The following is a 288358-nucleotide window of genomic DNA, read 5'->3' on the forward strand; positions in this document are numbered from 1 at the left end:
AGAGTAGTGTGGAAGTGGGGCCAAAGGATTGCAGCCTCAAGGACTGAGCCCCGAATTGGGCCAACACATGGCTTTTATTAGTTAGGTGTGGAATAAGGTGTTAGGTGTGGATAAGTACTTCCCCAAGAGACAAAACCTTTATGCATATGAATAGATGGAGACCACATCATCTAGCCTCTTCCCCTGCAGGTTTGTGGGAAGGAATGCAGCCACAGAGGCAGAGGCTCTCCTTAGCCAGTGGAAGGTAGGGATCTGTGCCCACCTCTATCGACCCCACGAGTTTCCCAGATGGTCCCCACATGACTGTGTCAGGCTTGGGTTGCCCACCCCATGGGGAGTCATACCTGTCTTTGACTAGCCAGCCATCTTTCTGGGGCCAAACAGGGAGACATAAGGTGTAAGCACAAAGGTGAAGCAAAGGCCCTGAAAGGATCCATCTTACAGATTCAGGCTGCTGTGTGGCAACAGAAAAGTTGAAAGGTTTTGTTTTGTTGTGTTTCGTTGTGTGTTTTTCTTCAGCGGCATACTGTCCCAGGAAATTGCAATTGCAATACAAACTACATAAAATAGCTTACATTGAAGTCTACACAGCACAGAACAACGTAAAATGAGACAGATAGTTAAAAGATGGAGTGTAAGTACTGCAACACAAGGGCACATGGTGGATTATCTGGAAGGTCCTAACTACAAGTAGGTAGTGAATCTAGGTCTGAGAGTTCAGTAAAGATTTGTGCAAAAAATAACATCTAAGCTGAGAAAGAACATATGAATAGACGTCAATGATATAAGGGTTTGAAGGCAGTTAAACAGGGTGGAGAATCTGTTCATACAAAGGCTCCTTGACCAAAGAAAGTATAGGGTATTTGGGAACCTTAAAGATGCAAGGAACAGGGGCGTACTCTGCTTACCTCAATTATTGCAAATTTATTATAAGTGTAAACGAAGAATTAAAAAAGTTAACAAACCTCAAGTGTCACAGAACTAGGCCCCTTGAAAAATATATGTAACGTGGTTTTAAAGGAAGCCTCATAGAGAGCTGAACAATTAAGATTTACTTGGAGTTTAGCATGTGTCTGTCTCTGTTCTGGGTGCTAGGGCTTCAGCAATAAAAAGCCAAAAGAGGGTTCTACTCTATGGAACTCCCCTTCTATTAGTGAGCGACCAAAATCAAATAAATCGCAGAAAAAGAAAAAAAAATAAGTAAACAGACAAACAAAAACACCCACAAAGAGTATAAGTGTCATGCCACAGATTTAAAATGGGTAATGTGCCAGATAATGAATAGATAGGCATTTAAAATTGGGTGGAAGTGAAGGAATGTCTGAGGAATGACATTTAACTGAAAACTAAATGTCAATATGAATCTAATTTTGCTAAAACTAGAAGGAAGCACAACTCAGATGAAGGGAATGGGCATTCGCAGGCCTGGCAGCAGAAATATTCCTGACAAGGTAGAGACAAAAAGCAGGGGTGCGGCTGGTCACAGATGTCACAGAGGTCACAGAGCTCCTCGAGCCAAAGGCCTGTGGTGAGGGCAGAGTGTGGATGTTATTCTATGTGTGACTGGAAGCCTTGAGAGGGTTTTTTTAATTGAGTAAAATAATCTAATTTACATTTTCCGTTAGATCATTTGGCTGCTGACTGGAGAATGAATTGGGAGCATGTAAGGGTGAGAGTAGAAACAGAAGTTCTATTATAACACTAGAGTGGGAAATTGTGGTTTACAAGAGTGCTAGCGGTGGAAAAGAAGAGAAGGGGGTGTATTTGAAACTTGTGTAGGGTTAGCACTGATTGACTGGATGGGATGGGAGAAAGAAAAGCAAAGCGTTAAATCCAAAGAGTTTAGATTTAGGAAACTGGTGGCTGGGATGCCTTTACCTGGGGTGGGCAGAGTGTGGAGGAGCTCAGTGTGTGGGAGAGTGGGGGTCAATGAGACACCATGAACTCAACTTTGGCTATGTGATGGTTTCCAGCTGCTGAGTGTTTAACTTGAGCTTCTCTTAAGCATCAGTAAAATGTCTGTGCAACTATAAATCCGTGCTCATCGTGCAGATATGGCCCTAGTCTAGAGTCTAGTGTTTCATGGTTTTGATGACTCAGCAACTTTGAATCCCCTGTTACATTCTTTTCAATGAGCTGCTTCCAACATTTCTGCTCTCTTTCTGTTTTATGATACTTGGTTGCTTGTGGCTTATTTTTGTCCCATGGCTTCTACTCAATACCTGTCTGTCTCATTTCTTCTTATCTCCATACTGTTTGTTGACTCATTCTGAAAATCCTTATTTTAGTTCTTTGAGTGTGAGTTTGATTAGTGCACGTCAGAAATCCATAGAAAGAACCTATACTGGACAGAATGCATAAAAGGCAATCTCCCAGGTAGTGGCCATTTTTTTAAGACCCGCTCTGTGGTTCAGTCATGTGTCATGTACCCAAGGTAGTGAAGTTAGGCGGTAAAGCACATGGTAACCTATGGGAAACCATCAGCCGCTTCTTTACTCAGAGGAAAGACATGTGAGAGCCAATCGCTAAGAACATCCGTATAATTAAGTCATCACCCATCTCAAAGGCCTCTTCCTTTTGCCTTCAGGTTCCTAAGTAAAAATTACCCCTCTCTCTCCTTATTCCTCCTTCTCTTTTCTTCTCTACACACTAAAAACATTTGATTTGACATTTATGCATTGGGATGCTGAAATGGAACTAATTTAGTCTCAGCTTCAGCTAAAGTCACAGGCAATTGATTTCCACCTTCCTTATGAGATGCCAGTAGTAAGCCAGAGAGAACCCATCACACACATCAGAGAACTACAAGTTTCCCAAGAGAAGCAAAATGAGCTTTAAATATCTCACAGGCCCACATTACGTAATGCCAGCTTACAATAGTGTTAAGTAAGAACTTTCCTGCTCTTTCCTCTGTCTCCCACACTATCGCTACCCAGTGTCAAACAGTGGAGGGGTTAGAAATAGCAATAGGCAGGGAGAGAGACTGAAAATAGCAAAGAACGCCAGTTACAGCCTCTTTCTCACTAAAGGCAGCCAACCCATAATCCTCTTGAACTGATACAGTGGAGTAATTTTATCTTTGAGTAAAGTTTAAAGTATTGATTATTAACCTGGGCATATTAACTACTCATTGAGGTATTTTTGTTCATGAAAATGATGAGTATTATGGTGAATTGCCCTAATCTTTATCCAGTAGAAGGCAAGACTGGTCCCACAGAATAAATTTAAAGGAAGACAAAGTTGGTTTACAATAATACCCCACGAGCCCTCCTTGTTCAACACAAGCAGATACATTCATTTTAGCCCAACTCATATTCAGCCTTGACTTAGTATGTTCCTATATCTCCTGAGTGCCCCAAATAACTATTATTTTAAACTCCTTGAGAGGATGAAGTTACTGCCACACTCCCTATTTTACAGAGAAAATAGAACAGTTAAAAGAGAGCTTCCACAGCTCCCACTTCCACATCTTCCCACCTAATTTCAGCTGGGGTTATCTAACCCATCATCTCTCCTATTTGGAAGAAACAATTTCATTTGCTCTTTGTGAATGCTAAATCCTACATAAGATCCTGGCACCTCTGACGCAAGAATGGGATGACAGCAATTGTCCTCTCTCCTGCTTCATCATTGTTTCTTTTTCTACAGGATCATTTTTATCAGCGTAAAAAGTAGAGCACTTCTCCCTTCTTAATTCCAGAATCCTTCTTATCCTCTCTTGAACCCATACCAATCAGACTTTTATCCTCTCCATCAACTCTTGAAAGTGTTACCAAAGTGCTCCCATTGCTAAATCCAAAAGTCGATACTCAGTCTGCATCTCCCATCATCCATCAAAAGCACTGTGCACAGTTAAAGACTCCACCTCGTGGAAACTCTTCCAGGATGCCACGTTGGTTTTCTTCTTTCCACAATGATGTTTCAATCTCAGTCTCGTTTGCTACTGTTTCTACCCTCCATCTAAACCCTTAACATTGAAAAGCCTTAAATCTAGCAGAGAGAAAAAAGCTTTTTCTCTTTTTAAAGTACTCTCCTTCCTTTGTGATATCATCCAGTCTTAAATATTATATAAATATCAAATAAATGTACAATTCCCAAATATTGTTTTCCAGTATGACTCTGAACAAGACCTCGCTCCTTGACTTCAGGTTCCTATGTACTACTGCTTACTCTTCATGCCACTTAGAAATCCAATCACACCCTCACGATATTCAAAATCAACCTCTTATTCTTCCTCCTAAAGCATAATACATTTATTTCCTTACTCATTGTAGTTAATGGCAACACCATACTTCCAGTTGCTCAAGCCCAAAAGCCTGGAGTTATTTTTAATTTCGCTCTTCCACACTCTATGTCATTCATTAGACAATCCTATAACGTATATCTTCATCTAGCCTCTATAATGTGAGCTGTACAAGAGAAGAGTTTTATTAAATGATAGTCTGAGTAACCTATAAAAGTTCAAGCACATGGAATACACCCAAAAACATTTTTTGAAAAGTTTATGTCTGCATTTCACTACCCTTACCCCCTCCCATACACATATACACAGTGACACAAACTGATGTTTCCTGGCAGAGTAATCTGCATGTAATAGGTACTTAATAAATGGTAGTTGACTTGTATATTAAAAATAATTACATACTAGAGATGATATATATTATGTACTTCCTTTGTTGAGTGCATTCAGAGTGATAGCATGAGCAAGGTAGCAGGTCAGAATCCAAAAATGACTACTATTTTATTCCTTAGGTTTATACCTCTCAGAAAGTATTTAAAATTGTGGGTGTTTTATATATCTTTTCACAAATAATAAACCACATGGCATAAATAACAAAAAGACACAAAATTTTGTATTCACTTCAGTGTTCATCTCAAATTTGCCTGTTTTGGGAAGCTTTTTTAGTTTAATTTATTGAGATACTTTAATCATTATTGCACATCATGACACGGCAAAAGTAGGAAAATTTCAACTACAAATGGGTCTTCTGAGGGTTTGTAGGTAGTAGATAACGATTCTTACCATGTATTCAAAGGAGTCTCAACGATTGCATTGATCTACAGCAGTCAGTTCATTAAAAATATAGAGGAAGAGAATACCTAGTTATTCCTAAAAATTGAAGTTGTAAAGTATAACTTTACAAAATCACAGTCAATATGATGTCAAATAATATAAAAATCCAAAGATCTTCATAAAGTAGATTAAATGAAGTCAGACTATTATGATTAGATATATGGAAGAACTCCATTCCCATACATATTTGATTTAAATCTAATAGCAAAGTAACTTCTTAAGTATACGGAATCTGCCTTTGAAAATCACTAAGAAAAGAATATAGAATGCTTTCAGGAATAACAGTGACATTCACGTCCTGGAGTCAAAAAGCTTCCTGTGAAGTTTAGAGAAATCTAGTATTTCACAACTCCAGGTGGTTTATTAACTTACAATAGCTCACTTGTGCAAATGCTACACAACTTGGTATGTATGCTCAATGACTCTTTAAGCTTAGGGATCAACCTTCTCTGAGATAAAGAGATGTGAAGGCACCATTAAGAAACTCAAGTGAATTCTATTTCAAGTCATTCTTGCTCTTACTCTAGCTCTGACCTCTTGTCCCTTGACTAACAAGAGGACAATGTCCTTATTCTTCATCTATGTGTGGATATCAATCATAGAATTGGGTCTTTATCTCATTTTCATTTCTTGTAAGACTTGAGATGAAGCTTGTTTTCATCCATCCTTTCAGAAACTCGAGTCTACTTCCTGAACTCCAGCTGACCACTGGGATTTCCATTCTCAGCTTTTACGCTTTGTGAAACTACTGCCTGCATGCTTTTGTTTGTGCTTACCTAAGGACAGCCTGAAGAACTTTCAGCACAGAGCCTGGCATATAGAAGGTACTCAATATTTATTGAAAAGGGATATACAAAGATAAATATGTTAATATATTTGCCTTCAATGAAACTTAGAGTCAAACAGAGAAAGATAAAAATATAAAATCTAAGTGCTACAGATGCTGTCATGAAAGGACTACAGTGTAAAACTGGTATAAAGATGTGTGTGTGTGTGTGTGTGTGTGTGTGTGTGCGCGCTAGCAGAATCAGAAAAGACTTCTTGGAGGAGATGAGAAAAACAAGTAAGCTTAAATGAAGAGGAAGGATAGGATTTTCCTACAACAGTGGGAAGACAAATACACATTTTCCAAAGACAATGTGTAGTTATTTACATGAGAAAGTGTTCATAGTTCAGTCCTCACATGGTAGAAGATAAGCCTAGAAATTTGGGTAAATTATGAATGGATTGAAAATTTACCAGTTTTAGACATTTGCAAATATCTGGAGTTTTTTGAGCAGACAAATGATACAATCAGAGTGCTATCTTAGGGCTCTTTCTTTTGTGACAGTTCACCAGACACATTAGTGAAAGAAGAGAACTGTAGAGAAAGAAACGAGTTAGTTAGGAACCAATTTAATTATCCAGTATTAGGTAATTAAAGTGTGATCGAAGGCAATGGCAATGGGATTTAAAAAAAGGGGGCAGACTGAATTTAGGTGAATCATGTAGAATTAACTCTCGTTTCTTCTTACAGTTCCACAAAAATTCAGCGCAGGGATTTTAAAAACACATACAGTTACGGGGGGGGGGAGCAGAAATGGGGACTACAAAATTGAAATGCAAGGAAAAAAAAAAAGGAAGATATAAAGCAGAAAATGAAGATGAGATGAAAAAGAAAGATAGTGTCTGCAAGGTGCAAGAGTGGGGAGGGAGGATACTAGTGACTTCATGCTCTGGAATTCAGGAAAGACCCCTGAGTTAGAGATACCAGCTTCCTCTGAAGGCTGAGGTAAGAATAGGCAGACTGCATGAAGACTCTTCATAAGAAGCATTGAGACCTTTACATTCCCTCAAACTCTAAATGAGAATAAGTCAGGTCCTAAAATTGTCCCATCCAACATCCGACAAAAAAACTGAAGTTCATTCTCTGCAGAGATTAGCAACCCAGAGACACCAAATACAGTCAAGGGCAGAAGGCCATATTGAGATCAGGTGAATTCCTTGAAGGTCTACACGCTGAACAATAAGACCTGTAAATATTCTCCCCACTTTGACACCACTTTAGCAACCAGGCATTCCTCTCAGGTGGAAGGTTACAGGGTTCATCTCTTTGGAACCTCAATGGCTCAAGGAAAAACACTTGACAGTTGGGGAGAGCGAGTGTCGTTGATTAAAAAAAACAACTGGATTCCTGTCTAATCACCTCACAAGAAAGCCCACTGGTCAAAAATAACTAAAATTGCAAAAATAAAGGTTCTAATTTATTTCTAGGGCCCTCTTAAATATCAAATAGCAGCCAAGTATTAGGAAAGCCATAAAAATAAAGGGGACAAAGAGAATAAATAATGCAGGAAAATTGGGGCAGTACAGGAAATAGGAGAAAGAATTCAAAGAAAACCTATAATTAATAGTCTTGAATAGATAAAAGTATATAACATACCTATAAAATGAAAATATCATGTTAAAACGAGAGAGGTATCCAAAGAATAAAAACTCTTAGAAATTAAAAATACAGTAGCAGAAACAAAATTAAATCGCAAAGTTGGAATAGAAAGATTAGGGAATCTTTCAGAAGGTACAGCCGAAAGGCAAAATGGAAAACAGGTAAAAATAGATAAAATTTTAGAGGTTTAATCCTACAGTTCAAATAGTCGAATAATAGAGTTCCAGACAGCTACAAAAAAGAAGTTGAAAGAAAGGAAGTCATAAAAATAAAATACTAAGAAGAAAACACCCAGGACTGAAATGTCTGGATTTATAGATTTCAAGGGCTGATTACTACCTGCCACAATGAATGAAAGATTTCCCAGCAAAGCACAGTACAACAAAATTTCAGGGAAGTGAGTGAGATACAGAGAAAAACAAGTCATCAGAATGGTATCCGATTTTTCACCGCAACTATGTAGCTGAAAGAAAAAGGAATCAGGCTTTCAATATTCTGTGAAAAATGATTTTCAATCTAACTTTTGAACCCAGACAATCAATCAATGAGAAAGGTATAATAAATCAATGAGAAAAGTAGAACCCAGACAATGGGAAAGGTAGAATAGAAGCTTTTTTTTAAATATGCAAGTTCTAAAATATAACAATAATAAGTACTTATTATTATCTCTCATGTACTTCTTCTTGAGACACTCCAACAATTAACATAACATAAATTTCATTAAAATAACAAAATAAAACAGGAAACTTGGAATTCTGATTAAAGGTTCAAAAGAAAAGCATATAAAACTCCCACAATGATAATGACGGGAAAGTCAAGGAAAACAACTGTGCAGCAGTTCTAGAGAATGATCCGTCTAGATCAGAGTTGTGCAGAAGGGTTCCTGAGAGGAAGTCTCTAAGAATAAAGCAAAATTGATAAATTATCTGATATGTGTTGAGGAAGAATCACTCTTCTCTCCAACCACTTGTAGATGAAACTTGGTAGTAGGTACATAGAAAATTTAATAAGTGAAAATAGCACAATTACTAATTCCAAAGAAAATGAAAAGTTACACAAGAAAGAAGATATAATTATAGCACATTTATGTGACTCGGATAACATTTATATAAATACAGTAATGAAAATACTAAACATTTCTGTAACCCAAAACTGACATAATTACATTAAGATGACCAGAAAGGGATAAAATGGGAAGAAGGTTAACATTTTAGATAAATACATCTTTATCTTCCAAGGAAGGAAATAAAGAGTTACTACCTTAAGAAATGGAAAAATCACAAAATAAAAGTACATGCCTGTTTTTTAAAGACATGGAGATGAATCTGAAAAAGAGAAAAAAACTATCTGCCTCCTGGAACAGAATTCAAGGATGGGAAAGAAATGTAGATACGGCCTACTATCTTTTGTAGAACTCCTTGCAGAACTCCTTGACAGGAATTGATTTGATTTTTTTTTTTTTTTAATTTAAAAGAAAGGGGCAGGTACAGGTATTATCACAAAGAAGAATCAACGGTTCAATGGAATGGAACAGAATGACTAGATTTTGGAGCAAAGAAGAGAAATTTTAAAATGACCCTACAATTTAAGGCCTAAATGATTGAAGGGAATTTTGGAAAAAATCATATAGGAGAGGAAATCTGAAATTAGCAGGGGAATGAGGAGTTTAGTATGAGAGGAAGTTTACGGGACTGGTTGGCAGTCAGACGAAATAATTTCTAACCCTTGTCCATCACCAATTAATTTGTAAGCTTTGTCTAGTACATTTACTTCTAGCCTCAGTATCTTTCCTTTAAAAGGGAGGGACTTGAATTTAGTGATCTCTAACCTCCTTCCAAGTTGTGTGAGAGGAATGTAATTTTACACTTCTGTTGGAGTTGACTGTGAAACAACCAAGTGACCTGTATGCAGAAGACCACTATAAACACAGAATGGGAAATGAGAAAAGCAGTTAGGTTTCAAGAGGTAGATTGCTGATGTGTCTACATGGAGATAATTCTTTCTTTCTTTCTTTCTTTCTTTCTTTCTTTCTTTCTTTCTTTCTTTCTTTCTTTCTTTCTTTCTTTCTTTCCTTTCTTTCCTTTCTTTCCTTTCTTTCCTTTCTTTCCTTTCTTTCCTTTCTTTCCTTTCTTTCCTTTCTTTCCTTTCTTTCCTTTCTTTCCTTTCTTTCCTTTCTTTCCTTTCTTTCCTTTCTTTCCTTTCTTTCCTTTCTTTCCTTTCTTTCCTTTCTTTCCTTTCTTTCCTTTCTTTCCTTTCTTTCCTTTCTTTCCTTTCTTTCCTTTCTTTCCTTTCTTTCCTTTCTTTCCTTTCCTTTCTTTCCTTTCTTTCCTTTCTTTCCTTTCTTTTCTTTCTTTCTTTCTTTCTTTTTTAAATTTTTATTTTTATTTTTTTTATAATTCTTAAGGCTTGAGAGAGTAAATGGAAAGACAGAGGACAAAACTTTAGGAAATGCCCACCCTAAGGGAAAAAGAAATGGACATAGCAAATGATTCATAAATGAGTATTTCCAAGAGGGAAAACTAGAATAATGGAAATGTGAGTTTCAATAAATAGAAGAGGATAGTTTCAGCTATTAATCCATTTTGCTTTAGAAGAGTCTGAAGGGTTTCATAGTGTTATCAATTAAATAATGACCTCTGAATTTAAGCAAGTAGGAAAATTTTGATAGTAGACCAAATTAAAGTAAAAGTTTTAGAATTCACCAAAGATAAGCTTTCCCCCCCCTTTTTCATTAAGGGATTTTAGGTATAGATGTTACCATTTGGGTTACCCATGTGACTAAAGATGAGCTTTTTACTTTTCACCTTTAGAAATGATTGAAATCTTCCTGAAACCATTAATTTTTCATAATAGCTAGGTGGCTGTTCAGCCCAGCACTCTAAATCTATAAGCCCTATCTGTGATCTAAGCAAGGTTAAATGGAAATTATATTTGACACTATTTCACCAAGCCCTACCATGCATGCACATACCACTTCCTTTAATTTATTTCTCATGCATAATTATTCATCCATACAACAAAAACAAATAAGAACTCACAAAAACACAAATTCATTTTTCATTTATAAGTGGTAAAACCCCTTTCTGAATTTTTATTGTTCTTCATTTTTATATACTACTATATTTTATACATTCAATTCTATATTCTATACATTGGACAGTGTCATATGATTATATAATCTGTATATTTTCTATTTTTAATGGCAACACAACACATTTTTATTAAATATAACACACACACGCATACTTATACACACACTTTTATGAGAATTTCTCAATTTTGGACAAATGATATATTCTTAATTCCGAATTTTGTGCTATTATTTATATCAAAGTTACTAATATCTTTGTAAAAATACTTGTGTTTATTTTAGTTTATATTTTCAGTTGCTTTCTTAGGCATTAATTTTATCTAGTATAGCATTACTTGGCATAAAAGTTGAAAATTTTATATGACTCCATTAAGTACTATTATATTTTCTCCACCCTCCAAAATAGTATGCCAAATTACACTTTCACTGCTATTTTAATAACTTGGAATAGTAAATCTCTCTCTAACAATTTTGTCAGTTATGTTGAGCAATCCAGCCATTTTATTTCTTGAGACCATTGGGTCAACCTTAAGTCAAGGTGACTATTTTACCTGTATACTGGAAATCTTAAAACATTGGCTTCCCATACACATTTAGTCCAGCCCAGTACTTGGAACATTAATTAGATATAGATTAAGTAGATTTAAACAGAAAAAGAAGTGCAATATTAGTCACTAGAGGGCAGCAAAGTTCAGAGAAAAGACATGAATTCAAATGCCGATTCTTAACCCAGGGTAATAAAACTGAAAGTTCTAGATATACCAAAGGACCAGTGCTTCGCCGAAATGTTTCATTGAATCTGAAAGTCTTGGCTCTTACATACTTTTGAAATAAAAAGCTTCACTATCCTGTCTTTTGGAAAGTTGACTGACACTTTAATTTGGTTATCAGTGAACAACGAACATTCTCAAGAAATTAAAACTGTTTTTATGGGTAACTTGCCAACAGTTATGGTAGTTCCTTTTTTGTGTGTGTGTGTGTTTTTTTTTTTAAGAAATAGTTATGAAATAGGCCAATTGAGATTTTCTGTGGGATTTCTGTTTCTTCAGAGAGACCAGATGTTTCTTAACGATTTTTGTTTCCACATCTAGAGTACTAAAAATGAAATAGATTTATGTCTCTTTAATTTATGGAGTTATTTTCTGGGTCTTTAGAAACACGCAAATGTTTATAAAGGCAAAAATATTACATAACTTAAAACCTCAGTGTCTATTACTACTAATAAAAACTACTTAAAGTTTTCTTAAGTTTTAAATAAATTAATAGGAAAATCCAATAATCTACTTTTCCTCTTTGAATTCTCAACTTGTTGTATATATATATTCACAATTTTATTAAATAAAATCAATTCGTTTAACATCAGAAGGGAATTATGAATTTATAACAAATTTTGTTTGTACATGACCTACCATACTCTTATTCTGCATTTCGAAATTCATATAAATGAATGGAAGTTCTAATTCCTTAGCACTGTATCTGTATTTATTCTAGTGGATTTTTAAGATTCCCCAAAAAATCAAATTATAGAGGTTTCTTTGGAAATAAAACACACAATGTAACAAAATTCTAGAGTTGTCCATTAACAAAACAAAAGTATTTGTTTTATAATATCACCCTTCTAATATGATGTAATCTGGACTCTGTGATGTTGACTTTGGTTAGTGGCTATCGAACACCCTGGCATAACTATAGTTTATTTTCTTTGAACTTGGGGATTGAAGGAGAAATAAAGGGCACTTAAATAAATCAGTGTGTTTGAGGCTTACAAGTGGCTGGTCCATTTGAAAATTGAGAAACATATAAAAATTTAAGACTAAAGACCTCTGAATATCCTTATAGGTTTCCCACTCATCTGCATGAGGGGAAAAAATTATATTGGTTTGAAGGCTTCTTAAATAAGACATAAAATAGAACATGGAGAAAAAAGAGGGCATGGTGCACGAAAACCCATTTTCATTACTGCTAAACTAAATTTTCACTTAAATGCTAACGGATTCCCAAATCTATTTTCCAACTCATGTTTCTCCCTACAACTAAATGGCTGCTGCACATTTCCACCAGGGTTTAAGTACTTTGAAGTTCCTCAAGGTCAATGTGTTCAAAACTGAACTCATAACCATCTCATCTAAATATACTTATCTTATTTTCTCTATTGCATGTTGGGGGGTCACACTCCACTGCCTCATCCACACTAAATAACTGAAAATCATTCCTGACTGTTTCTCACGTCCCCACATAACCAATCACTAAGTCCTGCTATTTTTATTTTATAACTATTTCCTGAATCATTCCTGACTTTTAAAAGACCTGATTATGTCACATATAAACACATTACCTAAGAGTATATTGTTATCAGAATGCTAGTAGACATATTGTTATTTTACTCCACCCCTAAATACCTGCAAAAGTCTCCATTAATGTACAGAATATAGTCTGAGTGCCCTAAAATGGCATACTTTACTTTTGCATTTAAAGTATATTCTTAATAAATATTTGTTGAACGAAAAAGAAGTCAATGCCCAATATTTCTGTTGAGACAGTGTTGATACAAAACCAGAATTATTCTGGGGGGTTAGACCAAAGCATTTAAGGTGAGAAAATTAAAAAATATATAACATCAGTTTAATATATTTTTTAGCACTGGAGGAAAACCTAGTGAAAAACAAGTAGAGTAGGCAGTAATCATGACAAAAATGTATAAGGCAAATTTTGCCCAAAATTTTGCCAGAAGCGATACAGAGAAGAATGCTGTATTAGAGATTTGGAGATTTAAATTCAACAATATAACCCAAATACAGTATATCTGTCTCTTAGCTACATTCCTTTATTCTCACATTTCCCTTTCGAAAAACAATCATCAGTTCTGAAAGAAACTAATTCCTTGAGACTTTTATAAACAGTGAACAGTTGTGGTTGGGCATTTCCTCTGAGGAAAAGATGGAAACCAAAACAAAGACACTTTCATCTTTTGTTTGTGCTTGGTAAACTGGCAGCGTTGGGAAAGATCTTTCATTTGTTCATTCATCTCCTCATGTGTCCAAGCACCCACAGAAAGTGTTTGTAGAGCAAAACATTTCGTTTCTTTCTCCTGAAAAATCAAACCATTGCAACTGGTAGTGATTAATTAAAACAGCATGAGTGTGGAGAGGAAGTAGCTTGTTAGCCAGGAAAGAGTCAAAGCCAATAAGCTAGTCTTTCACTAAATCTTAAAAACGATAAAGGCATTTGTCTCTTAGTGGATCTTGGATTTCTGAAAATATTTATTTTTTCTGCCTTGCTTGATTTTCAATTTCCATGAAAGTATATTCTTAATGATAGAATGGCCTTTAGTTAGCCCAACAGTAAAGAATGTTTCCTTTCTGTGTTTGTTATTTTTTTTTACATTTTAAATATTTAACTAAACAAATTTCCTTCTCTCTTTCAAATTGGCAACTTAATGTCATGTGTCTCTATGATCCATGATCCATTCAAAAAATTACTTATTTTGAATAAATTTAACATAATTCCAAAAGATACTAAAGTGAATAGGTGAATAATATTAAAATAAATCAATGTAAAAAAAATCCCTATGCTAGGTATAAAACAGGATAAAGAAAATAGATGCTGAGGTACTGTTCTTTAATAACTTAAACACAGAATAAAAAAAAAATGAACACATGAAAAGTTAAATAGTGCTACAAAACACCAGTATAAATCATCACAAAAGCAGTAGACCATTAGGTTATAGAAATCCTGTTTATATTGAAAATTACTACTGAAATCTTGAGGTCAGACCCATGCCATGCACCAGTTCTGTCTTTCTCCTACATTTAATTTATTGAATCAATACAATGGTGAATGATCTCAGCACTAGATTACTTGCATTTAAAATGCTATCATTTTCCCTTTCTTCTACTGAACATGAGATGACTACACTCACTTTTCTTAATAAAGAGGTACGTGATTATAAACTAGACACCTTAAGATTTTTTAACTCCTGATGGTTTCATAGTTTATTAATTTTTAATTTTTATCCCTAAAACTCACAAAGAATTTGAGTTGATGTTAGATGATTTGGGGGAGGGTTTGAGGAAATGGGGCTTTGCTATGAGATTAGATACTGACAGGAAACAGGAGTAATTCTATGATTGTTATCCTTTTTTTTTTGAGATATAACTGATTATGATTGTTTATCCTAATACATCTTATCTAGATGAAGGGAAGACCAGACTGAGACTAAAACTGTAACTGGAAAAGCAGCAAGCACTCATCTTAGGCAGGACCAGGAAATGGTTTGGTATTTTGTAGCTTGGGTAGCGTTTACCTTTTGTCTATGTTCAGACATGATTATTAAGGGGCCTTGTTTTGTTTTGATTCATTCTGGCCATGTAGTGGTCCTATCTGATGTCGATGTTCTGTGAAACTGTTTATAATCAAAAGAAATGCTGAAAGAGTAACTGCCAATATCAGGCCAGCTTGTTGTACCAGGCTAGCTGATTGTACCAGGCCAGGCCCAGATGCCAGGGGCTGCTTTCTCTTTCTCCATTTTCTCCCTTTGGGCCAAGTAAGACTTTTCTGATCAGGAGGTGTTCCTAGAGAGGGTAGTCTGTAGCTGTACCAGGATTAGTCCCCTGATTATTTTGTTGCAGAATGAGCTGTTGCACACTCTAATGTAACAATTTCAGTACATTTGAAACTCAGGACAGAATGCATGGGTCAGTTGCAACATTGAGCAATTATCAGATACAAAATGATGATCACTAATCCTTAGCATAATCAGGGGTTTATGTATTTGTCTTGTCGCACAGAGATACAGTCGGAAGTTTTTCCTGTGGTATAAATCTTGGTTAATTAAGAGGAGAGCAAGGACCATGCAAATTGTTCATAATCCTTGCTAAGGAAGGTAAACTAGTGTTTTAAGCATTCAGAGCAGAAATTGTATTGTCTATGGCTTTTGTTAGAGTCAAAGTCAAGTTCTGAACCATTCGGCCAGTTATATTATCTCAAGTGTGAAGACTGCAACTTACATAATATGTCTGACGGTGTCAGTTATCCCTTCTGAGAGGTTTTTTAAGAAGCATGTAAGTACCTTCTTTTGGGGGTTTATGGGCATTTTCTTTTCCCCGCAGATAAACATTATTTAATTGAAGAATGATAATCTTGCCTATCTAAAATCTCTCAATGACCCTGAATACACTATGTAAGACAGTGTGTGATAGGTCAAATGAAGTCACTTGGGGAGAAACTGTAGCTAGAGAAAAGAAAAGGTAAAAGGGGAGTCAGGTAAAAGTTCCTGGTGAATTTGGTTTAAAAAATCTGGAGAATATGACATCAAAGAGGCCACAAGAGGAAATATTTTCAAGGAGATGAATTAGGTAGGGTCAAATGCTTCTGCATATCAAAACAAAGAAAGAAAAAAATGACCACGGGGTTCTGCAAAAGAGGCCAGAGTTATCTTGCCAAAAACATTTCAGTGACTGGCAGAGACAAAGGCTACTCCCGAGTAAAACAGTGATTGGAATAATAAGCAGCTAGAAAGTATAATTTTTTTTTTAATTCCAGGTAACATCAAATTATGAATGAGTCTAACAAGAACTCCATGAAATCTATATTCACAAGATATTAAGTAAAAGTACAAAGTTATAAAAGAGAAATTAAACAAGTTGAAATTAATATCGTGTTGGCTCTTTGACGAAATGAATCATAAATATGTCTATTTTACCTAAGATAATTCATTTAACTTGATCCTAATAAATTTACCTCAGAATTTTTCATGTAACTTTGCAAGTTGATTCCAATGTCTACGAAGAATAACAAAAACTTGCCACGATATTCAGGAAAATCTGAAGCAGAAGAATATGAGCATTAGCCTTATAAGATACTTTTTAAAATGTTATAAAACAACAGAAAATACTAGCTCTGGACACATATAATCAATATAGCAGAGAAACTGGACATAGTCCTCAATATATGTAGATTGCTGGTTACTGGTGAATGTTGAATTCTAAATCAGTGAGAGACAGGGAAACAGGGTGGGCGTTGATTAAATGGTACTAGACTAATTGGATAGTATCTGGGGAAAATAAATGAGTTAGATTCCCCCTCTCAAGTAAGTTTCAGAAAGATCAATGTTTTAAAAGTAAAAAAATTAAACCATAAATATGAAAGGAAAACACTGGAAAAGTCTCTTACTTTCTTGATTTAAAAATGTCTTTCTAAGAATGCTGTAAAACCTTTCTAAGCACGATGCAGAATCTGTTCAAGAAAGTATTGATCAATTTGAGCTTATCAAAATTACAAGGTCTAATATGTACATATCAATTGAAAAATTATCGATAACCATGTGACTTCACTGATATGTGGGATATAAAACCGAAAGCAACAAAGGAACAAGACAAACAAAGAAACAAAAACTTATAGACACAGGCAATAGTTTAGTGGTTACCAGAGGGTAAGGGGGGGAGGGGGGAGAGTAAAAGAGAGTAAATAGGATCAAATATATGGTGATGGAAGGAGAACTGACTCTGGGTGATGAACACACAATGGGATATATAGATTATGTGTTACAGGATTGTACACTTGAAACCTATGTAATTTAACTAATCATTGTCACCCCAATAAATTTTAATTTTAAAAAATCAACAACCCACCTAAAAAGATGTGTAAAGACATGAATTTACAGAATCAAAGAAATGCAAAGATTTTAAAATTTTGAATATATGATCAGCCTCAGTCATAACAAAATGAATGTACATTAGAATATACATTCTAACTGCACAACTGAAACTTTCTAACCATTGAACAATTCCCATCTGCTATAACAGGATGCCTATAGTTAACAATATAGTATTATGCACTTTAAAAATCTGTAAAAAGGTTAAATCCCTTGTTAAGTGTTCTTGCCACAACAAAGACAGGGTGGATACAAAGAAACTTTGGGAGATAGTACATATGTTTATTACTTTAATTGTGGTGATGAATCACAGGTGTTTGTATATGTCTAAACTCACCAAATTATACACATTAAATATGTGCAGTTCATTATATATCAATTATACTTTAATAAAGTTGTTTTTAAAAATTACATGTGGATATTAAGTTTTCATTTAATGCTTTTGGCAAAAGCAAACATCCCTTTACACACTGTATTATGAGGGCAGGGTTTAAAAGTCACTCTCATGCAGTGTTGGTATGAACATACTTTGGTATAACTCTCTAGAAGGCGATTTCACATCTACCAAAATTGTAAATCAATATATCCTTTATTCAATAATTCCACTTTGAAGAATTTATCCTTAAACATATGTTATAAAAATACAACTTAAAAGATTTTTAGAGCTGTATTTATACGACAGTAAGCCATGAAGTTGTCAAAAAGAATGAGGCATACCTATATGTACACTTCCATGGAAGACGTCCTTGATAAATTGTTAAGTAGAAAAGCAAAGAGTGCTAAAAGTTGTGCAAAACAACACCACCAACAACAAAGAAAATCACTTCTAGAAAGTGAAACCTAAGTATCGAAAATCAATGATAGAAAGTTGCTTACCTTTTACTGTTTAACATTTTGTGCAACTTGAATTTTGTACCACAGTCATGAACCGTTTTCTCAAAAAAATTTATTTAAAAAAATATTTTGTGGAGGACAAAAATGTGAATGAGAGGTAGTGAAATGATGGCAGTGTGTTGCAGACAATTATCTGCAGTTTGCTGAGAAGGACACTGAGAAATTAGATTAATGTGACGTCAATGTTTTGTTGTTTTTGTTGTGATTGTGGTTGCTTTTTAGAAACAAAGGGGTGACACTCTGAAGATGTGATTGTATACCCATCAGAATGAACCACTGGAGGGGGAGAGACTCATGATTCCAATAGAGGCTGGTAGAGAAGTGCTTGAAAGGCCCGGAGGATTCAATTCAGGTGAACAGAAGAGTCCATCTATGATTACAGCAGGGGTGCTTCCATTTTAAAAAGTAGAATATAGAAAGTTGTTAGACTGTGTGTGTGAAAGTGACAAAACTGTGGTGGAAAAGTTGGCCTTGTTGGGGCAGGGACACTTCTTCCATTTTAACAACTAGAATGCAGGATTATGCATAGAAAGTCTCCTTAGAGTGAGGCATGCTGGAGATGGTGGGAGAGCTGTGAGGAAAGAAAATCAAGGGCAATATACTCATCTCACATAATGGAAAATTGAGTAGGTGTATGTCAGACAGGGTTGAGTGTGTTTTGAGACTTGTGGTTAACTTAGAGTGAAATTAGTTAAACTTTTTCTGGGTTCAGCTATTAGACTGCAAGTACAATATAGGTAGATAGTTGGGTTAATTGAGGTTAGGGTATCAGCAATTATTACAAGGGTGTCTGAGAGTAATAAAGGAGATGAAACTATTTACAAAGGATTGAGAACAATGGTTCACCTTGCAATGTAAACTAGGCTGAAATTTAAGTGAAGATGGGGAGGGAGGGTATGATGGAGTGAAAGGATAGGTGGATTAAAGACTATTAATTCAAACAATAGTCAATCTAGGAATTAGTAGAGAAATTGAGTCAGGATAAAAAGTAGAGCTAGAATGGGATGTTTGAAATGGTGATACTGGTGACAAGAGAGTACAGAGTAGAAATAAAAGTGGATGGCTGGTCTGGACTAGGGGAAAGACTAGAAGCAAAAATAATTTTTCTGTTCCTCATTTCCTAAGATCTTTGACAAGTAGTAGGTATTGAATATTATCAAATACGATCGATCGATCGATACATCAATCAATTGATACAACGATAGATCGATACATCGATACAGCGATACATCGATACAACGATAGATCGATACATCGATACAGCGATACATCGATACATCGATCCATCGATACATCCATCCATCCATCCATCCATCGAAACATCGATCCATTGATACATCGATACATCGATCCATCGATACATAAATGTTTCTAATATTTAACCATCCTCACTCATGGAATAAAACTACTTGAAAGTAGTGAGATTTTCTTAGTAGTCTGAATTATGCAATTTGCTAGGATTTTATTCCGAATTTTCACATTTACAATCATAAAAGTGATTATATATTCAGAGCAGTATTACCTTCAAAGGCTGAATTGGATAACTTTCCATACTTTTCTATACTCTTGACCATGTGATTTGGCATGGAAATGTTAAATCTGTTCTTTGTAAAAATGTAACAAATCATCTCTTTTTATTTAAATTTTTATATGGAAATAATTTTTCAATATGGATTTTTCACTTTATTTCCTAATACTTCTAAAACTTTAGAAGATTATTATCTTTCATAAAATCATGTATTTCAGATATTTGCAAATGTATTAATATTGAGGAATACACAGTATTGTCTCATCATTTTAATCTCTTACTTATATGTTGATTATAGTTTCCAGAAATTTAACTTTTATTGTTTTTCCAAAGAGTCAACTCTTATATTTCCTTTGCAGTTCCACTTTTTAAAATCCACTTATTTTAATTCCTTCTTTTTTTTTTTTTTTTTTTTTTGGTTTGGCTTTATAATTTTTTTCTGGATTACTCTGAGTCAGATGCTTAATTCATTTTTTTGTTATTGTTTAATCATGAAATCACATCTGAGTTTGGCTTTGAGACATTTATGTCAGTTTTATAATAGAGGGTTCTCATTTTTATTATTTTTTCCAGTAGTTTATAATAGTTTACAATGATACATTTTAATGACTTGGTTAATCTCAAAAGTCAGGTCAGTGAGAGTTTAAATTGTTTGGTTACCGCTTTTGCTTTACAAACTATTCACATTTTGAATTGCGTCTTACACTGCATTAGAGTTTTATTTATACATGTGCGTGTTAAAAAGAGCTGACCTGGAAATCTTACGTGAAGAAGAGCCTGAGAGTCATTGTAATTCTTTTGATATCTTTGGCACTGAAATATCTCACTAACATTATTCCAGTTAAAGGATAGTCTCTAACCAGCAGTTTACAGCCTCTAATTAGCTATACTCTTGAAAACTTTGTTTTGAATTGTGTTTTATCATGGTGGGGGTTTTGTATGTTGTTGGCTTTTTTTTTTTTTTTTTTTTTTTTTTACAAAAATTTACTCAAAGAATTGAAAAACCTCTGGGAGTCGATCAGTTTCAGACCTTCGGCAGAAAGAACAAAGGATAGATAAAATACTAATATCACTGATGCAGGCATTATCTTACTAAAAGGATTTAAAATATATGTGGCATGGCAATAATTGTTATACATATGCCCTCATGTTCTGAGAAAAAAAGAATACTGCTAATATCTGCATAATGCTTTTAATTTTATAATTGATACTTGACAAGTGCCAAATTTATAGTTGAAATTCCTGGATCAATCATGACATAATGTTTTGAATGTCTGTAATTACAGAGTCAAGCCATGAGAAAAAGAGTTCACTATATCCATAAGAAATAGTACAAAGATATTACCCAACTTCATATTATCTTCCTGAGAGTCTGCAATACAAACCGCAAAGCCTGAATTTTCTCTGAGTTTCTCTCAGGTGGTGACCCTGGTTAAAGGAATGCTCAGGAACTGATTTTAAAACATTAATTTTAAAATTCAGAAGCAGCTATTTAAGAATAGCACATTTATTTGTGATATGCATATTTCTTGAAAGCATTACTGATAAATAACAAAATTGTAGTGTCTCAAAATGTTACAGTACTTGCTGAAAATTAGACTCAGATGGGCATCCTGTGAGAAACTGGATAAATTGTCAAATCTTCATATAACCTTTTTTCCTAAAACATTGATTTTTACTCAATTATTGTCCTTAAATTTGTTCTAATTTTCAAATAAAAAAATGTCCTGCTATGTTTGGTTATTAATCCAGCTTCTTTTATTTCTATCAAAAAAATTCATTTTCCATTTATTCGATCAGAGCTGTGTACTACCATGCATTAATTTGAACACTGTTTAAGCATGTAAACACTGAATTTTCTTCAGAGTGATAGTCCATATCCTAGTCTAATGAAGTCACAAAATTTACTCCTATTTTCTTTAGAAATGTTACTGTTTTTCTCAATCTCCTTTATCATCACATCTTCATTTGCTCTTAGACATTGGTGTGTACCAGAATCCAGCCTAGTGTTCTCTTTTCATCTGTATCATTTATGTAGGCACATCCTTAATTCTGGCTCAGTTACATCCCACTTATCTATATTGCACATAGTATCTGGCCATCTTTCAAAAACATAGTTCATGTTAGTCAACAATGACAATTTTCTGAGCAACCATTATGTTGCAGGCACAGTGCTAGGATGGAGAAAACAAAACCATATGACATACTGTTCTCAAAATTGGAGAGTTAGAAGTCTACTGAATCAAGTCAGTCTTCTACTTTTAGAAATTGCCTCAATGACCCTCCATTAGTATATATTTCAAGGTGTCTTGAAATAGTACATATTTCAAGATTATAGTGTACCCTGTAATAAACACATTTTATGTTCTCTCTCTCTCTCTCTCTCTCTCTCTCTCTCTCTCTCTCTATCTCTCTCTCTCTCTCTCTCTATCATAGCAGCATCTTGAACTCTTGAACTACTTTTCAACTACTTTTGAACATCTTGAACTATTTTTCCACTGGACTTGAACTTGGGGAGGATGTCAGTTGAAGTTACTCTTGTCACGTTGTGAATATAAAAAGAGAACCTACCTGTATCAGTTAGGAATTGACCAGGAAAATGCCCTTCTCACATTCTGAATGATTAATGTGTGTCCAAAGCCATTTCTGAGATGACAACCAAAACAACTAGTCTATCTGTTCTGTGGTCTCTTAGATAGAATAAAAAATTGGGGGTAATTAGTTGGTGTGTTTCTGTTTCTCACACTCTGTTGGTTGTTCTGGCTATCTACAGAAAATTACTATATAGGATTTAAAATAATTGGTAACACGATACTGGCAAAAAGTGTATTCCCTTTGTAATATCATTTTTTTAATGTATAAAGTTATACATTCTTGAATAACACTATGCTTTTTTGTAGTAGTTTTGCACAGCATAGAGACTCAATGAGTGTTGAGTCCTAATTATGTTCAAATTTTGTGGGCTTTTCTTTGTTGAATTCCCTCCAGAATATTTTCTTTTTATTTACTCCCATTTCAGTAAGTACTTAAATTGGCTGAAAATAATACATTTCCAAAGGCTTACAAACAAGAGTGTCTCAAGGTTGACAACACTGTGTATTGTTAAGGTTTATGTTTTAAATGTCTTACTTTACATGGCATGATATCCTATCTAATGCTCAAGGGAAAAAGTGACACAGTCATAGACTATGATTATCAAGATTATTTTAGGTATCAACCTCCTGAGCAAAGCACAGAACATTTATTTTTAAGTTGGGATATTATAAAAAATACCATGTCCTCTATTTCCTTTAGTTCAACAAGTTCCAGATTGGTGTTTTATAAGCTCTTTTTCATATGTTTTTGGCACAATGCTATCTGTTTTTATTAGGAAATGGTCTGCTGGCTGAATGCCCATTCATTGTCTTACAGCATTTTCCCTCAGCTGTATCAGGATAACAACTAAAGAAGTTCATACTTCCTCATTAATCTGGAAAACCCATTATGGTGAATAACATAGCATGAACATTTTTATGTCTTGACAATTCCTGGAAGTGTTTTATTTTGTAACAGAATTCAATGGTTACTGTGGAAACTGAGTCTATAAGTCTCATAATTCTCTTAAAGGATAATAATTGTATTTCAAAACCCCATATGTTAGGTACTAATAACTTGTAACCCTGTCATTTTATTTTCAGTGGTTTCTTACTCGTTGATTGTAGTGTCATAATTTGTGACTGTGAAGGACAATATAGGGATCATTTTTAATGGTTTGATGTTTCCTACAACTTACAAGAATAATTCAAATCACTGAAGTCCTAACGGTAAAACTGGAAGCTTGTGAATATCAGCATCCAAGTGGGACTGCTTACTCACATTTAGGATAAAAATAGTATCAAGAGAAGGAAAACTGTGGGTTAATAGAAAACGTTTTAAACTATTTATACTTTAGTTTCCATCTATTTGCTCTTCCATTTTCTGCCTTTGTATCAATTAGAATCTCACTCTTTGTACATTAAATATTTGTAATGCAATGTAAAAGAATGAAGTTGGTCCCTTGACACAGAATAATTGGGGTCCAATTTCTGAACGGATGTCTATGTCACTTAGTTCAATTAATTTAATTTCTCTAAACTTCAATTCCATTGACTATAAAATAAGAAATTGACTTTGCTTACACGTGTGTTATGTCTATCTGAGAGAAAAATGAATAGAAAGTGCATTAAAAAAATCTGGTTAGATTTAACAAATAGCAGTCATTCATAATAGGTCCTTAACTAACATCAACAACAGTATTTATCAACTGTGAGTACTTACTTTGTGCCAAACACATTACAAGTGTTATCTACTTCATCTACCATGTAAGACTAGTAGATGCTATTGCCTTGTTGTCGTTGCTGCTGTTTTGTTATGTTGCCATTTTTGCCCCAAGTTTGCCCCAAATAATGTACTTGACTATGTTAAATTCTTAGATTAGGAGAAAAGGTCACTGATATTCTGGAAAGGAAAGAAACAAAACAAAACAAAACTTAAGACCACACATGTTCCCTTCTCTCCCTTCAAAAACAAACTCTCTAGCTATCCCTTCCTAATATATCTCCCAGATGAGAGTCAGTATTAGTTGTTCTAGACATAAATTTATTTGTTTTGATAGAAAAAGCTTCAGACTGACCATGAACCAAAGATCACTGAGATTCATTGGCCCTCTCAGGGAATGCTGTTGTGGGCTTTGGGTGAGATCTGTCTGGCGCATTTGACATTTTCATCCATCAACCCCCATCTATTTACTGCTGACCTATGCAGGCATGTAGCTATGTCAGAGGGGCCACAAGAAATACTTACTCTTGGAGACTCAAACCAAACCAAACCAAAACAAAACAAAAAAAAACCCAGCAGTTAACCCTTTTCTTTTGAAATTGATAGGCCCATTCTCAGTGCATCAGTTTTAAACTGAAAAACAGAATGGTGGCTCAGTGTGTCAGCTGTAGCCCTGCCATTTGACCACCCAGAGGGCAAGTTCATTAGCCTTACTGCCAGGCCTTGTGCTCTGATTCCTCCGTCACATGGGCATTTGCAGGCTCTGAGAGAATCTCTGGTAGCACAGACATCACCCCTCATGTATTTCGCAATGTGATCCTAACTATATGCCAATGACCTTATCTGTAGGGAAATTACAAAACAGCATGTCCAGGAATGTTAAGTACACATAATAACAAATTAAATAATAACTACCCTAATTTATAAAGTCGAAAGACTAGGTTTGGTCTAAATTTGTCAAGTGGACAGATTTATACTGTTGTGAAGAACAAATTGATAAGCTTCAATCCAGGCACCACAACGTACTCTCTGAGACCTTGGGCAAATCGCTCAACTTCTTCGTTTATACCTCATGATCCATATACGACAGGGATAGTTATCCTCAGAAGTTTGCTGTGAGAATGAACTTTTTTGAGATGAGCTTCAAACATTTTTTTTTTGGAAAACAATGTAATAAGTGTTAGCCAATATTGTATTATCTTAAGAATATCCAGCAAATTAGATTCACATAAGAATTCTATACTAATTTACATTGCCCAGATTCAAAATTGAAAAAATCATATTTTACAATTTTAATAGACCACAGAATTTGATTGTAGATAATATAAGCCAAATGTTTGGATAAATGCAGTAATCTCTTTTGCATTTGCATTTGAATATGTTAAAACAGGAAAATGTAGTCACTCTTCCAATAATTCATTTATTATACACAGTTATTAAGCTGCACATATGCTGAACTTCTTCCTGTTTTTTACATACACCACGTTTGTTTCCAATTCAGATTTTCTATAGCTGGTTCCTTACCATAATCAGGTATCAACTCATCAGAATGCCCTGGCTCGATTACCCTATCTAAATCAGACTGTTGCTCCCAAGAATTCTCTATAACATTGCCCTATTCTCCTGTTCTTGAAAACTTAGTGACAATATCTGGATTATCTGCTACTTGTTTCAGTCTGTCCCCCTTCACCCTTGCTACTAGTGTTGACTACTACATCTCCAGAGCCCCAAGTGCAATTCACCTTTACTGACAATGTAATCCTCACAACAACCTTGCAAGACAATGCTATATTACACTCATTTTACAGATGAGAAAGAGGAGGCAAAGAGTAGTCAAGTAAGGGGCCATAATAACACACCTAAAGAGTTCTTAACCACTACTCTAGTCTATCTCAAAGTAGGCACTTAGCACATAGGTCTTAAATGACTGAAAGTGTCAGGTTTGGGGCAAGGAGCTACATATGCAAAGGTGAATAAGACCTAAACTCTGCTGGCTTAGGGCATACGTCTATGTGAGGGAAATAGACATGGTAATTTAATAAGCTGGATAATACCTTAAACTTATAGAGGGATACGTGTCAATTATCTCTCAATACGACTCAGGGGGAAAGCAAGACAGATTCAATGAATCACTACAGATGCTTTGATAGAAGACTTACAGGGCACAGGATAGAATAAATGAGAGCATAGCAGTTTTCTTATCGGAGATAATCCCTAATGTTTGTTTGAGGGAGAAGGCGGTCTTAAATTGTATACATTGACAATCTCCAAATGAAGCATTATATAATACAGCAGAAAATACCTGAAAAATATAAACACTCTTGAACCTTCAAAAACACTGCATGAGGTTGTACTGCTACACCTCCGTGGCTCTAGTTGAATATGGTTAAGCTGGAAGCCAAGCTGTTACCATGGATATGTGCACAATTGAACAAATGGAGATGGATGTAACAATAGCTAAACTCTTAGAGAATAAATGTCAACAAGCATGTCTTTATTATAAGCAATCCTGTATAAAAATTAAGCACAGGAAATTTCATCATTATTTCAAGGAAAATAATCCATTTAGAAAAAATAACCATTGGTTGTAGCTATCACCAGGTATTAGTAGTAGAATTTAAAATACTCATTCACTGTTATGAAAGCCTGCATAGTCATTATAATTTATGGTTTCAATATTGTTTTAAAATCGGGGGTTTTGTTTTGATAATCCCAAATCACATGAACACATTGTCAAATTTTAGAAGGTAATTTATAATTGAAAAAAAGCATTTATTCTATGAGTTTTTGTTTCTCATTTGTTTGTCTTGTTTTTGGTTTAGTGGTTACCAGAGGGTAAGGGGGGTGGGGGGTGGGAGATGAGGGTAAGGGGGATCAAATATATGGTGATGGAAGGAGAACTGACTCTGGGTGGTGAACACACAATGGGATTTATAGATGATGTAATACAGAATTGTACACCTGAAATTATGTAATTTCATTAACAATTGTCACCCCAATAAATAAATTAAAAAAAAAAAAACATTTATTCAGTTAGAGAACACTGAGGTGTTAATATATACCAACCATTTGAAGAAAAAAATAAGACGAAATATCAGCCTGGTAATTGTTACATTTTTACAATAAGCATTGACGTATACTGAACTGGTAGGAATATGAGGCCTTACCTGATCATATCACATATAAGGTATTTTGTAGATAATTTAAATTTTCTATTCAAATGTTATTTTTGTTGTCTTTCTATGTTTCAAAAATTAACTCTTAAACTCAATTTGGATCATGTGCTTTAAGAATCTTATTCTCAATCATGATGAAGGACTTAATTTGGTTATTTAGAGAGGACTGTTTATTTACAAATTTACGATCCTTCTCAATTTCTTTAAGAGACTGAAAACCTGGAAAGCTTTCATGTGTACTGTGAACTGCATACCTAGTTCACAATTAGCAGATGTTTGCATTAGTTAGAATGTTGAAGACAAGAGGCCTATCCTTTTCAGATATTCCAATTTATTAGATATAAAGGAGGCGTTTAAACTTTCGAAACATATAAACATATATGCAAATATAATGCTAATATGATTGTCTTGTGTAAATCTTTGTGTGTGCGTGTGTAAATCTTGAGAACCATTGAAGTAATCTTTAATAGCTGATCTCTAAAATACTTCAGAGGAGAGAGATTCTTCCATATGAATCTCATTGCTTTTCTGTCATTAGTAATTAGTGTTACAGTTTCATAACTTGCTATTTTGTCTAACATATTCCAGGACATTTTTTATTGTCTAATCAATCAATCAGAAGAAATTCTTAAGAGGTGAAAGATGGGTTCCTTTTTTTTTTGACATAAATCAAGTGGCATAGCAAGTTACATTATCATACTGAGCTTGGCAAGATTGATGTAAGATTTCTGAATCTTAGTAGGCAATAAAAAATGTATTTTTTTCTGTTTGAAATTTTCTGCATTGACATTAGGACAAAGGAATAAGTTACCTTTAAAATGTACTTTGAATTAGCCCTCAAGTGTTTATTATATTAAAGTAAAACTTCTTTGGAAAAAACATCAAACGAATATTAAGAATACATATAGTATCCTGATAATGTGCTGATAAACTTCATTTTATTTCCTTAAAAAACTCTTTTGCTACCACTGAACAGTATTTGGAGGAGCAGGAGAATGAGAACAAAGAATACACAAAAGATGAGCAAAGAGGAAGGAAATTAAACAACCTATGGTACCTAATCTGAAAACGAGAAAATCCAATCCTAAAGACATTTGATATTAAAATAAGAGATAGAAAAAGAATCATAATGTTCCCAGTGGATAGTGAGCAAAAGAAAAAAATGGTTTGATTGGGTTTTTGTAAGAAAGTGAATTAAATATCCCTTCAAATTTGCTTAAATGGATCTGATACAGCCTTTTTAAACGAGGCAATTTTATTCACTCACTTTAGAAAAATAAAAACCTTATAGGACATTTGTGAGTTCATAGTATTGTGCAAGTTACTATAAGCAGGAGGACATAAAAGAAAATTGCTTATTTGGGAAATTTTAGTGCACCTTTATTCAGAAAGCATTTGAAGCATCCTCTTGATAGACATTTTCTAGTCCCTAGGTAGTTTTCCATCTAATAGGAGCTAATAACAGTTGTTTCAAAATGAAAACACACAGAGCCAAGGAGGTCATGGAAAGCAGCAGCCACCAAAAGCAAATAACCCTCTACAACATGGGGCACACTGCTGTTGGATGGTTGTCCTCTCTTTAGCTTTTAACAAAAAGAAAACAATACCTCATATGAGGCCTGGTCATGTCCATCACCTGATTTGGTCCTAGTTAACGTAAAAATGGCCATCTTTGCTCTAACAAACTAAACACTTCATAATTCATTTTAAAATCCTACAAAAGGAGATAGATTACTGTTGCTATAAAACAGAGAAGATGTTCAACTGAAAATAAGCCAAAGATCTCCAGGAAGTGTTATTCAGGTTGGGTTGACAAAGAAGTTAAGGATAAATGACAAAAACAACAACACACACACACACACACACACACACACACAAAAACAAAAACAAAAAAAACCCAAACTGTGTTTATTTTAGGTATCTATTTCTTTTAAAGATGTTCTAAAATATTTTCACTTTTTTTTTAATTGAAGCTATATTTTTAAATATTTTAATGGAAGCTATATTTTTCTTTAAAATGCATTTTATTTGTCTTGTATATTCACAAATACAAACAGAATTATTTTGCTTTTGTTATATTTTCTCTTTTACAAATTGGACTTATTTAGTGTTTAATACATGCAGAAGATTTTAAAATTCCACATACAATCAGTGCCCACTTGATTCACTGATAGCAATTTTTAGAGACAGACACCCCAAGCTCTTTTTATTTTCCTTCAGTTATATTGCTGGTGCGCAAAGATAATATTATATATATTTATGTCATGAAAAATTGTTGGCCACAACACTCTAGGGCACGATTAGGGACATACCCTTTGAGTCATATCTAAACCAACCACCATAACATTTTTAACATTGCGTTTCATTCATCCAACAAATACCCATTTCATGCTGCTCTGTGCTATGTATAGTTCCAGGTACCTTGCCTCCACAACATTGTTTGGGAAATCAACAGTGATTGTTCATTACTGTATCCTTAGTATGTAGAATAGTTGTTTATTTTCCCTATTATTGAATCCTCAGTAATGAGGAAAAACTTGAAATGTGTAATTAATAAATGCTATCTTTTCTACCTCATAATACCACTAGGACTAGTCCTAAACAGTGAGTAATTTATTTTGATAGGTAAAGAATTATTTTAAGCTGAAACATATGAAATTTATGAAAGGAAAATAATATCACATATGCATTGTTTTTAATTATTTGTGTAATTAATTTCCCTTTGCCTAGACCAGATTTTTTTTCATTCCTGGGAACTACCTTTGCAAAACATAAAATAAACAATCTGATATATATTCATTTAATTCTTGAATGTAATTATAATCACAAAATATTAACATTAGAACTGTCGAGCCTCAGTGTTCAAGCCTTTATTTTCATTCGAATTTTTTAAAAGAAATTGCAACTTTTCCCATGTCACTCAGTTAGCAATTGACAGAAATAAAAGAAATTCGGGTCTCCTATTTTGAGAATACATTTGAAACTTTTTTTTCTATCAAGCCTTTTGATGGAAAAATATTCTACAATGCCCACATTATGAAATAAATTTGTCATTATACTTTACATTTAAAGAAATGAAAATGAAGAAAATGGGATTGACTGCTGGGCAAACCCAATATTTCCAGTATTGTTTTAAATTTATTTTCTTCCGAAAGATTAGTGCAAGCTAAAGAAGGCTTGTTGTTTGTTGAGAATTCTGGGTAAATTTGGGTACTTCTGTGCACAGAAGAGTAGAGTTGCTCCAGGAACTGGCTGCTCTCACTACCTTACATTCAGATGGGATCATATAACTGGGTTCTAGCCAAAAGAATGTGAGTGGAAGTGATATGAACCAGTACTTCTCCAACTGTAGTTTCGTGTGCATTAAAATCACACGAAGAGCTGCTTAAAATATATATCCCTGAGCTCCACCTATTGAGTTTCTGATTTGGTAGGTCTAGAACAGGGCTTGTGAATTTGCTTTTTTAACCAGTTTGGGTGATGCTGTTGCTATCCATGTCCCACACTTTGATATACATTACTACTGCTTTGTCCATGTCCAGAAAGAAATGATAGGTTTTTCATAAATGAAGTCAATATTTTTGTTATGAGCAAAACTAATTGCTATCTATTTATAATTAGACACAAGAATACATTCTCTATTATCATCAATTTTTAGTTATAGAAGTTGTGGGCATTTACAAATTCATTTTTTAACATGGATATTTCAAAGGATGAAAATCCTGTTCAAAGGGATAGTTATAAGCAAAAAAGATGGAGGAGAGAGATGAAATGTAAGAGCTATAAATTCAAAGCATAATTTGTCACCTCTAAGTTATTCATAAGAAAGCATAGCCAGAAGGAAAAAAAAATGACCCAAAGAAATTACCAGCACATATTTTATGGAATTCAGAAGATCTCTACTGACCACTATGACAATAATTACTTTCTGATGTAAACTACAACAATTAAGCCATCCTTAGTACACATGTTATGAGCATCAGAAAACCACAAGTATGTGAACACAACTAAACGATTTTAATGCAGACTCCCATTTTCAACATAAAAACAAGATGTTTGCTGGTATGCTAGGAAAAACTCTTTGACTTAGGAAACTCTCCTTCCAGAGCCATATTTATTCACTTATCTTTCAGTCCACTTTTCAGTTTATTTGTAACCTGCTTCCCTCTTCACCTTCATCTTTTCACCTCTGGCACAATGTGTAAACAGCTTATCTAGTACGTCACTCAGTTTCCATGGTTTCAACCCCCTATTTCAACACCATTAGGAATACCAGTACTGCTAGAGTAAAATTTTATTTCATAATATGTCTGTTATCCCTGATCCTCTATATCTGCTTAAAGCTGTCATCTTTCAAATTAGGCTCACTCAGGTAGATCCCCCTTATTAACTTGAGATTAAAGATTAGACTGTCCTTGGTAATAATTATTCAAGGTGGACAAGGGAGTTTGTGTTTGTCTACTCTGCCCTACCACAGAGCTGAGAACTCTACCAAAAACTTACATCATCTTCTCCCACACCTGTGGTAGATACCATCGTCATTTTATAAACGAGATACTTGATGTAAAAAGTAGTCACAACTTGCCTAATAACTCTGTCAACATTTTTAGCAAAGCTAAGGTTAGAAAAAAAGCCTCACAAACCCAGTGTATCATTTTTAAGATATTTAACCTCACAGTAATAGTTTTGTTGTGAAAATTCAGATGGACCCAGAGTACACAGCCCTGTGATTGCAATACATGGAAAATTGATCAATGATTTGTATTTCATGATCTCTCTAGATTATACATCCCATGTGTCAGACACTGTATGCATTATTTACTGTAGTAATACCAGTATAGAATGGTACTTTGAACTGAGAAGGTGCTTTATAAATATGACTTGAATCAATGTTGGAAATATTAAATAAAATCATAAAGTATGCTTAAAGAAACACCATTTATTCCTGGCTATTTTTCTTTTACTTAATGTGGTTGTTAAGAGGATAGCTTCTGGAATCAGATTATACACCACTCCTAAGTTATCTCTTTGTTGCTCAGTTTCCCTACCTGGAAAATGGTATAATAATATCACCCAACTTGTGAAATCTTTATGAGAATTAAGTGAGAAAATTCATTTTTGCCTCTTAGGTTAGTGTTGAACACATTGTAATCACTTCATAACTGTTCACTATTATGGGACTTTTCATTTGATATTGGTATACATAGCTGGGTTTTTACTTAAACTTATGGCATATGTACCAATCGTAAAGAGATATAAAGGATGGAAATTAGATTGGAGAATACAACAAAAAAAGATATTTTCATCATAAAACTAATAAAGGGTTTCAATATTTTAAAAATAATTTTACAATATTATCTTATACACATTTCATCCTGATAAGAGTCTTACTAGATAAATGGAGTTTCTTCTTATCCTGTTCTTTTGTTCCAAGACAGGAAAATAAAGATATACCATATTTCTAAGTTGTACAATCTCTAATTAAAATACTTGAAATTTACCCTTCATAGCCTCTGAACCACATAATAGACTAGGTTATTAATTTAGTCAGTTAATACCATTGAGTAGAATTTCTACATACTCCTCATCATGTGTACCTCTTCCTGCATTTTGCTTCCTTTTTTCCTTTTTTGCTTTCTTTCTTGAGCTTCCATTGTTCTTCTACTGCAATTGGATTTTGGGTTTTTGTTTGTGGTGATGGTGGTGGTGGTGGTGGTGGTAGTTTTGGAGGAATTTCTTTTTCTTTTCTCACTATCTTTTTACTTTCCTTTCTTCGTGGCCCAAGAATTAAAAATACCCAGTAATATACCAGAAATTTCCTTTGTAAGCAGAATTTTGGATTTTAACTATATGACTTCTATAATCATTTGCTCTATAAAAGCCTTCTTTAAAGGATCATTTAGGAACAAGACAATGCTTTCAGATATTCTTTGGTCACTGGCAGCATTTGCCATCCATTTTTAAATGGGTAATTCCCTTGTCAAAGGCCTTGTCTCCCCGATTATTCCATACAGTGCATCATTATTTATTTTCTCCAACAATACTTTGGAACCATACCAAATAAATCATGTACTGTGGTAGTAAATGTTGGTGAAATAAATGAACATGAGGCTTTAGAGTGTCATGCTCTAGGAATCAAAAGTGCTTATGATTTGACACATTTGTCTCACTTATTCAGCAGCCGACATGGAAGTAGTAATTGGAAAGTAGCATCATAATATCACAAAGGGTAAATATGCACCCACTTCCATTGAAAAGATTTCCTCTTGAAGAGGGTGGTCACTGATTTGGGGAGATTTGGACTGTTGTCTTGATATAGATAGGTTATGTGGTTGTTGAGCAATAACTTGGGTTTTTCCAGACCATGCTTCTGTACATGGTAAAAATAAAAAGGACATATCCTTTATCCTTTATTGTCCTATGTCCTTTATTTAAGGACATGCCCTTAAATCCTAAAAATAAAAAGGACATATCCTAAACCACCAGGCTGGCTCAGGTAAATATGGTCTGGATAACATTGCCATCAAGGGTCATGAAGAACTCTCTTCTCCTCAAAAGATGGGATGGAGGATTGCTTTTGAAAATAAGGTTTAGAAATAACTTTTTAGAGTGATTATAAATGAAATTTTTAGACTACTTATGCATATATAATTGCAACATAAATCTATCTCATGACACAAATAGTTATCATAATTATGTATATAAACCATATACATACAATAGAAACAAATAAAATGTGTGCTCTTTAGATAGTGAGATCAATTATGGGTGACATTTTTCTTTTTTTTCTTTTTGTATATTTCTAAATTTTCTACAATGAATATTAATTTTTTTATATTTGAAAAAAATAAAACTAATGTTACTAAAAATACTTTAAATACCAAAGCACAACACATAAAGTAGTACTTCCTTCCTATTATTCCTTTATTGATTGTCATTCAAGTTACCTTGCTGTTCTTTTTTCTTCATCACTTGTACTATTGCTTCAGATGATGAACACCAAAGGGTTATTGTATTAAAGTTACTTGACCTATTCTGCTTTTTCTTAAAAATTTTAATGAGTATCAAATAATTTTAATACTGGCCCACAACGTAGTTCAAAATATAAAACAAGAGCCAGACCATCTGGAAAGAAGAGAACCTCATCTCTGATACTTGCTAGCGGGTGACATTAGCTAGGCAAGTTACTTAGCTTCTCTGTGTTTTATTTTCCTCACATTTTAAAGAGGAATATTAACAAAACACATCTTACAGTTTCTTATAAGATTAAAGGTGTTATTCTAGGTAAATATTTAGAACAGAGTCTCACATATACTACATTCTATATAAGTGCACTACTGTAAATTTAGTGGACCTATCCATATTGGCTCTATAACTCTATAAATAATAACCATTTCATCTGAAGCTGAACAATAATGAATGCCAACTATAATTTTATATATATAATGTGATGGCTCGGTGCGATGTCGGAGGGATAGTGGAAGGGAGGGTGGGGGAGCAGGGGCTCACAGTGTGAGGGATATAAATGATGAACATCTAAGTAAAAAATAAATAAATAAATAAATAAATAAATAAATAAATAAATAAATAAAAAAAATAAAAATAAATAAATAAAAATAAAATTTTGTCTAGATAAAAAATAAATAAATAAATAACCATTTCCCCTTAGCGCTTCTCTCGTGCTTCTAATAGGTTCCACAGTGGCAGAGGGCTTGCTGGTCTTGCTTGCTCCTAAGTCTCAACTGCCACCATAGTGCTTGACACCTGGTACCATATAAATATTTGTTGAATGAATAAATCCAAAGTGAGTATTACAGTCTTGAGGCTCTGCCTAAAAATTAAATCAGATGTTTGATTTAGTCATTTTCTCAAAATTTCAAAGCTACTTCCTTTTTGTTAAGAGCAACTCAAAAGTTGCACTTATTTTGTGGACTCTGACACTATTGTTTACATATTTCAAGTGAGATTCTGTTGTTCTTTAATGACCTTGCATACTTTCTTGATAAAAAGCTTATGTTGAATCTAAGGAAAGGGTCATGTTTTCTGAATGGGATCAACATGTGTTTACCATCTGACTTCTCTGTGTTGTTTTCAAAGTCCATATAGTGGAGGATGGTAAAAGACTCTCTCTGCCTTGGGAAAAAACTTCACACTGATAAGTTCCATTGGCCAGATCCCCTGACTGTGAGTCATAGAACATTGCTTGAGAATAACTTTACAAGGCATAAAAGCACAAAAGAGTTTAATGAGTGGCTCAAAATGGTCTGAAATTTCAAATGCTTTCAAGAATCCATGGATGTTGTTTCATTCCGTGCACTTGATGTTTAGGGGCATGTGAGGGGCATATCTTTTGTTTTTCCCCCTCATTTATGGAGATAATTTATAGCTGAGTATGATAGTAGGTTTGAAACTCAAATTCACCTATGAATCATATTTAATACTTCTTAGTAAACTTTAGTTTCATAGCATTAAGTATATTGTAAAAAAGAATATAACAGTATGATATTTTAAGTCTTGGATCAAGCTCAGATGGTTGAGATCTTTTGAGTTCTGATTCAGTACAATTGCAGGATGTGGGAGGATTTTCAAAATATTTAAGTGGTTCTATAAGCCTGAGACTAGAAATGAATCACAAATAATGTTTCATCTTGTCAGCCGCCGACATCATGCTTAAGGAATTCTTATAGAAAAACAAATGCCTATTCAGAGAGCATTAGCCATCCAGTTCCCTGATAATCAAGTCAAAGCAGTAGTTCCTACAAAGAAAGTTTGAAAATACGCAATCACCACTTTTAAAGTATAACCATGTGTAAAGTTGATTAATAATCAGATGTTCTTATTTCACAAAAATAGCACTAAAACAACAGGAAAAAAGTTAACAACCCATACACCCTAGGCTAAAGTGGCATTAATCCAGGACTAAACAATGTTAAGATTATAAAGAGATCACTCCTGGATTTCATCTAGTATAAACGAGTTATAAATCTAAGCAGACTTATTTGGTATAATATGACTGACTTCCAGATATTCTGAGGAAAAGATGTAAGATTTAGTGGTAGACAAGCCTTTATTCACCACATCTAGTCTAATATTTCTTCAGCTTTAACTATACTTTAGGATTAACTGAGAGCCTTTATAAATCCCTATACCCATGTCAAACACCAAACCAATTAAACACGCATGAATCTTACTTGGAGTGGGAACACAGGCATCAGTATCTTTTTAAAGGCGCCAAAGTTTAAGAACCACCACTCTAGTTATCTTCTGGTGATATGGCCATGTGTAGGAGCTGTCTTTGGGCATGTTGGGAAGGGGTGGTGACTAAAGGCATCATTTACTATTAATATTTGCTGGCACTTGATTAAGGGCTCTGCCTGTAGTAACGTTGAATCCACCCTAATGGGTAGAAACTATTATTATCACCACCATTTTACAGATAAGGAAACTAAGAAAGCGAAAGTTCATACAACTGGGAATGGTGGAATGGGGAGTCAAATCCAGTTATTTGACTACACAATGATATTTATCATGTAATATACCAAGCATAGCATCAAAATACTTGTTGGAATCTCCAAATGCATAATGCAATAAACATAGAGATACCTTCTACCAGTGAATACCTAATTATCAGCAACTGCCTTTCCATATGCTCTGGAATTAAACATGAAAAACATAATGTTGTCCTCAATAGTACCCTGGAAGAATCAATGATACTAACTAAAATAATAGACAAACAAACTACAAATGACCAAACAAACTAAAGATGACTTGCATTGACAAAATCTGGCTTCCAGGAGGTCAGCAAAGTGGTAGACTCACAATCATATTCACAGAGAGTCAGCACTTAGATGAAATAGTACTCAAGGAACGGAATTCATGAGAACAGAAAACAGATTCCACAGTGTAATTTACATTCTCTCTGACCATCTGGAAATGGAGTACTGTTTAAGACATACTTTCTTCAGGGGTATTCCCAGGTATTAGGTGGCGACAGTTAAAATGACCTCATTTATGTGCAGTATAATAAAAAAATGTCTCCTCATCCTACATACGGATGTTGACATCCGGCTTTCACAAGGAGAGGGCATAAGAAGACCACTGAAGACTCAAACTACATTTTATGTCATTGCTTACATGAAGAGTATTTTCTTGGTTTAATAGAATCCATTGGTTGAAAAGCAATAGTATGAAGATAGCAAACACATTCTCCCTTTTACCTAGGGTGGAACATACCAATTTAGACCCAAATCTAAATAAAAATGACCTTATAAAAGTAAATGTCAGGAAATTAATAAACATTGAGTTTAAAACAAACCCATTTTTCTACCCAGTGATCACCTATAAGTGTTATTTCAGGACCATTCAAAAGAACTAATGCCACCTTCAAAAACTTTCACCATCCACTGATAAATCTACAATGAGGACTTTATTTCCTTAGCTGTTTTGCTGTGAAAAAGAATGTATTTCTGAAGGGGTTAGATGCATGCCACTAACAGTCATTTATACTTCTATGTAAATTAATGATTTAAAAGTAAGCTTTTCTATGAGTTTATAAAAGAGAACATGTGGGTCCTGGGACCTGTAAGAGGTGGGAAGAGGAGCTGATTTGCACAAAGGGAGAAAGAGAAAGTGTGCAAACTCTGGGAATGCCAAAGGCAAATTTTAGCCATTTCACAGGTTTATCTTGGAACCACTTGCGATAAAGAAGCAGGAGACATCTGAGAAGGGAAACTAGAAAAAAAATTTTGTTTCTTTTCTTCCTTGAAGAAAATTCCTAAGTCTAATTAAGACTACGAAATTTACAATATGCAAAGAGAATAAAGAAGTTTTAATTATAGGTAACTCTCTGGGCTCTGAACAAAACTGGAAAATGAGTACATTGAAATCCTTTTAAAAAAAGAGAGATGAATAACTGAAAGAGAAAGAGAAGAATTCCTATCATCATCACTGTTGTCATCATCATATGATCATTTGGCTCAATAAAATCACCAGAGAGATCAGGTGCTTCAAGAAGTTTGGCCACATGAGGTCAGATTGCAAATAAGAACTATATTGGCATAAGCGAAAAAGCCACTGCCCATACTAAAGTGCAGAGAAACCACACTGCAAAACATATGAAGACTCAACCACATCTGAAAGTAAACTAAAATAATGAAGTGTGCAGAATTAGATGATAAATAGAAAACCATGATTGTCTCCAAATGATAGAAATATTGAAATACACTGAGGACACATGATGCATAATATAAAGGTTAACTGCAAATAATCTTATGCTAAAGGATGAGATTGCTGATTCTTGTAGCTGATCCAGAAAGTAATGTGTCACACTCTTGCTGCTCCTTTATTTATGAAATTCAGGTTCATTTTTCCCACAACAGATGGAAATAAAGGAGAAAAAGGAGTGAGAATTACAACTCTCACAGAGCAAAGAAAATTAACTTCTAGCAATAAATACAAGGAAGAAAATAATATCAACATGGAAATTAAAAATCTCATTCTTAAGACAATAAATGGAATCTGACATTAAATGTAATCTTTCCACTTATTGAGGAAATCTTTCAAGAAATAAATTTGAGAAAAGCTGGAACAATCATCATATCAGTTACTAGGGCTAAAAAAAAAATCTCTCAAAAACTTAGTGGCAGAAAACAACAATAATGCTATTTTTTCTCATGATTTCTGTTAGGAATCTATAAATAGTTTGACTGGGCAGCTGTGGCTCACAGTCTCTCAGGAAGTTGTTATCAGATTATAGGTAAAAATGGAGCTGCTGGGGGCTGACCCACCATATCGCTCTTTTCAATAATCTCATGGCTTTTCCATGTGATCACTTCAGATGGGATAGTTTCGGCTTCCTTATAGCATGGTGGCCTCAAGGAAACAGAACTACTCATGTCGCAGCTCAGGACTCCAGAGTGAATGTTTTAGTGAGCAAGGTGGAAGCTGACTCCCCTGTAGTGACCTAGCCTTGGGGGTCAACTAACAATATTCTGTTAATCTTTATTAGTCAAAACAGTCTCAGCAGTCTTCTCTGTTTTAATGTATGATATACCAGCATAAGTTTAATCTCTACATGGAAGGAGTAAGAAAGATATTTTTAAGATCATGTGGCACAGGAGATACTGTTATGACCATCTTTGGAAAGTGCAAACTGTCGTTAACAGTTTCTCCCATCTCACATAATTTTTTTACGAGATGTCGCTCACAGTCCTTCCATTAGAAGGTTAGTTTTACATCCCATGCAAGTTTATTTTTTACTAGACTATAGCAACAATAAGATAATAATACAACAATAAAAATTATGAAGTGTTTCATTTAATCTAATCTATTACTCCCATTTTATTGTTGCAAAAATTGAGCTTCAAAGAGTCTACTTAGCATGCTTAAAATCACACTGCAAATGGCATAGCCAACATTTAAACATAGATCTATTTTTAATTCCAGTTGCTTTGCATCACACTGTACCATTGCACAATTATTTTAATACTAACAAAACCAATCACCCTCTTAAATCTAGCTCATCAGTGAATTTTCACTTATTGTAAGGGCTACTTCTCAATAGCATTTTAAACTAGAAACTCAGCACTAGACCCACCAAAACTGGTGGGGAAATGTTCAGCTTAGCCTATGGAGGGTTTATGAGGTCTGCAAAGACCACACACTAGGCTTGCTCATCAATACTGCTCTATAATAGATTACGTGTCTTAACTCATACCGTTTTCCCATTTCATATCAGTTGTTACAATTCTATATTTATTTAATCTAAACGTCAGTTTTATCACTCTTAACAGATAACCAAGTCTCCAACTTAAAGAAGAAAATACTCTCATGTGTGAATTCTTTCTAATTTCCTTTCCTCCACATCAAGTTTATCTTGAACCATTTTTATTTCTTTTCACTCTGTTCTTACTTATGTCCAAAGCTAATCCCTTCCTCTGTACTTTGAATCCCTTCCCTTCCCATCTGCTCTGAGAATTTTCTTTCTTAATTATATCCACTTATTTTACCTTCTATTTCCCTTTCTATTGGCTCTTTCTCTTTCCAAAACAAGCTCACATTCCTTATACGGGAAAAAGTAATAATAATAATTTTTCCCTAGCCTGTCATTTAAGTTCCTTCCCTTCCCCATTCCTTTCAAGTCTGAAATGTTTATCAGAATGGTTTACATTGGATAGATTCACTTTACTATCTCCTACTCACTTTGGTCTGTCTTTCAGCTTCTCATTTCCTTCAAGCTGTTCTTTCAAATTACATAGCTCTTCGGTACTCTGTGACTAGGGGTATGATAGCTGCAATAGCATCCTTAATGACATCTACTGATATCATTATCATAGCATTCAGCCAAGGGTTTTTGCCATGGGTACAGATTTTTCTTGATGACTTTCATCAGCTCCTCATTAAAATGCTTTATTTCCTCTCCTTTTGGTTATACCCAGAGTTGGAATTGCTGGGTCATATGGTAGTTCTATTTTTAACTTCTTGAGGTTCCTCCATACTGTTTTCCATAGCGGCTATATTAGTTCACGTTACCACCAACAGTGCACAAATGTTCTCTTCTCTCCACATCCTCAACAGCATTTGTTAACTCTTGTCGTTTTGATAATAGCCATTCTAACAGGTGTGAGGTGATATCTTTTGTGATTTTGATTTGCTTTTGATTAGTGATGTTAAGCACCTTTGCTTGTACCTGTTGGCCATTTATATGTCTTCTTTGGAAAAAATGTGTATTTAGGTCTTTTGCCCATTTTTTAATTGGGCTATTTGGTTTATTGCTTATATAATGAGGGTCTTCCTGGGGAGAGCAGTGCAGACTCCCAAGCAGGTCTGAAAATGGCTTGAGAGACAGCAGGAAAAGGAGACTGGCTAGCTTTTATTGTAATTAGGTGGGGGGGCTGGGTGAAGAGTACCACAGGTTGACCAAGGCTTGTGTTGTTCACACTTGATGCTGGTGCCAAAAGAGTAAAAAGAAAAATGGATTTTCCTAACAGCTTGCCCAGACATAGGGCAAAAGTACAGTGATGGAGCTTGAAAGCTGTCAGCAGTCAAACATCAATAATGGAATCAGATTCCTTATTACAATCCAGTATACTGAATTTTGAAATGGCAAGAATTATACTTAGAAAGAAAAATTTTATTTTTAGAGATTGTAAATACTAAGATAATTAAGAATTTCTGTCAGTCTACTATTGTCTTCTTGAGAATGTATGACTATATTCCTGCATAAGTGAGACTACTTATAACATCCAATTATCTCAATTCCTAGATTAAACAAGGATCTTCTCAAATGCAGAATCTTGGAGGAATATATTAATTTGCTTTGTACAGCAGCTAGTACAACACTAGCATTATAAGAGTTATATAACTAAATCATTAAATATTTTCACCACTATTTCAGTTCCAAATCAGATAAATCCACAATGAGTTGGAAAAATAAGTAAATGTGAATTGGATTTCAGTCATGTAAAACCGATCTAGATAATTCCAGAAATGCACTTGATTCAAAGATATCTTTAAGTTTGACAGTTCTCAAATGTCAGTTTTAAGGGAATATCGCCCTTTCGATACCTATTTGATAATAATGTTTTTGAATTACTGCTCATTATTTTTGCATAATAAAATATTCCATTTACCTATGAAAATATACCGTTTCTCGTAATTATAATCTAGTTGACTAAAAGTTTTGTGTTAAAGAATACCAGTCAGTGCCCCGTATATGTCCTTGTGAAAAACAACCGCAACAACAACAAAGAATCAAACAGATATGTCAGAAATAACACCTGCAAAATGTTAAAATTGAAGCACATGAATCAATATGCATCTTTACTACTATTCCTGTAAGGGGCTATCTACTTTAAATTTAAATATTATGGCTAAATAAATGTTAACCTGTATCTGTCTGAAACTCTAAAATTGAAGGAGATTGGAGTGAAAATTAACAATAGTACAAAATAATGTACTTAGATCCAGCTAGAGGGATGGCCTTCTGTACTTGACAACGTTTTTGAGAGGATGCTTAAGTCAAGCATGTGTGTGCTATATCCATAAAACTATTTGGTATGTCCCTCACCTCCCCAGTCTTTGTGGTAAATCAAAAATCAATTAGGTAGAGGGGCCTGACTTTGCTGATTCATCATTCCCCGTGTCACTACACAGACGGTCCCCAGGAAAGTTAACAATTTAAAGCCATGTCTCCTTGGAGCTAACAGATCTCCTGTATTGTCTAGACGTAATCATTCAGTCCCATCGCGTATGGCTAATAAAGCAGCAGTGTACAATGCACCAGTACACTGCAAACTGAGATGGCACAAGTACCAGCCCTAACAAATCTTCAGACCAGTACTGTTTTTCATAAATAGAAAATTCTCACCATGTTAACACTTTGGTTAGACAATTCCACAATAATTCAGATCTCCACTTAACTTTTTTATACTTTTAGAGAAAGGTTCATTTGAAGATTAAATCCTTCTCTGTGTATATTTTATTGCAATGAATATCCCTTGTACTGTTTTTTGTTTGTTTGTTATTGATTGCTGCTCATTATTATTTTATACTTCTTTATTCTCCATTGTTTAGCAATATGGCCACTTATCATGGTGGATACTGTCTTCCCCCAGGCCCCCGCAACTTCATACATCATGCAGAACAGAAATCTTTCAGCACAGAGTTTGGAAGTAATCACTGGGAAAGAAGGAAAAAGATGAAAAGCAAGATGTGTGAATTTGTGACTAAACACTGAAATTTTGTATGATAAAAATTGAATGCAATAAAGTGATTATGGCTTATTTGTAATCCTGCAAAAATGACTGGTGAATGAACTAAAATTAAAGGTAAATAAGAAGTGTAATAACCTTCCCCAATAAAAACCCATAGTTAAAAATTTTCTTATATATACTTAGTAAAGAAACTATGGAAAGTTCTTAAAGTATAAGGAGAAAATAAAAATCATATAATCCTATTATCTAGAAACATCTACTTTAAACATTTTCGAGTTTTACTTCAAATAATATTAGTTTTTACGTGTGTGTGAGAATGTATTCCTTATAATATTGCTGAATGCTTTGTCTATTTTATAAAGATAAACACACAGCTAGGCTGCCAGCTTTTATTTTACATAGTGTTGTGCTGTATTTTTCCATGCTATTAAATTTCCTTCAAACATACTAATTTTATCTGAGTATATAATCTCCCATATTATCAATATGCTACAAATTTATTTACCTTTATCCTATTATTGGACATTTAGTTTACGTTCAGGGAGTGGGTTGAATGTCTTTGCATAAATCACATTTCAATGATCATACTTGTATACAAAGATTTGTACTGATCTCTAAGTATTTTCTTTAAATATAAGCATTGTTTTACTGGGTCATGGTATTTTGCCATTATATTCTATATCCAAATTTCTTCCCAAATGAGTTGTGCCAATTTAGAATGCCATCCGCAGTCTATATCATAATGCTCTTTGCATCACAGCCTTCCCATCACTGAATATCGCCTTTTTTAAAAAGAACTTCCACAATGATGTAGAATGACATGATACATCATTTCACAGCTATCTCAAATTTGATATGATTATATGCCTCATATGTTTCCTTTCTGTGAACTTTCACTGTTACGTGTTTTCCATATTTTTATATTGAGTTAAGTTACTAAAGGGTTTTTAATTATTATTATTCATTTGTAAGCATAATATTTTTAAAAACTTTCTTAAATATTTTTAAATACTGTGTTCATTTTTTTCAAAATCAAATGAGTTTGCTTCAAATAAGCAATCATAACTTTCCAACATTTCTAAATAGGCACAAGATCAGACAGAAAGAAACACATCAAAAGAATATTTCTTGTTTCCTTCTTTCACAGTGACCTCTAGGCATGTTTTTTGTATTTGCATGTTTAACTTGAGTAGAAAAGATACATCTTGTATGAGAGCAGGAGCCATCATTTTTCTCTGACATCTCCTTCATCTTTGGGAACCCTCACTGTGCATAATAGATGTTCCCACTTACACAAGTACAATGAAATTTGATGAATTGTGGAAAAGCATTCTTTTGTGGGGAAAAAGTGCCACACATGTCTTTGGAATGTAAGGAATTTGACCCTAAGTAGACAGGAGTCACATTCCATATAAATAGTCCTCTGTAGCAGTAACTTTCATCAATTTGAACTATTATGTTCATTTTAAAGGAGTAACAAAAGAATTGCTAAATTGTTCATAAGCTTTCATTAGACAAAGAGAGGATGTTCACGAAGTAAGACTTGGTGTTGAAATTACAAATGCAGCATTGTGCCAGAAAATCTAGTCCAGAATCTGCCCTCGTGACAATAGGACAGTTTTTTGACCTTTGATTTTTCTAACAAATCATAGTTAAGTTACAACACTATCCGGAAGTCCTCCAGTTAACATCTGCAGGATATTACAACTATATTAAGAAATGGGAAGAAAGATACAAAAACATGAAAATCATTTGATCAAAATCATTTCAGTTTTGTTTGTTCAATGGCTTGAGATATTTATTGCATAATACATTATTTTTACAAATTCACTAGCCAACCAAAGGCAGATTACATAGATAGAAATATAAGTAAGAATAATAAAGACCTAAACTATGCATTTTTAAAATGTAGCTTCGATTCATATCTGCAAATATGTTCCCTGATAATAGGCACAAGGGCCTGTGTCATACGAATAGAAAAAAATCATATATTGATCATAAAAAAAACTCATAAATCCAAACATGTAAAAGTAATACAAAAAGCATTCCCTGATCATATTATACCACAACAAATTCAGAAATTAAAACAAATAAGAAACAAAAAGTTCTTCAAATTGGAAATAATTTTGTTTAAATTTTTAAATTTAAATCTTGTTATAAAAATCTTTAGATTAAGAAAAACTGGAAACCAAAAATCCAAAATATCTGGAAAGTAATGATGAGGAAAATACTACATGTTTTGGGTATAAACCATAAAAGAAGAAGAATAAGTGAATAAATATAAAACTAAAAGCAAAAATGAATGAGTTAGAATATTTTTTAAAAGGGAACAAACATAAGATAAAAACTAATAAAATTAATTAATTAAAATAAAACCCTAAAAATAATAAAAATTAAAGCTTGATATTTTTAAATCAATAAACTGGATAAAAAACCTAGCTATTATAATCACGAAGAAAAAGAAAGAAGAAAGCTATGTGCACAATAAAGATGACAAGAACAAAAAAAGATGACAAAATAAGTATAGAAGAGTAATTTTAAAATATTAAAAGATTACTTTCCTAACTCTAGATGTAATTAATTTAAAACATAGGTGAATTAAGTATATTCCAGGAAAATATAGTTTATTAAAGTTAGCCACAGAACCTACATAAATCAAAAAAAAATCAATCTAATAGGTATAAAAGAGCTATCCCCCAAAACAGAAATCACTAGGCCTTAACAGTGTCACAGAAAAGTTTTCTAAACTTTAAAACAAATAATTAAAATTAAACTATTCTACAGCACATTAAAAAATAATGTTGCAAATTATTTTAATAAACTGTGAACTATATTAATATTAAAACATTAAAAAGATTGCAAACAAGAAAAAAAATACGCTGACCAATTTTCACTCTTTAAGAAAATCTTAAATAAAATAGTCGCAAGCCCATCTAGCAGCCCATTGAAATAGCCGTGCATCAAAAAACAAGTTGAATTATTGCAGGCATAAAACGAAGGTTAACTGTTGGAAAATCTTTTACTATACTTAATTCTCTTTATAATAGATCTTAGGTAAAAAGTCACATGACCATTTTCCTGGATGCTAAAATGGCGTTTGATAAATTCTATATTAATTTTTTTATCTACAGTGGAAAAAAAACCCTCCAAAAAATCGAAATTGGTGAAATATCCACTAACAGACACTTGGGCATCATATCAAGCCCAGAAACAAGCATGCCGAATGGGGAACCAACACTGGAGGCAGAAACAAGATGAGAATACTCACCGTTACCATGACTGAACAAGGTGCAACAGGCAATACCCGTTGTATTACCCGTTGATTATTGTAAAACTTATATTTTTTATTGGAAGTTCAAAGATACGAAAAAATGAAATAAAATTAATACTCTTTTCAGATGATATAATTATATAATTGGAAAATCCAAGATAAGTCACAAATGGAACAAAAATAAACACATAGCATGAAACCACAAAGGTATTAAAGAAAACACAAATGTATTTTTTGATAACATTGAAGTGGTAAAGGAAGGCCTTTCTAATCATGACTTAAAGTTCAGAGGTCACTTTAAGACTCATAAAATTATCAGTGAGATGCTTTAAAATGCCACTCTAAGAGAAACAAATCACAAAGTTATCATAAGCAAAAAGACAGAAAACTGGCAAACCTAAAATAAAAATAAACTTTATTGTATGCAAAGTATAATCTCCCAAATATATAAATTTGAAATCAAGAAGAAAAAAGCCAACAACTCAACAGAAAATAGGCAAAGACATGAACAATTCACTGAAAGTCAAATAAAAATATTCTCTGAGAAATAAAAAATGTGCAATCTCACTCATCATAAATGAAACCTTTCTTAAAATATGATAGTATTTTTTATCTATCATATTGGTCAAAACCAAAAATCTTTGACAATACATTCTGTTGCTGAGGTTATATGGAATAAAGCATTTTCATTCATTTCTGGTGGGAGTACAAACTATGACAACCCTTTAGAGAGAGGGCAATTTAATAAAATCTAACAAATTTAAAATGCACTTACCTTTTCATCCAACAATTCTTCTTATAGGATTTCATTCAGCAGGAACACCTGTAATGATTTATAATAGAAGGTTGTTTTCTTGAAGTAAAGGGAACTTATTAAATAAACTTTTATTATATAAAATAAAATATATAAAATCTTTATATATAAAATATATAAAATCTTCACATATAGCTATATATGTGATAACTTTGTGATATAGCTATATATGTGAAGATTTAAAAAACCACAAAAAAGACTGAAGATCATTTCTATACCCTGATATAGAAAATTATCCAAGATGTATAGTTAAGTAGAAAACAAACAAAAAACATATTTAAGTTACATAACAGTGTCATATCTTTGTGTAGTAATATATATTTACATTTGCCTATATTTACATAGAGGAACACTGGTAGGTTACATAAGAACATAATAAAACATGGTTCCCTAAGGGAGTTTAATCAGTACAAGGTGGCAGGGGACAGAGGTAAGTAGTGATGATCAGATATCTAAATTTGTATCTTTGTATATATCATTTTGATTTTCTAACTTTATAAATGCACTACAATTTTTTTAATTCAATAGGTATAAAATGTGTTCCAAAACTACAGAATATTATATAACAGAAAGTCTGCACAGGAGGTACTCAATGAATATTTGTTGAGAGAATGAATGCATAAGAATAAACATTGTCTCTCATATAAACAACTGGAAGGAAAAAAAGAAAGGAGGAATGTAAGGGAACAGGGATGAGAAAAGAAAAAATTCCACTTGACTTTTGTGTTCACAACTTCTATTTTTATTTGAGGTTAATTTTAAATATAGCATTTGTTGTCTTATCAGTGAGTATTTCATGTGACTGCCAACAGTTTCTTTAAGTAAAGCCATATCAAAACTAAAAGCATTATGTTCTCTTATGAATACATATTGTGTAATTACTGAGATACCTTTCAAATACATATATGCACTATTTATGCAAATACATTAAGTGCTTTATTTGAAAGAGAATTTGAGGGGGGGCACTATTACTTAGAATTTTCAATCAGAATGAAACTTGATTTAAATTTTTAAAATTAGTTTCCAAGAGTTTACATCCATTCAATTTGGCTGCATGTTTGAAATTTATTTCAGCTTCATTTTTCATGTGGTGCCTAAGAGGATATTAGAAACGTTTTGTTTTTCACACTGGCACTATGTGTGTGTATATGTAGGGATAAGAATTATGGTATATTTATTACTAATGCTAAAAAATATACCCACAATAGAAAAAGTAAATTTCAGGCAGCATAATGTAGTTTGAGTGACAGAGTCAAACAGTGAAAAATTAAACATTTTTGAGAAGATGGAGAATGTCATGGGTACATCATGCCAACTGTCGATCTTTGTTCAGGCTTGGCTTTAGTAAGCAGTTCCTGACTGAGCTTTAATCACACAAATCCCTTAACTGTTAAATGTGTCCAGCCATGTATGGGGAAGGCTCTAGCTGTAGAGGGAATGGAAGTTTATTCTACAGACAGCACACTTTGTCCAAAGAGTATAGCAATAGATATGGCAGCAGTTAACATTCAGACCACAAAGCACGTGAGTGTGTGACAGGTGGAAGGGTAGGGGACACTCCATATGTTGTCCAGCAGGATGTCATCACCATATGACTCCCATTCCCCCCCTTTCCCACCAGGAATGTTTATTGTCCTGAACCGGATTAGTTATCGTAAATTGAGTACATGCAAGGCGAATAACTTTTTATATTCCTAAGTCTCTGGATCACGAGGTGCATTCATGGGGAGACCCCCAGCAGCCCCCCACTGAGGTGGACACTATCGGATGTCACTAGAGACCTGAGCCTGATGCTGTGACTAGAGCTAACTTTTAGACTGCCCCCTTTAGAGAAGTCCTGGAGTTTTAATAATCATTCTGAATTTTATCCTGAATGTGCAAATGAGGTGGAGGTATTCTGAACCAGAGACAGACTATCATTAATCACTTAAAAACCAAAGAATGACAGTGTACTCCCTCACACCCTGATTCTTACGCCAGGGGTGACACAAGGAGAATCAGGTAAAATATCTTACCCATACAAACTTCAAAAAGTCTATAAGTCCAAAGAAATGGAGAACAATGGAATTTTCTGTTTATATCCAGTAGAGAGGCAGCTGTCTACCTTCTTTATTGAAAAGAGAAGGAGAAAAAACAAACAACTTTTGCTCCTTTCAAGGGGGTTTGACAAGATCCTGGATTATCACCCTAAACTTTTGGAATGTAAATACAATCATTCCAAGGGCCAGATAAACATGGTGTGTCTCCTGCTTTTGTGACCTACAGATGTTGCCAAGCCCTGGACTTCACAGATTTTGGAATGTAAATACCTAGGAAGAGAGGTCTCCAGTCTTTCTGGCACCTTGGAGCTTAACCTAGGGACCCAGTCCAAATGGCCACAGATCTAATTCTTATAGATGAAGAGTAAGACATTTCCAGGAAAAGCAAATGCAAACATTTCCTATCTTTATGTCTTACACATTTTCCTGTCTCAGAAGGCCAGGGCTTTTTACAGAAGCACTGAGAAACCCAGAGTTTCGTTTCACCCCAAGAGGGAGAAAGTATATTTTTATGCAGGATGAAGAATAATGAACTCAATATTTGTAACTGATATTCTAGGCAGTCATAATCATGAGTATTGTTCATTAATATATTATTACTATTTTTTACCCTCCTCTGTCAGTCACGTGGTAAAATTGTTCTTAACTGTCCCCGTGAAGTTGGAATACTGTGACTTGTGTCAGCCAGTGATATGAGTGGAAGAATCATGTGTCATTTGTAGGTGGAAAGCTCGGAAAAACAGAGCACTATCATATCTTCCCTAAATGGTGGACATTCTGACCTCTAGCATCTCTGACTGAGGACAATATGGCATAGAGACCAAAGATAATCCATGCAGCAGAAAAGAATGAGCAGGAAAGTAAACCCTTAATATTTTAAGTCACTGAGATACTGTGGTTGCTTGTTATATATACACATAGAAAGTAATTGAAAAACTGCTATTGATTTAAACTTCTAGAAGTCAATGTGCTTTAAGTTGTTTTTTCCTCTGGAATATGTCACTGCTCCCCTCAAGTGACATGAAATGCTCAAGAATTTAATATTCCAAAGATTACATCTCTGGTGTCAGCAACAACCCATGGATTGACCCATGTCCCATTAAATGAGGCAGGATAAGTAGCCTAGGGAATTGACCTTTCTCTCCAGGAATCAAGACTTCCCTAGTTTCAGTTTCACAAGAAACTATATCCAGCACCTATAACTAGAAAAAAACAAGAACCAGTTTTATCCAGCAGGGCTAGCATCCCTGACATAGGTCTGACCGTTAGCTAATTTCACTGTCATTATAATTGACATTGTAGCTACCATGACTCCCATCACGCACCTGATGCCATGACAGCTTCAGAGAAACCAAATAAGAACAAAGAACAGGAAAGTTAGGGTACCACCTACTGGGAGGAGAGAGAAGAGCTATGTCAATGTCACACCCCCAAGTCCTGCCCCTGGAGAGAATTAAAACCCCTCATCTGGACTTCCTGGGGGCAACACGACCTCCCTCTCGGTTGTGTATTTTTGCCTTAATAAACTCCCTTCACTTCCCTACATCTATTTTGCTCTTGAATTCTTTCTTGAGTGGAAACCAGGACCTGGTCACTACTGCTCCAGGTTGAGTTCTCTCTTGGACATCCCTTTGAGCCTCTGGTGACAAAAATACATTAGATATTAAAGTTAACAAGATTTAAATTCTGTGAGATCCCTACATCAACTGATTTCCAGTCATATGTATACATGTACACAGTAAAAGTTAAACTCTCTGTAAGAAGTTTGCTTAGTTTAAGGAAATCAACTTTACTTCATATATATTTGAAATTTGGTAACAAACATAATTTTAGTTTACTTAGATATGATAGGGATTGATTTCAACATACTAGAGAGTGAACCTAAAGAGCCCACAGAATACAGGTGAGTGTTGAACAAGGCAGGAATTAGTGTCTCGGACCACACACATTTAAAAATCTGGGTATAACTTTTGACTTCCCCAAAACTCAGTGGTCCCATGCGATATCCACCAGGCCTTGGTCCCAGGAGCCCCTGTGAATTCGAGGATGTTCAAGCCCCTTATCTAAAATGGCGTAGAACAACACATACACTCAACTCTCCACATCCATAGATTCCCAACTCTAATGGAAAGAAATTACTGTTTTCAATCCAAGGTTTGTTGAATCTGTAGATGCAAAACCCAGGATAGGGAGAGCAGACTGCATATTTGGGGGAAGGGGGAGTATGTCCTATTCAAGATTTTGTTTAAGCCCTGACATAAGTGGACCCTCACAGTTCAAACCGCATGTTGTTCAAGGGTCAGCTGTATTTCCTTGGCTTTTAATATTCCACAAACATCGTCATCCCAAAAGAATGGTCTGAAAATTTCCTAGAAAAAGAAAATGTTTTCTAAATTTTCTTCAGTCAAGATTCTATTTATTCCCCAAAGCTAACCCATCTTTATTGAGTACCCATTGGTGAGGTTTATTTACTTTTTTGTGATGTCCTATAGGTAATTAATGAAAAGAGCCTTTGTAACTGCCTATCCTATACCTACATTTCAAACTTTGAGCAGCTGAAATCCACAAGCTAGCCTGTCAATTTAAACACGTCAATGTTCTGTATAAATACATTATATTCTTGACACACTCTAACTGGAAGCCAGGAAATAAAAAAATGAGAAGATAAGTTTATCTTCTCATTTCATAATCTCAAATTTTAAAACTGGAGCTTTTAAGAAACAGTTTCACTTTAAAGAACAACAGATAATTGTCCATTTTATATCTGAATTACAGTGAGAGGAAAGAGAAAATTGCCTTTAAAATTATTACTTATTAAAGGATTTAAGACTAAATGTGCACACAAAGTAGGCAATTATTTATACAATTCAATTGAAAAGAGGATACTTCAAGAGAAATGCCCAACTACTGGATCTGAGCCTACTCTTTGGAAGGCCTCCATTTATAATATCACTGTCTACCTTTGCTGTGCCTTTTTTTGTTTGTTTGTTTTAAATGAAAGAAACAAGATCTTCTTTCTCATGGCACAATTAAGTAAGCAAGTTTTGTTACATTTACCTCCACCCCTGGGAGGAAAAAAGTTCTATTCAAGATCTTGTTTAAGCCCTATTTAAATTAATCTTTCCAAAATCATTCTTTTTCTGAAATTATTTATTTTCTGACTATATCTACAGAACCTAAAAGAACAACTTTATTAAAAATTAAGACACAAAAAGAATAAAATGTTCTTACCTAGAATGACTTTTTTTTTTTTAATTTATTTATTGGGGTGACAATTGTTAACTGACTCTGGGTGGTGAACACACAATGGGATTTATTGATGATGTAATAGAATGACTTTTAATAAAGATTCTGAAGTTTTCTAAAGATACCGATAGACCAAAATCAATAGTTTTTGTTTGTTTGTTTGTTTTTTGTTTAAGATAGCTTTTCTTATTAACTCATAGATAAATCAAAATGAGGAAAAAAGAGACAGAAAAAGAAAACTATTTTGAAAAGTAGTCCTGCTTGAAGACATCTATTATCAGAGATGCAAACTTGGAGGGAAATTTAACTTTTATTTTCAGTGTACTATTCCAATTTTGAAAACATTCATTTTAATGCAAGACCAATTTATCTTCACAGGTATATTTAGAGATAAATTAAGATTTAAGAATATTAACATGTTAAACTTTTTCAGTGGTTGCTTCCTCTTTCAATCACTAACTAAACCATGTCCTGGATTAATTGAATAAATAAGTGATATTAAATAAATTCTTCTGTTTTTGTCTAGATAAGTGCTATCTTTTCTTTCAGTGTTTTAAGTCTTCTTTACTCAGATCTAACTGGACCCACTCTCAGGAAACATACAGGCCAATCTTTTGAAGAACAAGGTGCAATGAGTTGATGCTTAATAAATAATAATGTATCCAATTATATAAATATGCTTTTGTACACAAAAGACATTCAATTTGGAGGTAACAAAGACACTCTGGATGTTAATATGAACCTCATCGTTAATTTTAAAATAATGTAGCTCACATCAAAAATATAGTAGAGGGAATTTGGTGTTTGTTGTCTAAAGGTCATGGATCGTGTACTGAGAGGATGACTACAGAAGGAAGTCTGAGAGATCCCAGCACTTTGCTGTTTGAGAAAAGGAGATCAGACCCTTCAGTTTGGGCATGAGGCTGAGAATGACAGAAGGAATTGGGTGCTACACTAGAAAACTCTTGTTATATAGTTGTCAAAATCTAAAAAGACAGCTGTTTAAATTCTGAATCATTCTCAACAATCAGAATGCAACGGGCTAACTACGTAACTTTGAATCATTTATTTAACCTTTAGGGACTTCTGTTACATCATCAGAGATTAAACCAAAAAAGTGTAATACTTTAATTCTATAAGTATTTGTTTGACCAAATGATCTCTTTAGTTTTTGGTTTTTTTTTTCTTTTCTTTACATTGAATCTTTGGCTTTACAATGCACAAGGAAGCAAAAGAATTTGGGTTTTGTTTTGGTTTTTTTCCCCTTAATATCTAAATTGTCCTGTTCTTCTTCTTCTTCTTTTTTTTTAATCTCAGAAAAGTGAGTAAGAACAGACCTCAAGTTGAGTCTGAACTTTCCCAAGTCTGGTTCTCAAATCGTCTCTTGGGAAAGAGTTCCCTCCCTCATGGTGAGTGCTCAATGAATCAACTCTACCGAGGACCTTGGAATGCAAGTGGAAGTTTTGTAATGCTACTCTGAGATTTGGACTCTGAGAAAGAAAGCCAGAATTTTAAGAGTTTTGACATATTATGTTTCATTGTGTCTCTGTTCTAGCGTGTGTGTATAAATATCTGTTCAGAAGAAATTTTCCCAAATACCCTGGCACCAAAGGCAGTATGGAGACCTTGTAAGGGACTATAAAAGCATACCCATCACTGAGCCTCATCCCTGAGCTGATCTCATGATGTCTGCATTAAAGAGCATTGGGAGAGGGAGAATTTTAAAGTAACCCAATACTTTTGCATTCCAGGCATCTGTGACCTGGAATGGGGCCCAATTTTCTCACAATATTGCAAAAACGGTTCCTCTCAACTTTCTGAGGGGCCTTGGGTATTTTAAGTTATTTCTATTGGCATCATATAGCGCAAATTAGAAGGTCTATAATTAGAAAATAGGATAATTCTGTCCTCTCTTCACCTCCTTTGCTCACTACTTCCTAAACTGACAATAAAACAATTTTGGTGATACTTCAGAAAAGGAATGTGACAAGGCCTGCTCCATTTTAAAACAGTAGCTGTTGAAGCTGTTTCCTTTTACTTAAGCATCATGACGCTATCTTACATTCCTTCCAAAGAAGAAAAGCTAATATTATTTGTTTGCTTTTTTTTTTAATCTGCTAAACTACATCTCTGAAAAGAACTTACTGAAAAAAACGGATGTGAAAATATCTGGAATAGTGTCTGGTACTGAGAAGCCAGTTAATAAATGTGCATTTTATAAAGTATAACTGACACTGCTAAATTTATCTGTGAAAACAATAATTCTTATTTAATAGATTTTATATGCTTTAAACTGTTTGCTTCCAAAACCTGGGTGTACATCAGTATCATCTGGAGACTTAAAAAAACAATTATCATGTTTTGCTTAAAGCAAATGGCCTCTGTCATCTTTAGGCAAAGCCAACTCTGCTATCCACATGGCTGGGAGAACTAGCTGTTGAAAGCCAAGGCTTTACAATGCCATGTGAATTTCATATCAACAAAAGAATATGAAAATATGGCATATTTAGCTGCTAATCTGTATGGTAGATATAATTTACATGGTAACTCTTTCCTAAGAATTGTCTTTAAATCCTACAGAAAATAAAGATATTTTTAAATAAAGGCTTAACCTATTGCACAACTTTTTCATCTTAAATATAAGCACAATAAATTAAACATGCTACTATTTCCAATAATTTGTTCAGAAACAAAATGTGAGTTTATGGAAAGACCTTATAAAAACCCAAGATTATTATAAACATGGACAACTAAGGAACTCAATCACGTATCTGTCAACTGTAACCTCTGAGGATGAAATAACAGGTTAAAACATGATGGAAATATACCTTACCTTGAATTACATTGCATAAATAATTGGCTGTATCAACATTAAAATTTTACCAAGATAAATAAATACATAGATGGGGGACAAAGAACATACAATAAAATATTTTGTATACTGTGCTTCTATTTCTCAGGATAGCATGCATGATGAAAGTCTCCCTGTGCTATTTCAGAGCCTATCAGATGTCAGAGAGTGCTCTGTATTCTGACAAGTTTTAAGGGCAATAAACAATTATCTCTCTTGTGTGACACAAGGAAGCCAGGCAAGCTAAGACACCGTTCCAAACTGTCCACATGTGCCGACTGATGCGTGACATTCCACAGTGCTTTGCCCCTCAGATTAGAGATTCTAAGCTGGGTGTCCTTCAGTGTTCTATTTAAAAATACAGATGTCCAGGCCCCACTCAGAATTACTGAATCAGAATATTTGAAGGTTGGATAAAGTATATGTGAAAACTTTGATTTCTACTAATACAGTCCGTCTCACCAACCCACCCAAACTCTTAGCAGAACTCTCACCTAAAGCCATTTTCAAGCATTTGTATTTTAGGTAAATTATCTGAAAGCAGGTTTTCAGGAGATAAAGAAGAGTCCATCAGTGTAACTGATAAGAATGAAGCACAAATTTCAAAAATGGGTGTACTTAATATCATGTGTTATGTCTAATAGAAATTTCTGAGAAAATAAAAGTGAGCAAGTCATCAGCTTATTTTTTTTTTACAAAGAAACTATAAAATAATAAATTTCTATTATAGTTTGAAACACTTTCAAAAATTTAAAAACTAGAGGAAAAATAAAAGTCAACTAGAAAAGTTACAAAAAGGCTTCTAACCTACAAATGGACAACAATTAATATAGAGAGAGATAAATCATGTATTACAGTAGGTAGAATATTTACAAAGCAATACAATATTTTATAATATTTACAAAGCACCTTTCACATATTCCGTATCATTTAAGCATGAGAAAAAACCTATTGTTTTATAGAATTAGGTATAAGTAGATAGTGATTAACACTATTTTACAGATGAGGAAACTCAGAGGTAAAGTGGCTTTCAAGTCCCTTCACCAGGACCCAAGAGCCTATGCTTGAATCCGTTTGCTTAATGTTAAATGGCCCACTTACTAATCACAGCATTTCCTGGAAAATAAATAGATCAATTAAGATAAAATTCCTGACTTTGCAATCTAACAATTAAAATATATGGGCAATGTCTTTCTCAAAGGAAAAACATTCTTCTTGGATCCCTCATCAAACCCAAGGGGACCCTCTTGCTAATTGTTTCTTAGCTAGGTTCCAGAGCTTTCCTGGAGAATGGAGAATGTTTGCATGCTTTTCTGAAATTCTTTGACATTTCAGACGGCTGGGGATTGCATGGGGCCCTCTTTTTCTATTGCTTCTGTGTCATTATGGCATAGGGAATGTCTGTTTGATTAACATCACCTACTGTTCCAAATAAAACTGAGACACTAGTGGCCTCCAGTCTTGGATTTTCTAATTTATTTTTGGAGTTCCATTATCTGCAATCTCTATCTGGCAGAGGTGAGATCAAGGTCAATGTCTCTTTCTTATCTTTTTTTTAATTAAAATGCATTGGGGTGACAATGGTTAGTAAAATTACATAGATTTCAAGAGTACAATTCTGTAATACATCATCTCTATATCACATTGTGTGTTCACCACTCAGAGTCTGTTCAATAGCTAATGTTTGACTCTCCTTTTTCTGCTCTAGTTTCTATTTCTCCCTCTTTTATTTTTATCAGTCTAGCAAAATATTGGCTGTGTTGATCTTTACAGAGAACTAACTCTTAGTTTCATTGATTTTCTGTAATGTTTTTCTCTTTCGTTGATTTCCACCCAGATTGTATTATTTCCATCTTCCTCTTATTGGCATCAACTTTGCTGCTCTTGTTTTCCTAGAGTCTTAATGTGGAAGCTGAGATTATTGACTTTAGATCTTTCTTACTTTCTACTATAAGTGCTTAAAGTTGTGAGTTTTCCTCTAACCACAGACTTCTCTCGTTTATTTCCAATTTAATTCTGTTGTGGTGGGAGAATATACTTAGTATGATTCCAATTCATTTGACGTTATTGAAACTTTTTTTATGTCCTAGCACAGGGTCTATCCTAGAGAATGAGTCATGTGCACTGAAAAGAATGGATTCTGCTGTTGTTGGGTGAGAAGTTCTCTATTTGTCAGGCCAAGTTGGGTAATAAGATTATTCAAGTCTTATTTCTTTGTATTTTTGTTTTGTTTTGTCTTGTTTTCTAATTGCCTTGTCGATTACTGAGAGAGGAGTACTGAAATCTCCAACTGTAATTGTTGAGTTGTCTATTTGTAAGATTTTGCTTAATTTATTTAGGGACTCAGTGTGTTTACAGCTGCTAAATCTTCTTGATATATTTGGCCACTTAATCGATTGGAAAAGTCCCTTTCTGTTTTCAGTAATATGCCTTGTCTTAAAGTCTACTTTGATATTAATATAGCTTCTTTAGATTATTTATAGTTACTGTTTGAATGATATATCTTTTTTTCCCATCTTTTACTTTCAACCATTTATTTCTTTGGATATAAATGAAGTATGTCTTTTATGGAAAATATAGGGTTAGACCTTGCTTTTTCATTCAATTTGTCAATTTTTGCCATTTCATTTGAGTGTGTAGTTTATTTACATTTAAAAAAATTATTGTTAGGATTGGATTTACATTTTGCTATTTGTTTCTATATGTCATATCTTTTTTGTTCCTCTTTTACTGCCTTCATTTGTTATAAACAAACATTTTTCAGTTTGTTTATATTATATTATATATAATATTATATGTTATATATTATATATAATATTATATTTAGTTTAGTTTATTATATTACTTCCTCTGTTGGTTTTTAGTTTTACACGTAATCCACACAGACACACAAACACACACATGCACAATGAAGAATATTTAATTCTTCATTGACTGTATTATTCCATATCATCAGTTTCAATATGTCACTACATACTGCCATTTGGTCTCCATTGTTTCCAATAAATCAGTTGTTAATCATATTATTGCAAATCATTTTTGCTTTGTTGCTTTCAAGGTTTCCTCTTTGCCCATGGCTTTCAGCAGTTTGACAATGTATTCTTTTGGTGTTTAGCTTACATAGAGTTTCTAGGATATTTTTCATCAAATTAGGCTGGTTTTTAGCCATATTTCTTTAATTATTTTTTTCTTGGTTCCTTTCTCTGTGTCCTAGCTGGAGATAGGAGATAGTTGGAATTCACAGTTGGAAGTCGTGGCATTGTCTAATGGCCTCTGAGGCTCTTTATTGTTCTTCGATCTTTTTTCTGTTATTTAAATTGGCTATTTTCTATTGCTCTAACTCACAGTCATGGTGATTCTTCTGCCTTCTCAAATCTGTCATTGAACCTCTCATTCCAGTTACTGTAATTTTCGACTCTAGAATTCATTTCCATTAATATAGTTTACATTTCTTCACTGATATTCTTTGTTAACTCGTTTTTATCCTGATTTACCTTATTTCTTTGAAAAGTGTTTCTTTTCCTTCTTTAAACATATTTGTGATGGCTGTTTTCACAACTTTGCTAAATCCAACAAATGGACCCATTCAGTCAGTTCTATTGACAGCTTCTGCTTCTATAACTGAGCATGAGCCACATTTTACCATTCCTTTGTATGTCTTATGATTTTTGTTTGAAAGTGTACGTTTTACATTATCTATTGTAGCAACTATGGATTTTTTTTTTTTGAGGGTTATTGGACTTTTATAAGTCCTTGTCTGGATTTAAACTGCAGAATCTATCTGCTCCATGGCGTGTAGTCACTAATGTCTCCGCTCTGGTTTTTCATTCTTATGTTTATTTTTCAGCCTAGCTTCCTAGGTGTTGCCTCCCATATGTGCCTAAGATTAGCTAATGTTTGCGACGGAGGTTTTGCTCAAACCTCTTAAACATGTAAGGTTTCCACCGTCTGCCAATTTATTGTAGGTGGTTTCAGAAATGCATTCAAAGTTGCAGCCTATCCCAAGTCTCACTTAGCTTTCTGTATTGTTTTGGTTTTGTTTTGTTTTGTTTTGTTTTGTTTTGTTTTGTTTTGTTTTACTCTGCTCTGTTAGGTCTCTCCTAGACATGCATAGATTCTCAGTCAGCCAGTGGGCATGTGACAAGTTTATCTCAGCACTTCTATGGCTCCTTTACTTCCAGAATCTCCCCATGTCTGGCTAGAAGGTTTTTCCTGCCCATTCCTAAATGAGTACACTACCACTGTTAATCAGAAAGGCAGGGGTTTTTGCTTCCTACTTTGAGCTAAATCAGCCATTCCCCCAGTGGCAGCAAAGCCACAGGTTTTTGTACTCAGCCACAACATGTGAAACTAGAGTTCTTGCCACCCAAAGAAAGACTGGGGATGTGAGCAGTTCCGGGAAGAGGACCAGAGACTTCTGCTGTCCTGACTCATGGCTCTGACAGGTTGTTAGGAATTCATGCTTCTCAAATTGTTACAGGCTTTTGGTCAATTTCCAGTGCCTTAAATATTTGTTTTTGACACTTTGTCCAGTGATATACTTTTTATGTGGAGATGAATTGACAAACTATTCACACAACTGTTATCCCATGGATACGTCATTCTCCAAAAGGCAAAATCATAGGTCAGGGGTTTCCAGGCACTTGGGGTGGAGAGAAGTCCTAACTACAAAGGAGGTACCAGGAAACTTCCTGGGGTGATGGAAGTGTTGTACAGTTTCCCATTGATTTTGGTTACATGACTATGTGTAATGGTGAAAACTCATAAAAGTGTACGCTGAAAAAAAGTGAATTTTACTACAGGTCATTGATATCTTAAAAAAAAATCTGGCTTTACAATAACAATAATATAGTCTGTGGAGTAAGTTTAATTCCCAGTTTGCCTGTGAATACCTGTGTGACCTGGGACAAGTTACTTAACCTGTTTCTTTTCCCAACATTGCCAAATAAGTATAATAATTGTATTAGTTTCCTATTGCTGCACGAACAGATTACCACAAACGTAGTGGCTTATAACAACAAAAAATTTATTATCGTATCATTTAGTGTTAGTTCAGAAATCCAAAATAGATCTCACGGAGCTAAAATTAAAATGTCGGCAGGGCTATGTCCTTTCTGAGGCTCTGGAGAAATACCTTTTTCCTTGTCTTTCACAGCTTCTCGAGGCTGCCTGCATTCCTTGGCTTGTACCCCTTCCTCCATCTGCCAAGTGTGCAGCAAAGCATCTTCAAGACCCTCACTGACTCTGACTTTGTGCCTCCCTCTTCCACATGTAAAGAATGCTTATGATTACGTCAGGTCCACCCGGATATTCTAGGACAATTTCCATATTTTAAGAGCTGATTAGTATCCTAAATCCCATCTGAAACCACCCCCCCTTTCCATATAATATAATATATTCACGGGTTCTGAGGATTCGGAACTGGACAATTCTGGGGTGCCTAGCGCAATAGTATCTACTTCATGGGTATGTTGTGAAGATCAAGGGAGTTATAAAAATGGAAACCACCTAGAACAATGCCAGCACAAATGAATACATAGCACATTAGCTCTATCAGTAGTATTGTGACTCTCCAGCTCCTCATATTGGGGTCAGGCATGGAGTAAAGAGGGACTGTGGAAAGCAGGGGGGATGTACAGATCAACACCATCCTGCCACACTCTCAATGGAACTGAATGTGGAAACGTCAATATAATAACTTTCACTCAAAGACACGAGTTGCCAGTTAACCCTGTATCCCTCTGGCTTTCTGTCCTCATGCCAAACCTATACATCACCAAATCACAATACAAATTAGTTAACTATAGGAGGGGAGAAATTTTTAAATCCTATCTAATTTCCTGATCCTCAGGCCATCACCAAGGTGTATAAAGTGACTGTGTATCATGAAAAATGGGCTCATTTTCAGAATTCCCATAAAACTCAATTTAACTACTTTTTATGAACACATAGACCTACCCAGCCGCAGGCACTGTGAAATTCTTTGTTGTACCACAGCAAGAGACGTCATTCCCAAGCGTGTGCATGCATGTAGACTGGAACAGGAGCGACCTAGTCATAGTTTTCATATTTGTAAGAGTCGGGTTAAAATAGAAGTCATTACTCTCAGTCTGTAGGTATGCAAACCATGTAAGCAAAAAAGAACATTAATGATTCAAACTTAGAGCCATCGTTTATTCATTTCCATATTATTGGTGTTGCATGCAATAAAAATGCTTCCATTATTTCAAATGGAAAAATATATGTATATATGTGTATACTTGATACCCTATCATGTTAGGTAGATACATTTTTATTTGGTAATTATATACAGCCACTCCAACGTAACTAAAGTACTTTAAGGCTATTTTGTCTCAGTAAAATCAAGTATTGAGTGTTGAGTAAGGAAGTATTGAGTAAGGCAATGGCTTCTGAAAGAAATGCGCGTTCACACTGGAGTAGCAACATTTGAACAAACATGTATATCATAACCGAAGCACTGTTCAGAGTAAAATCTATAGTTTTAAACATCACATGAATACATAAAATAGTAAAATGAATAAAACAGTAAAATGAATAAATAAAGCATATGTCTTAAGAGGTTATAAAAATAAACCTATAGAAGAAATTTATAAATATAAAAACAGGATTTAGTAGATTATAATTATTAAATTAATGGAATAAAAATAAATCTAAGAATTGTTTTTTCTAAAATACAACAAAATAGGTAAACCATTAATAATTCAATCAAGAAAAAGAGTAAAAGTATAAACACAAAATACTGAAATGTTTTCTGTGGAAATAACCACAGATAGAAAAGACATTAATAGAATCATGTTTTGTTCATTATTCTGCTCAATAACAATGAGAGATTGTATGAAATAAATTATTTTCTGGAAACATATAAAGTAAAATTAAACCCAGAAATAATATAGATCATTATCAGACCTATTACGCTAGGAAATGATAACTAGATAAATGACAGACAGCAAGTGGGAGAAGAGTTATATTTTACCGTATATTGTTTCTTTTAAATTTGGTCCTCTCTTTGCATTAGCAATTCGAACAAATAAATGAAATGCATTGTTAAAGAAAAACTTACATCAATAAAACAGTTGTCTACTTTGAAATCAGCAATGAGTTCACTATAGTCTAAATTATTGGCAAGAGTAAAAAATTTAAATATTTGTGGTATTTTGATTACGGTGACAAATGGGAATAATGGAAGCGGGACTTCTGTAAAGTAAGAACGTCTAAAAAATTCCCATTCTTTATTTCAAATTTAGTTTATATTCAAACACAGAAACCTTTACCTATGTCTGCAGTTCTATGCTTTTGTAGTATTTATTATATTACAATCCTTGAAAGTAAAATTATGCCTTTCATGAGTCAGCGTTTTATTTAGGATTCAGAATTATTAGTAGGATAGTAATAACCCCTTCTAGGAGATACACCAGCATGTCCTATTTTAAATAGCCAAGGAGCTCTACATGCCAAGAGGCTCAAAAAAATTTCCACAACAATGCCGAATACACTGAGTGGCAGATCTGCTGGGAATCTTTCATATGAAAGTACCCCACCAATATGAGAACCAATTCCAATTCTTGTCTCTCCCTTGAATACTTTCACTCAGATTTTCACTTTAATCTCAAAAGCCATTCACTTAAATTGTCCTTGATATGCCCTTATTCATAGCTCCCTGGTACACTCTCAGACTTCCATCAACTTGCACTCAAAAAGCTCTGAATCGTTAAATTGAGGACAATTTCTTTCCTAAATCTCTCTACACACCTCACTTAACTGATAGGGTCCATTTTATCTTACAACAATCCTATAAAGGCTTCATAAGCATAGTTTATATTTCTAGAACAGAATCTATAATTTGTGGAATCATCAGATTGCCTTTACTCAGGAATTGGACATTGACTTTTTTTGATCATACCATGATTTTGTCAAGAATAATAATATTCCACATTGTGCTCTTAAGGAAGTATATAGGAGTAGGAGAGAATAAGGAAAGAAAAATTGAGAACTCTGATGCAGATATATACTTCCACAGATGTGGCTACCAGAGAATTAAAATCATTGGGAAGATTAACTAAAGATGCAGTGAAAAGAAAGGTATAGTTTATTTACTCTTAAAATGTTACTAAAGATATCCATATATTGAGAAAGCAATTGCTGATGTGGATAGTAACTAGTAATGAGATTTGTATGGTATTACAGAATTTAGGGAGACAGTACCATTCGCTTTAGTCATATTTCCAAAAGTAAATATTCTAAGGGAAATAGTTCTATATGTTTAGGTACATAAGTTGGAAACACAATGTTATTCCCAACTTTTGCACATAATAAAAACAGGAAAAATTGAAAATAGCCAGATAAACAAAAATGAATCAGTACTGATTTTTCTGCCACATAGAAGGGAGACAAGGTGAGCTCTTGTGTTGTTTGTTTGATTTTTAACTGTGTGATTTATTTCAGACACATCAGTAAGCTTTTTCTGTAAAGGACCAGATAGTAAATATCTTATGCTTTGTAGGCCACATAGTTTCTGTCACAAGTACCCAAATCTGTCACTGAAGTGAAGAAACATCCATAGACAACGGGCAAATGAATGGGCATGGCTGTGTGCCAGTTCAACTTCATTTATAAAAACAGGAGGCAGGACAGATTTGACCTACAGAATATGCTTGTCTACTCCTGATCTAGTTGAGAGAGAGAAATGATTCATAAAGGTACAGTGAAAAGCAAATAATAATTCAAAGCCCCAAATTTCACCAGCTATGTGCCTTTTGTGACTGAGATGGTATGAATCCATGAATGCATTCATCTGATATGGTTTGACACCATTAATTACTATACATGAATCTTCCTCTCCCGTCAGGTACACAAGTTATATGACAGAATTTGTAGATTAATTTATTTTCTTTTATTTAGCAATTTGTTTTCTGATCCATTGCGAAGATTTTGCAAAGAAAACCATGTTGTTTTAGAAAATGCTTTACAGAATTCCAACTCCATTATTAGAATATTATAATGTCAAGGGTAAATATATAATAAAATAGTTGCAGAAAATTTCGGGGAAGGAAACACTTTCAACATGGTTAAAGAGATGTGTGTTAAATAAATCATTGAATTGGATTTGAGTCAATAAAAAAATAAAATTCCTAAATGCTCTATGCTTGTACGAATGAATGAATGGATATTTAAAGATAGCATGCTAAAATTAAAAGAACTAAGTAATAGGTGTATAAAATGTAACTTTTATTTTCTGTCTTCTCTTATAACTTCCCTATTTTAGTTTTTTAGGGAAAAACTGAGTCATTAAATGTCATGTTTAAAAAGGAACCTTAAATCTATCCCTATTTCATTTTCATTGCCCAAGTTAAGAAAGAGAACCAATAAAAAAATCAAATAAATGAACAAAAGTTCAACATCCACATTTTGAATTTTCTGCTTAGACCCTTTTAATTCGGTTCTCTTTTGAGATTATATGTGATAGATATAAACTGTGTATGTAATAGAATTGTGGGTGATATATAATAGATACAAATATAAGCTTGTGTTATTCTACTCTTCCTATTTCTTCTCCCAGTACTTTCCCTGTCTATATCAAATAACAATCTTTGTTCTGTAATTATGCAGTTACAAAAGTTTACTTTGGGATCAGCATGGATAATGAGCATAGATAGTTAAGGGATACTTTCAGAGAAGTTTAAATAACTCATTATATTGATATTTTGTGGACAGAGATTCTTTAAATATAGGAATAATTGCCAGTAGATTGTATTATGACTCTGTCTGTTCTAGGCTACCATAAAATAACTGATTAGCAGTGGAAATTTTAGTTGTATTTATATAACATATTTCTAAATACCTATATCATTATTAATGTGCTTTATTCTTCAAAATTCTCTGAAGCAGTTAGAGTAGATAGTAATATATTCATTTTGCAGATACAGAATGGGATCCCAGGGGCTAAATGATGCATACAAAAATCAGAAAATTAGTTAATGATAGAACTTAAATTAGAACCAAATGCCCTTTTTCTTATTGGATGCGCAGTCAACTAAACATCACTACAATGAATAAGTCTTGAGATGAACACACTATAGTGCACACCATATATGTGAATCTAAACACAGATTTCAGTGTAGAGGTGGGAGTGGGGTACACCGGGGAGGGAGGTGGCTCAACTCAGGAAAACTAGACTGGGGCACAGCTTTAAAGGCCAAGAGAAGAAATAGTAGAAACATAAATAAGAAGAGATCTTTTAAGGGAGTTTTATCTAATAACAACTTTAAGGAGAGAAGAAATGGGGCCAGTTTTTTTAAAAAAAAACAAGGCTGGCTAGAATGAGACTGGTCCCAGGGAATAGGTTGGGATAACAGAGATCTGTCTCCTCTGCTTCTATATACTATGGAGCAATTGGTGGCAGCACCTGGCTTCTTCCTAAAGGTATTTGATGAGGCTCTCCTCCCTATCCTTTCTGAAATATATAGGGCTTCAATCCTCTGGTGGGAGAAAAGCCAAACTTATTTTCAGCTCCTATTGCCTCTTGGGCAAAGGGGCAATGTCATTGATATATATATTCCACCCAGCCTGATTGGTTTAGTCCCAAGAAAAGGCAAGACAGTTTGTCCTTGTTTGGGGATTTATTCCTTACAATTAAGAGGGAGCTAGAATAGTGTTAAAAGAGGGAATGGTGTTTATCGGTGCCATTCCTCATCTTCCATGAAAAGGGTTTCTACTTTGAAAGAGTCTTATCTAGCATATATCCCAGTGCTTTTCAACCAAGTTATCACCTTAGTGTATGGTGCTTCTTCACCAAACCTTGTAGCCCCATTTGATTGATTAATTTATGGATTTAGCAACGTTTTTAAAAGATCAGTCAAAAACTAGTTTTGAGCAAACATTTGGTCCAATTCTTAATAACTGTTCTAAATCTTTTACATGTATTATTACCTCATTTAATCCTCATGACAACTTTATAATGACTGTGACAATTTTACAAATGAGGAAACTGAAGCTTCAAAGAGATTACATAACTTCCAGTTTTAACAGCTGTTAAGCAGAGTAGCAAGGATTCAAGCTCCAATCTGTCCAGCTTCAAAGCCCAAGGGTTTGGTCTTTATTCTACTGATGACATTTATTTAGAAAGTCAAGGCTTAAATGTAGAAAAAGAAAAACAAGTACAAGGCAGTACAGTTGTCAAATAAATTGCACAGACAAGAAGCATGTACAATTTCTGAGTAAGAAAAGATGACGGGGATTACGAAAAAGGAGTTGGGGAAGGGATTAATGCAAAACGTATCTTGTTAAATCTTGATAGTCAAGAAATTTACAGGGAATCCGGATCAAAATGGCGGCGTGAGGTGAGCCTCTGTAAAGCTCTCCTGGAATTTACAACTAATTGGACAACAATAACTCCACAAAACACTCCCTGCACAGCAGACAGGCAAGACGAAGAGGTCCACTACTGAATTCACCTCCAGGTGGGTGAATCGCGCGAGCGGGGGAGGAGGGAAGGGAGAAGTGCGGGACGGAGCCCCGCGGGCGCAGGACAAAGACCTAGCTCAGTGCTCCGAGCTCGCTGCATCCCGGAACTACCGCAGCTGCGGGAAAGGGAAGGACTCGGACTGCTAGGGCTCCGCTTACGGCCCACAGGGCTGAGGGGGCAGCATATAGCACAGCTGAACCCAACGTTCACGGCAGACCTCGGAGAAAAGACTGAGGGAAGAAGGCTGAAAACTGTGATTAAGCCCTCACTGCCGAGCGGAGAACGGAAGCCTTAGGCACTGAGACTAGCCGCCCCTCCCTACCCTCCCAGAGCTCGCCCCACCCCCACCTGCCCGGTGCTAGAAGCGATAAACTAGCAGTGTCAGATCACAAGGACAGGATCTTTGCTGTTCTGAGAACTGTGGACTGCAGAAACAGATTCGCAGCCCAACTAGTTACGGCAAAGGGGAGGGAGCTGTGGAAGCAGGACCGGCTGTGGTGGTGGTCGCCGCCATTGCTCTGGGCCACCTCTCACAACTCACCCCGCCCCTGGCCCCACCTATCTGGGCGGATCCCTGCAGGAGTAAACAGAACTGCTGAAACATACGGGCTCTGAATCGGGTGCAGAAAGAGCTTCGGAACTTCAAAAGCTCTCCGCACCCCCACAGGGACGTGACGCCCTATGACCCAGGTGAACTGTTAACAGAGGAGAGGCCCGTCTCCCAGGGAATCCCCCCATCGTGTGAGAAGCTGGAAAAGTGCAGAGAAAATATAGCACTACTGTGTCAGAGAGACCTCTTCCTATCAACCTGTTGAATAAACCACTCCTGTAGATGTCTAGGAAGAGAAATAATAAATCAGTAATTGCCATGAATAACCAAGGCAACAAGACAGCTCAAAAAGAAAGTGAAAAGTCTCCAGAAAAGGAACTTAGAGATATGGAAATATGTGACTTAAATGATAGAGAATTCAAGATTGCAGTTCTGAAAAACCTCAAAGAGATGCAAGAAAACACAGAAAGGCAATTTAATGAACTGAGAAACGCAATCAAAGAACAACATGAGCATTTTACGAAAGAGATTGAAATTTTAAAAAAGAACCAAATGGAATTTCTGGAGATTAAGAACTCAATAGAAGAAATTAAGAATGAAATAACCAGCTTAGGTAGTAGAGTTGACCAGATGGAAGAAAGAATCAGTGACATCGAAGATAGAAACCTGGAAATTACACAGATGGAAGAAGAAAGAGACTTGAGACTTAAAAGAAACGAAAGAACTCTACAAGAACTTTCTGACTCCATCAGAAAGAGCAATATAAGAATAATGGGCATACCAGAAGGAGAAGAAAGAGAGAAGGGAACAGAGAATATACTCAAAAAAATTGTCAATGAGAACTTCCCAAATTTGTGGACAGAACTGGATCCTCGAATCCAAGAAGCAAATAGAACACCTAATTACCTCAATCCCAACAGGCCTTCTCCAAGACACATTGTATTCAAGCTGTCTAAAATTAACTCCAAAGAAAGAATCCTCAAGGCAGCCAGGGAAAAGAAGACGGTAACCTACAAAGGAAAGCCCATTAGATTATCATCCGATTTTTCAGCAGAAACTCTACAAGCCAGGAGGGAGTGGAACCAAATATTCAAACTATTGAAAGAGAGAAATCATGAGCCAAGAATAATATATCCAGCGAAGATATCCTTTAGATATGAAGGAGGAATAAAGACCTTTCCAGACATACAGAAGCTGAGGGAATTTTCTAATACACGACCTGCACTACAAGAAATACTAAAGGAGGCTATTAGACCACCATCAACAGGGACAATTTGTGGCAACCGAAACATAAAAAGGGGGAGCGTAAAGGCCTGAACCGGAATATGGGAATGGAGAAAGTAAGCGTGCTGAAGAAAATGGAATACTCTAAATATCAAACTTACTTTTACATAATCTTAAGGGTAACCACTCAAAAAAATTCCAGAACTGAAATATATATTGTAATAAAAGAAGAAACAGAGGGAAACATCATCGAATACCACCACACAGAAATAATCGACAACAACAAAAAGGCAAAGAAACAATGGAGACACAGCCTTACCAGAAAACTAAAGCTAGAATGACAGGAAATCCTCACGTATCAATAATCACCCTAAATGTAAATGGACTGAACTCACCAATAAAAAGGCACAGAGTAGCAGATTGGATCAAAAAACTAAACCCAACCATATGCTGTCTCCAAGAGACACATCTCAGCTACAAGGACAAGCATAGACTCAAAGTGAAAGGGTGGAAACTGGCACTCCAAGCAAATGGTACCCAGAGAAAATCAGGTGTAGCCATAATGATATCAGATGAAACAGACTTCAGGGTGAAAAAGATAACAAGAGACAAAGATGGACATTTCATAATGGTAAAGGGGACTATACAACAAGAAGACATAACAGTCATCAATATTTATGCCCCCAATCAGGGAGCACCAAAATACACCAAGCAACTACTAACAGAACTAAAGGGAGAAATTGACCAAAACACAATTATACTAGGGGACTTAAATACATCATTGACAGCTATGGATAGATCATCCAAACAGAAAATAAATAACGAAATTGCAGCCCTAAATGACACATTAAATGAAATGGACATCATTGACATATATAGAGCACTTCATCCTAAAACATCAGATTATACATTCTTTTCGAGTGTACATGGAACATTCTCAAGGATAGACCATATATTGGGACATAAAAGCAGCCTCAGCAAATTTAAGAAGATTGAAATCATACCAAGCATATTCTCTGATCACAAGGCTTTGAAATTGGATATCAACTGCGAAAAGAAAGCAAAAAGAAACACAAATACATGGAGATTAAACAACATACTTTTAAAGAACGACTGGGTCAAAGAAGAAATTAGAGGAGAGATCAAAAGATATATAGAAACAAATGACAATGAAAATACATCCTACCAAAATTTTTGGGATGCGGCGAAAGCAGTTATAAGAGGGAAATTTATATCATTACAGGCCTATCTCAAGAAACAAGAAAAATCCCAAATAAACAACCTCATGTTACACCTCAAAGAACTAGAAAAAGAAGAACAAGTGAAACCCAAAGTCAGCAGAAGAAAGGAAATAACAAAAATCAGAGCAGAGCTAAATGAAATAGAGAACAAAAAGACAATAGAAAAAATTAATGTGACAAAGAGCTGGTTCTTTGAAAAAATTAATAAAATCGACAAACCCTTGGCTAGACTCACTAAGATAAAAAGAGAGAAGACACTAATTAACAAAATCAGAAATGAGAAAGGGGAAGTTATCACGGACACCACAGAAATACAAAGGATCATCCAAGAATACTATGAAGGACTATATGCCACCAAATTTAATAACCTAGAAGAAATGGACAAGTTCTTAGAAACATATAGCCTTCCAAGGCTGAACCATGAAGAACTGGAAAACCTAAACAGACCGATCACCAGTAAAGACATTGAATCAGTCATCCAAAACCTTCCCAAAAGCAAAAGTCCGGGACCAGATGGCTTCACTAGTGAATTCTACCAAACCTTCAAACAGGATCTAATACCAATCCTGCTCAAACTCTTCCAAAAAATTGAAGAAGAGTCAGTACTCCCTAACTCATTTTATGAGGCCAACATTACCCTGATACCAAAACCTGGTAAGGACAACACAAAAAAAGAAAACTACAGACCTATATCTCTGATGAATACTGATGCAAAAATCCTAAACAAAATTTTAGCAAATCGAATACAACAATGCATTAAAAAGATTATTCATCATGACCAAGTGGGGTTCATCCCCGGGGCACAAGGATGGTTCAACGTCCGCAAATCCATCAATGTGATACATCACATAAACAAAATAAAGGACAAAAATCATATGATTATATCAATTGATGCAGAAAAAGCATTTGACAAGATACAACATCCATTTATGATTAAAACACTTAATAAAATAGGTATAGAAGGAAGATACCTCAACATAATAAAGGCCATCTATGACAAGCCCTCAGCTAATCTCATAATTAATGGTGAAAAACTGAAGCCCTTTGCTCTACGTTCAGGAACACGACAGGGCTGTCCCCTATCACCTCTGCTATTCAACATAGTGTTGGAAGTCCTTGCCAGAGCCATCAGGCAAGAGAAAGAAATAAAAGGCATCCAAATTGGGAATGAAGAAGTTAAAATATCACTCTTTGCAGATGATATGATGCTATATATAGAAAACCCTAAAGACTCCACCAAAAAGCTGTTAGAAACAATCAATGAATACAGTAAAGTTGCTGGCTACAAAATCAACATACAAAAGTCCATTGCATTCCTATATACTAACAATGAAATCTCAGAAAAAGAAATACAAAAAACAATTCCCTTTGCAATTGCAGCAAAAAGAATAAAATACCTAGGAATAAATTTAACCAAGGATGTGAAGGATTTATATGCTGAAAACTATAAGACATTTTTGAAAGAAATTGAAGATGACACAAAGAAATGGAAGGACATTCCGTGCTCATGGCTTGGAAGAATCAACATAGTTAAAATGGCCATATTACCCAAAGCAATATACAGATTTAATGCAATCCCCATCAAAATCCCAATGGCATTTTTTAAAGAAATAGAACAAAAAATCATCAGATTTGTTTGGAACCACAAAAGACCCCGAATAGCCAAAGCAATCTTAAGAAAAAAGAACAGTGCTGGAGGTATCACACTGCCTGACTTTAGCTTATACTACAGGGCTACAATAATCAAAACAGCATGGTATTGGCGGAAAAACAGACACGTAGACCAATGGAATAGAATTGAGAACCCAGAAATAAAACCACATAAATATGGACAGATAATTTTTGACAAAGAAGCTAAAAACATACAATGGAGGAATGACAGCCTCTTCAATAAATGGTGCTGGCAGAATTGGATAGCCACGTGCAAAAGAATGAAACTGGACTGCTATCTGTCACCATGTACCAAAATTAATTCAAAATGGATCAAAGACTTAAGCATAAGACCTGACACAATAAACTGCATTGAAGAAAACATAGGTACTAAACTTATGGACCTTGGGTTCAAAGAGCATTTTATGAATTTGACTCCAAAGGCAATGGAAGTAAAAGATAAAATAAACAAATGGGACTATATGAAACTTAAAAGTTTCTGCACAGCAAAAGAAACCATCGACAAAATAAAGAGGGTACCGACTGAATGGGAGAAGATTTTTGCAAATAGTTCCTCCGATAAGGGTCTAATATCCAAAATATACAAGGAACTCATGAAACTCAACAACAAAAAAACGAACAACCCAATTGAAAAATGGGCAGAGGACCTAAAGAGACATTTCTCTAAAGAGGACTTCCAAATGGCAAATAGACATATGAAAAAATGCTCAACATCACTAATCATCAGAGAAATGCAAATAAAAACCACAATGAGATATCACCTCACCCCAGTCAGAATGGCTATCATCAACAAGACAAATAGCAACAAGTGTTGGAGAGGCTGTGGAGAAAAAGGAACCCTCATACACTGTTGGTGGGAATGCAGACTGGTGCAGCCGCTATGGAAGGCAGTGTGGAGGTTCCTCAAAAAATTACGAATAGAATTACCATATGACCCAGCAATCGCTCTCCTGGGTATCTACCCCAAAAATATAAAAGCATTTCTCTATAGAGACACGTGTACTCCAATGTTCATTGCAGCTTTGTTTACGGTGGCCAAGACATGGAAACAACCAAAATGTCCTTCGATAGATGAATGGATAAAGAAGTTGTGGTACATATACACAATGGAATACTATTCAGCGTTAAGGAAAGATGATATAGGAACATTTCTGACAACATGGATGGATCTTGAGAATATAATGCTAAGCGAAATAAGTCAGACAGAAAAAGCAGAGAACCCTATGATTTCACTGATATGTGGTATATAAACCAAAAACAAGACAAACAAATGAGAAACAAGAACTCATAGACACAGACATAGTTTAGTGGTTACCAGAGGGTAAGGGGGGTGGGGGGAGGGAGATGAGGGTAAGGGGGATCAAATATATGGTGATGGAAGGAGAACTGACTCTGGGTGGTGAACACACAATGGGAATTATTGATGATGTAATACGGAATTGTACACCTGAAATTATGTAATTTCATTAACAATTGTCACCCCAATAAATAAATTTAAAAAAAAAAAAAAAAAAAAAAAAAGAAATTTACAGGTAGATGGAAAGAGCTGGGGCATTTGCCATAGTGATGTGAGGAAAGGAAGTACGATGAAGATGGGAAAGAAGACAGAGCAATAGGAATGCTCAGGGCGTGTCCAAGAACAGACAACAGGCTGATCCAATGGAAATAAAATAATACAAATGTACAGACACACACATACACATTCAATGCCAAAATTCATATAAACAGATATAATCAAGGTTCCCATATCATAGTAAAGATGCTATGCCTTACGACTTATAAACCTTCTGTTTTTCCTGTGAGTCCAGAAAAATAATAAACACTGCTTAGATAAGAACAAACAGAATAGATAGGCACTAGGCTAATATAAAGGTATAAGAGTAAACTAAATACTAGAATCATAATAAACTGTGCTGGTGCAGCTAGGACACCAGTAGAGCCCAAGCCAAGCTATATGGTAGGAGTTTAAAATGGCAAAAAGGTGGTGAAGGCAAGAGATGGGTGCTGGTGTTAGAATTCTCGAGGGACACAGGACTTCTGGGGCCTCCCGCTCTTAGCAATTCCATTCCTGGAGCTGGTGAATGGGAAGATAGTAGGGGTCTCACAGGCATCACTATTCCTAAAAGAGGAGATGATTATCACCATTCCCAACTGAGAAGCTGTTTTTCCTCTGAAACATCCTGTGCTGCGACTCTTGTGTATTCGGCCTGCCTCAGTACTGTTGAGGCACAGATACCACACATAATTAAAAGCGTCTTCTGCAAAGGGAAAGGAGAGCACAGTCAGGGCACCGAAAATTCTAATAAAAGCTATCCTCTCTCCCAGTGAATAGACAACACTTTTCTGTTTCAAACAGCGTTTTCCATTGTCCATGGACATGTCTGTTTGCTAGAATCAAGAGAAAGCATTTCCACTCTGTGTACAGTAGGAAAGCATATGTAGAGCAAAACAAATTCAGTAATAATTTTAGCAATGATAGAGTTTAGGCTTATTTCCAGAAAAACGTGAGAAAGAGAGAGAGAGAGAGAGAGAGAGAGAGAGAGAGAGAGAGAGAGAGAGAGAGAGAGAGTTGGGAATGGGAGTTGGACACTGAACTGTACTCACTTTCATATGTTATACTCTCAGATATCATTCAGGTCTTACAGGAAGAAATTTTAAAAATTCAATAGTCAGAGTTTTTTGCAGATACAATAATGCATTATTAAAAAATGACTGACCATTTTGGTATAGACCATTGCCTTTATAAAGACTAGACTCTTAAGTAGTTCTGTGCAACTACATGGAATCTAAAACCTAGACCATGATGTTTCAGCCCTGCTTACTGGTTTCACCATGCAGCCTATTTGCATCAGCACTTGTTCACTGCAGGTCAACCTGCGTAGACCCAAAAGGAGAAAAGATAGCTCTGCACATAAAAGATAAAATGAAACCATACAACTAACCTTTATCTCAATGCTCAGTCTCTACAGCACTCTGTGTTTCTCTACATGGTTTTATGTTATCGCATTGTGCCCTCCACCCACATGAATATAATGCCAATACCTCAAACTCATCAGGGTCACAACCAAACCATTCATCTTTTCACCCCCAAATCTATGCTTTCTCTGTTTTCCAGTTCAGATAACAATAACAATATCCTCCAAGGCTATAAAACTCAGTAACAATTTTGACTTCTTTCTCCTGTTTTTTATCGAAATTCATATGATGGCAATCTTTCACCGTTTTCGACTTTCCTCGCCATGCCCCTAATTCAGAATTTCAGCATCTCTTCCCTGGAAAATCACAATAGTCTCCTACCTTAGTCTCCCAACCTATTGTCTCCCTATTTTATTAACTCCTTCACACAACAGCTACAATTGGCTTCCTAAATCTTAGATTTGATAATATTAATTCACTGTTTGGATGCTCTTATTGATTATTCACTGCTTACAGCATCATTGGGAAATTGGGTTGGCTTGTGTTAGGAGGCTTTCATATAAAGGGGAAAGTAGGAAGGAAAGGACAGAAGACAGGGAAGAACAAAAATATTTCAAAATGTATCTAAGTATTTTTACTTCAAATTTGGCTTTGAATTTGTGACAACATGGATGAATCTTGAGAGTATAATACTAAGTGAAATAAGTCAGACAGAAAAAGCAGAGAACCCTATGATTTCACTGATATGTGGTATATAAACCAAAAACAACAAAAGAACAAGACAAACAAATGAGAAACAAAAACTCATAGACACAGACAGTAATTTAGTGGTTACCAAAGGGTAAGGGGGTGGAGGGTGGGTGATGAGGGTAAGGGGGATCAAATATATGGTGATGGAAGGAGAACTGACTCTGGGTGGCGAACACACAGTGGGATTTATAGATGATGTAATACAGAATTGTACACCTGAAATCTATGTAAATTTACTAACAATTGTCACCCCAATAAATCTAATTAATTTTTAAAAAATTTGGCTTTGCACTTTGTATATATATATATGTATATATATACTTAGTTTTGCAAAAACAGAGAAAGAATAGACCAGAAACTAATATAACTGGTTATGTACAAGGGGAAAATATAGATTAGATCAAATTGTTAACTTTCTTGAATTTGCTGACTATACTGTTTATATAAGAGAATATCCTTGTTCTTAGGGAATACATACTGTAATATTAACCAACACGCAGCCTACAGTCCAATGGTTCAGATAAAAAAATTATAATACTGTGTATGTGTGTGTGTGTGTGTGTGTATGGGTGTGTGTGGGTGTGTGTGTGTGTGTGTGAGAGAGAGAGAGAGAGAGAGAGAGAGAGAGAGAGAATATTATAAAGCAAATTTAGCAAGATGTTAAATAATTGGTCAATTAAGTTCAAAGAGTCGTATTTTTTTCTGACAGAACCTCTATCACTTCTTGCTGCTGAACTAAAGACTTTTCCCCAGTCCTAATATCTATTTCTCATCACTGATGGACTTGGAACCCAGATAATTTGCTAGCAACAGGGTAGCAGGAAAGATTGGCAGTGTTTGAGTGAACTTCATTTTCAACAATAGGTTTGTGGCATATGGGTAGCAAGGGGTTATTTTTTGCATATTTTCTCTTTGATGGATGTGCTGCTGATAGTTAATTGTTACCGTAATCTATTTTCAGATTTATTGTCTGGTCTCTCCTGTACTTTCTTATGAAATGAACATTGCTGGCTTTAAATTTCCTTATCTGCAGAAAAAGAACAGTTGAGTAATCACTAGATTACATCTCCAAGGTCCTTTCTCTCCCCCAAAATCTCTTTCATGTTTTACTTCCTCAATTTTCTTTTTAATGCAGAAGAATTTAATTACCTCTCCAACTTCATTCCTATATCACTAGGAAGGAAAAAGCAATGCACTTGTGTTCCTGATTGAGGGGAAGTGAGGTTTGTTGTCATGGTTATTCCTTTTTACATAATTTTAATTTCTTAATTGAGCCCAGAATTGAAAGAAGCTTAGTATAACTAGGACTCTAAGAATACTAATTCATGCCTAAGATTTCTTGCATTCTTACAAGTAAGAGAAAATTGTTGAGATAATTGATTCGTTGCCAGTCGAATGCTTTCAATTTTTATTATTTCTCAGCACTGGCTGGTATAGTCATTGTTAAACAGCTTTGCCACAGAGCTAATTTGGCATGTGCTAAAAATATTCAGTATCATGAAGAAATAATGTGCAGGACAAATGCTTTATAGTCAGCTACAATCTTTCCAATGGTAATCTATGTGTATTTGTTTTGTAAAGTAGCGGCTAAACAATGTAAAAAGCAAATATATTTCCTCTTCCTTTTCTTTCTCTGAGAATCTGAAAAGGAACTGAATGTAAATGCAGATCAAAAGTTGCATGTGCAGTACGCCTGTGACCCTAATTTTTTTTTAAATATTTAGGTCTAGTTGCTATATAATATTATATTGGTTATATTAGTTTCAGGTACATAATATAGCGATTTGAAATAGGTATACTGTATAATGTGATCACCCTACCAATTCTAGTAATCATGTCACGCAAAGTAGCCTGTGAACTTTGACACAGGCTGGGTCTAGTAGGAATGGAATTCTCAGGGTCTCAGCAGATTAGATGGCAAAAGGCTCACAGACCACTACTCCAATAGCTGCAACCCTGCCTGGAAAATCCATAGATAAGGGTTTGATTCCTTTTTGCATCAGTAACTCTTACAGATACCCTATGCTGTAATAGAGAACCTACCTTAGAAAAAAAATTAATATGTAAACTTTTAGTAAGGAGAGCCTGGTGTTTATCTTCTGGGTCCCTGAGTGGGTACTCCTCCTGAGTGAAAATGATCTATGCCAGCTCCGAGGCCACCATCAAGAAGAAGCTGTCAAGGACCAAACTTGAATCACAAGCAAACTGCTACAGGGTGATCAAGGACCAGTGCGCCCTAACAGAAAAGCTGGAGGGCAGTGCCATCACCTCCCTGCAGGACAAGCTCTTGTGAGTCTCTCCCTGTCTAAGCATCTGGCAGCCCGGACCTGCCCACAGGGCATCTGCAGGCTGCCCTTCTTTCCAGGCCTGAGGGGCTGGGAGGCTCCCCACAAAGGAAGGGCAACCCGTTCACCCCTGTAGCCAAACAGGCTCCCCTCCACCTGAACCTTTCACATCCCTCAGTCCCTGGAGGTTCTGGCCTTCCCAAAGGGCTTTCAATTGTCAGATTCCTCTTGAGTTGAAACCGACCAAGTGCCCCCACAAGCATCCCAGTTTGAGGGTGGTTAGGGTGAGTGTTATATTTTATAAATTATAAAATTATATGGATATTTTAAAATAAAAGCAATGTTAAATATTAGGATTCAGTTGCAAGGCTCTACATTAAGAATAGAAATCATTTTTTAAGTTATTTAATACTCACCAATTAAAAATACTTTTAATTTACTCGTTTTATAACCATGTATTAGGGACTTATTATATGGCAGGTTCTGTGGTCCACCAGACAGGTTTCTGTTCTCAAAAACTGACAGGTAAAAAATTTAAGAAAAATTTTACTCTTTTAAGTATGAATTTTTTTAAATAAAGAGATATTACTCTGTCATGGTTGAATTTTTTTAACGTGTGTTTTTGCTGTGAGAGTAATCATGTCACCATGCAAACAGCAGAAATGATGTGTATAAATGATGAAAATACCAAGAATATAGTTTTAAAAAAATTTTACAAATATCAAATAATATTGTTCTTAGAGACCCTTTGAGAATGGTTTCAAAAAATATATTAATGATGCTACTTTCTTCTAAACTTTTCTTTAGTATTTTGTATACATCTATTATAATTTACCTTGCTACTCTACAAAGAGCTTCCATGTTAAAATCAAACATATAATTCCAGGGATTGTCAGGATCAGTATGTTTGAATAGTTCTGTTTTGTAGAAAACATTTTTATTTCCTGCGATACCATCCAGGCACATTTAAGTTGTTAAGATTCAGACATGTATGTGACAACCTTGTTAAGCTTCCTACACAGACATTCAGGGGAATATTACCAACACAGGGTAGGAAAAAGTTAACGTCATTGAAAAAGGACTTCTACAAAACCATATTGTTATTGTCTAAATGCCAAGGTCTTCTTGAAACTATACAAGTTTTCACGATATCAAGCCCTACTGTTTGTTAACCAATAAGCTCTTCTTGCTTTCTAAAATATTCTGTTTCTTCCCAAGGAATGCCATCTCTGAAGAGAAGTCAGCATTCTTTTAAAAGTGCTGCTCAATGCGATCATGTTGCTGTAATTGATTTTTAAATATTGATACTTTTATATAAAAATCAATGTTATGTATGAGGCTTGAGTAAACCAGGCTTTACATTAAGGGTAGAAATCATTTTTTTTAAGACAGTTAAAATTCACCAATTAAGAAATAGCTTTAGGGAGACCACCCTCGTTGATTTAAAAAATAAAAAAAGAAAGTCTATAACTCTATCATAAAAATAACGAAATAACTTAATTAAAAACCAGACAAAGAATCTGAAGAGGCGTTTTTCCAAAGATACACAAGTGGTCAACAAACACATACAAGGACGCCCACCTCATTAGCCTCCAGGGAAATACAAATAAAGACCAAGGAGATATCACTCCCCAACGTCACTAGGATGCCTGTAATCCAAAAGATAGACTATAGCAAGGATTGGCAAGGATGTGGGGAAATTGGAACTCTCTTATGTCATTGACAGGAGTGTAACATGGTGCAACCACTCTGAAAAATGGTCTACGAGTTCCTCAGAAGATTAACCATTGTGTTACCATACGACCAGCAATTCAATTCCAGCAATTCAAAAACATATGTTCACACAGAAACTTCTACAGGAATTTTCATAGTAATACTATGCATAATATCCAAAAAGGGGTAGTAACACAAATGTCTATCAATTGAAAATGGGTAGATAAAAATGTACTATATTGATACAATGAAATATTATTCAGGAATAAAAATGAGTGATGTCTCTGTACATGCTACAATATGGATAACTTTGAAACCATTATGCTAAATGAAAGAAGCTAGTTTCAAAAGATTATACATTATAGATTCTATTTATATGAAAGTTCCAGAAGAGGCAAATCTATATAGATAAAAAGTAGATTAGTGATTAGATTAAGTCTGGAGCTGGGAGTGGGGGGGAAATGGTGAGTGATTGCTAACAAGTACGTGGTTTCATTTTGAAATGATGAAAAGTCTAAAAATGATGGCAGCGATTGTTATACAATTCTGTGACTATATTAAAGGCCATTGAATTGTACACTTTAAATAGGTAAATTATATTATGTGAATTATATCTCAATAAACCTATTTTTTATCTCAGAATTGTATAAAATGTTCAAAAATTGTAATTCCATTCTTCCTTAGTACACATGCTATCTCAAAAATAGTTAGAAAATAGTTACTAAATAGAAGTGACCATTGGGGTTGCTTTAAAATGTACAAGATTGGCTTAAAATCAATACAGTTATTGAATAAAAACTGTTCTGTTGAAATCTTACAAATAATTTTATCCTTGAAAAATGTAAATATTTTCTAAGAGTATACTATTAATTTAGCTGCATTTTTTTCTCACAATCATTAAATTATTATTAATTTAACTAAGCCAGATTTGGCACAAATTTTTGTGTAGTGTAGTCTGTACTGCTAGAGCTCTATGGGAATAAATTTTTAATTTAAATGTTAAATTATTATTAAACTTACTCTCTAATATTAGTGTTAAAACATTGCAATTAGAATACTATTACCAAAAATATTAAAATACTCTCATATATATATACATATATACATGTATATATGTGTATATATATATATGCGAGCCCAATAGACAAAACAAAAATTAGAAGCTAACAACTAAAGAAACCAAACTAAAGAAACCAACATGAATTGAACTAAATTGGGCACTGAATCTTAGTGGGAAATAATTCTGAAATTTTTACACACACACACACAAAATGGGTCATGGAGGGATTGATTTCATATATATGTGTATGTATATATGTATATATGTGTATATATACATATATGTGTATATGTGTATATATATGTATATATGTGTGTATATATGTGTATATATACATATACTAGTAATGATGTAAGGTAAATGTATTTTAATAAAAATAAGTAGTGTGAATTAGAGAAGCTAATATTTTTAAATACTTAATTGAAATACTTTGGTTATGTCTCCTAAATAAGAATGTCCACCAACTCATCTGAATTAAAAGTTTGCTACAAAAAAATGGAAATAAATTCCATTCCAAAAATGATTTCAGAAATTGGGGAGCATCTTAGTAGATGTGATGTTGAAAGTACATTTGTCTATGTGCAGCTCTGCCCTGAATAAAATGTCACATGGAGAATGGTCACTTCAAGACAGGTGGTAACAGCCATTCACTACCATCACATAAAAGGGGAAGCAGAGGAATTGCAAAAAGCAAGTGCAACAGACAAAACAAAAATTAGAAGCACACTGGTAACTATAGACACCAAAACTAATAAAACTAAATTGGGCACTGAATCTTAGGGGGAAATAGTTCTGAAATTTTTGCACATACACACACACACACTCAAAAATGTGTCACGAAGGGATTTATTTCATCAAAAGTTTGTTCCATCAAGGACTATAAATCATTCACAAACACTTAACTCACGGATAGTTTCCATGGTGACACAGAAGGCCCAAAATGGAAACAATTTTTATAGGTTCTTAACCCGAATAATGGCCAAGACTGTCTAGAATAATGATTACACTCAAGATATAATGGCCATAAGCAATTCCATAGAAAAGTAATTTTAGTAACAATAAAATGATAAATCACAATATTCTAACGTACTAGACCACAAATACTGAAACATTCACAAGTTGCTATATAAAATAACACTTTCATATTTCTTAAAGTGTAGACTACTTTTATAAAACAGTTGATTCTGTTCTTTTCCTTTAATATATTTAATATGACCCACTGTGGTTGAATAAAACCAACATGAGCTGTTGCTATATTATTTATGTATTCAATACACATTCCCTACAAAATAGTTTATGAAACTTAATTTATATAAATACATTTTTATTTACATATTTGGCTATTCACACAAAGAATAAAAGGTATTATTGCAAGAAACTGATGAAATGCTATTTGAATATAGTTACTTGTGACCTGTGTTAAATAATCACTACTGGTCTTTAGACTTCCCTCCTCCTTCATTTAGTGGAAAGAAAATTGTTGTCCTATTTTGTGCCACCAGCATAGCCCTTTCTGGATGGGAGGATTACTACAATTATTTTGCTTCATCTTTGGATTTCTCTAGCCTATATCCCTTTTCTGTACTGGAAAGAAAAAGTAGAACATAAAGAATGGATTTTGGGGTTGACACATTGTGCAACTATCTTTACTCCCTATCTCACCTCTAATAAACCTGAATAAATTGAGAACTAAAACACTTTTTTAGATTTTTGTATAAGAGTCCTAGTTATACTGTATGAGCAGATAGAATCTATTAGGCTGGTGCAAAAGTAATTGCGATTTCTGCAATTATTTTTAACCTTTTAAACCACAATTACTTTTGCACCAACCTAACAGTAGTTTACGTCACTCTTTTTTTTTTGCATTAGCCCCAGAGTGAATAAAACCCAAAGACAAGAATTACAAAAGTTTACCTTTCCCCGTCATTATTCTATAATGCTAAATATAATCAGGATTCTCTTTGTCCTTAATTATTTTTATTAATTAAAAGGACAGTAAGTTTAGTTCTATTAATTATTACTTTGTAGTTATGTTGGGTTTCTTAATATAAAAGCTGACCAATCATGTAAAACATATTGAATGCAGTTTGTGAAATCAGGCACAGTCTTTTTTTTTTGTTTTTACTGTTTTGTGATGAATTTTTTTCATCCAAAGGTATTTACCGGTTTGATATGTTAATGGCTTACACTATCCATTGCTTTCAGTAAAAGATATCCAGTGGTAGCCAAAGAAGTAGATTTCCATAGCAGTAGAGCTGCATTGCTAGAATAAGAATAAAAAGGGAAGCAAAAAAAAAAAAAACACACACCAAAACATCCACAATTCATGAAAGGAAAAGGATGAAAAACAAAACCACTGAAAATGAAAGAAATTTTCTAAGTGTGAAACATTGAGTTAAAAATTGTAAAACTCGGAACAACAATACAAAGAAATAATTTAATTCAGACAGTCTATTAATATTTAATAATTATAAGCATTTAATTTTAGCACACTTTTTAGGGCTTTCTATGTATGAATGCATTTAATTCTCACAGCCCATATAAAGAGGGTGCCAAAAAAGGCACGCATTTTAAGAAAGAAAAAAACTGTATTAAAATTGTAATACCGGTAACAAAAGATGAATACAAATCATGTGTATACATTTTTTTTTGGAACCCACAGTATGTATGCACTGTGAAGCCCATCACCAGAATCAAAATAATATATCCATGCCCCCTAGACTTATCATGACTTTCTCCCTTCCCCCTGCTCTAGTAAACATTGATCTGGTTTACGCTACTATAGATTAGTATAGATAAGATTTCAATAGATTATTGGTTACTATAAATACAACTAGAATTCTATATAAATGGAATCATAAAGTATGTGTTCCTTTTTTTGTCCACTTCTTTCCCTCAACATAGTAATTTTGAAATTCACCCATTTTAATGCAGGCATAAATAGTTCATTACTTTTTCTCACTTAGTAGTGTAGTATTATATGAATATGCCACCACTTGCTTATCCATTCACATGATACACATTTGGATTGTTTCCAGTTTCTGGTTATTACCAATCAAGCTGCTAAAACATTTGTGTGCAAGTCTCTGGGTAATTCTCTTAGATAAATGCCTAGGAATAGATTGTCTGGAGCATATAATAGTTGTATATTTAACTTTTTTTAAAAAAATTAAACTTTATTGGGGTCACAATTTTTAAAGATAGTATTGTCAGACTATTTTCCAAAGTGGTTGTATTATTTCACATTCTTGCCATCTATTGATGGGGTGCTGGTTCCTCCAAGTTCTTGCCCACATTTGGTGTGGTCCGTCATTTAAATTTTGGTCATTTTTGCACAGTCTGTAGTGATATCTCATTGTGGTTTTAGTTTTCATTTGCCTAATAATGAGTGAACATCTGTTTGTATATGTATCTGCCATCTGTAAATCCTCTTTTATAAAGTATCTCTTCAGATCTTTTGCCTGTGTTTAAGGGTTGGTTCTTTTTTTTTTAATTATTGAGTTTCAAGGGTTCTTTATATATTCTTGATATGAGTCCTTGAATTTTCTCTCAGTAAATGGCTCGTCTTTCATTCTAAGTGTCTTTTGAAGAGTAGGTTTTTAAAATTTTGATGACGTCCGATTTATTGATTTACTCCTTTGTGTACTATGCTTTTGGTAATGTATCTAAGATATCTTCGTCTAAAACAAGGTCACAAAGATTTCCCCATGTTTACATTGAGAATTAGTACCATTTTGGGTTTAAGTCTATAATACATTTTTGTCGGTGCCTGCCGACGAGACGAATGGTCCCTGAAGTGGGGAGTGAGGATTTGAGAGAAAATAAGAGAGACAAAGATGGGAACAGGAGGGCAGACAGTTCTAAGTAGACTGCAGCACCCCAAGTTTATTTTTGCAGTTTTTGATACACTGGGTATCAGGAAGGAACAGAACTGTCTGAAATCTGGTAGTTACAATGTTTGGAGACACAGGACATGAGTTTTGGCCAGCTCAGACCTTATCTGGTTCTGTGTTCTCAAGATAGCAAGTTCTGCCTTGCTGGGAACACAAACCGATCAAGGAAGTCAAAGGTTCAACATTTCACAAAACAATACCAGTGAGCACTTTGGCACGGTTTCCCACACATTTTAAATTAATTTTGTATATGTTCAGATATATTATGGATCAAAGTATTTGTATTTTGCTTTTGCATAAAGATTATTAATTTTTTTCCAGCACCAGCTGTTGAAAAGACTATCCTTTTTTTTGACGAAATTACTCTTTCACTTTTGTCCAAAATTCTTTGTCCATGTATGTATGTGTCTATTTCTGGACCTTCTATTCTTTTCATGAATCTATTTATCAACCTTAATGGCAATACCGCATTACTTGACTATAGCAGCTTTATTAAAGGTTTTGAAACCAATCAGTAAGCGTCCTTTAAACTTGTCCTTTTTTAAATTTGTATTGGCTGGTCTAAATTCTTTGTACTTCCATAGGAACTTTTGAAGTACCTTGTCGATTATGACAAAAAGCCTGCTGAGATTTTGATTGGGACTCATTTTATGACTGAGAATATGATTTAACTTGGTAAATATTCCAGGTACGATTGGAAAGAATGTATATTATTCTGTTGTTGGGTATTCTATAAATGTCAAATAGATCAAATTTGTTAAGTTTGTTAAGTTATATTCTTGTTGATTTTCTCTCTACTTGTTCTATCCTGTATTGAGAGAGAAGTATGGAAATTTCTGACAATCATTGAGGATATTTCTTTTTTTTTTTCCTTGCCGTTGTATCTGTTTAGCTTTGTGTATTTTGAAACTCTGTTACTAGGGACATCAACGTTTAGAGTTCTTATATACTTTTGATGAACTGAACCCTATCTGTGGGATAAAAGTTTTCAACAAGTTTGGAAAAAAATGGCCATTATTTCTTCAAGTATTTTTTTCTTTCCCTCCACTTCCCTTCTTCAAGAACTTGAATTACAAGTACATGAGACAGCTTGAAATTTTCCTACAACTCACTGACACTTTGCATTTTTAAAACTTTTTTCTCTCTGCTTTTCATTGTATTTAGTTTCTGTTACTAGGTCTTCAAGTTTTTTCTCCTGCAGTGTCTAATCTGTTGTTAATTCAATCCAATATATTTTTCATATCATACATTGTAGCTTTCAGCTCTAAAATTTTGATTTCGGTTTTTTCTATGTCCTTATTGAACACATTGAACACACATTGAAAGTACATTGAAAATACAGTTATAACTGTTTTAACATCCTTTCTTGCTAGTTCTAACATTTGTGGTAGTTCTGGGGCAATTTCAACTCTGAATATTCTTTTTATTATGTATTACATTTTCCCACTTCTTTACATGCTTCATAATCTTCAATTTAATAACAAACATAGTGAATTTTGCCTTCTCTGGTCCTTTATTCTAGGATGCAGGCAAGGTACCTGGATATAATTTAAGCTTCTGGGATCTTGCCTTTATGATTTCTTTTTAGACAGATCCTGAGAGGTGCTCAGTCTAGGGCTAATAATTTTCTAGTACTTGGGCACGACCTGTCTTGAATTATAAGTTTTTCCAGGCAGGCTAGTGGAAACAGGAACTATTCCCAGGCCTGCATGAGTGCCAGTCACCGTTCCCTCCAATTCTGTTGGTTCGTTGTTTTCTCAGCCTTGCATAGTTTCATCTTCACCTTCATACACTGATGGGTGCTCTGTTGAACACTCTAGGGAGTCATCTTTAGATCTCTAGGGATCTAACTCTGTGCAGCTCTAGTCTCCGGTACTCTGTCCTGAGAACTGTACCCTCCTCGGTGCTCCCAGACTGATCTTCAGATCCAGCTCCTCAACTCAAGCAGTCTGTTGGGCTCTGCTTGGTTTCCCTTATCCTGCGCTGCAACCCAGGGGCAGTAAATTGGGGAAGTGATAGTACCCATTTTATTTGATCTTTTCAGGTATCACTATGCTTTGATGTCTGATGTTCGGTGTCTTGAAAACAATGTTTTCATATTGTCTACATTTTGCTTGTTTTTGGGTTTCTCTCCTTTTTAAAATTTTTTTGGTTTTATCAAGGAAGAGGGTATTTTCAGTCTCTGATACTATCTCTTGTGCAGAAAGGGAAGTTCCCCTCCACATTTTAAAAAACAACTAAAGGGATAAAAGAAAAAAGCAAAAACAGCAGGGAAGGACTAAAACATGTCCTCTTCCTTGCTTATTTTGATGATGTGTAGTACCTGACAGATTAGCTTTCTATTGCTGCTATCATAAATTATCACAAACTTAGTGGTTTAAAACAGCAAAAATGTATTAATTATAGTTAGGTAGGTCCAAAGTCTGACCCAGGTCTCAGGGGGCTAAAATCAAGAAGTCAGCAGGGCTGCATTTCTTTCTGGAGGCTTTAAGAGAAAATCCATTTCCTTAGCTTTTCCACTTCTAAAGACCACCCAAATTTCTCTTGGCTTCCTAGCTCCGTCTTTAAAGCCAGCAACTTTACATCTCTCTGACCATTTTTCTGAGCCACATCTCCCTCTGACCACATCAAGGAAAGAGTCTCTCTGATTTTAAGGACCCATGTGATTACAGTGTTCTCACCTAGACAATCCAGTATAATATCAACCACCTCACGATCCCTAATTTAATCATATCTACAAAGTTCCCTGTGCCATGTAAGGTACAACAGTCACAGGATCTAAGGACTAGGATGAATGATATCTTTATAAGGGGTCATTATTCTGCTTATCACAGCTAAGATTTGGTGACTTAAAACTTACTATTCTCCCCATTTTTAAGCAATGAGAATGACATGCTCAGAAATCCTTTTAACAACTTTCAGCCAAACACAAACCTTTAAGAAAAAAATTTTCCAGGTTATCTTTTCCACTCAGTTGATGAAAAAAATGACTAGGACAGACAGCTTTCTCTACACAACCTACTGGTAAGTCCTTTCTTGTCCCATGATACTGGTTCCTTCTCAATTACCAAGATTAAAACAATGAAGTCTAACATGCAATAATGAGTTCTATATATTTCAAGGTTGAATCCTGCTTCTGAGCATTTATTCCCAAGAATCTTCTCTAATTGCTTTCTATGTTGATTAATATTGCTTTTCAAACCAATATATAAGTAAAACTATATATACTAATATATATACTAATATATATACTAATACTAATATAACAATAGCTAATATTTATTAAGCACTTAATATAAATCAAGCACTTGATTTAACATGAGTAACTTCTTTGGCATACGAAGTAGCTACTATTACTTTCATTTATGAATAAAGAAATTAAACAAAGAGAGGGTAATTTACCCAATGTTTTAGAAACAGTCTGAGTGGAGGTTGGATCAAAGCAGGATAATCTGACTCCAGGGTCTGCATTCTTAAATTCTATTTTCACTGTATTTTAAATTCCTGGAAGACAGAGATTATGCCTTAATATTTTGTTTACTCCTGCAAAGCATCTAGCACAGTGCTAGAACTTACACATATAACATGTGCTTGATCTATTAATATTTATTCCATTCATGTCTTTAATTATTAAGCCATTTAGATAAATTCAATACCCCAAAGGTACCCCCCTGATTCAGTTGGAGGTGGTAAACATGGAAGAGATGGCCGGGATCATAACATGTAACTACCATTATATTATAACTACCATTATATTGATATGATAGAAAAGTAGTGTCATATAGTTGCCACAAAAGTTAGTAAACCACACAGGGAAGCCTCATTACAGATCGCTGACATTTGTTGTTATTTGCCTTTAAAAACACACACATGTGTGTACCTGAATCTGGAACATGGGGCATGATTCCTATCTTATAATCTTGAAATAGTTCAACTTTGAAATTGTTTTCACTAGAAGAGTAGAAAGCAGAGAGTCTTGCAAATGGCACAAATCATTGATATTGGATATTGTGAGCAGTTGTTACAAACAGCTTCTAAACACTGGAGGTGGGGGAAGGGACTCCCTCCTTAGTGGTTAGTGAGAACGCTTAGCTCCAGGCCACAAACCTCATGTTTCTTACAACTCTGTTTCTCTCAATTAGGAAGGAAACATTTAACTGATTACCTGAGCTCATTTCCATTACTTGGATGCATTTTATGGCCACCATCCTAGACAGTCTGACTTGGAAGAAATTTGCCACCTATATTAGTTTCCTAGGGCTGTCATAACAAATTATCACAAACTGTATAGAATAAAAGAACAGAAATGTATTCTGTCATAGTTCTGGAGTATAGAAATCAAGGTACAGCAGTTGGTTCCTTCTGAGGTCTCTAAGGGGAAATCTCTTTCATACCTCTCTCCCAACTTCTGGTGACACCCATCAATTTTTGGTGTTCCTGGGATTGAAGATATATCACTCTAATCTTTGCTTTCATCTTTACATAACGTTTTCCTGAGTGTCTGCCTCTGTGTGTAAATTTCCCTCTTCTTAGCAGGACACCAATCATATTGGATTAATAGTGGATCTTAATAACCTTATCTTAACTTGTTTGAATCTACAAAGACTCTGTTTGCAAATAGGATTAAATTCACAGGTACTGGGGATTAGAATTTCAAAATATCTTTTGGAGGGGACACAATTCCACCCACAACACTACTCTATATGTTGAAGAAATTTAAAGTAATGTTAAGAATCACCTAAGCCAAGATTCCATTTAGGCCTGATTATCTGGATATTTTACAGAATTCAGTTATTTGGTTTTACCCTGAAGACAATCACTTTAGGCACCAAAACCCCAATAGAAATAAAGAAAAATGTTCAGTTTAAATATTGGTCATTAAAGTTTGAAATGTTTGAGGACTGACAATTAAGTTAGTGAACTCATCCTAGAAAAAGTGCTACATATCTCATTGCTGAATGTCACTATGGTCTCCTTTGAAATACTCCCCTTGGGAAGCTATGCACCGATGCCAACACCTAGTCCACTTTTCAAAGCAACTTTAGAACTCTTTTTCTGGAATGGCCATCAGAGCGGTCGTCATATTACCCTTGATATACTGAATATCATCAAAATGTCTTCCTTTCAATATTTCCTTTCTCTTCAGGTAAAGAAAGAAGTCATTGGGAACCAGATCAGGTGAGTAGGGAGGGTGTTCCAATACAGTTATTTGTTTACTGGCTAAAAACTCCCTCACTGACAGTGCCGTGTGAGCTGGTGCATTGTGGTGATACAAGAGCCATGAATTGTTGGCAAAAAGTTCAGGTAGTCTAACTTTTTCAAACAGCCTTTTCAACACTTCCAAATAGTAAACTTGGTTAACTGTTTGCCCAGTTGGTACAAATTCATAATGAATCTGATATCAAAAAAGTTAGCAACATCATTGCAACAAGTTCGTGCATTTAATTATCAGACCTCATATAACCCTTCCTTCCTCAATATAATTTATGGATTATTCCTCAACCATGTAAAGCTTGTATTCCTTTTTCTCTTGTTTTTTTCTGGTTACCCCCAAGTTCCCTTAGAATAGTGCTGAGCACATAGGAGGCCATGAAATACTGCTGATTAGTCAGTTAATCAACAGTATTTCATGGCCTCCTATGTGCTCAGCACTATACTAAGAACTGTGAAGCTACTGAAAATGCATTAAATATGATATTAGAAGAGATCAACCCATCCAGTCTTCATGTTATGTTCAGAGAAAACTAAGAATCAGAGAGATTAGTTGTCTTGTACATTAACCCTGTAGTTGGTGACAGAGACATATATCCCCAGGCACCAATCACACCGAACCTATTCTTATTTTCAGTTTCCTACTACACTGTGATGCTTGTATAACTCAAACATATATACAGGATAGTGTCATTTCAATTTTTGATCTCCTTGGTTCTCTATTCTTGATTACAGCCAATGTGGAGGAAAGGGCTCCTAATATTGTCTCCAGGAGAGAAATTTTCTGCATTTTACTCTGAGGACCTAGAATGTATTATAATACGGCAAACATTTGTTATTATCACTCTTTCTCTAATAAATACACTTTCAGGAAAAGCCAAAATCTCCACCAGTTTCTATGCAGCTGCTTAACCATCTCAAAGTCAGCTTTCTTCACAAAACTCTCCTAATTCTCAACATTTCAATTTGCTCTAAAAGCACTGAAGGGTTTGCTTGGGCAGCTGCTAATGTCTAGCTCTGAATATAAAAAAATATAGTTACACATAGAACAATCACCTTCTTAATCAAATAATGAAATAAAAATTCAGATTGACTTTTCTGTAAGTCACGCCTTCTTCACTGCAATTCACTCATCCTTGCTCCAGTTTTCATTTTCTGCACAATCAGAAATCTCAAGCACTAGTGTGCCTTTATACTTGCAGAAATAAATTTTAAAAGAAAGCGTGATTAAATTTGCCTCAATTCCTTTTAGAAAATCAAAAGAAATGTTTCAAAGTATGCAAGTATCTTTGCAACACTAAATAGGTTCATTTATTAAGCTAGGTATCCACAGTCAAACAAAAGGGAAGGATTGAGAAATTATGCAGATAAAGGAAAATTTTAGTCCAAATTAAAGGAAAAGCAATCAGTTAAACATATTTTAGCTGAAGTTCTAAGCCAAACATTCTTAAGGATATTGCTAACCATATTTTTGATAAGAAGAATTATACCAAAAGAATTGAACAATATAATCAATCTACATAATGTAGCATAGAGCCCATAACTCATACCATTAATGGAGAAACATGGTAAGTTTTTTTTTTCCTGGAAAAAGTCAGATAATTTTATTTTCAATCTACAGAAATTCCACTGAAAATAACTTTGCAGAGACTCAAAACAGCATAATATTCTAATTAAGAGCTCTGAAGTTAGGCTGCTTGGATTCAACGCCAGACATTGCAATTTACTAGCCAAATGACCTTGGGCACATTAATTAAACTTTATAAACCTTCCTCAATTTTCTTATGCATAAAAAAGAGATCATAAGTAATATCTGCCTCTCAGGTATGTTTGTGCAGATGTAATGGGATAATGCATGTGAAGTGCTTGCAATAAGTTCTTCATGGGTTATCTATAATTATCTGCCTTAAAATGCCATGCTAAATAAGGCATTTGGAACATAAAATACAGAAAATAAAAACTAATGGAAAGAAAATGAAACAGAATGTTAACAGTGATTAATACCAGAGTATACAACTATGACTGATTTTTTTTTTCCATTTTCCAAAAAATTTTAAATGCAATTGTATTGAAAACAGAATATGATTTTAGGGAAGTTAGGGTAAATGTGTTTCAATGGAAAGCTTCATTCTTAATATTTTCTCTATGGAAACCTCCAATATCTAGAAACCAGCATCTTCCCCCAAGATATACACTATTCACCCCAAGATGAAGCTTTACCAAAGTCTAAACCTCACAGGGCACATACAGAGAACTTATTGCATGGTATTAATTCAACTAGCCCTCCACAATTAAACGCTCTGTTTTAAGACATCCATAGAATTAGAAATTTGTGTTCTGTAGAATTCAAGAAAAATATAGCTGATTCATTTGTAAAAAATATGGATTCGTGTTATTATAACAAAATGTTGGTTTGCGTTAAACATTTCCTTGTAATATATGATCCAAATGAGGTTTACTAAAATTAACTGGTATTGATTAAATGCTGCATTAAGGAATTGGGAAAAATAGATATTCATTTATTTTGGGGGGGATAGCTTTTTCAATATCAAGATTATTCATTTCAACTTCAGTATCCTGAAATCTAACTAAAATAATACAATGATTTTAGGTGGGGGAGGGGCAAAATCTATTTGTTTATTTCTTAACAATAAGAAATTCAGAAATGATTTCAGGCAGCTTATAGGTATACCTATATCCAGTACAAAACTATGTACACGTGAGAGAAACTTCTTTCGAAAGCCGACCTGTACTTATAGTTAGTGGATTTATGAAAACTCTCTATGAGAGTAGGCCAAAGCCATACGTAATTATCATGTTAAAGTTAGTTATCTGATTTCTTATACTATATGAATTTTGAAACAACATTTTGTAAAAAGGGGGGGGGGTGTGTTATAAATAAAGATAGGCAAGAGGATTTTCATAAAATTTTCTGTTAGGGTTACAAAAAATGAGAGTTTGGCCATGACCAGTGAAATTTAATGTGTGTAATTTTCTTTTTCTTTCTTTTTATTTTCTTCTTTTTTTTTTTTTTTTTTTTTTGTGGTAGAATTTCCAAGAAAGTGGCTCATATGCTACCTGGAATTTAGAAACATAGAATATCAGCATACTGTTTGCATAGGCTTCTCTGTAGATGTGTAAACAGAGAAGATACACTGGACACTAGCAAACACACACTGTAACACCTAACAACATTTCCTATAGGTGAAACGATATTTAAAATACGCACTGAAGATGTCATGAAGTGACAAATAAGTTACAAAGGAAATACAACAATCCGCTGGGACTTCTTGATCCTCCCTCCAAAATCCTTTGATCTTTCACAATCTTTGAGTAGAAAGGGTGACCATAGACACCCCTTGAAGATGGTAAGTGGAGTTTTAAGCACTGGCCGCACACAATGTCATTTGTTTTATCAGCTGCAGATCGGGGCTGTCTCCTTATCTATCTCCACAAAACACCTCACTCCCAAGAGTACCCACATCAGTACAACGTATGAGTAACCCTGTAGACATCAACATGAAGTATGAACAAAGTGCTACTACTTACTTCTGACAGATTTGTGAGGCCAACCTCAATGAGAATGCACTATTGAAATATTAATGTTTTACCTATTTTCATTCTGAAATCTTTACAAGAGCCAACACAGACAAGTCAGCCAAAATAGCCATGTTGGGAGAGCATTAGACTGAAGAGGAAAAGCAGACACCTCTGGTAGGAAAGGTGAGACAGTCAGAGATTCTGTGCCCATCTAAGAAGCAAATATATAATTTATACATATTTTTCCTCTCCCCAAATAGTAAACATGTTTCTCATTATTTTTTAGCTGCAAACTATTCTCATTTCCATGGAATCCTTTTTTTTTTTAAGAGGTATTTACAAAATGTTGAGAAACCTGCATTGTGTTCTTGGCAAATAACTTTGGTGACTACAAAAGCAAATGCTTGTCCACACTGTTATCCAGAAAAACAAAAAAAAACCATTCCAAGGTCAGAGCTATCTGAAAAAATCCAGTAAATGACAGACGGGTATTATAGAAAATGAGGGATGAACAAGAACAGCAGGAACCAATGATTCTGTCACTGACTTACCTTGAATTCAGTAGTATGCATTCAGGAGAGGAGGAAAGCAGCAGTCCAGCAGCATTCATTATGATTTGTTTTTATTATGAGTGCTTCACCTGAAATTATAAAATTTTAGCAAACAGCTTTGTAATTAGGTTAAAGTCAGCACACAATTCCAGCTTCATGAAATGTATCAGAATTTATCCTTACTATTTAGTCATTGAGATTAAATAATTTGTAAAAATATGATTAAATCCCAACTTCCATCTATTCAGACCATGTATTCTGAGGAACAAGCAACAACAGAAATTTATCCAATATTGACTTGCTAGAATTAAATGGAAAATCTTTGCTGTGATGAAAACTATCTCTGAAAGGAACAATGAAGTCTGTTTCATTTGGACGAAACACATATGAAAGGAAATGCCAAAAATGCTGCTCTTTTACAAATTTGTTTAGATATTCCTTCCATGCACCTGGGTTTATGGGATGGGTGAATCCTCAGCAAAAGAAACAGATGACACAATGTCAAGGTTATTGAGGCACAAAGCTTAAATCTGCCAAGTGATTGATTTGCTCTAATTAAAAGTAATTCTGCAAAAGCATTTAGAAATCTAATGGTCTGTAGAAATGGTAAATAAATGCTTCCTGAACAACTGTTGCATGTGATTTAACAGTGATTTCAGCACTTACTAGTGCTTTCTGATGTTTATCTGATATTGCTTATGTCAGCTTGGCTCTAAACATCCAGGTTAATTTCCAGGTTTCAGAGCCAGTCTCTGTGCTTGGAGATGGGGATCAAGTGAACATGCCTGTTAGTCAGGAGAGAAGCATAACTTTTATTTCCTGTTAGTAGGTTCAGAAAGGCAAATATTCTGACCCAGATTTAAGAGTTCCAGGAGGTGGCTGTTACCATTGGTCCCCCAGGCAAAGACAAGTTCTAGATTACACAGCTAGCCCTGTCCCTTTAACCCTCCTCCAGGGGCCTGGGGACTGCAGGGTGCTAAGCAACACACTGGCCCAGGAGGTGGTTATTGCTTCACTTCTTCCTACTTACCCACACTAAAGGGGAAGCTCATTCTCTCTAAATTGGCTGAGAACTCTTTGGAGATATTCCTAAAAAATTAAAGACATCTAAATCTTCCACAAGGAGGCATTACAGAAAGCAAATATTTTGATGCAAATTTAACTAATATTTTGGCCTATATGGATTATTTGGACTCATGTAATAATACCTAGTCCTTCGTTACGCTACTGGATGTTTACATTCTATTTTTCAGAGATACCTCTTAGTACTAGATCTCAGGCTTTTTAAAAGTAGGGACTTTATTTTATTCTTTTTTGTAGTCTCTGCAGCATTTGTCCCGCAGTGCTAAAAACAAATGCTTGTTACTTCTCTCGGATCTCAGCACCATATCTCACTGATATTTCCTTACTTCTTGTGATGTGGACATCAGATCTATTTTCATCAAGTGTGCTTAGTTCATTCATAGTCTCCATGCCCAAGGTACACTTCTTTTCTTTTAGTCCCCACCACCACCCATTTTATTTAGCCCTGATTTTTTTTTTTTTGTCAATCCTGCTCTTTGGTGATTAGGCAAGTAACAGCAGAGGTGCAGACATGGGAGGTCATCAATAAATATGTGCCATTTGCTTGATTGAAAGTCATCAGGGTAAGCAGAACAAGAAGTCAAGGAAGGTGTGACAGGAAAAAAAAGTATATAGAACATAAACCAAATTTTTGTGCTTCAGGGATGTTCTAAATACAGAAAAAGAATTCCTGATATAAAACACAATAACCTAAAATTCACTGCACAGTTTGGTCTCTATGGTCTGAGAGTCAGCAAACTACCATCCTCTGTGATATTTATGGATAGCAGTTAGTGAGAAGAGCCCGAGGCTTTCTGTTGGTATCTTGGCTAAAATATCCCCAACATTAGAGGAACTTTGTCATGAAAGTCCCACGAGTTTCTGTTTTCAAGGCCAGAAGTGAAAAAGAGATTTGTTTTTCAAGTTTGACTCTTCTCTTTGCCAGATAAGGATATTCTTTCATAAAATCAACTCAAAGATTATCATGTCAAGCTACTTGAAAGCTGTGATAAAATTAATGGCCACTCATTTGCTAACAAACTTGTAACTGAACAAGCTCTTTTTTTTCTGTCAATGTGATTGATTGGCAGTATTGTTAAATTTAACTTGATTGATTATCCACTGGTCTTTTCTCTAGAGCTACTATTGCAATAGCTTCAAAAGTATCTTTAGAACAATATAGAATTTAATGGAAATTATGATAATAAACAATGGTTGGGGCTTTTTAAAATTTCTGCAACTACTTGGAAAATAAAGTTTAATACATAAATGTTTATCACTGAAGCTTTTCATTTCCTTTCATGTTATATGTTTTCCTATACCATACATATGCATTCAAAAATATGTATTAACATAAAACACAAGGTGAGTAATCTCCTTTGGAAAATTACATCAATATTGTTTATATTTGAGTTGTTAAATATAACTTCATAATATTAAATGTCTGTACTATGTTGATAGGTATCATATCCGAACATGAATAACTTAACTAATGGATCATTCCATAAAATGTGATAGGAGATGAGTTCAAGGCACTTCTGAATTTTCTACTGGCTTGGTTATATACTGTGCTAACAAGTCTTTAGTGTATTAATTATTCTCTCTTGTCATGTACAGATCTTTCCTTAGAGCTGGGGTAGGAAGAGGAAAAGTCATGGAGTATTGAAAAATCCAAAGAACAATGCAAAGAAATTAGATTTTCCAGATAATATGAATTTTAAAATTAATTTCTTAGAAAATACTTCGGGATTTACTTGCCTTCTCCAATTTCTTACCTCCTGTTTTTTTAAAAAAACACTTCAGTCGTCTTTTACCCACACTACTTCAATGAAACTTTTTAAGGTCACTAATAAATAGTCAATTCTCAAGCCTCAGACAATTTCTCAATTCCTTCTTTTTGCTATGTTTGTTTTTTTTCTTTTTCTTAGATTTCATGGCACTAAAATACGAAGTCTGACAATTAAGTTCACGAATTTGTTGCAATGAACAAGAATCTTCATTACTAATGAAGATTGCTAATCTTGCTAATCTTTTTTGATATCAGAGGGATTATTCATTATGAATTTGCACCAACTGGACAAACAGTTAACCAAGTTTACTATTTGGGAGTGCTGGAAAAGCTGCTTGAAAAAGTTAGACGACCTGAATTTTTTGCCAACAATTCATGGCTCTTGCATCACAACAATGCACCAGCTCACACGGCACTGTCTGTGAGGGAGTTTTTAGCCAGTAAACAAATGACTGTATTGGAACACCCTCCCTACTCACCAGATCTGGCCCCCAATGACTTCTTTCTTTATCTAAAGAGAAAGGAAATATTGAAAGGAAGACATTTTGATGACATTCAGGACATCAAGGGTAATATGATGACAACTCTTATGGCCGTTCCAGAAAAAGAGTTCCAAAACTGCTTTAAAAAGTAGATTAGGTGCTGATGTGGGTGCATAGCTTCCCAAGAGGTGTACTTTGAAGGTAACCATAGTAATATTCAGCAATGAGGTACTTTTTCTAGGATAAGTTCGTGAACTTAATTGTCTGACCTCGTAGCTTGATTTTCTACCTATATTGCTAGAAACTTCCTTTCAAGATTTATCATGCCTAATAAACACATCAATCTTAAAATGTCCAAAAGTGAGCCTCTACCTCCCATCCCAATACATGTACAACCTATACTCTTCTGCATCTTGGTCATTATTGATTCTTCTATTTCTCTCATACCCATATGTAACCTGGTAGTTCTACCTTCAAAATGTATCAAGCATCTGACCACCTCTTTTTATTGTCACTGTTTCTACTGTGGTCCAAACCATCGTCCTGGCTCACCTAGACCTCTGAATAGCCTCTAATTAGACTCCCTGCTTTTGCTCTTGCCCCTATAGTGTATTCTCTACACATCAACCAATTAGTTTGTTAAAGGGAAAGTTAGATGGTGTCACCCTTTAAATCCTTCAATCCAACAAAAGCCAAAGTACTTACAATGGCATACAAGTCCTTTCACTGCCTAGCCCTTTGTTACTTTTCTGATACTATCCCTTGCAACTCTCCCAGGGCCCCCTTTGCTCCAGTCTGCTGGCCTCCTTTTTCTTTCCAGAACACATGAGGCAGCTATTACCTCAGGACATTTGTGATAGATGTTCCCTCAGTTTGGAACACTCTTTTCCCTGATACATGTATGACTCAGTCCCTCATTGCTTTCAAGCATTTCTAAATGTCACCTTCTCATTGAGGCCTTCCCAAATCACTCAGTTTACAATTACTACCCACAACTCAGCACTCTGATCTCCTTTAACTTGCTCTATTTTTTCCCCACTACACTTAGTCTTCCAACATTGTAATTATTTGTTTTGGTTGTTGTCTGTCTTTTTCCCACTAGAACAGAAGCTCCAGGAGGACCGGGATTTGTAAATTGTTGTTTATAAATTAGGCACTCAGTAAATATTTTTAATTAATAAATGGTGAGCATGTAAACATAACACACTGTTTTACTCATGAAAAACTGAGCAAGAGTACCCTACAATGGCACTGATCTCTACTTTTTTTCTTTCATCCCCCAATTTTTATCTTGTATCAATTTTTCTTTCCCAATGAAAGTCTGGCAGGGCATGTATCTAAAACTCTAGAGTCAGATGCACTCCACCCAACATGGAATTCACCAGTCTACTCGAACGTCTTCAGGAGAGAATTTATGATAAGCTCTGACTGTGAGAAAGTTTCTTAAATTGGAATCCAATTATGCTTCTTATAACTTCCAACCATGCTTCTGTTTTTGCTTTAGAGGAAAGCCCTTATAACTATTTTCCCCTTCCCGAAGGAGATATCTTCAGATATTTGAATATAAGAATATTTGCCTTTTGCTCCCAAAGTTTTCACGTTTGCAATATAGCACCCATTCTCCCTATTAAATAGTTTAAAATTTTAAAACACACAATTTATTCTAGAGCAAATTATAGCACTCTATGGCAGGCACTGTATTAACAGGCATATCAAATGCATTATTTAATTTAATCCTCACAATCATTCAATCAGGCAGGCACTACTATTTTCCTTCTCATTTTACAGATGAAGATCTTGAGGTTCAGTAGAGTTGGTCAACTTGTCCAAGGACACATGACAAGAAAGTGGCCCAGCTGACATTCAATGTCAGGCTTTGTCTCGCTCCAATCTCAGATTCCTATCTACTACTTTGCAATCTTTTGACAAATTACTAAACAATTAAAGCGTTCAATTGTCCATTACCATTTTATAGTTTGCTTTACTTATTGTTTCAAATGATGAATGCAATAATTCTATTTTGTATCTGTAAACCTGGTTTCATGATAAAGAATTTCTATATTCTTTAATTTTTTAATTTTGTACCTCTTCGAAAAGGGCTTGTTTTTATGCTGAGGTGTCCTATTCTGACTGGCTGACTCTCCGGGGAAGTTCTGCATTACTTCATGCATCCCGCAGATGTCACAAACATCAACTTTTATATTAATGTCTCAACTGGGTGATTCTGGCTTTCTCAGGTACTGCAGAGTTAGACTCCAAACCAACGTGGGACATAGGATCAGGCTTCTGATTGGTTGGTGTAGCGTTTTTCCCAGTTAGACAAATATGAGCTTCCTTGTCAAATGTTGGGTCAGAGAGCAGATATTTAATGTCCACCTTTCACTGAAGCTTTAGATTTCTATGGCCCAGACTTTAAAAAGATTTTTTCATAGGGAATTATATGATATAGATACATATATGCATAAAATATACAGATATATTATAAATGTATGTGTGTATCTATTATATACATATGTATGCATATATTAATACATATATGTATAGAATATGCACATGTATGTATTAAATACACACATATATGTGTTTCATATATGTATACAAATACAAAATATATAAATATATGTATAAAATATACCTAATATAATGCATTAAATTCATATTTATATATACTGTATAATATAAATATATGTATTATAATTTGGTTCTCATCTTAAAAACTAATATTGGAATTGGTGAAACTTACATAGCTGTGACACTGGAAACATTTCTTTCTCACATAGTCATCAAATCCTCTTATACTTTGATTATTCTGGTCCTGAGTGACTTGCTGATTTTTTTTCTATTTCCTGAGGTCCTATATTTATACCAAACTTCTTCAAAATCGTTACTTTATTTCTTAGTTAATTTTCTATTTTCCTAAATTCTGGTTTTAAGTGTGCATCATTTGTATTTGTATAGCTTTAAGAATTTTGCTACTCCTACCTGGAAGCTACATGTTTCAAATCATTTTTGGAATGACATAGGGAAATACATTAATAAAAATAAATCACTTGCCATACGAATGCATACCTTCACAGATAGAATTTATGGAGCTTTGTTTTCCAACAATAGCCTCCTATAAAATTGTTTTTGTACTAACCAGGTTTTTGGCATTGGCTTCTCTCTCTGATTTCTATATTATGGTAGTGAAACGGATTTGATAGAGTATCTTGGGTTTATAAGACAGAACGTTGTATTCTAAAAAAGCACCTCATCCTCCTCAAAAAACAAAACAAAACAAAAAAAGAAAAACTGAACTGAAGCCATGAATTACATATTACTTTGTGTGTCACACTCTCAGATAACCCACTGTCTATAAACTTTGATGCTGCTTCATATTTATGATGTCATGGCTGCATGGAAAGTCCCAATGTTCTTTTAGAAAGTGTGCATGCCTGTCTATAAAAGGAGATATGTATATTTTTACTTTTCAATCTCTCACAATCCTCAATATAAAAGTTCCAAAACTTTATATAAGCCAACCAAATAGATACTGGAATGTTGAGCATTTACTGAGGACTTATTAAAAAAAAAAAAAAAAGCCTGTTGTCACTCATATAACTGGCAAAAAGAATGCAAAAAAAGAGAAAGCGTCAATCAAATCAATGGTATAAAATTTTATAAAGTATCACTGTTTGGTCACGAAAATAAACTTTCTTATATAACTCTAAGTGAAAATAAGAACTTTTTCCCAGCACAGAATTGATTTTATATGAGTTTAAAGCTGGTCTTTGTTTCTTCAATCTCTTGCTTTAAAACAATCTAATCAGTTAACCAGAGCTCCACTGGCTATTACATCTACTAGCAAACTAGCAAATTCCATTTCCGACTTAACAACACAAACTAAAACACAGTGGAATGCTGTGATTTTAAGTGGGCTTTGCCTGCCTTTGTTCTGTGAACTCGACCAGCTGTGTCACCATAGCAGTCTCACAGCCCTTTGTTCAAACTCACAGCATTGAATGTAAAGAACGTCTTTACATAGTGACTTTCTCACCCGAGAGATCCAAACGAATCAAGAAAAATGTTCACCGAGGCTTGGAACAGAAAGAGGTACTTATTTGGGGCCTTAGTTCTACGTAAACTCAGCATCATGACAAATGGAGTTTGCAACTGAGAGTTGAATTTCTCTTTGTCTCCTGTGAATCACGAAGCCCAACATGATAACACTTTTAAATATTAGGAACTGATACTGAGTAACATTGAAGATTATCTTCTCATGTGTGAGTAGAACCAGACGTGCGAGAGATACTGTAAATTCGAGTGGCTATGCTTATCTCTATCAGATGTCTATTAGTCAATTTTTCCACTTAAACACTTAATCGTGGTTTCTGTAATTTTTCAATGTGTATAAGAAATACACATTTTCTCAGAGAACTAAGGCACTGTGACAGAGTGGAGAGAGCACTGGATGGAATTGGGAAGGCTCGGTGGCCTATTTATAAGAAACATAAATTGTGAAATGAAGTAGATTTGGATATGAACCTCAGTATGGTCACTTCCTGGCTGTTTGTCCTTGGATGAATTATTAACTTCTCCATTCTTCCATTACCTCATTTGTAAGATAGTCATCAGGACTAAAGTAGATAATATTTTTGAAATGCATCGCACCACGTCAGCCTCATAGTAAGCATCTGATATGGTATTATTATTAGGAGACTTGCCATATTGTTTCATGTCACAACTCTCCAGAACTCATATGTAATCATTTTCTAAATATAAATAAAAAACCAAATGAGCCTAAATAACAACCAGATCTCTGTGTCATTCTACCCATTATTTGCCTCTTGCTTTTTTATTAATCTCATGCTCTGTCAGGTTTTTCAATGGTGTCTAATTCTCACAGAAGAAACTTCTAAAGGGTTGAAAGATAAGACAAGCAAGAAGTTTGTGTAGGTACTCACAAGTGGCCAGGCTAATTTAGCTGCCAGTTGCCAAGGCAGTAGAAACCAAGCTATGAATTGCTTGAGAGCAATGGTGCAGAGGGGAAAACTGGATAGCCTTAGAGGAAGTAAGGGAAGCAGGAGAAGAGGACAGAATATCGAACACTGTATTTCTGTGTCCCAGAGAAGAGGAGGAGAAAGCAGCATCAGTGGAAAATGGAAAGAACCACTGGAGATTTTACAAAGAAGAAATGACTGTATGTTATTGAAAAGTTACTCCAACAACAAGAAATTGCATTGAAGAGGGTTTTAGAAAAAAATAAAATAGAAGTAGCAATTCCTTCATGCACTTAAAAAGAAAATGTAAAGAGAAGAAAAGAAGACGGCTAATAATGGAGGAAGAGACCTGGGATGTTGAAAGTCCTTGAAAGGGATTATGTTGCAACAAAAGGAAGCAGGTTTACTGAGGATGGCTTCTTGAACTTTGCTGTCTGGTTCCCATTATTCTTCCTCTTCAAAAAATGTCATCCATTTCTTTCAGGGCAGAACATTTTGCCAAATGCTATTTAAATATTGATTTTAGAACACTTCCTTGATTTGAAAGTATACCACCAAGATGGGCAAAAATCCAAACTATTTCTTCCTGTAGTCTTTGTTATGATTTATACTGGTGATTTTTTCTACCAAAGATAAAATGGGAAAAGACCAGAATGAAAAATACACAAAACACACAATTCCTGATAATAAAATGAATTGGCTGGAGCTATTATGAAGAATATTTGAGCTATTACTCAAGAGATTCTGATTATATACACAGAGATATCTGAAAAGTAATATTTCTTTTTTTGATAGGAACATTTGAAGAACAGAACAGAAGGTTAAGGGAACTCTATATAAAATTAGTTTCTTTAGTATGGAAAATTTTGGCGAATACCTCTGATATCTCTTATATCATATACACAGATATTAACTCTTACAGTTTAATGATCAAAGATTTGAAGAAAAGAAGCTGCTAAAGACTAATGTACTTTTTTTTTTTTCTCGGCTACATCCCAAATGCCTGGCATATAGTTGGCACTTAACAAATATTTGTTACATGAATGAATAAATAAAGTCCTAACCCAACTAAATTAGCGAATAAATTCTTTAATCATTACCAGCTAAGAGCAAATTGGGTCAGAAAATCCTGAGATCTGGATTTAATCTCATGGTTTGGAGTACCCCAACCTGCAGTGAGAGCCTCAATCCTGATAACAGTAACTTAGTTTATAATTAACTCTGAAAAGAAATAATTTCATTAAGAAAAAAGAAAACAATCTAGTTCCTTATCTGGATTTCTTGTTCCATGTGAGAGTGAGTGTGTGTGTATTTGTGTGTGTGTGTATTCCTCCTGCTGAATCTTTTTTCTCAGTGATACAGATTCAGACGACCTTCTCTGGTTTAGATATTTCTCTTTAGAGAAGACTAGTATGTAATGACTATAACTAAAGAAAATATACCTAAAGCCAAAGCAAACTGTTTTAACAGTGTTTTTAGAATGTATTTTCAAGTAGTCTCCCATAGTAACAATATTTTTTTTCAGAACGTTAATCCCCTTTGAATTTTAACATACATAATGGTCCACAATTAAGTGTGAATAATACTTCAAAATTAGACCCATCCTCCTTCATTCCTTGATTATCTTATGCCTAAGCAATTTCTAGAGCTTCCTAAATTACTTCTCCATGTCTTCCTCATCCTCTTCCCAACACACATTCCAATCCACTCTCACAAACACTGAGTAAGTCTGCAAAAAACATTTGATAATAAAGCTCTCCAGGAAAGCAATGAATGAGGAAAAAACAAACCAAAATGTCATGCGTGAGGAAATGGATGGTAAGCAGGAAATCCATTCAAATATAGAATAAATGCATGGGTGACAAAGTGGAAGCCAAAGGTGACTAATAAGATGATTAATAATGTAAGCATGAGGACACATATTTTAGAAGTTGGTTCGCAAAGGAAAGAAGTGGGGGAAGAAAATTTGAGAGCATGAACATCTTTATCTGTCATAAAAAGAAATCATGATATACTTTCTAAAATTGATAAATTAGAAAAAGACCTGTCTTAGAAACCAATTATAGATTTTCCATTTGTTGCAAGAATCAGAAAAACAACTGACCAAGATTAAGTTGAAGCAAAAATTTGGTGAGTTAAAAAAGGATACTGAGTGCTCGCTTCCGCAGCACATATACTAAAAAAGGATACTGAGCCATCTCAAGAGAACCAAGAATTGGAAGAACCTCTAGAGCAACTAATGCAAAGGAATCAAAAGGCATCAGACATGAGCATTTGGCCTATCAGCACTTCTACAGGTTTCACCTCTATCTATCCTCTTTCTCTGCAATTAACTTTCTCCAGCTCACAAAGAGGAAAGTCTGTCTAAGATCTCCAGAATATTACCCATTGTTACTTTGTCCTGGGTCCTGGTTTCTTTTTCATTCTTTTTCAGTTCTAAAATTTTGAGGAAAGTTTTCTGATTGACCTGTGTTCGATTTTGAATCAATCATAACGGGAAACAGAACTGAATTAGAAGACTATGATTTGTTCAGCTCAAGTCACATGTACATCATTGAACATATCACCTGTGGCCTAGAATCCCAGGCAGAAGTGAAGCTAGGTGGGGTGGGTTGTCCCCAGAAAAAGAGGGTCTATTAGATAGACAATAATAGATTTAGGTTATATTTGCTTCAACTGCAATCAGTCACCACTTGTAGCTTTCACCATCTGCTATAGTTACCAATGTTATTCACCAGCTAGTTCAAGTTTCCCCGCTTTCCAGACTGCTTTTGTCCAGTGAGTTGTGACTGGAAGTGCAAGCCCTTTAGAACTTTCTTTCACTCAGGCACACCAATGGAAACATCCAGGCTGCCTCATCAGCTTGGGTCTCTAGGTGTCTATGAAAACGCAAAGCCCTCCTGTGAAGCTGTGATGGACATGTGCTGTGAGAAATCTGTTGTTTGAAGCCACTGAGATTTGATGGCATTTTGTCACTGCAGCATTAATTAGCCTAGCCTATTGATATTCCATCCCGTTCTTCTATTTCCCAGTGACAGTCTGCACTGCCGATTGACTACTAACTGTATCATGGCCGAACAATTCTACTCTAATAAAACTTTGCCACTCTTCTTCCCCTTTACTTTTTGTGACATTCTGTCAGAGAAGGTTCCCACAGGGCTGTTGGCTCCCTAGTGAGAGTATGGTTTTTTTATATTCCAGGTGTCTTCAAGAATACAGATAATGGGCCATGGGACTGAGGAAAGTAAATCACACATTTTCAAGCACTTTTACCTGCCACTACCACCCATTCCAAAATATTTTCCCTGATATTTAATTTGTCATAAACTCTTAAATTTTTCACCTAAAATTTTTATTTTAGAAACCAAGATGTCTTTTACTTCTTACTCTCGGGTGGCTTCATTCAGTAATCCCTTTCCCCAAACCATCAGATGTCTTAGGGCTCTGACTGATGTCATACAACATCATAGGACATTCTAATACAAGGAATATGACAGAGAAAATCTTCATACACTGAATTTGAGAGGACAAAAAACTTAAAATGTTTACGTTTTATGGAGGATCTTCCATCAATGGACAAAAGTAGCAGTTCTCAATGAGGGAATGATTTTGCCTCCCAAGAGATATTTTGCAATATCTGGAGATATTTTTAGTTTTCACAATTTGAAGGGGTTACTAGCATTTAGTAGGTAGCCTGGGCTAAAGACAAGATTTAACTATGAATCTGTGTTTTTAATTAGGAATTTGCTACTCCTGATGCTGCCATGTCACTCCTCTTTAAACACAACATATTATCATTACTTGCAACCAAAAGGAAATTGCCACAATAGTCACTAAAACTCTTAAGGAAGTCCTTACTTTAACTGTCACTTGCAACCTGACTAAAAGAGAGTAAGATTGAGTCTCTCCTAGGAGATGCGATAAATTATTTTTCATTCTCTTAAGAAAGACCTGAATCTTGAAAGCTGAATATAATATGTTTGTTTAAAAAAAAAAAAAAGTACTATGAAGTAAACAAAAAAATAAAAATAAAAAATGTTGACCTCAATTTTTAATATTCCTGAGGGCCTGAAATAAGGATACAGAACAAGATCTATTGTTCTCCTAAACAGAAGTTGAGCCCATAACATAGGGTACTTTATGAGCCAAATAATGTCTAGTATCCTGGAACTAAAGAAATGTTGGCACATCTTGCAAAATCACAGCTGTTTCAGTCTCATTTGGTGACTGGTCCCACTTTGTGCAGACCAGTTTGCCTTTTGAAATACAACACAGCTAACTATTCTGCAGCATGTGATTAAAGCCACTGACAAGGGGGATTTCTTTGTATTTTTGCTCTTTGTCTCCAAAGCTTCAGAAATCTTGACAAGTACTGTGAAGAAATATAGATTACTTTTCAAGAAAGAAGATGCATAGAGATTTCTTAATGTGCACATAATTATGCATATTTTTTATCCACAACCTAAATGTACTCTGGAATCCTGAGAGTAAAAGGTACCTTTCTAAGATGAAAGAAAATAATAATAATAAGGAACTAATTTAACCATACACAATGCTGGTATAAGAAAGGATTTCTGTGACTTCATTCACTTACCATGTACATTTTTAGGTTGCAGAACAGACTCTGCCAGCAACCCGTCAGAGTCAGACCTTTCTAATAGCAGAGCTCTATCCAAGGGAACTAAAGAGCTTATAAATTAGGGAAGATGCTGTATTTCGACTTACGACAGCTGTGGCTGAATGAGTAAGGGGATAAAATGTGAAATGAGTCTAGACACTGAATTCATCTGACTGGCCAAAGGAACAGTAAGAAAGGGTTACATTCTTGCCACAAATGTCAAGGAAATAATTCCCTTGGGATAAGCCCATTCTTTTTTTTTTTTTTTTTTTTTTTTTTTTTTTTAGGAAATTGTTCTATAAAATGTAAGACTATTATGCTTATGTCCAGAAAACCCTTAGCAGTAAATCAAGTATCTTCATTTAATTGTACACATTAAATTAACTTTCCTCATATTCTAAGACACTATAAAATAACTGACTATCTGGGATCATTTGAATATCAGAGCAGAAAAAAATCTGATAATCTTTAATAAATTAAAGGATTGAACCATAATAAACTCAAAGGATTTCATTCTCTACCTGATTAAGTGAATGGTAGTAAATTGGGGAATGATGGCATGGGCTGAAAATATTAAAACACTACAAAAGTAAATGGTCCCTGGGACAACCAAGATGGCGCAATAGGTAAACGCTGCATTTACCTTCTCTCACAACCACATTAAAATTACAACTCGTCTACAAAACCACCATTATTGAGAATCAACTAAAATCAAGCTGAACTGAAGCCTTTTAACTAAGGACATGCAGAAGAAACCACCTCCAGACTGGTAGGAAGGTCAGAGACACAAAATGGGCTGGTCCCACATTAAAGATCGGGAGGACTATTTCGGCTGTGGGGGTCCCCCCAACCTCTAAACGAGTGAGAGATCCCAGCCTCACCCCAGCCCAGAGTTCCAGTGCTGGGAGAGAAGTCCCCATAATTTTTGTTGTGAAAAACAGTGGACATTGTGACTGAGTGAGACAGTGAGGCTGCACTCACAGTTGCTCCTCTTAAAGGGACTGCCCGGGGACGTACCCACCAGTGGAATCACTCACTCTGAGTGCTGGGGCAGCAGCTGGAAAGGTGGCTGGACATATGGTGGGGAATTGAGTTGTCTGGCTTGGGACAGGGGCTAGAGAGGCGGCTCTCTCCTGGATGGAGGAGATGGTGAAAGCCATTGATTCTTTGTTGAGCCTTTCCCCTTCCCTGCGCGCTAACACAGGCAGCCACCATTTCTGAGTCTCTGCGTTCGTGAGCTCTGCCCTGGTGATTCGAGACCTTGTCCTGCCCATCTTTCGGGCACACCCAGGCTGCTTTTAGTGGCCGCTTGCCTTGGCTCAAGCTGCACTTTCCAAGGGTCTCTCAAAAGTTCACCTCTAAGCTGGCATTAAGCTGGCACTAAGTGGCACTAGTGGCAGCCAGCCTTGGTTCAGTGTCTTGACCTCTCAAGGTGCTTCCAAGCACAGCATAGGCGGCAGCCATCTACAGATTTCTTTCTGGCTCCTACAGGGTGGCCCCGGGTGGGGCATGGGCTGTGGCTGAGGTAAATCTACAGCGGATCCCCTGTGAGGTAGTCCGGGGGCTGGCGCCCCCAGTGGCCAGCTTCAAAATGAGCTGGAGTATCACCTAGCGGTCTCCAAGTATGACACACCCAAGGGGCGGATTGGACAGGCACCAGAGTTCTGCTGAGGCAGATTCTGCTCTGTAGGATCAGCCCCTGCACAACAACTCTTCCATGTAGACAAGGCCAATCCTCACAACCAGTGAGCCCAAGGGTCAGTCCCTCACATTGATGTGCCATTATCAACCAAGGCTCAACTACAAGAGGAGGGTACACACAATCTACATGAGGGACACACTTAGAGCGCATAGCTCAGGTGACCAGAAAGACTGTACCACTGAACCCCACAGCACACAAACTACACAAGGCCACTCTACTAAGACCGGAAGACATAACAGCCCTACCTAATACATAGAAACAAACACAGGGAGGCAGCCAAAATGGGGAGACAAAGAAACATATCCTAAATGAAAGAGCAGAACAAAGCTCCAGAAAAAGAACAAAGTGAAATGGAGATAAGCAATCTATCAGACGCAGAATTCCAAACACTGGTTTTAAGAATGCTCAATGATCTCATAAAAATGGAGATGGTAACCATGAAAAAGAACCAGTCAGAAATAAAGGATACAACAATGGAAACAAAGAATATATTACAGGGAATCAACAGATTAGATGAAGCAGAGGATTCAATCAATGATGTAGAAGGTAAGGTAGCAGAAAACACCCAACAAGAACAGCAAAAAGAAAAAAAAAAAGAATTCAAAAAATTGAGGAGAGTTTAAGGGGTCTCTGAGACAATACGAAGCGTACCAACATTTGCATTATAGGGGTACCAGAAGGAGAAGATAGCAAGAAATTGAAAACCTGTTTGAAGAAATAATGACAGAAAGCTTCCCTAACCTGGTGAAGGAATACAAGCCCAGGAAGCACAGAGTCCCAAACAAGATAAACCCAAAGAGGCCCACACCAAGACACATCATATTTAAAATGCCAAAAGTTAAATACAAAGAGAGAATCTTAAAAGCAGCAAGAGAAAAGCAGTTAGTTACCTACAAGGGAACACCTCCTAAGACTGTCAGCTGATTTCTCCACAGAAACTTTGCAAGCAAGAAGGGATTGGCAGGAAATAGTACAAGTGATGAAAAGCAATGACATACAACCAAGATTGCTCTACCCAGCAAGGCTGTCATTTAGAATTGAAGGACAGATAAGGAGCTTCCCAAACAAGAAAAAGCTGAAGGAGTTCATCACCACCAAACCAGTACTACAAGGACTTATAGGGACTTGATTAAGATGGGAGGGGAGTTAAGGACAGGTGAAAGGGGAAGGGATTAAGAAGAACAAATTCGGTGTTATACAGTAGTCATGGAGATGTACGTTATAGCATAAGGAATATAGTCAAGAATATTATAACAACTAGGTATGGTGCCAGACAGGTTCTAGATCTATCAGGGTGATAGATGGAAATGGGGTTGGGGTCAGGGTGAAAAAGTTGAAGGCATTAAGAAATATAAATTGATAGTTAATACAGTATGGGGAATATATTCAACAACGTGGTAAAGATCATGTAAGGTGCCAGATGAGCACTGGACTTATCAGGGGAATCATGCTATAAACTGTGTAGATGCCTGAACAATGCACTGTACACCTGAAGACCTGAAGTAGAATAATACCAAATGTCAACTGTAACTATATATATATATATGTATATATATATATGCATATATAGTCACAGGATGTGGAGTACAACAAGGAGAAGATAGTCAATGGTATTGTAACAGTATAAGATGTCAGAGGGGTAGTAGCTTGGGGGGTGGGTTATCACTATACGGGAGGTTTAAATGTCTAACTATTACATTGTTTTGTACACGTGAAACTAATAAAAAAATTAATTGAAAAAAGTCAGTAGTCCCTCAACTTTAATTGTTATCTCATTAAATACTTTATTTAAATAAAGTTTAAAAACTTTTACATTAAGTTTAAATATTTTAAAAATTATTTAAATATTTTTTTCCAGAACCTAAGCTTTCACCTTTGTGTAAAAACAAAACTTTTAAAACACATTAGGTGATGATCATTCTAAAGTGAATAATATTATTTCCCAACTTCTTAAATACACTGTCAGACAAGAGTTCGTAACGTGGGAGAGCATAGACCTGAGAGGAAAGAGTTCCATAAATGGTTGCCCAGAGGTCCAAAAGCCCTTTGAAATTATATGCAGAATTATGTTGCCATCCTGTACTTTCAATCAGCTTCTCAAAGTGATCCTGAATTTATATAAACTAGCATATTTTTGATTAATCAGGATATCCATTATAAACATCTACTATTGTACCTCCATACTGGAACATAATGATGTGCTCAGGACATATTAAACTAAATACATCTATTTGTCCAACCACAAAAATGACTCCAAATTGTCATTTTAAGCAGTAGTAGTCAACAATAGATTTGAGATAGAGTAAAACTCACTGTGAGTAAAAAAATCCTCTCTCTAGAGTGAGAGATTATTTCTAGATATTTCTCAAAGAATTGTTTTCCTCAACTTTTTCCACTAAAATTAAAACTTAAAGTCTAATGATAGGGCTGAATTGGTGATTAACACATTAAAAGTTACTCATTAATGTATACAGCCACACTGCCTAGTACACAGCATGACACATAGTGCAATGTGATTATCAAAAGTTTCATAGTATAAGACGCTTCCTTGATTATTCTACTCGCTGCCCTAAAATTATTAATACACATGAATATACTTATGCAAGACCTTCAGGGTTTATCAAACTAGTATTTCTTGTTTTATTGTTGTAGATAATAAAATCTCTGAGAAAGTTTTGGATCTTTAACTTTCTAAATCATTTCCAACACCAAAGATTCTAAATCAATCATTTGGGTAAATTCAAGCAAGTATCTTTGCTTCTTTTAGCCTCATCCAGAAGACAAGGGTGTTAGACAAGATGCTGATCACATGGTACCATTCAGATCTTAAATTATGTAACTATGTTTTGAAAGTTGGTTAAAGTAATAAAATTGCATGACCCAGCAGTCAAAAGTTATTAAAGCAAATGACTCCTATGCAAATGTAAAATGAATATAGGTAAAACATTTCATTCAAATAATTAACAAGGGAACCAGTAAGATGGTAAAACACTTTAAAAAGTATTTTAAAGCTAAATATATACAGGCAATGTTAGACTAGATATAACTGGTTAATGTCCAACAGGGTAATAAACAGTAAAACCATTAGAATTTTCTTTTCTACCAGACAGAAATTATTTACATCTCTATGGTAAAAAAAGAATCCACAAGTTAACCCCTGCCCTACATTTTTAAATAGCCCATTTAATACAAAATTAAATGCAGAATTGCACTAAAAGAATACACAAAATCCTCTTCTGGCTATTTCCAAGTGTCAGATAACTTTTCTGACAAATCAAATTTTTTTTAATGAATGAAAGGTCTTAATTCTTGATACCATTTAATTTTTAGAGAAAGGACTTTATCATCTTTATTTGACCCATGTACAATTTCCATATCATATTTTCTGACTTGTGCCCTAAGTATGCCTTATTTTGTTCTGTGCTGAGGTAAGCATTAGAATTTCATAAGAAAGTCTTTACATGACTCTACATCTAGCTTATTTTATTCATTAAATATAATGTAATGTATACTTAAAGGTATAATAAAAAACAAGTTATTACACAAATTCAGAGATCATAAATATTTTGAGCATAAGTTTAAGACATTTTGTATTTTGAGAAGTTCCCTGGGTGCCTAATAAACTTAATAAATATGAACGCTATAAAGAAAACTTTAGAACTTTTGATCAAGAAGTCAGAGTATATAAATGCTGTGCTTGCCTCCTCTCATGACCACATCAAAATTACAACTATAGAACAACCATCATTGAGAATCACCTGAAGTCTAGCTGAACAGAAGTCATATAACTAAGGATATACAGAAGAAACCACAGAGAGACTGGTCGGAGGCATGGAGAAGTGGAATGGGCTGGCTGCACACCCAGGGTATTTCAGCTGCAGAGAGGTTCCCCCCTGAAGAGCAGGGGTCCCAGCCCCACACCAAGCTCCCCAGCCCAGGGCTTCAGTGCCGGGGAGAGAAGTTCCCATGACTCTGACTGTGAAATACAGTGGAGATAGTGGCTTCGGGGGACACTCCTCTTATAGGGCCCATGCATGAACTTACTCACTGATGGACTCACTTACTCTGAGCTCCAGCGCTGGGACAGCAGCTTGAAAGGCACCAGAGACATATGGGGAGGAAGTGAATTATCTGCCTGTAGGCGAGGGCTGGAGGGGCAGCATTCTCAGAGACAGAAGTGCTGGCAGAAGCCATTTTTCCTTGTTGACCCCCTTCCGCTCACCCTACGTACAGACACAGGTGGATGCCATATCTGAGTCTCTATCAACCTAGCTAATACTGATCACGCCACCCTGGTGATTCTCAGCTAATACTGATCACCGCACCCTGGCGAGATCTAACCCCACTCAACTTGAGGTCCTACATAAGCCTTTTCCAGTCCCTTTTCCATACAGAAAACCTGTCTTGGCTCATGCAGCAGCATTTCCTAAAATCTCTCAAAAGTTCACAAACCCCAAATGAGCTGCATCTGGCCTTGGCATGCCCTGTACCTCTTGCTAAGAAGCCCCAAGCCTGGCACTAGCAGCAGCTGGCATCAGTTTGTAGCCCAGGTTCTCCCAAGCACCTCCAAGCCCAACACAAGTGGAAACTATCTGCAGATCACTTTGTAGTTCATATCAGGTAGCCCTGAGCAACTGATTTTGGCCTGCACCAGAGCCCCTCCCAAGAGGCCCCAGAACCAACACACCTGGTGGCCAGCTTCAGACCACACCAGAGCACTACCCAAACACTTCCACAAATAACACAGCCCAAGGGCAGACTGGGAAGGCACCAGAGCCCTGCTGACGCCAATCCTGCTCCATAGGGTCAGCCCCTGCACAACAGCCCCTCCACTGTATCCATGGCCAGTCCTCACAACCAATCATCCCGAGAGTTAGTCTCTGCCACTGACATGCAAGCAGCAACCAAGCTCAACTACAACAAAAGGGCACACACCAGGGGCACACCTGAAGACTCAGGTGACCGGGAAGACTGCTCCATTGGGCCACACAGAACACCTATGACATAAGGCCACTCTACTAACTGGGAAACTTAGCAGCTCTACCTAAAACATACAAACAAAAACAAGAAATGTTTTTTGTAAAACATACAAAACAAAAACAAGAATGAGGAGACAAAGAAACATATTCCAAATGAAAGAACAGAACAAAGCTCCAGAAAAAGAACTAAACGAAATGGAGACAAGCAATCTATCAGATGCACAATTCAAAACACTGGTCATAATCATGCTCAATGAGTTCAGTGAGAACTTCAAAAAAGAGATAGGAACATAAAAATGGAGATAGAAAACAAAAAGGAACCAGTCAGAAATGAATAATACAATAACTGAAATAAAAAATACATTAGAGGGAATCAACAGTAGATTAGATGAAGCAGGGGATTGAATCAACAATTTGGAAGGTAAGGTGTGCAAAAAATACCAATTAGAAAAGAAAGAAGAATCCAAAAAATGAGGAGAGTTTAAGGGGCTTTTGTGACAACATCAAACGTACCAACATTCGCATCATATGGGTACCAGAAGGAGAAGAGAGAGAGCAAAGAATTGAAAACCTATTTAAAGAAATAATGACAGAAAACTTCCTTAACCTGGCAAAGGAAATAGATATAAGCCCAGGAAGTACAGAGTCCCAAGCAAGAATAACCCAAAGAGGCCCAAATCAAGACATAACATAGTTAAAATGGCAAAAGGTTACAGACAAAAAATGAATCTTAAAAGCAGCAAGAGAAAAGCAGTAGTTACCTAGAAGGGAGCTTCCATAAGACTGTCAGCTGATTTCTCAACAAAACTTTGCAGGCCAGAGGCGTTGGCACAAAATACTCAAAGTGATGAAAATCAAGGACCTACAACCAAGATTATTTTACCCAACACAGCTACCATTTAGAATCGAAGGACAGGTAAAGAGCTTCCCAGACAAGAAAAAGCTAAAGGAGTTCATCACCACCAAACCAGTATTACAAGGAATCTTACAGGGACTTCTTTAAAAAGCAGAAACAAATAAAAAATATGAATAATAAAATGGCAATAACTACATATCTATCAACAATTATTTTAAATGTAAATGGATTAAATGTTCTAATCACAAGATATAGGGTGGGTGAATGGATAATAAAACAAGACCCTTATATAGACTGTCTATAAGAGACTCACTTCAAATTGAAAGACACACATAGACTCAAAGTTAAAAGGATGGAAAAAGATATTTCATGAAAATGGAAACACAAAACAAACTGGGGTAGCAACACTTACACTAGACAAAGCAGACTTTAAAACAATGGATACCACAAGAGATAGGACCCAGTAATCCCACTGCTGAGTATTTATCCCAAGAAACCCAAAAGACCATTTTGAAGGGACACATGCATCCATATGTTCACTAAAGTATTATTTACAATAGCCACAATATGGAGGCAACCTGAGTGTCCATCAATGGACGTATGGATAAAGAAGAGATGGTACATATATACAATGGAATATTACTCAGCCACAAAAAGAATGAAATCTTGCCATCTGCAACAACATGGATGGACCTAGAGGATATTATGTTGAATGGAGTAAGTCAGATTGAGAAAGACAAACACCATGAGATTTCACTGGTATGTGGAACCTAAAGAACAAAACAAATGAACAAACAAAACAGAAACAAACTCAGAGATACAGAGAACATTTTGATGGTTGCCAAATGGGAGGGGGATTGGAAGATGGGTGAAAAAAGGGAAGGGATTAAGACATACAAATTGGTTGTTACAAGTAGTTATGGAGATGTAGGGTGCAGCATGAGGAATATAGTTAATATTGTAATAACTATGTGTATGGTGTCAAATGGGCACTAGATTTATCAGGTCGATCACTTTGTAAGTTATATAAATGTCTAATCAATAGGTTGTACACCTGAAACTAATATAATATGTCAACTGTAATTTAAAAATAGAAAGTATTTGAAAGGAAAGAAGGAAGGAAGGGAAAAGAAGAGAAGGAAGGAAGGGAAAAAAGGAAGGAACAAAGAAAGACAGAGAGAGAAAAGAAAGAGAGAGTAGGAGGGAGGGAGGGAGAGAAAAAGGGCAGGAAAGAATATGTTAATTATGTGAGATGATGGGTATGTTAATTAGCTTGATTGTGGTCATAATGTATACAACATATCAAAATATCAAGTTGTACACCTTAAATATAAACAATTCCTATTTGTCAATTACACCTCAATAATGCTGAAAATTTTAAAAAGGAAAACTTTAAACATAATTGTAAGATTCACCCAAAACAAAGAAAACCAAAATTAAATATTCTCTTATAGTTTATGGTATCTGTTACTTTGCATGCCACCTGAAACTATGCTATATGTACATCAAGAGAAAGCATATCACTAATAATAATATCAAATATATGTATACACAAACACAATCCAATAAAATTCTTGCCTATTCAGTAGTTTCTTTTATCATGGATAAAAGTAGCAAACATTCCTCTATACTTCCCTTCTGGAAAGTAACCCATCTGCAAAAGATAATGAACCCATCTACAAGATAGAAAGCATGCATCTTTAATTTCTAATATTTTTATTACAGATTTTTAAGATACATATTTTCATAAGGTTAAAGAAAAAAAGTCACACAAGAATAAGCTTTTGTATGTCTGCCAAGGTAAATTGTTCTATTTTAAATTTATCGAGTTATAAATAAACCACATAATGTGCTTATATGAACCACAGATAATCTGAGTACATTTGAAAGATGCAGAGTATTCTCATTGTTTCAGTAAGGGAAGAGAGGAGCATTACTTCTTAGAATTAAAAGCCTGGCCTTCAGCTCTCCATTAATTCAAAAGTAATACAGCATGAATTATTCACTGATTATAAAACAAAATACATTGCTAAAAAGCAAAAGTGACGAAAACTAACATGTGTTCCTGAACCTTTCGTTTGATATTAAGTATTTTGGAAAAACTGAAGGCAAATAAACAAAGTCAGACACACATATGGGAAGACGATGCTGCCCAAAAGCAGGCAGCTTGAGACACAAAATTAAAGCTCACTTCTCAGAAGTCCGGAATCCCACCACCAACGTCACCAATTTGGATGAAGATGGCATATTCCATAAAGAGCATATGACAATGCACATATGCCTCCTTGATAAGACAAGGTGTAAGGCAACTGGACCACAAGTTACTTCAAGGCAGCCTCACAGTAAAACGTGGGCTCCCAAACTTTCGTGAGGCCAATTTTTCATTAACATAATGATTAATGAGAGAAAAAGCGATCTTAAAAAGCCCAAATACCACAGGTTAAAGTGGAGACTCAGGAGAGACGAAGAGTACTCTGAAAAGATGGGATCCGAGGGAGACACTCAGTGCTGTACAGGAAGAATGGTTGGAAGACCAACTCTCCAAACGTCAGCCTGGCAAACAAGGGTCCTAAAATGTAGTGCTTGAATGGGAGCCTAGAAAAATTACAATTAGATGATCAAATGATCTCTCTCTCCTGAGTCTGTCTTCTCCTGTACTTAACAAGTTGTTTTGACATTTTGCCCGTATACTTTTGTATAAATTAGAATCTATAGATACGTTCTTATTATTAAAAACATTCTTAAATTGTATTTTTCAACTTGCAGGGAAAGGAAAATTCAGTCTATTCGTTTTTAAGTAAAGGGTGGGGTGTGTGGGGGTGAGAGGATAATGATGATTTGTTCAAGATTTGAAACCTCTATATGAACATCCATCATACAGGATGACGTGGGTATCTTCTAAGAACAGGAAGAGCCCCCAGCACATGAAGACTCTATCTCCAAATCCTTCCTAATTTAAAAAGTTGGTAGAGGGAACTGGGGAGAATCATCTGAAGTTTAATAATATCCAAATTTGCTGCTTTCATTCTAGTCATGTGCTTTCCTTGAGGAGAATTGATCGGTCAGGTTTTAATTTATTTTGTTCATATTTCTCACATTGGAATAAGCCACACAATATATTTAAACACACTCAGTCTCTGGCCCTATTGTCAATATCTGGGAAATAGCAATGAAATCAGCTTAAATATAATCACACAGGACAAACTTGAAGAAAGCCACTATTATTAATGAAATATACAGAAATTATAGTTCATCCTTTATAAAAATAACAACATTTTTAAAAAGGGCATCCATTTTTAAAAAGATACTCGGGAAGTATAGTTTCAAATAGGTAACTTCATGCCTTAAAATTGTTCAATTTCTAAGCCACTAGACATAAATTGGACCAAAACTGAAAGAGCAAAATCACCTAACATATAAATTGTGAGATGTGGATAGTTTCTGACACTGACAATGAAATAAATGTCTAAAAAAGGAATGGAAAATGTGGTTCTCACTGCTCAGAATCACAGAAATGCCTGGTCATTTACAGCTACAGTAAAATATATACAGATAGCTTTGCAAATGACTCACCATTTCTATTTAGAACTATTGCATGTGCTGATGTACTTACAGATTGTGTGCCTCAGTTTTCCAGTGCAGACTGGCCTCTGGGTTAGTGCTAGGACCGCTGTGTGCTAACAATCAGCAACAAATAATGCCAAGAATCATGCCCATTAGTATCTGGACAGACTCATGAAAATGGCTCAAAATACAATTTATTAAAGGAGTCAGTTTATACCATTCTACTAAACAACATGACAAATGTTTTAACAAAGTTAGCTGGAATAATAATTGCGACGATTCTGTCAACAGATGATGAGACTCACATGACATGATGTTAGTGAAAAATACAAATAAATATTTTTTGAGGAGTAGGTTTTTTAAAAGCCTTATAAGTAAGTCTACTTATAGCGCTCAGGCCCATCACATATACTTGGTTCAATTTATTTCTTTGATATATTCATCTACACTGCCACATTCCTAAAAGGACTTGAGATTTGTGTACTTAGCTAAAAAACAAAACAAAATAAAACATAAATATATCTAGTACTCTAGCCAGAACATCCTTTTGTTATTGATTCATCGGTGATACTTTGACTCCATGTGCACTGATGTAGGTGAGAAGGATTTGGGCTCTTTGTTCTATTACATCAATAAGCTTTTCAATTCCTTGTCTACCTCCTTGACTTTCCCAATAAACTTTATCAAGAAACAGAGACTGAAGGAGTTTCTGCCGTAAATGCTGGCTCTTCAAAACAGAAACTGCAGATTCGGGAAACCTGAAAAGATAAAATATTTCACTCTTAGTAATTGTTTGGAAATGTTATACCTTACCCACCTGCTCTGCCCTTCATTAATCTGGCATAAATCACACTATGAAACAGTACCTTGAGAATCAAAACATTTGGATCACTGTCAAGCAGACACGTATCATAACAATATACTAGAATAATACATTTCAAGGGAACTAAATTTTCTATAGCATTGAGAAGTTGACATGCTAACATCTTACCTCAGGCCATGATATGTAGGTAAAGAGAGGCACAGAATTAAAAAGAGAAATCTGTTGGATAGGCAAAAACACTTTCCTCAATCTCAAACTCCATTTCACCCGTGGAAACCACTTGAATATGTCAAGTAGAATAGTATTCTCCTACGTGTCAACGTCGGCTTTTATGCAAGAAAGTCTTCAGCAAAATGCTGACCATTTCAGGCAAGTTCTCTTCCCGAGTTACATGGGGAAGAATCCAAAATATGTGTAGTAAAAACAGAAAGGAATAATTCCAAAATGCCCAATTAAATAAAGAATGGCCCCTGATTCAGATTATGCTTCAGGAATTCTAAGGATCTGGAAGCATTTTATTGAACTGGAATACTAAATTGTTTTCAAATAAATTTAGCAAAACTCAAGTGTTAGAGCCAGGGCATTCCACCATGAACCATCTTTCTAAAAAACCTGAGGCAAATTTAGAATTACTTTAAGAGAATGCATGTGCTTCCTGCCCTTCACACAAGAAGAAAAAGGCCAGGGTCTAGCACACACATTATCTTAGTAAAGTTCTGGTTCAAAATCATTAGTAATGTTTTTCTGAATCACCAATTCGGCCTCCCCCAGCTGTGATCAAAATGCTGATGAAAGCACAGTGAAAATATTGAGGTTTCATAGTAATTTTCAAGTAAAATTAGTTGTTCCTGAAAGAGTGCAGGAAGAGTGCAGTTTGCCAGAAGTTTCAAGCCTTCTAAGTACCTTTTCTAAATTTAAATGGAGCAAATGGGGCATGGCCCTCAGGGGCATGAACGCAAGGCATCCACGTGCTCCTGCACTTCTGCTGCTACAGAAAAAGCAGAGGACACAGAGCTGGACATGCTCAATGAGTCTGAATAAGTGTGGAAATAAAGAAGGTTGATAGGATGCTCTGAGCTCCTGAAGACATGCAGTATGTGATGTAGTGGCCATAGTGTTAATTAAGCATTTTAGCTCTTTGAAGTATTAGGAATCCATGATTTATAAATTCTATGGCCTTTCAACTAATTTAGCTGTGGCAAAATGTATGAGATGAAATTCTTAAAAGTGTGGTTCTTTTTACTGGTGAATCATTTTCACAAAGAGAAATCAAAAAATTACCGGTCTTTGCATTACATTGGTTAATAGGATTATTATATGCATAAATCTGGGTTAGCAAAATCTTCATTTTTGTTTTTCAGTGTGTGAGTTACATATTCAAGGAAGATTTAACTAAACTCATTACTCCTCATAAAGCATTTAAAGTTAAATCTTCTTTGAAAGTATAAATAAAACAGTATTCATATTTATATAAATGGATGGACTGCATTCTCCCAGGACTCTTAATTCTAAGAGAAAATTTAGGGATTTAAGAAGGCCCCGTAGTTATCAACTCAGTAAGTGATACCTTAGGTGTGTCAATTTTCCTACATGTCAAATTTCCTTCATTTAGATACTTCCAGGAGACAATTTGCCTCATATTCTACCTTCAATCCACAAAGAGATGTGAGGGCAAAACATGGGAAACAATCATGAAACTGGGGCTCATGAAAGTCTCACAATACTATCTCTAGGGTTGAAAGTACATAAAACCTACATTACCTAATTCTCAGTGCGAGGAAGGATGATTGAAATATGCTTCAGAGGATTAATAAGAGCAATAGTAACAGCACGCATAGCATGAGTTACTGCAGAGAAATCACTGGCCTTGGATTTGGAAGACCTGGCTTCTACCCTTAATTTTAGACTTGCTCATGTGCTTTCCAGCAGTCACTTAGCTTCACACAGCTGGTCCACTATTTTAGAAATTCACCTCTCCATTTTCAAGTCTTACACATATCCCAAGTTCTTGGTCACTCTGATTTCTGACTCAGGAGGGAAAACCATGAAGAGTGGCTACAGGTGGACCCTGAAATCTAGCCTCAATCTCCATAGCAGGTTGAACAGCTCCGATTCTACAGCAGGGTTCCTGCCACTATTAAGTGTCTTCGTTTCCTTTATTTCCAGTTACATGTAAGTTTGAGATACGTTTTTCCATAATCTATGTCTACTGGTAGGATTTCCAAATGTTCGAAAACCCTCCTACCTGAATTAAACAGCTGCTACCCTTTGGTACAGTGTTCTACTCAGCAGATTGGCTCTAATGTTCCACCACATCCATAAAAGCCACTGGAGTGTACTGTGCCTCTGGACACCCTGCCATGCCAATATCTGCATGCCTAGTTAGTTTCTCTATCCCATGCCCAAATAACGGAGCCTCTGCCACCTGCTTATCCCTGTTCTGCCAGTTCCTGTTCGAGAGATTTCTGCATGCTTCCAACCTAATTCACATGGATTTTTCACAGTGAGGGCCCAGCAACATGATGGACGTGAAATACGGCAGGAGCTTTGCAGGTTGCATGGGCTGGAGACAGTGACACCCTGCATGCACCCTTGCTCTGTTCCGCTAGGTCTTGTTTCCTTTTTCTGCACCTCCATTCCCCGATTCCACACCCACGATTCAAGGGTTAAATCAATCAGACACAGGATGTGAGGTTTCTCGAAACCTTACTAATTATTTAATATAAATCTGAAATCCTCCATCGTGAAACTTACTCTTGGATGCCTTTTAACAATTTGAAGTTTAAGTTATCTTCACTTCTGTCAAAGAAACCCTTGTTGTCGATAAACACCAAATGTCGTAGGTCATGCTTTCGCTGGACAATGTGGGCTAGAGCCACAGAATCTTGGTGATCACATTTCAGCCTCAGTCCGTTCTGTACACAGGCATCTTCCTTTTGAGGTCTGAATCCACAGCAATTGGTATCCAAGCGATTATAAATCTGATAATGAAAAACAAACACAAAATTCAAGATGCTGAGTAAAAACAAAACTTGGGAAAGTCAGAAAAGTTCCAAAGAACTGGTATTTTCTAAATAGCTGGCTTGCCAGAACCGAACAGCTTCATTTCATTAAAGGCAACTGTCAGGATAAGTCCAAGGTTCATATCCTTTTGACTCAGCTATGGTTATAAGCATTTCCAGCTTCTGCTAACAGCTCCAAAGGCAGATCACCCTAGTTTGGCTTCTCCACCCTTTATAGTCAAAGTTCCCACTGACATCACATGTGGATACACAGCCAGAAAAATCTCTGACTCTATTCATGACAGAAGATAGAAACGGCTGTACTTTTACATATCCAGAAGGCTCTATCTTCTTTTCTCCCTTGGAGTGGGTTACAGAAAATCTGAGTTTTCTCAGTGGCTCAACTGGACAAAACTATTGGGTCTATTAGGGGAATAGACCTAGGGTTATTATGGCTTATTAGGGTTCATCATGGGGAATAGGGCTACTAACATATAGAAGAGGATGAACAAAGATTAATTAGAAAAGGAAAAAATTGTGTAATTTCCATTTCCTTGGGACAACGAAAGAAATATTATTTATTGATCAGGGTAAATTAAAGCCTTGGCTCAGAAATTAGATAAATTTAAAGTCAAATTCTGCTCTCACACTTGTTGGCTTTTCGACCTTGTATAGATTCCTTTACATCACTGATTCACAGTTTAATTACCTATATAGTAGGAATGATACTATTCACCTTGCATGGTTAGTAAGAAGATTAATGAAAATCCTGCTCTCAGGCATCTAGTAGATACTCAAGAAATGAAAGCTGTTATTATAATTGTTGAGACACACACATGCACACAATATGAAATTATTTACCTCAAAACAAGCTTCCAAGACAAAAGGTAATTTCTCCATTTTAATGAAGGAAAGCTGAGCCTCAGAGGGGTTAAATAATCTGTTTGGGGTAAAATATTAGTACCAAAGTTAAGATTTAGACACAGTTGTGTCTATCTCCATAATGCCATGACTTTCCCCCATTATATGTCACACTGAATTGCTTATGGCCGGTTGAAGATTATCCATATGCTCATGATGCAAAAGATGGCTAGAAACAGGACTTCATTTTTATTCTTTTGGCATTAAATTCCCATCCTTTCTCCTCCTCCTGTGTTTTTACAGATCCTGGAGGTTGGCCATTCTAGGAGGCCGGGTGTGAAGAAAAGAATGCGGAAAGAGTAGTACCAAAATTTAGCCTCCTTTGAAATGATCATTAATTCATCCATCCAACAGAAGTTTACTAAATATCTCCTACCACCTATCAGTGGGCTAGGCATCAAGAAAAACGGTGCCCATGGCCCACACCTCCTCACACCACCACTTCCAGGGGAAAATAAGGGAGTCATTTAATTTTGCCTCATTACCAAAACAAACTTGAAGAACTGGGCAAATGACTTCCTCTCTGTCTTCTGCATGTCAGTGGACTTAGTATCAAATAGCATACTTTGAGTAGCAGAGATTATAAGAGATGTAAATTAGCATAAGCAAATTTCCTATGAAGTTTATGTAAAATCAGTCATATGGAGCAGGGCTGGTCAGTGAATTACCAAGCATTTGGACAGCTCAGAGGGCACACTATTGATCTAGAAACAATCCACAGATAAGGAAGGCCAGTCAGGATTGATTCCAGTTGACCCAGGGGGACATACGTTTAATCAGTGGTTTATCCAAAAGGTCACATAGGCTAATTCCAGTCAACAGGAAGATCCTACTGCTGATTACAGTACATTTGTTCGACATGAGGAAAAATGAGTTTCCTGAAATTGAGCAAGAGTGCCCCAAGCAAATCACTGTAGGTTAAATGAAAAAAGCATAAATTAGAAATGATTAGAAAAATTTATTGAGCCTTTCCTATGCAATTTCATTCATTTTACATAGTACTTTGACTGCCTTTGGATATTAGGTAAATCAAATCATATGAAGACATTGCATCTGATTACCAATTATTTAAGTCAAGATCAGTGGTCAGGGAGACATGAAAATAACATGAAAAATAACTCTTTTAAAAGCTGCTTCTCGTCCAATCTCCCTATTTTTAAAAAAATTAGTTAATAATTCTTAAAGAATCTCTCTCCCATTTTTCCAGCATCATCATCATATGTTTATATCAGTTATAATAACATTACACATGAGGAAAAATCAAATCCTATTTAATTTTGACTATAACATCAAGGTCTGTTATGTTGGATGTAACAATAAGCACTTTAGAATTGAGGCCCTAATTTTCAGTACTTCTGTAAGTATTACACTCTTCTACTTTTAAACTACCATGAAAAGCATTAAAAATTAGAGGTGGAAAAGTCCAATGTAGGTCATCTTTTTATTGCCTTCCCAACTTTAGATTGTTTACTACACGGTATTTTTAAAGTGCTTCATCTGATCTAACTTTGAATCACTCAACAGTCTGTGATGATTTCACCACTTCCCTGACAGACTGTTGCACCACTCAAATCTAACAGACCTTACTATTGAAAATGGGTGTGTGTGCTCAACTCCTTTCCAGAAAAATGCTTACCAGTCCTTTTATTCAGATCCTCACATGTACATGGTGGGTATGTTCCCACGTACTGTGTGTGTGTGTGTGTGTGTGTGTGTGTGTGTGTGTCCACACTTACAGACATAGAAATGGATTAAAACTCCTCAAATCTGGATTTTACTTTGTTTTTCCCATCCTTCAGCTATAGTAGATTACGTCTTTGTGTTATTGCCCTTGTGTAGCAAGGGTTTAAAAAGCTCTTATATCTAGTTCCCTGGCCCTTCTCAGAATTTTGTTTACAGTCTTCCTTTTGAATTCACATTCAATACACCAGAAATAACCTGACCACAAAAACCATAATCCACTCCCTTAAATTCAATGCCATTTTGCTGGGTATTTAATTTAGTTACATACTGAATGTATTTCTGCTTACTTTTAAGAGTTTACCTATTTTTTAAAGCCTAATAAAGCATATTCTAGATAGCTATAAATCCATAATATGGTTTTAATATGCTTGTTTAGTGCACACATTAAAAAAATCATTTAACTACTGCATGATTAGCTCAGCGGTTCACATCTATGTTCTTAGATATTATCCTATAAAAATACTATTTGAGGGTAAATTTTGGCAGTTTGGCAATTGTGAGTATTGAGCATCATTATTTCAGTTTGTTCAAATTTACATTTTATTCTTTAAAACAAGGACTATCTTTTGCAAACCTTCTGAATCTGAAGATTACTGTCAACCACTATGTTCCATAAAATTACTCTTTGCTCTTTTAGGAAAATACATCATTTCAATGTTTACCTAACTAAAATTATACTCGGAAAAATCCAGGTGTTCCAGCCAAATTTTTTGTGGGTGGGGATCACTGCCTTCTTCTAAAGTTGTTTTTTATTATTCCATTTTCCTTTTGGTGGTGTTACTTTTGCCTGTAGGAAAAAGTATCCTGTGAGTGACTCATGTGATGCTGTCGATGCTGAAACACGGAGGCCGGCACTGCACTCACTGACGAGCTCTGCAAAGTCCATCGGGTATCCAGTGACTTGCCACTTTTGGGCACAACACCCATTCTAGCTATGTCTTCAAAAAGTGGGTTTGTCAAAGCATGTGGAAGTTTCTTCACTTCTTCTTTTTCCTCAAAACAATGTGATTAAATGACTAATTTCAGGCAATGCCTGAACGAAGGCAAAAAAAAAAATAGTCTAAAAATACTGCTAATGTCAGTAACAAAAAACATAATAGCAGTCACTTGTTGAGTGTTTAGTACATGCCAGGAACTGCGCACTTAATGCTTTATATGTACTATTTCTTTTCATATTCATAGCAACCTTAAGAGATACGTGCAACCAATAGTCCCATTTGATAAACAAGGAAACTGAGGTATAAAAAGCCTAGTTGACTGGCCCCAGGTCCCTCAGCTCATAAATGGCAGAACTAGGATTTTAACCCAGACGTCTATGACTTCCAAGTCCATGCTCTTATCCATCCTGATCCTATCTCTCAGGTGCGGCCTCCAAGACGGTACTGCAGAAAAGTAAGTGCATTTGTATAGAATGTTAAATGACAGTACACATCCAATAAATAGTAGTTATAAGATTTCAACAGAAATACAAAGAACTTCAGTGTAAGAGTCAGAAGAAGTATAAAAGAAAAATTCATGGAGAGGATGTGATAGTGGGGAATAAGCAACAGACAGTATTAATTGAAAAATAGGCAAAGGCATGAAGGTAGGAAATCAAAAAACATCTTTAGAGAAACTGAGAATACATTAGATCAGTGTTTCTCAAACTGTGGTGATCGGGTATTTTTATCTTTTCTCTCCCCTGGCCCCACAATCTATGTGGACAACTGCTTTGCTAAAACAAAACAATTTTAAAAAATAATTTATTACTGGATGGATGAAAGTTTTAAAAATACAAAATACCAATATTTAGTTAGACCAATAGACAAAATGACTCTACCAAATTGCTATCGAAGTGCTTAATGCTTACTTGCAATTTTTGCACTTACTGTGGACTGGCTGGGGTCTTTGAATTAATCGCTAATTGAGTAACACAGTAGGATAATGCCATCAGAGATCAGAGCAAAAGGTGAGTAAGAGTATCGTGCCTATAAGAAAAAGTTAACAAAAGTGGATGTGTCTGCAAGTTTCACTCTCATTTTCTCATGTACATTTGGGAAAAAGGTACAAGGCAAGGGAGCAGGTTATCAGGTTAAAATGTTAAAAGAATGAAAACTGAAGGGAACGAAGGCCGAGTGTAGTTAGAAGCTGAAGAAAGAGCAAAATGAAGATGTTCTTTTTAACACAGATTAGAAATTGCCCTTATCCAAACACTTTTCTCAATTCTTGTAGTTAAATTATATAACCCTATATATATTTTTCTACACCTCTTTAAGGGTATGAGTGTGTGTGTGTTTCCGGTTGGTAAATCTGCATCTTAAGATTCTTACCATTTATTTGTTTTTACTGTTTAAAAACTGTACCTTTAACGAATAAATTGCATTTTTACAGAGCAGGTTTAAATTATCTAACAAAACACCTAATGAATGGAACCTGACAATTCACACAGTAACTCATCCAAAGCCTGGCACACAGTAGGCACTTAATAAATGTTTATAATTGAAAGAACTCTGCTCAAAGTTGGTATTCACTTTGCATTTGGTATTTACAAAACCCTTTCAAAACACTGTCTTCTATTGGGAAGAGTCAAATAAAATACTAGTGGCTCACTAAGACATGGATCTTTTTAAAGTAGCATGTAGTGAATGGAGCTGGAAAAAATTAGGAAAGGAGCAAACGATGAAACCGCTTCTGCTTGTCATTTGCTCTTGGTTGGCTTCTTTATGTGGGTTTGGTTTCACTTACCACAGACCCTGATCTCTTACATCCCACAGAGAGTCCCTTTACATGTATTAGGCATTTGATAAATGCACAAGCAGATGTGACAGAAATAACATTGGGACATTTTTCTATAATTAGCAGTTTCTGGAAGTTTCCTTTGAATACCAGTGTCTCATAGGACATCTCCTTTGTTTTTAGAAAATGCATGGAGGAAAAAAAGTCACACTTTCAGAAATTGCCTTACTTCAAAAAGTCAAAAAGACAGTGAGAACTGTTGCCGTTATCAGCCCTACCCTAGGTTAAGAGAAATACAGAAACATATGGACTAATTTATCAGCTAACGACATTGGAAAATTTGTCGACATGAATTTGTCTCTGTGTAAGCCAGTGCACGGTTTCCATGTTATCAGCGGAAGTGGAGTTGGATCCCTGTAATCTAGTGAATGTGTGAAGGTAGAGGATGACAGAGAAGAGCAACTTAAGACAAATCCCACAGTCCCCATGGAATTTGTTAATACAGGCCCAGCCTCTTACCTTGGGAGTGATACAAAGCAAAAATGTTTTCTCGAGCCTGCACCTGTATCACTTGGGAACTCTCACCTCATAAAATAATAGATTTCATTTTTGTTCGGCGCTGCCATGGTAACGGGTGCCTGTTAAATTAGTATGCATGCAAATGTGACTAGCAGAGCAGGTGATGAAGAAAGAGAAGAGTAAAAATAGTTTGCAATTTATACATCTAACAATGGCCATGGGCTCCCTTGGGTCTCTGCCTCTGTACATAACAGTCATTGCCCTACATCACTGATACTCTTGGTATCAATGGGTACACATTAATAGTTATTTGACTATTTTAAAAATAACTATGAATGTGTACCAATTCAAGACAGAATTTCTAGTTTCTTCCACATTCCTGAATCATAAGTAAAAACATAATAGTATTTTTTTTATGTATAAGTAAAAACATGTTAATGCTACAATATATTTGAATCTATTGCTATAGATGCAATGCTTGAGCATATAGGCTGCCTAAGCAAGCAATGGATGCAATGTTTAGATTCCATATGTAGCACCCCTGAGTAATATCAGAAGTCAAACATCATTCTGGCACAGAAAGATTCTTGAGAGAGTCATCAAGCTAATTTTAGAGAAAGAATTCACATTCTATAATTTGCACAAGCAGAACTGCATGAAAATAGCTCTGCCAGAGGCACACCCACTTTCCTATAAAGATTTAAAAACAGCACTCAGACTAAGAAAAACAATGATTTTTATATTTTATGAAATTCTGATTTATAGAATGGATTTATATTAAGCAACTAAATTTAACACAGGAATAAAATAACCTTAATAAAAGTAAAATTGTTTAAATGCTGTCTTTCAATGAAATGAAACATCCTTTTTAACAATTTAACACTAAATATGGTTGTAAATAAGCTTAAAATTGTGTACATTTACGTCTCGGGGAATACTGTCATTGAAAACTTTTCCTTTGCTTGAATTAATTTATATTAATTTTTAGTATTCTTATAGAATTTGATAAAAAATATAAGATAAACTAAATGATTATACTAAAACACAATTCTGATTATAGTGACAAAAATTCTTAGCTTGACCAAACTTTGGTCAGGTTCCTAAACCTTCTCCTAGGCCTCTCTGTGCACGTCTTAAAATCTAGTTTTAGCAAACACCCTGCTAAGTCAGCTTAACCAGAACCCACTCCCACCCTCACCTCCCTTGATATCTGATCACTCTCAAGGTCTAATCAAGTTCCTTATCTTCCACCATCCCCCAAGTGACCCTGGCCTGTCTTCAGCGAGAACCTGGTTAGTCCAATTTACCCAGAACTCCCTTTACCCCTGATGTTTCCTCTTAGTGATTTTCAATTCACTGACCCCTACTCTGTTATAAATACCACTTGCATATGATGTATGCAGGGTTGAGCCCAATCTCTCTCCCTCACTGTAAAATCCCATTGTAGTCGTCCCTATACCGATGGTGATGGTCCTCAAACGAGTCTGCCTTACCAACCATTTCAACAAGCGTCATACTTTTTTTTTTCTTTAACAAAGATTAACACAATCTAATGTATCCCAAAGCTATTGAAACTCATATTATTTTATGGAAATTAGTTCTCTTTATAAAAATTTCATTGATTCTGACAGTAATTATTTTCTGGTTATTTTAAAAGAAATACTGCTTGAGAGCAGAATGGTGGTTGCCAGGGGCTGGGGGACATGGGGAGATGTTGGTCAAAGAAAGGGTACAAGATGAATAAGTTCTGAGAATCAGGCATTAGTTAATAAAACTGCTTTGTATATTTGAAATTTTCTAACAGAACATCTCTTAAGCATTCTACACACACACACACACACACAAAGAGGTAACTGTGAGGTGACAGATATGTTAATTAGCTTAATCGTGGTAAATAGTTCACGAGGTATATGTATATCAAATCATCACGTTGTACACTTTAAGCATGTACGATCATATTTGTTAATTATACCTCAATAAAGATGGAAAAAATAGAAAATAAATTCTGTTACTAAACTTTTTTCAAAGATTATTTTTCCATGTTCATATAGAATTTCCCATTTTAAATGGATTTGTTGCTATGCTCCGTGGGTTAGCAAATAGATATAAAATAAAGCCCTGTCTCAATGTTATTATGGAAATAGTTCTGAACCCCCTGAAAGGGCCACAAAAAAGCCATTGCCCCAAACAGTCCCATTCAAATTGACCATAAATAGTAATAACTTTTCAAAGTTCTAAATATCTCTTAGTTATCTGTATCCATAAACAACTTGAATGTAGTTGGGAAGAGCATGGAACTACTAGAATCCTCATGAATCAACTCTCGCTTAATCCTCTCTGAGTCTACTACATTGGGCAACGTGAACCATAAATCTTTTAAAAATAATTACATACAAAAATATATATAAGCCAGATGAATTATCTGCCTGCCCCCTCAGGTGTTCCAATAGAAATATTACCATAATAACTTTTCCATGGCTTCTAATTTGCTTCCTGGCAGATTTATTCAGAGGTCCAATGGTTAGTCCTCCTGTTTGAACCTCAGCCAAGCTCAGGCAAGGTCAGTTTCAAATTGTCTCTGGTTCAATGGCATAGAATTAGTGGGGAAGCCAATCCCAAATGCTAGCTGAAACAACGCATTAAATAATTTTTGAATATCGAAAGGTTATGTATGAAATCACACAGGCTTCCTCAAATCCCTGATCTCTCCAGCCCAGCTATGTATATAACAAGATTTAGGACTGAAGTATGCAATGATCAGTTTCAGCACAGGCTAAAAATTCCATGGCAAGCATTGAAATAAGAAAAAATGACATAGAAGTAAACAACATATGCTGTACTTTTGATTAATAATTAAATTACAGTTGACCCCAAAATGCAGTTGATTGTCACTCAGCAATATGAGGATTGTGAATATAAGTTATTTGACCAGATAGTTCCCTTTTTGATTCAGATGATATAAGACAAAGACCTACTGTCAACCAATTTCCTAGCCCCAAATAAGGCTTTGGCAAATCCATGCTGGAAATCTCTGAGAATAAATGCTAGACAGGAGGTGAAAAGAATATATAAAATTCTAAAGAGTTTTAATTTGGAAGCAGACATCTGAGGAATCTGTACACTCTTTAGCAGGAGGGTTATGCTCTGAGACACAGAGAACTCTTAAACTGGGCCAGGATCCAAAGAAACACGGTCTTGTTGTAGAAGCCAGGTAGCCAAGAAACGATGTCTGTGACAAACTGAAGTCAGACAACTCTTTCTCTTCAAAGTCACCTCCATTAAAAATAAAATACAGAGCTTAAATTCTGTAAAAGGAGAGACTGTCGTCTCTAAAAGTCTGGTCTCCTCCAGGGAAACTATGTCAAAGCTCAAAGGAAAGACTCATAGGTCAATGCCTTTGTGTTTACTCTCTCCATCCTGTCATATTCCTGAAGAGAATTTTTAGCAGTATAAAGACATTCCGTTCAAGGGCCATAAATAGTGAGACTATTTGCCTTTTGAAGTATAGGCCAATATAATTCTACTGTTGGTTTCCTAATCACCCCCGAAATTTTGAGAAGGCCTAACTTCTCTGGAAGAAGGTCCAATCTGGCAGGTCAATTTCTGAAGAGGACGATATTACAGATTTTCTAGGTCAGACTCTCTTTGGAAGAGAGAATACTGAAGAAGCCACTGTGTGTAAATGGGACCTATCGCATGAACAATCAAAGTGGAATTGTTTTTGTGTATCAACCAAGAGGACATCTTGGAAGGAATCAAACTAAGAAATAAGAGGACAATCATTCCCAGGCATGGAAATGACATTGTGTCAGATTCAGGGGCCAAGTCACGAAATCTCAAATGATCATTGATGTCCACACACTGATGGAGAATTGTCTGGATAAAATACAGAAATCCCTCAATTCAGGTTTGTTGAATTTAATTAAATCCCATAAGCAGCATCCTGTATGTTTACAATTCCTAATCTTGTTCATAAAGTAAAATAAAAAGTACTAAGATATACTAACAGGAAAAATAGAACATATAGTTATAAAGCAAACCATCTAAATAAAACACCTATGAAGCAAAGTCTTTCATATGATGCTACAGTGCCCCCCAAAAAAAAAAATAAATAAATGTTCTGTGGTGTTTGTCACATTAAGATTCTAATTCTAATCTAAGGAAAATTTCTTGGCTGCTGCCTTGCAGGCCTATGTTCTCAGGAATAGACTCCCCATAATATCCACATCACACTACACCCCTATTACTGGCATAATAAAACCACAGCCTGCCTAGACCCTGCCCCTCTCTAATTGTTAAAATAGGAGTAATAGTAAAAAACAGGAATAACAAGTTATATAAAAATGCATGCGGTCAACTGCATTTACAGTATGTAAGTTTTACAAAACACAAACATCCACTTATTGTGCATGTAAAATGATTTTTAAATTGGCATGTAAAATGATTTTTACATTGGCTCATGCGTGTGATAGCCTGTGGGGAGAAAATGCTGGAAGAGGATAGGAAGAGATGGTCAAAAGGAACTTTATTTTTAATGTTATTTATATCTTTAAAGTAAATACCGAAAGCAGATATGCAAAAAAGAATATTGACAGAATAATTCTAGAGGGCGGAAACATGATATTTGTTATGTTACTCTTTATTCTTTGAGACTTTATTTTTAATGTCTCAACGAAGGGTATGAAGATTGTGAAGAACAGAATCTGAAAATAAAATGCCAACTAGCTTCCTTAATTCTGTAAGCTGAGAACACTGCAGTTAACAAACATACAAGAAAGTATTCTCTGCAGTTTCCCATCCATCTATGCAAAAATGGCAACTCCTGACCTCACACTGACTTAAATGGCATCTCCATGGAAACTGCTTTACATGATCGTATGTTTTCCTACAGCCCTAAATGCTACAATGAGCAGCTCTACACTGCAGAAAATTCAATAAAGACTTATATGATCCCTACCACCAAAGGCGTGCAGTATTTGGCGATTCAGGAAATCATAAGCATACATATAAATACAATAAATTCAAATTCTTACAAATGGGATGGTTCTAGATGATAACTGTGCTGATCTATCGAGTACTTGCTATCTCTCAGTGTCTTAGTGCATTCAGATGCTGTAACAAAATACCACAGACTGGGTAGTTTGTTGTCCCTCTTCCGGGTTGTAGACTTCTCGCTGTGCCCTCACATGGTAGAAAGGACAAAGGAGCACTGTTAGGCTTCTTTCATAAAGGCACGAATCCCACTCATAAGGGCTGTCTTCATGACCTAATCACCTCCCAAAGGCCCCACCTAATGTTCTCACCTTCATATATTAGGAGTAAGCCTATAAATTTGGTGGGATACAGACATTTAGACCATACTGGCCAGGTACTGTGATAAGCACTTCATGTAAATTATTTCATGTTATTCTCAGAAAAAATCTCCAAGGGAAGTAAAATCATTCTTATTTAAATAGTAAAGAAATATCAGGGGGATTATGAATTTGCCCAAGATTACAGAGCTAATTATTAAAGAAGTGGGGATTCGAATCCAAGTCTGTTTTATATAAATAGTATTCTATGTCATTTCTCTATGCATTTAATGTACTAAAAACTTGGGGATTTTTTAAAAAAATGATATTAGATGTTCAGAGGAGACAGGGAGCTTAATCTGGTTAGAGCTAAACTTTGAGGGATGGGTAGGCTATATATTAGATAGCCAGGAACAGAATTAAAGAATCCTTGAGAAGACAAATCTAAATCTGATAAAGTATCTAGACCTCATGCCAATGTATATGGCATATGGATGACAGAAGGACAGATAAAGGCACCATAAATGTGGTTAGCCAAATTTAGAATCTAGAACAAGTGATCAGATCTCTTCAACAAGTAAAATTGATAGGGGAAAAAGAGATAGGGGTGGAGTCTACAGATTAAAAGACATACCAACTAATCACAAACTATAGGCTTTGAGTCCTGATTCAAATAAACAAACTGTCAGATAGATAAAAAGATGATGGTAATGATAATAGATGGATGATAGATAGATTTTATGAGACAATTAAAATTTTGACCACTGACTGGATATTTAACTGGAATTATTGCTAATTTTTCTTTTGGGTGTGATAATGGTAACGTGCTTGTGTGTTTTATAATATCTTCTAGTGATTCAACATACCAAAATATTTACAGATGAAAGTATATGTTTCCTGGGATTTGCTTCAAATTAAAGTGGGCATAGTAACTAGACAGGAATAGAGATGACATAGGATTGGTCATGAGTTAATTGTTGTATTTGGATGACAGGTACAAGAGGGTTCATTATAAATATTCTATCTACTTTTGTATATGTTTACATTTTTCTATAACATATTTTCTTTTTTTAATTAAAGTTTATTGGGGTGACAATGGTTAGTAAAGTTATATAGGTTTAAGTGTACAATTCTGTAATACATTTTCAATGCACTAAGGCATTTAAAACTTAGTTCAAATCAAAGGGAAGTCTTCAAAGATTTCTTTTGCAAGAAGTAATATTACTAAAAGAGAAATAGAAAAGATAAATTCAACAATGATTTTCACATAATTAGGAAATCTGTATGCTTTTCTTATATTCTTTCTTTTGTCTCAACACATCTAAACATATAAAACAATAAAGACATTGTAGGTACCCAATAAATACCCAGTCTTCTGGCCAGTTTGCTCACATATTGCAAGCAGTACTCAGAAGAATAAAACTGTAGTGTCACAAGATAATTTGGAAAATTGGAGGCCTTTTTATATAAGATAAGCCTTATATTGCAGCGTCACTGACACTAAAAATAATTTCTCCTAGTGACAAAGTGTGAATATATACATAGAAGAAACTATGTCAAAGTCTGACTTTTGAATTTCATTTATAACAAAAGGCAAATTAATTTTATACAACTAAAATTCTATGGTAACCATGACATATTTCAGAGCTTAACAGGTCCATACATACAAAGTTTTGGAGTTTGTCATTTATAATGCCTAGAATGACACACTCCGCATGTCTTCTACTTAGTGAATCTCTATAATCCAGTGAACCACTGTGATTCTCATCATAAAAGAAGTTCTGAAGATTTTTCAACAAGCAATAAGAAGCAGGAATATATTGTTCTCTAAATCCTCTGATCGTTGGCAATCTTTGTTTCCTAAATCCCAGCCAATTCTGCATGCCAACCAATATTCCCAAAGCTAACCCCAGACTTTTTTTGTTACTTGAATCCAAGACAGTATCTGACTACATCATCTTTCATTGTTTGCTAGCAAATGAACAAGAAACTATATAATTTGCTTGCTTGGACTTACCAATAATACATGGTTAGGGGCTATTTAGATTGGCAGTGTGTTAATTCTACAAAACAATAAAACTGACCCAAACTTTCTGAAATTCCTGTGACCAGTACCCTAAATTGCTATGCCTTTTTCTGTCAGCGTACCTGCCCGTGAGTGCTTGTCCTCACTGACCTCTGAAAGTCGGATCAAGACCCTTGATCCCTGAGTTGTAGGGATAAAAGAAGGGAATGCTCGAAAGACCCTCATGCTCTATCATGGAGGCCATAGTTGGAATCTTTCTTTGCCTAGCATATAAAATATTCCTGCAGAAACAAATCTTTTAGTGAAAAATAATATTTCCTGTTGTTTATAGTTCATTGGAAGGTTTACTTTTACTATTATCACACCATTAAGTGGGAAAATGACACAGAATAAAAAGTGGAAGAGAATAGGTCAAAGATTCACACCTATTATTCCATTTCATTACATTCAGTAATCAAATAATTAGAAGCCAGCTACGAGTTAGGAGAGGTAACTGAAGAGAGACAACTGTAGAAGGCAAGGCATACCAATTCATATTTGCTTGTTGAATTTATGAACATAAGCTGATTACTCACAGTCATCAGCAAGAAAACTAGCTTCGTGGAACAGTAGTTTCCATAAGCATCATTTTCCCCACTCTGAACATCTTCCCACATTTAGCCCTGTTAGAATCCCTCTCTGAAAACTCTCTTCCTATCTTTCATATTCATCTTATTTCGGCAAGTTCTTCAGTTTCTAAACTAAATGTCGCACACTTAGTCTGCATTATTATACCTCCAATTCCATAAAAACAAATAGCATCCTATTTGTGGCTACCGAATGTTAACCTTGACTCCATCAGGACACCTAATATATTCTGCTATGATTATCTGTCTCGTCTATTAGTCTATCAGATTGCATAATGCTTGAAGCCAGGGAGATGGTCTCTTTTTATCACCAGCACTAAACCTGCTAAGTGTCTGGAACAGAGAAGAGCTCCAAAAACATCTGTCAAATCCAAGTGAAAAGAAATGCGTATAATTTATTTTGTTGATGGTGGAAGCAAACATCTCCCAAGATGCATCTCTGTCGGTCCCCCTCTGTTTAAAAACTCCTTAATATCTCATCAAATAAATAGCTGTTCTTAAAAATATATAAGTGCACAAACAATACCACTAAATAGTAAAAATATTCAATATTTTCTCTTCATTTAATTTTTCATTGTCTCAACTTCTACTTCTTTTCCTTTAACAAACTTTGTTTCTTTATTTACAAGTATATCTTCCTTTCTTTCACTTTTAACATTTTTAATTTGACACTTTGTATTTAATATTTTAATATAACAAGGTAGTTTTCATTGATCAAGAAAAGCAATGCCCTGAGTAACTGTGACATCTCCAAACAGTCTGCTGCTAATTAAAAGGTTATGAAGTTGAATAAAATGGGGACGCCATTGAGAAATTCACAGCTTATTAAAGAAGACAGATTAATCAAAAATAACTGAAATTTAATATGCTAATGTCTATAAATATGAAAGTACATAAGAGTAGAAAAAATAAAATAATTTAAGAATGACTTTTAATGAATAACAGTGATAAAATACTTTATTTAATTCTTATATTGATATTTACTTCCACTATTATTTCTAGATAATCAATTTCCCAATTTATCCATAATACTGAGCACCTATTATGTACCATGTATGTTCTAAATCCTTTATGTGTATAAAAGTATTAAATCCTCTCAATAGCCCTCTACATAAACAATATTATTATTCCTAATTTTACAGATGAGGAATCTCATGCAGAGAGAGGTTAAATAATTCTCAATGTTAAAAAATAATTAGTATCAGCAATTGCGATTCAAATTTCGCAGACTGGCTCCAGAATCTGAGTTGCAAACCACTGTATAGTCTATCTCTGAAGTCAAAAGCAAATTTGCTACATCCTAAATCTTCTTCTGTTGTTTTATATAACTTTTGGAAAGAAATTTCACCAAATCTTGGAAACTCAAATATTCTCTAGAATACTACTCTTTATCATTCTAATGGAAATGAACTTTTGTCTACAAAGTTCATACCCCCACGCTTCACAAATAAAAGATTACTTGTGTCTCTATCACATTTTATAGACCCAGTAAAATAGCATAGGCTTTGTGAATGTAGATTTGTTAACGGGGTGAAACAAAAAGAATGTTGTGCACAGAAAATTAACAACTGTGTTCTGTATTCTCTCACTCTTTCTATTGCATCATAAAACAAGTGATTTTAGTTTGCTTGAAGCATAACCTTTCTAAAATTATTCACAAATTCCATTCAATACACTCCAACACATTCTCAAACACCATTTAAATAAGGAATATATTCAACTTTAAAATAAAAATTTCAGTGACACCGATGAGAAGGATTATTATATAAAAGATAACTATCTTTTTAGGGTACCCATGAAAAACGGCCAAAGCTTGTTATGTATTTGTTCAGTAAACATTTTCAATAAATATCTATCACTAGTGTATGATTCTAAATATAGGAAGTAAAACAATCAATTAAGAGATGATCTTATTAAAAACATACAATTTTTTTGGAGTAAACTTTACTATGAGCAAAGTCAAAAGAAAAGCAACCAACTAAGAAAAATTATTTGAGCTATATAGGATTGACAAAGGCAATGACATAGAAAATGTTTTTTATAAATCAATAAGTAAATGTTATGAATGCAATAAAAAATGGCAATGATTTGAACATACAATTCAGAAAATATGAACTGCAAATAATCAATATTTGAAAATATGCATATCCTCAATCTCACTCATGAAAGAATCAGAAATTTAAACAAGACCCCATTACCTTCCATAAAATCAGTAAAAACATTAGTTTTCTACCTCCCAAAGTTGGCGAGAGATAGGGAAACTCACACTTTCTTATCTTACTGGTGAAATTGTAAAATGCTGCAATATCTAAAGGAAATTAGCCCTTTGTCTGTTGCACTGTAGGAAGTAAATAAATGTTGGATAAATGAATCAATGTAAGTCCATTCTCACAGATGCTATCCTCAGACACATTACTTGATATACTTTTGTAAATACTAACCAAATTAATTCTTAACGATTGGATTAATTTCCGCCTTTTAGATTCAGTGCTTTAGCCAGAGCCAAAATTAGGAACTCCAATCTTAGTATCATAACTTGGACAGGTTCCAGTAAAGTCTTGCAGAGATCTCATCCTTATGAATTACCAAGACCAAGAAAGACCTCCCTTACTTTCCCAGGCAGAAGGAGCAAGAGAGTTGACTGCAAAAAAAAAAAAAAAAGACCACCTCCCCTACCAATAGAAGAAGTTCCTGCAGAGGTAGCAGCAGTCTAATGCCGAGTATCACAAGCCAAAGGTGATCTTGGCTCATAATGAAAGAACTAGAGTGGATTGGAGGGAGTCCTCCAGGTAATGAATGACAAAGCCTGAACTAAAATAGGAACACAAGCTACACCTAAAAGTTAGATTTAGGTGATATCAAGGATATGGTCTGTACGGATGTGAGGCTATGTCTCACGAAGCATCTAGGTGACTCCCAGATTTTTCACTTGGAAAATTCTATGATGATGCTGCCATTCCCCCTTAAAATGAAAGGAAGCATTGTTCAGAAGTTTGGCTCTTAAGCCAGAACTCCAGGTTCTGTTGCATACCAGCTATGTGACTCTGTCCAAGTTACATACTTCATTTCTCTTTCCCTAGATTTCCTCATCTCTAAAATAGAAATAATAATAGTATGTATTTTGTAGGGCTGACATGTAGATTAAACTCGTTAATATCTTAGTGCCTAGTATCAAGTGCTTAGAACAGTGCTCGGAATATAGCAAGTGTTACATGATTGTTAGATTATTAATAGTATTTATTTAAGGATTTGAAATAGTGATCCTTGTTAAAAATTTATAATAATGATTTCATGTGCCCAGACTTATCCTCAAGGACACAGACAATGGGCACAATGATGGTAAAAGCTGCCGATGCCCTCAGAAGATGGTGGCTCAGCTGGAATTTGTTCTTGCTCAGTCAGGGAAATGGACAAAGAGAATTACAAAGCAAGCACGTCTTGCAAAACAGTTCTCTTCTTCCATGTTCTACCATACTTCTTACAGGCAGAAAGAGTCACTAGTCTCCTAAATAACTGCTTCAGACAAATGGGATATTTAGGATGCCCTAAATATCACATGATTATTGCCAATCCCTTGTCCTTCCTCATGTTTTTTTCCTATCCTCTCTATCATTGGCAGCCTATAATCATACTCAAACTCTTCTTCCTTCACTATCTATTTTATGACAAAGAGTTCTCCCTCTTTTGACCTCATAACAATAAGAACTTATATTATTTCAGCCAGCCATTCTTGCATGAATCTCTCTTTTTGTTTTAGACACCATACTTTCCAAACTAAATATTAAAAAAAAAGACAAATCAAACTTGGGGTGGGGCAATAGGGATACAATCTTATACTACTTTGCTACCCCTGTGGTCGTTTTCTATAGTATAAGGCACAGCAGATGTTGCATAAATACATATTCATTGGATGAATGATAGCTGTAGCTTCCCTCAATGATAAGACAGAGTGTAGGCTGAGATTTAGTTAAGATTCCAGAATAAAGATAAATGTCACTAGAGACAACTAAAAGGGTTTGCCCTCTATTCAGTGTCAATTGGCTCATGCGCATCAGGTACAACCCTCGAGATCATTCCTTTCTCACAGGCTTCACTACCATGGATTTCCTCTCCATCCTCCCCCTAGTCCATCATCCTCAGAACATCAACATCTGTGCTGACCACTTCTCCAAACATCTGGCCTCATAGTGAGTACCTTTACCTACTTAACCCTATACATTTTCATTCATTCTCCATTTCATTGCTGACGCATTTTTATCACACTGACTTCTTTCACTAACCTAAGGATAACTTGGTAGTTGTTATACGATAATGGTTAAACATATGAAATCTAGAATTAGTCAAACTGAAATCTCTATTTGGGAACTTACTAGCTATGTAATACCGAACAAGTTAGGTAACCGTTGAGAGAAAATTCTCCATGACATTTTTGCACATCTTATATCAGGTTTTATTCTGAGGATGTTATTAAAGCAAACAGCCTTGGAAGATACAAAGAGTGTCTCCCTCTGAGGTGGAAGACAGACTTGTTTCCTGACCAAGATATACGGTCTCCTTCTGGGGCAGATTTTAGGCGGGTTTGCTAGCAGCCTTTTATAAGATTGGGGGTTTCCTGAGCCCAGACACAAACCCACTACATGCGGCATTCACCAGGGCCACTACCGGTATGTATCACTCCATGGGACCTGAGAGGCAAAGGGCTATGAAGTTCATGCCACCTGCTGAACCACGAGTAACGAGGTCATTTGTCTCTGCCCCAGGAGTCCTTTGTCTTCTGCTAGCATCCATGAACACATGGCTGACTAACTTGTTAGCTTTCAAGAAAGGTAAGATCTCACACTTCTCACAGCTCTCGATCATAACCTCTTTATGCCTCAGCCTCTCTACTTGTAAAATGGAGAGGGTGCTTAAAACCAGCATGAATCTCATATCTGGACTCTTCAACAATATTTGGTAACTCCTGATTGCCTCTTTGCCAAACCAAATTTCATGCTTTCCAGCTCAGTTCTCACTGGTGGCTCTGTGGCACTGACATCATAAATCATTCTCTCCTTCATGAAAGTTCCTAATCCCTAGACTGTGAACTCTGTACTAAAATGGTTTCTTTCTTAAGTTTTGGTCCCTTTTAGTTCCTTCCTGAAATGTCAGAACCCCCAAAAAAGGAGAATGCTTTGCAAATGTCCTGAGATAGTCCTAAGTTTCCACAAAATACTAATTAACAATACAACAACAGAAAGCCAGTTGTTTCTAAAATGGAGGATGGGAAAGGCAATAATCAGAATGAGGGGGTGAATAGAGTCATGAGATCTTTAACAAAAGGAGATAAGAGGTATAGAAACCTGTAAAATGTCAAGTCAATCAATTTTGTAAATGGTTGATATTCATTTTTCTCCAATATTTAATTATAATTAAATATTTATAAAAAACTACTAGAAAGAAAACAAGGGAAATGGTGGCTGTTATATGCCCAAATGACCATTGAAAGACAGTGTGGAATGATGGAAAGAAATCAGATTTTTACCATCAGCAGATTCCCAGGGAATCCCAGCCCCAGCTTCTGGTAATTGTAAGAACTTGGGTGAGTTATATAATCTCACCAAACTTCAGTTTTCTCACCTCCCAAATCGAGTAAAACCATCCACCTTGAAGAGCTGTTGATGGGTTACCTCAAAAAATTGTGTCTATGGTGAATATGACTATCACAGGATTGTAGTACTAAACAATTATTTTTCTTTCGAAATTAATAAAAGGGCTGAGGGTAGTTCTGAATATACCCCAAAAGGATATAAAATTTTGTAATGTGGTAGTACACTTGCCAAATGTAGATAGCATTATAGAACTTAAACTCTGGCTTCATAAAAATTCAAGATGAAGAAAATTCCTTAGTGTCAGACTTCTGTAATTCAGTGTCAGTCTTAGATAACCACTTACTCAATTTGATAAACTTACCTGTAACAGAAAATCAAAGAGGGCCATCTTGGACCACTCATGGTGGTGTACTTCAGTACAACCCCAGTCAGGTTTGGGGACTCGACCATTATGCCAGCACTTCTGTTTTAACAACTGCTGATAAGTTCCCCAGGTGAGCTTAACAGATGAGTGGGTGTCATTACTTGTTGGAGACAAAGATGAATCCCAGAGAATGACAGGAAATGGGCGGCCATCTATGGAATTCAAAAAACAAACACATTTTTAGCATGCTAATGCTCGGTGTGTGCCTAGAGAGTCATACTTTTTGTTGTTTTTTTTTTGTTTGTTTGTTTTTTAAGGAGGTCACAGCTCACAGTGGCCCATGTGTGGGGATCAAACCAGCAACCTCGGTGTTAGCACCACGCTCTAACCAACTGAGCTAACCGGCCACCCCCATACATTCTTTCACAGCTTCACTCTCTCACCTGTCAAATGTGAGAGTTTGACTGGATGGTATTTTATGGTCCCTTTGTTTTTATATTTTATGCCTCCATGATACTTCCTGATAGAAGTCTTACAAAACAGAAAGTCATCATTAGACAATATTAGGAAAAAAAATTTTTAAACAAGATACTTTATAGATGTGGCAGGAATTGGCCACTAACCACCAATAGCAACGTTCTCTGGTTAATGTGGTTTTATTCCACATCTAAAAGCAGCCGCCACAAAAAAGGAAAGAATCCAGACATTTATAATTGTCTATTCAGTGTCTGAGTGGAGCTGCTCTCTATTTGTAATAACAACTGTCTGATTTTCTGAGGCCACATTATGATGTCAGGAAGAAAAAGAATTTTTAGAAGTCACAAATTTAAAAGTGAAATGGTATGATTCACACCAGTCACTATAATCTCCACCAAAGGAAAAAAAGAAGCCAGAGGTATTTTTTTTGTTTTGTTTTGTTATCTTTTTTGATAGAAACATCATTACTTTTAGTAATAGATCATTTACTCGTGTATAATCTCACGTAGTGTATTTAAGCAAATGACATTTCTTCAAATGCATATATACAGATGATTTTTCAAAAAAAAATCTGTCACTCAATTTTTTTTTTTATCTCACTCTCGATAGTTTAGACATTTCGTGGCTACACTGTTTGAAGAATGGCAAGCCTGAGTGCAGGCAGCATGAACGGAGAACACCATATTGTGGGGTACATGGAATGACACTTCAAGCTTACAACTGGTAACATCATTCTCAAGCTCCCATTTCTGCCAAATAAAGTCACCAAGAGACGATGATGAATAGCTTTTCAGAATGATGCTCTTGGGGGTAAAAAATAACAACAACAAAATGGAGTCACAAAGATTTGAAAAAAAGCCTACTTTAACAGGCCTGGGCAACGGAAGACTCTGAAATTATGACTGGAATGTCTAGACACGTCACAGGAATTTTTAAAAGCCCTTTTAAGTAACCTGAGAGGTTCTCAATATGCAACTGTTTTTCTTTCTGTTAAAGACATCATTTACCACCTTGCCTGCCTTGCCTTCTTGTATAGTTCTTACCTCTAGTCTTTAACAGAGGAAACCGTCATCTTCTCTAACCACTCTAACCACTGAATTGGGTGTTACAGGAATCTCAACAGTTTTAACAGCATTCACTCAATCACTCTAATCACCTGCATTCCATTTTTTTCAAAAGAAAATCTTTCTCCTTTTAGCCTTGGAATTTTGGCCAGGGCATATGGAAAGTCATTTAGATTGTGGAAAATATGCCACAGTCATTGACATCGAATTAAGAGAAAAACAGAGGGGAAAAAATACATGAACCGTTACTAAAGAACCTCATTTTTAACATTACCTCTCTCCTTTTTATTTCCTTCTACTTTGTAAAATGGTTTGGGGCTACTGGGACCTCAAGGGGTATTCTCTAAATACTATGCCAACTAAAAAAATAATAATATATCCCAGGTAAAAGCAGTCCATTAGGCAGTGGGAGATAATGCACCAGTGTTATCAAACAGGAGTAGAAGACACAACACAGCTTGCAAAGACATGGCTACTCCAGACTTCTAAAGATAAACACCGAGAAACCATTATCTGTCAATGTCTTTGGACCAAGGTTACACACAGATAGCACTTTGCATTCTCAGTGCTAGGAACTATTCAAAGGGAGTTGAAACCTAATGAGGAATTTCAATAACACAAATCAATATGTGAGACAGACAGGCCAGCAGTTTCCTCAGCAATTCACACAGCACTCTCACGGAAACAACACATACCCACATAAACAACTGAAACAGTTAACAACCTTCCGGGCTGTTTTTCCTTTCCTTTAGGAACATTTGTTTCTTATTTTAAAAGTAATTAAAAGCCAATCTAAAAGTCAGTGCATTTTAAGAAATGTGGAAAAACATTAAAATGTATAGCTAAGAAAACAAAATTCATCTATAATCTCATATCCCAGTAACTGGTTCTGTTATTTGGATTATTTATCTCTGGTATTTTTCCATCCCTTTCTTTCTCACCTGAAAACATAAATTATTTTTAGAAATTTAAGGAGTTAAAGCTTATTGAGAGCTCAGACTCTGGAATCCAACAGACCTTTTGAATTCTGGTCACATTACTTCTTAGCTTTGTAACATTAGACAAGTTATGCGACCTCTCCTTGCTCTTATCTTCCATAAAATGAGGGGGATAATGTACCTTCCAAATGGTGGTCATTGTTAGGATCGCACACTTACAGCTTTCAGCCTGGTATCTAACATATATATATATATATGTTAGATATATATATATATATATGCCAGAACGGTTTTGTTATGATTGTTATTACACATATACAGTAAATAATCACATAATTTATCAGTCTTCAATTGGTCTTTACTTGTTTATTGAGCATCTACTGTGAACCAAGGCCTGTTCTAGACTTGAATTAATTAATGACTTTTTTTTTCTTTCATGGAGCTTACATTTCCACCAGGGGTAAGAGGCAAAAATTGTGCAAAGAAAATAAACTATTTGGGATTATCTTATATACACATGATTAATTTTTCATAATTGTTTCACTAAATATTATACCATAAACATTTCTTTTATAATTAAATATTTTTAAATAGCATCATTTTAACTGAAATACACTAATATAGCTCAGAAGTCAGCAAACTTGGTTAAGGGTAGGTAGTAAATATTTTAGGCTTTGAGAGACATATGGTCTCCATCGCAACTCTTCAACTATTCAAGTGCTCAACTCTTCTGTAGCATAAAAGCAGTCAAAGACAAATGGCCTTGACTATGCTCCAATGAAACTGTATTATAGACGCCAACATTCACATTGCATGTAATTTTCAAGTGTCATAGTAATATGATTCTTCTTTTGATTTTTTTTTTCGATACTTGAAGTTGTAGAAACCATCGGCATCCTTAAGGGCCATATATAAAAAAAGGCATGGGCCATCTTTGGCCGACAGACTTTAGGGTATCACCCCCTCATCTAGTCTATGAGTGTATCACATTTCATTTACCATTTCTCTACTTTAGATCATCAAATTTTTTGAATAATACATTGTCTACAATGCTATATAAAAAGTTGTTTTCCAACTGCCAAGGGGAGCTTTCCGCTGATAAAAATAATTGGCTGCCAATTAATATTCTGTGCTTTGCTTCACACTCATCCATGTCCCTCAGCAAAATACTTTGACTGCTTACTACCACATAAAGACGTTCCATCCTGCCTTGATGGAAATCAGTGCACCTCCAGAAAGGGGGATTTCCAGAATCCAAGCAGGCAGGTGAGCAGCAGGTCTCAGACTGAGCGTGCGTGGCCATCGGGCATTACGACACAGGGGTCTCCTCGCTGCACATGTGTGCATATGGCCCTCGCAGTCATAACAGTATGGCTCCAGATCTCTGAGTTGTGAGTACTACTGTGAGGAGAATTCCACTTTTTATAAAAAGGTGGCTGTGAAAAGAATTAACAGAACTGTGATAGATTTGAAGGGATGACAGAAAAATAGCCTCTGAAAACAGGAAACTGGTTAAAGCAACTTACCCTGAAATATTTCAGAGATGAGGAGCATTCATCTCTTCGTATTCGGGTTTGTCAGAATGATGCAGTAATGTACTCTCTAGAGAAATCTAAACAGTGAAGAGATAAAATTCTAACTGTCAGAGTGGTGAGAAAGCAGGGTTTAAAAGATATGTGGGTGTTCGAGTGAATTAAAGGCAACACGGCTGTCTTTAAAAATGAGACTTGCCAGGAAAGCTTATTTTTTCCCCCAAATCTGAATATTTTCCCTGAATTCTCATGTTCTCCCAAGTTGTTCTTTATTCAAAAGCACACAAAAAAATCCATTCTTATGAGAATATAAATGTGAAAATTCACTGAGAATGATAGCCATGCACAGTCTCCTTTGCCTGGATTTATGAACTGCTTTCACTTTGAACACTGGCGGACTGTTTTTGTTCACCTGTGGGGAGATGCTCAGCACACTGGGAGAGGTTGTGAATGTCTGTCTGCATCTGTCACTGAGCAAAAATAAGTAAAAATGTCCTGAGAGCTGATATCGAAAACTCCTTCCTATCATATGGGACGACTTCCAAAACTCCTTATGAACAAGGCAAAAAGGAAAGTGACAGTCCAGCTCAGAGACCTTCATTAAAAACAACTCTACAAAACCCATTCAAGGAAACAAAGGCCAGTCAAAAGGTGAGGCCCACCTTTGTCACAGGGAATAAATTCTGTCGGGTTCCACTGCAACTGTCCAAGGCACTGAAGGAAAAACCTTAATGCGGCACATCTCTAATCACTGACGGCAATTGTTATGTTGATGTAACTCCAATGATAGCATAGCAGTTGTTTCATTGCTAATGATCCCTTAAGTGCTATCTGCTCTGTTTTTCTATTGCCTTAGGGTTTGGGCAATTAAAAAGTATTTGAAGTGAGAAAGAGGTAAGATCTCTAGGCATAGAATTGGTGGATGTGAACAAGTTAGTCAATGTGAGGACTGGCAAAATAAGAATGCAAGATTCTGTAACAGCCTCGAGGGAAGAGGAAATTTGCAGGATTAGATGAAATTTTACTTCTGCTCTGGGTTTTAAATATTGCTAATTAACTTATTCCAAAAAAAAAAAATAATAAAGTATGTACAACTGTCCTCAAATGGACTTATTGGTTCCAGTGTTTCAGATATATAAGAATTCAGAAAATGGAGGCTGTACGAGATCCCAGACCCAGGCCAAGGCCTTAGAGAGTTTAGAGTTTAGTAGAAACAGATAAGTGCATATATGTAATGATGACCAAATGAAATGTGGGCCAGTTTACTGAGTATTTTGAAGGGAATAAGAGAAGGACAAAAATGAAGACTGAGTTCTCAGTGTAAAGCCAAGAAATGAAGAAATGGTGTGCCCCAGGATAGCTATGTGGTGAAACACTGCAGTTAATAAGGAGAAGAACTTTTACTGAAAAGGAGCTGAGAATAGGGAGGTAGAAAAAGAAGTCATGATGTCAATTCTATTCTTGACTCCATCACTGGTCTCCACAGGGCATGAGCCAGCTCGTCCAGCCATCCTGACTGAGGTTCCTGCCATGAGGAGTACCTTTCAAATCTGTCTGGCAGGATTGTTTCACAATCCAGTGAAACACTGAAAATGCAGCACTGTCACATACCAGTGCCAAAAAACTGTACACACATGACTTGTATCCATCTTTTGTTATTGGTATATATTGAGTATTACAATTTTAATACAGTTTTTGTTCCTTTCTTGAAATGTGTGTATATATTTTTTGGCACCCTCTGTATTAAGGAGAGCCAAACCTGTGTTTGGGTTTTATGACTTAAAAAAGGGGGGTGGTGGGTAGAGAGGCAAAATTCCATAGATTTTTATATGTATACATTCCATATAGCCAGTCAAGTTCTGGATATAGGGATTTGTCCTAAAAATAGATTTCTGTGTGATTTAGAATATATTTGTTCAAACAAATAATAGCTATATTTACCCATCTGTTTTTTTTTCACTTCATAACTTGTTTTCGCTAGGTTAGACTGAATTAATCTCCATATTTCCTCAAGAGTCAGCTAAGTGCAAAGCAAAAGAAACAGGAAAGGAGAATATCTTGTGACTTCCTTCATCACAAACTACTCAAACAATCTAAATCATCAGTTCTGATTTAAAAACAGTGACTTTTTTTGTGCTGAACCTTTGACTAATACACAGGAACTTCTGCTTTCTAGGCCTGCCCTGGACTTCCGCTATGTAAATGAAAAGTCCCAGGCCTCCCAGACTCTTCCTGTCTCAATATTCCATTAAAAAAACAAAACAGGAATCAAATTTGACTTCAGAGGGTGGTGATGATGAGGTCACAGGCTCCACAAACAATCCCATTTTGTAAATGAAGTCTCAGTCACATCAGGGTGACCCTGTCCTGGGCAATTCAGTGTTTATATAAATGAAGACAAAGGAGCCATGAATTTCCTGACCAGAGTGACCTTTGTACAGTGCAAAGCTGATTACATCCCTCCTCTTCTTCAAGCCCTTCAATGATTCCCTGTTATCTGCAAGATAAAGTCTACTGTGTCCTTATATGACGTTAAACCTGCCTACTCTCCACAGCTTTTTCTCACCTCATACCCACCCACAACACTAACCTCCTTTTTTCAGAACTGTTTTGCAATTTCCTAAGCACACTCTGCCTTCACAAGTTCTTTTACACATCTATCCTTTCTACACCCACCCAATCTCTCACTCTACCCACAGTGACTTTTAAGAACCAGTTCTGGCATTACCTCTCCTGGAAGTTTATACAGTTCCCCTACCTACCCCCTACACACACACACATTCTAGGCTAAATTCTCCCTCTCTGTGCCTGCAGAGCCTCCTAAAAATATCTCCACTGAGGTCCTTATCATACCCTTCTGGCATGGTAAGTTTGCTTAGCTGTCTCCTGCCCTCCAAGCTGAGAGCTCTGTGAGAAAGGGGACTATTTCTTAATCACCTTCAGATTTCCAACTCCTGACATAACATTTCAACCAAAGCAAACATTCAAAAATGGTGACTGCTGAATAAATGAATGAATTTTTCAGGTCCCTCAATTTTCATCTGATAGCCCTTAGGTTCTAAGGAAGGGTCAATGGACCGGTTTGGTTCGTGTGACATCCTAGTAAGCAGTGATTTCACTGTCCTTACTCACAATGTAGTCTTTGAGAAGGATTAGTGAGAAACCCGAGAAACAAAGGTGGGGGTGTACAGAAGTTTCCAGGCCCTCATTCGACCCAGCTTGGGCTCAACAGTCCACTCCCATGTCTCCCTAATTCTCTGAGACCCTGAAATGATGAAAACAGGGGTGGTGTACATACTACTGCCTCTCTCCTCCTGACCCCAAATCACTGTCATGAGAAAGGAAACAGTTAAGGCATCAGAAATCAGACAGAAAGGCAGTGGGGAAAGGTGGTTACAATCTGGATGCATTATTAACCAGGAAGCCCCAGGCCACAACCATCGCACACTACCATGAAATGTGAAGAGATAACGGGACTCGGTACACACACTGACGAGGAACAAGACTCCGAAATCCTTCTCACCCATGTCTACAGCGCTGCCCGCACCACCCAGAACCCGTGACCTTTAGAAGACACATGTTATTCTCTGAGCCTCATTTCTTCCACAAAGAACCATCCAACAATATCTGATGTATGGGACTGTTATCAAACGTATTGAGATAATGAATGTCAAGTGCTTAGCATCCCACAAATAAGATATTGCTATTATCCACGATCAACGCCAAGTACTTTCTTTAAATGACAATTTTAATGCCTGTTTTACTTAGTTCAATCTAGAGAAACTAAGAAAATCTAAGGAAACACATCACGAAGAGCTGAATCAGCTGGGAAATTAGATGAAAATAAAAGGTAACGTTTACTGAGTGTTACTATGTATTAGACGCTGTTACAAATATTTTATAGGTATCCATGCATCTAATTCTCACAACTCTTTTTTCTTAAGAGGTAAGTACTTATCATCATCATTATTTTTATTATCATCATCCTGGTTATATTAATGAAGAAATAAGGTACAAAGCAACTAAGTTAATTATCCCAGATCACACAGCTATCAAGTTAGGAACCAGGATTGAAATTCAAGATGCCTAGATTGTCAGTTGTTATGAGCTGAATTATGTCTTCCCACCCCCAAAATTCACATGTTGAAGCTCTAAACCTCAGGATGTGACTGTATTCGTAGATAGGGGCCTTAAAGAGGTAATTAGGTTAAAATGAGGCCATTATGGTAGGCCCTAATCCAATCTGACTGGTGTCTTTGTATGAGAAGGAGATTAGAACACACAGAGACACAAGACATGTGTGCACACCGAGGAAAGGCCACCTGAGGGCATAGTGACAAGGTGGACATCTATAAGCCAAGGAGAGAGGTCTCAAAAGAAACCAAACATAATGACACCTTGATCTTGGACTTCGAGCCTCCAGAACTGTGAGAAAATAAATTTATGTTGTTTAAGCTATGCAGCCTGTGATAGTTTGTGATGGCAACATAATACTCCTGTCCATGCTCTTAACTACAAAGCTATTTGAATTGGAGACTGTGTGGCTTCTTTTGCAGGCTTAGAGCGGTGCGGCACACATGGAAAATAAATGCTATCGATTACAACTGAATTCAACTGGAATTTCAATAGTTACCCATTAATGGAGGTTGGAGCAGGGCTGTCTAGTCCTTCCACACCTGTGTTGTCCTTAGAGACAGACGGGAACGGATTCTCATGGAAAGGTCATGACCTTGAGCTCAGGCTGGTGCCGTGAATCCTGAAATCAGTGGCAATGTGATTTCCTCCAGACCACTGAACTCTCTCATGGCCCACAAGTTGTCAATTTTACAGGGGCAGGGATTCTTGACTGTTTGGTTCACTGATGTAGTCCCAATGAGTAGAAGAGTGGCTGGTACACAGCAGGTGCTCAATAAACACTTCTTAAAAGAAAAAAAGATAAAGTGACACTGTAGAGCGGAGTATACTGCACGGAGCTGGGGCCCGTCCACCTTTTATGCTGCGAGCCCTGTTTCAGCAATTCACTGTTCCTTCCATCCCAGCTATGCGTGAGATCAGGGGACAAGTTACAGAGGCACAGCAGAGAAGGTTACTCGGTTCCCCCACTTTGTCTACGAAGGTATGTAGTGAGCAAACAAGGGGACCTTGGAGCAGAGCTCTGCTTGGAGTAGATGCTCAGTAAACTTTTGTTCGCTGATGAAGGAAAGCATCAAGTGGATTGCTAAAGAAATACCCTTGGGGATCTTCTCATAAAGAACCCAAGGTGCTCTCAATCTAGATTCTTAAAAATAAAACATGATTCCTGCATTTCCAAATACATATTTTAAGAAGGTTTGCAGATACATCCAAGATTTCCAGGATTTTGTAGTCAGTGTGTTTCCAAGCTGATCCGGGTTATTTTCATAACTTCCTGCAAAAAGCCTTGTCCTCCTCAACTGAGGGTCTGAAACAACATGAAATGTGCAGCTGCCCACCGTCTCGCTCTGGTACCTGCACGGTCACCCACAACTCTCGGTGCTGCTGCTCACAGGGACTCCAAGAGAGAGTGGGAAATACACAATGTATCTCTCCTACTTTAAGCTAAGAAGAGGCAATACAAGTTGGAAACAGTGAGCAATTTAGGATCAACGGTGTATTTCAATGGAAGTTGGTAGCGTGCCTGCAGTGGGCCATCTAAGCAGCCCTGACATGCAGAATTCCTGGAACTAGGCTACCTTAACTCAGTATGACAGCTCGGTGGCAAGAGAGCAGCATCCTAAAAATAAAACATACATAATGTATCTTCCATGCTGGGCATGAAAAATAGCACAATGCTTAAATGCTACCAAAATGGTGTCTCTTGGGATCCATTCATATTACTGTGCAGACTGCCAGGGACAGCTTTGGCAAAGCTGCTAAACGGAAGATCACAGAGGGGTGCTGGATTTTCTTGAGCCCTCTTCTTTTACATGGACATAGTCTGCTTTGTCTTGTCTTAGACAAACATTAAAAACTATTTTGTTAAAATAATTATCTCAATGTTATCAGCACCACATGGCATCTTCTGACCTTTGTCATGATAAATGACTTTTGCAAGGATGGTTTGGCTTAAAACACCTTATATGTTCATTTACATTAGCATCTATATGACAGTGTTTGTTAAGACAAGAAAATCTGGTAAGCACTGCCTTGTATTAAAAACAAAAAACAAACCTCGTAGCAACACTCAGAGCAGTATGCAATACTCCCTTTGGGTAAAAATACTATTAACCTTAAGTTGTTAGATTGAAAAACAAAATTAAATAGAAATGCTAGCATGGTGGTGAATCAGAAATCACATGCCAAAATTTGCACATTTTTGTCACTATTCCATAATTATACCAAAGTATATTGAGAGGTGGCATGTATGAAGTAAAACAATATAAGGAGGCTTTAGTATGAGGCAAAGTTGCATACAAATTCCGATTCCATTGCTCACTAACTATGCGTCCCTAACAAATTTCATACCCTCACTGAGCCTCAGGATTCCCACATTTAAAGTATCAATACTATCTGCTGTATAGAAGTGATACAGTGGGCAAAAAAAAACAAATACAGTACAGGCATTGTGTGATGCCGAACATTAGATTCATTATAAATTCACAATTGAGGATTTCATCATTGCAAATATGGATTGTTTTTAAAAAGCCCTTTGATACTACATTTCCATTCACTTTTGAATTTCCTGCACAGACACGCATATGGTGAGCCTCTGGTCCAGTGATAATTGCTAGATTTGTAGGATGATACACCTGTAGGCAATTCCTACTTGGCCTTTCCCCAAGTATACCCTTTGCATTTTCTGGGATCTCTTTGAGGTAACACCTGTCAGAAAATGGTATGGTCTATAAGACAAAGCCACTAAGTCCACTAATTTCACATACATATTTTTGTATTCAAGGAGAATCACCTAGAATTCATTAAGTTATACAACCAAAACCCTGTGCCCCAGACTAACCTGAGCTTGTGGCTCTGTGCTGAGGGGATCGCCCATGTCACTTTTACTAATTTAAAAAAAGAAAAAAATCACTGAGGATGAGCTTTATAATTAGGACCTTTGTCTGTGGACTGACTGAACAGATGAAACAGGTCGGGGCAGGCAGATCGTTCAGATCATAGTGTTTGATTCACTTTTACATCTCTCTTTATATGTCGTGTACTCGTTTTACATGCGGGCAATTTATATGACTTTGGACAAGGTACTTAATTACTCTGGGCCTCTATTTCCACATTCACAAAATGTCTCTGATAGAGTACCCACCACAGAAAATTTTTACAAGGATTTGGTGAGATAATGTATGCTCAGTACTTAAAACAGTGCCTGGCACACAGTAACATCAGTATTACTCTCGCTGTGGTTAAGGCTGTTGTCTCCTTGAGAAAAAAGAGGTTCCCCTAGCCTGTATCTGTGCATTCGTGTGCGCGTCATCTGTTTCTAGTTATATGAAACAAGTGGATATACCACTAATAGCTTGCGGTGATGGAGAAAGAAAACATACCTTACAGGATTTGTTGAGGGAAGATTGATGAAAAGAGGGAAGACTGGGAAGTTAGAAGACAAGGGTTTGAAATCTTTCTGGACAACTAACTGATGGTATGACCTTGAGCTGTCTTCAGAGTACTTTTCCTTCATCTCAAAATAGAGGTTAAAAAAAAAAATGCTACTGCATAGATTTCTTGGAAAGATCAACTGAGATAAACCAAATATCTATATTCAACTCACCATACAGACTAGCTACATTGTATGTACTAACCATGAATTTATTTTCACAAACATTAATCAAAAGTCTGAGAACAGGAACTATACTTAAGGAAGATAATTTACAGGATTTGCTGGCTACCCACCCTTCCAGATAGGAAAAGATCTACTCCTAACCAAGGCAGACCATGAGAGAAAGATATACTTAAACTAAATCCTATTGTTCCTCCTACAGAAACCTCATTATCAAATTACATTATAGTGTGAGGCCAGCAGACCATATTGATGTGCCTCATAAGAGCTCTATAAACCGTTTGATTTGCATTATACAGAGTCTGCCAAGGACATTTTTCATTATTTCTACCATGAAACCTTTATAAGATCCTCCCAAAGAAATCCCAGCCTGGGCTTAGGTCTAAAATCAGTAGCACCTGTCTTGAGTATTGGAAGCTGGAGGCAAATATAGATTTACTGTTTAGAGTCAGTGAGACAGGCCAAGAATGCATTCCTGCATTGTCCAAAAATATTTATTGAGCACCTACTGTTTGCCAGACTCTCCACTGAGAGGTAGAAATGGAATGATAAACAAAGCAATGATATAGGATGAGCCAGAAATAAATGCTGGGTAACTAGATAAAATATATTCCCTCCTTAGATGGAAAGGGAGGTGAAAATAAAGCAAAGCTTGGACCAAAAGAAGAATAGGAGGACTCTGAAAGGAAAATACACACTTCTGTGGAAATCAGGGGAAGAAAGACACAAGTCAGGAAAACACTAGAAATGGGTGGATGGAGAAAGATACCAAGAATCTAAGACTGTCTATATATCTCCTACCATGACCAGAACTGATCTATTTATGTATCTTATCCGTATAACACTCTACATAAGGAAAATTATATGGTGTAAGGCGCTCATAGCTATATTTAAATTATTTCACAGACTCTTAAGGAAATTGGCCTGATTTTGTAACTCTAAATAATTAAATCTGAGAAGGTATCAAAGAAAGAACAAAGAAAAATCTGGTACTGTTTGAGATATAATCTTAGGTATTTAATTCATCACATTGAATTAAATACAATCTTGTTAGTTTCTTTCCATCACCACTTACTTCTGAAAGGAGAGAGCAACATCAGGCTATGTTGGGATTATAAACCCTTCCTTCAAACTGAGTGCAACTCCCCTTTTTATTCCCAAAGACGCTGGATATTCAGAAAACAGAAATAAATATGTACGAGGAATCCTGGTATTGAAAAGTTGAACTACGCAGTTAGGAGACCTTGGTTGTAGTCCTATTCCCGTCGCATAAAGAAATGATATGGGAGGTTATGTGAGTAATTTGGTAACAGAAATAGCCAATACTTATTGAAGGTTTACTGTGTGACAAGTACTGGTTCCACGTTTTCCATATATCGACAATAACTTCATGAGGTAGGTATTACTGTCATTTATAGCTGAGGAAACTGAGGCATGCAGAGATATGTAACATTTCCAGGTCACATGGCTGGTAAATTCAAACCCAAGTAGTCCCGTTCTAGAGCCCAGGCTCCTACCCACTACTTTATTCTCCCAACTTCCATCGAGGAGCATCCCAGGGAAGATCAAAGGATATATCAGAGTAGCGTGCCTCAGGCTGTATTCAAGAGTTCACCTTCTCTTCACAGGGGCCTTTATGACATGAAAACAAATGGCAATATTGTATAACAAGGGTTACACTATGTCCAGGAAAGCCTCAGTATATGCCTGTTGTCTCAGTTCCCACCAATATCTTCTTTCATTTCAGAGGGTTCCAGTTTGGATAGTAAGTAATACAGCCACCTAAGGCCAGTGGTTAAGAGGTTATGTTCTGATTTTGCTGGTCCTAGGTTCAAAACTAGCTTAGCTGTTAACATTAGCTGTGGGAGTTGAAACCAATTACTTTGCCTAAATAAGTCCCAATTTTCTTATCTACCAAATGGAAATAATAATAGTGCCTACTTCTTAGCATTGTTGTGAGAATGATAGAAGTGCATGTATGAACTATGTGAATCAGTATATGCTTAGCAAACAGTGAGCACCCAATAAAAATTAGCTTTTACCAACACTCGACTGAAAGTTTTAGGGGCTAGGGAGTTGCTGGATGGCTCAGTTGGTTAGAGCTCAAGCTCCAAACAACAAGGTTGCCACATGGGCCAGTGAGCTGCGCCCTCCACAACTAGATTGAAGACAATGAGCTGCCGCTGAGCTTCCAAAGGAGGGGGCCGGATGGCTATTTGTTAGAGCGAGAGCTGTCAATGACAGGTTGCCAGTTCAATTCCTGCATGGGATGGTGGGCTGAGCCCCCTGCTACTAAGATTGAAAACGGGGACTGGAATTGGAGCTGAGCTGCGCCCTCCACAACTAGATTGAAGGACAATGACTTGACTTGACTTGGAGCTTATGGACCCTAAAAAACCACACTGTTCCCCAATATTCCCCAATAAAAAATAAATAAAAGTAAAAGATAAAAATAAACATTTGAGGGGCTATTCCACATCAGCATAATCAGTATAATCATGGTGGGCTACCTTATAAATTTGAGACATCAAAACATACCTGTGACTCTGAAGCACGTAGACATAAACCATGATAAGTAAGGAATGCTGTAGCTGTCTAAGTAAATCATTGGTACTTCAAGAAGTACCCATTCTAAAATTAAATTATAATCCTAAAGCCATTAGAAATCCAGTTTAGTTCTTAGCCAGTCCCAAGGGTTTTAATTCATTTCAGCCCAGACTCTATGGGACTCTCACTAAAATACTAAATTCTGTGGTGACAGGGAATAAGAGAATATCCTTTCAGTTTATAATCTCTTTGGAATCCTTCTGGGATTGTTCTACTTTTAAACACAAGCCACTGGCCCACCCTACTTTGTGGCCATAGACTATGCGATAGAAGTGACTGGCTACATACCCTAGAACCTGCCAAAATGTTTGTCACCTGAGAGAATCTTGGAAATCAGATTCAATAAACCATAGCCATGCACTTGAAAAAAACCACATGGCTAGTTAGCATATATACTGAACAATCACCTATTTTTGCCTCATTTTCTTTGTTAAACAAAGAGGTTAAACCCATTCTGAAAAATCAAGGGGCTGCATCTAACTTGGGCTGGCTCTGGGCCTTTTAAAAAGATTCCATCTGCTGAAGAAAGATAACCTACTTCCCCCTTTTAAAAACTAACGAACAAAATTTTACGTACTTCCATAGTAGCCTATCTAATAATGTGCCTGACTGTCAGCAAGATCACCCTGGCTTTCTCTGTTCATCACGCAAATTGCCATTGGATTTAATTAGATTTAATAAGCCACTGGGAAGTGCAGTAAGGGAAATGGAGAGCAAGGATTATACAGTGTGGGCTTACTCTTGTATGTGGAGGACAGCATTCCCCTGGAACTGTCATATCCTCCCCAAACTGGGAAAATCAAGAATGCCAAGCATATGGAAAGACATGCTGCTGCTGCTGTCCAAATGTGAAACGTGGGTGGAGACAATCATTTAGAAAAAGAGAGTGAGGGAAAAAAGAAAATCAACCCGAATCCCCAACAGCTGCAAATAAAGCAAGGGAAGCTGTTACCTTGGATGAACTCTGATTTCCTGCTCACAGAAGGCAGGGTCCTGTTGAGGCCCAGGATCCTGTCCAGGTGGAAGGCAAATACTTCACTCATGTCCAAGGGATGCTTGACCAGCCCACAGGGGCCAGGGCCGCAGCCAGGCACAGAGCCAGAGGTGCTCCCCTCCAGCACCAGCAAGAGTGCTTTGCTGTTAGACGACAGGGGCTGGAGGCCCACCACCGCACCGTCGGCCAACAGGCGCATTCTGCGTATGTCTTCTTTGCTCAGCCACGAGGGGGCGCTCTCACTGTAGATCCTGATGTTGCTCTCCCTGGCCTGGGGCAGCTGGAAATCTGAGCCGCCACCTCGTACTCCCGGACCCCGCAACAATCTCCAGGGTCGTCCAGTGTTAGCCCGGTTTCCTCCCTGGATGTACCCAGGCAATTCAGCATCAGCTGCCCTTGCAGCTTCCTGCAGCTGAAAGGACAGCCCATCCAAAGCCTCCTGTCCTGGGGCTGGAGATGCCACTGCATACTTCTTCCTGCGCTTTGGTTTCACTGTGCCACGGATATTGGCGGGCTTGCTGCGCTTGGAGCGTAGGGTAATGTACACCACATTGGGCTGCAGGGTGGTCCCATTACCCTGGGACTCTGGGGGAGACAGGGTACCATCCAAGGGTAACTCAGGGAAGGGTACCTCGGCGGTGTCGCGGCTCTGCTGTGGCCCCTTTTCCGGGGCCCGTCTGTGCTGGAGGGAGGCGCGCCCCACCTGGCTCACCAAGAAGCCCAGGTAGATGGCACAGGCAGTGCCCAGCAGGAGGTTCCTCCGGGTCCTTGGACGCCGGCTGCTCCAAAGTTTACGCACCCGTGGGACGCACAGGGTGCAGACGAACCAGTTTATGAGCTTCCCTGGCTTGTCTGGACAGGTCATTTCTCTGCTGCATCCACATGTTGAACAGAGTTTAAAGTCTGAAGTTGGCTCCTGCTGACATGATGCATGGTTTCCTGAATTCAGCTGTTGCCTCACTTAGATGCCTTAAGTGGTCTCCGGTGGGTAGAGATGGAAGTAAAGGGTTGGTGATGGAGTTGGGAATGTTTGTGACACTCGCCACAACAAACCTTTTAAACTCCTATCAGCCTCCCCAAGAAGTGTGGCTTCTTTCTGAGAATGAATGGAAACAGAGTTAACTGAGTCACAATCTCAAACTAATTCAGTTCCTCTACAACAGCAAAAGAAAGAAATAACCCTTTCCTTTCATAAATATCACCACTAAATGTTTTTTGTTTTATCCTGAAGTTTAAGAAACAGAAACAAGATAGATATATTGATCTGATATTCAGTTTAAATTAGTCAGAACAAGCCACAAAAATCCAAGAATATTTTAGAACTTGTAGTTAGACTCATTTAATTTGATTCCGAAGGAAAAGCATTAAAACCAGGCTTTTCCTCTTGAAATTCAAAAATAACTTAAAACAAGTAATAGATGGTTTTTTAAAAATCTATAGATATCCCATATTTGTTTTTTAAATCCTGCACTAATTCGTTAACTAATTAACATTTAACTTCAGAAATATATTATCTTAATCTAACAGAACAATTTTTTCTTTGTATGTTCCATTATCTGATATTATTATTACTCTACTATAGAGCCATAAATGCCCATATATCTTGAAAGCAGTTACATTTATTGTCACACACACAGAAACACAACATACAAATCCGACTGCTTTCTATTCCTTTTCTTTCCACCAAAGTCAGCTGAAAGAAAATAAAAGGATCTCTAGTTCTAGTTTTTCACATTATTAATTAGAAGAAGAAACCATAAGCAACTGTACTTACACAGCTGGCCCCATGCTTGGCTCCAGAAACAATGTAATCCCTGACTCTAATGCAAAGAACTTTTAAAGGCTGAGGCATGTAAGTAGAACATATTTCATAGTCAAGAGGGTTCCACATTTCAAATATTTCAGCTCGGCTTTAAAAGCTCCGTTGAAAACTAGTGATTACAAAGCAAAAAAAAAAAACACAAAAAACAAACAAACCAGTTACTTGTAAACTGACTGCTTATAACCCAATGTTAAGACAGGTGAGGTTTAAAAAAAGAGTTTCAAAAATAAACTGTAAGTTTAAATTCTGAAAAAGCAAATGCCGTACAGAAGCAGTTTTCATTCAAATAATTTTCCACTTATTTTTAACCCCTGGGAGCCCTCTAGTGTCCTGTTAGGAAACAGACTCTGAAGTGTTAGTCTCATGGAATTAAAAAAGGCTTGAATGTTTGCTTAGCGCAGCCCAATAAATACCTTCTATGATGATAATGCTGTCATCCCACTGTCTGTCCCACTTAGCTGGGACATGAGAATATCAGGGTTTCCAGAGACGACTCACCTTACTGTCTTGGCCATTTACAGAGGAACATTTGTCTCCATCATTTGTCTCCTACCACTTCTGAGAAGAGAAGGCCTGAAAGTTCAAAAAAGTTGAGAAAGTGTTAACACAAATGAGGAAAAAAATAGAAGAGTGACATAAGTGTACACATAGATAGGGAAAGACCTGTATAGTGCGCACTTGCATCTTGAAGAAAAAAAAAAGTCGTGGATTCTCTCTGATTGGAGGATTTAAAAAAAAAAAAAAACCGGTTAGTGATTGGCTTAAGCAATTTGCATGTCCCGGCACAAAGGCAGAAGTTGATGACCTCCAGGCCTCACTTAGGCATATTCTTTTTGCTTCTATGGCAAATAGAATCAGAAGGCAAGAAAGGGACAAGATTCTCTTCCCCATGGGGAAAAAACTTTTGTGATACTATGGGGGGAGGGTAAGAGATTACAGTATGGTAGTCAATCCTAGAAACACTACATTTTACAAAGCAAAAAAGATTACGGAATTGGAATATAGAGAGAAGAATATATTTTCAAGTGATAAAATACCAAAAATTATAATAGAACTGTTACTTTAGCACTCTTAAACTCAGACCTCTCTTCCTCTGTAAAAGTTCTGCCACATGGAGGAAAGAGAAGGAAAAGCCAGTACTGACTGTGGCCTTGAAATACCTGTAGATTTTGGCTAAACGTTGTAAGAATTCAAGCATGAAAGCAATTTTCTTGGTGCTCCAAACTCTTAAAGCACACTTCCAGATGCACAGAATTATTTTCTAGATAGTAAATGTTAACTTCTTGAAACCATGGCAGAGCTGTTTCATTATAACTCTTGTTATTATTTTCACATATTGAGACAAATAACTGAGCTGACTCTAAAAATTAAAAACTCTTTGGCAGAAGCCAAGTTATAAAAAGCAGAGGCCGCTGCTAGCTGTTTCTAAAGCAATTTTTTTAGTGAACAAATGCTTAGGAAGTAGATAAGAGTTGTATGAGTTAATACGTTTGGTTGATTGACCCCTTCCCTCAAAAAATGTCTCTGTATTAGAAGAAGACTAATAGATTGCCTCCCCTTAAGCCACAAGAGGGATTAGTGGAAGCTAAAGGGTATGATGTTCGGAGAAGAGGCTCCAGAGGGAGAAAGCCTTGGCTTGGAGTTCTCTTCCTTCACTGCCTAGCTGTGGTCCCTTGTGACAAGGAACCCGACCTCTCATCCTCAGTTTCCATCCTTAAGAATAATAATACCACTTACTTCATCCATCTATTGGGCTGATTAAATTAGAGAGTGGTGACAGAAGGATACTTTGAAATTTCAGGCAACAGGTTTTTATCCTTCTAAAAGCCCCCAGACACAATCTAGACCACTATACTTCTCTATGTCAACTGTGGGCGCTGAAGGCGTCAGTCCTCTGCCTCCTGCTCGCGTTTCCTGGTCATACAAGCAGAAACCAGGACAGACACCTGGCCCTCAGTCCTTTTGGCTTAGGATAGAACGACCAAAGCAGCAGGAGTTTTCGGCCTGTGTAGAGGAGTAAAGATTGATTAAACTGCCTTGATTTTTAGGCTCCTTGCAGGAAACTAGTGCAGAGCTACAAATTATCTCTTCTCTCCTCACCTGAGGCATAGTTTGTATAAAAGAAAGAAGCTGCAGAGGACACTTAAAGGAAGGAAAGAAGGCCTCTGGTTACATTAAACCTGACACATTAAAAAATGCATTAAAGTTCTAAATAAACACCTTAAAAGTGCAAGAGAAAAATTAGGTGTCCTTTTTTCATTTCTATCTAGTAGTTGTAAGACCCAGTTGTGCCCCCCCCCACTGTGATTCAGACATCCGTGACATATCTGGTAAGTTGTTGGGGTGTGGAAACTACACATGTATGTTTTATAAATTGATAGAGAACCTGGAGTAGAAAAGACAGACTGTGTTGCTATCACATTCTCTGCCCATCCACCCATTTCCACCTCACCAGCCCAATAGATTCAAGCCCCAGGCAATCACTGATGAAGATATGTGCATGTATTCTGTGAGTTGCTGAGGCCCCAGCAGCACTTTGGATTTCCCTGCAAGGAAATGTGATATAGGGTCTCGGAGCAACCCTTGCTCCTCACCACTTCCAGGTGTTGGCAATTGTGGAAGCACTGGTGGGAGGCAGGCGTGGCATGGGCCTCGTGGTTCCCAGGGAAGCAGCAGCAACAGCAGTGGGTTCCGCAGTGAGTTACCTTTAAGTAGCTGCACAGACAGAAAATATCTGTGAGAGAGGCCAGTGTTTGGTAACCAAAAATGACTGAGTTATAGCACATGAGTGACAAGTGATGCCATATCCCTGTGACACAACTGAGTGCTTTTGAGAGGTCCTGGAGGTCTTGTTTTACTGGTATGTGGGAGACAGTAAAAATCTGCACAATTTGAGTCACTCCCACTAGGCTGGTGAGATCCAGGAAAATGTAGGTTGCAGAGCCACTTACCATGTATTACAGACCCACTAAATGCCAGTTACTAAAGCTGGGTTCTGTGGGAGGTATGCAGCGTCTGAGGCACTGCTGGGCTCAGTAATGTCTCAGCAATGATGAGCGCTTAGATGAACAAGTGAATAAAGATACTGAGATGATAAAGCACAATCCCTAGACTAGTGGTCCACGAAGTGTGGCCCTGGACCAGCAGCGTCCATTCCCCACCCCCCACCCCGGGAATTTGTTAAAAATGCAAATACCAGCCCAGAAGTACAGAATTAGAAACTCTTGGAGGAGAGGCTCTGTAATCTGTATTGTAACAAGCTCTTCAGATAATCTGCTACATGCTAAACTTTGAGAACCACTGCCTTAGAAAAGGACTCCCAGAAAGAATGTGGCAGGCCAAGAGGAAAATAGGAAAATGCCAAAAGAGGAAGGATAGAAAAGTGGAAAATTGTAGAAAGATGCAAAACAACATTTGCAGTTTATATAAGACTTTTTTTCTACCTTTTCCCTCTTTATGAGAGTTCCTTATCCTTCTCAACATTTCATCCATTGGTTGGAAAAAGACAGAATATGGTAATATCTGCCCCACCACCCTCTCCTACCCAGCCTTGTAGATTCTAGTCCTTTTCTCAAAGCAAGGTCATAGCATGCAGATACCTGGGCAGAAGAAATTTGAGAGAGATTACAATTCATAACCCATGGAATGAAAACCAGGAACGCCCGTGGCTGGGTGTGGAGGGACCATCTAAGGAAAACTGCAGGAAGAACTCATCCTCTATAGGCCATCCCCAGTCTGCACCCATAAGACACCTGTTGAAGTGAAATCACACTGTTTTCCAAAAGGCAGTTCCCACGGCCACATAATGTTTTCAATAGGCAAAAACTATAAGCCAAAAAGCTTTGTCAGGAAGCCATTAGAGTTCTGAAACTAAAAAAATAAACAGATACAAAGCAGTATAACACATAAAAGAAAATTAAATATTTTGATACGAAATGAACATGTCATTTCTCTAAATGTAACTTATTTTTCTAGGAAATAACCAACGCTTTGAATAAGAAAGCACATCATTTTACTATTCTTTGGAGAATGAAGACAACCTTGATTGAAGGAATCACCAGCTCAGAGGAAATACTCCTTATTTTGTCATTGCAGTAATTGCTTATAATATAAAAATGGCCACATGATATAGTTTTTGACAATAAATCTGCACTGCGTTGAGGAATTTGTAAACAAAATATTCTTATCTCAGTAAGGTGCTTTTGGCAAGTGCTATGGACTGAATATCTGTGTCCCCACAAAATTCATATATTGAAACATTAACGGCCAATGTAATGATATTTGGAGTTTGGGTCTTTGGGAAGGGATTAGGTCATGAAGTTGGAGCTCTCATGATGGAATTAATGCCCTCAGAAGAAGAGACAAAGGAGAACTTGTTTCTTCTTTCTGTGCCACATGAGGACACAGCGAGGAGACAGTCATCGGCAAACCGGTGCTGGAGAGGGGTTCTCACCAGCACCCAACCATGCTGTCCCTCTGATCTCAAACTTTTCAGCCTTCAGAACCATCAGAAATGCATTTTTGTTGTTTAAACCACCCAGCTATGATAATTTGTTACAGTAGCCTGAACTAGAACACCAAGATATTTAATTTTGCTCATTTCCTCATCTGAAAAACCAGGATTATTATATCTAGTGCATGGGATTGTTCTAAGAATTAAATTATGTGTTATATGGAAAGCACTTAGCACAGTGCTTGATACACAGTAAGAAGTACGGCTCTTTCACTTGCTCTCTTTTCCTTGCAAGGATGATACTAATGAGTAAGCACTCTCTAGCGAGAAGGTAAGAAAACACTGATGGATAGAACAGTGACAGACACATGATTTCAAGTTCAAGAAACAGTCGTCAGTCATACTAAGTTACTAAATGAAGCAAATTGTCCAGAATTTGCTCACTATCTCCTTCTGTGCTTAACAAAGGACTTCAAAGATAACCAGAAGTATGTTGTATATTCTGCTTGCGATTTTGGATTCGAACCTTTGATGATTTTGACTGTGACATGTAGAATTAGCCTATGGTAGCCACTGCAAGGCTATATAGTAATGGCAATGTCCTTGAGTAACATCATTTCATTCAATGTTGATTCGTTATAACTATAGGAACTTAACTCTTGTTTAACCTCTGGTAAAACTGGTGTCATTATTCGTAGTTTCACTTACGGTCCCAGAACCTATCTATGACGGATAATGTTAAGTAAGGACTTACTATAATTCAACTTAGGAGCATTTGTCATACAAGGTATGAAGTGTACATCACACACTGAAGAATTTCCCCTTAGGTGATATGAAACCTTCAGGCCCCTGAGATACACTCCCTCCAGGCCTCTGGCATTGTTACCAGAATGATAATGACTGATGACAATAGTAATAGAATAGTTAACTTTGTCATTACCAGGACATTACCAGGACATTGTGGGGGAGGGGAAAACAGATCTTAGAAATATTCACTTATTATAGACAAAGAGAGATTCAGATTTCAGACCATGCTTATTTACCCATTGATCACAGGAGAGATCACCCAAGTTTTGGATCAATTTAGCTAGCCAGTTCTCCTGGCAGGTAGCTCCCTGTTATGTAGAAACTCGTAATGGGTTATCGCAGATGGAGATGTCTATTGCCACATCTTTAGATGTCTATATTATTCTTTTATTTTTATTTTTGTATTTAAAATACTTTTGGAGCAACTACTATATGACAGGCACTCTCAAGCCATTTTGGATGTAGCAGTGAAAACGATATCCATTTCGATATCGAAAACGGTAACAGTCAAGGGGTGTATAGGATCCTACCTCCCAGACTAGACTCCCTTCTAAAACTTTCAGCTCTTTCAGTTCACCTACTTCCCCATCTACCAACCCTTAGAGCCTGTCCAAACCTAACAGATGTGTCTAGTTTCAGATTCCAATTCTTCTTGTTCTGTCTTGCCTCAATATAGTTAAGTAGATCATGCCTATACACCACCTCAAATACGACAATTCTAATCAGGCCAAATTTCTCACCTGGCAAGTGATGGTACCAGACTGGTTTGATTAGTTTTGTAGATTATTCACTTAGTTTGATGAATAATTCACCTACCAATCTGTCATATGTTTTAAAATGAACCAAAGCTTATTTTCACTAAGTCGTTTTTTGAATCCTGGAAGAAAAAAGAAAAGGCATTTTCTTTTTCCTTAAGAAAAAAAAAAAGAATTTAAAGGATTAAAAGAAATTAGTTCAGTTTCAACTAGTGGATAACATTCCCTCTAAAATACATAAATATTTAAAATAAATGGAAAAAGTTTAATAAGATAGGTTTGGAATTTCTACAGCTAAACTTTTAAATGCCTAAGAAGCTTGGTGAATCTTATCACTAAACATTATTTTTCTAAGTTTTGCAGACAGCATAATTGAAGATTAAAATGTATAACTCCTGCTTCAGCAGTACATCAGGCTAGTTACTCTCCAAGGCTTTCTTACTTTCTGACTCAAGATAAATAAGGAAAAATATATATAATCCACTGTTTACAAGTTCTGTAAAAATGAAGTATTACCCAAGTTAAAACTTCTACAAATTGGGATCAGTTTATATGAGGGAAATATAAAAAAATTACCAAGCATACAAAGAAGAAAAGAAAACAAACACCAAGAGAGAGATAAATTTTAGAATTATCACAATCTAAATATAAATTTAGTATACATGAAAAATGTTTAAAGGAAGGCAAACTGAGCGTGCAACAAGCAGTAATTAAAAATGATTGAATACGTATTAAAAATAAATAAAAAACCACATTTGGAAATGGTGTTCAATGTCATTCAAACAAATTGTTGAAATTAAAATTCAGTCGACAAAATTTTTGGCCCTGGACTCAACCATGTAACTTATGTTAAACTAAATCTTCTACCAAAAATAACTTACAGTTGGAAAAATATATACACAATCCTTTGAGGGCATTGGAGAGCCAGTGTAAGTAGTACTGAACAGCTAGAATCCTTCAGAAAAGGAAGCACAGAGGTGCGGTCCACATTGACCTCACAATTTTCCTGAGGGCTTTTTCCAAATTGTGGGAAGGGTGAAAAGAGCCCAAGAAGAAAGCACTGGTGGTCTTGGAGATCTAAGCAGAGATTGAGTTCGGGGATGTCAAAAGAGATGGGATTTGAGGAGTAAAATATCAGAGAGAAAGGAACCTCAGAGAGAGTGCTCAAAAACCTGCATTCAAATGTCCCTCAAATTGCTGGTCAATTTCTGAGCTCTAAACGTGCAAAGCAAGCCTGAAAAGAAGCAGTCAACAGCAGACAGGAAGCACAAGAGTTGAGCTGTATTTCAGCAGCTGAACAGCACTGGGGTTTTCAAGATTGTTATTTAAGACAAAGGAAGCTTGCTAAACACAGGCCTGACATCTGGGAAGAGGCATTCCCTGGGGTTAATGGCCACCCCTACGATTAAAGCCAAAACCAAAATAGGTAAGGGATAACAGAGCTTAAAACCAAGTCTTAACTGGATCAAGATCATGCACTGAAACTCTGTGATTAAAAATCTTATCACTTTTTGGAAGAGTATCATATAGATTGAGCCTCTACAGTTCAAGTGTCCATAATCAGAAACACAACTGAAAATTATAAAACATGCTAAAAATAACAAAAGCAAATGATCAATATAAAAAGAAAAGGCAAGAAATACAGAGGCCCAGGGGCCATCCACAGAGCCATCAGGGAGGCAGTGTATTGCCAGCCCCTGCAACTCGGCAAAGGCCCAATCCATGCTACTTGGCCACTTCTGGAGTCTGTGCATGCACCTCAACTGCATGCCTGACTTCTGGATGCTGTGCAACAGGAGCTCATGGCTCCAGAGGTTGCCACGCCTCTGCAGCCACTGCCTCACTGGTCTTCTTCCTGTGCGCCTTCCCCTAGCACCCAAATGGCTCATATGGTGGGCTACCAGTGGTCATCTCTCGCAAAGGCAACTGAAAATTTCATGTCAGAAGAAATTTGGCTGGCATCCCCACAGTTCTATGAAATAAAACTTGAAAACTTTGCTCCTTTCTCTGGCTTGCATAAATTCGGTTTGGATTGTACATTAGAAGGCAGGGTGAGATGGCTGCCCATCACCTTATTAACTGCTGATGTAGCACTCCAGCTTTAACTATGACAGATGACCTGTCCTCACACCATTTTGCCTTCTTAGAAAATCATTTTTTCACTATAAAAAAATGTTGGAAGAAGTCGTGAAGGAAGGGAAGAAATTTCATCTAGTATAGTCTTTTTTAATAGTATCCACATGACTATAAAGCACTATGATCTTTGTGGTATCCACATGACTATTAAAGTACAAACATTGATCCTAACACTATGTAGTAGGTCAAACTGGTGAAAGACATCAATCCAAAGATTCAAAAGCTTCATTGAACTCAAGAAAAGACATATCAAAGAAAAGTATCGATAAATACCTCATAGCCAACTTACTAAAAACCAAAATAGATACAGCTGAAAAGAGCATTTATAAACTGAAACGCAGATCAGAAGAAAATATCTAAACAGAAGCACAGACAGTGAAGAGGGTGGAAAATACAGAAAAGAGCATAAGAGAATTATCAGTCATGGTGAAAAGTATTAAAACAAGGAAAATTTGAGGTACAGCAACAAAAGAGAAGGTGACAAAAGCAGTATTTGAAGAAAAAAATTGGCAAAGAATTTTTCAGATTAAAGAAATGCTGCAAACCCCATGAAGGATTAATACAAGTATTTTATATAAAGGAAACAATATAAAGTCTGGATAATTGAAGTATATTTTTTTTATTGAATTTTAGATCTGGAAGAAGTCTGAGAGATAAACGAACACACTGATTTTACAGAGGAAGCAGCTTCAGAGCTGTACAAGTAAATGACCTAAGGAAAATCACAGAAGGCACAGCCAGAATCAGAATTCTTGAATTCAAATTAAGTGGTCTTCTTGCTATATAAGACTTTATCTCTTGTTTAATTTGATATGTCACAGCATTATCAAATTATATTCATCATTGTATCATTTTAAAGACAGATTTTCTTAAACTATATTTTAATCTTCTTGCTGACTTCATATTGCCAAACAAATTGGCAGAGTGAACAAAAATGATGCTAGGTCAATCACTTGCTCAGGATTTCTTAACGTTAGAAATAGAGCAGAGACTAAATATCAGGGTACTAAACACTCAACTGCAGAGTGTTTTTCACATCCAGTTTTTTGTTGTTTTGTTTTGTTTTGTTTTTATTGGCACTTGAGCACTGTAGCTAAGACCACAAAACCCCTTTTCTTTCACCTTCACCATTATCCTTAACAAATACTATTATGTAATTCATACAATTTATTTTTAGTGCCTTTTTTCCAGCTGTATTAAGGTACAATAAAATTGTATATACTTAAAGTGTGCAATACAATGTATACATTGTGAAACATTGTGAAGCAATGAATACACACACACACACACACACACACACACACAGCTTCTGCAGCAGCTAGTCTAGCTCAGCCAGATTTCACCTATTTTCTTTACCCTTTCAGGCTGGAGATGTGAGATACTAGATAACCATGAAGCCTAATTCTTAGTGTTAAAGGCAGAGACAAGAGCAGGGAGAAGTTCATGTTCTTACTGGAGTCAAAATAAGGTCCAGGTACTCCACGGGGTCCACCAGGGGTTGTGAACTGGAGGTCAGGAAAATATAGAAATCATGTTGATAGCCCACCCTCACTCTGCCCACAACTCAGAAACACCACCAGGCTTTAGAGAGTGACCTTCCAGATGGGGCAGCCCAGTTATTAATGCACAACTGGGGTTGCTACTTATACCCCCAACCCAAAGGGACAGTAAGTAAAGTTTCTGTAGCTTCATGATACACCTATCTCTGCATCGAGTCTGGGTTAAGAGTTGTCCATATTGCCAGTGTCCAGCAGTCTAGAGAGTTGGACACTCAGGAGCTATGCTGACAGCAAAGATGAATTCTCTACCTCATAATATAGGAAACTTCTTGATCTTTTCTACATTCCTTTCTCCGAGGTCAAGTTAGTTGTTACCTCCTATCATGCAGGGTGTCATGCAGGGTCTCGGCTCCCGCTCCCCACATAAGAACACAGGACATGGTGAGGCCAAAAAGGAACACCCACGGAGCCATAGGTAGGGGAGTCATACCACTATATTCTTGCTGGCGGCTGGGTTGGAGACACAGGAAGCAGGAGCCACACTAACCACAACCTGCTGTCCTCTTCTTTCTGCCAACAAACCTCACTTGCTAACTGCAATCCGCTCTTGCTAGCCCAGCCTCCATCTTCTTGCTGGCCCCATTTTCTGCTAGCGTAGCCACGACAGTTACATTAGTGGCCAATGGCTCACTGGTTATAGCTGACGGCCAACTAGCCACAGCTGATGGCCATCCAATCACAGTTGATGGCCATTTACTACCTGAGCCAGCACCTTTCCATGTGAAGCCGAAAGCCTGGAAACTGCATTTCTGGCTCCTCTTTCTCCCTCTGATTTATTTCTCCTCTGTCCATTCATCATTCCCTCTGCTTATCTCCATTATTTCGCTTATTCTGTGGTATTGTCCTTAGTAATTAGTTGAATGCATTTTTTTTGTGTTTGTTTTCAGGCAAACAGAAAACCTGAAAACACAATTCAAGCACCCACAAAAAGAAATTGTATTGGCTATTATCACTCAAACATCCAGAGTAGGCTTCAGTGCTGTTCAGTCTTATCAGGCCATGTTTCTCTGTTGTTCTCTTGGCTGTGCTCTTGTCCAATGGCTGACTTCATCCTCAAGCTAACTTTCCTCCTCATCACAAAATGGCTTCCTGAAGCAGCAGACTCTACATGATTCCTCTTTCGTGTTTAGGTAAATATATATATATATATATATATATATATATATATATATATATATATATATATATATATATATAAAATCACATTATATATATAATCACATTATATATATAATATATAATCACATAAATAAATCACATAAATATATATATTACACAAAATCACATAAATCACATAATCACATAAAATATATATGTAATAAAAAATATATATATACATATATATGTATATATATATATATATATATATATATATATATATAATCACAACCACTAAATAAGATTTCTGAGCTTCGTGCAGAGACCAACCACTATACGAATAGATAAAAGAATGTCATGTAGGTTTACAACTGGTCACATGCTTATAGCTGAACCAATAACTGTAGTAAATGATTTTGAATTGTCCCTGGAGCTGGATGTGATATCAGTCTCATACAAATCCTTAATGTCTTGGCTTCTACCCAGTGGGAAATGGTTAGAATGATGTCAGGTAGACAAACAAAATATCCATTATAATCATGATAGATTTTTTTTCCTATTGCCCCATTAAAACCTTGAGAGCCTGGAGGGGACAGCACTGACTTATCTCTGTATCTTACGTCCTACTTCATAGCTGACATATAATCAGTATTCAACAGTCACCCAAATAAATGAACAAATAATAATTGATTTTCCTCAAAAATATATTTGTCACCAACCATTCCTATAATTCTTAAATCTTATTATAGTTGCAATAATATTTGCACAATACCCTATTGTTCAATACCACCCTGCATGGTTGTAATTTTTACCTATTGCTTCCTGAGTCTTTCACTCGATTTCAACACATCGCTGATTATTTTTAGAGCTGCAATTAACACAGACTTCAATTGCTATCCTGTTTTCCACTTGAGCAGCAAGGATGTTGCCATGGAAACAGATTTCAATACCTCTCTCTAGAGTCTTGCATCAATACAATTTGATGAGAGAGTCTAACACACTATCTCCTACTTCTATTTTATAAATACGAAGATCTATTACCTCAAAAAGATACAAGCCATTACTGGGGTAAGGCATATTTAATGAAATATTGGTTTGACAGCTTGTCCAAGAAGATGTATCAGAGCCCTCACTTCGAGATAATTCCCTAATCAGAGATAATTCCCTAATCAGAGTTAAAGAAAGTTTTTAATGCTTGAATTGGCTAAAAATTCCAAGTTACAAGGTAGATTTTATTTCAAGGTGGGAGAAAGAATCATTTTAATTGGCACCACTTGTTCAGCACAAAGTCACAGCCTCATAACCTCTCTCAGAGAACCATGTCTGGCGATTATGTGAGGGGAAACTTCCTTCCCCCAAACTCCACCACTCAAAGAGTAAGGTTTGAAATCTAATTCAGGTAGAAGATGGGGGGAGGGAGGAGTAAATTCCCAAGCATCTCTGGGTGAGGCAGCCCCCGTTAGCCAAGGGCGATTCTCTGGAAAGAGATGTCGTTCTCAGCCTTAGCTGCTATACTCTCAGCAGCTGGGGAAAGGATATACTGGCTCCATGGGGAAATGTGAGGGGAAGCAACAGCATCAACTACATATGAGTAGAAAGGACTCATCACCAGGTCCTAGACTCTAAACTGGAACACATTTTCATAGTGTAAGACCAAGCTTTGTGTGGGGACAAAGCCCCCCAAAAAAACAGTTTCCAGGCTCTCGGCCTCACATAGAAAGGTGCTGGCTCGGGTAGTAAATGGCCATCAACTGTGATCCGATGGCCAGCAGCTGTGGCTAGTTGACCGTCAGCTGTAACCTGTAAGCCATTGGCCACTAATATAACAGCTGTGGCTACGCTAGCAGAAGGAATGGGGGCTAGCAAGAAGATGGTGGCTGGCAAGCGCGGACTGCTGTTAGGACGGCGGGTTGCAGATTATGTAGATCCTGCTTCCTGTGTCTCCAGCCCAGCCGCCAGCGAGAATATATTGGTTTGACTCCCCTATCTATGGCTCCATGGGTGTTCCTTTTTGGCCTCACCGTGTCCTGCGTTCTTATGTGGGGAGTGGGAGCAGAGACCCCACCGGCCACCCCGCACGACAAATGGCGCAGCAAGCAGGGTTCCCCGGCACAACACTTTGACCTTGTCAACACTCAAAAATCTTTTATTTGGTGGCTCAATATGTGCTGTGATAGAATTTCCTATCTTATCGTTTGGTGTTTTCAGAGCTTATCTCTGCAAGTGTTATCACTGAGGGTGATCTGGGTTAACCCAAAGGCATGGTTTAGAAAAAGGTAGGATAGGAGAGATGCAGGTGACAAAGGGGCAGTGGGGGACAGATTGTAATACTAAAGCCAACTGTATCAACAGGTACCAAAAGCACAGGGACCTAAGCAGAGCAGATAGTTAGTAGATAAGCCATAGCCAAGTATTCGTAGAGGTATTAACTCTTAGAAGCAAGCAGATAACAATGAGCTCGTGGATGAGAAACAAAGCCAAAAGGTACATGTACAGACGAGAACAGGGTCAAAAGACTACGTCAGTAGCAGAAAAAAGAGAAGAGAGGAAGGGGGTGGAGGGGGCTGGACCATAAAACAACAGTGAGGATCCCACCCTGATTTTGTTTTGGAATCTTTTCTTAGTGCAGTGGTTTTAAACTGAACAAGCAAAAGGTTTGTTTCTGGATTTGTTTTGGTTTTGGTTATCTGCTTGTTTGGTCTATAATCCCGGCCCTATCAAGTGATATATTAAGACACTCGGTATATTTGCCCTTGGTCTATGCTTTCTCTGTTTCTGAAGACAAAGGATGATTATCCACAAGCAGATGGAGACTGATTCTCCCAGGCGCCCTGGTCGCCACACTTTAGTTCTTTGCTCTGTTAACCTTTGCCCTCATCCAAGCCACACCCCAGCTGTTCCCGAGGAACATTTAGTTCCCATTAGTATTGTTCTAGGAGAGAAGCAGGTCAATATTATTAATGGAGTTTGTTCTGCATACCAGCAGGTTTGGAAATATATATGTATTTTTTTTGTCAGGACATGCACAGGCTTCCTAACCATGAATACCTCCTCAACAAAGCCAGACCAAACTTGGCCCATTTCTCCATAGGACTCAGGCACATTCAAGGTTGCCAGGTTCTCTGCAGGGTATTAGTTGGGGCGTTTTCTTGCCTTCTTCATACTAGGCCCATTTCCAGGCTGGGTATGGATCTTGCTTTTACTGGATTTGCTCTGGACAGAATTCCTGACCTGCTCCTACTCTACTTTACTCTTATGGTTTGGTCTGTACTGCTGAAATTCTACCCTCCGCACCTGCTCCATTGCATTCTTGCTTTCTCACCTGTTCTTGTTTTCACAATCCCACAATACTCCCCTCTCTTATAGAATGGCTAGAAATGCTAAACTGGATTGAAGGAGTGTCATAGAAGAGGAGAGTTGTGGGGACAGAGCCCCAGAAAGCAATTTCCAGGCTCTCGGCCTCACATAGATAGGTGTTGGCTCAGGTAGTAAATGGCCATCAACTGTGATTGGATGGCCATCAGCTCTGGCTAGTTGGCTGTCAGCTGTAAACAGTGAGCCATTGGGCACTAATATAACTGCCTTGGATACGCTAGCAGGGAAGAAATGGGGGCTAGCAAGAGCGGATTGCAGAGAGGTGGATGCCGCCGGTGAGATATGACTCCCCTACTTATGGCTCCGTGGGTGTTCCTTTTTGGCCTCACCATGTCCTTCTTATGTGGGGAGCGGGACCAGAGACCCCGCAGGCCACCCCGCCTGACACCCTGCATGACAAATGGCACAGCGAGCAGGCTCCCCTGCGTGACAAGAGTTCATCACAGGTCCAAGGCCTTACAGGTGATAGGAAAGGCTCTGACTTTCAGTGCTAGGGAAATAAAGAACCACTGGAGGGTTTTCAGCTGAAAAGTGAACAAGGTCTAAAAATGATAGAAAACGATCACTCTGGTTGTTATTTTAAAAACAGATTGTAGGGGTGTAAAGAAAAAGCAGGAAAATCCTCTATAAGACATCAAAATAATTCAGACAGAGATGATGGAGGCTTGATCCATGACGGTTGCAGTAGACGTGGTAATATGAGGTCAGATTCAGACATATATATATATATATATATATATATATATATATATATATATATATATATATGAGGGAAAAAGTTGACAGATTGGAAATGGGGTATGACAGAAAGAACAGAGTTAAGGCTGATTCTAAGAGTTTCAGTTTGAGCGATTATTAAACATTTACATACTATTTCAGTAAATCATTACTGTGCTAGGCATTAGTCTAACTCCTTCCCCAATCATGACTAATTCAGTCCTCATAACAACCCTATGAGATAAATGTAATTAGCATCTCCATTTTATAGATGAGTAACTTGAGCACAGATTATTTAAATGACTTGGGCAAGGGGCCATTGAATGTTAACTGAGATGTATCAGTGTAGGAGTGGAACAGATTTGGAGCATAATTAGGAGCTTACTTTTCTATTTTTTAAGGACCAGAGACCACTCACTACTCACCTCTCCAAGCTCAGTCTACCTTTGCTTTCAGCTGGTATTAGTCCAGCGTATATACTTTGTGGGGAAAGAAGAAACTTTCCTCTACCTTCAAGGTTCTTTCAGCTAGTCTAATAATTAAATCTACATGAGACAGATTAAAAAGAGACAAATAACCATATTTAATCAAATATGTACATATGGGAACACCACATACATGAGAGAGTCAGAGACCCCACATACATGAGAGGTTCACCACAGAAAGGGAAAATGAGGTATACATAGCATGCTGACTGAGCTAAGGATGAGGTAAGGTGCCCTGGGGCTTCAGAGGAGAGGAAGGTCTCATTCATAGGACAATAAAAAGAGCAGATGTTCAGTAATTAGAAGTTTGCCCAGCCCTATAGCTAGGTCATAAAAAGTTATTTGTAATGATAACTCTTATTATGGGCAAGGCCCTAATTTAAATTCTTCTAAGTAGTTAAGGAGGGGAGGGCAGAAATTTCTCTTGAGCCCACAAAGTCTTAGTTGTCTTTAGCTCAAAATAATCTGCACACCACCAAGGCACATCTTTGGGTGACTCATTCTGAATGCCTGCAACTTCTTACCTACAGGGGTTATATCAAACATTCTAGTTGGCACCAGGACTCCCACAGCTTAGTATTCCACTGGAAATATTGGCATGCTGGTAAATGTTTACCAGTCTCTTGGCGGGGAAAAAGCAGTACTTGTTGAGTATTTGGTGATTTCTGTGGTACAAATATTCACACCGTAGCCAACTTCAAACAATGTGATTTTATTGAATATGGAGTTTGGAAGAGATACACACAATTTACCCTCAGCTGTAGCATACCACTAACTTGAACCTTTATAATAATTTTAAAGTGCTAATGAACTGGTAGTGCAATGGTAGTTTGGGGCTCCCAAATGAGGAGAATCTATGGTTGGAGATGTAGCCAAAGCAGTTGGGAAAAATAATTTTGACTTAAATGAGAAATTTAAGTATAGATGATAAAGTAAAAATAGACAGTAAGTCCAAGGATATGGAATAACAAAGAAGCTACCTAACTATAGGAGAGTAAAATGGCTGAAATAGTGATTCTTAGTTAATGGCACAAGGGTCCAGTGCAGAGATGAGTAGGTTACAAACCTGAAAAAGTCAGGTCAGCTAATCAGAAGTCTTAGGAGCAGGTAGAGGAAGAAATCCAGTCAGTATAGAAATGAGGCATCCAATAGCAGGCAATAGCAGAGACACGCAACCATGGTGTTTCACACCTACAAACCATTTGCTTCTGAATCTCCAGGACTTATTTTTTAAAATATTTCTGATGCAGTATGTCTGGATTGCATCAAGGAAGTATGTGTTTCTTATAAGCTTTAGAAGTGATTTGAGTACCTGGTAAATATCAGAGGCATAAGGAGTCAGGATATCCAGGAGTGCCAAGAGCAAGCAAAAGACACCTAATTATGAGATTCAAGTTTAGGGCCAGCACAGCAGCGCCTGAAAGGAACAGGACAAGGATAACACCGCAGCCAAGTAAATGGAATACTTAGGTTAGAACTGGTGCTGGGGTCTAAACACCAAGAACATGTTAGGCGTCCTTAGCAAACGTTCACAAAGGGTACTGTACACATCACCATGAAGTTTTGATTTCTTGGCGGTGGAAGCCAGAGGAAAATTTTATTCAGGGAAATGACATGATTATTTTACTGTGATGGTAGCATAGAGGATAGAATGCAAAGAACTAAGACTGGAAGTAAGAAAGCTAATTGAGGGGGCAAATCAAGCAAAGGATGATGAAGGTATGAACAATGACCGTGACAGTAGGGATGAGAAGCAAGGGTGATTCTAGGGATATATTTGAGTTAGAACTCACGCAGGATGTCTGATTGGATATGGAGAGGGAGGGATAGGCAGCAACTGATGATAATTCCCACATTTCTGGATATGGAGAGAGAGGAATAGGGAGAGTTCAAAGAGGATTCCCATGTATCCAACTAGAGTAATTGAGTAAACAGTGCCATTCAGTGAAATAGGCATCTAAGAGATTAAAAAAAAGAGAAATGAGAAAGTATATGTTCATTAAGACTCTTGATTACAAATATGAGCAAATAATTCAATTGGCTTAGGCAAAACAATGGCATTTTTTGCTTTATGGGATCTAAGAAGGGATTAAACCAACAATGGTATAGTGGACTGTGCTCACTATAGTATTATCTTCTCAGAATGTATTTTAATATCCCTGCTAATAACACTTTTTCATGTTTTGAGTATAATTACTGTGTTTTCCCGAAAATAAGACCTAGCCAGACCATCAGCTCTAATACGTCTTTTGAAGCAAAAATTAATATAACCGGGTCCATTTTACTATAATATAAGACCGGGTACAATACAGTACAGTACAGCACAGTGCCGTGCCGTGCGTTGCCGTGCAGTGCAGTACAGTACAATACAATTCAATACAATACAGTTTTGAGTACAATTACAGTGTTTTCCCAAAAATAAGACCTAGCCATACCATCAGCTCTAATGTGTCTTTTGAAGCAAAAATTAATATAAGACCGGGTCTTATTTGACTATAATATAAGACGGGGTACAATACAATACAGTACAGTACAATACAGTGCAATGCAGTGCAGTATAGAACAGTACAGTACAGTACAGTACAATACAATACAATACAATACAATACAATACTATACAGCTTTGAGTACAATTACCATGTTTTCCCGAAAATAAGACCTAGCCAGACCATCAGCTCTAATGTGTCTTTTGAAGCAAAAAATTAATATAAGACCGGGTCTTATTTTACTATAATATGAGACCAGGTACAATACAATACAGTACAGTACAATATAGTGCAATATAGTACAAAATACAGTACAAAATGCAATACAATACAATACTATACTACTGGGTTTTATATTAATTTTTGCTCCAAAAGACGCATTAGAGCTGATGGTCTGGCTAGGTCTTATTTTGGGGGAAACACGGTTTGCCTGACCTACCCACACACATAGAAGTAGCATATGAGCTGGGTCTGGCCAGTCACAGTACCCACGCTTTTGCCCAGAGTGATTAGATCAGAGGTGGTCAGTAGACCTGAGCTATACCAATCAGGGGCTTTTATAACTCTTTTCTATGAAAGCTAGCAGAGACTTTTTCCCTAGAGCTTTTCTCTTTGGGGTCACCGTTTTGGGAGGATAAAAGCCTGAAGCAGCTTGCAACCCTCTTCCTTCCCTAGAAAAAAAAGTCTAACTGCATGAAGCTTAACTGAGACCAATTCAAAAGCTGAGACAAGCCAAGATGAGAGATGGAGAACAAGAGTAACCAAGCTGCTCCAGATTCGTAAATAGAGTCCTGGTTAATATGGTAAAGCTATTTCTATGACCATATTAGCTTCTTCAATATCCTTCCAAAGCATATGAGAAAATAAATTTGTTTTTCCCCTTAGGCTAGTTATTAATGGCTCTAGTAATATAAAGTATAACTTTCTTCATTAATACTGCTAAAAGGTTAGAAATGCAACTGGGCCTCAGGAAAAACTAGAGCCAGGGGCTGGAGTATCGCCTGAATCTAGTCCCCTACCTTTCGTCTGTGCCTCTCCCTGTACACTGGTGTCATTCTCTCTCACTACAGTCTACTTTCTTTTTACATAGTTGGAAATGTGACTACAAACAACACTGATTTTACTTCTTATAGGTTCTATCTCTATTTATGAACTTGGTTCTATATCTATTTTTTGAAGCACAAAGAGTAATCTGTGTTTTTTACTCTCTGTCTTCCAAGTTCAAAATTCTAAGAAAGAATTCTAATTGACCCACCTTGTGTCATATCATAGATCAATCCATTTTAACTAGAGTTTTGAAATACTATGACTGGCTGACCTTGGGCCAGGTTGCCATCCCTAAACCAATCAAACCAGGCCAGTGGGATGGATTCATGTAAGAAAATAGCAACGCTCAAGGAAACCATAAAGTTAGATGAGGAAAAGGTATAGTTTCAAGAAACAGAAGTACCAATCCCAGAAGAAGGGAAAACACAGCTATAGGTGTCCCTTACTGGAAGGATAATGTTTTAAACATGTTAAATTTGAGACCCCATGGAAGGCCAAAAGGAGGCCAAGGAAACGTGGCCTGTTAAAACTAGTACTCAAGTCTATAAGAGATCATTTATGCGTACAATCGATTCGGATGAAACATGTCATCTCAGACCATAAACTTCAAATTTAAACTGTAAACTGTATATAATTTTACTCCAGGATTACCTAGAACTCATTTTCAAAACAATTTTGCATACTTTAAAATGTTTCTGTGTTACAGTAGAGTGGACATTGTGATGTAAGAGAAGAAGAAGGGTTGTGACTGATGGGACATTAAGAAGATGAACAAATCAGAGTCCTAAATGCTATGTCTTATGCATGCTCTAGCTTAACATAAAGTCCTCCAAGTTTATCCATGTTGTCTCAAATGACAGGATTTCCTTCTTTTTAGGGATGAGTAAATATCATATTATAATATACATAGTAATGTTCCATTATATTACATTTTCTTTATCCATTCATCTGTCAACAGACACTTAGATTGTTTTCCTATCTTGGCTAAGCTGCAATGAACATGGAAGTGCAGATATCTCTTTGATACAGTGATTTCATTTCCTTTGGCTATATACCCAGAAATGGGTTTGCTGGATACACTATAAATTTTCATTAATAAATTTCCCATATCAGATCAGTAGCATACGGTTGACAGTTTTTGTATATGTATTAAAACATATATGGTCTTTTTCTTGTGATTATTTGGCAACTATAAAACTATCTCTTACTAGTGGTTTTGGTCCACAAAACTGAGTAACATCCAGGTGAGATTTTAAAGGGACAAATCAGTATGTTAAGTTTGAAAATGAGACATCCACCTGACAAGTATAAGGATAGTGGGAATAGAGTCAAAACGGACTCAAAAGTCAGAAACAAGAAAAGCAAGATGTAGTTGATTGGCAGTAGATGAAGCAGTCTACAGAATTTTTGAACATGCATATCAAGACACATAGATACATTATAGTTTTTCACCTGCTTCAAATACTTGCTTGCACATGCATTTAATTTAATGTCTATTTAAAGAGATGAGAATGAGGTTCATATGACATAATATTTTGCAAAGTATATTAAATATTCATAATCTAAGTACTGAATCAGAGAGATTTTGACTTTAGAACTGGTAGCACTACCACTTGTCAGCTATGTGAATCTGAGCGAGGTAGTCTTCGAACCTCACTCTGTGTCCTCATCCATAAAATGTAGATAATCATAGCATGTGACTCACCACGTGGTTCTAAGAATTGAACAAGATAATGCAGATGAGGGTCTTTGTGCAGTGATTACCCAAAGTAAATGTTCAATAATTGTTAGTTATTATTACTGCTGTTATTACACACTGTCCAGCAGGGGGTATTTCTTTTAGAGCCCCATTAGTGCCTTTCTCTCCTCAGTGTTTTCTCCACCCCACTAGATCTCATCAGTGAAACTCTCATCAGCACCCTCAATGAACTTTCGCTGTCCTTCCACCACAAGTATTGATGACTCTCATTCTGTGAATCCATTGACTGGAAACACTGTTGAAGAAAAATCACATGGTCAGAGCAAAAAACAAGCCTGAGAGATCATGTGTGTTTGTTGTAGGGCATTTTAAAGATTACTTGTGCCATACATATCTTGGCTAAGATTGAACTCAAGAGATTTAAAATTTTGATGAGTAAAATCAAGTGAAAACTTTTAACTAAATGTGGAAGTCCGAAAAGGTTTTGGTTTCTAAAGATGAAGATTTTAAATTACCTGGACAGGCTGTTCCCTTGATTTTAGAAAATCAACAGACATGCTCTTGAACTCTCCATATTGAAGGCAAATTCTTTGTTCCTTTGAAGTTAAGTGTTGTGGTTTGATCAACCATCATGTAAGGTAGAATCAGAGCTAGATCTTTGAGAATATTGACTTCGTTTCTTTATTATTACTATTATTGGTTGATTTGTTTTTTTTTTGTTTTTTTTTTTACTTCTTTTTTTTTTTAATTAATTTTATTGGGGTGACAATTGTTAGTAAATTTACATAGATTTCAGGTGTACAATTCTGTATTACATCGTCTATAAATCCCATTGTGTGTTCACCACCCAGAGTCAGTTCTCCTTCCATCACCATATATTTGATCCCCTTTACCCTCATCACCCACCCCCCACCCCCTTACCCTCTGGTAACCACTAAATTATTGTCTGTGTCTATGAGTTTTTGTTTCTCATTTTTTGTCTTGTTCTTTTTGGTTTATATACCACATATCAGTGAAATCATAGGGTTCTCTGCTTTTTCTGTCTGACTTATTTCACTTAGCATTATTCTCTCGAGATCCATCCATGTTGTCACAAATGCTCCTATATCATCTTTCCTTAACGCCGAATAGTATTCCATTGTGTATATGTACCACAACTTCTTTATCCATTCATCTATCGAAGGACATTTTGGTTGTTTCCATGTCTTGGCCACCGTAAACAAAGCTGCAATGAACAATTTGTTTGTTTTTTTGACTTTTTTTTTTTTTTTTTAAGTTTTGAGGATTGCTTGCAGAAGATGAAGCACAAAGGAAAGAGACAGCTTTGTTAAAAGACAGAAACTGCATCAAGGCCCAGAAGGCATCATTGTGAGGAGGGATTTCTTGAGGTTCTAATAGGACCATGCTCTGCTCCCCCAATTTGGGAGCTGCAGCTCTAGGAACAGGGGTATGATGCCACATACCCATCAGTCATAGCAACAGGTGGTCTTCCTCAGAAAACTCGGATTGTAGTAAATATTACTCAGGGGAACCTAGAACAAGAAGGAAGGCTATGAAGATGTCACACTGGGAGCCTAAACCCCTGTGAGGCCTCCCTTTGACTGGCAGACATAACTGTGGAACACTTGGAGGCTGAGGCCTTGGAGGCATGTTGCAGGGGGCGTTAAAAATAAAAGAGGTCTAATTTTATATCAATCGACTGGTGAGAACTTCTTCCAATCTCCTCATTTTACAAATGAAAAATATGCCATACAAACTCCTTAGGTATCTTGACCACAATCACTGAGGGAAATTGACTTACGCATCAATATTTTGAACTGTAGTAAGTTACAGGAAGATACAGTAAAAGCCAAAATTTGCTGGGATTAAGAAAGTAAATATCTTCCTTACCATTCATCAATCCAGAATCAGAACTTCACATAAAACCAGGTACAACTTTATCAGAAAACAGTATTTCTCCCAAATACACATTGCTGCTGTAAAACACCACAGCAGCCCAGTTCTTCGGGTGACTGCTTATTTCTTACTGATAACATGTCTTCTGTAAAATAGAGGCCATCAGAATTACTGCATGACATTATTTCAGTAACAATAAAACATCCCCCTTTTGTCTGAAAGCGTGAAGTCATGTGACACAGCAAGCAGCCTTGATTTCCAGTCCATGTGCAAAGCTTCAGAGAGTAGGTCTCTGAACGTAGTATTTGACATTTTAATTTTGTTTCCAAGAAAACAGAACCACAGGTCCATTTCACAGTCCAGAACCAATGCTGACTCCATTACCCAAAGCCTTATTTTGCTCAGAGCCCATCAACACACTGCTTCATTTACATTGCACCTAAACTCCACTCTTTTCCAAAATCCTATAATAACTCTCTTTTCCTTTCTTTGGTAAACACCCCACAGTTCCTTTAATGTGCAGTCCCTGACATTTCAATGAGTCAGTAAACCTGACTTAGTTGATCTATAGGATTGTCCCTCAGAGTCTTAGGTTGGTTGGGCTAGAAAAACGTGTCATATTTTAAATGTCTCCTTTACGCACACTTAATTATCTGTATTTTATCCTATTCCATAAGAAGTAACAAAGCAATCTAACTGCAAGCCGAAGGATGTTTATTATAATAAGATTTCCATGCTATAAACATAGAACGTTCTCAATACTGAAGAGAAAAAAAATCACGCTTTAAAATGAAAAAAAAAGAGATGGTTTTTGTTCAATTTACTAAGATTCAGGCTATGCCTCTTATAATACAGCAGTGATCAAAAAGAGGGTTTTTTTTTTCCTCCTTCGTAATATGACCAAGAAAGTAATATGACAATGACCACTGCATCACTTGAGAGATACTGAAAAACTTGAGATACTTATGAAGCTCCAAAACCTCCTTCCAGGTCCTCATTCTTGACCTATGATCTTGTTTTCTGTTTCATTGAGAAACAAGGGAAAAACTCAGAAGAGAATGTAAACAAGCTCCCACCACCACCTCTCCCCACCTTCCTGCAACTGCACCTACGTTCTGTTCCCATTGGTGACTTCTCTGCATCTAACAAGAGCTAGAGGCCCCGTGCCTCGGTCTAGGCAAGGATGTTGTTCCAGGGATTTTCTTTTCCCTGGTAGGCAGCCTTCAGGACAGCACACAGGGATCCACAATCCCGATATCCATGCCATGACGCAGCCTCTTCTCACGGAATCAGGGATGAACCGTGTGACCAAGAGAATATTGCAGAAGTGATGGTGTGTGACTTCAAATGCGAGGTCATAAAAGACGATGACACATCAACCTGCTTGGATTTCTCCCTCTGGGGAAAGCTGTACCGTATCATGAGAACACTCAAGCAGTGCCATCGTGAGGCCCATGTGAAGAGGAACTGAGGCGCCCACCAGCAGTAACGCCAACTTGCTAGTCATGTGAGTAAGGCTTGGATGTGGAGACTCTAGGCACATCCTTTCTCCACTGAATTGCCTTTGCTCCTTTATCAAAGAACAGTTGACTATGTATATGTGGGTCCATTTAAGGGCTCTTATTCTGTTCCCTCAATCTATGTGTCTATTCTTTCACCAAGTCACATTGTCTTGATTATTGTACTTAATAGTAAGCTTTGAAGTTGGGTAGTCTCATTTCTCTTTGTTCTTCAGTATCGTGTTGGTTATTCTGAGTCTTTTGATCTTCCATATAAACTTTAGATTCTATTTGTCAATATTGACAGAGTAACTCTCTAGGATACTCATTGAGATTGCATTGAATCTACAGATCATACTGGGAAGAAGTGACATCTTAACAATACTGCCTTCTATCCATGAACATAGAATATCTGCTTATTTAGTTCTTTGATTTTGTTTATCATAATTTTATAGTTTTCCTCATACAGATTTATTTGAAAGTAGAGTGTTTCTATGAAAAGTTTCATATGCCTAAATGGGTGTAAGGTGAAGAGTATCCCCCACTTTTTGAAAGTTCGCTTTATACCACTTTGTTTTGGGGAAGAACTATATTAGTATCTATTTTCACAAACCAAAAGAAATACAAAAAGGATTTTTTCTTTTACAAAAAAAAAGAGGCCTAGTACCATACTAATGTAGTATGTAATAGTGAAGTGACATAACTCAAACATTCAGAAAATGGATATACCTGTATTTTGTTAGATTTATACCTAAATATTTCATTTTTCGAATGCTAATATTAATGTTACTGTGTTTTGAATTTTAAATTTTATTGTTTATTCCTGGAATATAGGAAAACAATTGACTTTTATTATTAACCTTGTATCCCCACGCTGTGCACTAATTGCTTATAAGTGCCAGGAGTTATTTTTGGCATTTGGGGCGGATTTACTATAAACAAAATCATATCATTTGTGAACTAAGACAGTTTTATGACTTTCGTCCCAAACTGTATACCTTTTATTTCTTTTTCTGGTTTATTGTATTAGCTAGGACTTCTAGTATGGTGTTGAAAATCAGTGGTGAGAGGAGCCATCTTTGTCTTGTTCCTAATCTTAGTTTCTTATCATTAAATATGATGTTAGCTGTAGATTTTTTGTAGGTGTTATTTATCAAGTTGACGAAGTTCCCCTCTATTCCTAGCTTGCTGAGCATTTTTAAAATTATGAATAGGTGTTGGATTTTGTCAAATACTTTTTCTGCATCAATTGATATGATTGTGTGATTTTTGTTTTTTAGCAGTTGATTTGATGGATTGTATTAATTAATTTTTGAGTGTTGTACCAGCCTTACATACCTGGGATAAGTCATATTTGGTCATTGTGTACAATTCTTTTTACACATTGTTGGCTTCTATTTGCCAGTATTTTGTTGAGGATTTCAGCATCTATGTTCAGGAGGGGATATTGGTCTGCAGTTTTATTTTCTTGTAATATCTTTATCTGGTTTTAGTATTAGAGTAATGCTGACTTCATAGAATGAGTTAGGAAGTGTCTCTATTTCTGTTTTCTGGAAGAGATTATAGATAATCGGTATAATTTCTTCTTTAAATGTTTGGTAGATGTTGCCAGTGAATTCATCTGGTCCTGGTGCTTTCTATTTTAGAAGGCTATTAAATATTGTTTCAACTTCTTTAATATAGGCCTTTTCAGATTGTCTTTTCCTCATTGGGTGAGTTTTTGCAGACTGTCTTTCAAGGAATTGGTCCATTTTTTCCAGGTTGTCATATGTGTGGGCATAGAGTTGTTTGTAACATTCCATTTTATAATTTTAATACCTATGGGATCTGTAGCTCTTTCATTTCTAATAACGATAATTTATGTCTTTCCTTGTTTCCTTCCTTGTTTCCTTCCTTCCTTCCTTCCTTCCTTCCTTTTCTTTCTTCCTACCTTCCCTCCCTCTCTCCCTCCTCTTTTCCTTCCTTTCTTCTTCTTCTCCTCCTCCTCCTCCTCCTCCTCCTCCTCCTCCTCCTCCTTCTTCTTTCTCTCTCTCTCTCTCTCTCTCTCTCTCTCTCTCTCTCTCTCTCTCTCTGCCTATCTAGAGGTTTGTCGATTTTATTGATTTTTTCAAATAAGAGTGTTTTTGTTTCATTGTTTTTTCCCCATTGATTTCATATTTTCAATTTCCTTGATTTCTACTCTAACTTTTATTATTTTGTTCTTCTGCTTACTTTGGATTTAATTTGCTTTTCTGTTTCTATTTTCTTATATCAAAACTTAGATTACTGGTTTTAGAGCTTTCTTTTCTAATATGTCATTTCTATGCTATAATTTTTTTCTCTAAGCATTGATTTCACTGCATCTCATAAATTTGATGAGTAGTATTTTCATGTTCATTTACTTTGAAACGCATTTTGTTTTAAGAGCTCTTCTTTGATCCGTGAGTTATTTAGTGGTGTGCTTTTAAATTTCCAATATTTGGGGATTTTTCAGCCAACTTTCTGTTATTTCTAGTTTAATTTCTAGTTTAATTGTGGTCTGAGAGCATACTTTATATGATGTCTATTCTTTTAAATTGCTTACAATGTGTTTTATAGCCCAGAATGTAGTCTATCTTGGCTAATGTTCTATTTGAGCTTGAGGAGAATGTTTAGTCACCTGTGTTTGGATGAAATATTATATAACTGTCAATTAGATACAGATGATGATGGTGCCAGTCAGTTGACCTAGATCCCTACTGATTTTCCGCCTGCTGCACCTGTCAGTTATTAGCAGGGGTGTTGAAGAATCCAACTATAATAGTAGTTTGTGTTTCTCCTTTCGGTTTTATCTGGTTTTGCCTCGTATATTTTGACACTCCATTGTGAGGTTCACACACAGGACTGTAATGTCTTCTTAAAGAGCTGACCTCCTTATCATTATGTAATGCCTCTCTTTTTCCCTCATGATATCCTTGTTCTGAGACAAAGTCAGCCTTGCCTGAAATTATCTGTGTCTTTATCATTAAAGTGGGTTTTTCATCTGTGTCTTTTCATCTGTGTCTTTATCATTAAAGTGGGTTTTTCATAAACAGCAGGTAGTTGGGTTCTATATTTTATTAACTCTGTCTTTATCTTTTAATAAGTATATTTAGACCATTCACACTTAAAGTGATTATTGATACTATATACCGATTTCCATTTGTTGCTCTTGTTCTTTGTTTCTTTTTTTCTTTTTCTTTCCTTCTTTCTTTTTTTTTTCTGTAGGGAGGGGGTTCCTTCTCATCTTTTTCTCCTTTCTCTCATTTTAAGTAATATTTTGCATGATTCTATTTTCTCTCTTTTCTTAGCATACCAATTATACTTCTTTTTAATTCTTTTCTTTCTTTTCTTTTCTTTTCTTTTTTTTTAGAAATTGCCCTTGAGTTTTCAGGATACATTTACAACTAATCTAAATCCACTTTCATTAACATTATACCTTTGCACAGGTAGTGCAGGTAATTTATAATAGACTATTCCCAATTCCTTCCTCCTATCCCTTATAACATTGCTGTCACTCAATTCACTTATCCATAAACTATAATCACCTAATACATTGTTGCTACTGTTATGTTGAAGTTATCTATTAGATCGATTAGGAATAGGAACAATCTTTTTCTTAACCTTCATTTATTCCTTTCTAATGTTCTTCTTTTCTTCATGTACAATCAAGTTTCTGCCCTATATCATTTTCCTTCTGTGTGGAGAACTTCTTATAACATTTCTTCTAAGGCAGGTCTACTGGTGAAAATTTCCCTCAGTTCTTGTTTGCCTGAGAAAGCCTTTATTTCCCCTTCCCTTTTAAAGGATAATTACGCTGGGTACAGAATTCTAAGTTGGTAGATTTTCTTTCAACATTCTAAATATTTCACTTCTACTTTCATGGTTTCCAAAGAGAAATCTGACATGGTCCTCGTGCTTGCTTTTTTATAGGTAAAGTGTCTTTTTTCCTCTGGTTTCTTTCAATATTTTTTTCGTTGTCTGATTTTCTGAAATTTGAACACAACATGCCTGTGTGTAGATTTTTTTTAAAAAAGTCCTGTTTGGTGTTCTCTGAGCTTCCTGTATCTGTGGTTCGGTATCTGTCATTAGTTTTGGAAAATTCTCAGCCATTATTACTTCAAATATTTCTTTTGCTCCTTTCTCTCTGGTATTCCCATTACCTATTCTGTTATACTTTTTGTAGTTTTTCCATCATTCTTGAATATTGTTTCTTTTATTTTAAATTCTGTTTTCTCTTTATATTTCAATTTAGGAAGTCTTTATTGACATATCTTCAGGTTCACTGATTATTTCTCAGCTGTGAAAGGAATTCTTCATTTCTGGGACAGTGTTTTTTGCTTTCTAGCATTTTCTTTTGATTCTTAAGAGTTTTTATCTCTTTGCTTATATTACACATCGGTTCTTGCATGTTGTCCACATTTTCCAATAGAAAAATGTGGACTTAGTATATTAGTTATAGATATTTTAAATTCCCAGTCTAATAACTCCAAAATCTCTACCATACCTACCTCTGGTTTTGATGCTTACTTTATCTTACCAGATTGCATTTTTTTCTTGCCTTTTAGCACAACTTGTACTTTTTTTTTGGAAGCCAGACGTGATATAGTGGATAATAAGAACTGAGATAAATAGGCCTCTAGTGTGAGGTTTTATGTTAATCTAGCCAGGAGTTTGGCTGTGCTTAATATTTGCTCTGGTTGTAGGTGTCACAGGCTTCAGTTTCTTTTCATTTCCTTTTGTCTTCTCTTTTGTCTTAGGGTTTTCTTAGTAAGTCCTTAAAAACTGTGTCTTGCAGTTGTCTCAGCTGTAATCCATTATTATTATGCTGGGGCCCTTTTACCACAGTCACAAGGTATTGGAAAACTTTATGAATAAATCTCCATTTTCAGTGAGCTAGAATTCCTGGGCTGTGACCTTCAGAAGAGCTTCTTAACCAATTTTTTTCCCTCCACCTCGTGTGAAGGAGACAGAAAAGCTACAAGAGGCTCAAATTGTCTAATTGCTCTCTCTCTAGTGCTCTCGAAAACCTGGCTTCCCGCTGGCCTCTAGTAGCTAGGTTACATAAGGGAAAGATCATTTACCATGGTTACTACTGTGTTTCCCCGAAAATAAGACCTAGCCGGACAATCAACTCTAATGTGGCTTTTGGAGCAAAAATTAATATTATATTAATATTAATATAAGACCTGGTCTTATTTTACTATAATATCTTTTTACTATCTTATAGTAAAATAAGACCAAGTCTTATATAATTAGTATAATATAATATAATATAATAAATATAATACCAGGTCTTATTTTACTATAAGACCGGATATAATAGAATAGAATAGAATATATATAATATATATAATAAATTAATATAATATAATAAATATAATATAATAAATATAATATAATATAATATAACATAATTAATATAATACCAGGTCTTATTTTACTATAAGACCAGGTCTTAATTTTTGCTCCAAAAGACACATTGGAACTGATTGTCCAGTTAGGTCTTATTTTCGGGGAAACACAGTATGACAGTTGGGGTCGTGGGCGCTACTGATTGGTCGGGGCTCAGGCAGGGAGCAATTGATCGTGGCTCCAGGTCCTGGTGGCAGTCATGGCATGTTCTGTGCGGTTCCCAGGGGATGCGGTCCCTGGGGCCCTTCTGGTTTCATGAGTCTGGAGCTAAAACATAACGGAGGCCAAAGTGCTACCTTTGTTTAACTAAAATTTTATTCTAGGTTGAGTCTTGATTATTGTATCCTGGTCATGATTGATGGACCTGAAGCTTTATTCTTAAGTGAGTTTGACACAGACCAGAACCTAATGTCCTAAGAACTTAATAATTAAAAGGAGCGGACCTATAGTATAGGTATAGTTAGGAGGTTCTGGGGGAAAGAATGCAAGTGAGTCACAGTTCTATCAGGCTAAACAAAGCTAACTTGCATTAAAGCAGAGCGCATGCTAAAGAAATGAAGTTTACATGCAGTTACACTGTGACCTCAATTCTCTGGCAGATGTAAGAAGAATTACTAATTTTCAATTTGTCTACTATTTTCTTCTTGTGGTATCAGGAGTAATAGCTTCTGAGATCTTCAAATGTCAGAGCAGAAACCAGAAGTTCTAATGATATTTTATATACATTATATCTTTTGACAACATAAAAGGGTGAGGTACACATATCTTATTATTGACATTTTACATACAAGAAAACAGAGGTGAAACTAACCTGGATCTCCTAGTACCTGCCAAGTCTTTTCCAGTACAGACCTTTATGTTTAGGCATTAATGCACATGAAACAATTTGAAAGAAAAATTTTAGTTTAAGCAGATGATCGTCCATATTTGGGCTGGCTCAGTGGCACAATATAAAAAGCACAGGACTGGAATATTCCATAATAAATGCCCTCAAGCTGTACTCAGCCCCCAACTCATTTTTAAATTTTAGGGAATTCACAACAGTGAGGGGTCTCAGTCTCTCAATGTAAATCGGAAGCAAGAACCAATCACCTGACCATTGCAGTTTCTTGCAATCAAAGTGAAATAATTCTAGGTTGTATTTATGCCCTATATTCCTGGAAGACAGAGAGAGAATTTGTGTGTGAATGTGTGTATCTGAGTATGTACGAAAGGGGAACTTCAAATTTTTTTCTGAACTGCTTAATCCTTCCCTATAGTGAAAAGCCTTAGCTTCTTTAATTCTTTAAATGACATGATACTATACCTTTTCCTCTGCTTATACACTATAGTTTACGAATGTAATGTTTAAAGCAGGACTTCCTTCCAGGACACCTCATCTTTGGACGGTGCTTATGTTTTCTCCTTCCTTTAACTCCAGAACCATTGCCAACCACTGGATTGTCTCAGTTAAATGTCACTTTCTAAAAGAAACCTACCTTGATCTCTTAGACTAAGAGAGAACCCAGCACTTTCCCTTTCTGAACTTATTTGTTCATATCTGTGTCCCTTGCTGTTCTGGAACCAACATGAAGGCTGGACTCTGTATAGCTCAATGCTGCACCCGTAGAGGTAACGATCTAGAACAGTGCTGTTCAACAGAAATGTCTGCGATGATGGAAATGTTCTAAACCTGCACGTGTGGCCTATTGAGCACTTGGAAAGTGTCCAGTGCAAGTGCACTACTGAATTTTTAATTCTAATATAAATTTAAATAGCCATATGCTACGTATCAGATAGTGAGGAACGAGAGCCATGCATCTCAAAATCTAAGTCAAGAGGTCAGCAAACGACATTTTAACCCTTTTCTCCAGGTAATTCTTATATCACTATAATTATATCAATATGATTTGACAACTAGTGATTTAGAATGTGATTCTCAAGACTGGCTTCACATTAGAATCACCTGGAGGAGGTTTTATAAGTAAACGATTCTTGAGCCATACATTTAAGAGATTTTATTTCAATTGGTCTAGTGTGGGGTCCAGGTATCAGTATTTAGAAAACAAAACGAAAAACCTCCCCTGGTGATTGTAATGTGCAATCAAGTTTGAGAAGCCTAGAATATATGTTCTCACATGGCACTCAGTACATATTAAATAAACTTACACATAAATGGTCTGGGGCATTTATAAAGGATTAGTGATTATAAGTGATATCTTGTGATGTCACGAGAGACGGTGACATCAGTGGTTCAGATGAATTTCTTGATACTCAGTGGGGGGAAAAATCAGTTTTAGATAGTCTTTTACAACTGTGTGAAGTCCTCAGCCTTTTGCTTTATCCATAAATAGTATGACTAATACCTGCCTCTGTGATATTTAGAGAGAGTGACATGTTTGGAGTTCCCTGAACAATCACTTCTCCAAATACACAAAAGTCTTTCTAGTTTGCTGGTCGGCTGACAAACGGCCTGCGAATCCTCCTCAGAGACCCATAAGATGCATGCTTTGCACTCCTGCACAGCAGCTGAAGGGCAGTGTTCGCCAACCTGCTGCTCTTAGGAAAGGCCTTAACATCTCTTTTCCTAAAGCCCTCCCTTCCCTTCCCACTACTATAGGTCATTGTCCCCGCAGGAAGTAAAGGCTGGCCAGGCCGCCTGGAAGAGCCTAGGGAAGAGGCCTGGGAGCGTTGGGTGCAAGGCCCCTCCTTTCTCCCCCACCAAGTGCACAGGTAATTGTCCTGGCAGAAAGTAAAGGCTGGCGAGGCGCCTGGTAGTGGAAGGAGTAAGACCAGAGTAAGCTCAGCACCCGCATTGCTGTGTAGGCGAATCACACCGTGCTGAGCAGGTGAGAGTTTCAGCCACCAGCCCGGAGCGCAGTGAGTACAGCCACTTAGAGGGCACCAAGTAGCTTTGCTCACGATTTTTCAAAACGTGCTCATGATTAAAAAGAAAAATTAAGGCTCAGAATAAGTACGTTCAAGCACTGCTAATTTTAGCCAAGACACTGACAGAGCTTGCCAGATTTGAGAAAATTAACATGAAGTTAAAAGTGAAATCTTATTTCAAGTGGAACGAGCAGTATTGATGAGAAAACAGCAAATACCAACAGAAAAGACTGCATAGGAGTTTAAATTGTTAGGAGAAATTTAGAGGAAAGGTATTTACTGATACATGAAACAAGCACTAGAACAAAAATGAATAAATACAGTTTAATAAAATATCAGTGGACAGTTAAAAGTAAACATTAAAAACGACTTTATATTAATTTAAAGTTTACTTAAAAGTAGTTTGAAACAGTAATTTGTTAACAGATTTGCGCTCAGAAGAAATGAGAATAATGTGCTAACGTGATATTGCTTTTCTTTTCCACAAAAATTTAGTTGATTTAGAAAGAGGTAGCCTCTTCCTTAAAGATGGTAAAGATTGCCCACCCACACTAAAGTAACATCACATGCTTTCTGAAATGTGCCAGAGCTGTATGCAATAAACTTTATTTATTTGCATATGTATTGCACGAAATAACTTTAAGTGAAGTAACACTAATTAATGTTCATTCAGCTGTCCAAATGCAGTTCCTGCACTCTGATTAGCACTTCAAATTATTCTTTCAATGGGCTGAAATCTGGGAGGTTTAGGGCTGTCAATAACCTTTAAGAGAGCCATCTTTTCACTAAAATAATTTGCCACTTTTGAAGGTTACATTCTCTTATCAATGCGCTTATAAAGATTTTGTTTATTCGCTTTGCTTGTTTTAATTAAATTGAGAAAAAAATTGGTTTCTCAGCTAGCACCCAATTGTATCTCTTTTTAGTCCCATGATATCCTTTCCAGGCACCTCCTAATCCTGTGACCTATTGCAACTGTGTTATGTTAGCAACAATCCACCTCCATGCTTGACCCTTAAGCAATACAGCTCATGTAAGCCATTGCAAGGCTAAAACTTGCTTGTCACCTAACAGTAAAACTATTATTATTTTATTGTAATAATGTTACTATGCCAGTGTTTAAATATGACTCAGAGTCTCTTTCTGCACTTCATCCCAGTGAAGGATGCTGTCTTACCAGCAGTGTTTTGGTTGCTGTTTTGTTTTGTTTCTTAAGAAAGCACACACAATTTCAAATAGATATTTTTCTTACTAAAATTGATCCAGCCATTTTGAAGTTATCCTTATTTTCACTTAAATTATCCATAATAATGCCAAAGAACATATATTGTAGGTAGTTGTTTATTTAATATTCTCGGTAATGCAAAAGCAATGGGGAAAATACATGGAAAAATGAAACACCTTTTAAGTAAATGTTTATCATTGTAAAATAACAAGGAAAGGTGATTTCAGATGTATATTCAATACGTATCCACAAGAAGTTATCATTGTAACATTAAATTTGGAGGAAAGAAAAGACTGGGTTATCCTCAGGAGCATTTCAGAGGGCTTACATGGTGAAGTGAACCAAAAGGTCAATATGCAAAATATAAATTCAAGACGGCATTGTGGGAAGACTCGGGTTGCCTCCTGTAGTAAAATGAGTCTTTTGAGTTATTTTTTTCTCAAGTAGTTTATATAACGGAAAAGGTGACTTGTGTTCAGTAGCATTTTCCAAATGTTATCTTATAAAAAAATGTCTGGCTCTTGAGTATTTATGGTTTTATAGGGGAACCAAAACTTTTTAATGAGCTTAGCAATGCTGTCCAATAGAACGTCCTGCAATGATGGAAATGTTCCAAATCTTCCCCGTCCAGTGTGGTAGCTACTGGCTATATGTGGCTACGAAGCACTTGAAATGTAGTTAGTGTGGCAGAGGAACTGAATTATTTTTCTTTTTTTAATTTTAACTAATTTAAATGAAAATCTAGTGATCCATACGTGGTTAGTGGCCACCGGATTGCACAGGTAGCTGAGTAGCTACCTCCTGTTGTTCTGCTGGCTGGCTTATAGAACTATGCAACACACCACCGCTGACCCTGGCCTCCAGGAGATGCCTGAAGAGATTCCTCAAGAATCTAAATCTTGAAGAGATTTAGGAGATTCTTGAAGAGATCTTTGGGAGATTCTTCTATCTGTTCAGTTTTTTTGAACGTCATAAACATATAGGGTTTTTATGAACTACTTAAACTAATACATACTGTGGGGGGAACTACGGATGAAGAAAAGTGCGTTCACCTCTAGGGAATCCTGAGATGTAGCAGCAATTCCACCTAAATGTGTGCATGAGCTCATGTTGGAAACACAATGAAAGCTTTTGCTTATAAGGCACTGATAGTTCTGAAAGTCTTCGCAAATGCTCCCTCATTTGATTGTCACATAAACCAATTGAGGCAAACAGAGTCCTAGTCCACAAATCTTTTCATTATACTCATCTACCTACATGGGAGAATATTTTTTATAATATCATAAAAACTGTATCCAGCTCTTGGATGAAGTTAGGCATTCAAGCTCTGAAGACATTTTTTTTTTTCAATCGTAGGTTACAGATCAAAAAGGGGTTCTATGATAAAAAAAAAGAAATGAAAATCAATGAATGAATGAACTTGGGAGTGTGTATATAATATCTAATTTCATAATGCCCTAACACTTTATCTGGAAGAAGGAAGCTTAGCAGGCTTTTGAAAAACTCAATAAGTATCATGTATTAATCACAATTTGTTCACAGATTCATAACGTCTTCATTGTTTCATTTTTATTTCTTTTATTTCAGAAGCTCTTGAAAAGTACCTCAAGTCTAATGTGAACCAGCTCGCTCTCAGGCGGCACTGGAACCATGAGCAGCAATGAAACAGACCTAACCATTGGTTTCATCTCCTCTTCTGTAGCCATCCTTTTGTTTGGTTCAAACTATGTACCACTTAAAAAATATGAGACTGGTGATGGTAATTATTTTTCCTGCATTGTTAACCTTAAATCATTTTAAATATGAAGTTCTTTTTGGGGGGGGGTCTTTAAAAAATGATGGTTACAAAAGTAAATTTTGTTGAACCAAATGAATAGAGCTTAAAATAAATCATTTGATAACGCCCATGCCAGTCTATCTGAGAGTTCATCAGTATAGGATGACCTCAAGGTTGTGTTTCATGGTGAAGCTATGATGGATTCTGTTAGGCAAGCTTTTCAGTCATATCTGTTATGTTCACAAAAGAAGGAAGTTAGTCCATACTAATAACACTTGTTTCACAAACACCAATTTCCAACACAATTGATATAATAGAGAACAATTTGAGCACAACACAAATTTTGTGTTTGCTTACGGGCAGTTTTGACTCTGACGAAACACTAAGTGAACACAGACAACTGCCCCCAGATGGGTAAACATGCATAGTAACACACAAAATGCGTTCACACATACCCCTCAAATATCCACCAGCTCCCTCAGCAACACACTCATTCTTATCTGGTTTTAGAACTCTCATCTACCAACTTCACAATAACTCACAACCTGAAACACTTCCAATGCCCACTTCCATAAGCAAACTTCAGGTCTTCTTCAAGTTAAAGTGCCATATCTATTGTAGCGGTTGTGAATTTCTTAACCATTTAATCAATATAAAACTGTACAATTTTATTTGGTTCCTATCTTTTTTTTTCTAATACACTGCTGAAGAATTTTTGTGCCGTGCCCTAGCCCCATTTTCCCCATAAGCTCTATGAAACATTTTTATTGCATGATTTTGCATAATGCAGTGATTTTTAGGAATATAACGTCACTGGCTCTAATGTGAATTTTAGGGAAGAAGCAACAGTTGTTTTCATCTGCCTGCCTTTTATATTAAAGCCAGGAGAAGGAATTGGAGATGTGATGGTGAACATCTGCAGGAAAACAGTTGTGTTATCTCCCCAATTTCAATGTCTTGATACAATTTAGACAATAGAATTACAAATCTTTTATCTCCAGAGTCTTTCTTTTCCTTTGCAGTTACGACAGGAATGGAAACTACTAAAAGAAGCACCCAAAATCCTAAAACTAAAGGGTAGAAGACCTGGCTTTTAGGTGTTTCACAACTGTGCAATTCTGGGCAAATCTCATCAGCTCTTTTATTCTCAGTTTCTCATTTATAAAATGAAGAACTTGTGAAAAGAACTTATTCCCTTTCATCTTTATGATCCTACTTTTTTGTTTTAGAGGTTAATAGCTATTTTTTCCCTCTCCTCCACAGAAATAGGCAAAAATCTTCCAAAGTTAGAGTCAGAAGTACTATGCTGAGTTGTACCTGCCTTAGGATTTCTTCCAATGTTGACTTTTTCCTTATCCTTTTGATCCCTAAACCCTAGCTGGTACAAAGGTACAGATATACCTCACATCACCATGTGATTGTCAGATAACTGGCAAATGGCAACCCAGAGCATAGAAAGGAGAGCAACCCTCACCTAGAAGGCTAATTCTCATGTTTGAAATGTCTGCCTCGTCAGACATTCAGCTCTAACTGTATGAGGCCTCATGTGACCATAAATGACTTTATATTTATCCTGAAAGTGGCATAAATGATCCCTAAAGGTTTCGATCACTGTTGTTGTGCTCTTCTGAAGTTCTTAATGCCATGTTTTTGGTGAGAGACAGAACTAGGTATGGCATCTGAATAAAAATATAGAGATTTAGTCTTGCCAATATTTGCCAATTTGGTTTGTCTTATAGGTGTTAAGCAGGAATGCACTATGTATAGCAAATTTTAAAATCAAACAACCTGCATTTAAATTCCAGTTCTACAAACTAGTAGCTAATTGGGCAAGTTACTTCATCTCAGATTCATTTCCTCTATGTTTGAACTCGGGTTAATTATGACGGACAGTAATTGTAAGAATTATATTAAATGTGCAAAGTGCCTGGCATATAGGCATCCAATAAATTGTGGCCATTCCTATAACATCTCATTGATATTCCTAAAAGTATTAATTTACTCAAATCAGTTTGAACCACTGACACCAATTTCTTTCATTACCAGGGATGTTTCTCCAGTGGGTACTTTGTGCTGCCATATGGTTGGTTGCCTTGATGGCCAATCTGATATTACGTTGCCCTAAGTTTTGGCCTTTTGCAATGGTTGGGGGCTGCATTTGGGCAACAGGTAATGTATGATATAATACTATCATTTAATACTTTAATTGATTTATACTATGATCAAAATAACCCTGGTTCATAATAGAAGGAAATAGTACAAACAGTAATTCTGAATAATCTTTAGTCATAGATGTTAGAAGTTGACAATTTAGTTTCTTTCATTGAGATGTTCCATAAATATTTTTGGTGCATTCCCTGACTCTTCCCTCTTAGTGACTTTTTTTTTGGTCCTTGATTGAAAATTATAGCAAAAAATGCTTTAATAGCTCTTATTCAACCATAAGTCATATATAAGTTTAAGTGCTCTGGCCTTTCTTTCTCTAGCATGTTTATCAGAAAATATTTATTAAATAGTAGTCTCTACTAATATCATTTTTAGGATTTTTCTTTAAAAGTGAGCACAGATACATTATCATTTCAAAAGCACTGGCAGACAAACAAAAGCAAACAAAAAATCTTCTCCTGGTTGCCTTATCAATACCTGAAATTATATAACTAGAAATCATGCCTTAGCTTGGCCAATCACAGATGTTTTCCTGGCATTAATATAGTACACCTCAGGACAGCTTCCTTTTCTTTATCAAAGAGAAGTCCAGGTATCAAGGATCTTTAGAGGTAATTTGATTAAAAGCAAATAAATTTTAAAATGTTGAAAATTTATTGGGTACCCACTTAATGTGAATATCTGCAGAATAAATGATTTAGTGCAGTGCATGAGTTGGAGGACAAAAGAGTTAATGTCTAAATTTCCACTAGAATTTAAATTATAATACCTCACTTGTACCTTACTGTGATTATGTTTATCTGATTGGGCTAGGGGGACAGAGAAAGCGTCCATCCCTGCAGATCTTGATAACCACCTGTAGTATTTATATTGACCCAGCAGGTTCCACTGGGAGTCAGTGGAGGAAGGGTCTAATTTGAGATATGCTGCAGATGTAGTTCCTATAGACCAAAGTAACTGATTGGATCTGGGAGTAGAGAAAAGGGAGGAGTCAGTGATGATATAGGGGTTTTATCATAGGTGATTAGGAAGGTGGTGGTATTATTGTCACGTATGAGGAAAATGGGGAAAAGAACATGTCTAAAAAGAAAAATGATGAGTTCAGAGTTCAGCTTGGGACCTTCTGTGTTGGAAGTTCCTGATGTTTCTACATTGGGGGACATGTTTGTTGGAGATCTCTTATTGGAGATCTTTCATCTTTGTTGGAGTTGGAGATCTCTTATCGGCAGCTTGAAACATAGCACTCCAACTGTGGAGAAGGTCCAGGCTAGACCTGTATTGCTGGGAGCATGTGTCTCTAGCTGATAGTTGAAATCATGAAATTAGTCAAATAACAAAAAAAGAATATACCTACAGGAGGAATGTGTTCTAGGGAAAATGTTTAGTGGGTACCTAAATCTGGAAGGTATGATGAGAAAGAACAGCCATAGAAATTGCTGAAAAGAGGAACAGGAGGGAATTAGGAGATGAGAACATCTCAGAAGCCAGAAGAAGACAGCTTTCGAGTGGAGATTGCTGGACTGAGGCCAGAGTGCTGAGGGGCTAAGAACTATATATAAAGCAATCATAGTTTGGGCCCTGAGTCACCCTCAAGAGCACAAAGCAGTGAATGCAGGAATCCAGAACAGAAGTCAGTGAGTCAAAGTCTGGGGTCATAATGGGCTAAAGACATCTATCTACTTGTGGTTGGCCCTGGCTCAAGTCTAAGGTGATGGTCACTACCGATTTTATTGATGGCCACTGCAGAAGTCAGAGATTGGAGGCCTACATTAGGATGAAGAACATTGGTGCAATTAGGCAGGGAACTCTACTTTTATTTTTGTAGGATTTTGCACTAAGCATAGTTCTTCGAGTAATCATAACCATGAGTTTAATGTCCCCCCCCCAAAATGTGGTTATTTTAAAAATGAGGCCTTGTACTTTACTAAATTGGCCCAAATCCCATAAACTTCAGTTGAAGTTTAAATAAAAATTCATTCAATTTATCATGTATTTTCTGGGTTGGAAATGATACCTTTCTTTTGTTACGTTGCGTCCACAGGGAATATTGCTGTTGTCCCAATTATCAAAACCATTGGTTTAGGCCTTGGACTCTTACTCTGGGGATCCTTTAATGCCTTAACTGGCTGGGCAAGCTCCAGGTAATACAAAGCAAACTGTTTCAACTACGATTCTCTGTGCTCATACTCGCTGTAAGGCAAGTGCTAGGGACTGGGCTATCTGAGAGGACTAACATATGGTTCTTACACTCTCAAAGAGTACAGCTGGTAAGACATACACATGAAATATGTTACCTTTAATCATTATTTACCGTAAGTTCTAAAGAAGTGATCTAGAGTTGAGCAAGATACAGGAAAGAATTATCTCTAGGGATCCAAAGTAGGGATAGAAAAAGGGAACTGATGTTTATCTTCCCATATGATTGTATGACATGTGTTATACGCATCATTCTTATCTCCTTTTCACAAACATGTAAGGGACGCACGCTCTGCTAAGAGAACTGATACACAAAAGGTTGAGTACCTTGCTGAAGGTCACAGAGCTAGCAAGCCAGGATTCAAGCCCTGGGATTCTAGCTCTAAAGTACATCGCATTCTTCCCTCTAGAGTCTGGGCCAGGGACAGCAAACCAGGGCCCTGACTCTCAGCCACTTTTGTATATAAAGCCTTACTGGAACACAGCCAAACCCATCCATTTAAGTACTGTCTATGGCTGTTTTTACACTACAGTGACAGAGTTAAGTAGTTAGGTGCAAGAGACCCACAAAGCCTGAACTATTTACTCTCTGCCCCTTTAAGGAAGAGTTGCCAATCTCAGCTCTGGAGCTGGGCTGTCCAGTAGAATCTGTGGACATTCGCATTTTCATTTAAATTAATTAAAATTAAACACTCGGTTCCCCACTTGTCCTAGCCATGTTGCAAGTACTCAGTAGCCACATCTGGCCACAGGCTACCCTATTGCACGGGCAGCTGTAGAACGGCCCCATCAGCACAGATGTTCTGTTGCACTGCACTGCCCTTGATCAGCAGTAAGAGTCATATTCAAGTGGAGTCTGGGAAAATGAATGAAAGGGAGGAGATTCCTCTTACCTTACATTTGGGGCTCCTCTTCCCATTTAAAGCACTCCAACAACCTCAATGATAGCAAAACCAGCTAACCTCCAATAATACATTCTTTCCGGTCATTTCCCCATTCCCCGCCTTGCTTTTTTACATGTGCTATTTTTCTTTTGCTTTTTCCTCTTGCCTCCTTTTCTCTTGCCCCTGGATGGTTCACAGTGATTGTTGGGAATGATCACTACAATGTCAAGGCATGAACATAAAAGGAATTTAAGGTGATGCCAAAGACCAGAGGTCTTTAAACTAAGCAGTTATTTAAAAGTCTATTTCAAATAGTATATAAAATTGCAATTAAGTAGCATTCAGTTCGGCACCTGACCTATTTTTTCTTCCTTCTTCCATAGTCTTAGTAAGAAAGGGACACTCACAAGTAATTTTACATATGCTAAATCTTTTAATTTTCATAAGAAACCTATAAGGTACATATAATTATCCCCATTTTAAGTGTGGGAAATTAAGGCACAGTGACAATAGTTAACTTCTCTAAGTCCCAGTAAATAGGGACCTAGGATTGGAACCTGGGAATCTGACCCTGAATTGATGCCCTTAAACACCTGATGAACACATTTTCAACAGTATCCACTTGATGTGACTTTGTCCGTTTCCAGGTTTGGCTGGTTTGGAATGGATGCTGAAGAAGTATCAAAACCACTGCTAAATTACTTTGGAGCTGGGCTCTCAGTAGTAAGGTATGTAGCCATTTCTGATATTTCAGCTGTTCTTAACATTTCGAATGCTTTTTAAAGATCCTGATGTGCTTACATTTTTTAAAAAACACCCCACATTTCATAAAACTGTCCTGATTTTGCCTAAGATTCTTCATTTACATTGACAGACCTGGCTTTAGAGGACAAAAAGTGCCAGCTCTAGGGTGAGGAGTCCAAGCTGCAGCTCTCCAAACCTCTAAGACCTTGGGAAAATCATTTAGCTCCTTTGAAGCTCATTTCATTATCTGTAATATTTAGAAAAACATAATACAAGGCTCATACATTAGAATTACACAGCACATTACAGTATTTTGTAAACTGAAAAATGTCATGTAAGTCAATGTGCTTTCTTCCTGACGCCCCTGGAATAGCCGTTGATTCTCTGTTCTTATTACTCACTCTTTGCCACCCAGTTTCCACTTTTCTGTCACCTCATTCAAATCTTCTTAACCCAGTTAGATAACTACTCTCTCACCTATGAAAACACACACTCATATATACCTATTTTTGGATGTCTGTGTCTAGTTGTGTGCACTATATAAATGAGGATGAAAATGACTTTGAATCTCTGTATGTCAGTGTTCAGTCAATATAAATGTAACAGAAATTAGGTCACCTTAAATTCAGTCCCCTTTCCTCTCTAGACTCCATTTATATTCCCTGTCCATGCTTCACAAAATGAATAGCACTGCCTGGAAAGATTTTAGTACTTTTTTATTCTTCAGGGGAAAAATACGGTATTTCTCTTCCTCCTGCAATGATAGCTTTTCCCTAACCACATTCAGGAACAATCTCTTTGTCATTGAAATGTTGCCTTAGAGAGTGGTTCCAGGCCAATTGGAGAACAAATAACATAGATTATTCTAAAATAGCAGATTCCTGACATTTTTGGTCAGAGGCAATTTTATGTATTTTGTACAATTCACAGAGCATTCTAGCTTTAAACAGCTCTCTGAAAAACAATTTCTTTACACCCAAAAATTGTAATGTAGCATGCCTTAGTTTTGATTTAATCGTAATTTAATGCCAATTTACCCAGTCCATCAGGCATTGTTTTTTTTCCTATTTCTTCTTAGAGAGTGTACATTCTCTAAAATTACAAATTATTCACGTTCTACCACTTATACCTTGGGCAAATCACTTCATTCTCCAAGCTTTGATTTGTTCATCCGGAGATAATAACTACCAGCCTCATAAGATGTGTTGAGGATTAAATCAAATAAAATATGTTAAGTGCTTTGTAATAGTGCTAGGCGCATGGCTAATGTTCTATATGCCGGATAATTTTCATTATACTATTAGTTTTTATTAATAATTATTTCATGTTCAATTACTGTATCCCCTTTGGGTATGTGTTGTCAAACTCCAGGGTAAACTAGTCAGTGCACCTGGGGACTCACGCAGCTTGGTTTGGAGCTTGGTTTGTGGCAGGGAAATGCAATGGTCTCTTCCTGGAGTGCACCCCAACTCCCTTTTATGATTCTTTACTGAGAAGAATTTCTGGAACCTTTCATTTCATTATTTTAACTCAGTTAAATCAGTTTGTTCTGAAGGGCATTCACTGACTAAGCCTGGAGTTTTATTTATGGTCAGTATAAGGAAACTTGGAATACAGCTACATTGGTTTACGAAGTTGCTCTTCTTTTTAAAATTGAAATCATTACTCGTATCCTATGTACAATCCAATTTTTAAAGGACGGGGTACATCATCTCTATATGATATGTAAGGTAAGTATCAGTCAGTCTCTACACCCAAAACCGCCCAGGTATTTTAAACAGCAGAGGATTTAACACAAAGAATTGTTCACAAAAGTGTCAAAGGCCCAAAGGAGCAAAAGGAGGAAAGGGGCACCGCCCTACACCTTGAAGCCCACACTTTGGCTGGCACTGCTGGAACAATTGCTTCTGCCCCAGTGATCGAGTGACCACTGCTGCTGAAATTACTACCGTGTTTCCCCAAAAATAAGACCTACCCTGAAAACAAACCCCAGTGAAGATCGTCAGCCAGATGGATGCATTTAGTACGTTTTGATGATGTTCCAGAAGAAGATGACATGACTGTATTTGAATAAATGTAGATTGTTGTACATGAAAAAATAAGACATCCCCTCAAAGTATGCCCTAATGCCTTGTTTGGAGCAAAAATTAATATAAGACCCGGTCTTAATTTCAGGGAAACATGGTAAAACAATCACCAAAACAAAATGGTATCTCCCATCTTTTAATGTCGTGCATATGCCTCCCATTGGCAAAACCTAGCTGCCAATACAGTTTGAGAGAAATGTAGTTTTCAGTCTTCTAAGTCCCATGGTTCAGGAAGTAAAGCTGCCACCAAGAAACCCTGTCCAGGACACTCTCCTAAACGTGCTTTCATGGCGATCCAGGAGTCGGAGTGTATAAAAAGCTCTGGATTTTCCTTGAGTCTGCTCTCTATTCTTTTGTCTTCTCACTTAACTTGCTTTCTCTGGAGAGTTGTATTGTGAGGAAACTCAAATCTTTCTTTCTAGCCATTACTTTTCTTCCGAGCCATGGTCCTTACATCTAACTACAGTCCAGGCTAGACGTCTCTGCATAGAGGCCCCCAGGCATCCCCCACTCTGTCTGAGATGAAGTCACATGTTCTGGGGACCCTGGTGGGACAGACACAGGTCAGCACTCTGTAAACACTAGTTCCTTTCTCTTTGCCTTGCATGTTTCCCAAACAAATTACTCTTCTGACTTTACCCTTCCCTTCAAACCAATTCCTCTTCCTGCATTCCCTCTCTTCATAGAGGTATTAGCCACAGTTATTCAAATTCAGAACCTAAGTCATCTTGATTTTTTTTTCCTTTTGTACACCATCTTATCTAATCCTGTAAAATTATTTCTGAATACATCACAACTTCTTCTCCTGTCCCTTAGTCCCTTACTACCTTACCTACCGGAATACAATTATAAAAATCTCCCATCTAATTTTCCTAGTTACAGTCTTTCCTTTTGCCAGTATGACCTGCTTGTATCTGCTATCAAATCAGGCCATCCCTCTTCTACTTATGAACTTTCGAAGGCTCCCCATTCGATTCAGAATAAATTTGTCTCCTTCACCTCGCATGTCCTCCACAGTGACAGGTTCAAACCTTCTTCCTGGCACCTTTCAGCAAGTAAGAGACTGAACTAGGAAATACTTCATTTTTATTTGAAAGATATTATATGCCCCATTCCACACTTAGCTACCTTACACTATTTCAGGCTCGTATATACTTTGAAAACTTATATCATTGTAACATTTGAACCATGCAAATGCATTCAAAAAAGAATGTCAAAAGTATATCAAACTTGTTCATTTTCTTAAGTTAATTTACTATTGTAACACATTTTTAACATATTTGCATGGTTCAATAGTCAAGAGTGAGGCATTTGCTACAAAGATACTGGACGTAAATAGACAGTGCATTATGAGAGAGATGTTGAAGGGGGAAAGTCATTAGGCTTATGCATGTGTTTTTATCTCTTAAAATATACTCTGGAGATCTTCGCATATCAGAGCATAGAGGGCATCCTCACTCCTTTCTTATACCTGCATAGCATTCCACTGTGTGACCATGAAGGTCACCACACCTGAGTGTGGGTGTACTGGAACGGATTGGTAAGGTCAGGAGTGGACACACCTGTGGTTTTGGAAGATGGCCCTGGAGTCTCGTTCATGGGGTATGCACAATTCTGCACTCACCTGTCTCCTTGAGTTCTTCAACGGAGGATGCTGTTAAACTTTTGGGAGTTTTCAATCTAATAGGTGAGAAGTAGTTTTTCATTTGTGTTCTTTTACCTTGTGATTCCAGGGTTAAGCAGGAATAAAAAGATGGAGCCATTGACTAAAATGAGAAAATCAGTAGAAAGAGCTGATTTGGGAGGTGGGGGGAAGCTAATGAGTTTAGCTTCTAACCTGCTGCAATTAAGGCCAATAGGAGACGTCAAAGAAAGTGTCTGTTGTGTAGAAATGGCAGGACCAATGAAAAGGCAGTTTTAAAGTAATCATCATATCAGTAGGATTTGATTTAAGCTGTTTTTTCTTAACATTCAGGCAACTTGATATGAACCAGGGTTATGGTAAATATCACTAACATTTATTTTCTTTACAGTGCTTTCATATTTTTGTTCATCAAAAGTGAAATACCAAGTAACACGTGCTCTGTGGACACCACACCACAAATGACAGAGCATGTGAGTATAATATGAAAGGCAACTTGATTTGAAATATAAAATTAAGATAAAAGGAAAATGCATTGATTTCAAACAAAGATGAGAAGGTGGGGAGGGTGCACGTGTGTATATGTATGTATTTCTAGTCAGTGCTATCTCAAATGTCTTAGCATGAGTGTTATGGCGAGGTCTGTTACCGAGCTCAAGGGGTTCACTGCTTGGGGTGTTCTATTCAAGAATGCAACGTCGTTGTTGTGAGGTAGTTTTCTACTTGCAGCAAGTAAAGGAGACAAGATATACACCTACACCTCTGGTTCCCAGAAGAGAGGCTTAGCCATTGCTTGTATACACTATTTGGTTAATTACACATTAATGTCTTCTTTGCAGCTGGCTACACTTAATCAGGTTGAGCTCCTGTCGAGCTCATCCTGTTAACAACTGCATCTGCAAAATACCGTGCTACATTTTCACATGTAGCAAGACCAGTATTCAGTAAGAGTGGTCCACACCTTGAGATCCTTCTCCTACTAACAGGTCTGTGTAATAATCTATCAATATTTCCACAGGAAAGTTTCTCAATTAACACAGAGGTCTATTTTCATTGAGTAGATCCCTACTAGGAGATGTATATTCAAGCCCATATTTTGGAATGATTTAAGGATTTCCACAATAGAAGAACCCTGAATATTATAGAGGAATATGAAAGTTACTTTAGGAAGGAGAAGAAAGGAGGTTTTCAAGTAGACCTAAGAAGGACGGGGGGAAATAGATCAGAGAAAGCCAATGAAAGGGTAAACCAAGTCATATGAAAGTAGGAATTGGACTTGACCTTCTTCCTATTTCTCTTTTCTGCTTTATCCTGTTCCACTCAAAGGTAAAGACAGGAAATATGTAAGGAGTGACTGTTTTGACTTTGATGAACCTAAATTAGTCTGGAATAGCAAATCTAGATTAAACAGGGACAACATTTAAAAGATGTGACACAGCACAAATGCAGAGGCTACATATACAAAAGTGATTAGAGGGCAAACCCCCACTGTCGTGAGCCCAGACTCTAGTCCTTCCTACAGGTATCTCTTCTCCCTGCCGTGGGCCCAGGGCTATCCAGCTGACCTCTGAATCCAGCGGCCCACACCCCCACTAAAGTACTGTTTCCCTGGAAGGTGCTGCCTCTACTCTTTACTTCAAAATTAATCTTCTCCCTTCCTTCTACTCCTATCAAAACTCTTATCAGCTAAGGTGACTGAAACCTCAGTGAAACTGACACTAAAGTTAAATATTAATTAGCTTAAGTGTAAGAGAAAAGAGACTTATAATTTCACAGGCATCTCTAATCATGGAAATGTTTCAGGGAGAATGGAGGAGTTGGCGTTGAGAGATGGTATCTGATGTGCCTTCCTTCTTTAGGGATCCAGGAGGTTTCCTAACCAACCACCCTTCAAACAATTAAACAAAAAAAAAATAATAATATAATAACTTAAATGCAACTTGGTAAAGATACATACCCTGTTTCCCCGAAAATAAGATCTAGCTGGACAATCAACTCTAATGCATCTTTTGGAGCAAAAATTAATATCAGACCTGATATTATATTATATTATATTATATTATATTATATTATACCCAGTCTTATAGTAAAATAAGACCAGGTCTTATATTAAGTTTTGCTCCAAAAGATGCATTAGAACTGATTGTCCGGCTAGGTCTTATTTTCAGGGAAACACAGTAGTAGGCGAGATTTTTTTCTAGGCAAGATGGAAGGATACAAGTAAACCAAGTTTAAAGATGGAGAAATAGCATGATTGGTTAGTATGCAACCATCTATCACGAGTTCCTCAGTTATCGCCAAAGGAAAACTTGACTTAGCACATGACAAAGAATTCAAACTTACAAAAACAGTACGATTATAACATCAAGAAACTTCAGCTAAGAGGGAAAGATGATTACATATAATAATAGAAATATTATGAATTTGCTCATACTTTATCTGCTTAGAATATCTGCCTAATCTTGGGCTGGAAATATTTTTTTAACTAATTCAATTAAAAAGAATTCTGAATAAAAATATGCTTATTGACCTAAGGTGGTCCACAGTAGAATAGTCTGAATTTTCCTTCGTTCTCATTTCTTTCCAGATTATTAAAATATGCAAATGAAACATAAGCATTAACAACTTCTATTAATTTTGACAGGCGTATCAAAATAGCTGTATATTAAAACTGTAAAAAATTTACACGGAGAATTTACCAACTGCCAAACTGTTCTGAATTAAAGAGGAATACAATCAGAAATATTTGAGTATAGAGATATTCACATAATCAGAACACATAGTGTAACATGTTTATACTTTAAAGTGTTTTTGAAAGAGTAGAGAAAAACACTGAAAAATCTATTTGTTACCAGTGTGATTATCAATTGAATGCTGTTTTTGTTTTGGTTTGTGCCAACATTTTCAATAGGTGTTCAACAAAACTCAAGAGCCCTGTCCTGGTGATTCCTGGGTGGATAAACTTTCTGCAGTGCAATCCCGCATCGTGTAAGGAGAGGTTCTGTTATTATTTCATATTTGGTTAAAGCAGGTGTTACCAGAGTGAAGCTGTACTCCTATGAGTTCAGGAAGAAAATGCTAACACAAGCTTTGACTTTCTTAGCTCCATGGTGGAGATTTTCTTGTCCCCTGTTGAGTTTTTAGGTACAGAGGTCCTTTGACGCAGTGCTTCAAAAAAGTCCTAAGCCACTGCAGTATTTCTAGCCAATAAGTAGCTGACAGAAGGAAGTTACAAATCTTACTTGGCAGGACTTTTGTACCTAAAGTAAAGAGGACTATAATATAGGCCACAGAGTATAATGACCAGAATGCTCTAAGAAATCACAATCAAATGAGGCAACATGCTTCTCTAGTACTACACTGCCTGGGATACCCACCTTCCACTGGAAATCTTTCCACTTGTGTGTTAGGTAATTTTATAATCCCAAGATATTCATTTTCAAATATAAAATATTTTGTTTCCATGTAGGTTCTAACCTACACATACACACACACACACACACACACACACACACACACACACACACACACACACACACCCCTACCTAAAGACTAGTATACTTAGGCTCAACACTGGTTCCTATATTCAAGAGTTTGGGGAGGTGGCAAAGAAATATGAAAATACGTAATAGAATGTAGCTTCCATTTTATAATTAATAGCTGTTTTGGATTTTATGTGATGACATCATTTTTTGCCTCAAGAATATAAAGCATTTCCTCTGTGGGTATACACAGTGTCTTCACAGTGGAAAAGGAGTAGTGCCTGGTACATAATAAATACCCAATAAATACTTGAATAAATTGAATGAATGAATGAATGAAAGAATGAACTCACAAACAGAGAAGCTTTGGAAGAAGTAAATATGATACTATGCTTGTTTCAGAATAAAACAGATCTCTCAAACAAAACATTTTTTCACAAAGGATCTCCTTTATTAAGGGAGTATTTGTTAGTAACACATTTTTAGTCACCTCATGATTAGCCAGACTTACTGTATTTGCCTGGTCTGTGTTTGGGACACTTCTCTGGGACTGTGAGGTCCCAGAGAACCTGGGGTGTCCTCTGTGAATAGAACCCATTGCTGAGTTGGCCCTGTGAGTTCCTACAGTTTTATATTCCTGAAAACACTACTAAAATAGACTTTAAGAATTGGCTTTTCAGTTTGGAAAGAAATGTTTTTCTCCTAAAACTCTTTTCTGTTTCATGCCATTATCTTTTTGTATTAAGAAGGTAAAGGGACTGTTCCAAAATATAGGTGCCAAAAAAATGTATACACATTTTAAGAAAGGAAAAAACTGTATTAAAATTGTAATTAATGAATGACACTAGCATTCATTTGATTATCTTTTGAGTGAACGTCATACTACACATTGCTACCGCAATTCAATTTTTGAGATTATCATGCTGAGTGAAATAAGTCAGACAGAAAAAATCAAGCAGCATATGATTTCACGCACATGTGAAATGTCAGTGAAATATAAGTGTAGAACAAGACAAACAAATGACGAAACAAAAATTTATAGACAGACAATAGTGTAGTGGTTACCAGAGGGTAGGGAGTGAGGGGGGTGGTAGAGGAGAGTAAATATATGGTGATGGAAAGAGAACTGACTCTGGGTGGTGAACACACAATGTCATTTATAGATGATGTAATACAATATTGTACACCTGAAACCTATGTAACTTTACTAACACTTGTCACCCCAATAAACTTTAATTTAAAAAAAGAAAAAAGAAAAAGTAATACATAGATAACATCTCTTAAAATGTGTACTTTTTTTGGCCACCTTTTGTATTAATCACCACCATCCCAAAATCATCGGAGTTGCTGGTTTCATGCAGATATAAGATATAACCCAAGCCTGAGGAGTCAACGTGAACCCAGTACTTAAAAATGAAGCATTTCCCTCTTACAAAAAGTAATGTTTTACCTTAAATATCCAGATCATTTTATTAAATCAACACTCTTCTTCAAAGTCAATGAAGACATAGGCAAGTCAATAGATCTCAATAGTTGTTTTTGAACAAATTTGTGTTTAGCAGGACAGCTAAGGCCTGTCCGAGCCCTGTGCTAGATATTAATAGAGTGTTTTTAAAAAGAAGCATAGGGCGTAGTCAGTCCACAAATACTTCATAGTTTCATTAGGGAGCCAAGTTTATTTATGGAGATTGTATAATACGATAGAAATATTCCCATCTACGTAATGACAATTTATATTGACACTCTGTTATAACTGCTGTAAATCATGTGAGCTCCAAACATGTGGACCTAAGCTGCATTTGCGTCCTGATGGCACTTTGACACTGTAGGGCATTTCTTTGACCTCTGCCAGTCACAGAGCTTGAGATAGATGGGCGGTTTCTGCATAATTGTGAATTACATTTTGAAGCATGCTTTAGTTATGATTCCATGTGTGTGTCAGAAATATTGCTTAGGGCCAAGATTATTAGTGATTTATTTGTGTGTGTGTTTTTTTAAGGGGCTGCAGTCTTGCGGTGATATCTGGAATACTCTATGGATCCACATTTGTGCCAATCATTTATATCAAGGACCACAGCAAAAGAAATGATAGTATATATACAGGGGCAAGCCAGTATGGTGAGAGTAAAAAGTTATTTTACTGTACAAATAAACTCAATACCTGCTTTTCTGCTTAAGAATATAAAAAGAACGTGATCACCATAAATATTTGTACATCGATTTGATCTCACTTTTTCATTGTCAGCGGTGAATTAGAAAGGCACAGAAGACTAAAAATAACAAAGGACTGTTTGAGTATATTCATGTGCTCTTTAACATACAAATATATTCAAGTTTAGTCAGGATTCATTTCAGCCACTTGGGTCTTAACACATGGTTTCCAGCTTTACACTGGAAAGTGTAAGTTTAAGATTTGGAGATTATTTTCCCGTTAGATGATCTCTAGGAAAATATGTATTCTTCTCTTAAAAAAAAAAAAAAGCTAAAGTGCAGTACACAGTACTTTAAAGTCAAGTAAAGGTCAAACTATAGACTTCCTAAAGGTCAAAGTATATCCTAGTTAGTCAGAAGATATTATTTTTCAAGCACAGGGTGATGCACTGAAAGGCCCATCATAATGTTTCCTAATTATCTCAGTTTCTAGTGATAAAATTAATCTCTCAGGCCTAAACTCAACACTATGTGCAATAGCTTTGTGTAGGCTCAAAATGAGATGGAAAAGGGCCAACTCCAGAGGTCCTATAATTATGTTGAAATATGTTTTACACCCAATGATAAAAAAAAAGAGATCATGGTTAATAAAGTTCTAAATTGAATGGTACAGAAAATTAATGTGATGTATGTTCATATAAGGGCGAAGTTTGGGCAACAATCATTAGAGAAAGATTGATGAAAATGCTGGGTTTTTAACTCAGCTTTAAATGAGTGGATAGACTCTGAGTAGTTGTCATAGTCATTCTTTCTTCCTTTTTACATTCAGCTCCACAAACAGTACTCAAACCTTTAATTATCTTCTCTCTCTTTTTATTAAGATTTTATAGAAATATTTTTTGTAGTTTTATTCTTTTAATGTTTAAAGGATAAAAACTAATAAAATTGAATAACATAGAATAAATTAAAAGAGAAAGAAAAACAAGGGTGAAAAAAATAAAACAAAACCAGTAGTGAGTCTAAAAACTGTACTACACTTGTACACTTGCTAGAAATGAGCCACAAATTTGATTCTAAGATTTCTTATAGCCACAGGGAAATCACACTAGTCCCACAATTTAGAAATGCAAGATTAAAAACAACTAATTGATCAGCACTACAATTGTTCTTGGTACTGGAATGTAACAGACAATGTCCTCAACCATCTCTTTGCATAAATAGTACAATCAGTTCTCAGGGATCTTTCTTATGATAACTCAAATGTAGTCTAATAGGAACACACTTCATTCCAATTTATTCAAAAATAATTCTACAAGGGCATAATTTTTTATTTCATTCACTTAACAGACACATAAATAGTACGTGTTCTATGATAGGCACTGTACTCGAGCACAGTAAATAATAACTCAGTTGATCTTCATGGCAATGTTACTGGTTGAATATCATTATTAATATTTTATAACTGAAAAAAATTAAGACAGAGAGAGATTAGGTCATTTGCCCAAGTCAAAGTTAGCAGGTAGTGGATTGAGGATCCCACCAGGTGATCTGGGCTTGAAATCACTATGTTATGCTGCCTTTTGTGGTGGTCCATAAGTGGATATGTTGTTCTTATCTGATCCAGAAGTAGGATTTAGGATTTCAGAAGATTAGATAAACTCTTTGGCCTTCAAGCTTTCCTCCTTAAATGTGGCCATTCTTCTGTCCAAAATTTAGTTCAGAGAAACACTGAGTCCAAAGTGGTCTCCCCAGCCAGTACCTCTAGTACACACATCCGTATGGTCAAAGTACCACCTGCTTGAACAGTCAGTGGCGTTGGGGTTTCTTAGACATTGGCCCACCATAATGTGTTAACTCCCTTGTGTAATTAGGTTTATAATAATAAACTGAATAAAACCCTCATTGGGAAAACTTTCTAAATATCCTTCTGTATAGCAGTCATCTGCAACAGAGATGCTGGTGTCCAGATTGGTCAATAAAATATATAAAATTAGCAGCCCCCCAAATTTTTCACACCCCCCTCTCACTACAGCCTGCTTGGAGATTTACTATAATTGCTGTAGTCCTTAGTGAAATTAGGTCTGAATACCTATTCTTACAAGGGAGACATTAACATTATATTCACATAATGTTTCTTGTTTCTTATTTAGCTTTCCAAGATAATCATAAAAGCCAGCCGTTTAGATTGATTATATTATAGTAACTAATTTACTACTTAATATTTTCAGGTTTTAAAAATGTTAATTAAAATTCTATACAATGAACAGTATGTACAAAACAAGGGTGATATAATAGCTTCTTTACTTTTAAGGTTAATTTTGATCTGTTTGTTTTATTTTAGAACTCTAAATACATTTGAAATGACTAAAATTGTACACTTAGAGTTTTATAATCTGTATTTTCAGATTTAGACTATGTTTTTGCACACTCCAGCGGCATCTTTCTTACAAGTACAGTCTACTTTCTGGCCTACTGTATAACCATGAAAAATAATCCTAGACTATATCCTGAAGCAGTCTTGCCAGGTAAGAACATTTACTACATAAAATCTTCTTACTCTGTAAATGTATCATTCTCTCCTCACTTAACTTGAATAACCTAATAGTCTTCTGTAAACCAAACCATCCTGTGTGTGTGTGTGTGTGTGTGTGTGTGTGTGTTTGTGTGTGTGTATTTATTCCCTTAATTGCATTGGCCCAGTTCACCAAATTTGAAGGATTTAAAAACCATGAAATTGGATGTGAAGTGCCAGCCATTATTATAGAACCTAAAACTTGAACAATGAATCTGAGATCATTTCCTATGCCAAAACATCTTGTGTATTGAGCATCAGACTTCATTATTTCTTCTTCACTGTCTAAGGATTCATATTAAAAGTCAGAGTCAAAAAAAAAAGAGGAGATTAAAAAAAGAAAAAGGAAAAAAATAAAAATAAATAAAAGTCAGAGTCCTCTGACTCTTAAAAAAAAACAAGTAAAAATTATATAGTTTCTCACTTATTTCGGAGTTTGCTATAATTCAATTTGGAATACAGGTCCACAGTAAAACTTTTTGTAGAACAAAATAAAGCATATGTCAGCATTTTGATGCCTGATGCATTTAAGCCCAAGTGTGCCACTATACCACTGTACCATTAGAGAAAATGGCAGAATATTTATTGAAGGCTTAGCTAAATTCTTCTGTAATTTTTAGCTGGTATTTTCTTTCAAATTCTAGGAGCTTTTTGTTCCTTTTGTTTCGGTTTTTCCTTAGCTATAGGCATCCTTCTGAATTTCGCCTATTTTTAGGTTCATGGTTTAGAGTAAATGGTTTTTGCACATCATGTTCAGATCCAATATTCTCCCTATGTCTCTCTCCACTACTCAATCGTTACCTCAATTACTACATTGGGTACTTTATTTAATGTCAACAAAATAAATTTTTTTTAATGTGAAAAATTATTAATAATTAGACCCACAGCAGTCAAGGGCAGAGAAATCATTTGATTTCCAAAATGATCATAAAGCATAACTCCAAAATCCATGTCAGACAACAACATTGGACAGGAATGTGTTGCTATGTGTACTTGAACATTCCTGCTAGAGCTAGAGGTGAATTTTTCAGGAGAAGAACATGGCTTGTAAACGTGTGATGTTTGTGTGTGTTTCAGGATTCCTGTCAGGAGGTCTCTGGGCAATAGCTACCTGTTGTTGGTTCATAGCTAATTATACTCTCAGCGCTGTGGTCAGTTTTCCAATAATCACCTCTGTGAGTAGCTGAATTGTTTTTCTAAATTTGTGTTTTTAAAATGAAATCTAATTTTTCTGAAGGATTCTTAGTGAATCACTGGAGGCTTTTATGGAGTTTGATTTTTTTTTTTTAAGGAGGACAAGTAGTGTAATAGATTCTTGCAGATAAACTGAGAGCCCCAAACGCTCTTGATCGCTAAGAGAACATTGCTGGCTTCATTTTAGCAGGTTTGTTAATCTTTGACATCCTCGCAGTTTTTGGTTGGTCATTTTACCTAATGTTATTTTGGATACATCATAATTTGCTATTTATAACAACACCCACCTCTAGATACCAGTTTAGACATATGAAAGTGCTTTAGTGTCTATTATCACACTTGAATCTCATGACAACCTTGTAAGACATAAAGTACTTCATCCTCCTCTTCATATATGACTTCAGTATCTTTCAGAAAGTGCTAAAGCAAAGTATTGTCTCTGGAGAATGCCATTTATTGTGGCATTACAATACAATTTGATTCATCTGACTTTTTTAAGTACCAATTATGTAGCACATAGTTCGGTAACAGAAAAACAAAAACATTTCTTTAGACATAGGCAGAACTAGTATTGGTAGGATATCCCCACTTTGATGATGAGAAAATTGGTGTACTTGCTGAGAGCACTGTCTAAAGTGAAAAAGCCAGTGGGAGTCTCACGGCTTCTAAGTACAGTGCGCAGTACTACTTTTTGCCATCCGTATGGAATCCAATTTAGAATTTGTTTCCGTTTCATTATGGTACTAGGACTGATGTACACACAGGAATTAACTGCGTTAATGGACTCTTATGTCTACTCCAGAGATGTTAGATTGCTGACCAGTTATTGACCTGCGTCCCTTGCTTCTTAAATCACCATCGTAAACAAAATTTGCCGAAAATATTTTGGACAGCACACCTGTTCAAACATACAAAATTGATATGTAAAAAACAGATTATCTAGGCTAAAACACATAAAAATTTCAGCCATCCTTAAATTTTAGTATACAAGTAAATGTTGGGTTTCAAAAAAGTATATTTTTGATAGTTCTACTGTGTTCATAAAATTGTTGGCTTTAAATGACAACTGAATTCAAATAATAAAGTTGTTTGATTTAAAGAACTCACATTTTGACATTCTTAATCTCTGCTGAGGAAAAATGGTATTAAAATCAAACAAATTACAAGGAATTTTTTTTTAGGTTTAAATCCTCATCATTGGAATGGCAAAGGACCCAAATTCCTTTCCATAAAAATGTTTGTTTCTCATCATTTCAGGGATATTTAACGCTAGAAGTGACCATATAGCACAGGAAAACATAGTGGGAAATGGGTATAAAGCTCACCAGTTAAATGCTTGAAAGTAAATTTACAGACGAAAGTGTACAGTATGATATATTCCTCAACTAGGGATACAAATGTTATATTCTTGAAGAAATGTGGGTTCTTTAAAAAGTTTGAAAAAATTTTACATAAAATACACAGACACAATTGAGCCATACAAGACAAATAGAAATACAAAATCAAAACTATTATAAATAATGAGAAAGGAAGCAAATAGCCCAAAGTGTAAGTAGTTACGTGATTAAACATTAAGTTTTGCTTTGCACTTGGAAAAGGGGGTAATACAATTGGGGTAGCTAATTTATTTTAACTAATAACATACTATTTTCTCAGGAAAGACCACATATTTCCTAGCATTTAAATTCTTAACAGAATTTATCATATGGGCCTTTTACAAGAGACACTGAACAATAAATAATATTATTTACAAAAAATGTATAGTAGATAGCAAGATGGTTTTCCAACCACTGTTTCTTGTATTAAGTTATGGTAAAGACAGGGCAAAACATTAAAGCCTAATTCAGTGGAAATAAATTGCTGAGGTAGTTGTGGTATGTCGGACAGAGGGTTAGTGGGAATGGTCACTGTGGCTTTTGAGATTTGCCTGTCAAAAGAATATTCTTGAACCACTATGATATAAGCAATGTCTCCCCCCTCACTCTGTCCCCATGAGGTATAGCTTCCTCTAGTGCTTGGGGATTGCAACCTGGGAAGGGCAGATAGCTCTGGCAGATGGGGGAAGAGGTCCTTATAGCCACTAGGTTCTTGCTTGGTTTTGCTTTGTTACTCTATTCAAGAAAACTTTATCCACATGCAGAAAAAAATTCAGCCCCTACCCTCAAAGATCTTAAAAAAAAAAAAATTTATTTTTATTTTATCTTTGGTAGAGCTAGAATTTTTTAAACTTTTTCTAATGGAAAATTTCAAACAAACCCATCACCAGCTTCCACAATTAAAAATATGGTCAATCTTATATTATCAAAAAAGTACATTTTTTGAGTCTCAGCAGCTCTGTTTTTCCCAGGTAGATATATTTCCAATTGTGACACATCCATTGGTGACTAAACTATGAGTTTCTTGAAGGCAGCACCTATATTGTTCATTGGCAAATAATGTTCAACTAAAAAGCAAAGAGAAAAGAAAAGTAAAACGCACATAACATGAGAAAGGGCTTGTTACCGCTGCTCCAAGTATTCCCTGTAAGTCTAAAAGCTGAATCACCTTATCCAGAAGGTTCAGCTTCTCAAGATGGCTCAAGCGTGCCAACATTAATATTATATCTCCTGTTCTTTGTTTTCACCAATCCTGTCCAAAGTCGGTATGGATTTGCCTAAAGGACCCACAAGCTTCTTGTTTGGTTTGGATTTTGAGGTTTAGGACCTTATGTCATTGATAAATAACAGTTCTTTTGACCTATCTCTCTGACTCTTTTGATGTGGACTTTTCAAATGCTAATAAACAGAGAGCATTTTTATTGTTTTTCTCATATGTCAGGAGTGGAGTCAAACTTTGTTGACCCAGTCCTGTAGACAGGTAGAGCAGAGAAGGGGGAAACACATGTTGGAATTGTTTATTTGAAACTCTTTCAGAGTTTGTGCAGAGCTTGAAAAGGAATCATAAAAATGCTGACACAATGCACCTTCTCCACAAAAACCACGATTAATCCAAATTCCCATTTTTTCCCCTCTCAGCTAAAAAAATTAATAAACTTTAATAGCTTAAAGTTTTCAAATTGCAGAATCATCCTTTTTCCCTCAGTTTCTTTCTTTTCATTTCCTTTGATCCTGTTTTATTTCATTCCTCTTTCTCTCCTGCTCACGAACCCACTGTTTATTTTTTCCTTACGTGGTTTTTCTCTCTCCTCATACTACCTTTCATATTAATTAAAGTTTAATGTTTGACATAATTGATTACTGTGCAATAGTATCAGTCTTTAAAAGAAATTTAAAGTACATGCTGCTTCCGTATGCATATTATTTGTCAAGTCTAAAAACATACTAAAATTTCTTCAGTTTTGAAATTGACTCATGCCAAAGAAAGTAATAAATTTGTTCTTACATAATTTTCCCTATTAATCCTATTTCTAGTATTACATAATCATAAGGAACTAGTTCACTAGAACAAAGTAAATTATTTGCTTATTAAAATATTTTATTACAAATAGATCACATTAAAGATAAGCATTCTATGGCACAAAATATTCTAGCATCATCCAAATAGTAATAAAAGAACTGTAAAGAAAAAAATGAAAAAAAGTCTACACTTTTTGCCTAATGCTACTTAGTTTAACGTAATATTGAGTTAGGGTTGAGATTATGAATAGTTCCCCTGGACAATATTGTTATATTACTTTTCTAGTATGAAATTATTGGATTAAAACGTAGGTCACTCTCCAATTGATTATATTTACATACAGTACAGCCACAGAAAAATAACTAATTTAATTAAAGTTCTTATTTTTTTTAAGGGTCCAGGATTTGTAGCTGCGATGTGGGGTATCTTCATGTTTAAAGAAATACAGGTATGTACGAAAAATGGCAGAGTTACAAAAGAGGTGTATATCATGTAAGAAAGGTATTTAATACTATGTTATTTTCTGCAAAGAGCATGTGACTCCGAAGCCCGGAGAAGAAAACATATGAATAGATTTGACAAGATGTTCAAAATGTTATTATCCCTAACTAGGAAAGAAAATATTAAAGATGTAATTATTATGAAACATGTTTCTCTTCACCCCAACTCCCAATGAAAAAAATGCTTTTGTTGACTTTCTATTTCCTTAAGAAGTTTAGTTACATAACCTAATAAAATATGATAGAGGGAAATTTTATTTCCTGTAAAATATGGTAGATTAACAAGATAAAAGATTTTTTTTATCCCAAAGATTAAAATATTCCTGAAGCAAATGGAATTTGGAAATCAATATTTTTGTTGGTTCTCCTGCCTCTCACAGGCCTCCGTATCAAACCAGCAACTTTATAGGAAAACAGTACAGTAACTGGTGATTACTGCTTCTTCCTTTTCATGTGTAATTGATGGTGATTTCAAATTGCATTAAGCAAATAGTGAAAGAGAGAGAGAGAGAGAGAGAGAGAGAGAGTTTTCATTAAAAATTGCTTTAGAATTTTTTCCATTTACCTTTATTTGTGGAAAAAGTATTCAATTAAAGAATATATATGTGAATAGTATTTTGTAATAGTTTTTACTAAAAATAATACAAATCCAGAGACACTATCAATGTAATATTTTTTGTCTTAATATGCAGTTGTAATAGCAAATAATTCTTGGTCCTAAGATCTGATGTTGCTAATTTCCAGGAACCATAAAGTGAACTGTATCCTGGGCTGTTCCTTCAAGTGATTATTCAATTTTTAGATTTTAAAAGATCATTTATTTCATTCATTCTAAATGAAATGTTTTGATTTAGAAAACCATAATTTGATAACATGAGTAAGGTTCTCAGGTGAAATACATTTTTTTAGAAGATATTTGGACCATGATCTTAATTTTTTAAAAAATATACAAGACAACGTAAAACATTTATAGACCCATAAGTTACTTTCATCCACACGTTTCCTATTTATTTTAGTTAGGGTTGCTTTCCACAAAAAAAATAATTCTATGTCCATAACACATTGTAAATCTCTTTGCAGATATATCATCTGCCTCACAAAGGACAATGATTTCTACTTAAGAATTGAGTATTATTCAGTACATCATGCTGAAACCTTAGAAAATTACAAGTGATCAGAGCTCATTTGCAATTATTGATATAATGAAGCACAAACTAAGAATAGATTTATTATAAAGCATTTGAAAATTATTTTGCTCACTACTATAGTCATAACACTGAATTAAAAATTCTCTTTCTTAGATACAAGAACTCCCTTGAGAGAATCTCTAACCATTGAACCTAGTGTTAATTCTTCAGAGTCCTCTTAAAAAGATACTAAAAGACAAAAAATTTTTAAAGACACCTTTAAAAAGATGGCTCAGACCAGAAGAGGAACTTTTAAGAACGATAAGCCATGACTAAGTAGCATTTAGTTCAGGAATGCGAGAATAGTTCATAATGTGCAAATTAATTAATGCAGTTTATTTAACATTAGATAAACAGAGAAAAGCTATATGATGATATATATTCAAAAGGCATTTGCCAAAATTAAAAATGAGTTTTTAATTAAGAAAACAACCTCTCAGTAAAGCTGAAAATAGAAGCTTTACATGATATAAGATATCTATCATAAAACAATAGCAAATATATAACTAATGTGAAACATAGGAATTCTCTATCAATTACACCTCAATAAAACTGAAAAAAAAAAGTTCTCTATAAGTTGAAAGGCAAAGATTTCTCCATCATTGCCATTATTCAGTGTTTTCTAGAGCTCCTAGACTGTGTGGTTAGATAGAATTAAGAAACAAGAGGAATAGCTATAGGAAGAGGAAATGAGAAAATCGTCATTTAAATATGTTATCTTCTCTAAAAATTTAAGAGAATCAGCTTGAACATCTTGAGATCCAAGATCTGAAATGTAATTTTAAAATCCAATAAGGTGCTGAAATATAGGATAAAATATAAAAGCAATAACTTTCCAATAAGCCACCAATTACCAATTAAAAATAGGAAAATAAATGCTATCAATGCCTACAAAGATTATAAAATATAAGAAAATAATTGGGCCAGCCGGATGGCTCAGTTGATTAGAGCGGGAGCTCTGAACAAGTGATTCCCACCAGGTGATTCCCACCTGGGCCGACAAGCTGCGCCCTCCACAACTAGATTGAATACAAGGAGCTGCCTGCCGCTGACCTTCCCAAGGGGCGCCAGATGGCTCAGTTGGAGCGCAAGCTCTTAATAACAAGGTTGCCCGTTCCTGCATGGGATGGTGGGGGCACAACGACAAGGAACTGATGGGCCCTGGAAAAACACGCTATTCCCCAATATTTCCCAATTAAAAAAAAAAAAGAATTATGCTACATTTATAAAATCTTTTACTTTACTGCAAAGTTTACAAAAGGACATTGTCATGCAGGGAGTCACGCGGGGCGGCCTGCAGGGTCTCAGCTCCTGCTCCCCACATAAGAAGCAGGATGTGGTGAGGCCAAAAAGGAACACCCACGGAGCCATAAGTAGGGGAGTCGTATATTCTCACTGGCGGCATCCACCTCTCTGCAATCTGTTCTTGCTAGCTCAGCCACCATCTTCTTACTAGTCCCCATTTTCTGCTAGCAAAGCCATGGCAGTTATATTAGTGGCCAATGGGTCACTGGTTACAGCTGACTGCCAACTAGCCACAGCTGACGGCCATCTACTACCTGAGCCAGCACCCCTCCACGTGAGGCTGAGAGCCTGGAAACTGCTCTCTGGGGCTCTGTCCCCACAGACATAAATGAAAATCTAAACAAATGGAGAGACTCATTATATTCCTGATGGAAAAAACTCATTATTGTTACTAAGCAGTTCTCTTCAAGACATTCAGTATGATTCCTATAAAATCCCAATGGAATTCCAGGTATCTGGAATTTTGAGAGTGAGTGCTAAAGTTTGGCCAAGTATGTATGTAAAAAATAAAGAGAGGGAGGGCCCATCTGATAGTAGAGTGAGTTTTGTTGACCTTTCTAGAGTTAAAAAAAAAAACAAAAAACACCTTACAAATCTATATACAACCAAAACATAGTGGGTATCCAGTGATATTTATCGTTCAGTACAGATGCCTAATTGTCTCTTGAAACCTGAGTCTCAAGGAAAGTTTTAAATACTTTACACGCCAGCTAGTTTAAGAAAGAATTGTCAACTAAACACTGAACACCAAATTCTATCAGCATTTTAAAAAAATCATTTTTCTTAGAAACAACAAAAAATCCTAGCAAAAAAAAGCAAATCATTTACCTGTATGACTTTTAGGCCCTATCAGTTACGTCTTGAGGCAATCCTTGAAGACATATACCAGGGGTGCCAAAAACTGTATGCAAGTGGACACTTTGGTCATGGTTGCTCAAGCAGTAGTTCGCCATAATCAGAAGTGTCTGGACACTGATGGTAACCACTTTGAGCACCTTTCGTAATTGCAGATGGCAAATGTGACTTGTATTCATCTTTTGTTATGGGTATATATTGAGTATTACAATTTTAACAGTTTTCCTTTCTTAAAATGTGTATACATTTTTTTGGCACCCTCTGTATTTAAAAACCTACACCCTAGTGTAATAAGGACTTAAGCTGAGATCTCAGCACTTTTTGCATGAAAGAATTTAATGATTTTATTTAGTTTTAATGTTATCAGTGCTCCAGTTGGATGATGCTTTGTACTTCTGATGTTCTCTTATATCTGATATCAGTTCCTCTTTGGGAAGTTTGTTTTATAATTTTATATTTAGCTATTTGAAGCTGGATATCCACTATATTTTTCTCAGCACACTTTCGTCAGTATGTCTACATTAATCCCAGTGCAGGGAATTATTGCCACAACAATTTATAGGTCAGTAGTTACTCCTAGATAAAGAATGAAATGATTTTTATCTGATCAACTGTTTCAAAAATCCAAGATAATTTTTTTTTTTTTTTGCTTTATGGAGAATGTTAGCATTAACAAAGGAAAACTATTGCTATTGTCCAAATATAATCAATCTTTTTCCTAAGAGACTAGGCAGTTTAGGCAGATTATTAACTGTAAAGGGGAAAATATTTTACTCCTTGAAAACATTATTCTCCTGTCTACATAAACAACAAAATAGAGACTTTAGCAAAATAGTCACATAATTAGGTTGTAAGATGCTTACAATTGAGGACCATTATTGTTTTATCTTAAGCCATCACATCTATTGTCTAATTTGAAGTATATTTAGAAATCATAAGTGTATTCATTCTTTGAACAAATATTTATTGAGTGCAATTCTGCACTAGTACTGGTATCTAAGAAAAAAGTTACTGTCTTTAAAGCTAAGAAAAAGGTGTCAGAGAACCTTAAAACCTTAATGCAAGATTTAAGGTATGTGTGCATGCATGTGTGTGTGTGTTCATGTGTGAATGTGTGTGTGTGCGTGCATGTGTGTCCGTGTGTGTGCATGTGTGTATGCGTGTGTGTGCATGCCTGTGTGTGTTGCTCTGTACTAGACAAGGCTTGGTGATGCTGCTTTTCACTTGTACAACTGGTATTAGAGTGACTTCTGATAATATTGATGCTCACGGTGAATGAGACAATACAACTGGCCCCAACCCAACTCAGAGAGACCCAGTCTGGTCATCAAACAGGCAAATTGATCCACTCTAACCCAGTTCTCTATTAAGTTGAAACAAGGGAATGTGCATTTTATTGTGTTTTGGCTATGTATTAATTAGTATTAATCTTAATAAGAGCTGATAATAGCATAATATGATTTGACTGTCAGGAGATCCCTATATAATTTTAGACATTATACCTAAAATTAGAGAGGTGCTAATCCAGTTTTAATTTGTGATGTTACAACCTTCCCTTAGAGTATTGGGGTCATGTTTAAAGAGGGATGCAGACATTCCAGAAATCATTCAAAGGGAAACAGCCAAGACAGGAAGGGAGCCTGAAACCATTCCATATGAAAAACAGTCAAAAGAGCTAAAATACTGATCAGGAAAAAAAGATGCTTCAGGTTATAAGACAGTTATTTGTCAATGTTTGAGGGTTTATCTTGTGAGAGAGAGATTAGAATCAATCTATCTGTACCCCTAGAGATAGAACTCACATGAAATAAAATATTTCTGCTTAACACAGGAAGATATTTCTTTGTTAATCTAAAGATGGACTGGCTACCTTGCAAAGTGGTTCTCAGCCTTTTCCATCTTTGTGACCAGTATATGCATACATAGCTGAACAAGCCAAACTTAGTCTCTCTATTTCTTCCTTGCCCCTTAGACTGCTCTCTCTTTATATGCACTTCATCACCTCTCCCCAGGAGGACGGTAGCTGCCTCCTCATAGGTCCCCTTGCATCTACTCTGGCCCTGTCCAGTCTGTTCACCATCTGCCAAAAGTGAGGGCTTTACACAATGCAAGTCCCATCTTTTTACCACATCCCGCTGCGTATTCCTTTAACGTTTCCCCACGGCTTGCCAAAATAAAACCCTCAAGCGATCCCTGTATGCTCAGGCCCATAGCTTTTTCACCTCATCTTGCTTCACTTCACTCTTATTGCTCTAGTCACACTGACCTTCTTTCACATTGTCCCTGGCAAGTATCATGCTTTCTTTTACCGCAGAGCTTTGCACATAACATTCCTTCTACCTGGAATTTCTACCTGCCACCCTCTTTCCCTGCCCAATTCATTGATACTTCTAGTTAGGAGCTCAACTCCCCATTGTCCAACCACCTTGTTAAGATTTGTTTGTAACACACCAAGAAACAACCATGGGTGCTTGTTTATTATCACCCATCTCACTTTGTAACATTCTTTTCTGGGATTATGTTATTTCCTTTCTCCCGTATTATGCAATTAGCTGAATAAGGCCACATTGCACATTTTGTTCACCATTTTAACCCAAGCACATATTGACACATGGTGGGAGACCACATGAATTTACTAAACGGGTGAGTTGGTGATGATCTTGTGGGTTTCAAGGGGCTCTGGATGATTACTTCAAGAGATAGCAAAACAGCATGTAGGTGGTTAAAACAGACAGTTAGTGAGGTACCTAGTAATTTTTAGAGTCTGTGCCTTTTGCATATTTGATTCATGTTTTCTTAATTTCAGTCATTCTTTTTTATTATTATTCAGGGTCTACAAAACTACCTATTAATGATACTTGCATTTTGCATCATCGTGACTGGAGCATTCTGCACTGCTTTTTCTAAAATGTAACAATCACATGGCCAGCAGGGGGCAGCAGTGGTTAAGAGAATGCTGAATGCTTCTACCGGACACTAGACAGATGATGCTGAGAACAGCCATTTTCACACAGCAAATGCATTTCAACTCATCTTGGAGTGGGTAAATGATTTCTTTTTCCACAAATGTGAGACTGAAGGAAAACTGAGTTTCAGTCTAGTGTAAAAATGAAAAATTCTTCTGATGAACTACTTAATGAAGGTAGAGCTTGAATGGGTTACTAAAATGTCTGCATTCCTATTGCATTACATCTGAGAGTGCTCCTTTTACCACAATATGCGTATGTACTTAATGTTGCACAATCTAGAAAACAGTGTGCAGTTCATATACAAAGAATTTTGTGTATGTCAAATTTCCAACATATTATATTCAATGAAGAGAGGCAGAGAAAGGCTGGAGGCGGTGGTAGAGGGAGAAGAGGTAACTTATAATGGAATTAGATTCCAAATATATCTCGATTCTTTGCTAATAAAAGTAAATGTCAGATTTGGTAACTGAATGCTAAAAAGACCATTTCATTATTTTTAGCCCAAACTTTTCTTTATTTCAAAGGAATATTGCCCAACTTTACATCACCCATCCGTCTTACTTAGCTCAAAATACTTTTGATTTTCTCAAGATAAAAATCCATCTTCAGAGAACAAAATTTTCCACCATTGAGAATATGTGTATAATACACATATGTACCATATAAAAGTACATATAAACACACACGTATATACTATGTACAAAGTCTGACAATTAAGTTCATAAACACATCCTAGAAAGAGTGCTACATACCTCATTGCTGAATATCACTACGGTCACCTTCGAAGTCCTCCCCTTGGGAAGCTATGCACCCACACCAGTGCCTAGTCCACCCTTCAATGCAATTTTGGAACTCTTTTTCTAGAATGGCCATCAGAGCTATAGTCATATTACCCTTGCTGTCCTGAATGTCATCAAAATGTCTTCCTTTCATTATTTCCTTTATCTTCAGGTAAAGAAAAAAGTCATTGGGGGCCAGATCAGGTGAGTAGGGAGGGTGTTCCAACACAGTTATTTGTTTACTGGCTAAAAACTCCCTCACAGACAGTGCCGTGTGAGCATTGACATGATGCAAGAGCTCCTTCAGGACCAGTTTTGCACACACCTTTCTCATGCCAAGATTTTCAGTTAAGATTTTCCTGTTTCTCTATCGATGTTTGCTTGGTCTGCTATGCTTCTCACAGTCAGCCGACGATTTTGACTCACAGTTTGATTAATTTTTGCAATGTTTTCATCAGTTCTGCTCGTTACTGGCCACCCTGACCTCTCTTCATCAGTGATACATTCTCTCCCCTCAGAAAAACATTTAATCCATTTGTACACTGCTGTTTTCTTCATGGCATTATCCCCATAAATTTGGACTAATATGTCCCTGATTTCACTTCCACTCTTGCCAAGAAACAAGAAATTTAATGATTGTCCATTGCTCTAATCCAAGCTCAGACATTCTCAGGATGGCACACAAAAATATGCAACAACAATAATGAACACCACTCAGCAAGACACCTCCACACGTCAACAGGAACACAGCTGTTAGACACTGATATACCAAGGTTATAAAACCTTAGTGAGCTGTTTGTACAGTGCTACCAGTGTAAGCACAGTGGCAAGTTCGTGAACTTAATTGTGAGAAATATATATACGTATATATGTATATACATATATATATACATATGTGTGTGAATATATATATATGTGGTGTGTGTGTGTGTGTATATATACACCGTGTTTTCTCGAAAATAAGATCTAGCTGGACAATCAGCTCCAATGAATTTTTTGGAGCAAAAATTAATATAAGACCCAGTCTTATTTTACTATAAGATCCCGGTATAATATAATATAATATAATGTAATATAATATAATACAATGTAATACCGGGTCTCATATTAATTTTAGTTTCAAAAGATGCATTAGAGCTGATTGTAGGTCTTATTTTTGGGGAAACATGGTATATATATAGATAGATAGATATAGATATATAGATATATATACACACACGTGTATATACATATACATATACATATATCTATATATATAGATATATATATGGAGAGAGAGAGTGAGAGAGAGATTATAAATACTTGACTCACGTGATTGTTGAAGCTGAGAAGTCCCAAGATCTGTAGTTGACAAGCTGGAGATGTGGAAGAACTCGATGGTACCTTCATAGTCCGAATCTGAGAAGCGGAAGGATTGATGGTGTAAATTCCAGGCTGAGTCTGAGTTTGAAGGCCTGAGAACAGCGAGAACCATTGCTCTAAGTTTTAGCCTGAGTCCATGTTCCCCAAAGGCAGGAAAAGCCCCATGTCCCAGCTCAAAGTCAGACAAAGAGAAAGAGTAAATTTTCTCTTACTCAGCCTTTTTGTTCTTTTTAAGCCTTCAGTGGATTGGATGTGGCCTTCTCACACTGGGTAGGGCCACATCTGATTTACTCGGTCTATATTCAAATGTTAATCTCATCCAGATAAACCCTCAAAGACACACCCAAAATAATGTTTAACCAAATATATGGGTACCCTATGGCCCAGGCAAGTTGACACATAAAATTAACCATCCCACATATGGTAAGCCATTTTATGATATTTAGCTATTCAACAATAAAAAGAATTTGAGTTGAAACACTTGAATACACTGTTTGTTAATACAGCTGACCCTTAAAAACGCAGGGATTAGGGGATATACACAGTTGAAAATCTGCATAGAATTTTGAACTCCCCCAAAACGTAACTACACAGTTGTCCTTTGGTATGTGCAGGTACCCAAACCTGCAGATGCTCAAGTACCCTATATAAAATGGTGTCGATCGATGCAAACAGTCAACCTTCCAAATCCATGGACTCCCAACAGCGTATCAAAAACAGTACAAGTATTTTTTTGGGGAAAAAAAAATCTGTATATAAGTGGACCCATGCTGTTCAAGGGTCACCTGTACTATTCTGTAGAGATTATTTTATCACATATTTGAGGCTGTAGTGAAAACATACTTACTATAAACACACAAAGGACTGTGGAATTCTTGAGAAGTTTTCTAACTTCGTTCATTAAAAGGCCTCCCCACTTAATCCCACCCCTGGATCATTTTATTACAACTCCGCAGTATATACCTAGGAGGAATGAATGTATATATCCATAGAAAGTCTTGTACAAGAATGTCCATAGCAGCTGAAAACTGGAAATAATCCCATGTCCATGAACAGGAGAACGGATAAACAAATTGTGGTATAGTCATAAAATGCAATGGAATACTACTCATTAATATTCACACAAAGTGAGGCATCTGGTTGCTTATCTTTAGTTATTAACGTATATTAATCAATCATTTAATTCTTCTGGATAAATACATTTTCAACCACCAGAGGTCAGTAAAGGTTTAATTGTGATAGTTTTTATGTTTTAAAAAAAACGTATTTTTTTTTTTTTTTAAAGTTTAGGCTTCTTCTCTCTCTCTTTTTTGTTTTCCTCCTTTGCATGTCTCTCTGAAATGACTAGACTTTGCTATTTATAGATTTTCAAAATCTGAACTAGGAAAATTATCTTATATCTCGTGTGTATCAATCGAATTCTGTGTTATGTCTGCTTTTTCGTTATTGGGTTTTCATTACTTTTTGACTTTATTATTTGGAGTTTATCATTTAATTTTCTAAAAGTTGAACACATCACAAAATGAATCCATTTTTGGAGTTCTTTAAGCAGAAGAGTTGTGTGCCTTACAATATCCAGGACTTGGAAGAATTCTCACAGCGTTACCAACACCGGTGAACATTACTGCATGAATACTAAGCTAGAAGCCACATGTTTCTCTAACCCAATGGCAGAAATATCATTACTAAATCATTAGGCTGAATGGCCTCCGGTTTCTCTAAGATACTCTAATAATTCTTCAGCTTCATTAGACATTTTAGGTCACAGAGACCTAGAACTATTTGCCCTGTTATTTTCGAAGACCTTTTTGCAACCAACAGGCTAAAATGTTTCCCAATAGGCTATTAAGTAATCATTTGCAGTACTTGGATGGATTCTGAATACGGATTCTTATGGGTTTTACCATCACTGGTAGACTGGCTGGAGGAAGGTGTGTATTCTGTTCCTGTTTCCTGGGTACAGAATGATGGTTTGCTAAGGCAAACGTTTGATGTAAAGTGGGATAGCAAATAAACCTGATGTTTGTTTCAAATGAGCTCTGAAATGCCTAGTGGAAAATTACCAAGAAACCAATTGCATGGAGCATAGAAAGTTGGACATGTCTAAAATTCTCAAATTGTAAGCTGAGATATTTTCCAGAATCTTCTTCTTTTCTCTTTATTTACACAATGAAAATCCTTTGGAATTCTGTTTTTACCCTCATCATCTTAATTGTTATGGTTCCTGTTGAAGACCTCAGGTCTAAAATTCAAAAACACATGTATGTGTTGTCTTGGTAATAAGACCATCAAATTTAATATGGGAATGTGACATATTTCTTAAATATGTGGTAAGAAAATATATATAAAATTAAATCTCACAAAATATTCCAATAGATATTTGTGCATTTTATTATGGGGGGGATTGAAGGCAACTTGGAATTGGACACTTTCAAACCTAAGGGGTTTTCTGTAGAAATCAGGCTCTCTATATTCTGTACCATTTTATGGAAATGTGTCTGTCTTTTCTATGACTGTTGGAAAAATTCTAAATGCCTAATCATTGCTTAATTTTGATGCTTTGTGGGATGGATTTCTCCTCCTGAAAAGATATTTTAAGATCATAAATCAAAGGAAGAAAATGTAATTTTCCTCACCTTTTGTGTAATTTTATGGTTCTGCAGCCCCAACTGTTTGATTTACTATTCACTCAAGTAAATCTCTCAGAAAATTCTCTGAGAAATCCAGCAGGGCCAAAATAGTCTATTCTCATGCAGTTTACTTGTGCAAGAAAGACAGCACATCAACATAAATTGCTATTCATATTGGTTAGAGTTTAAAATTACATTAAAAGAAATATCTTTATGGAACAAAATTCTGGTTCTTTTTTTAAAAATGTAATTTATGATGCCCATTTAAATTCTCTCTGGAATGAACACAGATTTTAAGATTTGTTTGTTTATCAATAAAACAAGTTCATTGTTTTAAAAAAGGGAAAAACAAAAGTATAGAACTGAAAATTAAATAGCACCTTGGTTCACTCATGTACATTCTCTCTGAAACTCTCAATTTCTATCTTGCTTACACACACACACACACACACACACACACACACACAGTCTTAGAGATTATTTCCTGAATTTACTAAAACAATAAATTCATTAAGTACTGCCATTAATATGCACTTATATGTATATGTTTTCAAGGCATATTCCTAGTCGAATTATTGTATCACAAGATAGACACACATTAAAAATTTCGAAAGACTGCCATAATGCTCTGCAAAAAGTTGTAACTAAATTTTAACTATGCTAACAGGTTCTCCATACAATTGCCAAAATGATTTTTATCAGTTTCTTAAATATTTCTCAGTGTGATGTGATTAAAATAGCATGTAAGTAGCTAAGTGCATCTAAGTGTATATTAATTTGTGAGCAGAATTTGTTAAATATTTCTATGTATATCAGCTCCTTGCATTGCCTTTCTGTGACCTTTCTTCTTATTCATATCTCTTTACAAGTTTTCCAGGAAAATGATAATTTGTAGGATTCCTTTGTATATTAGAGGAATTAACCTCTTTGCCTGTGGTCATTTTTGGTAAATATTTTCCCTGTTTTATTTTATTTTTATTTTGTTGATAGTTGCCATCCACTTAATTCTTGTATGGTAAAATTTATGAAATGTTCCCTTTTAACAGACAGATTTTCATCACATTCTCAAGATAATTATTTTTTAATCATTATGATTTTTTTCTAACACTTCTGTTTTTATGTTTTATATTTAAAATTTTAGTCCATATGTAGTTAATTTTAGAGTAAGGGATAAAGACTTACCTACATTATTTTTCAAATATCTGAATCATGTAATCATTTTTTTATGCTAGGACCCAAAAGTAATTACTATGTCTTAATATATCTCAAAATTGTTTATCTTGTCCACTATTTCTTACTCTTCCCTTTCAGGTTATTCCATGCTATTTATATATATATTTTCTTTTCAAAATGAATTTAGAATAAGTCTATCAAGCAAATAAACAAACACAACAGCCACAACACATCTGTTAGCATTTTGATTGGATAGCATCTGAATTTGTAAATTTAATTCAGGGACAATCAACACCTTTCAAATATTGAATCTTCCTATTCAACAGTGCTCAATATCTTGCACTGTTTAAAAAATATTTTGGTTGTGCTACTGTGTGGTTTTCTATTTTATTATCGTTGTTTTAAAGTAATAGTTCCTGGTTCTAGTTATCAATTCTGTTATTCAGCTTACTTTTATGTTTGTTTTAATCATTTTATTCTCTTTATTTTTAATCTGATTTAAATGCTTAATTCAATATTTTATCTCTTCTAGTAAGTATAAGTCACTAGGTCTATTAATTTTTCTATGAAGATAGTTTCAGATCAGTCACATAAGTTTGATACCTAGAGTTGTTATTTTCATGTTCTAGATATTTGGCACTATCAGTTTTTTGGGGTGTTTTTTTTTTTCAGTATCTTGGTTTACACAAAAATAATTTAAGATAGCATTTAAAAATTCTGAGGGGTTAAAGTTTTAAATTTTTATTTTAATTATTTCTATTTTTCATACAATTAATGTAATGGATATTCTTTCTATTTATTAAAATTTATTAAAGCAGTTTTTGTGAACTAAAATAGGATCAATTTCTAGAAGTGTTTAATGGAAGTTTAAATATAAGCTGTTATAACTGTTCTCAGGTTATTAAATTTAGCATGTACCCATTAAATCGACCTTATTTATTGTATTTTTTTTTGCATACTTTAAGCCAAATGTTTATTTTTTAAATTTAATCTGTCAGCTAATGTTTCCTGAAAGTATTGTTTTTCTATTAATTTCCTTTTGTATTTCCTGTAGGTTTGCTTCTTGAGTTCTGATGTTACATTACTTAATTCAGAAAGATTTATTCCAGTTAGGTCTTCATTACAGAAGGTAAAATTTATCTTTACAAAGTTCCACTATTTGTCTTTTGAATGTATTTTTTTCACATTACTTAGATGAGTTGCTTGTAAGCAGTGTATAGTTAAGTTTTGCTTTTTGATCTAGTATGAGTCTTATTATTTAATAAATTTGTAGTTATCTTTGTAATCACTATACTTGGTCCCAATTCTTCCATCTTATTTTATGTTATCTTTTCATGTTTAATAACTTTTTTCCATCTTTTTAAATATGATTTGTATTTTCTGACTCTCTGTCCTCTTGCAATTCAGAAAGTATATTGAATCGACTTAGTACTTGTTATACCAGCACATCCCAGACCTACTAAATCCAGGCTCTCAAAGGTGGAAAATGTGTGGGCTTGTTCTACACAAGCTAGTCAGGAGAACTCCACCAAGTTTTATCTTGCAGAGTTTCAAACCTATTGAAAATGTGTGCAACAAACCCTGTTCAAAATTTGAAAGAATAGCAATATAAATACCTGTATACCACTCCTCTAACTGTAATGATTAACATTTTGCTTCCTTTGCATCCCTTCTCTCTCTCTCTCTCTCTCTCTCTCTCTCTCTCTCTCTCTATCTATCTCTCTCTCTCTCTCTCCACCCCCCTCCTTCTCCCTCCCTCTCTCTCCCCTTCCTCCTTAGTTCTCTCCCTAAAGTAAAGTATCTGAAAGGGAATTCCAGCAATCATGACGAAAATCACGTCATATCACTTTTAACTACTTGAGCCTTTATTGCTTAAGGCTAGAATGTTGTCCTTCATGACCACTATATTAACATCCAAAAACATTGGAGTAAATTATTAATCCATTAATTTATTAATGGATTAAATTATTAATCCATTAAATCCATTATTTAATCCATGGATTAGATTAATCCATTAAATTATTAATCCATTAACATTGATTTTAAATTATTATATAAATTAATACCTGTGGTTGATTGTTACATTCATGGCCCCCATGAACACTGTCTTGCTACGATGCAAAGCCATGAGACATAAAAGGCGAGAATAAGTGGAGTAGAACCCAAGCATGACTCAGTGTAGAGTTGGTGGGTGCTCTATCTGTCTCTCTGCCGTCTTATTTTCACCTTGGTTCCCCCAAATTTTTTATTTTCTTTCTCAGCTCTACTTGTCTTTGTTTGGTTTTACTCTCTCTACCCACATATAGGCTATCTCCATGATATTCAAATTTCACAGACAGCTTTAGCTCCAACATCCCTTAAGAAAAAGCACCTTCCACATCAGCTAGACACTGAAGAGTCTCAAGAAAAGACTCTGGGTTAACAGGGACAAAGCAAGCAGCAACAATAACTGGGATGATAAAAGCAATATCAGATACATGTCCAAGTCACACTAGAAGAAAGATAGTGCATCTGTCAGAACACAAAATATTGCCTTGTGACAGATTCCATATTTGGCATTTTTTCAACCATCTTAGAGCCATTTTTGACAACCTAAAACTCTGTTTTCACAATGTAAAATGAAAATTAAAAATACCATCCCTGCTTAGCACACAGTTATTTGGAGGAACAAAGGACATAATGCAAATGAAAGCATTATTACATTAACTATTGTGCTATAATATTAAGTGCTCATCACTAAATTGTTGTTGCTCGAATTAAGTATACCTAGGAGAAAGGCTTGACTTACCTATTATCCTAGAAAATATAAATGTAAGTAGTAATCAAATTAATAGTTATTCTATGTGTAGATCTTTACTGAATAAACAGGATTAAGACATGAAATCATAGCACTGGTGTTTATATTGTTTAGGATTTGTATATATTCTGTTTGTTATGAGGGGTATTTATCTTTGTTTTATAGTATATAGCAACTGAGCTTTCTTATACTAGATCAAGGGTCAACAATCATGTATGACAAAGTCGGCCTCATGGAATAATAATCTGTAATGAATTTAGGCTGCTTTACTGCTTCTAGATATCTCAGTATCACTTATGAAAGAGTGTATAATACAGTGACTGGTAATAATAGGTTCTAGCATTTTATAGACCTGGGTTAAACTCTCTCTCTTCCACTTGATATCTGGGTAACCTTTAGCATACTACACCTTCAGTGCTCCAGTGTCTTCTTCATTTGTAAATGGAGAAAATTATACCTACAGAAGTTCAAAGAATGAAAGAAATGAAATTTTTAAAAAAGTGTTACCGGGTTAATTCTTACTAAATGCCACGAAATGTGAACACAGGTGGCACTGATCTAAATGATTTTTCCACAGGTGGTTCTGGATTTCAATCCTGAAAGCTCAAAAACTGAAATTCATAGGGACCCCAGAATAGACTGGCCTCAGCAATTCTGAATCGAGCTATCAAAACACAGAAGAGACACATATAAATTGTTATACGTTATTTTTAATGAGAGTTCTCTGCCAAGTGAATCTCTCTACTACATTCTTTCCCTAGAGATGAGCTACATGGAAAGCCAAGTGAACAGAAAACTTCTCCGAGTGAGGAATCCGAACAAGGAAAGATGGTTATTTGATTTAGGTGTATAATATAACTGTATATATGCGTATTTTTCTCCACCAGGTAGCTATCAGAACATACCACCCCAAAATATACCACTTTGGCATATTATTTTAAGCCTAAGGCAGTTGAGAAAAAGCAGATGTAGCATGGCTCTCTAACCTACCCCTTTCTACCTAAACGTGGGCATAAGTTTCCTGTGAGAAAGTTACCCTCCCTGTATCAGAAAGAGAACATTCTTAACACCAGAGATAGGGAGTTGATACCTAGATGAATCCATACAAACAAACCTACCAAAATATCCTTTATCCTCCATTAGTTTCCCCATAAATTTCCTAGTCACTTTCCCACATATACCACCCCTTTTCCTTTGTCTCATCATAGCTCCATGAGCTATTATGGTACATCAGCTCGCAGACCAATTCCCTTCTTAGGGTCTTCATTTCCTATATACGAAAGCCTCTGTGTACATGTTAAAATTATTAATAACATCAAACAAAATTTGTATGTTTTTCTCCTGTTAACCTCTTTTGTCAGTTGAATTCTCAGGTTCAGACACAGAACCTAAGGGTCCAGGAAAAGTATTTCCTCCCCTAGAGCTCTATTTGTCATGTTGACATACATGTCAGCCAGTCTGGAGGACTCCTGATTCATACTTAATGGGTATTCTCAATATTTGACTCCACTTTCTGCCTTTCTCTAAGCCACCATTACTAATTAGCTTCCCTTTTGATTGACATGAGAAAAGGCATATTAGCTTTCAATTGTTTTATAATCAAGTCTTACAGGCCTAGAGGCCCTTTGTTCTACTTAGGATAATTTTTCCAAGTCTGTAGGTTAGCTCTCTTATTTCTCTGCTTTCATAGTTTTTGGTACATTCCTCAGCATTAACGAGAATACCTGCCTTGTTATACCTGGCATTTAGTAAGTATTTGATAAAAGTTAGTTTATTGATTTTTCCCTCACCATGAGTTTATCCTTACCTGTAGTCCTACTCTGTGTCAAAGAAGTGAAAGTCAAATTTTGTCTACAATCTCATTTGTCTGCAATCTCATTATATTCTCTCGACTGATGGTAATGACCTCTCAACCTACTTAACTGCCTTGCAGCTGCTGCTGCTCAGTCAGCCTATCAGACAAGCCTCCTCAATGTGGAGAACATATTGATGTATTTCCACTGATTATACAATTAGGAATGTGAAGGAGAGTATTTTCAAAGTAGTTTTGTTTTGAAGGAGCAGCAGGAGAACAAGTCAAGAGCGGCTCTATTCAAAATATTCATTTAATAGCTTGTTTCTTCTCCTTTACTACTTATATTTAAAAAAGAAGAGTGGACTAGGGAAGATTGAGGCACAAAGGGAAAGGCATTTTAAAAATTTCAAAGTCACTGGTGAAAAATACTTACATTTTTCCACTGGAAACGTCCTCCCAAACTGTAACTGATAATGGTCTCTGTTACTATTTCCACCCACTTCTGCATCTGCTTTACCACCACTGCCACCTGTTCCTACACACCAACCATGCCTTTTAACATTTTTAGTCTTCTAAGTGAGAACATTTTCTTCTCTTAGCTTTGGATGTATGAATTAATTAATGAGAAACTCAATAGCTGGTATAGAGAGAAAAAACCCAACGAACAGAAGACACCTGAGCTTTTTCGAGAGCTAAGCCTCGAAAAAGAAGCAATGTCTTTGAAAGTGGGTGGGAGAACTCTCAATTGAGTAGACTGCAGCCTCCCACTGGACATATTTAAGGTGAGAATGCCTTACTTGGGCAGGGGACTGAATACACTAAGCTGAGTTTCAGAGGACGGACTAATTATGACCAAATCTGCAGTTTGAATCAACCACATTAGTGATGGGTGGCAAACAGATGACCTTAGTGGAATCAAGCAAATGGGAATCAGCAGAGATAAAAACCACTCATTCCTACAGAAGTATGAAGTCTTTCATCAGCAGGGTCATTGGCAAATACTCATTAGGAGGCATGATGAGACTTTGTTCTCTCTACTTGGACAACTCTTGAGCCTATTGGTAAGCAAAGGTAATTTCTAAAGACCTATAGAGGCTTAGTATTCCATGATCTTCTGAAAAAAAAAAAAAGCCAAATACACACACACACACACACACACACACAACCCTGGAGTATAAACTCTGAAATGCTCATCTTATCTCCCCTCTAAAGGCATTTAGAATCCAATGGGTAAGAAGCTACAGACCTTTCCCTTTTCTTCCCAATGGAATTTGTTTACATGAAGGAGATAGGGTTTCTCTTTGTCTCTCCAGAGCAGGGCAGATGTCCTTCTCCTATATAAGCTCCAAGGTTCCTAATTTTAATGTTGCCTTTCTGTATGAAAAAACACCCCTTTCTTTGCACATGCAGGTCTGCCCATTTGGCTCTGATCACATTGCCATAGAAATTGAAAGAATTGGTGCAAAGGGATCTGATGGAGTTCTTGCTCTAAGTCATAATAATCTGCCTTGCTCGAGAAATGCATAATATGAACAAATATACATTTTAAAAACTTATCGTATATATCCTTGATAGGTAGAAGAACATAGATAATATAGATATAGGTAGATATGTAAAATGATAATATATATTGTGGTTATATATTCACACCACATGAACATGTGCAATTTTCAGTAATTGAACTTTCTATCACAACTATTTGAAAGTAGAATATTACATAGAAAATAATACAAAACCCACATGGGTCTAAAAATGGGGCTTGATTGACATATACAAGCTTTTGCACTTGAAACAAAGGCTACTTAGTCAAGTCTATAAAGGAAACCTCACTACCCAAGGTAGCCATGACATTAAAAATACATATATTTAGTTTATTCATTAAACTAAATGTCATTAAAATTGCCAATCATGTATACACAAACACATAGGTCACTGAATTCTTTTTCCTCCTCTTTTTATAGGTATGGGGCAGTGTCTACAAACAGTTATTGTTCCATCCTGGCCTTTTGCACAGAAAGTCCTTACTGCTCTGCTAAAGATCAAGACAAGATTTTCTGGACAGAACACTCAATTTAAGAGATCATAAGTTTGATTGTGACTTACTTGGAATAGCAGCACAATATGGAGACTTATTTTTTTCACTGTTGACCAACCAAAATTTCCTGTGAGAAGTACAAAGTGAATGTGATAGCAATAAAATAGGAACTATGGACACGTTTCCTGATGATGTTGTGCTGGATTCTTTCAGTATTTTAGATGACCTGGTCATGAACAACTTTAAGGAACTGCCTGAATGTTTTGAATAGTCTCAAGAAACATTAAAAAGGTAATAAAAGACCTTTATAAATGTTTTCCTTAGTTGGAAGGCAACAGGGAATAGAAAGGTAAAAATTTTTTCCGTTTTCAAAATATTACCAAATAAATTGATATTTTCAGACAGAACATTACATAATGGGCCACATTTTAGCAAGATTCTTGAAACAACAAAATTGTTGAATAAAAGTCATCGAAGAATTTCAATTTGTTTGTAATGTAAGCCTGGCTTCTCTGTGCTAGTTAATATTTTTAAAACCTGGAATTGTCTAATTGAGTTGAGTCTAATTTTCCTCTGACATTAAGAAACATTAAGCTGAATATTCCTTTATTAGTGAGAGTTTAAATAAATCCATTGTTACTCCAGTGTGCATTTTATAAATTGATTAGACTTAGCGTTACTTATATAGATTGTTTTATTTAAATGTAAAATTTACTTAATTTTTTTTGTTTTTGTTATGTTTCGTTTTATTGTTACTTTCTATTTATAACAGATGATAATGCTTGTTTATTTATGGTAGCGATATAATGTTTTTATTTCCCAAAGTAAAATTAAATTTTAAAATTATTCGCATACACGTCTCTGATTATGTTACCTTGCAGATTCTGTAGGTGAATTTAGAACCTTTGGTTTAAAGTATATGACAGGAAAAGAAAAACGATATTTCAACAAGAATAGACTATTCCTATAGATGCTTCTTTGGCCTGGAGCATCCTTTCTATTTAGCATAACTGAATTCTGTCTTCAAGGACAATTTCAAATAGAAATACTTATTCTGAAGAAAACGCTCCCCAGGCACTACAGAAGGAATTAATTGTTCTTCCAGTAATCTTTCGATATTTCCACCAATCTTATATTTACCTCAAAGTACAGATTAGATATGTGCAAAGATGACACCAAAATACAATAGATATTTAATAAACATTTGTTGATTTTTGAAAAATGTTTCATTTTTATGCATCTGTATTTTTACCTATGGCAAAATACTCTCTAACGCTATTAGACACACAGGGAAATATTAGGTTGGTGCAAAAGTAATTGTAATTTAGAAGTTTAAAAACAATTGCAAAAACCGCAATTACTTTTGCACCAATCTACCGTGTTTCCCTGAAAATAAGACCTAGCCAGACAATCAGCTCTAATGTGTCATTTGGAGCAAAAACTAATATAAGACTCGGTCTTATTTTACTATAAGACCGGGTATAATGTAATGTAATGTAATGTAACGTAACGTAACGTAACGTAACGTAACGTAACGTAACGTAACGTAACATAACATAACATAACATAATATAATATAACATAACATAATACCGGGTCTTATATTGATTTTTGCTGCAAAAGACTCATTAGAGCTGAGACACTCAGCTCTAATGAGGTCTTATTTTCAGGGAAACAGGATAATACATTAATCTTTGCAAGTTGTAAAAGTGCAAATTAATCTGAAGCTAAGAAATCAATACCATTTGTGCCACTCCGTAGCCCCTTACGCAAATTCAGTAACATTCTAACCAACTCCTCTAGGTTTTATATTGTTTTTTTCTTACCTCCAGCACATACTCTTCAGGATTACAGCCTCACATGTTATCTTTCTTTCCTGTTTCTCCCTGAGTCCTGGCAGTTAATGAAAGAGAAGCACCTTTCTGCTGGTGTTCAGATCCACTAGTTGTTGAATCCTAATGCAGAGCATTGCATCAGTCTGAAAAAACGAATATTGCTTTAATTAGGTGAATTAGACATTGGAGAATCTATTTTCCCCATTAGTTTCTGTATGATATTTTCCTATACTTCTCTCTATTTCTTGGCCTACCAATCTATCTCTCATTACAACATGTAGTGCTCACTTCAGCAAAATGATTGTCTTTTATTGTGATATAAAAGATTATTTCCATTGAACTTTATATGATTATAACCATTCCAAGCAATTTAGTTTCTGCAAAAACAGCACTGATGATAAATACTAAACTGTTCACAGAAGTGTTTCTAATGTTTGCAAAATGTTAGGAAAGACTGTTATGTGGGAAGAAGTCTTATATTGTTTAAAATTTTATTCTCAGTAATTTGAACAAAAAAGCAAGCTTGTATGTCAACATTTAGGACAATGGAGCTATCAATATACAGTGTGGGAGCACTTCCAGGAAATGGAATACATTATAGATAATGAGATGTGCTTCATTATAATTCACAACAATGAGATGGAAGCTGGGATGATGTCTGAAGATAAGCAGTTGTCCTCTGGCTAGAAATTAGAGACACGTAGAAGCGCAATATTTAGGGGAAGGAATAAGGCTGAAAGAAAGTCTACATTTTAAACTTTAATGCCATCAAAATTATCCTTTAAAATCTTGCTGAATTTCTGGCTATTAGAACAACATGTATTATTCCTTTTCATTATTTGAACACCAAATTTATTAAAAATCCTTTGTATTGCTTCAGTAATAACTTGATACCTTTAAATGTTTTATCAATAACAGTATGTACAATTGCTATATTTTCACTTTTAAACATTTTCATCAATGGTTTTATCTCCATAGATTTTGATTTTTTTCAAGTTCTAAGTTATTGAGAGAAAGACAGTCATTTGAAAGAACAAAGGGTATGTGATTTATTTTGATTTCATTCAAATTTTCAAAAAAGTAATTCATACCAGAATTTTGTGTTGGGTGGCAGTTCGGTTTTTTGTTTGTTTGTTTGTTTTTTAAGGTGGTTATAGTGTCTTCAGAACTTTTATATGTAGAACTGAAGTTACTCTAATTTAATTTTTTAAATTAACCTATAAATTACTTCACTTGCAATCAATCAAGAAAACAAGAAAGCAAGGCTTTTACTAGTTTTCATCCTCTACAATTATTCCTAGATTCCAAGATGTTTAAAATATTGAAGTAAAATTAAGAAAACAATAGCAAATGATTCCCAAACACAGAAAAAGACCAAAATTATTGGCAAGCAAAATTACTAAGAATGTCACTGAAATTAATTAGAAGAGAAGTGAACATTAAAGAACAACGGAAGAGAAGAAAAAGGTGCAATTGGAAGATGAAATGTTACACAGGAAACCAACCAGCTTCAGAGGAGATAATGTCATATCTTGATTCCGAATTTGGGGATTACTTTTACACTTCATTGAAAGAAATTAAGAGTTGATAAGTTATTTAATACAGCTTCATCTCCACTTCATCTGCAAATCCATAATGTAAGGAAATTGGACTATACTATTAGCTAAGTCCTTCCAGTCAAACACATCATTATTGGTAGATTATTTTTCATGTGTATCCTAGGATTTCAGGACTTGCCATCCCAAAATATGCCACTTTGGCATATTGATTATTTGTATATGAAGGCATTTAAAAAACAGCCAATGCAGGGAGAGGATTTCTCTGAATTTCCCTTATCTGCTTAAAGACAGAAAGGGACCTCAATTGTCATAAATCCATTCCCAGGAGTTTCATCAACCAGGGAAGACTGATTCATCACAGGAAAGACTGGAAGTCACCACACTTGGACACACTTTCTCACAAACTATTCTACCTGCCATGAATTCTTCTAAAGACCCATTCATCTTGCCTAAAAAGCATTCAGCTTCCCCCTAGCGTCTTAGAGCGCCCATTTCCTTCCCTTATTGAGATAGTGTGCAAGCTCCCAGATCTCACTGTTTTTTGGATACTCACTTTTGTTTTCCTGTGATGCTCCATGCACATATTATTTAAAATTAACAATCTGTATAGCTTTTCTCCTGTTAATCTGCCTTTTGTTAGTTTATTTGATAGGCCCAGCTACCTAACCTAGGAGAGTAATGGAAAGGTTTTCCTCCTCTGCACATGGAACCTTTCATATTTGCCCTGGAATTCACAGCTATGAAATTTTTCACACTGAAGTCTGCCGAAATATCTTTAAAACATGGTTTAGTCTAAGTTTATTGAAATTTATATTAGTTATAGTGATAGACGAAGCACTAAAGAAGAGATTTAGCACTGCACACAAATCTAGTTAATAGACATGACAGATTCCTTTTCTTAGGAAGGAATCCAGTTATTGGAGGATATTGGTCAGAGCTGCATCAGGAGGAAGGCAGATGTGAGAGGAGCCAGCGAGATCTTCCTCTAGGATATAAAGCCCAGATCATCCCAGAGTCCTGAGCTGAGTTGAAGTCGGGGAATCAAGCACTTAGTTAAGAGGACACAGCAGCACAGAGTCAAGAAGATTGTCACATGTGCTCTATCTTCCATAATTAAAGTCAGGAGTTAGCTCCTAAAATATGAAAATGCATTTTGGGAAAATGTGAGATTTACTTTTACCAAAAAGACTCATTTCAAAAGCTCATCTATTTCTTTTTTGCATGTCTAAACAGATGTCAAAGGTGCCTTGAACCACATCAGCATAATTATACTTTTCAAAAAATTCAAAGTACTAGTTTCCCATAGAAATACGCTTATGAAAATCGATGTTTCCACAAAAAATATAAAAGGAAGAAACTGATCTCAACTGACAATTTTAATTATCAAAAGTTTATTGTTATTAAGTAGTTAGATTATTTTGCACAAATTAATGTAGAACAAATTGGAACTGGTAATTAGAAGCAAATATAGATAGATAGATAGATAGATAGATAGATAGATAGATAGATAGATAGATATAGATACATATATTTAACTGTCATTGTAACTTACATTTATTTTCTAAACACAGAGTGACCAGAACTTTTTAAATGATGGAAGAAAGTTGTACCATTTTCTACCCCCCACACACATGTATATCACTCAGCTAACCAAGAATTTAAAATATTTTAAATGTTAATAATTATATATAATATTTAAAATGTTTCCCTTAGAAGTTATCTCATATTGGGAAATGCACAAGGAGAGCAAATATGTGAACAATCTTATACAGTAATTCTAAGATAAAATGTGGTCAAGGTGTTAACCTTGAACTGACCAATGATAACCACTAGTCAGTCTCTAAATGTCCTTATCAATAAAAGGAACTAGGTTTTCTTAAAGAAATGGCTGACCTGGGGGATGGGCAGGGAAAGTATGAGATGTGCCAGAAAATAAGGGAATTTTCATGAATGATGGAAACCTATGAAAAAGACCCAGTTGACAATATGAAAAGGCTTTAACTGACAAAAGTTACAAAACTTGAGAATCAAATTGAAGATATAAGTGAATTATAACTCACCAAATAAGAGTCCATATTGATATAAATAATAAACAAATAAAAAGAAAAAGCTCTACATTAGAGCTCTACTAATACATATTGAAGAAATAATAGAATTAGCAAATTATTATTTGGTAGCCATCATAGTAATAGTGATAATTGATTTAAGGTAAGAAGCATAAAGGGGTAAAATTTTAATGTGGAACAGGATATTTATATTTATGTGTGTGTATATATGTGTGTACGTATGCAAGTTAACTTTTTATATACATAAATACACATATATACACACACGCATACATATACATACACATGTATATACATAGAAAGAAGGAGAAAGAATGGCAGAGAAAATGTGATAGAATACTAACAATGAAGGGATTTGGACAAAGGAGATATAAATTTCTATGTACTTTTTCCTAACTGTTCTGCAAAGATGTCACTGTATCAAACTTTAAAAGTTACCCCAAATTTCATCAATTCAGATCCTATTAATTCAGCCTCTAATATAGCATCTTCATTCGTTAACTAGTATTTTATTCTTAAAATTATTATTCAGGATTTGTGTAGACTTCCAATGGCTATACATTCAACACAAGAGAGTTGTTGAGTGATTTTTTTTTTTAAGGAGAGTGCAGCTCACAGTGGCCCATGAGGGGACTGAGCTAGTAGCACAACCTTCGTTCTACCAGCACCACACTCTAACCAGCTGAGCTAACCGGCCACCCCGAAAGTATTCCTTAAATAGTTTCAACATCTGGTAAAGATGAAAAACTAATAATAAAGATTAGAGTTTAATTTTTTTAAATATTAAATATTTATTGCAAGTTAACTTTTTACAGAACTAGACAGTATTCTAGGCTCTCAGGTCAAAACGACGCTTGCCAGGAAGAAAATACCAAGTGGCCATGCATTCAGTGAAGGAAGAAAGCCACTGAGCACTTGCACGTATGGGGGAAGAACAAACCCTTTCTTTGATGTTTATCAGTTGTACTCCTATCAATTTTATCTACCAGTCCTTTGTGGAACACATTTAGTGGGCAAAGCCTGTCTTCAGGCTCTGTGTAAAAGATAATACCAATAAAACATAGACTCTATCTTCCAGGAATTTAAATTTAGAGAGAAAAGATGAGGAGGAGGGAAATGATATATTCATAATTAATGTTAATATAACAGAAAAAATGGAACTATGGGAAAAAAATAAGGAAGAAAAGATTAAATCTCACTGGGAGGTGTGTGTTATGGTTTCTAGAAGGAGATATGATCTGTCCCTTTAAGGATGTACCTTTTATTTATAGCTATGAAGAGGGAATAGGGTGACCTAGACAGAGGAAAATCTTTTTTTAAAAAAGGGAAAAAAAAGAGTCTGGAAAATGCAGATTATATTTTGAGAAAAGATAGTAAAATCATAGGGTGAAGTTACAAACATAGGCCAGTCGAGTGTTCTTCCCTGCCTTGCCATTCTTTGGAATTCAGGATCCTGTAAACTCACAGAGACTCCTTCAATTTCTGGAAGGGTACAGTTCAAGACATCTCTCCAAATTAATATGAAACATGTGTGGTTTTTTTCCCCATAATTCCAGGCTAAGAGTCATCAGATGCAATCGTGAGATCATAAAGATTGAGCCCTGGTGATCATTCTCATAATAAAAAGAAAATTTTATTAGACATGAACCTGGAAATTATATCTGGCATTAAAAATAACTGTTGGAAACAGAGTTAAAAAATGACATTTTGGTTTATTTTATGTGAACAGCACATCCACTTCTAATCTGTATTAACATAACACTAACTGCAAGGATAATGTTCTGTAAGGTTACTTTTTGCCTTGTTTATTAAAATGTAAAACAATACCCGGTTTTGATAGTTGCCATTCATGATAATCTATTATAAGGAACTTTTAGTGTGGGAAACTGTAAAATATCTAAGCATGGACAATGTGATTGATATAAATATTGTGGAGGAGATACTTTTCTAAAATGTGACCATGGCCTAATCTGGAAGCTGGACCCAGGCCAGAGGGGGGAGACTGCTTCCTGCAAACCCACCTTGTTTTGAAACTGTCTGATGGTAATCGATACTCATACTGCCATAAACCAGCACCCCTCCCCTGCCTCCCACTACTTGTCAGAACAAGGATTTCATGGTAGAGGAAGACCTGGACAAGTAGAGCAGAGGAGGCGGCATAGTTTTTCATTTGAGAAATCCTACATGAGGGCAGGGAAAAAGTAAAACACTGAAGAGTTCACTGATTGGATGGGAATGATGAAGGAAAGGAGGAATCCAGGCTAAATACAGGAATGATATCAGTGAGTGATGGTGACATTAACAAACAGGAGGAAATTTAGAATGGAAGATGGCAAATTCATTTTGGTCATGCTGATCTGAACTGCTATAAAGTGAGAAGATGTACAGCAGGCAGTTAGATAACCACCTCTAGACTTGGAGGAGTCCACAGCACATAATTAGAGATAACCTGAAGTTTATGAGACCACACAGGGAGAGTATATACTGTAGAATAAAAAAGAAGTATAAAAGCATGAATTGTGGGAAATATCAAGATTTAAAGGGCAGGTAACAAAAGGGAGTGTGAGAATGAGATAGAAAATAAATAAAGGCATGAAGGAAAACCAGGAAAGTTTGGGACCATGGAGTTCAGGGGGAGGAAAGAGTCTGAAGTAGAAAGAAATGACGATATGTGTTCAATGCAGAATCATGTATCACAGTGGGCTGCTGCAATGAAGTCAGTGAGCAATACAGCCAGAAGCAGCTTTAGAGATCATCTAGTCTAGTCTGAATCTCTCATTTTGCTAATAGGGAATTGAAGCTCAGAGAAATTTGGTGTCCATCTCATAATGAACTATTAATGGCAGAGCTGGAGTTAGAGCCAAATCTGTTAATAGCAACACCAGGACTCACAAAAGTGTTATTGAAAGTTGGTAGTGAAAACTATACCTGAGGCCAGTATCCAGGTATTCTTAAGATAACACATAAAGACGGTACAGTTTTTACAAAAGCACTTTTTAATTTCCAGGGATATATTGGCCTGGACATCTTATTAGCATCAACTTTGCATAATTTGCAAATCTTTAAAATGTGCATGAGGCACTTTATCCCAACACAGAAGGACAATGGACTGCTCCACTCCCCTCTGCTTGAGGACTAGACTCTAGGATTAGACACAGGCAGGACTCTTCCCATAGCTCCCGTAACTCCCTTCCATGTCCAACTCACAGTGACAGCATGAATTACTGCTGAGGGAGGAGACATTTGCAGCTATGAGACAAACAATGGACAATTACCGGCACCTGCCTAGAAGTTAAGGTATGGTATGGCATAGTCTTCTATCCCTACCCCCAAAGAAATGGGTGTGTTCGTGTGTGTGTGTCAATAAAAATGTTTACTCTAGATATATTGAATAATTTTATACTGAGTCAATTCTTATGTTGAACAATCCTATGAAAAATGTGAACAGTTGTTTGGAAAGGGAATGTCAAGTTGCTTTCTACTTTTTATGCCAAAACCAACGGAGTGAATGTATTGCAGTCACTGTAAGTTTATTCCTTTCATACCTTTGACAGAGATTACTGAAATTAAACATTTTAATTTAAAAAATTTGAAGATTATAACTTTCATAAAGTTGAAACATTTAAAGGTCTTCCTTTCGGAATGGTGTTTGTGGCCTTTTTAAAGGGAAATATATCTGTTTTGTATTTTATCTAGAGTAGAATTTAAAGATATATACTGTAGACTGAGGATTTCATATGAAATAATGCTGTCAGAAAAGAAAGTCAGTACTTGTCCTACAGATTCTGAAAATGTATGGAACATGATTCCCCAAAATATAACAAGTAACCTAGCAATTTTCAGGGAACAAAAAATAAGAAAAGTGATATAAAGGAAATTTTGCCTTCAGTTTTCACTGGGATAGTGGAAGCAGCAAGAGTCAAAGGTTGCATTCTGTCATTTTGGCAGTGGCAGTGTTGGTGGCGGTGTGGTTTTCAGGGGAAGGAGGGCTCTTGTTCATTTCCAATGCAGTATTTACTGTGAGGTAATAGTAAACATAAATGTTTTGTTGAAATTTTTCATATTCTATCACATAACCCAGATTTCTTAATTATTATATTTTAAGATAACTCTTAAATGGCAAAGCATATTATAATCAAGATTTATGACGCCATTGTACAAAGTCATTACTTCCATTCTCCCAGATATTTTTAGGGTTTAGTAAAACATAGTTTTAGTTTAAGCAAGGAGGAGAAAGATGTCAAAACACTATACCAATTTAGACACGAACATAGTTTTCACAAATATCGTAAAGATACCTAGTTTATTTCCATATGTTAAAATTCTTAAGGTAAAATGATGTTCAGCCTTTAGAGGAATCTGTTGTGTGTAGCCAACTCCACAATCCTGTCCACACAGAAAAAAAGGCAATGGCTTTAAAAATTGACTAAAATACACATCAACCCAAATATCACATATGATGCTTTTTTTTTTTAAATTTCCACAATGTTACTGCGATCTTGGCATAAAATGAAATAAATTCCCAAATATAAATAGTCAACCACATTGATCTAGAGATCAGTGTTGCTTTGGAACTTTTCTCGGTATTAGATAGAAAGCACAAGTGTTGACTACTTTATAAAAGGCACTGGGTCAGTTGTTACAGGATACAGCAACTACACCCTGTACTTACAAGAAAACAGCAGAGTGTCTCAGAAGCTAAGAGAAATCTGAGTCCAAGCAGCGTCTCACTGCTGCCCTAATACTGACGTACCAGGTCAAATCACTTCACTGACTCGTTTCATTACCTTTAAAAAATAGTGGTAGTACATTACTGCAAGTGCCCCAAATATAACTCTAATTTTCTGAGAAAGGTACAAGTTCTCCTGGAATTGGTCCACTGACTGAATTCTTCTAATATAGTATTATTAAAGGTAATTCTTGTAGATCGCTAGGAACATGCCTTGGAAGGATTAAGGATTTACGTATTTGAAAATCTGGGGAATATTTTCTTTCCAAAGACACTTCATTGATACTTATAAAAACAGGACACTCACTATATTTGAAAACAGAGATTTGGCTAAACTGGAGTGATGTCTCAAGTTTGAGACCATCTATAAAATTTTGTTAAGAATTAAGCAATTTATTTCTCTTGAGATAGAAGTAAAATCAAACAAATATCTAAGCTAAAGACTATTCGGTTAGATTTTATAATGCAATGAATTAGAATAAACAATAGCAAGTAATTAACATTGTGATTTCCTAAGATAATAAAAACATAACAATTTATTGAGAAAAATTTTACTTTGAAAGAAGTTTAAATATTACTAGAAAATAGAAGTGATTGACAATCTCAATAGTCTTATCAAGAAATTATATAATTAAGACTTGTGCTTCAATCATGGTTTACCTGGCCCTCTGGTTGCAAAAAAACAAAAGTTTCTTGAAATACTGTTAAAAAGGTTCTTTGAATTTCACACTAAACTTAAAATTGTTATTTAACATATCTAAGACTGCCATATTTTCTTGGCAATAAATCATTGGCAGTTAGCAGCAAACATCCAATTCCACAGTCCTTATAGTTACTATTTCCCTCAAACTGTTCAAATGCTCAAGAAATTACGCTATTTAATACATCCTCTTTCATCTGTATCCCATCCCAAGTCACCAAGGTAAAAGTCTTTGTGAATCTTATTGATAAGGGCCTATCATTTTTTCACCCACCATCAATAACGGGATCCTTTCTAGAATCTGGTTGAGAGTAAGCAAATCCTATTCTTAGGGTTTGTTACAGGTCCACTCCCGGCACCAACTGTCTTAGATGTTCCCTACAAGCAGAGCCTGAGTAGAGGATTCTCATTCAAGACTTATTGAGTTCGTATTCTCCAGAGGAGAGGAAAGAAGTCAGACTAAGGCAGGGGGCAAAGCTAAGAGAAAATATAGTTTCAGCTGGAGACTGGTTTCAGCCTGATCTCATAGCAAAACTCTAGAGCACAAATCACCCTAGAGTTGGTCACAGTGCCCTCTTGTCATTCAGACATTGGCTGAAGATTGCTGCTGGAGGATGGTGTATAACTTTCCAGGTGACGTGCACACCATCATCTCAGGGTATTTTTTTTAGAGAAGAGGGTCAGCTAAGAACTGTTAGTAGTCAGCACTCATAGTAGCTGGGGCATGGGTATGTTAGTTGAACAAAGAGGATCTGTAATACATCATCTATATATCACATTGTGTGTTCACCACCCAGAGTCAGTTCTCCTTCCATCACCATATATCGGATCCCCTTTACCCTCATCTACCACTCCCCTCCCCCCTACCCTCTGGTAACCACTAAACTATTGTCTATGAGTTTTTGTTTCTTCATTTGTTTGTCTTGTTCTTTTGTTGTTTTCAGTTCTATATACCTGAAACCTATGTAACTCTACTAACATTGTCACCCCAATAAACTGTAGTTAAAAATAAAAAATATAAAAAGAGGATCTGGACAAGGTAGTGCAGCATAGACTATGGCCACACTTCAGAACCAGGTTACTAAGAGTTGCTACCTCTTCCATAATCAGGAAGTCACTCGTTTCACCACTATCTTTTCACAGCTATAATCTGTCACTCCAGCAAGGCAAATACCACACATAAGATGCCACCACACAAAAAATCCCTGTATTCCTGCTACTCGTATTATCTCAACATTCAAGCCAGATTGTTCTAATCTGTATCCAAAAAACAGATGCTCTCCACATTGCTTCTCAATATGGACAAAATAGTAGTTCATGGTTCCTGGGGCTTCTGCTAATACTCCAGCAAGGGGAAGAAGTTCCACAGATCTGCTTGCCAACAGAAGCAGCAAAACAGCAAATCCAGATGCCATATGAGTACATCTGATTGACTAAGCCTAAATCACTGCTGGACTCTAATTGCAAGGAGTTTAGGAAACAGTCTTATGGTCCTTCAGCCTCTTCATTCTGAAAGGCATGCCAAAAAGAGGGAGTAATGGATGGTCAGCATCAGTCCACCAAATCCACCTCCATCCACTCTTGTTATTCAGAATCTATCTCCCAATACTTAAACTTCCAAATAAAAACATCAGTACCAACAACAGGCTGACACCTAAAATAATCCAACCTATCCCCAGGAAACATGTCCTCTCAGTCTTTATATGGCTGAAAATATCTTAATTTTGCCTTCATTCTCAGGTTATTGTTTAGCTGTATAGAATTCTTGGTTGACGATGATTTTACATCAGAACACTGAAACTATATTTCACTGTCTTGTAGCATTGATTACAGCTGCTAAGAAATCTGTTGTCAGTCTAATCAGCCTTCCTTCATAATGTATCTGGCTTTTCTCTCCGGTGAACTAGGTTTTTCTCTTCTTATTTGATATTCTTCAATTTTGCTATGGTTTATCTAGGTGCAATTTATTTTTCTCTTTCCTGATAGATCTAGGTGTACTCCTTCAATCTGAGGACTGTCTTCAATTCTAGGAAGTTCTGAGTCATTACCTCTTTTAATACCATCGTTTGCCCTATTCTCTTATTCTTTTTTTCCTGGAATTTTATCAGCATATGTTGGTAAGTTTTTAAATTTTATCTTCTATGGACCATAGCATTCTTTTAAATTTTTCATCTCTTTATCTCTCTATGCTTAATTTTACTGGTTTTCATCAATCTTTCAAGTAACTATTTTTCAATTTGATGATTACATCATTCACTCTTTTAGCTACCTTTTTAAAAACCTCAGTTTCTACAAATTTTGCTACTTTTAAATACTTTTTTTTTGTTTTGTTTCCAAAGAAACCTGTTCTTTTTTATATGCTTAGTCATTGCCTTTATGGTCTCAGATATTTTTATGTCTACAATATGCATACAAACTCTCCAGTTTACTGCATTCTCTAACTCTTCTTCATGTCACTTATTCTGCTTGTTTGTCATTTTTAGATATATATGGGGGAGAAGCTTATTTTCCAAGAGAGTCAAATGTTCCCTGGGTTGTCAAGGAATCCTAACAGAGCAATTTTGAGTTTTCTTCTTCCGAGCCCTGTGGGGCTCACACGTCTAGGACCAACTTGTGTGAATTTTTTCTCTTGGCGCCCTGAGTTAATTGGGAAGTCCAGCTACAGCTTCTGCAGAGACCACGGCCTCGTCAGGCCTTCACGGCTCATCCAATTCACTGACCTGTGTTTGAATTTTCCCCTCATTAATTTACCTGGTGATTCTACTTTCCTTGGAGCTCTGGTATATATGTGAGGGTTTTGTTTTTGCTTTGCTTGTTTTGGTTTTGGTTGTTATATTTTATTTGTAATTTTCATGTATTGAAACTTGGGAAGGATTTCCCATATCTGCTTAGTCTGTCATAGCAATCAAAAATATTCTGTCAATGACCTGTTTGTCTTCTATTTACTGAAGAAGAGAAAAACAAATAAAGGCAGTGTCAACATCCCTCTGGAGCTTGAAGCAGAATTGTTAGCAATAAGACTCTTTAGCTGATCTAACTTGTCATTTCGTAGATAGGAGATGGATGCTAGACAGAAATAGGAGAAGGCCCCCCATTATACCTTATTTCCCCTTTTATACACCCTCAGTTGTTACTGGGAAAATATTTTTGGGGAGAAGAATATAGGTCTATGCCAAACACACTGCGGTGTTAGAATGCAGATGTCATACTGTCTTATGGTAAGAAAATAATTTATTATATAATCGAGGTCTTTGATAAACAAAAAGTTAATGAGCATAAGCCCAGTTGCTGGAATTCCTAATAATTTGAAAACGTATTTCTCCCTGGAGAATCCTTTCCGCATCTTGTCATGCTTCAGCGCTCTAGCTCAGCCTCTTCTCCGTGTTCCCCAGTCAACATAAAAATGACCTCACGCAAAGGCGTTTCGTCTTCAACAGAGCCTTGGTGGCCCAACCCTCAAATAACAACTGATCAAGAAAAAGCAGGCCCATATTTCTCAATAAGTAAGGGTGCTAATTGCAGGGGTCACTGACCTGCCTCATACAACTGAGGCATTGAGACTCTCCCCTGGCATTGTTTAATTTGTCTAAACCTCAGATGTACAGACTCCAGCTGAGCAGGGACTTCTCTTAGGTACAGAAAACTAAGAAAAGGGACCCTAGGGAACTCAAAGGGACCCTAGGGAACTCTTCCTTCACATGACATCAAGTGGGCATTACCAGTTCCCCCTTTATAAAGAAGAATAGTCAATAAGTTTGAATCCTCCGGACCCAAATGTTCCTTCTACCGGTTATTCATATGTGTGTCAAGATTTTGAATTACATAGGGTTTTTTTCCTCCTTCACTTTCTATTCTGATTTGATTTTAATACTGTTGTTTTCATTCTTTGTAGAAGTTAACTCACTATCTCTTCTTCAATCTTCTAAAAATACAACATTAGGATCAAGTAAAACAGTAAGGGAATATGAGAGAACTGGAGATTATTCTTCCAAAATTAGTTTCTTTGCTTTGATTTCAACAAGTTGCAGGTCCTCTGCAGGTATACTGATCCTCCAGAAAAATCTTAGTAAATAAAGTTTAGCTATCTTTATATAATATTAAATTAAGGACACAAATGACTTTGTAATTAAAATGCAACATTTGTTGTTATTGTTGTTGTTGCTTTTAATAGCAACCATTACATAAAGAATGAAGTAATTTTTCAGAGAAGATACTTTGTCCTAATTGAGGGTTGAACATCAGGAATTATTTATAAAATATCTTTCTGTATTTTAAGATTGAGCTTCAAAGCAACTCCTTTCTCTATTCTGGGGAAAACACATTAGAAATTGAAAATGAGCCATTTGCAGATGTTTTAGAGTGAGAATATGTGTTTCCTTTGAAAAACTTTTGAATATATGTCTCAGCCAAGATATAATCAACCAAGATCTGCTGATTGTTTTGGAGATTTTTTTTTTCCTAAGTGTATTTAACTGACCTGTGACTCTACACTAAGTTTTATCTTCTTTAAATGTGTGTATGCAATTGACCAGGAAATTTTCAATAAATATCAATCAGAAGCTGAATCTCCTTCCTGATTATTGATTCAAGCTGGATAACAAACCAAGAAATGACTGGATTGGGTTTGGCTACACTTAGCATATTGACTCAGAGATGGCTTTAGATAGAGTAATAAAAACTTTCACATGCCAAACACTCCTCTAGGTTCTAAGGTCAGTGCTGTAGTCTCACACTAGTTCTCCGGAAGTTTATATTGGAGTGAGAGACAAAAAATAAACAAGTAAGTAAAGGAACACATACACAATACACAAGAATGTTAAACAGCTCTGAGATCAATGAAGATCAAATAGGTAATGTGATGGTGAAAAGGTATGTAGAAGTAGGGCTATTTAAATTGGATCATCAGGGGAAGACTTTCTGATGAGGTTTTACTGTGCTGACTTCTTCAGCCATGAGAAAATCAATGGAAGAGCATTCCAAGCAAAGAAAAGCACAAGACCTTAGGCCGTGAAGCAGAAATAAGGTTGGAATAGTGAGCAATAGGAAGACTGTATGTAACTAAGGTATATGAGTGAGGGAGAAAGTGATTGCAAACGCAATTTGGACAGGTGTGCTCCAAAACCATGCAGGGCCTTGTACATGTCAATAAGCACTTTGAATTTGATTTTAAATGTCACAGGAAGTCATTTTGGGGTCTTGAATAAAAGGTTTCCTTGACTGTGTTTATCGTGTTTCCCCCAAAATAAGACTTAGTCGGACCATCAGCTCTAATGCATCTTTTGGAGCAAAAATTAATATAAGACCCAGTATTCTATTATATTATAGTATACTATATTATATTATATATTATAAAGACCCAGTCTTATATTATAGTAAAATAAGACTGAATCTTATATTAATTTTTGCTCTAAAAGATGCATTAGAGCTGACGGTCTGGCTAGGTCTTATTTTCAGGGAAACATGGTATATGATCCGAGTATAAACCAGAATCAACTACAACCTTTTGACTCTTGTATCTTCATAGCATTTTTCATATCATGTATTTGTGAGGTTTTTTGGTTTTGCTTGTTGTTGTTGTTGTTGTTGTTGTTGTTTTACATCTGCCTTCTCCCTGTAAGCTCCATCGGAGTAGGAAAAAGACTATTTTTGTCTACCACTGATCTTCCAGAAGCAAACTGAGAGTCTAGTACATACATGGTGGGTACTCAATATATGTTAGTTGAATAAATGACTGCATTAAATGTTTATTACCAATTCTTGTAAAGATCAGAGGATACTGAAATAAACCTCTCCATGTAATAACTATAAGACAGTTCCATCAGGTGAACTGTCAGTTACAGGCACTACCCAACTTCCTCAGCATCACTGTGTCCACTGAGCCCAGAAAAGACACACTTTTATTCACTTTTCAATATCATATGAAATCAGTGTACTTGTTCCCAATAAGACATAGAGAACCCAAAGAATAAAAAATATTGCCAACACAGAAAGAAAATAAAAGTATATCAGGAGCTCCACAAGTAGGATTTAAATAGCTATTATTTTATATGGAAAGAGCTCTATCATGATTTCTGTCGAAAGGTGCAGGTCAGACATTGAACAGACCACAACTACATTAGTAAGTAAAAGAACTAAAAGGATTTTACGGCCATTCCCTTCAAGTAATTCTTCACTAAACAGAATCATTACAGCCTAAAACTTTGAAACAATAAAACCGACAGTAGTTTCATTCAAAGAGAGAATCTTTCTGCTCTAAAGACATTTAGAATCATTTCAGCAAATCAGTCTGTGTATGTCTTCCTAGAAAGAGAGCATTAAAATAACCACAGCAGTGCCCAGCCTCTCTCCTCGGTGGCTATCTGCTGACTCCAACCAAACTTCCAATCTACCTGTGCATATGTCTGTGTGTTTCAGGGTTGGGATGGAATATGCTTTTCCAGTTCCTTACTTGTTAAGGAACTGAACTCATATTTGAATTTGCCAAGGGTGACCACTAAAAACAAATAACAAGGAGGTCATGAGAATATTCACATAAGCATTTACCTCTTGTGGTTTCAGAGAGGTACGGAGAATCCTTATTATCAAAATCTATCTCATTACTTGAAATTCTCTTAAAATTACACCTTTTCATTTGTCCACTAGAATCAAGACAAATTCAGTGGAAGGGGTAATATACTTTCATATATTTACATATTCTCACTCCAATGTAAATAATTACCTGGTATCATGATGTCCAAGTCTTCCCTGAAAGGAAGTTTAGCAATGGAGGAAGGAGGCATACTTAGTCTCTAAAAGAGGACCTGCCTGGAATAAAGGAGAGTTTGAAGGTAGCAAATATAGAATCTTTGTTCTCTCACAAACTTCCTGGGATCATCTCTACTTAGAAGTTATACTTGTTCCTAGAAATGGCCGCCAGATACCTGAATTATTCAGGAGAGGTGATAAAATAATGTAAATGCAATGAAAGAAAAAACATCATATAGAGATTGTGTGAGGGCCCAAGATCATTGGATTATTTCGTTGTTTCATGTTAAAAGGTAAACTTGAAACAACAATTTCAAAAAAGAATCTGTACTTTAACATCAACTACATTTCTCTGTGATTCAACTTCTCCTTTGGAAAGTAGTATACGGTTATTTGTTTGTCATAAATTGTTATTTAGCTCTTGCCTATGAGCCAGACACTGTACTTGGTGCTGAGGATACAAAGATAATGAAGACCAAGGCCTTGCTCTCAAGTTGTATACTGACCATTGGAGAGACAGAGGGCAAATTAACAATTACAGTATAATTCATCTCCTCAAGAGCAGGCACTTTTGATGTTTTTATGTAATTCTCTGTCCCCAGAGCCTAAAATACTGGCAGGCATACAGCATATGCTCAGCGTGTTGAATGTTGAGTGAATATAATAATTGCTATAATGGAAATAACACTAATATAAGAGCTGCGCATAGGAGAGGTATTTGGATTGAGACTTGAAGCATTAATAGGATATTTCCCGGTAGGCAGAATGCACATAGAGAGAAGGCATTCTTGTCAGGGAAGAGCTTACCCAGGGCACAGAAGTGTGAGAGAACATAGTGTATTCAGAAATACAGGTAAGTTAGGGATGAAGCATTAAGTGCAAAAGAGGGAGTGACAAGAGATGAAACTAGAAAGGTAAGCAGGAGCCATATTGGGAAGGGCCAACTGATTTCTAAAATAGACTTGAAATTGAATCTGCACATGATGAAAAACACTGGGAAACTTTGATCAAGAGTAGTATATAATAGTTCATATGTATTGAACATATGAACAGTTAGGACAGAGAGTGGGTGAATTAGAGGGTGTCAATACTTAAAGCCAGGAGACCAACGAGAGGCCACCGTGATAGCATTTGTGACAGACCGCGAAGGCCTGAACTAGGGCAATGAGGGGAGAGAAGAAGATGAGAGGACAAATACAATCAGTGTTTTCAAGTGAGACTGAAGGGCTTGGAAATTTGACCTGGAAGTGAAAAACAGAAGAGAAATCTAGGTTTTTCTCTCAGATTTGGGCTTGAGCTCTGGGGTACATTGTTGGGCGATTAGTAAAGAGAGGAAGTAATGCAGGCCCCTACACCAGAGATGAACAAATTGAACAGTGTCTTAGGATCCCAATCCCTCCTGATGGGTAGAGTCTGAAATGGATAGAGCTTGGTGTGAACATGCCCACTAAGGCCACAGCCACCTTGCTCAACTCTCATGTATTTTCAAGGTCAATACAAAGCTGTACCTGCTTCAGGTTTTTGCTCTAGTTCCAGGTTTTTGATCTAGTTCCTGGATGCCTGCTTCAGTCTACTTGTCTGGAGTACTGACATGTTTCTTAGGCAAAGGGCATTGTATCTCAGCCAGTGCCTGGGAGTCTTTTGTTGACACAAAATGACATAACCCCTTCTCCTTCTTACCACTTCTTTTGGAGGACAATGACGGTATACTCAAGAAATCTAACCATTTGGCCATTAATATTAATCCATATAAATCCAAAAATTTGGCACATTGTTTGGATATGATCTGGATTGCTGGTCACCGTTCTTATGGGCCAGGTCCATAACAAGAATATGACCCATGTTCTCCAAACTTTCACCATAGAGGTGTTCAGTATGTCAAGTTCACATGCAGAATAGAAAAAAAAAAATCACACCCTGGCATCTCTACAAGAGCTTAAAAAGTCACATTAGACTTTTTAACACATTAGACCCAGGATCACCCAGGATTATTATTGCCTCTATCTAACTATCTATCTCTACATATATAGAATATCTATACATAGAGAGACATATATTTAAGTGTGTATTTCTTAAAGGAGGGGCATCGTCTTATATAACCACAGTATAGTTACCAAAAATCAGGCAATTCGACATTGATACATTACTGTTATTTAATCTGTAATCCATGTTTAAATTTTACCAATTGCTCCCACCCTCTCCTTCCAAATCCATAAAATCCATGCATGCATATATATTTTTAATCTCCTAGGGTGATTCTGGTGGGCAGTCTTAGTCTAGAATAATATGTAGATATTTGGAGACAGATAGACCCAAATTCATATCCTAGAGTTGTCATTTACCAGAAGCAAAACCTTGAGCAAATTACTTTAGTTCTCCATACCTCAATTTTCTCATTAATAAAAATGAGAACATTGTTGGCTACATCCTAGAATGGAGAAAAAAAAATGCGTAAGGCACCGGCTCCTCAACAAATGTTATTTTTATCCTCTTTCGATCCTTAAAATTACCAGTCAAATAATCACATAGAATGTGGTGCTACAGGTGGCAATGTCTACACCACCTTTGTTCCACCTTCACTTAACTCTAACTTTATAGTGAAGCAATTCGATAGAAATTCATTCATGCTTTTCACCAAGGCCGCAATCACTTATTTGGGGTATATTGTTTGAGTCTAATTCATGGACTCGAGCCCACACAAACCAACTAGCTTTTGTTTTGTTCCCTGCTCTCAAAACACACCAGCTTTCTTGCATGCTCAGGCAATTGGAGAATTAAGCAAGAGCAGAAGAATGAATGGTAAGGAAGTTATGCCTGTTCTCTTAGCACAGAAGTGCCCCTTATCCCAGGGAATGTGTTCCAAGTGGAGGCCTAAAACTGTGTGTAGTACCAACTCTACATATGCTATGTTTTTTCCCCATACATACATATCTGTGATAAAGTTTAATTTATAAATTAGTAAGAGATTAACAATAACTAATAATAAATTAGAACAATTACAACAATATAGTGTAATAAAAGTTATGTGAATATAGCCTCTCTCTCAAAATATCTCATTGTACACAGCAAGTCCTCACTTAATCTTGTGGATAGGTTCTTGGAAACTGCAAATTGCTATAATGGAGAGTTCAGTTCCTATGGCATATTTCTAGTCACAAAAACATCACCAAACTTCTAAATAAAGACCCAAAACACTTCAAATAGTAAACACTGAAATAAATGTGAGCTACACATACATTTCAGAGGGACTAATAAAAACAAGTAAGAGAGTAATTTTCCAACTTGCTTTTCCCAATTCAGGGTCTCAGGTGGCCATAACTCATCCAGGTGCTCAGGGCTCCAGGCGGGAACCCACCCTGGACAGGACCCCCTTCCATCGCAGGGCACATCAGACATTCACTCTGTCACATGTACATCTTTGGGATGTGAGAGGAAAGTGGAGTCCCCAGAGAAAACCCATGCATACGTGGGGAGAACATGCAAGTTCCACACAGACAGTACTCAGTCCAGGAATCCATTTTTTCTTTTTCTCATCAACGTTAAAACAAATTGATGATGAACTAAATAGCATTATTTGAAGGCATGATGTACTGTACTCACCCTTCCTGTGATGATATGAGATGATACATAGAGTTAGGCTACTATAAGCATTACAAGCACTGTGATGCCAGCCACAGTTGATCTGATAATTGAAACAGTTGTTAAATGATTGACAGGCAGAAATATCTACAGCATGAAGACACTGAAAAAACAGATGATTCACATCAGGGGCAGGATGGAATTGACATGGCGAGGTTTTATCATCTACTCAGAATGGCATGCTATTTAAAACTTGTGAATTGTTTATTTCTGAAAATTTCCATTTAATACTTTTGGCCAATATTCGACTGCTGGTAACTGGAACCTCAGAAAGTGAAGCCATGGCTAAGGGGGGACTACTGTACATATCAAATAGCACCATCCTCCAAATAGGAAGATGGTTTTTCACGGTGTATTTGGTAAGTACTAAAAAGGAAGTGCAAGCATTGATTTCTCATTGGGTCTTTCATTATCACTGTTTCAACATAACCTAAAGGAAGAAAATTCTTATTGCTTTTTTTCTTATTGTTCAATATGCCCTAGGATGTTTACTACTATTGGCTCTGCAATTTAATCATAGCTCATTAGAGTTCTATGGGTTTTCTCTGCCAGATTTCTTTCAAGGTGACAGTATTAACTTTTACAGCTTTTGTGGCTATCCCTATCCCTTGATGATACCACCATTAAATAACCCTTTTCACAATATATAAACACTGTAGTTTAAAGGTCCCTAAGCAACTTGGTCCCTTTTATCAAGAGCCTCCAGACTTTTGAATGCCTTTAGTCTATTATTTACTGTGGTTTATTGGGATTTTTAAAAACGGGTAATTAATTCTTGGCACATTGCTTTAGTCTGGTTCTAACAAGTATGAGTCCATTTACATGCATGAGTGTTTAGATTAATATGAAGCAATGCTCAGGCTCATCTTCAGATTTTGTTGCTGGGAGATACAGAAAGACCCCTGGGGCTAACTCGACTTCCGTTTATTGTCCTAAGAGACAACATAGGTGAACATGGCTGGACTGGTCACAGTGTCAGTAACAGATCCCAACCCAGAATGCTTTACCTTAGCAATTGAACCAGGAAAGTCATCTAAATATGTATAAACTTTGATGATGCAGATACTATTGTCAACACTGGTCCAGCCTAAAAGTCAAAGATCTTTAAGTTCTGGCCAATTTCACAAAATCACAAAACTTGGTACAAAACTGCACGCAAAAGATGTAAACTTTCCCACACACAAAATCAAGGGATCCATACGGTGTGATAGACGAAGCTTTGCTGTCGATATTTTTTATTCCGTCCTAATGTATCTCGAGGCCAACACCCCTGCGGTGGTCCTGAACTCTGTACTGTCACGTAACAGAGGCCAGTCTCCTCAGTTAGCCTCCAGGAACATTAGGATACCCTAAAACAGCCTCGAGGAGACCCTGTGAAGAGCCTCCGTGTCCCTATTACCTCCGTCCTGAGTCAAGTTGCACACTTCAGAGTTTGTATTATTAATATGCAGCTAATAATTTGCTTCTTTGGTGGTGGAATTCCAAACTGAAGCTATACTGCATGCTTGAGCTGGAATGGCTAATTCTTCTGCAGAGATGGTCATAACTTGGCATCTTATTTATATACTATGTGCTTCTTCTCAAGGGAGACCACCACCCTTTTACAGGTAAAAGCCTGCAAGTCACATCGTCAGTAAAGTTTTAAAGGGATGATTCTTTTAGCAATACTTCACGTTGCAGATTTTAAGTCATCTGCATACTGTAAAACATTTATCATTGGGTAAAGTCAGTTGAGGTTAGAATAGTTTGCCAAGTGATAAGGACAACTTATTCTAATTACCAGTTAACTAGAAGCCTGAGATTTTAAAATCCCCAAATTTTAATTCTATCCAAAACATTTTCAACAGTTCTGTGATTTTGCCTTTATTCTTAATTACACTGCAATAGTTGGAAGGTATAGAGTTTCAGAGACAAATAAGAATTTGTTTAATTGAGCCACTGCTTTTTCCTTGAATAGCTGTGATGTTTTTACTGACCAGCAAACCCTAGAATATTCAGTACATATATATATATATATATATGTATATATATGTATATATATATATAAAAGATTAAAGTATACATATAAGAAAAATTATTTTCTTCCTTTATTCTTTTTGAAGTTGTTTAGTCAATGCAAAATCAGTAACACAATAGATAATTTGCTAAGCAAAAGCCATACCAAATGATTCTCCTAAATTTCTTTTTCTACAAAAAGTAAATTCTGTCAAATTTTAAATAAATGACTGTTTAGACTCAAGCTTATTTAGTCACATGTGAGCACTTTTATCCTAAGAGAAAGTTGTAGAATTTTGACTAAGGCACAGTACCAGCTGCAGCTGTGGGTGAAACTGTCCAGAGTGGTCTGAGGCAAAAAACAACAACTATTACATCAGTGAATCCTAGCTTTCAGATACTATAAAATTTTAAGGCCAGAAAACTTTTATATTTACAAGAAATGTTTTGAAAGTGAGTGGGAGCGCTGAAATGCAAGAAACATTATATTGAGATTCAAATTGCCCTCTGGTGAAAAGGGCAGTCTGTTTAGAACTTTGTACCTTAATATTTGCTAGATGAGCTCATTCCGTGTACTGAATAAACCAAACAAGCTGCTAGCTGATCGCACTCTCTCTACTAGAGAAACCACAAAATGCCTGCCCATCCACAGGCTTCATCAGCTCCGTATATGTGAGAGAATCACAGCTGCCTGTGGAGCAGGGTGAGATGTCAGACCCAAAGGAAACCCATGCATAGGGTGGTGAGCAGCCTGTGACATAATCGGATCACAGAGGTCTGCCAAGAGCTCAATCAAGTCTTATAATTTTTTTCTGTCTTTTTTGGATGTGTACCATCAGTAAAAAGAATAAGCAGCAGCTGGTAGGTTTGAAGCATTTTAGATGACCCTTATCTATTATGTTGGATAAAATAAGACACAGCACCTGATTAGGCATGTAAAGCAGGTGCCCCTATATTCCATACCCAAGGAATCGTCACCACTGCAAATCTTTTATCCCCTATTTATTACCATTTGTAATAAAAGACTTGGTCACTTGGTGTATACATAAAGAATAGACTCGTATATGCATAATGTATACACATTATAACACAATAATACAATGATCACACATGAAGCCCTCACCCAACAGAGAAATAAAATGTTGTTTGCCTCTATTCACGTATTTCCTCCTCATCCCATTTTCCTGCTTCCTGTCCAGGTCAGCACCGATCATTATCCTAAATGGTGTTTATCATTCTATTAATTTTGAAAACTTTGTCATAAATACTATATGCATGCATTCAACATTAACCATACACAAGTTATCTAGGGGGTTACATGTTACTTTATTTTCATATTATATTTGCTTTATTGTATTAATCTTCCATAATTTATTAATAAATTCTGTTTTAAAAAAACAATTTTTATAAAAGAAAAAAATACCATGACCTGTGCTGCTATGAGCTTTTTCCTAATTGCTCCTGCTATAAAAGTACAAAATTTTCTCCTTGGCATACCTAGGAGTGAAACTGCTGGATTGGATTGTACTCATATGCAAAAGTTCTGCTTTTCAAGATAATGCCCAATGGTTTTCCAATGTGATGGTACAAATCTTTACAATGGAATTTGTGACATTCATGAAGAGTGAGTTAATGGTAGTACAAGTAAACTGACATGAAGTAAAAAATCAAATAGAAGACAAGTGGCAATAAAGACACAAATAGGTCAATGTCAATGTAAACCCAGCCCTGCTATAGAGTGCTGTTCCTGGTAGATGCGGGAAGAGTAACAGCAGAGATCCAGACCTATTGCTAGGTACTGAAACATTCTAATCTTTGAGAGCTGGCTGGGTGGCACTCGGTCACACCTCCAGGCAAGTGTTATATAGAAATGGTGATATTAGACATTGTTCTCCCCTTCTCAACTGTAGAGGGAAAGACTTATCCATAAGTGTATCCATATCCAAGACTTTACCATAAAGTGTAGTTTTTTCTGTTGATTATTTCCCTGAAAATAAGACCTAGATGGACCATCAGCTCTAATGCGTCTTTTGGAGCAACAATTAATATAAGACCCGGTATTATAGTATATTAATTATTATATTATGTCATGTCATGTCATATCATATCATATCGTATCGTATCATATCATATCATATCATATCAAAGACCTGGGCTTATATTATAGTAAAATAAGACCAGGTCTTATGTTAATTTTTGCTCCAAAAGACACATTAGAGCTGATGGTCCGGCTAAGTCTTATTTTTGGGGAAACACGGTAGTTTCCTAAGGGATTTTTTTATCAAAAAATAGGTATTGGATTTTATCAAATATTTTTTTTGCATCTATCTGACTATTTTTTCCTTGTTTCCTTTTTTTGCTATTAATGTAGTAAATTATTTTTTATTTGTTAAGCAACATTTCCGTTCTTCCCAGAATAAACCTAAATTTGTTGGGTTATTTTCTTGGGGATTTCTGCATCTGCACATATGAGATAAACTTTTTTTTTTTTTTGAAATGTCCTGGATAGGGCTTAGTATCAGTGTTACACTGGCTTCAAAAAATGAATTAGATGTATTCCTTTTTCTTCTATTCTTGGGAAGACTTTAAGCTTTTAATGAGTCTTACTCTAACGTTTGGAAGATTTTATTAGTGAGCCCTTCTGGGCCTGGAATTTTTTTGTGGGAAGGTTTTTGTTTCTGTTTTATTACAGTTTAAATATTTTTAACATAAAATAGACTAACATAAAATTTAGATTTCCTATCTCTTTCTGTACAAATTTATATATTTCAACTAAATTTTCAAATTTATTGGCATAAAGTTGTACATAATATCCTCTTTTTAATGTCTGTGTGATTTTATGTTAATGATTTTTACCTTCTCTAGTTTTTTTCTTGATCAGTTTTGCTAGATATTTATGAATATGAGTAGCACTGATTTTCTCTGGTATATATTTGTTTACAATTTCGTTAATTTCTGTTCTTTTCTTAATATATTTCTTTCCTTCTACATTCTTTGAGTTTAATTTGCTGGATTATTTTATTGTAACTTTTGCAATGGATGCCTACTTAATAAAATGTCAGACTTTCTTAACTTTTGATACATATATTTAAGATTATAAATTTCCCTCAGACCTCTGCTTTAGCTGAATCCCACAAGTTTTAATAATGTATTTTTATTACCTTTTATTTTTAAATACTTTGTAATTTTTATTATTACTCTACCTTTAAACATGGGCTATTTAGAAATGTATTACTACTTTTTCTGTTCTACCCAGAGAGGGGTTCATATGACATTGTTTGGAGTTTCTATCATAACTTAAAGAGAAACTCACCATTTCCAGGGCCTTTGATGTCCTGCAAATGAAGGAGAAGGATGTCCTCAAATTCATTGCAGAAGAGACAGACTTAAAAGTGGCACCAACCTTGACTTTCAAATGAAACAGTGCATTTCAAAAGGAAAAGTGATGGCATCAATGACGTAAATCTGCAGAGAACCTGGGAGCAGTTTCTACTGGCAGCTCGTGCCATCATTGCTCTTGAAAACCTGGCTGATGTCAGTGTCAAATCCTCCAGGAATACAGGCCAGCGAGCCGTGTGGAAGTTTGCTGCTGCCACCAGAGCCGTGCTATTATTGCTGGTGGCTTCACTCCTGGAACCTTTACTACCCAGATCCCAGCAGCCTTCCAGGAGCTATGACTCCTGGTGGTTACCGCTCCCGTGGCTGACTCCCAGCCTCTCACAAAGGCGTCTTAGGTGAACCTGCCTACCACGCCTCTGTGTAACACAGCCTCGCCTCCGCACTGTGTGGACATTGCCCACCGTGCAACACTGGAGGGAGCTCACTCAGTGGGTCTCAGGTGGCGGATGCAGGCCCGGAAGGACCGCGCATGCCCGGCACCATCTCGCGTGAACATGCACGAGCGGTCACCTGGTTTGCTTCTGCAGAGCTCCTGCAGAGACTGAAAAGGAAGGATAGGCCGCTGCTGAAAAGGCTGTGACCGAGGAGGAATTTCAGGGCGAATGGACTGCTTCAGGTCTGGAATTTACTGCTGAGCAACCTGAGGTCATAGACTGGTCTGAACGCGAGGTGCCCTCGTGCCTTGTCTGCAGTTCCTTCCCGAAGGCAGCCACTGAAGCCTGGTCCGCGGCGAAGGGGTAGGAACAACCACTGAGTGGTCTTAAGCTCTTCTTCTTCGTTCTGAAACAAGAAGAGACATAATGGTGATGGGGAAAACATTTTCTAAAGAAACAAAAATGGATTGCTGATTTCTATTCGTTTAGGGATTTGTCTCACTGTATTTTTGTTGTTCATTTCTAACTCAGTTCCACTGTGATCAGAGAATATACTTTGAACACTTGGAAAAGTTGCTGTAACTTCCTTGACAGTTCAGATACCTAGATGATTATTTTAAGTGTTCCATGTGAACTCGAATAGAATATGTATGATACAGGTGTTGAGTGCTGTATTCAGTAGGGAGTTGTACCCACACCTGTTCTAGATTTCTGTATGTCTACTGATTATTTTGTCTGTTGTATCAATTACTGAGACAGGTATGTTAAGTTCTTTTATGATCTCGGTTTTGCCTATTTCTTTTTTTTTTTGTTTATGTCCATTATGTTTTACATGTTTGGAGACTATGTATACAAATTTAGGAGTATTATACATTCCTGGTGGACCATGTCTTTCATCATTTCAAATGCCCCTCTTTGTTTTTGGTAATAATTTGCCTTAATGTCTACACTGACTTTTATTAGCATGGTTCTGTAAGCTTTCTTTTTGTTAGTGTTTGCATGGAATAATTTTCCATCCTTTTGCTTTCAACTTCTCTGGGCCTTATATTTAAGGTATATTATTTTTTCATTTCTTTTTGATACAATATGACAATCCTGGTTCTAGTGTTTTCCTAGAATAGAGAAAGAATTTTAACTGCAACATTTGGTCCATGTACAATTAATGTAATATTGAAATATTTGAGGTTATATCTACCATCTTACTCCTCCTTTTTCCTTGTCTTGCTCTATTGATTAAATCTGGCCGGCTACAGGCCCAAACTACCTATATTCATTTGTTTACATATTGTTTAGGTTGCTTGTACACTGCAATATCAGAACTGAACTAATACTTGTTAAGTAATGAACTGTTTCACCATAGAGTGATATTCTAACAAATGAGAAATAAAGTTTTCTGAAAATTCTTTTATACGTAAAATCTCATGGAGAGTAGGATATCTGTAATACATATATACAATAATAGAATCACATTCAGAACTTCTAAAGTCAATATGTTAGAAAAAGGAGATAAGGAAAGAAACTCCAAAATAAAATGAACAAAAAATTTGAACACGTATTTCATGAATAAGGATACCCAAATGGCCAACAAACATATGAAATATGTATTCAACTTTTTTAGACATCAGAAAAATGAACATTAAAACCACAATTCAATAAAGCCCATCTACAGAGTGTCCAAATTTTTTTGAGGCAGAAAATAACAATTATTAGTAAGGCTATGGCCAACCAGAATTTTTATACACTGCTGGTCGGAATGTAAATTGATACAATCACTCTGAGAACTCTTTGGCAGTATTTATTGAAACTGAACATATGCCTACCTTACGACCTAGCACTTCTATGCATACCCAACAGAATTTCATGCACATGTTCACCAAAAGATATAGACGCCAGTGTTCTTAGTGGTGCTATTTATAATTGTACAAAACTAAAAACTACTCAAATGACCATCAACAGCAGCTTGAATAAATAAATTGTGCTCTTTTTTCCAGAGCACATTACATTAACACAATGTAAAGGAGCAAACTGCACATAAGAATGAATATTAAAAACGTAACATTGAGTGAAAGAAGCTGTACACAAAAACGTGCATAGTAGATGGTTCTATTTGCATAAAGTTCAAAACAGGAAAAACTAATCTATGCTGCAAGAAGTCAAGAAAGTGATTTCCTTCTGGAGGGGTGTGGTGACTTGGAGGAGTTTGGAGGCATTTTCTGGGTACCAGTTGTGTTACATTTCTTGATCTTAGTACTGGTTACAGGTATGGTTAGTTTCTGAAAATTCTTCCATCTGCACACTTATGATTGGTGTACTTTTTTCTATCTTCAATACGTATTTTTTAATTTTATGGAGACATAATGTGATTAAGAGCATACCTCTAGATTTAGTCATTAAGAAATAATGTGATTATTTAGACAAAAGTTTAAAATGTGTCTTTACTATGCATCTGGTTTTACTTTTCTTTCCTCTGAGGCAAACTAACATATTTAGTATATATAGTACAGAGTAGTTATCAGTGCAATTGCTTATGCCCAACTAAACTTCCACCACCTCTTGTTACCTTTCTTTACTATATTATCATACATTAAATATTTGATTATGAGTAAGAAAACAATATGCTCAAAATGGAAAGAATAAAACTTCATTGTATCTCCTTTCTGAGAAACCAGATGTCAGGCAGAGTAAACTAAATACAATTAAAATAAAATACATAGATGGGGGGAAAAATCTCAATTACACTGTGATTGTTGGAAGCATAATTGGATGCCTCACTTTCTAAAATACGTATTATTAGATTAAAAATACTTGTATACTTTTAGGACCAACAAATTACATAAATCATATTCAGAAATATTTAAAAGTTAAAGGGAATTATATGAGAGTATATTCCTCAGTTCATCATGCGCAGAAAAAAAATGAATGTTTCCTCTTTGAAGTAATTATGCTATCATTTGATCATCAGAAAACTAAAGTGCAAATAATCCAGATTCTCTTATTTCCTTCATTTACACTATATAAAAGTTCATATTTTTAATGAATGAAATTAGTTGGACAGTAAACAGTGAAAGCAATTGAATAGTTGGAAACAACTATTCATTATAGCAAAATTCCTATGACCAGAGAGTTAAAGAATTTATATAAAGTTTACTGCAGTTTACATTATCATATTATTTGCTACACAAATTATAACTTACTAAGAATACATACCGTTTAATCATCTTATTCCCCATACCTTCTAAAGGTCTGCTTTAGAGTGGTAAATGAACATGCAATGAATTTCCATCACCAAAAGGGGTTCCCTTGAGCCTCTTTATAGTCAATCCCTTCCCACCACCCCAAAACTCTGGTAACTAATGATCTGCTTTCAATCATTACAACAGTGCCTTTTCCAAAATGTCATGAAATTAAAACCATAGATTATATAGTCTTATGTGTCTGGCTTCTTTCACTTCACATAATATTTTTGAGATCATGCATGTTATTAAATATATCAATAATTTGTTCCTTTCTATTGCTAACTAATACTCCATTATATGGATTTATCACATTTGCTTATCCAGTCACCAGTAGATTGATTTTTAGGTAGTTTCCAGTTTGAGGCTATTATGAATATTACATACCATGTTTCCCCGAAAGTAAGACTTAGCCGGACCGTCAGCTCTAACGCGTCTTTTGGAGCAAAAATTAGTATAAGACCCGGTGTTATCTTACTATAAGACCCAGTCTATAATATAATATAACATAATATAATATAATATAGTATAGTATAATATAATATAATATAATATAATATAATATAATATAATATAATAGCAGGTCTTATATTAATTTTTGCTCCAAAAGACATATTAGAGCTGATGGTATGGCTAGGTCTTATTTTCAGGGAAACACGGTATGCAGCTGTTATGAACATTTGCACATAAGTGTTTGTATGGACAGATATTTTCATATTAGTTAAGTAAATACCCAGGAGTGAGCGTATTGGGTAAATGAGTGAGCTTATATGGTAAATGCATCTTTAACTATATAAGAAAGTGCCAAAATATGTTGCAAAGCGTACTATTTTGCATTCCTATCTGCAGTGTATGAGTATTACAGTTTTTTCACATACTTGCTAAAACTTGAATTGTCAGGCTTTTTAAATTTTGCTATTTTAGTAAGTGTGTAGAATGATCTCATTGTGGTTTAAATTTGCCTGGCTAATAATATTGAATGTCTTTTTATGTGCTTGTTTGTCATTTGTATATCTGCTTTGGTAAAGTGTTCAAATCCATTACCCTTTTTTTGAACTGGGGTTTTTGGCATCTTATTATTAAGTTGTAGAAGTTGTTTATATATTCAGGACATGATTTGTATATTCTGGACATATATATTTTGCAAATATTTTTCCCCCAGGCTGTAGTTTGACTTTTAATTTCTTAACCATATCTTGAAGATTTTCCTCTGGTATCATGCTTATTGATTAATTGATTCATTCATTCATTCATTCATTTATTCATTCACTCACTTGTTCATTTAGCAAATGCATATTGGGTACCTACTGTGCATCACAGTCCAAAAAAATAAACAAATAGAAATAAATCTTTCTCCCTCTCCATGGGAAAATCATCTTGGATTAACCATTTAACACTGATTACCTGGAAATGTGAAATGCCAACTATGTTACTAGTCAACATTACTTATAGCAAAAATGATGCTGGAAGGACAGGAGTAAACCACAAATATCCAGTGGGAACCCACAGGGAAGCTTTGTGGCTTTCCTGAGAGTATTGTTTTTGTAATGGGTGTAGTTTTTCTTGTGGATTACTAGAAGACATTCTCATGGGACAAATACAACAAATATTACGGGACATGGACCATCTCAGCAAGTGTAGTACCTGCATCCATTGATGGGAGCTTTTTCCTTAAACCTCAGCTGTCACTTGAAGGGCTAGAGTAGAGGTTCCAAGACTACTGTGGGAACTCCTATTTGCTGACACACTTGATACTGTCCTCTCATTGTCTCCCACATGTGTCTGGCAAAGCTGAATGAATCTTGTGCCACAATGGCTTAGTGAGTCCAACGAGTATAATTAGCTAGTTGAACCCAAGACCGCTGCTGCTGATCAAGTTGAGCAAGTTAGTTTCGAACATATTGCACATAATGACCAAAACAAAGACCCTGTTTTGGTTTCAGTTATCTTCCATCCTAGATGGGGAAGACAGACAACAAATAAATTTAAAATCATGTCAGGTGGTAATGCTCTGTTGAAAATCAAGCAGTATATGGGAGATAACGAAGGATAGTGAGGAGAAGTTGACATTTTATATATATATCACAGTCCAAAAAAATAAACAAATAGAAATAAATCTTTGTCTATATATATATATATATAGACAGGGAGGGCTCTGTGACAAAATAACATTTGAGCACAGATTTCAAAGACATGAGGCAGCAATCATTGTAGATATCTGTGGAAGAACTTTCCAGGCCGAGGAAATAGCAAGTGCAGTGGTCCTTAGCAGAAATGTGCTTAGCATGTTTAAGAAACAGCTGGCATGGAGGGGCAAAGAGTTGCAGAAATAAGGCCATAAAGCTATGGGAGGGCAGATCTTATAGAACCTTATAAGCCATCTGAGATGAATGGGAGGCCTTGACGGTTCTGAGCAGGGAGTATGACGGGGGCTGCCGTATGAAGGACAGATGGTGAGATCTAGGATCTAAGTAGGGAACCAAGTTAAGCTATTGCAATAATCCAAGTGGGAGACACCGTGGGGCAGGGCAACTAGAACCCTGCACTGTAAGTGGTAAAAAGTGTTCAGGTTCCAGGTATGTTTTGAAGGCTGGGTTTTGTGTCTGGATTGACTTTTTGACATGAGGAAAAAGGAAAAGGAGTCAAGGTTGACTGTAAGGTTTTTGATTTAAGCATCCAGATGGATAAGTTGCCACAAATTGAAATGGGGAAAAGTGGAAGAGTAATTTTGGAGGTAAAATTAAGAGTTCCTTTTGGATATGTTAGTTACTCATTAGACATCCAAAGAGAGATGTTGTATAGATCGTTGGATGCTGAGATTCTGGAAAGCTTGAGAATAAGGTATAAATGTTGGAGTAATCAGGGTATGGATGGTATTTGGAGCCAAGGAAGAAGTCCAAGGACTGAACCCTTGGACTTCAAATAAGTTGATTTAATTGAGCATAAAAATTTCAACAGATTTACAAATCTGTTCTGAAGAATTTTGTGATTTTCAGTAAAGTAGCTCAAGGGGCCCTATACAAAATATGTGTGGAGTATACATAAACAGTCTTCACTTGCATGTGTGCTACTAACAAAAAGACAACTCCAAAAACGCAGGGCTTCAAGCTGGACAGAGATCTTGGAAAATACTTTTTTCTCCGTTTTCCTCAAAGGAGAAAAAAAACAGTGTTCTTTCTCGAATGCTTACATTCATGTCAGGATATAGTTCACATAAAAATGGACTGTTAATTCAACACAAAACATTTTACCCAACTTAATTTTTTATTGTCTCCACCACCTGTTGTTATGAAACAGGAAATGAAGTTTGCATAAATGTCACATATGCGGGGTCACCATGACCAATGATTGTATTTACATTCTTTATGAAAACAATCAGAAGGAAATCTGCATATAGCCAAAATATTTATATTTAAGCACAGAAAGGTAAAAGTTCTCAGGCTACACAAAGAGCTTCCAGAGTTTGCCTGAGGAGCGGGGAACTGAGTGCCTAGAAATAGCAGAATCTTGTATCCCTTTTGTGCTCATTATGCATATATTCCCTTTTTAAGGAAATATACTATTTGATACAACGTAAATCAGGTACAATTTAAATTTAAATTAAGCATGAGCTCTTAATGGGGCTGGAAATACTGAGATCGTCAACTACTACAGAACCAAAAAGTCCAAATGATTTCTACCATCATTAAATTTATTGTTTCGGGTTCTATCAACCATATTAACGTTTTGGGTTTTTTTTCGCCCTTTCTATTGCCCCTGAAAAGCAACTTTAATTTTATTGCTTTAGAGCCAATCAATTTTTTTTTCCTTTTCCCCTTTCTATTCTTGTAAGACAAACTCCTAACTAGATTAAGAACATTACAGAATAGAAGCATTTGAAAGATTATGATTTCTTACTACATGTAACTCAAAATAAAAATGACACTGAGGGGAAAACAAAACATTATTTTTAAAATGAAAGAAAACATACATGCATGGGTAAATGTAGTTAACCTCATTCTAGATTACCAGAATATATTTTTGGAGATCCCTCTTTGCAAAATGCTTTAAGCACCTGCTTAGTTAGTCAGTTACATAGACCAGCAGTTTTAACTGAGTCATTATCTACGTGTTACTAATCTCTCTTCCCCTTTGATTCTTCTGTAGTATTCTGTACATACTCTCATGCACCTCACCCTAGATCATAATTTGTGTAAGGCTAAGGGACAGTTAATACCGCCTGCTGCATGACAACAGCAATCTGCTCATCAAAAGGTATGGAATAGGGCATTAAAAGTAAGGAAAATATTTCACGATGAGCATATTATAGCAGATCTCTCCACAGCAGATTCATTTAAATAATATGTGATGATATATTGGTACTCATTTAGGAATCCTGATAATATTTAGGGATATTAATCATCCATAAATTTAAGACTTGGGCAGCCTTGCTTCCATCTCCCATTAACTAGAATGACAAACATCTGTGCATTAGATTGCCTTTGTTTCTCTAATTTTTCAAACTAATTATTTTAGAGTGTCCTTGCTGATATCCGTATCTCTTTCTGCTTCATTATGTTCAAATTAGAGAATACTGGATCTACAGATTGAGATGTCGCAGCAAACCTGATTGGAACACTGTCACTAACTAAGCTTTGCTGTTCTATTCTTAGAAGTAATAGAAGCCTTTGGGAGGACAAGGGTGAATCATAGTTATTTAGAGGGAAGCCAGGGCTTTGTGGCCTCCCTGAGGGTTTTGCTCTTGTAATGGGTGTACTTGTTCATGTGAATTCCTAGAAGATACTCTCATGGGACAAATGCAATAAATATTATGAGACATGAACCTTCTAAGCAAGGGTGGTACTTGCACCCATCAATGGAGTCTCTTTCCCTAAACCTGAGTTGAAGGGCTAGAGAAGAGGTTTCGGGCTGCTGTGGGAACACTGCTGATGACACACTTGATTCTGTCTTCCCCGGGGTCTCCTGGATGTGTCTTACCAAGTTCCTACCCCAGAAGTTTGTGTTTGGATGTTGTAATGGGAAAAAAACTTTTTCAGTTTTGAAGCTTATAAAATCTTTGTAAAAGCCTCTCTCTCTCTCTCTCTCTCTCTTTCTTTCTCTTTCTCTCTCTCTCTCAGAATTGGACTAGGACTTGGCCAGACTCTCATGACATGAGCTTTCATAAGACAACTGAATCTTTAGAATCTTCCCACTAAACAGTCTGTATACTTCTTTAAGTTACTCAGGGACTGAAAAAGAGTCATAACTGCATGTTGTGTGGATTCTGGTTGTCATAATAGAAAACATTTCTGAATTTTTTCTGTCAGATTTGGCCAGTTTTGTGGAACACCCAGAATAAGAGCATCACCCAGGCTTTTTTGCTCCTTGGAAATCACTTATTATTCTCTAAAATGCAGAGGAAAAACATGTATCTGGGTAAAGCCTTTTAAAACAAGAACTAGATATTTTATTAATTCAAAATCAAATTTAGTGACTATACTAACATTTACACAAAAAGGGGGGAGTAAGACTCTTTACCATGATTTTTATTATATAAAATATGTGACTATAATTTACTCATATATAATTCAAGAAACGATATACTTATTTACCTCAAAGATAATTCTAATATTCTTTCTTTAAATCAGGTTTATAAGATATTTAAGGTGCACAATTTGTACGTTTTAAAACATTTTTACACCTGAGAAACCATCACTATAATCAACATCAAGAATATATTCATCACTCCCAGAAGTTTCCTAGTGCCCCATTGATAACCCCACCCTCTTGTTCCACTCCAGTGGCCTTTCCTCTATCCCCAAGCAATCAGTGACCCACTTTCTGTTATAGATTAGTTTGCACTTATTAGAATTTTATGTAAGTGGAATTAGATAACATGTAATCTTTGTCTGGATTCTTTCACCCAGAGTAATGATCTTCAGAGTCATCCATTTGTTGTATGCACCCATAGTACTTTCCTTTTTATGGCTGAGTATTACTCTATCTTATGGACATACCACAATTTGTTTATTTATTCACCGTTAATGAACATTTTGGGCTGCTTCTAGTTTTTGGCTTTTAACCAAAAAAAAATGCTATGAATGTTTGTGTTCAAATATTTGGATGAACTACGCTTTCATTACTCTAGCATGAATAACTGGGAGTGAAATGGCTGGATTATAAAGTAGGTGTATGTTTAACTTTTTGAGAAACTGCCGAAGTATTCTCCTCCCTACTTCTACTATTTTCCATTTCCTGGTAGAAATGGAAAATGGTAGAAGTAGGGAGGAGAACAATTTGGGAGTTCCAGTGGCTCCACATTCTTGCAAACAAATGATATGGGCAGTCTTTTTGATGTGGATGTACAGTGATATCTCAGTGTGGTTTTAATTTACATGATATTGAGCATCTTCTCACATGCTTATGTGCCATCCATAAATTTTTCACGAGGTGTCTATTAAATCTTTTACTATTTCTATTCTAGTGCTTGTATTCATATTATTAAGTGTTGAGCATTTTTGTGTATTCTGGGTAGAAGTGTTTTATGAGATGTGAGTGTTACAAATATTTTTCCCAGCTCATTTTTCATAACAGTGTCTTTTGAGGAGCAGAAGTTCTTACCTTTAAATAAATCCAGTTTATCAATTTATTCTTTTATGGATGGTGCTTTTGGTATTGTAGCTAAGAAAAATGTGGTTACCATCTTTGGTGTCATCTTTAAGAAATCCAAGATCACAAATTTTCTCCTAGATATTTTATAGACTTAGGTTTTATATTTAGGTCTGTAATCCATTTTGAGTTAATTTTTGTGTATCGTGCCAGGTGTAAATCAAAGTTCATTCTCTTGCATATGAATATCCAATTGTTACAGCACTATTTGTTGAAAAGATTATATTTTCCCCACTGGAGTCGCCTTTGCACTTTTGTCTAAACTCAAGTATATATATGTATGTATGTATGTATGTATGTATGTATATACACACACACACATATATATGTGTATATACGTATATATGTATATATAGTGCCAAAAAATGTATACACATTTTAAGAAAGGAAAAAACTGTATTAAAATTGTAATAATCAGTATATACCAATAACAAATGATAAATACAAGTCATGTGTATACATTTTTTGCCACCCCCAGTATATATGGATTCTTTGTTATGTTTCATTATTGTTTACCTACTTTTGCACCATTACTGCAGTATCTTGATTACTATAGATTTATAACAAGTCTTGAAGTCAGTTAGTATATGTCTTCCAACTTTATCATTCTTTCTAACATGGTATAACCTATTCTTAGTCCTTTGCATTACAATACAAAGTTTAGAATCAGTTTGTCAATTTCTACAAAAATGTCTACTGGGATTTTGATTGAAAATTGCCTTGAATCTATAGGTCATTTGGGAGGTAGGATAATGACATTCTAACAATATTGAATATCTGATCCATGTACATGGTATATCTCTCCATTTATTCAGGTCTTCCTTAATTTTCCCCAGCAATATTTTTGTATTTCTAATGTCAGTGCAGTGCCTAGAACCCAGCATTAATTCTGTTATATTTTGTGGAACTAAATTTGTTGATATAAATCTATAAAAAGAAACATCAAGCCTTATCTTCAACTTTTAATAAAAGCATGCAATATACAATAGCCCTGCAAAAGTCATTTTAATTATTGATGCATTTTAACAGTAATGTCATTTAAACTTTTATATAACTTTATATTGATTAGATAACATCTACTTAGACGATCTTGCTAAATTCCCAAATCAGCAGTCCTTTGGTCTTTGGCATGGTTGCTAAATAGGTTTATACATTTAATTACATTTTGATCGTGTTTCATTTCCCATCTTCTCTTGCCCTGGAGAGGCTGGTATAAAGTTAATCGTATTTTATATAAATTTTTATTAATTGTCCTTTTGTATATTCTGACAAACAATAGCCATATTCTCACCCATTCCTTTTCCTCTACCCCCACATAGTTTCTACTTCGTGAATAAGTGACTTAATGGCTATATATTATCAGACTGTTCTAGTCAGCATACCCCAATATTCATGAAGCATAGAACTGAACTTATTTTTCCAGTGCTGCAACATGCATTCAATATCTGGAACAAATACAATAATTCTTGTTTCCCTTCCTTCACTCAAAAATTATACATATAGCAGTCTTATGCATATTTCAAGTGATTCAGACCATAGTGTTTTTCTTTCCTTAAATAATTATATTTTGAAATGTATCACTGATTCTTTTCCCTCATCTGAATAGAAATGATATATCTTTAAAAGTTAATTTTTAAATGCCTTAGTTAGGAATAACAATATAATATGTAGTAACATCTAATAAGAAAAATGGAAAGAAAAAGCAAAACTTAAGTCATTAAGCTATGATATTACTTTTCACAAACAGAGAACAGGGGAAGTTGGGAATTTTTATATCAAAATTTTTTTTAATTCAGTACAAAAACCTTAAGCTGTGAATCAAGAATCAAATAGAAGAAAAAAAGACTATAGGGTGGTGATATGCTTCCCATGACTTGCTGACAGGAAGGATTAAATTTAGAGTTAAAGTGTATAATAGGCCTAAAGAACAGGTTATCTGAAATTGCTACTTTTAAAGAAATATACTGTGGTATATTTTAACCAATATTTCATAATAGCAGAACTAAACAGACTAGAACAAGCAGTTTAGCAAATATTGAAAATTTACTTTGTCGATTAAGTGGAAAATAAGCCTAATTTTATAAAGAATTTTATTCTATCATCCTCTTTTTGGAGTTTTAAAGATTCTACCCTTAAATTTTATTGTTTTCTTTCAACTGGTTTTAGCTATCTTACTGGAGGGCTATTTTTCTGAAGTGAAATCTTGGGCCAACAAGATGGGTACCACCTTGCTTCAGGAGAATTCACTTCTATCTAGGACTGGTGAACTTTACTGTCATCTAGAGATGGTGATAACATATTACAGGAGAGAAACAGACTTCAACAAATCTGTTGAAACCTGTTTGACAGTGAATACAGTTACCTCTACGGTGATATCATTGCCTGTAATCCAAAGTGACATCAAATTTATCTGACTACTAGCAGTTTTTACTCCTTATCAATGTCCATGAGATTATAAAACCACCTCAGGGTCAAGGCTTAGTTATTGGCCCAGCTGTCAAGATAGGTTTTTATCAACAAATCAATCAACTCAGGGAGGATGGGAAGATAATATATTTTATGTAGCCAGAAAAAAAATGAGTATATTATAGTTTTACACATATAAAAAACTAAAGCAGTATTTTTTCAGGGCATGGTCCATGACTGCCTTTTCAGAATTATGTGGCAGAACTGTAGAATTTGCATTTTTAATGAGCTTCCCAAGTAATTATTATGCACTTTATTATTTGAGGTCATTGTTCTGAAGTTTGTGACTTAGACTATTAGCAAATAAATAAAGTACAAGACACTTCTTGTAGCATACACACAATAAACAAAAAAGGAATTAGAGGAGAAATCTGTGTGGCTGGCTACCAGAAGTTGTCAAAGAAAATATGGAACTAAGCTGAAATATAAGGGAAAAGAAGAAAATGCTCCCTTTAGATTTTAGAAGCAGAATGATAAAAGGCAAAGAAAAGAAGGGATAAGCCTGTTATGTGAAAAGTCTGAAAGAGAATGGCCAGAGTCTTATGTAGAACATAAGGTGTGGGATAGTGGTGGTTCATACTGATAGCCAAGATGAAATCATATAGATAAAGTAGTTTGGCAAAGGAATTTTAGTCTTGATGTAGTATTCATCTTCTTAAATTTGATGATGATATGATAAAAACCAGTTTAAGGAATTTGATCTGATAATTGTATAGATAAAATAAAAATAAGTACACACACACACACACACACACACATACACACACACACACACACACACGCGAGTTCTGACAATTAAGTTAGCAAACTTGTAACGATGTTGCTAACCTTTTTTGATATCAAATGGATTATTCATTATGAATTTGTACCAACTGGACAGTTAACCAAGTTTACTATTTGGAAGTGCTGAAAAGGCTGCATGCAAAAGTTAGACAACCTGAACTTGTCGCCGACAATTCATGGCTCTTGCATCACGACAATGCACCAGCTCACACGGCACTGTCTGTGGGGTAGTTTTTAGCCAGTAAACAAATAACTGTATTGGAACACCCTCCCTACTCACCTGATCAGGCCCCCAATGACTTCTTTCCTTACCCGAAGAGAAAGGAAATGTTGAAAGGAAGACATATTGATGACATTCTGTATATCAAGGGTAAAATATGATGACACCGCTAATGGCCATTCCAGATAAAGAGTTCCAAAATTGCTTTGAAGGTTGGACTAGGCACTGGTGTCGGTGCTTAGCTTCCCAAGGGGAGTACTTCGAAGGTGATCATAGTGATATTCATCAATGAGGTATGCAGCACTTTTCTAGGATGAGTTCACGAACTTAATTGTCCGAACTCATATATATCTATATATAATAGAAAACAACAGAAATAAAAATTTAGCCAAGTAACAGCTTTACTAATAATGCACTAAGAAGAGATAGATCTAGTCTCAGTGTACAGATGGAATAAATGTGAGAGAAAATATCTTCACTATCTCCATTGATTATTCCTGATACCAGAGAAGAGTACCTTATACTCAAGAAATCACTTTCCTTTTTATTTCAATGGAAGGAAACATAAAAACGGGGGGAAATCTAAAAAGTCAATTTATGTTGTTATTCATAATAAATAACTGCTGATATATAATAGCCAAATAATTTCACAAAGGTTACTCTTCCATTAAACAAATCAGACTCAAGAAAAGTCTTGCTATATAAAAATGGCATTGCATTAAGATAATAGATACCAATTTCTATTCACTGCCATACTCTGCTCTTACCCTAACAGTGTGTCTATTGGCTCATTAAATTGGCATATAACACATAAAGATTCCGTCAATCTTTAGTAATCCAGATATTAAAAATAAACACATTCTGAAAGATTTCATTCTGCATATTACATGCATGTCTAAAGGAGCTGTTGTCTTCAGAAAATTGACTTTGTCACACATGTTTTCTTTTAAAGATTAGATTCTTTACGAATTCACTGTATGGCCATTATAGTAACAACTCTTGCTATTTTATATCTTTAGGACCTGATGTTGCATATATTTTAGAAACTCTTCTCTTGAGGAATTCTAAAACCAAAACACTTAGAAAATACTGGGAAGATTGCCTTGGGGAATCATTATACGCACTTCAGGCAAAGCTTGCAGGGGAAGCAGTCAGTCTAAAAGAAAATCTATGCAAAGGAAGTGGATGAGACTATTTCTAGTAATGTGTGTGTGTGAATAAGCTGCACTTATCATTACGGCTTTAACATTTTTTGTTTACTCAATATTATCATTATGTATGTAGCAGATGATGTTGATGCCTCTACCTTTCCCTCAGCCCACCTGAGTGCACCCAAAGCTGAAGTACACAGTATCTAGCAAGCTAATGTCCCACCTCAAAGGTCTGTCTCTCTTCAATTGTTTTTCGTTAATTTTGACCCAATGTGATGAGGTAGTACTGGAATGCTGAAGAGTTAAGACCACATGGGCCATCTTCAAACAAAAGGGGATGAGAGTTCGTAGATAAATGCCTCAACCTTCCTGTCATCCAGAGGGACAGGCCCAGGAGTGTTGCATTTATTTCTCAGTGTGTTCCCCATAGGGTTGAACCCAATAGCAATAGCCTGCTCATTAACTCACTTGTTTTTTTGGCTTTTCTTACCTCCTTTTCCCTCTTTCCAACTTTATTAATTTGGGTTCCCTCAAAGATTTATCTCTTGGGGAAATCCAAACTTAGCAATGTACTAATTTAAAATGAGACTTGTTTATAGAAAATGTCTCCAAGAAATCCTGCTGCTACACAGAATTAAATTAAATCAGTTCTCCAAGGGTACCTAATATGTAAGCCATAATTTATTTCAACATTTCTTTACCATTCATAGAGGATATTATTATCCAAGAAATAAAAGCATCATGTTTATTAATGGTCTCCAGTAAATTATTAGCATTCCTTATGTATAGTTTTGCACATGCTACAGTTGTCAAACAGGACCTGAGTGTCAGCCCCTAATGAATATGGTCTAGAATATACTGGGAGAAAATGCTTGCCATATTTCATAGCTAAAATACGAGTATACATAAAGGCATATGTCAATAGCATACCTAAGCGGCTTGACATTTAAAATCTTGCTAGATGTGGAATTACCTGGTAGGAGAAGTATGCTAGTGAGATAGTTATGAGTTAGAGTGGAAACGTTAAGATGAAAGAGAATGTAGCGAGATCTACCTTATCAGTGTCTTTAAGATGCTGTATCTATCTCTCCAATGTAAAAGCACTCTGAGTTGGTAGTTTTCTTATTTCCTGTTCTTCAGTTGCTCTCTCTTATTCTTGTCCACTGACCTATTCTTTGAGTCAATTTTTTTTAAATCAGAGCAGATATTAGAAATGGAAAAATAGAAGAGTTATGAAGGCAGACGGATATTAGATAGTAGTTTACTCAAACCATCTTTTCTTCCTCCTTCCTTTCTTCCACTTTCCTATCGAAATCTCCGCGTTTAAAGCAACTTTCTCACTTTTAAGTAAAAATACAAAACTCTTTCAGTATTGGGGAAGTAGCATTTTACACAAGCAATGAGATGCTATTTTAAAATTTTGATAATTCAAACCTCACTTTCCCAAGTTGAGAGTATGGTGGGAAATGCCTACTTAGAATGAATAATTTATAATAAACATGCTTTTTTCTTGCGTTCTATCTCATTTTGATTTTTGCAACATTATCTCTGATATTTTGCAGAGTTCTCCCAAAGTATGCGTAGTATATAACGGCAATTATCAGAAATTCTTCATAGCATTTCATCACCTCTATTTTTTATTCCAAAATTACTGATTTTAGAGCTTGTTTTCAGCACTAATGACCATCACTTAAATGTTTGGATGCTTTTTTATGTGATCAAAAAATGTTAACAGTGAATGGCAAAGTACCAGAATTGCAGTCACCACAGTCCCCAGAACAAAGTCCTAATTCCTATGAACAATAGATCAGCTCCCAGAATGCTACAGTAATGATAGACATGTCTATCAACTTAAGTGGCATCACCATGTGGCGGTAGTGTAGTGTAAACACAATGTGCAAGTCACTTGCCAACCTTGAAATTATTCTTTATTTTGTCTTTTATATGCTATAGATAACACATATGCTTTCACATTTTTTCATAAAGATTTCATTAATATTTTATATTACTTGGTTGGTCGATTTACATGATTCAAATTCCCATAAGACAGACATAGTGTATTTACATTAATTTTTCAGAAAAATTCTAAATCACAGTGTGTCTAGGTTCAAGACTGGTGATAAATAAAAAAGTATGGTCTCTAGTAAGATGATGCAAATGTTTTTATAATTGTTATGACAAGTATGAATTTTTACCTATTAACATTTTAAGAACCTGTAAGAAACAAAGACCAGTAAAAACCAGTTAAACAACAGTTAAACAACTGTTAAACAACAGTTAAACAACAACAGAAAAAGACATCTGTACAATCTGCACCTAGGTAGAGGTGGAACCATAAAGGAATAAAGAAGAAAAAACAACTGCCTTATTTGTTCTGGGAGATTTGGCAATAAACATAATGAGATAGTAAAATATGTGACTATTCCGCTATAATCTTAGATTTAACTAAACAAAAATCATATTTTACTTGTATTAAAATCTCCTCCAATTCAACAAATTTTATGTGTTTATTTTAGATACAAAGTATAATTTGTTAACAAGAAATGGAGTTCATTTCTTTATTCCAGTATGGCCTGTGAAATTTTGACGAATAACTTGGCAAAAGTAAAAGTAAATTTGGCTTACTTCATAGTTGTTATCTATTTTCTGAACTCACATACAAAAAAATTATTCAGGGAATGTTTTAACTCTAAAAAGGACACATTTCTCTATAATTATAGTGCCTTATCTTGCTTGGCTGAGCAAGTGTGAAAAAGAAACTCTGCATGTATGACGATAAACTAAGTGCACAAACTATTAGGAACGGATGGTGGATATTAATAGAAAAGCTGGATATGAAAAACTATTCTTCATTTAGTTAAATATGCTATGAAATAACAAAATGATTACAAACTAGAGAAATTGACTTTGCAGGCATCTTTGGTGATGTCTATTTAAAAAGCATCACTTGCTCTTTTTCCATTTAGTTTTTAAGTGAAATGAATTAACAGTAGAAATCCTTGAACTTCAAAAACCAACTTCTATGAAGACACCATTACTTGAGATCCCCATCATGAACCAGGTGCTAATATGAATCACTGAGTCGTAAAACTGGGTGTTCCCAGCAGCCGTCCACCACCAAGTGGAGCTGCACATTTATTAGATGGGGCTCAAACAACTACTGAAGGCACAAGTAAGTGATATAAGCAATGACTCTGATTGGTTTGTCACACTCCTCTCACGAAGGCTCCTGGACATAGGAAGGAGGAATACAGAAGAGAAAGTAGCAGAAAAATCCATTAATGGAGTGACTGGAAACATGATTTCTAGCAGGAACACTAGTAACCAACCATGTTATAGAGCATCTTTCCCAAAGTGCACTCCATAGAACACTAGCTTTGTGACTGCTACTAGCTATTACAATGCACACACAGAGATGCAGTCAGTTAAGTTTGAGAAACTGTGAGTTCAACAAGTTTAGTTTTGGGTCCTTGCATATTCATATATAGTTTTTCCTCACCTCTGAGATTTCTGTCCTATGTTTGATTATATCACCAACAGTGAGTCTTCTTAATGAACTTGAAGAATTCTGTGCATGTCTATATGTCTTTAAAATATATGACCTTAGAACATGTATGTCTATAGAGTATACTTTGCAAGTATAAGCAAAATAATGAGCTCCGAAGTCATTTGAAATAATTCTTTTCTTGGAATAATTTTGTCTGTAACTTGCAAGGCATTTAGACTCAATCCTTTTAGTATATTTTCAATTTTTAAATATTGCTGTTTCAAATTTGTTTTGTGAATATGTACATACTTACACAATCAAGAAGTTGAAGCTGTATAACTAAAAAAGTTAATCTTATTACCATTTCTCCCTTATCTACCTTATTCCCTTTTTCCCCTATAGGCTATTTATGTTAATTTCTACTTTCTCCTTTCGGTATTTATTTTTATAAATAAACAAATACACACGCGCACACCCCCCTTTTTCTGCCCAAGGTGATGTAGGTAGATAAAGAGATAGATATAGATATAGATGTAGATGTAGATGTAGATATAGATATAGATATAGATATAGATATAGATATAGATATAGATATAGATATAGATATAGATGTAGATATAGATATAGATAGGTATAGGTATAGATTTATCATTTTGTACCTCGCTTTATTCACTTAACATTATATCTTAGGACTCACACCACATTGGTGTGTAGAGAATTTTCCTCATTCCTTTATATGTCTACCTAGTATTCCATTGTGAGGTATACCATACCATTTGGGTTGTGTTTTATTTTTCTTTACTAATGTAACATATATATATATATATATATATATATATATATATATATATGTAACATATATATGTAATTGAATTTATATGTGTATATATGTCTGTGTGTGTGTGTATGTGATCTTTAGTATGCATACAGAGGGTGCCAAAGAAAGGAAAATACTGTATTGAAATTGTAATACTCAATATATACCGATAATAAAAGATGAATACAAGTCATGTGTATACATTTTTGTGGTACCCTCGGTATATAACACATATTATATACACAGATACAATGAATAATATTTTGGTAATGTCATTTCTATTTATATGAGTATGTTCTTAGAGTACATTCCTAGAAGTTGGAATGCTGGATCAAAGGGTAAATTAATATGTAATTTGCCAAAATATTGCCAAATTTCATTTTATAAGGGATATAACAATTTTGTATTCCCATCAGCACTATGCGAGAGTGCCTATTACACAACAACCTGGCCAACAGAATAAAGTGCCCAACATTTGGATTGTTTTCAATCTGATAGGTTAGAAATGGTATCCCAACATAATTTTAATTTGTATTTGTTTCTATAATAAGTGAGTTGAGCATCTCTAAATATCTTGACACATCGTTAAACTCCATTTTTACTTCTTCTTGTGAATGTCTTTTTCCCATATTTCTGAATCTATTGGTCTTTTTCTTTCCTGTTTTTGGTACTTTCTTTATATATTAGAAATATAAGATGAAAATACCTTCTTCACAATGTGTGATTTTCCTTTTACTCTGTTTATGGTGATTTGCCATGCAGTTATTTTTAAATAATCAGATATACTAATCCTTCCTTAAATGAGAAGACCATGAAGTTTTAGCTGTTTTCCAAATAATGGTGATAAATTTGGAATTACCCCTCAGGATGTAATTGAGACTCAGAAATGTGTGATGGTTTACCAGCATTCACCCATTGAATTAAAGGAAGTGGTTCTTGGGCTGGAGTCCAGCCTCCTGATTGTTTCCATTTTCCTACACTGGTTTAACTTAGGATTCATTGGTCTCTACATTCACAAATCAGCATGGTAATGGTAAAGAATTATTATCTGTTTATTCTTCTTTTTAATGAGCAAACATTCCTTTTTGTATCTTACCTCTTCTTTGGAAACCCAACCAGGAGTAACTTGGACATTTTCTTGCTGTATGGAAAAAAAGCACAGGTGGAAATAGAAAGATGGCATTTGCTGTCCCTTCATTACACATCCCTTTCTCTACATGCAATAAAGGACTGCTAGATAGATATCATTTTCCATGTTCCTTACTCCAACATTTCCCAATATTGTAGACTATCTTATTGCACAGTCTCTCCCTCTCCAAATTGGATATTTAAAAGTAATAGGAGAGTTTTCTATTAAAGTTGAATCTTAACATACAATGTAGTCATATATGAAAGTCAAAACTTTTCATTCAGTCCAACCACATAAATATTGCTTGCAATAATTACTATGAACACTTTTTAGAAAGTGTTAAAAGCTGGAGAGGAGAAAATAAAGCAGTACGAATGTAGGATACTTATACTTGTATCTCTGGACAACAATCGATTCAATGATCCATTTCCTACACACACACACAAACACACACACGCACACACACCTACATTGTTTGATGTCTGTTTATACTTACTCCAATGATTCTACTTTCTTTCTCTACCACCTTTGTTTCAAGTCCGCATTCTGATTTCACTTTTTCTCATTTTTCTGACCCAAAATTGACCAGATGGGTTAAGAAACCAAAGAAATCAATGTAGCAAGCACTTCTTTACAATGCAATAAATATTTCATGTATTTTGGTTAGTAAAAAGGGCCAAAACTGCTTAACATGATCTTTTTTACTGCCTTGTCTTTAATATTTTAAAAGGTTTTTGTGCTCACCACTTTTATAAAGACAAATTATTCAAATAATGACTCATTAGTGTACAATTTCTTTAACTAACAATTATACTTTATTCTGTTTTAAGCACAAGAACTCAATTATATATTTGTTAAACACATTTTTAAAAATTTCTTCTATAACCAAGTGAAGCACATTTCAGTTGCATTCATTAAATCATTGTATGGAAGAAGTATCATAAATCACAGTACTGTGTTTAATAACATATAAATCCAATTCTTCATTTATACTGAAAAGGCACTATACTGATCCATCAGTAACAAAGTACATGGTTGAAGGGAATCAGCACTAAAGCTATCAAAACATTATTTAATCACGTAAATATCATTGGCCAACAGAAGCTAGTAAAAAAGAGTAAAGTACATGCCTTGAATCTTTCATAATTGAACATTAAGAATTCAATAAATGTTAGCCAACTAATTCACTCCAATTAATATCTTAAATTGCAGAATTATAGATCAAAGCACAAATTCTAGACTGTAAGAAATAAAATATATATATCTATGGTTAAGTAATTTTGCAGCATTATAAGTCGTTTTCACAAGTCACCAGATCTTCCAAATGTTTTTGAGCCTGAAAAGTCTTCCCTCTCTGTTCTCTAATAAGTCTCCCTGATCCTAGATGTTACTTTGTCTTTTTCTCAACTCCATATATTTTAAAGCTAAGTGAATCTGCCCAGAGAATCATACTAATTTTCAAAGTATGTTTAGCCTAAAATATTTAGCAACATGGGTCTAAACTGACCATTTTCCTGGAATTTTCCAATTACCTCGACTTTCACTTTACTTTGCTTCTGTAATCATATCCTTAATATATACAAAACGTAATATGTGTTTTACATAAATGAAAACGTTTTTAAAAGCCTTAAAACGTACCCTCCACCCACCCCCAAAAAAATATGTCCAGATCTTAACCCTGGTATCTGTCAATGTGACCTTATGTGGAAAGAGGGTCTTTATGGGTTTAATGAAGTTAAGGATCTTGAGATGAGATCATCCTGGATTTAGAATGAGCCCTAAATTCTATGGCTGGTGTCTTTATAAGAAAAAGGAGAGGGAAATTTGAGATACAGTCATACAGAGAAGGTGATGTGAAGGTGGAACAGAGATGGGTGTGATGTGTCTATAAGCCAAGTGACACTAAGGATAGATCACCAGCAGTTGCCAACGCTAGGAGAGAGGCAGAGAATGGATTCCACTTCAGGGCCTCCAGAAGGAACCAACCCTGTTGACACTTTAATTTTGGGCTTCTGACCTTCAGAACTGTGAGGGAATAAATTTTTGTTGTTCTAAGCCACCAAATTTGTGATAATTTGTTAGAACATCCCTGGGAAAGTAATACAAATGGTTAAACAATAAGATCAATATTAGTTGCAGAGAATCTAAAACCGGTGATTCATATGCACAGTAGTGTGTATAGGCTACCCCAATTTCCAGTTTCCACCTGCAGTTTTACTTCTACAAATTTACAAATCAATGCTTTCAAAACTATTCAGAGTTTTCAAGCTGGATGGCTGGCATGATCCTCCAAATTTTAGAGGCTATTTGGAAAACATTCTCTTATCTTCTTCTCATACCATTTGTTTCCTTTTGCTCCATCTCCCAAAAAGTTTCACTCAGTTAACTGCCAAGGGAAGATTTGGGAAAGATATGTCCCTTGTTCTCTGATGAATGCCATTTGCAACACAAAGGAAAGGATATTTCTTATGTTGCCCAGTGTGGAAGAGGAGTACATACTAGACAGTTACTCTGTTCTCTCAGTCTCTGGGTTGCAGAAGAAACTCCTGGATCCCTGGAAGAACAATATTCCTCAAAAACATGCCTGAATTCTTTTGGTTGAGTTCTTGGATTGTCTATGGCTATTTTTGGTCATAGATGGTTCTCCTGAATATAGGCCAAGCAATATATTCCCAGGAAGGAATAGCATAAATCATAGATTGTCCCCAATGCCTCCATCTTAGAATTCTTTTATTGATTTGCTCAATCAACAATTACTTAGCCTCTGTTTTGATTTGGGCACTGAGTTTGGTACGGGGAACACAAAATCATTTAAGAAATGGGCCTTTCCCGTAAGTGGATAGAGGAATTAGAGAGTAATGAAATAAATTACAGTGTGGTATTAAAAAGAACTATTACAGAGATATGGACAAAATGTTATGAAAACAAAAAGAATGGAACAACTAACTCTGCCTGGCAGGACTTAGAAAGACATCACCATATCACTTCCAGGAAGGATCTTCTGAGGAGGCTGTTGCCACATGAAAGATGTAGAAGGCAATGGAGGGGAAATGAGAACAAAGGGGAGGGGTTGTGAAATTTTCCAGGATTCTTACACACCTTGTGAAAGAGTGTGTGTTCTCTGGCATGAAAGGGAGATTTAGCTTATTCAAATTAATTCCAATTTATATACTTGCAATGGTGAAGATTAAATTATTGAAATCTGAATTGGCAATGGCAAGAGGGGCTAGAATCAACCAGAAACAGGCAAGTCAACAAGCTACAGGTCTTCCTCCCAGTCTTGGTGGCTGCTCTTTAGAGTCCCTGAGTGCTGTTGGCTGTTTTCCTAAAGAAAGCCTGGGGCCACATACCCAGCATAGCTTTATATTACTGAAGAAGAAAATGTTCTGGAAGAGAAGAGTAGGAGGCAGCTCTACTCCAAGCAGAGAAAAAAATCAAGCTCATCACTACAGAGAGAGATTCTAAAACAAAACATTCACATATCTTAATGCTAAACACACTGGATTGTTCATTGTTTTATTGCCTTAGTTAATTATTGCTCAGCTCTGCATTTACATGTGCCTGTGTGGGAAGTGTATAGAGACATTTCTATAAAGCGATAAAAGTAGGTTGCACACAAACCTGCCTGAACCCCCAGGTTTAAATAAAGGGTTTTCTTAATAATTACTCAGAAAAGTCATCTACTGTTGTGGTGAGACACCCAGCTACAAACAAAATTTGGGTTTCTATTTCTATCTTTTTTTATTTTTCTGATTACAAGTGTGTCAGATACTCTCCTAGGAATCAATGGAGGTGGCCCCAACCTGAACAGTAGTGGGCATCTTGGAATAGTTGGAGGCTGATGCCAAGAATGGTAATTCATTTTTGAGGCATAGAAAGTAGCCCCTTCCAGAAAGGGGGGTGGGTGGGGAGGAAGTATCCAAAAATGAAAGCTTGAGGAGTGTATCTCTTAAGAAAGTGTTGAATAGTTCCATTGTACAGTAAAAGGGGTTTATTTCAACTTTGTTTAAGTGTTGATGAGAAAAACCTGCTTATCTCCTAATGATCCGTGTGGCTGTGGGAAAGGGGGTTGTTGGATTCCTCGGAGGCAGATGCTTAATTCAACCCTGAGCAGTGCCTGGAGCTTCTGGGATCCTGAGGGTGCGGCAGTCACCCTCACACTCAGAACAAGAACTGGGCACTGAGAAGTAGAAGTGAAGATGTGTTCACATAACTACATCAAAACGGGTAGGGCAGGTATCGTCACCCCGCTGAATCTCCATCTACCAAAACAGGAAGCCAAAGAGAAGGTCTAAAACTGATCAATAAAAATAACTGTAGACACATAGCATTGAGAAATACGGAAGTAGACACCAGAAGAAACAGCCAAAGGAGTTGAAAATGGCTCGCTTTGGACACCTGGAATGAAGATGACAGCAGGTTCAGCCAAGGGACATCCATATTTTTAATATAAACCTTTATTATAAATAATGAACATGTATTCCTTTTTAAAAAAATGTTTAAACTTAAGGAAACAAAAGGCAAGAATACTCTGTCATCTGAAAAAAATCCAAAACTGGTGTTTCATTTAATGATAATTAGGTACATTTCAAATAACTTAATGTATTTTCATCCCTTTTTAAAAAAAATCTAGTAATTTTATATTTTTTGCATAACTCCTAATTAGCTAGTAAAAACATCCATGGACCTTCATGAATCAGATTCACGATCAGACGTCGAGGCTGGCTGCCCAGGGGCACTGGTCAGGGTTGATTTAGTACCTGCCTCTAAGGACGTTTTCCTGGGGTTTGTCCACGTTTGCTTTCTGCCTCCTTGTCTAGGCCTATGTAGCCGTCATTCCCGGCTTTGTCTTCACCTCATTATCTCCATAGCTTTACATCCGTGGGTCTCTGACATGACTGAACATTAGCTCACCTAGGGGAATTTCTTAGAAATAGTAATACCCAGACCTACCCCAGGTGAATTAAATTCAAATAACTAGGTGCAGGGCCTAGGTGTGGCATCATTTAAAACTTCCCAGATGATTCTAGTGGTCCACCAGGTTTCCTAACCACAGCTGCACACACTTGTTTCTGTTGTGGCTCTGTTGTCTGGAATGCGGTGTGGCGATTCAGTCATGTGACAAAGATAGAGCCTGGAAGAATATTTTCATCCCTGCCTGGCCCTTCCCTGTGTCAGGGCCTTGAAACGTGCTACTAGAGACTGAACATTGTGTCTCTCCAAATTTCATATATTGAAACCCAATGTTATAGTGTATGAAGGTAGGGCATTTGGGAGGTGATTAGGTCATGAGAATGGAGCCCTCATGAATGAGATTAGAGCCTTTCTAAAAGAGGCCCAAGAGCGCTCCCTTGCCTCTTCTCCCAGAAGAAGACACAGGGAGAATGTGGCCATCAGGAACCAGGCAGTGAGCTCTCACCAGACAGCAAGTCTGTTAGTGCTTTGCTCTTGGACTTTCCAGCCTCTCAATTGTGAGAAATAATTGTTTGTTGTTTAAGCCAGCCAGTGTATTGTATTTTTGTTATAGTGGTACAAACAGATTAAGGTAGTGCCTACTCCAATATAGAATCTATCTTTATGTCTCTTTTATTAATATTAAAGGGTTTACATTGCTATCTCTTTGCTTTTGTTTTCCATATATCCAATCTGTTTGGCTGAGCCCAGTAAAACAACTAGAGTAGAGAGAAACACCTAGATAATTGCGGGTAATAAAAATGTATACCAGATATATGAGGATTTTTTTTTAAAAAAATTTCTTTCATTGGAACTTGTGGAAAGTGCCTCAGTTCTTGAATTTATTTTGGTAGCAGAGAAAGGGACCTGACTTGATTCATAAGATATGGCTTAATTTCAGCTAGTGTCCCAGAAGCTATGTGAGATTTTTTTGTTTGTTTGTTTTATATGAAGTTTCCTTGGTTTTGTCTTCTTAGAAGCAGGAACTCTTCTGCCAAAAGTACATGACTTCTAGTTTATTCAGAAATTTTTTCTCTGAAAGTGGTTTTATGGGTTTCTTAATAAAAACCACAATTCATAACACTTGGTTTTCTGAAAACTAAATTTATATGTGTGTACAAGTATGTGTGTATTAAATATATCATGTCTATCTGGTGTTTATTAAGAACTATATGAAAATAACTCCTTTTTTCTATTATCGTTTGACTATTTTTATAAAAATTAAAATTAAGGTACATGTTTACATTTC

At 35.9% G+C, this 288358-nt stretch overlaps 2 protein-coding genes and 1 pseudogene across 9 annotated transcripts; 2 read left to right on the top strand and 1 right to left on the bottom strand.

The window, feature by feature from the left end:
* Window positions 1-115069: 115069 nt before the first annotated feature.
* GASK1B (golgi associated kinase 1B) lies at window positions 115070-158691 on the bottom strand. Of its 5 annotated transcripts, XM_081077569.1 has the most exons (7): window positions 158651-158687; window positions 158486-158560; window positions 157940-158096; window positions 156124-157261; window positions 140804-141018; window positions 120766-120992; window positions 115070-117946 (listed from the first exon to the last, which is right to left on the bottom strand). In XM_081077569.1, the coding sequence occupies exons 4-7, from the start codon at window positions 157028-157030 to the stop codon at window positions 117739-117741; spliced, it is 1557 nt and encodes a 518-aa protein (XP_080933695.1). In that variant the 5' UTR covers window positions 157031-157261; window positions 157940-158096; window positions 158486-158560; window positions 158651-158687; the 3' UTR covers window positions 115070-117738. The 5 variants fall into 5 exon arrangements, with proteins under 5 accessions (XP_080933695.1, XP_080933696.1, XP_080933698.1 ...); XM_081077570.1 differs by lacking the exon at window positions 157940-158096 and having other exon boundaries at window positions 158651-158691; XM_081077572.1 differs by having other exon boundaries at window positions 156124-157257; window positions 158486-158656.
* TMEM144 (transmembrane protein 144) lies at window positions 156189-236109 on the top strand. 3 transcript variants are annotated; one of them, XR_013995204.1, is made up of 14 exons: window positions 156189-156701; window positions 193092-193263; window positions 195328-195450; window positions 197489-197588; window positions 199175-199255; window positions 203392-203473; window positions 205912-205988; window positions 208482-208600; window positions 211039-211158; window positions 212283-212380; window positions 216190-216243; window positions 222473-222685; window positions 229610-229684; window positions 235109-236032. XR_013995204.1 is itself a non-coding variant. In XM_081077574.1 (13 exons), the coding sequence occupies exons 2-13, from the start codon at window positions 193155-193157 to the stop codon at window positions 235181-235183; spliced, it is 1113 nt and encodes a 370-aa protein (XP_080933700.1). In that variant the 5' UTR covers window positions 156572-156701; window positions 193092-193154; the 3' UTR covers window positions 235184-236109. The 3 variants fall into 3 exon arrangements, 1 of the variants encoding a protein (XP_080933700.1); XM_081077574.1 differs by lacking the exon at window positions 222473-222685 and having other exon boundaries at window positions 156572-156701; window positions 235109-236109; XR_013995205.1 differs by lacking the exons at window positions 195328-195450; window positions 197489-197588 and having other exon boundaries at window positions 156641-156701.
* A 22897-nt stretch (window positions 236110-259006) lies between these two features.
* On the top strand, window positions 259007-262589 carry LOC308509375 (small ribosomal subunit protein uS2-like; annotated as a pseudogene). The gene is made up of 2 exons: window positions 259007-259152; window positions 261772-262589. The product of its transcript is annotated as a small ribosomal subunit protein uS2-like (transcript).
* Window positions 262590-288358: the final 25769 nt, after the last annotated feature.

This window comes from Rhinolophus hipposideros, assembly GCF_964194185.1.
Source record: "Rhinolophus hipposideros genome assembly, chromosome: 16".
Classification (NCBI taxonomy): domain Eukaryota; kingdom Metazoa; phylum Chordata; class Mammalia; order Chiroptera; family Rhinolophidae; genus Rhinolophus; species Rhinolophus hipposideros.

Coding starts and splice junctions, on each gene's coding strand:
- TMEM144 (XM_081077574.1), top strand. CDS start 193,155: ATGAGCAGCAATGAAACAGACCTAACCATTGGTTTCATCTCCTCTTCT. Junction 197,589..199,174: donor ACTGGCTGGGCAAGCTCCAG/GTAATACAAAGC, acceptor GTCCGTTTCCAG/GTTTGGCTGGTTTGGAATGG. Junction 203,474..205,911: donor CACCACAAATGACAGAGCAT/GTGAGTATAATA, acceptor CATTTTCAATAG/GTGTTCAACAAAACTCAAGA.
- GASK1B (XM_081077570.1), bottom strand. CDS start 157,030: ATGACCTGTCCAGACAAGCCAGGGAAGCTCATAAACTGGTTCGTCTGC. Junction 141,019..156,123: donor GAAATCAGAGTTCATCCAAG/GTAACAGCTTCC, acceptor TGAATTCCATAG/ATGGCCGCCCATTTCCTGTC. Junction 120,993..140,803: donor TCTTTGATTTTCTGTTACAG/GTAAGTTTATCA, acceptor TTTCATTATCAG/ATTTATAATCGCTTGGATAC.